Source organism: Paroedura picta, chromosome 7 (genome assembly GCF_049243985.1).
Source record: "Paroedura picta isolate Pp20150507F chromosome 7, Ppicta_v3.0, whole genome shotgun sequence".
Lineage (NCBI taxonomy): Eukaryota > Metazoa > Chordata > Lepidosauria > Squamata > Gekkonidae > Paroedura > Paroedura picta.
This window is the reverse complement of record NC_135375.1, coordinates 86922693-87211050: the sequence shown is the minus strand read 5'-3', so window position 1 is coordinate 87211050 and position 288358 is coordinate 86922693. Positions and strand designations below refer to the sequence as shown.

The 288358-nt window shown below is 44.3% G+C and overlaps 7 protein-coding genes, 1 long non-coding RNA gene and 1 pseudogene across 18 annotated transcripts; 6 read left to right on the top strand and 3 right to left on the bottom strand.

The window, feature by feature from the left end:
- The first annotated feature begins 36719 nt into the window (after positions 1–36719).
- Positions 36720–47715, top strand: LOC143841934 (atrial natriuretic peptide receptor 2-like; annotated as a pseudogene).
- Positions 47716–52447: 4732 nt separating this feature from the next.
- Positions 52448–57069, bottom strand: TMEM215 (transmembrane protein 215). The gene has a single exon (XM_077345277.1). The coding sequence runs from the start codon at positions 56072–56074 to the stop codon at positions 55349–55351; it is 726 nt and encodes a 241-aa protein (XP_077201392.1). The 5' UTR covers positions 56075–57069; the 3' UTR covers positions 52448–55348.
- A 38718-nt stretch (positions 57070–95787) lies between these two features.
- On the top strand, positions 95788–133760 carry LOC143841229 (uncharacterized). Its single transcript, XR_013232637.1, has 4 exons — positions 95788–95829; positions 96935–97116; positions 110038–110100; positions 133613–133760. It is a non-coding gene; the product is annotated as an uncharacterized LOC143841229 (long non-coding RNA).
- A 9978-nt stretch (positions 133761–143738) lies between these two features.
- On the top strand, positions 143739–169070 carry LOC143841226 (SUN domain-containing protein 3-like). Its single transcript, XM_077345275.1, has 13 exons — positions 143739–144046; positions 146016–146110; positions 148065–148187; positions 151626–151710; positions 154010–154071; positions 155453–155508; positions 156249–156289; positions 158339–158498; positions 162073–162157; positions 163676–163785; positions 166122–166289; positions 167278–167367; positions 168862–169070. The coding sequence occupies exons 1-13, from the start codon at positions 143931–143933 to the stop codon at positions 169003–169005; spliced, it is 1335 nt and encodes a 444-aa protein (XP_077201390.1). The 5' UTR covers positions 143739–143930; the 3' UTR covers positions 169006–169070.
- A 1761-nt stretch (positions 169071–170831) lies between these two features.
- NDUFB6 (NADH:ubiquinone oxidoreductase subunit B6) lies at positions 170832–175460 on the top strand. The gene is made up of 4 exons (XM_077345276.1): positions 170832–171097; positions 173448–173540; positions 174804–174848; positions 175286–175460. The coding sequence occupies exons 1-4, from the start codon at positions 170876–170878 to the stop codon at positions 175349–175351; spliced, it is 426 nt and encodes a 141-aa protein (XP_077201391.1). The 5' UTR covers positions 170832–170875; the 3' UTR covers positions 175352–175460.
- A 3102-nt stretch (positions 175461–178562) lies between these two features.
- SMIM27 (small integral membrane protein 27) lies at positions 178563–193574 on the bottom strand. 8 transcript variants are annotated; one of them, XR_013232631.1, is made up of 2 exons: positions 193426–193574; positions 178563–179094 (listed from the first exon to the last, which is right to left on the bottom strand). XR_013232631.1 is itself a non-coding variant. In XM_077345274.1 (2 exons), exons 1-2 carry the CDS (start codon positions 180690–180692, stop codon positions 178984–178986), a joined length of 156 nt encoding a protein of 51 aa, XP_077201389.1. In that variant the 5' UTR covers positions 180693–180707; the 3' UTR covers positions 178563–178983. The 8 variants fall into 8 exon arrangements, 1 of the variants encoding a protein (XP_077201389.1); XR_013232635.1 differs by having other exon boundaries at positions 193480–193574; XR_013232630.1 differs by lacking the exon at positions 193426–193574 and adding an exon at positions 182287–182416.
- TOPORS (TOP1 binding arginine/serine rich protein, E3 ubiquitin ligase) lies at positions 182312–190197 on the top strand. Of its 2 annotated transcripts, none has more exons than XM_077345267.1 (3): positions 182312–182469; positions 185273–187170; positions 188767–190197. In XM_077345267.1, exons 1-3 carry the CDS (start codon positions 182398–182400, stop codon positions 189629–189631), a joined length of 2835 nt encoding a protein of 944 aa, XP_077201382.1. In that variant the 5' UTR covers positions 182312–182397; the 3' UTR covers positions 189632–190197. The 2 variants fall into 2 exon arrangements, with proteins under 2 accessions (XP_077201382.1, XP_077201383.1); XM_077345268.1 differs by lacking the exon at positions 182312–182469 and adding an exon at positions 182593–182721.
- A 141-nt stretch (positions 193575–193715) lies between the features above and the next one.
- Positions 193716–221901, top strand: RIGI (RNA sensor RIG-I). 2 transcript variants are annotated; one of them, XM_077345269.1, is made up of 18 exons: positions 193716–193977; positions 197287–197418; positions 199126–199304; positions 201306–201456; positions 203363–203509; positions 204847–204954; positions 205848–206001; positions 206613–206871; positions 207310–207472; positions 209271–209372; positions 211256–211413; positions 212062–212197; positions 212709–212857; positions 215275–215365; positions 216776–216946; positions 217667–217818; positions 219431–219577; positions 220763–221901. In XM_077345269.1, the coding sequence occupies exons 1-18, from the start codon at positions 193872–193874 to the stop codon at positions 221060–221062; spliced, it is 2805 nt and encodes a 934-aa protein (XP_077201384.1). In that variant the 5' UTR covers positions 193716–193871; the 3' UTR covers positions 221063–221901. The 2 variants fall into 2 exon arrangements, with proteins under 2 accessions (XP_077201384.1, XP_077201385.1); XM_077345270.1 differs by lacking the exons at positions 193716–193977; positions 197287–197418; positions 199126–199304 and having other exon boundaries at positions 201300–201424.
- Positions 221902–224597: 2696 nt separating this feature from the next.
- ACO1 (aconitase 1) lies at positions 224598–283767 on the bottom strand. Of its 2 annotated transcripts, XM_077345271.1 has the most exons (21): positions 283547–283767; positions 270696–270813; positions 269028–269196; positions 259989–260126; positions 257970–258039; positions 257319–257502; positions 255129–255268; positions 253888–254059; positions 252505–252605; positions 250204–250320; positions 248350–248509; positions 244032–244167; positions 243261–243345; positions 241859–242015; positions 236704–236828; positions 235507–235611; positions 234501–234643; positions 233341–233488; positions 231800–231922; positions 228059–228244; positions 224598–225894 (listed from the first exon to the last, which is right to left on the bottom strand). In XM_077345271.1, the coding sequence occupies exons 2-21, from the start codon at positions 270790–270792 to the stop codon at positions 225781–225783; spliced, it is 2670 nt and encodes an 889-aa protein (XP_077201386.1). In that variant the 5' UTR covers positions 270793–270813; positions 283547–283767; the 3' UTR covers positions 224598–225780. The 2 variants fall into 2 exon arrangements, with proteins under 2 accessions (XP_077201386.1, XP_077201387.1); XM_077345272.1 differs by lacking the exons at positions 257970–258039; positions 269028–269196; positions 270696–270813; positions 283547–283767.
- Positions 283768–288358: the final 4591 nt, after the last annotated feature.

Below are 288358 nucleotides of genomic sequence, written 5' to 3'. Positions count from 1 at the left end.
CTGTGGTTGTTTTCAATATATTTGCTGTCTTGTAGGCTAAATAATAAAGTGTAATCTAAATTAATAAAATCAAATCATTATTACAGCTGGTTGTTATGGCCCCTTCTTGATTCTCTGATTTCCTTTTCCCTCTACACGTCTTTCCCTCAAGCTCCTCTTTCTTAGGCCATTGCTAAGCTTTTTGCACCTGCACACCTGGGTTTTAATATCCTGGCTACTTAATGGTCCTCCACCATTTCGTATGTGTAGCTTTAATACTAGCCAAATTGATGACTTTCCCTTCCCTTACAAAACCTGGATTGCAAACCGTAGACTCTCCTAAGCAACAGTTCTAACCACTGATATCACCAACTCACACAATCTAAGTTTTATTTCATCATCACAGACCCAGGACAATACATATATATATATGGAATAAAATGAGAGTATATGACTTCAAATGTCAGTGGCAAGTACAAAATTGTTTTTGAGCAAATGTGGAAGCAGTTCCACCACACTTGGGTTAGCAACATTAATCAAATGTCTTAATTTTTTTATTGTGGTAAAAGGCCCAGACATTAGAGTGGGGAGGCAGACATGACTCTTTTGGACATTAATTCATTGTTTGTTTGGACATCTCAGTTCTCTTGAATTATGTCTCTTTAAAAGCCAGTTTTCAAAACCCTGAAGCCAACACAAATAATATCCCTGATTTTAGTTGTAAGCGTTGGGTGGTTTCAATACTCTTTGAAAAATTTAAAACTGAAATGAACAAGGCCTTCACGTTCATGAATTTATTTTATTTAAAACCAACACTGATCTTTGTAAAAAAATTCCTTTGAATCTATTTTGCTAGTCTTAATACATTATCTAGTTACATTAGCATGTCAGAGGCACACACATAGATCACTGATGCCTAGCATTTATTATTATTTGATTTATTTCCCCACCACTCCCTGGGTAGGCTCGTGGCGGGTGACAGTTGTCTTAAAAACCCCAATTAAAACCCCATTAAAACCCCATCATAACATAACATGGTGGCAGCCAATCACAATCTACTCCCACCTACCAAGGTGATAGAGAATGGGGGAGGTGATGTATACTTCAGACCCCCTGGGTCTGCTAGCACTAGCACATAGACACTACTGCTGAGCTGCCTCATAAGAGGAGCGCATTTGGAGGGTTGGGGAACAGGCAGTATGCAGACATGGGCAAGTGGTTTACTCATTGGTTTCCTCATTGACCTCAGCATTTCTTTTCTTATTATGCTGTGAAGGATACTCTATTATATTTTATGTACTAAAAGTGCATAATAACACTAACTGACTAGTGCTACTCTGTTCACTTTCTGACCTTTGCACTAGACCTGTGTCTCAGGCCTGATCTATAAGTGCTGAGTTGGTGGGAGGGACCATTTCTGAATGAGGGTGACTATGTTTTGCAAAACCTCTCCTGATTAGTACTTTCTGTCAGGGAAATATTAACATGGCATGCAAATGGTGTTTCTTCATGGTGGGCTGATGCTTAAATTGCAAGGAGGATTAATTCTTATTTTATTTTTTGCAAGGGGGAATGTTAATGCAGTCTTGCTTCTGCAGACTGAAGTGGCACAGCCTAGTCTACCATTTCGGAATTCTGTTATCTGATTCTGCTGCATAGGTAGACCTTCATTCTGAGGTAAACGACTACTAGACAGGGCAAACTTGAGGAGGGGGGAGTATAATGCATTCTGGGTAGCTATCATTGAGAAGTTTTGAAATAGTTGCATACTATTTGAGAGCCAGTTTGGTGTAGTCGTTAGGAGTGTGGACTTCTAATCTGATATGCCAGGTTCGATTCTGCACTCCCCCACATGCATCCAGCTGGGTGACCTTGGGCTCGCCATGGCACTGATAAAACTGTTCTGACCGAGCAGTGGTATCAGTGCTCTCTCAGCCTCACCCACTCCACAGGGTGCCTGTTGTGGGGAGAGGAATGGGAAAGCAACTGTAAGCCACTTTGAGCCTCCTTCGGGTAGGGAAAAGCGGCATATAAGAACCAACTCTTCTTCTTCTCCTTCTCCTTCTCCTTCTCCTTCTCCTTCTCCTTCTCCTTCTCCTTCTCCTTCTCCTTCTCCTTCTCCTTCTCCTTCTCCTTCTTCAGGCATAAGAAAACAAATGCAGCTAATTTAAAACAAGCCACCTGGGTGTGACCTGCTTCCTAAAGAAAATGGCCTCTTTCTCTCCTCCTGTCAAGAATGCTGAAAAATGTTTCCCTTACACTGCAAATACTGCCCTTCCTTAAAGGGGAAGAGGAGGAGATACCAGAAGTTGCATGCCCTGTGGAATTGACTAAAGATCTGCAGGGCCCTGATGTCATCTGACAGACTGTTCTGCCAGACTGGGGCCAGTGCCAAGAACATCTTGGCTCTGGTTGAGACCAATTTCACCTCGCTGAGGCCAGGGATGCAGAGCAAATTTCAGTCACTAGATCTCAGTGCTCTTTGGGGGATGTTCTGGGAGAGACAGTCCCAAAGATACGAGGGTCCCAGATGATTTAGGGATTTAAAGATTAACACCAGAACCTTGAACCTGATCCAGTCTCCAGTCTGGAGCCAGTGCAGTTGGGAGAGCACAGATTGAGTATATGCTCTCCATTGGGACCAAGTAGGACCCAAGCAGATGAATTATGGACCACTTGAAGTTTCTGCAGAAGTTTCGAAGGAAGCCCTGCATAAAATGAGTTACAGTCATCTAGCCTGGAGGTGACCATTGCATGGATCACAGTGGCAAAGTTGGGTGCTGACAGGTAGGGTGCAAGTTGGGAACCTATTCATTTATGAGTGAGAGATTTGTGAATCAGGAATAGGTGAATGTGAATTTCAATAAAATACTGAGAATTCATGAACTTTCAACGATGTAATGTGTTTGGGCTTCTCAGAGACTCTGTCTTTACCAGCCTGCTTCCTGAGGCAGTACATTCTGTTCCGTTTGTTTATGCCTGTGACATCTGCATCATATCTTTCTTTTGGATATATTTTTAAAAGACATGGTTGAGAGAGAAAGAAAAGACAGGAAAACAGTGCTGTGCTGCATGGGGTACAACTAACACACAAGGCGAAGAGACAGCAGCTGTTGGAGCAGTTGCGTCATCCCAAGACGGTCAGTGACCGAAAGTGGAATTGCTCTCTGAGGCCCTCTGCTGGCTGATCCTCGACTGAGTAATAAATACATCCCGGGGCAGTAAAAAGTGTCGTAGCACTTAAGATACACAGAGTGATCCTGAACAGAATACCAGTCGTTGTTAAAAGAAGTTTCCATTCACTGGTTCACAACATGGGCATTTGCCAAGGGAAGTCAGTCACTTTCTAGCTTCCTTGGCTTGACTACTTGCCTGCTAATGTTGGATTTAAGTCTATGCAGGAAGGAAAAGCCACATTTCAGTTGCACGCATAGGATCCTAGCAACATGTCTTTCAAAATCCTTGTTATTCTTATAATCAGTTACTCTGTATGCTAAAACTCTGGCAAGAATTTTTGAGGTGGACGCAGCTTGAAAGCTGGCCAAGATAGAAAGAGACAGGCCGCTGTAAATGTTCCATGACTGAACAGTACCCCCTAGTGTATTTGGCTCTGATGAGATACATTTATTGTCCTTTCTGAGGATGAATGCTATTCAGCAATTGGTTGTTTATGAAGATTTTTAACCCTAAATGGTCTCTTCAGAATTGCAGGGGGCAGGGTCCCATTGGGTTATGTTCTGCTGCCATCTCTGCATAAGGTACTTCCAAGAGTGGTGGGAAATAAATCCAATCAATCATCAATCAATAAAATAAAGGTGAATACAGATTGCTGGACACCACATTCTTTACAGCAGGGGTAGTCAACCTGTGGTGCTCCAGATGTTCATGGACTATAATTCCCATGAGCCCCTGCCAGCATTTGCTGGCAGGGGTTCATGGGAATTGTAGTCCATGGACATCTGGAGGACCACAGGTTGACTACCCCTGCTTTACAGCAGCCTTACAGCCTGATACCACATGCCTCACAGCAGCTGTTCTCAACGTTTTTTGGCCACAGCCCTATTAGGGGCACTTCTCAGGTTCCAGGGCCCCTTGCAGTCATCTGGCCGCTTGTGCAATCAGCTAGGCTAAAAAAGGCTGAAGCTAAGAGTGAACTAACTATATTCAACATATACCTTGTCTTATGTATACCCAAGACAGATTTCTAGAATATTCTATCAAGAGAAGCACGTGTGTTCATTTTTTGTTGGGGACTGCATTAATTCAAGCTCACACAAAGGAGCAGGTTGTATGATTTCTTTTTTTTCTTCTTGATGAAGATTGAACTTTATAGCAATTAATGACATCATATGTGACAAGAAGGGATTTCACTGCTTCAGTTACCAGGGCCCCCAGAATCATTTTAGGCTCCCCTTCTTGCAGTTTTCAGTCTGTGGCCCGCTTCAGATACTGGTGATATGTCAAGGACTAAAACTACTTGTCTTTTGAGTACGACATGGGAAGTCAGACCTGTCTGCTTTGGTGTCTTGGGATTGTCCCTATATATGAAAAATTAGGTCCACTGAATATTTTCAGTCTGACTATGTCCAATCTTTTGTCTCCACTGGGGAGCAATATAATCTAGAGCAGATGTAGAAGAACAAGTGAGTTGCTAAAAATAAGAGATTACGGAAACACATTTTATATTGTGCAACACAATTTAACATCAATGACAAAAGAAGTAACATCAGTAGAATTAGCATGCCAAGTTTAAAATTATATATATATTATATATATATAATCAAGAAAATATTGCACTGTTTAACAACATATGTATAACTATTTTGATCATTTACTATAAATGGTACCTGTTTATTTTAGATTTCCAGGCCTTTGTAGATTTCATAATATCTGTCCCATACTTGGATAGTTCTTGTAGTTGAGATGTTTTGTAGTCCATGTTGGATACCCACCATTTTAAATTCAAGTAGCAAAAAAGCATATTGTATCTAAAAATACAATGGGTGCTAGGCTCCCACCCCTGCTCCTAGAAAGCCAACCAAGGCCTGGAGAGGCCATGGCAAGCCTTTCTGGGGTAGGGGGAGTGTGGGTGATGGGGAGCGCTGGCAGGGACTTCCCTCATCCTCACCCCCTCCCCCCGGGCAGGCCTGCCAAGGTCTGGACAGGACTAGGTGGTTTTTTTCGGGGTGGTGGGGGGAAGCACTGGTGGGGACTCCATTCCTCCCCCTACCGCCCCAAGCTGCCCTGCTGAGGCCTGGTAAGGCTGCAGCTGGAGCTGCTTGGTGTGGCAGGAGCACTGGCAGAGACTGGCTCACCCTCTCCCATCAGGAGTACTTCTGAAACCTGGTGAGGCCAGGGCTGCTCAGGGAGGGATGAGCAGTAGGGGCAGGCAAGGGCTTTGGCAAGAGCTTCTTTCTTCCCCACCAGACCCACAGTCCCAGGCCCTCCGTCCTTCCTCTCAGCTCCCACTCAACGGTCTGGCACTTCTTCCATATGGAAGAAGTTAGAGAGGGAGGCAGCCAGGGATGGGACATTCTTCCTGATTGGTCATTCATTGTATGGATGGCCAATCTGTGATGGAACAGCCGGAACATCCTACTTGATTGGTAGGTGATGAGTCCCAAGTCCTAACTCCTCCTAGCACCCTCTTACTGCTTTATTTATATGTTCAGATTCATACGAGTTTACTGGAAAGAAAGTTGGCTGTATCTTTCTTGGTGGCTCAGAAGTAAGGCTAAATATATCTAACTCTTCAACTATAGGGAATTAGCATTAGGCTGTAGAATAGTACCACCCGTGTGCTTTTTAAAGTATCATACTGACAGCAAGCCATCACTTTTTGGGATCCAGACTCCTCCACACCAGGATTCCAGTATTTAGGCCAAGAGCAACAGTGCCATCTACAGAGCAATTGCCAAATTACTGGGATATCACCCAGTTATTAATTAATGTAACAGGAAATTGGATGAAAGGTCAGTAGAATCATAGAATCATAGAGTTGGAAGGGGCCATACAGGCCATCTAGTCCAACCCCCTGCTCAATGCAGGATCAGTAGAGGGACCTGGACTGGTAGTCAAACCACAAACCGAAGAGCATTCATTTGGTTTAAAGTATACTAGAGAGACATAATTGTCCTATAAGATGTTATCAAGCATTCTTAATATACTTCAGCAATTTCAGTGTATAAAATTCAGTGTACATATCCTCTTAGCTAGAGATGCCTTTAGGAACCTGTATCTTTCTCTTCTCTTTCCTGTCAAATATGTTGGTCCCTAAACAAACCTTTATCTACTCAACAACAACGCCTTTAATAGCATATAAAAGTACAATATAAGAAGGGGAAGTGCAAAAGGATCCACTGCTAGTGAGAACAAAGGCAAAGATCATGCTTTAGACATAATACATTCACAATTTCTCATGGCAAGATGTAAAAACTTTGCTACTGGTTCAATTATGTCAGGGTTCTGGGATGTCAAAAGAAACTGAGTCTTTTGTTCATCCGAATGCAGTTCTCTTTTACACAGCAGTGAGTTAAGAAATTTAGCTCGGATCGAAGAATAAAATGGACAATGGAAGAAAACGTGTGCAATTGATCGCCTTTATCTACTCTATAACCAGGCTGTACACTGTTGCTGTGTTAATTACTCTGCCAACAGATTTCAAGCAAGTACCCAATGAGAGCAAGCTGAAGCAGGTCTACTCAGAAACAAGTCCCATTTCATTACTACTCCTTGGAAACTGTTAGGATTGCAACCTTTTGTGTGTTTTATTTAATCCCTTGGAGCGGGGGGGGGGGGAGACTGTGTCAGCCATTCTTGTATGTAGTTTCTAATCCTAACTGTGCACACTGGGTAATAAATGTTTGTATTTTATTTACGTTTTGTTTGCTCAGCCTTTGGGTTCCTGGCTCAGAATGAAGCCAACCACATAGAATCCCACTCTTACAGCAGGACTGCATGTGACAACAATAGACCTATGTGTTTAGACAAGGGTTTTCCCCTATCACAGGTCAAACAGAAGAGGGAAGTGTGGCTTACTGTGGAAGAGAGGGGAGGGACAAAGGATGTGGAACCCTTAGCTGTACTCTCTAACCCTGCTGTCTGTCTACTAAGGTAATTTTCTCTTTCTCACTGAGCTTGGCTTTGGTCAAAGAACATTGGGGAAAGAACTGAGTGTAAAGGATAAGGAATAATGGTGCCGAGGTTCAATAGCCCCCTCTATCTAGTAGTCATATTTTTGTCCTGATCCCCTTCTTGGGGCTGTGACCATGCCCCCCCCCTCTATGTTTAGTTTCATAGCAATCCTGTGAGATAAGTTAGACTGAGAGACAATGTTGGTCCAAGGTCACCCAGTGAACATCATGGGTACAGGGGGCTTTTGAAAAAGGTCTCTCAAAACTTATTCTGAGTCTCTAACCACTGTTCCAAACTGGCTCTCATATTGTATTTATAGCATGCTTTTTCTTACCTTTATATGTTTAAGCATGTTGATCTTGTATCATCTGTAGCTTGGGCTTCACTTCCAAGTAGGTGTGCCTAAAAGAATCATCTCAAAAGGAATGCTAGGAGGACATGGTCTATCCCCCCCCCCCCGGTTCCCCACTTCCTTCACCCCATCCACCAGCACTTGCCTGTTGGTCAGTATTAAGCTAAATATGGCCAAGCCTCTCGTTGGTTCTTCCACCATTTGATAAATGAAATTGTTGGCCAGGAAGGTCAGAAAATTGCATGACTCTGTACACTTAGCAGTTTCTTTCCCAGCATGCATCAGGAAAATTGAAGTCACCCATAATTACACGGTTCTGATTCTCAAGAACATATACCATCCACATCCTCACCCTGGTCAGGCAGTCTATAACAGATGCCAACCACTATACTCTGTTTATCCCTCCCTTATCTTCACCCAGATACTTTCTACTGGAGTGTCACTTTCCTCCTCTAGTATTTCTTGACAGGCAAGCCCTCTCCTCACTTAGAGCACCACTTCAGCTCCTCTTCTGCCTTTTCTGGGTTTTTTGAATAACTCATATCCATCTGTTACTGCATTTCAGTCACGGAAAGCATCCCATCAAGTCTCTGTAATGCCTACCAAATCATATCTCTCTGCATGAGAAGCTCAAGATCTTCCTTTTTATTGCCCATGCTTCAGGTGTTGGTATAGAGGCACCTGAAGCCTCTTATCCTTGGTTCCATTTGACCTGTCCTTCCCAGGTGGGCCACTGTTATTTACTCAACCCTGCTCACCCTTTCCCTTCCCAATAGATGATTTTCAAGGCTTCAGGGAGGTTTTTATATAAAGATTTCACAGACATGTTTCTGGCTGCTCTGCACATGTCCTTTTGGATCACAGACACTTTCTGCCTGCTTGCTTTGCTGAATTTCACGTTATATGTCCGAAACCTGTTCTTTTTTAATGTTTATACTGCAGAACACTTTACATTGAACTAGCAGGGGACTCTCATAAACATTAAGTATGAATTTGCTCCCTAAGTCCCTCTTGCATCAGGGAAATATTAGAATTTATTGTCCTTATTTTCAAAATAAGCAAAGACGTAATTTGGGAGGTATTTTATATTTCTGCCTTGCTGGCTGACTCACACAAACACAAAATACAATACCTTTATTGGCATAATAAAAAGTTTTAGTCACAGTAAAATTAAATAATAGATACCAGTTGGTGCCAAATGCCTGAATATTCCACAGATATAACGGAATAAAAACTTTAAAAAGTTTAATCGTATTAAATGGTATATAAAATACATATAGTATACAATCAGGGTCACAATCAGCCACTCTGAATCTCTCTCTGATAAACAATAGCTAAAAATTCCTCTACACACTCCATTATTTCAGGGATCTTATCTTATTCTACTTTGCAACAGTCAGCTTGCTACCTTTGCTATTCCCCATTTTATGCGACAGAAGCCTTTGGGCTAATGTCATTTACAACTCTGCTTTACATAGTAATAAGCCTGTTTTTATGCAAGAGATCTAATTAATAGTATGGGCAGAAGATGAAGGGGATGATTGAAATGCTTTTGGATCATTTGATCGGCCCATCAGACTTTTGATCATGTTACATTTCTCATATCTTATCTTGCATTTTGCACTGAAGAAATATTTGTGATTATTCCATAACCCTCTCTTATTCTACGTTGTTTTTACTTCCTTATTCTTTGAAGTAGCAATATTTGAAAAACATCTCCTGGGATCATCATGTAAATCTCTGGACTTCATTTTTTTCAGGGAAAACTCCTTCATAGGAGTTATCGCTATGTTTTCCTTAGTAACATAGGCATGATACATTAGACATCAGTGGTTTAGATTGGTTGACGGTGCATTTTTTACCTTCCTGCCTTCAGTTCCTCTCACTTCTGGATTTCTTGGCCCATTTCAATTAAAGGGCACATTGAACAATGTACTTTCAATGCACTTTAAAAGTCGACAATCTAGCTGCAAGAGCACATTGAAAGTGCATTATCCAACATGTGTGGAGTGGCCTAAACCAAAGCCTTTCAACCTAATCCACATGTTATGGTCAATTTTTGCCTGTGTTAGTTTCACCGGGCATGTAAATGCCACTAAAATAAGCTGCATTCAGAAGATATCATGACAAACTTTGGTTTGCGACAGACACAAAACTGGCTTGGCAAAAAAGGCGCTTCACGCGGCTGCTGGGGGTTCCCTCCCTGCTGGACTCACGCGCCTTCTCCCCTTTCAAAACCCCTTTTTATAAAGGGGCTTTGAAACTAGTAGAAAATAATTCATTAAAATCAAATGCCTTTCAACCTCATGGGTACAATTAATAAGTTATCCTTACTTCTTGTGAGTGTGAGTCAACAAACCTGTGTGTGACCAACCCAAGGTCATCCAGTCAACTTCCAGTCTGGGTTTCCTAGATTCTAGTCTGACACTGTAACCACTATGCCATGCTGCCTCTTTATTTAATATGCTTTAAGCCTCTATCTGCATAACTTCCCTAGTTTGCGGGTCATGGAGGCTACCTGTGGCTTGGATAGTGGTGACGTCTGGGCCTCTGCTCTGCTTCCCATGCCTTTTAGCCCTGCCTGCCTGCCTGCCAGCCTGCCTGCCAATGTGTGCAAACAAAGCTTTTGTCCTTTTGCTATATTGCAGGCACCTTATCATGTGTGGGGTTGGGTTGCCACCTTGAGGATCCTGTTTGGGTCAAAAGGCAGTATAAAAGTGATCCACTGCTCTGTTCCCCACTGCCCTAATCTACAACCTGTGCCTAGCTGATGTAGCCTAGGAGAAGAAAAAACTCATGCAAAGCCAGTAGTCATATTTCAATAATCAGAAAGCCATAATGAATCCAGTGAGATACTGTAATGATTTACATAAACTGAAAATGCTGTGCAGAGAAATGCCAGGAAAGATTATCTTATCTGGAAAGAAGATAACTCTTCTGGCTGGAAAGTATCCCTGTCAGATACATTTCACATCCAAGGAAACTGAAAACAGATGGCAATGCTCTGGGTTTCACCCACTCACAAATGCTGGAGGTTTGGAATCCATTTTTTGAACCATCTCAGAATTGGATGTTGTTCCATTTTGGTCTTGGTTAGCCTATTTCTGATCATACATCCCTAGGCAGAGTCTGCACTTACTTTGTTTATTCCATTGTCAATCCTGTTGAATTTAGATCGCTTTGAACACGGGTCTTCCTCTCCCCCACCATTGAAACAGGAAAGTCTTCTGCACGTGGTTAGGGAGGCTCAGAAGGGGGGGCTCTTTCTTTTCTTGAAGGGGGGGGAGAGGATCGAAAAAGGCAGAGGAGGGAGGAAAAATCCAGGACCGACAGAAGTTGAGAGAAGTTAGGGGCTTCTCCTTTAAGGCAAGTGTGTCACATGACCAGGTGTATCAGAGGTTCTCTACCACGGAGCTTTCTTTATTCAGGATTTTCAGCACTCCAAGATATGGCACAATAAAGGTAGGGTCTTCTGCTTTATCTACATGACATTAGTAGAATCCAGTTGTTAGCGTCATAAAAATCCTTATTCATAATAGAAGCAGTTTAAACCAGAAAAAAAATGCATTTCATGAAATGAACTCCCAAAACCAAAGTTATTTTAAAAATGTATGGGTGTCCTGCTTAGAAAAGGCATTGAAATTGCAGATGGTAACTTAGTTGATGAATAATTTATTCAACAAATAATTTTTGCTCAGAAATCTGCCAGATCTAACAGGAGGGGAAGAAAGCCATGCTGTGAGAAACACTGAGGTAAACCTAGACATGGAAACTTCTGCTGTTTGTGCCTCATAATTCAGCAGGACTTTCTGAAGTCCTCATTTTAGGGAAAAATTGTAGATATTGAACTTTAGGTGAAAACTTTAGTGAAATCCATTTCCTTCACCAAAAATTGGACTATTTTACAAGACTTTTTCAAGAGGGAGGAGGAGCTATACATTTGTGCTGGGTAAGTGCCTGTCAGCTATTTTTCTGTGATGAAAACCATGTACTATATGCATGCCTGATTAAATGCTCAGTTCCTTCTGCTACAGTTGACTCAAACTGTCATCAAACATTCATCAGCTAAACCAAGATGTCGGATCTTGCAAAGCACATATGGAGCCTCAGCAAACATATTTTGCACTCTTTGATTGACATTAGAACACTCTGGATGCTTAGTCCTGGTTGTCTGTAGTTGTTAGAATGCTGAAGTAAGATGGGACATTTTAGAGGGGCACAAGGGCATAACTACATTTATCAGCTTCTTCATATTTCAGAGCTCCAGTCTCGAAATCTGGGGTCCATATGTACCGTAACAAAAAGAATACATTCTCTTGATCAGAACACTAGAAGAAGAAGAAGAAGAGTTGGTTCTTATATGCCGCTTTTCCCTACCCGAAGGAGGCTCAAAGCGGCTTACAGTCGCCTTCCCATTCCTCCCCCCACAACAGACACCCTGTGGGGTGGGTGAGGCTGAGAGAGCACTGATATCACTGCCCGGTCAGAACAGTTTTATCAGTGCCGTGGCGAGCCCAAGGTCACCCAGCTGGTTGCATGTGGGGGAGCGCAGAATCGAACCTGGCATGCCAGATTACAAGTCCGCACTCCTAACCACTACACCAAACTGGCTCTCTAGCATTGAGGTAGAGAATCCCTTAAGCACACTACTGGCAGGACATTCAGTTCCACTTCCATCTGCCTCTGCATAAACTCATTTTTCTGATGGAAGAAAAGCACTTCATTCTGTCCCCGATGTAGTGCCTCCAACATCTTTCTGGGCACCTATCAAGTGTTTTTAGATAGTAGGTGGGGCCAAATGGGGCTTTTGCCCAGCAAGGATTCAGATTGGCCATTGATGGGCTGTTCAGATTTTTTAAAAATATTGCCTTGCCCCCACAGCACAAGGTTCTACAGCAGTGGTCCCCAACCCCCGGTCCGGGGACCGGTACTGGTCCATCAATCAGTCGGTACCAGGCCATGGCTCCTCCTCCTCCCCGGTTGCTGCCTCGAGGGCTGCCCTACCACTCTACCACCAGCTCACCTTTGGTACTCTCCAGTGGTCTCCATGGCTGGTGCTCCTCCTCAGCGTGGCACTGTGCAGCTGCTGCTGGCAGCGCCCCCCAGCGGGCAGCGGGAAGTCAGGGGAATGGCGGGAAAGCAAGTGGAGCAGGGACTCAGGTGGCAGCGGCGACATCCCTCAGCAAAAGACTACACTGCCCCCCCCCAGGCCTCAGTAAAATTGTCAAGCATTGACCGGTCCCCGGTGATAAAAAGGTTGGGGACCACTGTTCTACAGTGTAAGCTCTGGCATCCATTTTGTGGCTGGCTCCATTTCCTGCAGAAGCCACTTTGTGGCAGCCATTTTGTGAATATTGTTTGAACATTCCAAAAGAGACTACAGTTGGATTGGATTGGAGAATACCTAGATATTTTGGGGGTAGAGTCTGAGAAAGATGGGGTTTGGGGAGGAGAGAGATTTCAGTGGGGTACAGTGCCATAGAGTACACCTTCCAAGGTGGCAATTTTTACCTGGTGAACTGATCTTTAATATCTGGAGATCAGTTATAATTCTAGCTTCCACCTAGATATTGGCAACCCTAGCCTACAGATTCATAAAGGTTGGGGACCCTTGCGATTCTGGAAGTAGACTTGTCTTATTCTGCTTTGGTCTCCAACCACTAGAGGGGAGTAAAAGAACAATTCATTTGTAGAACTGGCTCCTTTTCCTGAACAACACCTGAAGTTATTTAATCACATATATTCTTTCATCAGAATGTGGCATGTTTTGTTTAAAATGCAATTATCAATATATATATATTTTATAGAAACACAGTGTGTGCTGTCATTGGCGGCTGTGATTGACAACTTCATTTTAGTAAGCATTCTTTGCAGATGTGTAGACAGAGTAGAACAAGTTAAGTGGTTGCAGGTTTTAAAAGATTGCACACGTGGGATAAATGCTAATATAGTGACCTGAGGAAATATGATTCTGCCTTTTAAGTTTCTATCCTGGGTGTCATAAAGCTACTTCACTTCAAATTTGCCGGGTATCTATAAATGTGTTGGCAGAATTTAAATAATGAAAGAGAGCAAAGCATCAAGCTGCTTAACAGAATAAACTAGTTTTGTTTAGAAGATAAATACATTTTGTATAGAAAGAGGAGAGAGAGAGTCCTGTCTGTGGTTCTGTCTCAATTCTATCTGTTCTGGAGGCAAATAGGGAAGAAGTGTGCTCAAAAGAGCAGGAAGTCTCCCGTTGAGCCAATCAGCAGGAGATTTTGGGGAAACATCAGGAAGGTCCTATTCTAACTATGCTTAAATACACATCTCTTCCATTGTCCCTTGCATATTCTGTTCAATCACACACTCTACAGATCTTGCATATTCCAACAAAATGAACTATATGATGTAACTGTGAATTACTCAGTAACATCTGAAATACATACTCATTCTGGGCAATCACAACTAGATCTGACTGTCTAGTACATGCAGAAGGCAGAAAGAGGAAGTGGTTGGGGAAGAGATAGATATAATTGATAGTAGAGGAGATGACCAAGTTCTAAACTCCACTTAGAGAAGAGGCTCCTTGGGTGACCTTGAGACAGATACTTATCTCTCAGCCTAATCTACAGAGATGTTTCCATATGATTTTCCTAAAATATTTCCAGAGGGAAATAATGGAAGGATAATAGAGTAATGGCCAGCTAACAACCTCTGAGCAGAATACTACCTTCAAAGTAACATCGTCTGGCTTTTGGTGGCCTTGCCTAATTTATATTATGCATATTCTGGGAAAGCAGGAGGTCATGCCAGACTGTCTTTTGAGGACCTCTTTCATGATGCCTCCTCATTATGTAGCACTTGTGTGTCAGTGGCCCAGTACATCTGAGCACATGTGCACTATAGATAGGATATCTATCAGAAGTCATGTTGTTCCAGTCCCCAGATTAGTACCTGACAGGGTTGCCATTCCTGTAGTTCCAGGAGTGTTTGGAAATAGGGCATTGGGAGACGGAGAATTATGCATTGCAGTGACACCACTTCCAGGTGAATACCCAGAAGTGATACCATATTGCTCAATGCTTTAGGGATTCCCCCAATCTCTATGGTAAATATGATAAAGACCATAGAAATTGGAGGGATTCCTACAATGGGGGTGGGGTAATGGGAGGATTCCTAAAGTGTCACAGATAAGGTGCTCAGAGGTGACATTGCCATATCCGCATCATCTTCCCTGTTTTCTCCCCCTGCAAGAGCGAGTGGGGGGACCACTGGAAGAAAGAGGTAGACAACGTGGCAAGCCTAGTGTCTAAGCACTTTTCATAGAATCATAGGGTATTTCCGCACCCGTTAAATGTAGCGTCATGCCAGTAGAATGTAGGTGTTGCCCACATCTAGCGTCTGGCCAGCTGGTAGCTTGTTACATCCTCCATTTTAAAGCGCTTCTTTGGGATTCACCACCCTAAAAAGCACTAGCAACCGGAGAGCAACCAGCAGGCAAATGGCAGAAGGAAGGTATGGAAGCTCAAACATGCTAGAGCCATCTGTATCATCCCACCCTCACACCTGCTTCTGTCTCCTGGGGACAGGAACTTCTTCTTTTTAAATGGTGATGTGCCTGGAGCAACTAATAGGCAGACATGCATGTAGACAATGCCAGAAATAAAAGACCTTGAATGGAGACAGACGTGTTGGGGGGAGAGAAAGTGGGCAGTGAATAAAGATTTGTTTGTGACATAAAATCCAGTGCTGCACAGGCTTGTGGTGTGGTGCATTTGGCCAAGCCATCAATTAATCTCACGGGTTTAAACTGAAATCTCTCAATTTACTACTATTAATACAATTTGTGGAACCTGAAACTAGTAACATATAAAAATTTGATGTGAATAATCATTCACCATTGTTCTTTGGCACCTTTATGAAATTCATTTGCTACATTTGTCCTCCCACGCAGCCTATATTTTTCAATAAGGGACACTGAGAATTCTAAACTTTTTTTTCAAGGTAGACCTATGAACTAGGAGCAAGAGGAGCTATCTGTGTTCCTCACCTTGTGATCAACAAGCTGCACAATTCCACTCCTCACATTTGTCATGTCAACTGCAAGGGGATCCGCGTGCACTATGACTGAATGACACATGGCCTGTAAAGGTCAGATGTGCTCAATCAGAACCTCATGTCAAAACTCCCTTCTATCCCAGCCTAGGAGGAAACGAGTATTTCTTTTCCGTGCCATCGGAATGTGTTCTACCATGATGATCAATATGGAAGTGGGATCTAGCCTCTCTTTTTAAAAAGCACATGTCAAAACACGATGTAGTATTTTAATACCTACAAGAGCTTCTGTATGTTTCTTGTTGGCAGGTTGTTTTAGCCCAGGGGTGGCATGATTTGGACAACACCGACTGTGACTGCTGGCCTCTGGAAAAACCGGATGAATTTTACATGGCGGACTGTGGAGGTGAGTGTGTCCTTCCTTTGTGTTGGAACAATAGACTGGAAAGAAAGGTAATGGGTCAAAAAGTTACTGATGTATTTCCCATCATATATTCTTCTATATATTCTAATACTTCCAGTCAGCAGTAACATCAGTTTCTAGACAAGCAATGGAAAATGATCCTGCAGGAACTTCAGTACAGATGCTAACCAGTGTAGCATAGCGGTTAATAGTGGTGACCTCTAATCTGGAGATATGGATTCATATTATACAAATATCCAACCTTTAGTTTTTTATCATCATCATCATCATCATCATCATCATCATCATCATCATCATCATTATTCCCTGCCACTCCCTTACTGGCTCGTGCTTTTGTTCTCGTGCTTTCAAGTTTTTCTCCCCCTTCCAGTTTTCTCTCACTTTACAAATGAAACTGGGCACCAGAACCCTAATACATGTGAGTTTTAAATTGCTTATTTAGCTTTACATGCATGGGATGCAACATGAGAATTACTCAACACACCTATGGAGGAAAATCAAGTGTGCACAGTTCCCAGACTGTATTAGTGTAACTTGATTTTGCAGCAAACTGAATAATTCTCAGCGTATATTGAATGCAGGTACAGCGGACTGCACAATTTATTTCCAAATACTGGTTCCAGTTTCATTTGCAGACTGAAGATGCGTTAAGCTTTTTATTAGAAACAAGTTATGTGCAGGGTATACATGCATTCATTGGAACATGTTTACAACAGAGCTAGGGTCTCTCCTTATTAAAGCATATTTAATGGAACCCTTTCTCTTGTTTCACGGAGACCCCCTGTATATTATATTTCTGGTCTCAGACAACGAGGCACCAGCTTCTGCTTTACTTTTCCATCAGTTTTAAAAGGAGATGGATTTCAGCTTTGTAAGATTATAATGACTAAAGCGTGTGCAGCTCCCCAAGTAATTCTGGCAGTAGATAATACATGTCATATGGTTAAATTTTACACATCCCAAACCAGACTGCATTCAGTAGACACTCAAGATAACTCAGAAAGCTTCTGTAATTACATTTTCATGCTTTGATCTTTCCAACCATTCACTGATCGTAATGATTTAACAACAACAAAAAAGATGCACACAAAAAAGAAAGAAAAGAAAGCAAGGTGTCCAGTCATGAACCACTCAGCAGATTACTGATTGCGAACCACGTGCAAAAGGCATGGTGCTTTTATCTTCCTGCAGCTAAATTTCATTTGTGGAAAGCAGAGCTTTAAAAAGAATCTTGGGTAAAATCATAACTCACGGAAAAGACTTAAATGTTCTGATTGTTTTTAATCCATCAGTGGAAAAGCAAATGATGACCAAGGCGCTGAATGAAATAAGCATGGGCCAAATTACCTATCCATTTTACTTGTGTTGAGATTTGTGGAGCATGTTTGGATGCACAGGCCTATCAGCAGCTAGATCCAGCATCCTTCTACACCTGCCCTATAGGTGGCTCATACATACTCATATTCATTGCTTAATAACTACAATGCCAGCTGGTACCGTTCATGTGCAAATCGCTAACTTGAGATTTGTGTGCCTTGGAGGGCAGTGTTCCACATCAACAAGCCATCTAAGCATTACCGTGCCAGTGCTTCAGGAGGAGTCACTCATCTCAGATCTGACCAGTGGTGCCAGCAGGAGCTGTCGGTCCACCTGTTGCCTCCCCTTGCACCACATTTGAAACTCATTTTTGGTGCTGCTGGCCAAGTCTGAGCTGAGTAGACTTTCTATTTTGCATCACTTGTTTATAGTGCCATAGGGGCCAAGTCAACTCTGGCTATTTCCTGGGCTGCTACTTATCCTCTCCTGATCCTAGAGCTCAGCCTCAGTATAGTCTATATTTCACAAGGGACTTGTAATTATTCATCATGTCTTGCAAGAAATTGTAGAATCATAGAGTTGAAAGGCACCTCCAGGGTCCTCTAATACAGTGGTCCCCAACCTGCGGGCTGTGGCCCGGTGCCGGGCCGCGAAGGCCATGGCGCCGGGCCGCGTCTCCCTCTCCCCGCCCCCCCCCGCAGTAAAAAACTTCCCAGGCCGCAAGCTTGCGGCCCGGGAAGCTTCTTACTGCGGGAGGGCGGGGAGAGGGAATCGGGGCCGGGCCGCGCCCGTGCGGGCGCGGCTCGCGGGGCGTGGCCCGATGCGGGGGCGCGCCCCGATGTGCGGGCGCGGCTCGCAGGCGCGGCCCGATGCGGGGTGTGGCCCGCGGGCGATGCCCGATGCGTGGGTGTGGCCCGCGCGGGCGCAGGCCGCGGGCCGCACCCCAATGCCCTGCCGGTCCCCAACCTCAGAAAGGTTGGGGATCACTGCTCTAATACAACCCTCTACACAATACAGGAAATCACAACTTCTTGTCCACCCACAGTGACCCAATTTCATGCCCAAGTGATTCCCCCCCCCCCAAAAAAAAGAAATCTCCAGAATCCAGCCTGGCCTGGAGGAAAGTCACCTATCATCCCACAATGACGACCAGCTGTTTGTTTATTTGTTGCATTTGTATACCGCCCTCCCCTGAGGCTCAGGGTATACAAGAAAGGGCCACAAGAGCCAAACACTGACACATCCCTTCCTGCCCACCCAATCACAATCTGCCTAATTTCATACAATCAGCCTTTCTATCGGATGACTATCTAGCCTTTGCTTTAAAACTTCCAAAGGAGAACCCACCATCTCCCAAGGAAGTCTGTCCCACTAAGGAATTGCTCTAACTGTGAGGAACTTCTTCCGGATGTTCTAGCCAAATAAAATGCATTCCTTGCAGAATTATAAAAACAAACAAATAAAATTGCAGACTATGCATACATCCGTCTATAAATCAGGGAGGGAAATGTCGTGCATAGCTCTTTAATTACTTGTTTTCTCTATAGTCAGCCATTAATGTACTGTTGACAGTCACATTCAGAGCAATATTAACAAAAGTGTGCCGACAGCAGCATTGGATTGTTGTCCACAGGATCCATAAGAGCCAAAAGCTTTACTATGCAACAGCGGCTGTGATCCAAAAGCAGGTATTAAAGTCCCAGTCAAATATTGTGCTTCTGTCAGCAGATCATATGCCCAACGTCTTCCATAATCTTTTAAGCAGCTTACTGAAAAGGTAGAACCCCATACACAAAAGTGGAAACTTTCAGTGGCCTCACAAAGGCCTATTAGCAGCTAGATCCAGCATCCTTCTACACCTGCCCTTTATACTCCACTGAGGTCTCTCCCTCCCCCAAATCCTGGCTCTGTCCCCAAAGTCTCCTGGTATTTCCCAGCCCAGAGTGGACAACCCTAGTCCAAAAGCAGAGTTAAAGGCAGTCTAAGGGCCAGAGGACTGGTTAACAAAACTGCAGACAGTCTTTCTTTCTTTTCCGTGCCTCCGGAATGTGTTCTACCATGATGATCGATATGGAAGTGGAATCTAGCCTCTCATTTTTTTAAAGCACATGTCAGAACATGATGTAGCATTTTAATACCTACAAGAGCTTCTGTATGTTTCTTGTTGGCAGGGGCGGCATGATTTGGACAACATGCGGTTCGCAATCAGTAATCCACTGAAAACAGAGTCCAGTAGCACCTTACTGGACTCCGATTTCAGTGGATTACTACTTCAGACCAACACGCCTACTCATTTGAAGTAATCCACTGAGTGGTTCATGAGTGGACGCCTTGCTTTCTTTTCTTTTCTTTTCTTTTTTCTTTTCTTTTCTATTTGTTGTTAAATCATTACAATCGGTGAATGGTTGGAAAGATCAAAGCATGAAAATGTAATTACAGCATGTATTGAATGCAGGTACAGCTGAATGCACAATTTATTTTCAAATACTGGTTCCAGTTTCATTTGCAGACTGAAGATGCATTAAGGTTTTTATTAGAAACAAGTTATGTGCAGGGTATACATGCATTCATTAGAACATGTATACAGGGCTAGCATCTGCAGCTTCTTATTTATTTATTTTATCTTAAGTCCACCACTACCCGGGGACTCATGGTGGGGTACAATATAAAACTCCCCATAAGACTGATAAAAACCCCACTCCATAACAGAACAACAGAGCATAAGCTAAAAAGATAAAACAAGATTGGTGGTATAGTCCCTCCCCACAGCCATCCACCACCCAGCATGAGGTATCTAGATCAGCAGTCCCCAATCTTTTTCAGGCTGGGGACTGGGGCGGGGGCGGGAGGGAGGCCTGAGGACTGGGGGGGGAGAAGAAGGTGTGGGTGCCGGCGCACCAGCACCCGCAAACGCGCAGGTGTGTCTCCCCCCCCCACCGCGGCCTGGTACCAAGGCCTCCATGGCCCGGTACTGGGCCGCCGCCTGGTGGTTGGGGAGCACCATGCTAGATGTTTCCACATTGCCTGAGGAGGGGGCCCCTATTGTTCCTGGCTCTGACCTCAACCAAAGACCTGGCAGAAGAACTCCATTTTGCAGAACCTACAAAACTCTGATATCTCCGTCAACTTTATATAGGGAAGTTTCTTCCAGATGCCCCTGATTCCCTCATTATGCTTTCCCCTGTTAAGTCATCTATTCACAAGGAGTTCCTTAGTTGAGGGGAGGTTGTAGTGAGGCTCCTGGCTGGTTCGGGGTCCCTTTGGGAAGAAACTGAGATACCAGCCTCACAGGAAGGCTTTGCCAAGAGGTTGAGTAGTTCACTTCTTCCTCCAATCCTATGGCTGTGTAGAGTTTAGGAGGTAACCTAAACAGACCAATCAGACAGAACTCGCACAATGTCTTTAAGGAAATGGGGTTGTGCAATCTATTCTTATTTAGTTATGCTAATGACAAATTGCTTTAAAAATTAATCTAGGAAAGCATATTGATTTCAAATTTTCTATCTTTGAACTCATTCTCTTGAAATAATGCAACTGCTGCTAAGAAGTTCTGTGAGGAACAGGAATGCCCTCCCAACTGGAAGGATGCTGACATGGAGAACTGCTGTGTCCATCATGCAAATATACACTCCTGTCTGCTGGTGTTCATGGTTAGTATGGGTGGAAAGCAGAGGAAGTCAATAGATGTTGAGACCTAGAAGGAATCATAACCAAACTTCGGAAGCAGAAATGACCAAAGCTTAAGGGAACAACAGTAGTTGGCCTTACATGGTGTGGAAGGGAAATGTGTGAGGGAAATAAAAGAGGCAATACATGAAGGACCATCTTCACCCGTCTCAACATGTCCAGGTGTGGAGATAGAAAAATAGTGCTCTCGAGAAGGAACTGACGAACTTCAGAGAATCATAGATTTGGAAGGGACCTCCAGGGTCATCTACTCTATTCACAACTACCTGCCCACCCACAGTGACCCCAATTTCATGCTCAAATGATTCCCCCCACCAAAAATCTCCAGAATCTAGCCTGGCCTGGAGGAAATTCACCTACCATCTCACAGTAAAGGTAAAGGTATCCCCTGTGCAAGCACCGAGTCATGTCTGACCCTTGGGGTGACGCCCTCCAGCGTTTTCATGGCAGACTCAATACGGGGTGATTTGCCAGTGCCTTCCCCAGTCATTACCATTTACCCCCCAGCAAGCTGGGTACTCATTTTACCGACCTCGGAAGGATGGAAGGCTGAGTCGACCTTGAGCCGGCTGCTGGGATTGAACTCCCAACCTCATGGGCAGAGCTTTCAGACAACATTTCTGCTGCCTTACCACTCTGCACCACAAGAGGCTCATGTGGTGATCTCACAGTGGTCATCAGCAATTCCCTGAGCATGTAAGGAAGGGCTACAAGAGACAAATCCCTTCCTGCCTAACCACTCAACCAAGGCTTCCAAAGAGTGTTTGTGTGGAAACATTCCTTATCAGGGTGATTGGAACTACTAATTTTATTTGCTTGGGACAAGTTGACTGGGAGGGCTTTTCCTTGCTGGAGGTTTTCAGGCAGCATCCCATTCTTTGTTTACATGGCTTGCTAGTAATAGTTTTAGTCTGTCAGCTCTGAGATGTCCAAATCTCACCTTAGCCATGGACTAACTGGAAGGCCTTAGAGAACCCATGATTCCCTCAGCATCAGACCCCAAATTGTGGTATGGACAGTAATAACACTGGCCTATAGTACAGGAGTCTGATTTCTGATCTATGTGAACTGTTTTTAACACTTAGTGTTAGGGTTGCCAACCTCCAGGTGGCACCTGGGCATCTCCCACTATTATATCTGATCTCCAGGTGAACAAGATCAGTTCCCTTGGAGAAAATGGCTGCTTTGGAGGGTGGACTATATGCCGTTATATCCTGCTGAGGTCCCTCCCCACCCACTCCTGGTTCAACCCCTGAAGTCTCCAGGTATTTCCCAACCCAGAGCTGGGAACCCTATTTATAGGTATTATATAAAATGTAACAGGGGTGAAAATGATTTGTAGTGCACAGATTTTTAAATCTCTGCTTTTCTTCTGGGGATGAGGCGATCTGTGAGCAAATCTAAAGAAAACGTGTTTAGCCATCAGTGATTAAAGTTTCATTTTGGTTCAGATATTTCATGCTTCTTTGCTCAGATGGAGTTATATATAAAAGCTCAAAGGAATGTGGCTTTGCGATATGGAATGCTCTTTTATTGCAAGGATGCAGCTCTACTAAGTAAGAGAGATTTATGCCCTCCCTATCTTTCCTAAGATTTTCTTGTAGCCTGAAGAATCCACTTATACTGGGGCAATGTGTATAGGGACACCTGAAATTAGTTATCAGAAATAAGCCATTTTTGAATGAAACCCAGTGCGTATTTTATTGCAAGATTGTGTATATAATCCTTTTCGTTACAGTTTGCTGGGAAGTGAGAACCTGCAAAATGTGTATTCAAAATTGACTCTCTCAAGTTAAAAAAATGGTTTTGAAACTGGAATTGCTTTCTAAGCAACTTGAACTTCAAAGAAAGAGCTGTCAAGAATCCATCCTACAAGGAGTATATGTGCCAGTTTTACTTCCTGAATTGTTTAGAGCAGACTTTCTCAACTATTTTACCATTGAGAAATCCCTGAATATTCTTCAGGCTTCAAGAAACCTCAGAAGTGGTGCAATCCTGCAGAATATGGTTGGGAAGCATAGCTCCAGGCCCAACATTGGCCATTTTGGGATAGGGGGCTGTATATATGGTCATATCACTGATAAATTTTTAACACATTTAAAGAATACATTAAAATTAATTAACTCCAACCCATTAAGGAAACCCTTCCAGGGGCATCAAGAAACACCATGGTTTCGTGAAACCCTAGTTGAGAAAGCCTGGTTTAGAGGGTCAGTGTTGAGTAGTGCTTAGAAGCAGAGTAGAATCTGGGGACCTGAGTTCAAGTCACTGTTTAACAAAGCAACTCAGTGGTTGCTTAGGACCACTGCTTTATCTTAGCCCAATCCCCCTCACAGGGAGGTTGTCAGAGCACAGTGGAGAAGGAGAGAGCCATATACATTATCCTCAGAAGAAAGGTGGGAGAAACAAATAAATGGGAATAAACGGAGAAGTAGGTACCTTACAACAAGAACTGAAATGACAGAGGCTGATTGGTTTCATTCTTGTTTTACATTTTTTTATGTTTTGAAATTGCATTGGTGTTTTAATGGTTGTCAATTTTTGAGCATCCTGGGTTGAGTCTTCATGTGCAGAATCAGCCCTGGAGTCCGTGTTTGAGGAGAAAGGTAGTTGAGGAATGCTTCAAATACATAAATAACTATCTTTCTAAGCAGGATTTGAGTTCGGAAGCACCATATAAACTTACAAGATTTCCAGGGTATAAGTTTTGGTCAAAGCTCCCTATGTGGGATGTGGAAATCTTGTTGGTGTTGCAGATGCTTGAGGCTTGCTCTTCTGCCATCATGACTATACACCTGAAACTTCCTAAACAGAGCTATGCCCTTCTAATTCCATTGAAGTAAATGCATTTGGAAGGATGTAATGCTAGTGTCCATTTGGTTAGTTCAGCGAACTAACACTAAAATGCTGAACCACAAGAATTTAAACGGAAGGTGCTACTATGAAGCTGTGATAGGGCAATTGCATCCAGTAAAAAACAAAACTTCAGAGGCCACCCCCCATATATCACAAGCAATGTTCCACCCCAATTTAGAAAAGTGTGGATTTTTAAAATTGTAGCTGCAGAATGAATACACTGGAGGAAAAAGAATAGTGTTTCAGGCTGGCACAAAATCAGGTCAAGATGAAAGGCTTGCTGCTCTGAATATCTGCAGTTAGGTCTGTGTGCATAATGGACCAGTGACACAGTTTTCAAGGTTTCCTTTGCACTGCAACCCTGCACTTCCTTTATCTCTCCCATCCAAGTACTACTGAGGACTGACCCTGCTTAACCTCTGAGATGTTACAAGTCTGGGCAAACCTGGGACATTTAGGATAGGATTAGATAGGAAGAAACAACTGTATATCAAAGGAATTACAGATGAAAAAAGGGACTCTAGCTCTTTATTTGACATGCAAGAAGAACCAGATATACCCCAAACATCATATATCCTTTACATCACTAGGAAATTATCTGGAAAGGCATGAAGGCTAGATTACACAGTCTTTTCATTATTTTGCAAGATTTGCTGGTCATTTCCAGTTATCGCTGCTCCAAGACCATATAAAGAAGAGTGTATTAGAAACCAGAGCTGCAATGTTTCATATTAATCTGTTTGTCAAAGGGCAAAGGTGGCATTTGCGGTCCAGGGATTCCAGATGATGGACAAATACTGTTGATGGACAAATACTCACTCACACGATCTCTACTGCAGGCAAAATGACACAGACAAACTGGACTGCCAAGGTACAGAAGGTTGAGTCCTTATTGCACGATTAGATTGTATCGACAGAGCATTGGATATTGCACTATCCTTGCACTAGAGTAATTGTTTGCAAATGGATTTTCCCCCATGGACAAGTATTATATCATCTGGTATGTTTCTTTTTAAAAATCCAATACATTGCTAATAACAGCAAGAAAATAGGTTTATTTGGGGCAGGATACAGCTTGTAAAATTACTTTAAGGCCCAAAGCAGTAAATGGAAAAGGAAGGGCAGAATGCCTCCCATTAGTTTTCCTTTGTAGAACATTGACTTGCAGATGGAAAGTCGTATATGTCATTTCACCAGATGGCATTTTCATATGAATATAGGAATCTTAATTATGGTCAAATGCCATAAGATAGATAAGTATACTGTAATGCAGATCATATTTTGTGAACAATATTGATATAGTTAGATTCCCAAATGGGAAGAATAGAGGCAGAGTCTCTGCCTGACATGTATTTAAAGATTACTGTTGCAATGCTATGTAGGTTCATTGAGATGTAGGTTCCACTGTGATCAATGGGGCTTTCTTTCAGATAAGTATCTATAGGATTGTAGTAGCCATAATTTCTGACTCCCAAAAGTAATTGTTTTCTTGTTTCTCCCCCATATCCTGTAGATAATATACAGGCTGGGAAAGTGTGACTGGTCCGGTGAGCTTCAGGCCTGAGTGGGATTTGAACCTGGATCTCCTCAGTCCTAGTTCTGACCATCACACCACAGTGTCTCAAGTCTTACTTACCAATGGCCAGACATCACCAAATCCCTTGTCATTTTGGTTCTGTCAAATGTTTAAAGACTTAATCTATTCCTGCAGATCACTAAGGAGTTAAGTAGCAATTTAGTTTCAGGTTCTCTTTTGCTAATGATGTTGCCCAGGGAATGGTATACCTCCACCAGCACAGGATTTTTCATGGATGGTTGAAGCCCAGTAATTGTGTCATTGATGACTGTTGGATTTGCAAGATTTCGGGTAAGGAGCAAATGTTGACAACACAGTTGGAAAAATATGAACAAATATCGTCTTAGATCACTGTTTCCCACCTTATGACCTACCATGCACGTTATAAAGTCATGGACATTGTATTGCATGTCACCATTAGCGTATCTCTATCCATACATTTTATTTTATCCCTCAAAACACCTTAGGGTGGTATATCCTGTACTATATAATCATAAACACCACCAGAGTGTCCAACTAGAATATGAGATACTCTCGTTTTGCTTCAGGATTAATAGAATAGACTTTTCATGTGTTTGTTTTTTAAGATATGCATAATGTTTATTACTGAGCTATGTATGAATTATCTTTGTTGCAGCCTTTTCAGGAACACTTAGTATGCTTCTTTAAAAATTAAACATTCCTGGCAGATCGAACTCATGGTAATGTTGAGGTCACATTAACTTCAGCATCAAATTCATTTCACATTATCACTTATTTATTTAGAGCATTTAACCTTGCCTTTCTTCAAGACCAGACTGAAGATGGGTTACACTGGCAATAAAAACAACATACAATTAAAATAATATTTGTTATAAAAATTAGGTGGCAGTGTTAAAAGTTTCTTAAGAATGTGCCACTTTACATCTTTACTGGCACAACCTTCAAAACGATGCAGATATAATGTCTGATTCTTTGGTTCATTTCCTCCTCTTCATTGGATATTATGGTTTATGGTCATACAAAAAAGGGGATTCATTAGCCAACTCCAGTTCTTCTCACCAGCAGTTTGCACAGATCTGTCTGGCTCCCGAGGCTCACTCAATACCAAATTTTGAACTGACTCCAGCTGCAGACGTCTACAGGTGATGTACCACTGTCTCCTGAAGTCCTGTTTCTTAATGCAGTTTCAGCAGTTCTTTATGACACAACATATGAACAATAAATCACTGATCAGATAACATGGATTGTAAACTTGTACTATGGCAGGCAATTCTCTAACCACCTTCAGCTAATTTAGAGAGCAGAATCATATGGCATACTGAATCTAAAATGAGAATGTCTATCCAGTGGTCTTGGGTATACATTTTGTAAATAAATGATTAATAGATACAAATATTCTTTGGTATTTATTTGGGTTAACCACTGGGCATAATAATGTGCTTAATAATGAATGAGTCCTTTACCAAACGTTGATACAGTTATGAATGGTGGAGCACAGCGATGGACTTATTCAGTTGTTGCCAGAACAACTGAAATAGAGAAAGTCAAGGCATTTCTGCACATCGGTAAAAATAGCATTATGCTAGCTGAAAGGCGTAGCGCTAAATATTATCGCGCCTCCAGGCCACTCCTCACTTTTTTGCTGTCTCACTCTTATCTGCTGCCTTTTCGTGCTTCTCAGCCTCCACAAGTGCTGCTGGAAATGGTGAGCAACATGCTTTATACATGACTCTCTTCCACCTGTCAATCAAGCCAGGCAGCCAATCCCCTTTCTCCATCTTTTAGAGGTCCCGCAATGCCAACTAAATGAGCCTCTTGTGGCGCAGAGTGGTAAGGCAGCCGTCTGAAAGCTTTGCCCATAAGGCTGGGAGTTCAATCCCAGCAGCCGGCTCAAGGTTGACTCAGCCTTCCATCCTTCCGAGGTCGGTAAAATGAGTACCCAGCTTGCTGGGGGGTAAAACGGTAATGACTGGGGAAGGCACTGGCAAACCACCCCGTATTGAGTCTGCCATGAAAACGCTGGAGGGTGTCACCCCAAGGGTCAGATATGACTCGTTGCTTGCACAGGGGATACCTTTACCTTTAATGCCAACTAATTTTTTTAATTCATACTTCTCTGTTGAAACGCCTATGCATCTAATTATATATGCATAGTGCTTTTTGAATGCCACCCCTTATGGAATCACGAGTCTTGATACTTCTAAAAATTAATCTCATTCCTAATTTGGGGAAGGGATTTTAGAGTGGCGTACTTTGTATCACAACTTTGTGGGGGGGGAGAAATTATTTCTGGCATTGCCTGCACGCTTGTCTGCCCATTCATTGTTCCAGGCAATTTGCCTTAAAAAAAAAAGAAGAAGGGAGAGGGAGATGGGTGTGAGGGTGGGACATTAGAGGTGGAGGTAGCACTTCTTTGCCTCCATACATTTCTGTTGCTGCTGGCCTGCTGGTTGTCTGCTGGGGAATAGCGTTTTTTAGGTTGGTGAATCCACTTTTAGGGATTCACCAACTTGCACTTTAAAATGGTCAGTATAGCAAGCAGTTTGCTGCTGGCCACACACAGGAGGTTGGAGACGTTGTGTGAAATGGCTGGAATATAGCATCTTCAACAGGTAAGCATGATGCTAAATTTATGGCATGCAGAAAAGCCCTCACAATTCACTGTTATAACAACAAATCCGAAGAGACCAGCTCCAGTCTAGCTGATTGTGACTAAGTCCGACTGTAAGCAAATTTGGCATCTCTTTTCCCTTGATTGATATATTTGCAATGTATTTCTTCAATAATGGTTTGTCTCCAATCTTTACTGGAAATCACAACAAGAACTGAGTCAACACTGGTAAGAGTTGTGTGGACTGGCCCTCAACCAATGTAGATCTTTCTCCTGTTGAAGGGCATGTTCTACTGGTGCATTAGCCTGATTCACACAATCATAAAGCTCCTAGTGGCTGATATCTCCTTAGCTTGTAGCGGTTTACTGCTCAGTGTATGTGACATGTTTCAATCTGAAGAGAAGGCACCACTTAGCAGTAGAGATTTGAGGATTTTCTACTGTATGCTGGAGAAAAAAGTGGCCAGGGCAGAGATCTTAATCCTACTTTAATGTGGGAAGTGTTCATTGAAGAGTAGTTTATAATGGAAGCCCTTCATCATTCAAGGCTGAATCTGGGCCAATGATGTGAATTGATCTCTAGTGGAATTATGAAGATGATTACACCCTTTGAAAGTGTTGGGGGCATGGATGACACCAATAAGAGGCTGCCTAAGGATGAGTTTCATCAGATCTATAAAGATACTTGGATTCATTGTGGCAGAATCTTGCCTATCCTGAAAACGCCCCCAATGGCATCTGCTCCAGCTATACAAACTTCCTGAAGCAGTCCAGAGACATCCTTAGTGTAGTGGTTAAGAGCAATGGCCTCTAATCTGAAAAGCTGAGTTTGATCCCCCAGTCCTCCATTTGCAGCCAGCTGGGTGACCTTGGGCCAGTCACGATTCTCTCAGGACTCCCTCAGCCTCACCTACCTCACAGAACGTCTGTTGTGAGGAAAGAAAGGGTAGGCAATTCTAAGCCACTTTGTGACTACTTCATTAGTAAAAAGTGGGGTAAAAAAAATCAGCTCTTCTTCCTCCAGTCTTCCTCACAGAGCTTCTTCCAGTTGTGTCTGGCAGATGGCTTCATCCACATCTGGCCATACAACTGTTTTCCCTTGCAACATGAGGTATTCTAGACTGATTCTGCACAGGTACATGCACACAGAATGCCTTGAAGTTGTGCATGCGCACACACAACCCTGGGACAGGAAAGATCCAACGTGACTCACGGTGATGGTGGTGTTCCCTTCCCGTGAGCCATCCAAGGCTCAGAAGGGGGTCAGGATGGTGACAACGTCATGCGTACATGGGGATTACCCTTGCTGCCCTGCCACCACCAGCCCAGCCTTTCTGCCCCATGCATAATCAGTCTTAGAGATGCTCTAGGAGGTCAGCTGGTGTACCCTAAAATGACTCTGAATTTTTGTGTGGCCACACCAAGACCTGTTCCAGTCCTTACATACCCAGTTGGGATAGTTCGGCTGTAAACCAGATGTGACAGGAGCAGGCTGATATTGGGTGGCCAGAAAGATAAAAGAACCCTGAGCAGTACTGCTAATGCCAGTTGGGTGGCCAAGAAAGAGCTGGGTGGTTTCTGGAGCTGCCAACCAGACCAGGCAGAGCTGTGGTGGAGACTGAAGCCTCAAAGGCCTATGAGGATCATATGTTAACAGGCAACCAGGGGTCCCTGCCAAAGCCTTCTGTGTATGGGAAGTAACTTCCGTATGAGGTGACATAGGCCTTTGGGATGCTTTCCCTTATGGCTGGAGGCTTGGATTAAATATTGTTTGGGAAGTTAATAAGATAAACTTCACTGCTCTGGAGGCTGGCACTTAGAGGATACAGCCCCAGCTGGGTAACTGTGATGGAGCAAGACCCACTGGAACTCATACCTGTTCTCATCCAGCATGATTGATGGGTGGGAGATCACATAGCCATGGCAACATGGCCATTGATTGAATAAATGCTTGTTGTTGTTAGCTGCGAAGTCGTGTCCAACCCATTGCAACTCCATGGACAATGATTCTCCAGGCCTTCCTGTCCTCTACCATTCCCCGGAGTCCATTTAAGTTCACACCAACTGCTTCAGTGACTCCATCCAGCCGCCTCTGTCGTCCCCTTCTTCTTTTGCCCTCAATCGCTCCCAGCATTAGGCTCTTCTCCAGGGAGTCCTTCCTTCTTGTGTTTGTGATCTTGAGAAGTCCAGAGTGCCTAGACTGCCTGGATTGTTCACAGTCACCTTTCTCTGCTGAACATGAGTTCTGCTTAACCAATATTCACACCTAACCTTGACAGAAAAAGCAGGTCCCTGAAAAGTCATCAGTTTTTTCTGGAGTGATCTGTTTGGGTGAATTTGGGATATTCCCAGGATCATAAAAATAGATTAATAGCTGAATGAGTTCAGAAGCTGATAGATGTCTGGAGATGTGCCAGTTATTCCTTTATTGGACAAGATAGTACAGAGTTTTGCTATTTCCAGTGAAAAACTGGAAATATAAATGTCCCCTGTTATAAATGTTAAACAAAGCCATTGATGAGAGTGAGGTTGGATTCTTAAATACATTCTGGCATCTGATTTGAAAGGTGATATACTGAGAGCATGCATCTGTTCTTATTTATTGTGCCATTGTCTTTAAGCTTCATTTTTTCAAAAAAATCTGTGTGTTCCAAAAGGATGAAGCACATTCAGCAGAATATGTCCAGTGTCCCACTTTGGCAGAATTAATATCAGAAAAATCTGAGAATGCCTGTCCATGAGTATGCAGACGTAAATCCAGTGCTGACATATTTTCAATCCCCTTTAGGAGTGTATAATTTCCTGAAATAAACGTTTTGAAGCACATGTATGTTAAGAGTTGCAAACTGATAAAAGCTATTAAGTCTGCTTTTGTGCATATAATAGATGATTGCAAAAATCAACAACTGAAACGTTATATCATGTTCAGATTGTAGTAGAATGAGATATAGTGAACTTTCTGTGGACCCACAAGGAAAGTTCCAAATATAATAAGACTACAATCCACTAGACCTTAGTGGGTAAAATTTCCCTTCTCCTATTATTATTATTATTATTATTATTATTATTATTATTATTATTATTATTATTATTATTATTATTATTATTATTATTATTATTATTATTATTATTATTAGATTTATAGCCCGCCACTCCCTTGCGGCTCTCTTTCACTAATAGAAAACCTTAACGGTCAGACTGCTTCTCTTTGGTTTTACCAGTAGAGGTCAGAGGATAACCATTGGTTAATTCTTCTACCCAGTGAACTTTTTTTTGATGTTTCCTTTCAGCTCCCCTGTCTTTTAATGCTCTGAAGAAATTCAGTTCCTGGTATTATAGCTGAGATACCAGATAGCTGCTCCTTAAAGCCTTGAGGATATAAATATTTTAAATAAATATATAAGATTGATAGCTGGGACGGGGTGTCATTCTTTCTTCTTTTAATCTGGAACTACGGAATCTGATGGGAATTTACTGGGAGAGGAAAAATAAGAGCACAAAATCAAGGTGGCTTGATTTAAAAAAAAACGAATATATACTTTAACTTAGTGCATAAGAGAAACTTAGTGCATGAGAAAAAGGTTATTTGCAGCAACCAAGCAAAGGAAGAAATACACACACCATTCTGTTCTTCACGGTTAGGCTAAAAAAGGAAGGTTCCTTGTTATAGATTCTTTTTCTCCTTCATTCATGCTCTTAGGATTGCTGATCTAAACCTTTCCTTGTTCTCAAGCTGTAGAAGCTAGACTTAAATCCCTCTCTTTGAGAAGGTTATTGCTTCCACTTTCATCTTTTCATCTAACCATTAATCTTTTTTACTGTAAGGTTAGCAACTTTCCAGTAGACCCTTTCTTGTCCCATGAAGGACAGAAAATGTGGATCATCTCTAGTGATCCGGGTTGTGCAATTTCTTTTAAGTAATCCTACCCTGAATACTGGTTAAAACTAAATACTAAGCATAAGGAATTTCCTGAAAGGATTTAGAGACTTTGCAAGACTACCTGTGGAGTGAGAAGTCATTTCACCAAAGATGAGTATTGTAATTTGCTAATCTTTGACAAACAAGCTGTTCTCAAAGGAACAGGAACAGAAGTTAGTAAAACATTTGGCAATGCTGTTAATGGTGGTTCCTCTGTGGTCTGGCTTTAATCCATATCCGGGGCAGCACAAAATACTGTATAATTTTAATAACCTTTAAAAAAAATGTATTCTGACAAACTGAAATTTCAGCTTGTCTCGCACAAATGAAACTGCAGTAAATGATGTTTTTAATATGCAATCAGTGGAGGTTTATGACTTCCTATAGTTATAAACTGTCAGTTCCGTGAACATATTTAATAGCTGTGACTCTTTAGCTCTTTCATTTGAAAAGTAGCTGTCAGCAGTCAAAATAAATGTCTGGGAGAGACTATTTTATTTTATTGGGTCCAAATAATTCAGGGTTCATCTTTAATGGTCTAGAAACTTAGCAGAGAACAGACTTATGGCAGATGGATTCTGTCTCCATCTCATCCTAGCCTACATGGAAATGAGCTGGTAGAATGGACTTCCCACTGCAGGTAGAAGATCACATTTTGGGATGCTTTCCTGTGTTGAACCTTCTGCAAACAGAAGGTCAAGACAGGCAAAGAGAAAGGGCATAACATTTCCCCCCTTGATTGGCTAATATTTTCCATTTGTATAGAAGTGTTTTTTTTAATGTGGTAGAACATTCAAAGCGGTAATCCACCACCTTCAGTAGAAGTCCATCCTATCCCCTTTTCCAACTTTATTTCACATGTGTGAAGCAGGCCTTAGATTACTGAAGATAGAACTGCCTTGAAAGTTTGGTGTCACTTATTAACTGCCTGCAAGTGTAGAAACTCTTTTTTGCCCCAACTGAGATAATATCTTCAGGGAAACAAAATGAATGAAACAGGGCATGTTTTATGTAGCATTTCTACCTGCCTCAAAAATTCCCTTATGTCAACATAACTGTTGATTAATTCCTTACTAGTTTGTGTGTGTGTGTGTAAAGTGCCATCAAATCGCAGATGACCTCTCCATCGTTATTTAGTTTTATTTTTAATCCAACATAAGAATGATATTTCTGAGGACCGTGATAAGTTTGAATTCAGGCAAATCTCTTGTGAGGCTAATAATAAAATATAATTATATGAACTTTTGCCATTCTGTATAATTTGTCACTTCCAAAATGGAAGATATAACATGAAATAAAAGTGACAAATATACAGATCTACAATGATTTATGGGTCTAAATGGGACTCTGTACATGTCGGGGGGCTGCATGAGCTACAAGTTAATTTTCCACAATGAAGCAAATAGTATACTCTGGTTGGGAAAATGGCAAGAAGGCAAGTTTTAAGCCCTCAGGGTGGGTGTGCTACAGGTTGGGCCACACCTAGGAAGAGTGGCATAGGACTGCCAACCAAGCATTGCAATTAGCAGCAGGGAAATGAGGGCAAAACCCATCATGTTTCCAACAATTTCTAAAGCTAGCGTATTTTCCTTTCATTCCAACCCTCAAGCTACCCTACATAACATCTGGGTTTTCCGTGGAAGTGACATGGTGGCACAGTCAACACTGCATTTTCCTGTCCTGTGCACAAAGCAGGGACACAATTTAAATATTCCCATCCCCCTTGAATCTGGAACACAACAGTCCCACATGTACCAATCATGTGTTTGAATTCATACATGCTACTTAAAGTGGTTTCAGTTCCTTCTCCTGCTGTTAGTGTATGTGTGCAAAACCTCCCATAAAGGCAGTTCTTAATATGCAAGTTTTTAAATCAACCAATGATCCCTATCCCTGCTGTCCTTAGCATAGTCCCAATCACCTAGGAAACCTAAGGCAGATAAACAGGTCAGATTATGTTCCTGGTCATTATATCAGTGACTTTGAATTGCTCAGACAGCATCTTCAGCTGTTTTTAAGCTGTGCTGCAGAAGTGGATTCAGGTGAAAACCACACATTTGATTAGGCATTAGCATGAGGCAACCCCTCATTGCATTGAGCCGCAAAGGTAACTTACCATCCTATGTTGTTTTCCTCCTTCCAGCTGATCAGGAGATGTAAAAAATGGCAACCCAGCACAAAGGCTGACTTTTGAGCAAGTTAAGAAGTTGCTGTATAAGATGAATCCAAACAAAGTGAGCCCAGTAGACATGATGACGATGATGGTAAGAATCATGGGATGGCTTCTGGTGGAGCTAAACATCTATAAAGTCCACAGGATGGCATTTTGGGAGGCTTGAAACATGCAACAAACATTCTGTTGGGGGTTGAAGACAAGAGTACTGTAAAGAAAATAGACATAGGGCATGTTTTAATGGGAATAATGAAATGGCTGACCCTCATGCCAGTGTTGACAACAGCAAAACCCAGCAAGCTAGGGGTCTCTATCCATTTGGGGAGCTCCACAGGTATACACAAAGAATGCCCATGGTTCAGTGGTAGGGCATTTGCTCTGCTTGTAGAAGGTTCCACGTTCAGACCCCAGCATCTCCAGTCGAAAGGATCTCAGGTCATAGGTGAGGTGAAAGACGTCCAACCTGAAACTCTGGAGAGCTACTGCCTGTCCAGGAAGACAGCATTGACCCTGATAAACCAAGTCAGACCAAGTATGAGACAGCTACCTGCATGTTCAGAAAAATAAGACTTTGTAAATTAAACAAATGAAAACAAATATTTTGACAAGAACAAAGCATTTGCCAAGAGGAACAGAATGTTGAGGGCAAGTTAAAGAAATTAGCTCTTTCAGATGCCTGAAATCTGAGAGAAAGGGGAAATCCAGGGGTGATTTCTAAATTGGTCTCCCCTTCCTGCAATTCCTATTGTATTGTAGTGTTGAGATCCAGTGTGGTGTAGTGATTAGGCTAAAGTGCCAGATTAGGATCTGGAAGACCCAGGTGCAAGTCCCCACTGTACCATGAAACTTGCTGGGCCCAAGAGCTCATCCATTTATCATGATGCAAACACTTTGAGTGGTGTGGGTTTATAGAGATTAAAGTTACTTCTGTAAAGTCACAAGTGTGCCAAAAAACTGTACAAGCTTTTCTTCAGACTTGTGACAGGAATGTGAGAGTGAGGGGCTGAGGCTTCCCAGCAGATTATCTCTCCCAGAACGTCCTCAGAGACATATTTGTTTGATTCCCTAGATGGAGAAATATAGCAAACATTTGACCAGTCAACTTGGGTCAAAGAAGCACTTCCAGGCAATGTCCAGGAATTCTTAGAGGCTGTCTAATCTAAAGTCTTCCAAACCTGTATTCCTGCTTAGGGAAGGAGCGGGAGGTGACCATCCCATTGCTGATTGCTAGGTTTATTTGTAAAAAGGTGAGCTGATGTGAGCCTGGAAAGTCACTTCCCAACCCCCTCCTCTCCTGTCCAGAGACACAAAACCACCAAAATGCTCATTTCAAACTCTACAGACAAAATGCATTTATTGACACCTCTTGACATTTTAACACCCTTATGAATCCCTTGAGAGATGTCAACAGAGTCCTCCTACTTCCCATCAGATCCCCAGAGAGATCCTGCTTCCTAAGGTGCTTCAGCCAACTCACAGCTATCTATCTCCTTCCAGTCTTTCAAAACCCAAACAGCCATTTCCTCTCTTACACACACACACAATTGCTGCCTCCACTTAGCTGTGAGGACATCTTCTCCAGATTATGTCAGACTTGAACAGAGCCATTGCCCCCTAACTTGCAAACAGTTCAGAGTTACTGTTTTTGAAGTTTCCATGTTGTCTACTTGCTCTACTGAAAAGGCTAGCTGCAAATGCCTGCAAATATAAACATCAATATACTCCACCTCTTTGGTAGGGGGTAGAAACATCAAAGAAACATCAGGTTTAAGAGCCAGGTCAATGGACTCCAGCAGGAGATAGTAAGGATTGGAGGTAAACCATAAGAGAGAAGATGTAGGAAATTATAGAAAGAAATATGGTAGGATATTATGTCAATGGGTATGAATGCCTGAAGCCAGAATTCACTTACTTCCATCATGTTTGTATTCTGGGCAGAACTATAAGTGAGCTGGGAGCCTGAGCAACTGTTTGCATTACATGAGGGATTCCAGATCAATAAAATAACAGCAAACACAGAATGCCAGGTCACGGACCCTGATGTCAGTTTACATTGGCTGCTTTGGCAATAGTGAAATGTCTTTAAAATATTGCTGTAGTTAACTACAGGCTTTAATTGCATATATTTATTTCACTGCCATGGGACAGAACATTTGCTAGGCAGGCAGAAACTCCCAGGTTCAATTCTTGTCCTCTCCAATTAAACAATCAGGTGATAGGAAAGACCTCTGCTGAGGAGCTGCTGTCAGTCAGGGTAGTCAGCAGTGATTTTGATAGATCAATGGGCTGATTCAATATAAGGCAGCAGCATTAGTTTAACTCAGTATAAAACAGCTGCTTGAGTTCACTGTGGGCAGAATTAGACGTGACAGCATCATCCTCATGGCTGCCATTTTAAAGTCAGCTTAAAATGCTGTGGATTGGTCCTGCAGTGTCATGGTGTTCTTGTTCTTCCTGCACCTTTTCAAATGCCAAAACAGCTGGGAGGGGGGAGGCAGTTCAGTGTGTGTGGGTGTGTGTGAGAGAGAGAGAGAACCAAGAGTGCCTCAGTCCACCACACTGCAAACCCTTGATTAATTTTTAATGGCAGCAGCGTCCTCATGTGTACAACTTGGATTTTACTGGTCTTAAACTGATGATGATGACAACTTTGTTCATTATACAAAACAGGCATGTTGCCAAAACAGGTAGCAGATGACCTAATGCAAGAGAAGCCATGACAAGCTCACAGTTACATAAATGCTACCATCTTTTTTAGGTAAGTGGGAATAAACCAGCAATACAAACTGCTTAGGCTGTGTACACATCAGAGCAGGGGGTGGCCAAACTGTGGCTCTCTAGATGTCCATTGTAGGGGCTCATGGTAATTGTAGTCCATGGGCATCTGGAGAATTTGGCCACCCCTCAATTAGAGTGTCGCTAGTTTTCTTCAGGTGTGGACATGTTTCTGTAGAACTGCAATGCCAATGCCTGTGGAATACATAAAGTGTCCCTAGGTTTTTAAAGCCTAAGGGTACTTTTGGGATTCTGACACCAGATGGTCACAGGAGGTGGAATCACACAAAATACCAGGGAGTGGTAATTACAGTTAACAACTGTAATTGTAATTCTTCAACATTACGGGCAACAGCTCTGTTTTACGGGATGTCTTTTAAAAGGAACATCTTCTTTACAAATGTTTCCTTGCATAGTCTCACACAGTTACCCAGTGAAGACCCTTGTGCTGTGGTGGCAATGTTGCTGAAGCAACTTAAAAAAAAATCTGCCCAGACAATCAGAAGTCCTGGCGGGTCAAAATGCTTTCTGGCCCTGTCCAGTTTCTAAACACTTGGTGGGTGCCATGATGCTCATGGGCATTGCATTGGGGACCCCTGGTATAAATATTCATTTTTGTGTCCTTCCAAACCTGGCATTGCAGGTACATTGTTATCACCCAGCTTCTCCTGGGATAGTTGAAACAAACTTCTTCTAGACCTCTGACATGCAACAGGGCTGCTATGAGAGGTGGACATTTTGGAGAGACTCTCATGAGCACATGTGATGAGTCAGGCAGTTTTCCTCTGTCTGCAGTATCTGGTACACTTAGGGAAATGTTTGCTTTTTGTTTATTTATTTGCTACATGAAAGAACATATTTATACTTGCCCTCTATGTGCTGAGGGAGGGCAATTTACACGATCCCTTAGGAGCAAAATTAACTAGACCCACTGAGAGCGAGTCAATTTCACCATTCCTTTGCCTTGGCTGCAAATCATGGGAAAAATTCTGCATAGGAATTTGCCCCTGGACAGCCTCTCATTTTTTACAGGTTTTAGTGCTGCTTCCACACAACTTCGGCAGCAAACCGTGGCTGCTCAGGAGTTGGCACAAGTTTTTGCCCAATTTGCTCCACAATGAGGGAAATTGCCAAAAAACAATTTCCCTTTCTTGTCACACTGCAAATCAGGATGCAAACAGGAGCAAGCCCGTCTGAAGGGAGAAACACATTACAGTTTTGGTAGCATTGTGCCTGTCCTTGCATACGCCTTCCTCTCCATGTTTCTGGATCAATTTTTTTTTAATGGCGTGGTCCATGTAGCTACGGGACTACAAAGCAACATGCCCCAGTTAAAATAAAATGTTCGCTTGAGTGTGCACAGTAATATTGGGATCGGGCAGCAACTCAATCTAAAACACATCTGGGATCTGAACTGTATATCACTCCTGCTCCATTTTTTTCCGTTGCCTCAGCAGTGGGGTGGGAGTGGGTTATCCTTTTCTGCCATGTTGGGAGTCTTGAATCTTTTAATGGGGGCTTCAATTGGGTTTTTAAGACTGTTGTTACCCGCCACGAGCCTATTAGGGAGCGGCGGGCAATAAATCGAATGAATGAATGAATGAATGAATGAATGAATGAATGAATGAATGAATGAATGAATGAATGAATGAATGAATGAATGAATGAATGAATGAATGAAGTGTTTTCTGGCAGTGAGGTATGAACGGGGAAAGAGGGGGGGGTGTATTATGAAGCAGCCCTTAGCTTAGTGTCTGTGCTCTGTGTTTTAAATCTTCATTGTGAACACACAACCATCAGGGTCCAATTACCATGGCCAGCCTATCACAAATCTAAGACAGACCATTATACAAAGAATCCTGAAAAGAGATCCAAGTAAATGTTTTATTGTTGTGGTGTGATCCCATATCAATGCAGAAGTGTAAGTTTTTAAAAAAATGTTTTACTGTTGTGGTGTGGCAACATGGAATTACATATTTTTTAATTAATTTTGGGACAGGGGGACAAGGACGTTTGAGTCCCCAAAACCACTGCTGTGAAAGGACTGGTGACTTTCATTGATTGACAACCTGAGGAGTTGGGGGAAAACTTTAGGTTGTCCACACTCCCTGCTTCTCCACTGTGGCAAAAAGCCACAACAAAATGCCAGGATAATGCATGAGGTGTATCACATCAGGAAGCACACAAATGCATGGTTAACTTTCATGTGTTTGCAAGCAGGAGGCGGCATGTGTTTTACACCTCTGTGCGGAATCGTTCTGGGACCTTTTTATGTATTTATCGTATGGCATGGGTGTAATGTATCTGGGATTGTCTGGCTATCTGGCAAGAGCCATTTAAAGGTGGTTTGCCATTGCCTACTCCGGCGTCATGACCCTGGTATTTCTTGGGGATCGCCCTTCCAAATGCCAGCCAGGGCCAACCCTGCTCACCTTCCAAGATCTGACAGGATCAAGCTTACCTTGCTATTCAGATGGGAAAATGGAGCAAACTGTTTTCTCTTTTCATATGCAGGAAGAGTTCCAGCCTTTGTATAGTTATAAAGTTAGAAAGCTCCTGAATCTGAATGAGAGTTAACAGCACAGTAGCAATAAGGGAAGAATTGCTCTCCTTACTCTTGAGAAATAATTGTCTACAGCTTTGCATTTTTAAAATTGACCTTTTTTCTGTTGGAGAGGGCCCATCACTTAGAATTAGTCTGAAATGCATGTTTCCAGTTCCAGCTAGCAACCTCATTAAAATTCTACAGATTAATGTCTACTGATTTATGCTTACATCTGCTTGCCTGTCTATGGTTAGGAGGACAGGACGGACAACATCGAGAGATTTATATGCCCAACAGATATAACTCCAGCATATAGGAAAGAGGTTATCAATTCCCCTTGTAAATGAAGTTTAATTGATTCAATGCTCTTCTTGGCACCAGACAACTGTTTTTGTTCCATCAACAAATATGTATCAAAAGAATTTTTTTAAAAATCCTTTAAAGTCTCTGTCCATCTAAGTCCATAAGTGATTTCCTCCCCACTTCATGCGGCAACCTTTTATTCACATCCCATTGCCTATGGATCTACCTCTGCCACAGAAATGAGTGGGAAAGCCTTTCCCAGCGGGGAGCCCTGTGTGACCGTTGGCGCTCTGGCCTGCTTGCCACTGGATGAGTGTTAGAACATGGGCAAAACTGGTAGCTTGGGAGGGGGAACTCAGAGAGAAATTGTGGGGAGAGTCAGATAACTTACCATTTAAGAAGCAAAAACAATCCCTCATTGTTAGAAAAGAAAACAAAATTTCATTCTTCATTGCAAGGACACACTGGAACTAATATAGCCTTTATATATTTGTTTTTATTCTGTACCATTAATTTCAGTCTATTAATTACAATTGGCTATTTCCAATTAATCAAGTAAGGCTTTTGTGAACAGTGTGGTCCTGTGCTGAGTTATTCAACTCTAAGCCTATTTCTTTCAACTAGTCTCGAATGTTAGTAACGCTAACTTGGCAGATAATAGCACAAAGAGCATTATAATTAATTATTATTAATCGTATGGCATGCGTAGTGCAGCTAGGGATCCAAGAATTGTCTGGCAGGCAGGCAAGGGACATTTGGAGGTGGTTTGCCATTGCCTGCCTCCTCATCATAACGTCCCTTGGAGGTACTCCATCCAAATCCTTGGAGGTCTCCGATCCAGATACTAGTCAAAGTCAGTCTTGCTCACAAGGAGTAAAATTAAGCTGATTAAAGTTTGCAACTACATTTACAAGCGGTAACTGCATTTCTGGGAACTATTTTACATTTTAAATTAAATTAAAACTGATATTCCCAGGGTTTTATGTAATGTACTGTATATTAAGCTGCAGAACAATTTTCACCCTCCACAGCACATAATGTTGTAATTTGCCATTTGGAAGGGTCAAAAGAGTTAAATAATCCATGTAGGGAACTGTTTGAGGATTTGTTTTGGGGATTGTGTAGACATGGGGGATTGCTCAGGTCATAGGTTTTGAAATGTGCCATTAAAAGAAGACGTGTGCTGGTATTTTAAAACATGTTCAAACATAATGTTGTTAAATGGTTTTATTAACTATTGGATATCATATTTTGTTGTAAACTGCCCCAGAACAGCTGTGCTGAGAGGGGCAGTTATAGAATATATAAATAAATAAATAAATCCTTAACCATTTTGAAGTTTGTTCTCTCTTCCTTGAAAGTAATATTGTTGGCTTCACTCAGCTTTTTAGCACTAGTACACCATACCAAGTGGTCGACTTCCTGAACAAGCTCCACACAGCTTTTGATGACATCATAGGCAACTACAATGTCTACAAAGTGGAAACTATAGGAGATGCTTGTGAGTGCTTAAGAGCAGCCCCTCCAATGAACCAAGGTTTTGTTTTTTCTAACACTCAGAATGGGAGATAAAAGACCAAACCAGTAAATAAACTTCAAACTCTGCTTGATACATTTGACACTAAGACAAGAATAAGGGGGGGAGGGTAATTTGGCTAGCTAACTGTAACCTTCATCAGTGACTTTTCTAGGGTAGGCTGTTTATTCAGGATGTGAGCTGGGAAATTCTCAGTTTAGTCCTTCCAGTCGAAAATTTAACTTAGTGACATAATGCAAATCACAATGTCTTAGGCTAGCACACATCTGTATAATACAGTTTGATAGAAGAGGCCTCGTTTACAAGGTTTACTCATGTAATAGGTTAGATCTGGCAGAAATTTCTTCTGATGGAAGGAGCTGAAGCTGTTGTTAGCCCCTCTAAAGACACACATAGGCCTATCTTCTTTATTCCCTTTGCCAGACTGTCCACATGGATGCCTTTTTCCATTAAAACTCGCTACTCTACAGATAGCTGCTCCAGTGCAATCATCTACAAGTTAATTATTGCTGTTGGCTTTCTGGTTAGTAATAAAACTGGTGTATGAGTAGTAGCCACAATAATCCAACTGATTTATTCCCTTAATTTTTTTTTAGATATGGTTGTGTCGGGAGTACCCAAGGATAATGGAATTTATCTTGCTAGTAAAATTGCAAGCATGGCTCGGGACCTTGTTGCAGTATGCAAGACATTCAGAATTCCACACAAGTCCAATATGCAACTTAAGATCTGAGCAGGAATACTCTTAGGTATAGTGAACATCAGAACAGTGGAGGTGCATGATGCCTATAATGGAATGTTGATTTTGTAAAGGTGGAATGTTGAGCAATGACTGTCAACCTAGGCCAAAACTCCTAGATATATTTGCCAGTATATATTCACCTAGATCAGCCTTTTTCAACATTTTTGACCATGGAAGAGCTCCTGAAATAATATTTCAGACTTTGAAGAGCCCCAGAAGTGATGTCAGTTGGCAAAACACCCCCCCCCCTTCCGCAGAACTGACATCACTATCTGCACCCTGGCCCTTCTTTTGGTTCCTCCTCCCACCTTTACTACTACTCTGCCTCATGTAGGCCAGAAGGAAGAGTACGAACTGAGAAGACAGCCTGGACCCCTCAAATACCACAATGCTTCAGAGCTCCCACAGATCCCCTTCAAGGCTCTTGTGGTCCCCAAGGGTTCACAGAACCCTGGTGGGGAATTCCTAGACTTGATTTTTGATCATTAGAGGTCAACTCATTAGGAATCAGAGTGGGATGGATTCCTGAACTCATAGGATATGTCCAGATATCATCTTGGGGGGAATGGATGGTGGGAGAAAGTGCAACACATAGTACCCAACTAAAGAACTTCCTGTAATGAGGTGGTTTGGTAATAATGTTCTTCTACACATGTATCCCTCATATGCAGAATGTTGCCAACCTCTGGCCTCACTTTTTCTCTTGCCCCGTTCATTCTTTCTTAGTGGTTAAAGCGTGTGGACTAGGATCTGGGAAACCCAATTTCAAATCCCCTATCTGCCATGGAAGCTTGCTGAGTGACCTTGGGCCAGTCATATAACTCGTCTCATCTAACCTATCTCACAAGGTTGTTGTGAGGATAAAATAAGAGGAGAGAATAATGTAAGCTGTTTTGGGTCCTCGTTGGGAAATGAGTCCTCTTTGTTTTTAACGCATTGAACTCTCACTTGATAGTATCCCACATGCTACAGCTGTCATTTTATTCAACTTTGTGATGAATTGCAATAAATAGTCACCAAGTTCAAGATTCTTTGGATTGTTTGTCATCCCCAGGGCCAGTTGGGGCTGGTGTGGTGGGAACAAAAATGCCACAGTACTGCTTATTTGGGGATAATATCAACACTGCCTCTAGGATGGAGTCTACCAGTGAAGATAAAAGCATCGCTGGCCAGATCACCACATTTTAGATATTCACTACAGTGCCAAGACATAAATGCCAATTGTTACTCATTTATAGGAAAGATCACGTCTTGGGAATGTTGTAGAAATATTTCCAGGCCCTTAGAGAAGAAGGGACAATGATCTTTGAAAGCTGTGGGGAGAGGCAGACTGCTCCCCTATTAGGCTTCCTGATGGCTTCAGGCACTGCTAGGAATTTTAGATTCAAGTTTCCTTTGCTATATTATCCCCTGGAATTGAATCCAAACAAATGGTAACTTAATAAACTACACTTGTTATCCCTGTCTGGTTCTGGAATCTGTTAAATATTTTAATTATGTTCACTCTTTACCTATGAGTATGGACGCGTGACTCCCATTTCCTTCAGTGCCTCTAAGAAGCACTGAAGAAGTCTTAGGGCTCCACCTCAGTAGGCAGGGCTGTAGGAGTAAACACATGCGGGGTACTCTGTCCTGCAACACTGTTTGTGAGGCGAGTGGTCACTCTCGGTGGTTAGTTTCTTTTTAAATGGATTACAGACTTATGAGGAAGGCAATACGCTCTCTCTCAATTTTTGTCTCTTTTCCCCTTCAGCTCTCAAAATACAGTGCAGTTCGACTACATACCAGCTGCTGGAACAGATTGGAGAGTACATATTGGTGTGCCGAGGGAATTTGCAAGCCAAGGTAAGTACGGGAGCATTTGTGTTCAAGGCTTTCCTAAAAGGGGGTGGGTGGGGAGGATGAGCGGCAGTCCTTTGGCAGGCTTCCATTTTAACCCCTGAAATGCCAGCATTTCGCTGAGACGTAAATAGCACTTGGTTTGGGATTCCTCCTTAGGTGGCATTTCTACTACAGCTAGAAATTGGCTAATGATTTTGCTGAAAACAAATCCATGTAATACCCATTATTAAGCCCAATGGAAATTGCACAACACACTACGTAACCTTGGGTTAAAAAAATTGAGGGGAGGGAAAGAAATCCTTAATGCAGGGGTAGTCAAACTGCGGCCCTCCAGATGTCCATGGACTACAATTCCCATGAGCCCCTGCCAGCCTTTGCTGGCAGGGGCTCATGGGAATTGTAGTCCATGGACATCTGGAGGGCCGCAGTTTGACTACCCCTGCCTTAATGCTAAGATCTGAAGGCCCCTCCTTTGCACCCTGTGCAGGGTGCCAGGCAGGTGTTAATGGATACAGTTTCCACTCAGGACTACTGTATCCATTCAGACCCCAACATCTCCAATTAAAGGGATCATGCAGTAAATCTTGTGAAAGACCTTTACACAGGGCCTTGGAAAGCTGATGCTAGCCAGAGTAGACAGTACTGACCTTAAGAACATAAGAAAAGTGATGTTGAATCAGACCAATGACCTGCCCAGCCCAACACCCTGTGCCATCCAGAGGTCTACCAGTGGGGCCAGAACTCCAGAAGCCCTCCTACTATTGTCCCCCCACACCCCAGAACATTATTCCATCTATACCTTGCGGTTAATAGCCACAGGTGGACCTCTGCCACATATCCAACCCCCTCTCGAAGCTCTCTATGCTTGTAGATGCATCACTGCTTGTGGCAGTGAATCCCATGGGTTAATTATTCTTTGAGTGAAGAAGTACTTCCTTTTATCTGTTCTATGCTGACTGCTCATTAATTTCATTGAGCGCCCACCAGTTCTTCTTTTGTGAGAAAGGGAGAGAAATGCTTCTTTCTCTACCTTCTCTATACCACCATACATAATTTTGTCTGTTATGTCATGTCATCCCTCAGTTGCTGTTCCTCCAAGCCAAGAAGCCCTGACCTTTCAAACTTTTCTTCATAGGGAAAGATGCTTTTTTCTGCCCTTTTTCCAATACTATATTTTTTGAGGTTCAGTGACCAGAATGACACAGTATTCCAAATGAGGCCACATCACAGATTTATACAGGGGTATTATGATACTGCCTGAGTTGTTTTCAGTCCCTTTCCTAATAATACCCAGCACAACATTTGCCTTTTTTATTGCAGTCAACGTTTTTAGGGTATTATCTACCACAAGTCCAAGATCTCCCTCCTGGTACGTTACTGCCAGTTCAATCTTGAGTGTCTGGTTTCATTAGGAATTGTGATAGGAATCCAACAAAATGTACCTCTCAAAGCTAAAATATTCTCAAGACAGTTCCCCTAAAAGAGCAGACAAACTATAGCCCCTTGCAATTGAATGTTAGTCTTAACAATGTCCAGAAGTCAAGATCAAGGCCTCATGTACAACTTTTATTCCATGCATGTGTTCCACTAAGACATTGTAAATTTATGAAGATGAAATGTAAGTATTCAAAAGAGTTCACCCTTTTCTTGAAGAAAGACCAAAAACAACCAAGAAAAATAGTATAAAAGCTGACTATTTCATTCCTTTTTTTGTGGAACAATTTACTAAATGTTGAGAGAGGGAAAAGTAGCAATTGAACCAAAATGGACTGATGGAAAGAGATTCTATTCCTCTTTTTTGTAGAAAATTATAGTTATGGTGAGAGAACCAGTGTGATGTCGTTGTGAGAAACTAAGCCCATCAGGACCTGTTTTCAAATCTTTCTGTACCCAGGCACAATTCATTGTTTTGGTATTGCCTTTTTAGGCTCTAAACGGCTTGGGGCCAGGGAGTTAATGGATGGTTTCTTTCTATACAATGCAGCCCATTCATTAAAATCCTCTTCCCCAGTTCTGCTGCCTGTGCCCAGGACTGCAGATGTGAAGTAAATGGTGGCCAGAGACAGGGGCTTTTCAATGATGGCATCTCACCTGTGGAATACCTCTCCCTTATGGTGCCTATTTGTCAGTCCCTTAGTTGTCAAAACAGGCCAAAACATTTCTTTCTATTCATGGTAGAAATTAACCTTTATTTTGCTGTGCTTTTTTATTGTTTATTTCTGGCCAATCGAATGTAGTTTTAAGCACCATCTTATTATGCTGATGGTTAATCTTATGTTTATAACATCCAGGTTTGTATGTCTGAGCACTCAGATTCTGCTGCCTTTTCAGATAAGGTGGTAGTGATGGTGACTGGTAAGGCTGACTTTCCTCAGGTAAGTAATCTGTTAACTCTAGATGGAGTAGAACTGTATTTTGCAAAAAAAAAGCAGATAGCTGGGAGTGCTTTTGAACCCACACTTACTGTTTAAGCAACACTGTTGCTCAAAGCCCCTTTAAGCAATTATATCTGATGCATCCAGTCTCTTCCTCTTTGGATCCACCCAGCCTAGCTACACATGCTTTTCTAATATTACAGTTGTGTTACTGTAGTGCATTTAAAGTATATCTGGATGAAGACTAGACAAGGGAGACAGCTAGAATGTTGGTGGAGAAAGGCTTGTGGTTAATCTTCATGTCAGTGAAGAAACAATATTTTTCCAACACTCTTGCATTCTTCTGGTTGATCAGGGGCCTATAGGAGAAGGTAGACTGCTCTACAGCAGTCTACTCACGAAGACTATTTTGCTTGTTTGTGGAAAAATCTCTTGCATAATTTCTAATTCCTATAGGTTTCTTATAGTCATCTGATATTTATAATTGTGAGACTTTTAATTTTGTTTTAAGGACTGGGGTTTTTATGGGAGTTAGATTGCTATTGTAATCTGTCTTGAGTCCCTGGAGGAAGGCAGACTATAAATCCAATAAATAACAATAAAATGTTTGGACTTTATGCTAGCAGTGACAGGATAGGATGGAGCCAGAGTGCCGACCTGTCCAGATGTGTGGGATAACTTTTAGTTTATTCAGTCAGAGGATGTGGACAGGATTCTTGGAAGCTAGAGGCCTACTGCCTGCTTGTACAGCCTGGGCACCTCCTGGCTGCTTAAGTGGCATGGGAATGGCAGCAGGTAGACTGGGTCTCCAAGGGAGGTTCACCCTGCCTTTAAGCAGACAGCAGAGTTGAATAACTATTGCCTAATCTCAAATGTAGGATTCTTGAACCAGATGTGTCTGGCCATCTTCAAGCATTACTGAATGAAGCGGATTCTTGATCCATTCCAGTCTGGCTTCAGATATGGTTATGGAGCTGAAATGCCCTGGTGGTTGATCTGTGCCAGTAGATAAGCAGGGGGAGTGTGACCCTGTTGAATCTCCTGGACTTCTTCATAGCTTTTGGTACTATTAATCACGATATGCTTCTGGATTTGATTCCTCACTCCTCCATATGCAGCTTGCTTGGTGACCTTGGGCCAGTCACAGTTCTCAGGGCTCTCTCAGCCTCACTTACCTCATGGGCTTTCTGAAGGGTAGGTGATTGTAAGCTGCTTTGAAACTTCTTCCAGAAGTAAAAAGTGGTGTACAAAAATCCATCTCTTCCTCTTCTGTTAGATGCACCTCCGTGATGCATCCCTTTAGTTAGATATAAAGCATAATTTTCCTTTCACAGAGAACCTCAAAAACATTTTGAGTCATCCTGGAATTTAGAATGATAGCTGTGTGGTTCCTGCTTGTCACGAGCTGTCTTTCATTCATAGACAGTAGCTGCTCTACACTTTCATTCATAAGCACTTGTGATGACAGATAATTTCTTCTGTTACAGAAGTGTATGTCAGCCAAAACCACATGGATTCACCACTGCGGTGCAATTTTATTCAAGCTCCATCAATGGCAATTTGCTCTCAAGCCAATAAAAAGCATCCTGCTGGACTAGATGAAAGACCATCTAGGCCAGCATCCGGATTCCAAGTGCGCCCAGCCAGGGCCTTCAGAGAAGCTCTCAAGCAGATCTTGAAGAGAGGATGTGGTATTCAGAGGACACGTTTCCCTATCCATAGATAAAATAACTAATGGATCTGTTTACCCGATAAAGCACACACAACATACAAAACTGTCTATATCCCCGGAGTTTCATTTCACTGCAGACTTCTTCCAATTTTTCTACAATCACGGATGCACCCTAAGGTTCAGGTAGTTTGCTTGTATTAACATCTGGGTTAATTGAGAGATTGCACTGCTTTAGAGGTATCTGACAAAGGGTGCTTTGACACTCAACACCTTATACCTTGAGAAATATTTTTGGTCTTTAAGCTGCTACTCGACTAAAATCTGCTTGTTTCTTCTGTTTGCACTGAGAATGATATAGAGCTAATGGAAAGGGAGGGGGGTTGAGCTGAAGAGCAGGCACTCAGCTGTAGAAAAACAAGCTCTTGATATATGAAGAAATCATTTCTTTTCTGTGTCAAAAGTTTCTTGTTAAGGATTTCTTCTTAAGGGTTATTGTATCAATAAATAGAGAATAGTGATGTATCAAATTGCTTTGGGTCCCCACTGGGGAGAAAGTAAAAGGTAAAGGTATCCCCTGTGCAAGCACTGGGTCATGTCTGACCCTTGGGGTGACGCCCATTTTCATGGCAGGCTCAATACGGGGTGGTTTACCAGTGCCTTCCCCAGTCATTACCGTTTACCCCCCAGCAAGCTGGGTACTCATTTACTGACCTTGGAAGGATGGAAGGCTGAGTCAACCTTGAGCCGACTGCTGGGATTGAACTCCCAGCCTCATGGTCAGAGCTTCAGACTGCATGTCTGCTGCCTTACCACTCTGGGCCACAAGAGGCTCTACTGGGGAGAAAGGCAGGGATTAAATGAAGCAAATAAGTGGCATTCTTCTGTGGAAGGCAGAGGGAGCCATCTCTTCCACACCATATGATTTTTTGTAACACTGCTGAGTTTCCAAAACATTTCACAAACCATACCCTCTAAAGAAGGTCAGTCTCAATATTTCCCCATTGCAAACTGCGGAGGAGCAGAGGCTGGGACAGAGTGACTTGTCCAAGGCCATCATGGCAGCAGCAAGATTCAAACTACATCTTAGCCCTAAGCTACAACTTAGTTTTACAAAGTCACTTCGTTTTACAAAGTCATTAACAAGCAAAGCAACAACTCCTCCATTCTGTGCAAAAACATCCCTGCCTGAAGACAATTCTTAGTTGTGACTAAGGGAGTGGCAGTTAAGTAGCCTGACTTCCCCACCCCCGCAGAGTTTTTTTTTAATTCATTACGTTGGATATGCTCATTCACTGCACTGTATCCCAGAAATCAGCACTAGGAATTTGTTTTACTTGGATTTTATTCATTTTCTTGCTTGATAATTGTGGTTGGAATCTTTAATAGCATCATGTTGAACTTTCAGATTAAATTGATTTGGGCAATGCGGTCACTTTCTTTACTCAACTGAGAGGTTTTTCCGAAGGATTATACCCTGAGCAGTCTGACCTTCGCAGTCTGAGGGGAAGTTTGCCCACAAGCAACCTTTGTCAACATTGCTTGCCTCCTGCTATTATATTGCTCTGCAATGGCATCTTGGGGCTGGAAATATACAAATGTGTATCCGTTTTGCCAAAGGCTAACCAGTAACGTCTGCACTCACACAGTGTACTTACTCCCCAGACAGAGGCCATGCTCTCTAGGTGACATCACTGCCAGCCCACATGGATACTCAGCCACTAGCTTTTGACACCTCTCCCTAGAAACAATACCTATTTGCAGGTCAATGGGACCCCTTGAAATGTACTAATCTTATCACCCTTTAAGTGCTCTTTCCTTCTCTGCCTCACCTAGACTGTTTATGCACTGGGAACTTCACTGCCCCAGCTCTCACGCAGGAGCACAAATCGAGAGCGGATGAGGCACCACGGGCCAAATACTCGCCCATGTGGGTGCAGAAAGAGGTGGGGCAACCTGCCATGACTAAAACTCCAGCCTGCAGCCCGGCATGAAACCTCCAGTGCATAAACAGTCCTACAGAACTCCATTAGCTGCGATTAACATACCTACCACACCTGAACCCATTTGTCATCAAGACACTATTTGCATTTTTGCCTAATTTGGTCAAGTCTTTGTTCTTTGTCTGGGAAACTCATCTAGGATTTGCCTTGAACAATCGCTGTTGTTATCCCTGTCCTGGGAAACCTCCAGGACTGGCCCTAGGTTTTGTCCACTCCAGAAAGGAATATCATTTGTCTCCCAGATTTCTTTGTAACACTGGCAATTACATCAAACCCATTGTTTTAGGGTCTGCAGAGTCCAACCTTAGCTTTCAGACACTAATCTGGTTATGTAAGGCATACTGTGTATGTGTCTTCTGGAAATACTATATTCACTAGTAATTTTTGCTACTTCTTCTGGACTTCCCTGCATCACAATGGTAGATATAATTTGGGGTCAAGAAAGATGATATCCCCCCTTCACGCCACCTCACCTCTATTTTCTCTTTTGCATGTTATTTAAATTGTAAGTTTGTTAGTTTTATTTTCAATTTGTTTTCAAGAAAATCATTATTTTATTTTAAACTGGTCTCTGTGCAAGTTTTCTGAGGGAAGAACCCTGGTATACACAGGTAGTGTCTCCCATTGTTACCCCTCTCAGAAGCTAAATGTCCCTACTCATTCTAATATGAGTATCAACCCCATCACCTGAGGGATCATTTTTGTCAGATTTCAGGCGACCAGACTAGATGAAACTATTATTTATTTCTAATTGCCCACCTCAACCAATTAGGATGAAATTTACTGGGATTATACCTTTCCCCCATGAGACGTTCCCTGCCAAATTGGGAACCAAAAGGAGAAAAGGGTTGCTATTTACAATGCAATGTGGTAATCAGTTTTTCCACCAAGGGCTTGATGCTGAGAGAATGGGCAATGCATGTTTTTAGCAGAGATTGTGAGTTGTTTTCATTTCACTAATTTCTTATTGCTGGTGTTTCTTATTTGTTTGTTGCTTTTATGCCATTCTGATGTCAAACTCACTCCTATGCAATTAATACAAACAGGTCACAGACATTTAATTGGTACACATTTAGCTGAAGAAACTTGGAGGGTTGGATCCTATTAGCTGTTCCACTGACAAAAGCTAATAGAATACAACCCACTGACTCTTGGGTTCAGTTTGAACATGGGAGAAGCAAAATATCCCTCCTCCCCATCTAAATAACATAAGGGATGCTCTTAGACAGAAATAATAAGCAGTCATAGACCCTGCACCCACATAGCCCTGTGCTAAATTTATTCATTTCAGCACTTTCCCCTTGCCTAACTTCCCAATATCCATTAAGTAGCTGGTAAGCTTTCTTCCAGAAAATTAAATAAATTAAAGAACAGAACACAGTGAAATTCCTTCCCTTCAACTGCCTACTGTGTTTTTAATATAAAAACAATATACTCATGTGTCCAACCCCACTATACAAGTGAATAAGATATAGTTGTGCAAAATCAGGATTCCTAGGAATCCTGTGGTAATACCAGTTATGGACAAAGTTGTGCAAGAGGAAAGCCAGGTAACTTTCCTTGTTGAAGAGCATGGCATGCTTGCCATATTTGTATCTCCTAACCCATTATCTCCCTCTGTAGTTGGATGCTATCCCGTGTGGCTAAGCAGAAAGTGTCAGCAAGTTCCTGCAAAAACAGAACATCTCAGATCTTCTCTGGTTGCTTTTGAATGTAGCAGGTAATATGGATTTGTTACCATTCCAGGTTTAATGTACTTGGTACACTTAGACTTTGATAAGATTCTGAATTTACATCCCTAGCTGGCATGCAAATACACACGTGAGCACCTTTGAAACTTCTGAATGGTACATGATAATCACAAGAACACCAGATCTTTCCTGGCACACCAAAAACATAATGTTGGTGTTTGCTTTTTCCTTGCCTCATGCCTCCCCCCCCCCCCCACAAGAGACTTCTTCAGATGCCATTTGCTATATAACCACTGAACAGGGAAGTAGTCTAAGGATAGCAACTAAGCAGCAAAACATTTTAAAGATTTCAAAAGACAATGATTTCTTGTGTTTCCCAGATACCACATTGCTAACTGAAATTATTCCAGTTCTAATTCTATATTCTAATGTTTTCACTGACATAATATTCTGACTATCTAAACCAGAGCTAGAAGTACTGCTGGCCTTAAAGAGGTGATTCTCTTTGCTAGCTATTTCAGTCAGAATGATTCTTTTTCTCATAGCATATTTCTCAACTTTTTTACTATTGAGAAACCCCTTAAACAAGTGGGGCGATCCTGCAGAATATGGTTGGGAAGTTTAATTGTGCACATGCCCAGCCAGGGCCTCTGTTCTTCCCACCCCCTCCAGGCCTATCATTGGCCATTTGAGGAGGGGGGGAGGTCGACATGACCATATATGGTCATATGACCCAATAAATGTCAAGACTTATTTTATGGTTAGAATGTTGGGGAAAAAATCTATGGTGAATACCATTATCTCTCCCTATGAACGAACTGCCTCTAAGGATCTTTCAAAAAACAAGACAGCCACCAAAGAGCGTGAGATGATATCTCTGGCATATTGGCATAAGGCTGCATGGCCACATAAACTCTTCCCTTCAGCAGGGATGAATGAGGAGCAGTTTAACTAACTAACCTTTTTAGAAGAAATAATATTCGAGGAAGCTGTGTGCCCAAATTAACACTTCTAAAATTAAGCAGCTTTTTGAAGTTTTGTAGCCATTTAGAGACTCCTACGGTGGGACAGATTTTACAGGCAACGATGAAATACAAATTACTCTGAATTTATTGAATATATTGTTCTTTGTTTTTAGCCCTTGAAAGGCTCTCTGCATAGATTAAATAAGTTACATATATAAAATCTCAAATAGGATATTACAGGTATATTGCACATATGATACAGAAACACAAAGTACATGGAATTTGCGGATTCATTCCCTTGAAGCCTCTATGAGACTTGCTGAAGCAATCTGTTTTTCTGCTGAGTCATCACAAAGTCCTTCTTTTTGTTATGGTGACTGTGAATGGTAAACAATTATGCATCACATATATTGTGCCAAAATGCCAGTCTCCAGGCTCTTTATATTTTAATTTAATATATATACATATACATATATGGGTGTATGGGCCAGCCAAAATTTCAACATTTTGAAATTTCATTGCTTTCAATTGGAAATATTTAAGCCTGTGCTCCAGAGAGGAAGTGAAATCCACGGAACTCCCTCCCCCCAAAAAAATAAAAGCATTTCACTTTGGCTGGATTACACCACTGGTTTTGTTGTATCATACATGAACATAATTTCAGATCCTCATTATCACCATTTAGTGTCCCCAAATTTCTTCAATAACAGTTATGCAAGACATGAAGATTTCCTACGATGACTCAATACATTTCAGTGGAAAACAATAGTGAAAGTTAGCTTTAGCCATTGTATTGGTGCAGCGAACATTTCTTTAGAACACAACTACCTTGCAAGATCAACTAAAGTTGATTTAGTCCAGCAATAGGGTTGCCAGGATTTGGGGGAGGGGGGATATTTGTGAGAAAAAGAGAAAGGTGCAGACCATGTTGCTGACATCACACAGGAAGTGTCATCATACCAGCAACTTCTGGAGGACTCTATGGTATTTGGGCAAAAGCTCTATGGGAAAACCAGCTTCTTTTGCCCAAATACTAGATTGTTATCTAGAAGCTGCTGGACATCTCTTCCTGGCCAATGCAGGTGACATGGCCTGAGCCTTCCTCTTTCTGCTGATGCCTCCTCACCAGCTAGCTGATCAGTGGCTGGGGGGCAGGGCCTAGTGAGTGGGGACTTCCATCTCTACTTGAGGTCTAATGCTCCTCAGCATCAGCTATGGAAGATCCCAACATAGCCAGCTAATAGTCATGGGTCCTTCATGATTTCTCTAATACTTTCAAAAAAATGCTAACAGCCATCACATCCTGTGGCAGTAAATTTCCACATACTATGGATATCCAAACACCTTTTATGCAATACTGTGGAAGCACATGATCTGCAGATTTCTTTCCTGGACTGCATTTCAAGGAAACTGGTTCTGTCCGTTTATAGTAAAAGCAAACTGTGCCTAGCTCTGATGGGCCAGAAACCAGTGATGTCACCAATCCTAGCCCCTGACTTCCCTAAACCAGAATTAAAATACCAAGATGGAGGTGGGCTTCCGAAATATCCTTATGAATGCTCTTCTCCATGGAGTATCTGTACAAAGATAATTTTCCTGTTCATATTTCTATAAGCCATGCCCCCTTCCATTTTAGGACGTCAGACCCCTGACCGAAGTTTAAAACTGAGAATGTTATGGAATACATTAAACTTCAAATCAACATCACTACCCAGAAGGATGGTCAAGGAGTAGTCCAGTAGCATCCTCAAGTAAACCTCATGAAAAGGTTATGTGAAATAAATTTTGTTAGCCTTTAAGGTTAAAACACTTGAGTTCCTAATACTGCTGCAGCAGAATAGCATGGATTCTCCTCCAGAATGATCATCATGGAAGGATAATGTAACATGCAAACTCCTTCAAAGACATTTGTATACCCAAAGTCATGAAATGCTTTCCAAGGTGAGCAGATTCCTTAAGAGCCAAGGAGGCTTATAATTTCACCTTTTATAAAACTATACATATGGACAGCTGTACTCACCTCTTTGCCTTGCTTTCAGAAATCAAGAGACAGGGAGACTTCAGAAGACCTCTTTTCCAATCAGAAATGCAGTTCCTTCACTGGAAATTCACACCAGTTATCTGGCACTAATGAGCATCCCTGGGGGAAGCTGGGACCACAGAACAGGAGAGAACTGAAATGGGGTGTTTGTGTTTCTTGATTCAGGCCTGTATTTTAGGGTTAAACACAGGCTACTTACTGTTCTAGAAGCAAGTTAAATTAACACTGGGTGAAACTTGATGCACAGAAACATTTGTCTTTATTAAACTCTGAGCCCGCTTAGCCCTGTGCTGCCTCCTGATTCACCTGCCAGCCTGGGCTTCTGAGTAGAAAAGGGAAACTGGGCAAAGGAAACAGAATCTGATCCAGGATACTGCCCCACCCACTCACCCAGAATTAAATAACCCATCCAGCATTCCAGAATTCCAGCAGTCGCCCTAAATTCTGTCAAGAACTTTGTTCACCTCCAGTTCCTGCAACGCTTCCTAACAAAAGCAGCATAAGCGCTACAACCCGTCCTAATTGCCATTTTATTTAAAAAGGACTGCTCCTCCTTAAACATGCTAATTATTACTTAAGGGGAGGGGGGGAATTAAGTATTTCAGGCACAAAAGGTTTGCGTTTAGGTCACATACCAGGCTTGAAAGTTAAGAGCTGATGATTGTCCCATGCAGTGCAAAACAAGCCAATACGTGTAAGATATATATTTGCTTCAGAGCCAAAAGTTGTGAGTGTCCATTATTGTCAGCAGTACACGGCCAAATTAAAATCTCTCCCTCTCTGTTTCTGAGGAGAGAGTGCCTGGCGGTCCTTTCAAACGATTGTCTCATGATCTGAACAGATTTCCTCGCTGGGGTTTATGTAACAACAGTACCTGTCGGAAGGGCTGTTCTCATTGTATGAGCAGACGATGATGCTGTCTTTCGGAGCAACGAAAATGTTGTCCTCTGTATCTGGGCTGGCGGCCGCCCCTTCCAAGAGCGGAGAGTCCGGCTTGTCCAAGGCACTGTAAGGGCCACCCTCAGCCACAAAGACGTTCCCAGGCATCTCCGGGTAACAGTTTTCCAAGTACCTGAGCATCTCCTCCTGATCCACTTTGCTGAGCAAGTTCTTGCCCTCCGGGGCCACTGTGGTGGCGTCGGCGTCCTCCTCTCTTCCTCCCTCGGGAATGGCTTTCCTCTCTAGGGTGGCGTAGGCTTCCTTGGCCAGTTCATCGCAGCTGCCCTTGCCCGATTCCAGGTCGGAAGGGGTCCGCAGCAGCTCCAGGGCGTCCTTGTCTTTGGGCTTCTGGCGGCAGCAGCAGCGGCCGGTGGGGCAACATCTGGTCACCGGCCACTTGGTGCAGCCGTCGGTTTTCCTGGTCAGGGCAATGGCCGCGATGCCCGGCAAGCAGATGGCCGGCCCGATGGCCAGCAGAGGGATGTCGCCCAGAGTCTCCCCCTTGATCCCAGACACCGTGAACATAAAGCCGAAGACGAGGAAGACGCTGACCAAGGCCACCACGAGTCCGGTGCGAGGGTTGATGTCGTCGGGTCTCATGGCTTGCGAGCGGCGGGGGTCATCGGCTCCTTTTGCCCCACGAAGCGATCACGGAGGGGGCGGAGGAGACAGACCGAGCCACGTTTGCTCCGTCGCCTGAGAAGGCGCGCCACAGAAGGCGGCGGCGGGAACCAAAGTCCCAGCCCAGAGAAATTTCGCAGGGGGCGTCTTCGGCGCGATCCCTTGGCCGCGACTCCGCCCGACTCAACGAAGCGCGCCTCGGCCGTGGCCCGGCAGAGCTCCGCAGCTGCCGCGAGGCGGGCTCCCGCGCCGCTCCAGCCAGCCTTGCGAAACGCCGCTAGCTGCCCTTCGCTTGCAACCTTACGCGGCGGGGAAGTCCCGGGGGCCTCGCTGCTGCCCGCCGCCGCATCCCCGGCCAGCTCTCCAGCAGCGGGGACGTGCAGTAAGAGCCATGGCCAGCGCATCAGCCGCCAGCCGCCCAGCGCCCAGCCCGCGAGGAAGTGACAGGGTCCCGCGCTTGGCACCGCCACTGAGAAGGGGGGCGGGCAGGGCTCCACAGGGGACGGGCGCTGGGCGCTCTGGGCTGCAAAAGTCCAGCCCTCAAAAGTCCAGCCCTCACCTGGACGCCACCAACTCTGTCCGCGTCCTCCAGAGAGGCAGGCCCACGCAAACGGGGAGGCTCGCTGCCTTGCGAGTCGACGTCCACGGGCTGGGTGGGACCAGGGAAGAAGCAGCCTCGTGGGCAACTCGCCCCGACCACCGCTGTCGCCGGACCGGCAGCACTGGAGACGCCACGGGCGGAAAAACCAGCGGCCCCGTCAGAAGGAAGGTACGGCTCTGCGAGCTCCACGGAGCCTGTGGGGAGCAACAGCCCGCGCGCCTTGGCCACGCGTCCCCAGGCACACCCACGCGTGTGCAGGTGAAACGCGCGCCGCGGACGCACCGCCGCCTAGCGGGTGCGCACCGCCTCCGCGTGACCTCTGGCGGCCGCGCACACTTCGCTCCCTTCGCGCTCTCGGAGCAACTTCCTGCCCAGTTCCTAAAAAGCGGCGCCGGTGGCTGCTCTCCGCACGTGGCGCCCCACGCTGCCTTCGTAGCCCTCCAGCGGCGGCCGCTCTCCCGCCACAAATCCCGGACTTGCCGAGCCCCCCAGACCTCAGCCACAAGGGCATGAGCAGCCAGGCGAGGACGCTCCCGCCGCCAGACTAAGCCTTGCACGGGTCCGCGACTGCCAGCCGCCCGGCTTGCAGCAAACGAGCCCCCCCCCCCCCCGCACTTCTAGGGAGCCTGCAAGGCGTGCACGTCGTTTGGGCCTTGGAAGTGGCTGTCCGTTTTGACTGATTCCGGGAAATTGGCTCTGAGTGGTGGGGAGTGGTTGCGACAATGGAACACACTTCCTCGGGAGATGCATTCTACATCTTTAGAGATTTTTAAACAGAGGCTGGATAGCCATCTGACGGAGAGGCTGATTCTGTGAAGGCAAAGGAGTGGCAGGTTACAGTGGATGAGTGATAGAGTAGTGAGTGCAGGGGGTTGGACTAAATGACCCATGAGGTCCCTTCCAACTCTATGATTCTACCCAGGATAGGGTGGAATGGGCACAATTTGTCCGGCTGAAAGGTTTGGCAGATCAGCTCCCCACCCTCACCCTTGGAAGGGCAAAAATACAAAGCATTTTTTGCCCCTCCAGGGCCAGCGCCCCCTCTGCCTAGGCAACACAGGGTCGGTCAAAATCTAGCTACAAATCTAGCTACAAGGGAGTGGGGGAGGTTCATCCTGTTGAGCTGCCCCTGCAGCTCTTATCTTTACCCCCCCCCCCTTAAGAAATGTTGAAAAGGCCAATGTCTGCTCTGGTTACAGTGCCAAACTAGGATCTAGGAGAGGTGGGTTTGAGCCCCCACTCTGCCATGGAAGGTTGCTGGGTGACTTTGGGCCAGAAACACACACAGATTGGGTGTGAGGATAAAATGGAGAATGGTGCAAGCTGCTTTGGTTCCCCATGGAGGAGAAAGGTGGGGAATGAATTAAGTCAACATATAAAAGACATTCCCTTTATAGCAGCTTAATGGATATGTATAGATTTTTATCCTTCTTAAAGATGCTGCATGTGGGGGGCCCTAGTCTTGTGATATCTGGAATCTGGAGAAAGTGCAGCAGACTCCACCACCAAATGACTCCCTTGGAGGGGCCTCCCTCCCTCTCTCCAAGGGAAACATTTATTTTTGCTCTGTTAATAAACTATGGCCATATGGGGTGAAGATGCTGACATGGAACCCAGACAAGTCCGGAACTCTATGCAGTGGTTGTGTGTGAGGCAATTCTTACCATGGCAGCAGCTAGGAGGGAGATGGGTGGCTTTCCCTGCCTGAAGGAGAGTGTTTAACTTTGCCATTCTCCCTTATCTGTCCTCTTTTAATCTGGCTCTGCTTATATGCACTTCTTGTCAGGAGTCCTTGGCCTAAATGTAGGCTGCATGCCACACTAAAACCATGTGCATAAGCACCAGTGCCTAAAAATATCAGTCATGTGTAGGGTTGCCGGTCAGCAGCAGGATATTGGCAACAGGTAGGAGCCACCAGGGACATGACAGAGGTGCTGTCAGTGAACTGTGTTGCATCACTTCCAGGGAAAACCAGGAAGTGACATCACTCCACTCTAGGAGTTGCTACAAACCCTTTGCCAAAGCCATGTGGTTTTCCTTGAAAGTGATGTGATGCCATGACAATGGTGGTATTTAATTCTTCTCCCACTGGAGGGCAATGAGAGCTGGAGTCAGATCTTCTGCCTCAATGGGTAAGTGGTATACCAGCTAATGAATCATGCTGCCCTGGGGTTGGTTTAAAGACATGCCTGCTGTCACCTTCAAACCAGGCCTGGGAGGGTGTCTAAACTGGGTTGCATCCATTGGTGTCACTCATTCAGCAGCAGCATAAGACATCAGTGTTAAGGGCCAGGGCTGGGTGCCTACTTCTCTGCTGTCTGTCCTCTCACAAGAACAGACTGCAGTCCAGCATGCTAGTTAACCCAGCTTAACTGAGTGTTGGATAATGCAGCTTAACTAAGCCTCACTAGATTTCTTTGCATATGTGGAGGATCAGCCTCTGAGTTTGCCTCCACTGGGGGGGGGGGCAGACATTGTGTGTGACACCTGTGATGGACCCAGTACATGTGCAAATCATCATTCGATTTGAAGTCTGGCATGCATTTTTGTACACCAGCCTCTTCCATAGCAAAGTCCAGTGGAAGCCCAACACATGGATATTACAGACTGCTTTGAGTGGTTTTTCAGAAGACACCCAGGCATGCAAAGCAGTCTGGTACAGCAGCTGCCTGGTACAGCAGCATCGTCGCTTCATATAACTGCAGTTACCTGGACAACTCTTGAACTTTCCATATGTTAAGCTAATGGTGTTGGTGGTAGCAAAGAGGCAGGTGGTAGCTAGAGCTGAGCTTTTTTTTTTCTTCCAGTGGTGACATCTCACCTTTTAATGTCCTCTTATTTGATGCTTGTCTGGCACCTGTTTTTTTTTTTTTTTTGTCTTTTAGGTGCCAAGCCCAAACCCTTCTTTTTACATAGGCTGAAGAGTTGCCTCTAGCTTGAGGACTTTTTTTATATCATCGTAGTGTGATGACTGTTTTTAAACCTACCCATAGCCACTGGCATCTCAGAGGGATGCGTTTCTTAAAGACACTGATGCTGCTTCTATTATTTGGGGCTTGTTGATGAGTGGCTGGGCTGGGCCAAATTATGAGGTATAAGCCAGACTCAGCTGGGTCCAGTTCACAATGGGGGCCCTGTAGGATCTTCTGGGGGATACATCAGTTTCTCCTATATCTCTACCCCCACACTATTTTCTTTCTCTCTTCCTCTCGGCCCCCAAACCCTCCCCTTTTATAGCTTCCTTGTCTCCTTCCCAGCCACCAACCTTTTATCTGCTCCCCAATCTTCAGCTGTATTTAGTATTAACTTCATTGGACATCCAAAGCAACTTCCATTAATATCCTCCACTCCATTCTTACAAGCATACTTGTGAATGGGTAGCTGTGTTGGTCTGAACCAGCAGAGCACAGTTTGAGTCCAGTGGCACCTTTAAGACCAACAAGCTGGCTTGGGGGAGTCATGGAGGTTGTGTGGTAGGAAGCTGCCTGGTGATTGCTGCCAGGCCTAGCCCTAATGAGTCCTCTCAAACGCCAAAGCTGTACTGACAGAAGCCAAAGTTGGCCATACTGTTGAGCCATTGAGGAATTCTTTGCTTAAAGCTACAGGTGCTGCTACTGTCGTTTTAGAGTATTTTAAAACCCCTCCTTTTAAAAAATCTAATTTTTCTGCAGTCCTGGGTCTTTTCTCAGACTTGTGGGATGATTAGTTTTGTGTATCCATGGCTGCAGGCTCCAGATTTAAGTATCCACAGATGGGACTATGTTGAGAATGAGATACATTGTCAAGATGTGTCCAGGATCTTGTGTGCTTGGCTTATGTGAATTTGAACTGGAACGCTGTATCCCTTAAAGCATTTCTATGAATCTCTTTAATGCCATAAAAATAATTTGCCTGACTGTTGTTTCACATTCTCATTCTGTCTACTTCTCCAGCACAACTTGATGTAATTATTTCATTATTTAAAGAGCTGTGTTTGATTCTGAACTGAGCCACATTTCATTCCGGAGTCATAGTTTACTCCATGAAATCAGCTTCTACGGAAAGTAGGTTTTTCTGATGGTTTGCTTTCTTAGCAGTAACTGTGTCTCTAATGCTGTGGTCTTTGTACCTCTCATTTATGGAATTTGCTCTGTACTTCTGGCTTTGTGAAACTAGCCCCAGGAGCAATCTGCTCTCGGGAGCAATTTATATGGGACACGAACTACGGTGAAAATTGCAACAACCTTGAAGAAAAGGTTGGGTTTAGTGTGACACTGTAGATGTGAGCTGAAGTGATACATGGGGAATGCAGGATTATTTAGCGGTGGTAGCCATATGGGGAAGCATATGTGCCAGCTTGCTTTCTCTCCCCACCCCCACACTGTGCCTGAGATTTGCTTGCTTAAATTTTCACAAACCTTTCTTCCGAGGCAGATCACTGAGAAACTGAGAGGCAGGAAGCTGAAGTTGTGGTTGCTGACTCTTGTCTTCAAGTAATGTTATTTATTCCAGAATATCCCAGCCACGAGTAACACCATGGGAATCCCTTATCTCAAATGCCAGCAGTGCCCTAAAACTCTCTGAAGGAAGAAAAAGGGATTCATGGTCTTCTCCTCCATGTCTTAAATTTGATATGGCAACCCCTTGATGTGGCAAGTCAAAAGTGGCAAGAAAACCGTGTGGATTCAGATGTTGTATGAATAACTAGAAAATGAATGAAGAATATCATTAACAATTTTAGAATAACGATATTAATTCATTCTCACGTTTGGATCACTAACTTATTTTGATGCTTGGCTATCTCTCTGAGAGCTCATTGATAGCAGAGAGAGAGGAGGGAAAATGGGACATAGTGAGCTTGTTTTCCTCCTCCCGCCAGGGTTGTGGGAAGCGGCTTTTGCTGCTTCTGTGGTCCAGTCAGGAAGGGGGTTGGTACAGAATTCCCTGTCCCATTTTACTGCACCATCTGAGGCTGCTGCTGCTAGACCAAAGCAGTGTGAGCAGGAGAGACTCTCACTCCCCTCAACACCTTCGGCCAGGGATTCCCAAGCAGGGGTCCGTGGGGGGCTTTGGAAGGGATCTGCAGCCTGTCACCTCCTACCTTAATGGGCGTAGCCGTGGATGTCAAATTAAAAGGGGAGGAGTCAGTTGGGTTGTGGCATAGGGGGTCTGGGCTGTCTTCTCAGCTCCTTGCATTCTTTCAAGCCAACATGAGGCTGAGCCACTGTGGTAGGAGTAAAGGCAGGGAGAGGGAGCAAAAGGAGGGGAAAGGGTGAAGGTGGTGATGTCACTTTTGGTGACATGTAACTTCTGGGGTGTGTGGCAGGGAGGCGTGGCCAGCTGACATCACTTCCAGGGGTCCTCAAAGCCTGAAAAAATATTTCAGGGGCTCCTCCACAGTCAAAGGGCTGGTCTAGGCAGCACAGTGAGGAGGAAGAGAGGGTATGGGAAAAACACAATGAAAATTGAAAACACACAGTGGTACAATACAACCAACATTCTAAAATGCAAACAATAAAAACAGTTTTGTGTCCACTGCAGTGCATGAGAGTGATACCAGACTTCTTCTTAGCACCATGGCATCTGTGAAGAAGCTACCTCGCATTGGCTTTTTAATTATTTTTTAAAACATGGTTTCTGATCTTTCAAAGATGCCAGCATGTTTTTGAGCAAAGTAGAACAGTGACATGGTTTACCCAGAGGACTTGGTTAGATCCTCCAGATGGTCAGAAGTCTCAGTATGACGGTAGCAGCAATTACTGGCAGCTGCTACAGTCACTTGCAGAAGCCCTCTTTTAGCTGTTCTCAGCATCACTTCCTAGTGGTCTGCTCGTTCACTCACCCTCCAGCAGCACATACTGGGAGGGCCTAGGTAAGTGGTACATTCCCACTAAGGAATATTGTCTATCAGCCAACAACCTGCCTCCAAAATGGGAAAAACTCCTTTCACAATCAGCTCTGAATGACTTTGAATTCAAGGTTATGCATCAATAGCAAAGGCCAGTTGGTCTAGAATGTCATGTGTTAGAAGAACATCTGGGGGATTTGTTATCACTAAAGGTGCCCTCCCCCAGATTATTTTGTTGCTCGGAAAAATATAGGAAAACAGTAATGGTCCACGCAGCACTTATTTTCAATCTGCACATCTTTGTATTTGTCAGAAAATGATAGATTGCAAGTGACTCTAGTGAGATTGGATATCCTTTCGCAAAATCTTGCAAAAGAGTAACCCAGAGGGCTATTCTGAAAAATGGGGTATTTTGCATTTACATTTTGCCTAGACAAGAAACTCCTTCCAGGACTGCATTGTTTGTGGAGTAGAATCCCACTTGCTGATGATGGTTGTTTTGGGTCCAAAAACACACAAAAAATTTATAGGATGTTGCACACTATTTGGCAAGTGGCCTTTGGACAAATGGTATCTTCACAATGCATGTAGCCTACCCCAGCCAGCACAGTAAGTCAGGGTAGGCAGCAGTGAGCCACAGAGAATATCCCAGCTGCCACCTCTGCGTTAGGGATGCCAGCCTCCAAGTGGGACCTGGGAATCCCCTGGAATTACAGCTCATCTCCAGTCCACAGAGATCAGTTTCCCTGGAGAAAATGGATGCTCTGAAGGGTGGCTCTGTGGCATTGTCACCCATTGTAGTCTCTCTCCTCCCCAGCCTCCATTCCCAAATCTCCAACAGTTTCCCAACCTGGATCTGACTATTCTCCTTCTCCAATCCCCAGCTGTAGGCCAGGGAGAACCTGGCAATCCAACTCTATGACTGAAATAGGTGTAGGCCAGTATGAGTTAACAGGAGGATCCTGTACTTGTTTAAGTACTAAGAGTTCTGCTTAGTTCACTGGGTTCTCCTTGTCACGTCCCTCTGAGAAATGGGCTCAAGGCAGCTGGGATGGTTGCACCACTTCAGTTCCTAGACCCTCTGCTTGTGCAGCTTGCAGTGGGTGGGTGGGCAGGTGGATGTTTTAACCCTATCCTCCCTTGCTGGGAGGTGTTCTGTTTGACCTACTCTGAAATGGGGGGTTGAGTCCCTATGTTTCATATCAGGTGGCATCTAACCAATGAGGTTCATGGCACTCCCCTGACTATGGGAGCCAATCTGGTCAGGACACCAGAAGCCGTCAGTCTTATTTCTTTGCGGCAGTATGGCAAGTGGTCCCTCCTTCAATCACCATTAATGAGGGTGCTCTGCTTCCTGTGGATAATAAGAGGCTTTTATTGTCTGGTGCCCATATTGAGTGTGTGTGTGTGTATGTGTAAAACTTGTGTGTGTTGTTCCAGGGCATCCTGTATTCCCTTGTCACAACAATTACTACCAACTTTTGCCCTTTACAACAAAAGCCAAGATGAGATTGTGCACCTTCTTTTTTGTGGTTGCATGTGTAAGTTTCCCTTATTCTATGTTCTTAGTGTTCCATGGGTTGCCCTACGTTCCACCTAGAACTTTGGGGATTTGACTGGGACAATCCAAAATTAATTTGAGAAGGCATGCATTGGTAAAGCACTACCAAGAAAGCTATCTTAATGCAATCATGTGAGCACATCAAGAATTCTTTCATGCATTGCTTCACTGATATGCATGTTCGCCCATGCGCATTGGTACAATGCCAGCCCAGAGCAACATCTTGATAGAGCCAGATGTAGAATTGCATCTTTGTCTTCTTTAGTCTGATTATGGACATTAATAATGTGAATGGGGGAGGAGAGGAACTATGGAAATAAGTGGTTGTTAAAAAACAGAATAATGCAGAATTCCCAAAGTACTGACTGCAATGTGGACACAAGGCCAGGTTAAAGTTTCTGGAGATTACCTTTAAAGCCACTCATGCCCTGCTGGGGTCTACATACCTGAAGGATTGTCTCTCCAGTATAAGCCCATGTGGAAGCTTCACTCAGCACAACAGTATCTTTTGGTGATTCCAGCCAAAAGTTGAAAGTCTGTTCTATTACTGCCCACTCTCAAGTTCCTTCTGTGGCTGCTTCAGTGTTGCCGAACAGCCTTCTGAAAGAAATTAGAAGAGCTATGCCTCTCATAGGCCTATTATGCACAGCCGCTGAAACGGCAGCATGGAGAACGCGGAGGAGGAAGAAGCGAAGCAAACCGCTTACACACGGGACGGAACGCAACGGCAGCAAAACCCAGAGTATACAATTATGCACGCAGCTACTCTGGAGCCGCTTCTGGTTGCGCCCTGGTCCCAGGAAGCTCCACTTTCTTCCGCATCTTGCTAACGCGGCTTTTTCGGCAGCATACGTTGACTCTGCACCCGGTTGCCACCTGCAGCGTGCATAATTGGTGATTTTAGCCACCGCCATTCCACCCTGAATGTGGACCTTCCACTCCATACATAATGGGCCATATAGATTAAGAGCTTGTGAAACAAAGCTGTTTAAGGCTCTTGCCTTTGGGTCATTAAGATGTTTCTTTTATTGAGTGCCTTGAATTTCTTTAAGCCCTGCCCCCCTTTTCTTTCATTTTTGTTGTGTTTGTGTTAAAGGCCCTCAAGTTACTTCTGATTTACAGCTACCATATGAATTAATGATCCCCAGAACATTACATCATTAATAGCCTTGCTCAAGTCTTACAAAGTGAGTACAATAGCCTGACTTTAGTCATTTTAGTTTCGAAGGAGATAGAGTAGCACTACTTGTACTTATCCTTGGCTCTTCTCTGGAAGCTGATTGAGAGCTTTCTGACTGAGGGGTGCTATTTTCAAGCACTTTTTGTCATTTTGTATTGTCTCATCATAGGGTTTTGAAGGTATGAGATGATTAGAAGTGGCTTACCATTGCCTCCCTCTGCGCATTACTAGCTAGAGTTAGTGGTGACACTGGCATTGTCTACCAGTGTCACCTTCCTCTACCACTGTTGCTCAGAAGTTACCCTCCTCCTTCATCACCTTAGGAATTGTCTGTTATTTTATGCTGATGTTGATTCATCTTCATCTACTGTCTCAGCTGGGACCATTCCACCTTGAGCTACTTTTGAGTCTGCTAGGAGACTCTTGAGAGAATCTAAAATTCTCATGGTATTGCTTTCATCTTCACTGACAGACACCGAGTTATTTTTGTTCTGCTTTAGTACTCTTACCTGCCTTGGGTCCCAGTTTGCTGGGAGAAAGAAAGGCTTACAAATGTCTAAATTTGAGATCCCAGAGTCTGGATAAGGAGAATTTCAAAAGCATTTATCCTCCTATAGAGAAAGCCTCCAAAACCCCTTGAAGAGCTTGATAATATTTTGAGCCGCACAGCCCAACAACACACTCAGGGAAAGTTGTGCAAAGAATGTATGTGTCTTTTTGTTGAAGTACTGCTCCAGCGAAAGGTGGGAACTATGAACTCCAGCTCAGCTCCTCTTGGGGAAAAAGCAAGCAAATTGACTGAACTGGGCATAAGGAGCGTTAGAACTTTTTTGAAAGTCAAGGAGTTATGTTGCTATTGACTTCAGTGTGTTACTCAAATGGATTTCACCCAAGAACTAGAAAAGGTTTCCTTTCTGCTTCTTGAGACATGCTTGTTTGAAGCATGTCAATGATGTTATTTCAGCACTTTGACGTCACAAAGAGCAAAATTCTGGGGCCAATGCCCACTGTGTACAAGCGCTGCTCAACAATGCCAATGTGGGCGATGCAGAGAGCAGTCGGACACACAATATCCCGCCGTAGTTTAGGATTTCACAATAATGGTTAAAGGCTTTTGAAAGACCAGGCTGAATCACAAGAGACCAGCTGAGCCTTAGCTCTTTTTCCTGCATGCCTTCTTGTTAATCTGGGGCACTACAAATTCTTTTTAAAAATAGATCTCTTACTCTTGGCCTTGGGGAGAGGCAGCTCCTTAGGAGGCTGTGCAGTTCCTGGAGTCCTTCTCAGAAAACAAAGGTTGGATACTGCTTTGTATAGATTTTTGTGTATCAGGCTAACTGTGTCAGTGAAGATTTCTTACTGATTCCATCACCAGAAAGCCAAATAGGAATGGTTGTCAGGACACAGAGTTGTTTTTGTGGCTCCAGGAACTGTCCATGCATACACACTTTCCTGATAGCTGGTGTTGCTTTGTAAGCAGCATTTCATATCATTATCCCCTGTAATCTCCAGTTAGAAAAGGGATCAGATAGTTGGGGATATGAAAGACCTCAGCCTGAGACTCTGGAGAACCAGTGTCAGTCTGAGTTGGCAACATGCACCTTAAGTATGTGAATATTAAAGCATCTAGCATTGAACATGCCTCAGTTCAGTTTGGGCTGAAGATGTATCAACTGGGAGGTGGTGGGGCACATCATATGGAGGAGTCAGCTCTTTCCTCACCTAGATTGCTTCTCCCAAGTTGTTTAGCCCCTACTAGGCCTCACTTCTACCCATGCAACCTTATGGAAAGAAAGGTCTGTGGGACAATATATTCTCAGGAAGGTTGGTGGCAGAAAGATTTGTCTTAACCCTCCCTCTCGCCTTAGATCTACCAGTGCTGTGCCCTAAACCTTCTGCTTTATAGTTCTCCTGCTGTCCCATCCAGTTTGACCCTTATGCCATATTTTTTCCTCCACTAGAAAAGGTCCCCTTTTTCCATATCTTTCCATATTTTCCCATATTTTTCCATATTTTCCCTTTTCCCCCCCATATTTCCATGCCATATTTTTTCCTCCACTAGAAAAGGTCCCCTTTTTTTCCTCCACTAGAGGGCTTATTGCAGATATTTTATAAGGAACATCTGGAATTAGACCTTGGGAAGCATGCAATATACCTGCATATAGGGTCCAAACAAGGTCAGTGAATCATTCAGGTTTGCAAAACCAGTAAGAGTACTTATGTGGCTGTTCATCACTTTTTTTTGTCCTGTTGTCTAATAGCCAAACAAAACCCTGAAAGGTCTACAGATGAGCTGCCAAACATTTTTTAAAGGAACTGGGAGCTTTGCACCATGTTCCAAGTTGAAATGGTCTCCATGGAACTGTTACTTGCCCCATTAAACATACAGGCACCAGGCTGGGAAATCCCTGGAGATTTGGGGTGCAGCCTGAAGAGGGTGGAGCTTGAGGAGGGAGCTTAACAGGGACATAATAGAAGAGTCTACCAGCCAAAGATGGCATTTTCTCCAGGGGAACTGATCTTTGTAGTCTGGAGATGAGCTGAAATTCTGGGAGAACTTAAGGCCCCACCTTTCCTGATTGCATACACACAGTAGGCAGTCCGAGGTAGTTTCTAGCTATCATGAGTTGTCAAAATATCATTCCAAAGTTTGGTTAAACCAAACTCATGGCTTCAAAGGGATATCCAAAATCTATAAATATCATGTGTCAATATTATAATATAAATTTAATTTATAAATATCACATACTCTTGTAAGTATTGAGAGTTTGGGGCATAATCATTTTTAAGTAATAAAAGTATAGTTTTGTGAATTACAATTGAAAAACATGAACAAGGAAAAAGAAAAGCTACATATTGTCAGAAAAAATACGCTGTTAATGGCATAAGAACAAATTATTGAAGAAAGAGGAGGTCAGTGAAGTGTGAACAAAGCCCTTGTGGAACCACTGCATATAGGGAATAGAGGAGGGAGAGGAAAATAAATGCATTATATGATTAGATTTGATTGACTGTGTAGTTCTTGTCACCATATGTAAACCTTTTTATTTGCACAGAGATTTTGTTAATTGCAGTGTTGCATCCTCATATTCCTTTTCAGAATTAACAGTGTTGTGCTGAAATATATATATATAGTATGTATATATTTTAAAATTATGCAGATGTTCAGCCACAAAGATCTCTCTGATGAAAATTAGGATAAAAGAAGCGAGGCCACTTCCTTGTTGTAGCCCTGCGCATGCTCTGATCCAACCACCTGAGGGCTTCCCCCATTCATTTGGAGCCTTAGCACTGAAGGCACAAATTGCAGTTGTGACATACTGTCCTCCCACAGTATAAAAAAAATCTTGTGATGGCTCTAGCTGAAGTGGTGGCAGCTCTCATTGCTGAACTCAGATGAATCTTCCAGGAAAGATTAACCTGTAGCATTTCTCCCAGATATCTCAACTATACAACTAGATCAATACTATGACCATCAGCTGACTAGCTGTATTTTCTATTCCTTTGTTTCTTACTGAAAAGGAGAATTGGAGATTTCAGTTAAGTTAATTGAAATTTAGATTTCAAGTGATTGGAGCAGAACTCTGAGAAGGAATGTAAGGGTCTGTGCATTCCCATTACTGATCTGCTTTTTATTATTGACTATGTATAAGTAACCGACTTGGGTAGCCCGGGCATATCAGATCTCAGAAGCTAAGCAGGGTCAGTCCTGGCTAGCACTTGGAAGGGTGACCTCCAAGAAATACTAGGGTCGGGATGAAGGGGCAGGCAATGCCAAATCATCTCTTGCCTGGCAAACAGACGATCTTAGGATCTCCTGGCTATTTTACGTACGTGCCATATGATAAACAATATTGACTAAGTCAAAATTGTGATAATCTCAGATCTGTAAAATGGAATAAAGGTATTGAGACATTGTGAGATTAATGACAGGCTATAAGGGCAGATAAATTGAAATATCAATGTCTACTTTTTCGACCCCTAAGAATAATGTTTTGACTTGAGTGGATAATTGAGGCTGTTTTAACTATTGTTAACATTTGCAGACCGGAGATGCTTACAACCTGATAGAATGAGAGGAGTGGTTTGGGGCTGATTGGAAGGCAATTTGTTATAGACACGTACAATAGCAAAGAAACGCTTTGCAGGACTGTTGCAGATTGTGTACGACGTCGTGGGTTATGGCAAATTTGTAGCGTTTCCAATTGGCAACCATCCTGCTACTTTGAAGCCGTGCGAAATGGCCCTTAGAGTTGATCTTGCCTAAGCATCAATTTTTTAAAATAGTAGAAGCTAGAAAAAAATGGCTGTGGTATTGGGTGAATGAATCATTTGATTTCAGCAGTCAAATCCAAACACAGTAAAACCTTTTGGGAGTATAGCGGCAAATAAGTTGGAGATCTCCTGTACCTCGCTCAATCCCTGCTAATCACTGGGACAGACACTCTACATCTTTATTTGCCCAGGGATTCCCTTAACAGTAATTCCCATGGGAATTAATTCTGTTATGTTTCTGTTTTTGTTGGCTGTTGTTTGGTGCTCTCCTCTAGAAAGTGTATGTGGTTGGATCGTTTATATAGCATCGTTTGACCTACTGCTTTTCACTCTGCTGATATGCGGTTTAGTCATTTTATACTGTTCTTGTTCTTTTTTTTAAAGTGGAAACTGCTTGGAGGCTTTCTGCAGAATGCAGTATATGAGTTCTGTAGACAGATAGTGGGACAAATAAAGGTTGTAGGGCACGTGTCCAGTTCATGCCATGCCCTTGCCAGACCTATGTTGCCTGTCATCCCTGCAAATCAAAGCAAGCTATTTTAGAAGCCCCCTACTTCTTCTGCTGTGGTTGCCTGATATATGGGAAGATTAGGGCCTTAGGGCCTTTTCGCACAGGGATCTTTGTTGCAAATTGTTTGCGGAATGAAAAATCGCCATTTAAAATAGTGGAATTCGTCGTTATGCATACCTGCCTTTGTAGTGGAATCAGTTGCGTTTTTTAGCGTTTCCCACAGGCTTCCGGTCTCGGCAGAAATCGCTAGAAAGGAAGCGCTATTGCCAAGCTCGTCCCGCCCCTGGCCGTCAAGCAGCCAATGGGCAGCCGTTAGCATGCTCCCAAACAGCCCCTTTCCCTTTAAGAAAGTTTTTTTTTTAAAAAAAACGACCCATAGCAACGAATCTAGGTAGATTCGTTGCTACGGAGAGACCCATCCAGCTGCCTAATGTGAGCTGTCGTTTGATTGTATGATCGTTTGCACGCTGCCTCGAGTGATAAAAAAAAAATCCCCCCCCCCTCTCACGGGCCCGATTTTCGGCTGAATTTATTTGTAAAAAATAAAGGGACTTTATTTCAGCAAACGGGCTTTTCAGTGGTTTGTGCTTAGTGACTAAAGGTGAAGGACTGAAGCCAGGGAAGCCTCTAAACAGAAAGAGGCTCGCCGGTGCGTTTATCCCCGCTCGCTCAGAGAAAAAAAAATGGCGATCGCTTTGCCGGAAGTTTGGAGGAGAGAGCCAGGGGGAGGGACTTTGAAGAACCAGCAACAATGGTAACGCACAGGTCTTTAGCGCTACTGTTGCAGATTGGTTGCAGGAGTGTATCGCTATCCGGAGGGTGAATCCACTTTTCTGGATTCCCCTGAAAGCGCCACAACGAAGCGCTTTTTGCTGATTGGTTTCAGGATTGTTGCAGATTGTCTACGACGTCATGGGTTATGGCAAATTAGTAGCGTTTCCAAATAGCAACCATTGTGCTACTTTGAAGCCGTGCGAAATGGCCCTAAATGTGGATAACTTTGTGGGTCTCGTCTGTAATGATGAGTCTCATGAGATACTCCCTTGATAAATGACTGAGGAATCTCTGGAGCAAATGGTCAGACTAAGGAATACATGGATTCAAACCAAGTGGACTCAACTGTAGCACATACATAGCCTATGTTCCAACCTCTTCCCAATAATCTCTTTAATGAAACCACTATACTCCAGATAATATGGGAGAAAAGAGAAATAGTGCTTTTGTGCTGCAACTTTTTGCAGGCTAAAATATTTATGGCTTTAATGGATTAGCTCTTCAACTGGTGTAAGAGGCAGGACTGAAGTCTCTAATGCTGCCCCTGTTTATAAGAGCTGGCAATGTGGCTTACTGCTGTTTTAAAACATTGCACAGCCATAAAGACTAGACAGAAGTGCATGTGCATATAAACATCCCAGTGTGTAAATGCTAGACAGCCAAGAAAAAACTGAAATGGATTTACCATAAGAGAGAAAACTGAAACATATCAAAAAAGCAGGAAGCTCTTTGGGCAAATAGAAAAAAGAAAAGCAGAAGGTGTTGAAAAATTACATTCCGTTAAAAAATGTCTTTGATAGTGCTGTAAACCAGTAAGACTTAAAATCCTTTTTTGGAAGTAAGGGTGGAAGTCAGTCAGTATATTTGGTCAGGAGATAAATTTAAGGTGTTGCACAAGTTAATCAAAGCTGGATTAGAAAATTTTACTCCATGTTGAATTCTTATAGGCACATTTGTGCAATGAATAGCATGGTGTATGGTTCTGAGTTCACCAGAGCCTTTAACCTGCTGAGCTCATTGTTTACTAGGAGATAGTAACGTAGGAATGAATTAAGAAATGTAATCACCAACCTGCAGTGCGAAATAGTACAGTCCTATCACCTCATTCATTCTTGTCCATATATGCATGTATAGACTAGCCTCTAGTCCCAGGTGTCTACCATGAAAGACCTTTAAGTAGGAATGTACAAGCATAGGACTGTGCATAGGCAGTGATGGAATGGCTGGCTTGGTTTTAAGAGGTGCCCACTGGATTCTGTAGAACAATGTACATAGTGCCATTTAAAGGGGAATACTGGTGCTTCCTACCAGATACAGTGGCAGGAGACAGGTTTAGTCCCTTCACAATTGTGATCCTGTTCACTTCCCTTTATTTTGTCTAGGGAATGGCTGGCATTCATTCATTTAGGAGCAAGAGCAAGTATCCAAGGGACATCCGTGTAGTTAGGTCAAAACTCATGTTTTCCTAATTACAGGGACTCAGTTCCCATGGGCCCTGTGTAGTATGCATGTACCGTATTTGCCGGCGTATAAGACGACTGGGCGTATAAGACGACCCCCCAACATTTCCACTCAAAATATAGAGTTTGTTACATTACATTATAGTACTATGGGCCACTATGGGCAGCTATGTCTATCCCAACTGAAGTGCACCTGGTGTATAGGACGACCCCCCTACTTGGAGGCATGGTTTTCAGGGGGGGGAAAGTAGTCTTATACACCAGCAAATACTGTACTTCTATACAAACACATACTAACAGGCATTTTGCTGACTAATTTAATATTTTCAGCTGGGATTCCATTTAAGATTGGGTTTATGATCACATAAATCCATCCAGCTGGATTTAAGGGTAGAAAGTAAGAAACAGATTGGCTGCCATGTTGGGTTGGGAGCTGGTATCCATTTGCCAGACACTAAAACTGACAGTTTAAGCTAAATGTTTCTGTGGATATTTTGTGATGTCCTTAGCTTGTTCTAACACAGTGAAAATTAAAATTTTATATGCAAAGATGAAACTAAACAACACCATTTTAGAAGAGGCAATTCCTGAATGGTCATAGAGAATTCAGTGAGGTAATCTCATCAGACCAATCACGTGTGCTCAACTGGGCCTGATTTATCTAACAGTTCCTGGTTAATCACCACCCCCGATTTTGCCTGTTGCACAGTATATTTATTTATTTGGATTTTTATACCGCCCATTCTTTACAGCTCTGGGCGGTTCTTGTATCTAGTCTTTTCAGGTACCAAAACAACTCTCTCCATAGTTGTTGCCTTACATGAAAAGGCGCTTAAGGGAAAATAGGAATATTTGGTCCCATTGCCCATCACAGCATTTTTAAGTGACTGCTATAACATCTAGTTTGGTCCAAAGATGTGGGTGAGTAGGATTAATTTCCCTGGCCTATGCTTTGTTTTTGTTTAAAAATGGTCTCTCCATTTTCTTTGAACAGGAATGGTGGACTCACTTTTTCTCCTACTGGGGCTAACTCAAGGGGACCGGAGTTGTATCCAAGAAAAGATATTGCTGTGTAATATTTGGAAATGTATGGAGACTTAATGATCTCGGAGCTTGCATTAACAGTGCTCGCTCCCAAAGAGAGGCAGCAGTGGGAAAGTGTTATATACATTTAATTAATTCATCATCATCATCACCATCTGACCCTTTCAACTTCAGGGGATCTCTCCAGACACAAATCCTGGAAACCTATATTGTTTGGGTTGAATCTTGATTAGTAAATTGATTTTCTATGCTGATGCATGAAATATCAGTTTATATTTCTAAAGAGTTTAGTAGATTAAATAACGGCTGAAATGCATCTATTGTTTAATATAGTGTTTAGCACACTGTTTTGCTATTGCCTATGGGCTGTATATATGTTTTAAATTCCTAAAGTTTTTAAAATTGTGCACAATAAAAATTATATAATTTTAACATTAATACAGACATTCAGCCTTTGAAGGTCCTGACTCTTATCAGTTGGGTTTTTGTGGTTCCAGTCCCGCCCCATTTGGTTTTTGTTCCATGCCCTGACACTTCAGAAATGACAGTGAATGATGTTACTCTCGATAACAATGTAGGACTGGTAGGTTTTCCTATTATATCTTTAAAAGAACAAGCACCCACTTTGCTTTTGAAGCAATGGAGGGCAAGGCTATTGTGGAATAAATGAACCCAATGCATATTAGACAGGGTAGAAACTTCATCATTTTGTTATGGTGGTGGTAGGAAGACCTTGGGTTGTGATGAGGTTTGTGGGTGGGGGGTGCTGCAATAGAGCCTCAGTATTTCAGTTGTGATATGTAGGAGGCTGTGCATTCAGAAGTGACTGATTAAAGTGCCATTTTGACCCCCAAATGTTCCATTTAAGAAACAAAGGAATTGGCTCTCTGGATCAGATTTAAGGTTCATCTGGACAACCCTGCATCGACAATAATCAGGTAAGGTCTCAAGCAGGCATAATAGCAATAACCTGTCCACCCCCATCCCTTGAACTTAGGACTTATTTTTCTCCACGCTCACAAATGAACAAGAGAGGGAGGTGTCAAGTTACTTGATGGTTTATACTCTTGATATAATTATAGGAGACATGTTTTTGTCTCATGAAAGACCACTCCGATATTCTGACCTAATATTGTTCTGAAATATTTTCAGCAAGAAAATCATTATACTTACTTTTTAAAACACCCAGTATAATACAATAAGACATGATCCAGTATGTTCTCATCATCCTGGTCCAGTAACTTGCTGCATAAATGAGCCTTTCATATATATATATATAAGTATATTTTTGCCCACTGCCCCACACATTTAGTGAAAGGGGTCAAAGAGTACACATGCCTGTTTAACTGTATCGCACTGATGAGAACTGAGCTTAGTTCAGAGGCCATGGAAAACTATGTTTTATTTTATGTGATTTTATCTGGTTAGTAATGGTCCATCGAAGAGCCTCTTGTGGCGCAGAGTGGTAAGGCAGCCGTCTGAAAGCTTTGCCCATGAGGCTGGGAGTTCAATCCCAGCAGCCGGCTCAAGGTTGACTCAGCCTTCCATCCTTCCGAGGTTGGTAAAATGAGTACCCAGCTTGCTGGGGGGTAAACGGTAATGACTGGGGAAGGCACTGGCAAACCACCCCGTATTGAGTCTGCCATGAAAACGCTAGAGGGCGTCACCCCAAGGGTCAGACGTGACTCGGTGCTTGTACAGGGGATACCTTTACCTTTACCTAATGGTCCATCAAACCAGGCTATGAAATCATGGTTTGAAGTTGGGTTATTAACTACAGCTGGCTTAATCATTGTTTCCAGGCACTGCCTTCCCTGAACCTAGAGCAGAACCAGAATTTCTCGAGGCAAACTAGAATTTGAGTGATCAGCTCCATTGCATGCTGTAATACAACAGATGCTAGCTCATGTTTTGCTGTGGGTTTTGTGCCTCACTTGGAAGCCGGCAACACTAAGAGGAGGTCAGTGCACAAAAGTCCTGATTCAAATCAGGTTCAAGCACACCTAGGAAGTGTGGAACTCCCGAACATGAACCTACATCTATCTGGCAACCTCTGCAATGTTTTCTTGACCTGAAATAGGCCAGGGGCACTATGTAACTGGTTGGGTGGCTGCAGATGCATTATTCCCTTTTGAGGCCCCACTTTCATGTTATATTTGCAACTCAGGGGTAGCCAACCTCCAGGTGGGACCTGGAGATCTCCTGGAATTACTGTTCATCTCCAGACTATAAAGATTAGCTCCCCATGCGGAAATGGCAGTTTGGACTCTGAGTCATGGTACCCTTTTGAAGCCCTTTTGGGCTTAGCTAACATAGGCTGTTGCTTGACTGGTGATGCCTGCCCTTCTGAAGCCTGAGGCCTACTGCTGGCAACTGCAGTTCCTGTTGTCTGCAAAGCCAAATGGTTGCTTAAGAAAACTGGAAAACCTAGTTTCCCCCAAAGTCTCACTTTCCTGTAAACCCTTTGTATGTGAACTCCCAAGCTAACTCCACTTGAAATTCTGGGCCACTTATGCCTTTTGTTTCATAGGACGTTTATGGCAAATTCTGATTTTTATTTATCAGGCCAGGCATGAGCAAAGTGACTTCAACCCCTGTGTCTCTCCAGCCAGTTGCTTGTTCACTGCTTACAGTTACAGGGTCTAAATATTCCTTATTAAGATCTTCCTGCACTTTCCAGACTCGCAGGATCCTTGTTAGTTTGTCTGTCTGTCTGCACCAAAACATAAAAACTGTTGCTCGTAGGAGCTGGCCAGAGCCCACAGCACAGGTAGTTTGAGGAAATGGCAGATTCCATACTTTGTAAATGTGAAACCTCTGAGACACTGAAAGGATCCGCCCCGCCAAATGAGATTCTTGTGGGAAGACATTGGAGATATTAGTCTCTAAAACAATGACTGACTTGAGGGAATCACAGTAGGGATTTCTAGTTTAAACAGAGAGATGAGTATAGTCCCCAGGGTGGAGTTTATGTTAAAAGTTTATTTAATCCAGTGCCTTTAAAGACCTACCCTGTGGGAAGCTTTTAATGAACACCAAGCCTCTGGGTCCCTAGTCAGAACCGACTGAGGCAGCTCTCTGTCAGATAATTTAGAAAGCTAACATCTACAAATTTGTTGAGAATATTTTTAGTCTTGAGGGATATTACATAAACTCAGCTATAATAAATAATATTGTTCTAAATAATACTATTCTTGATAAATTTATTAATGATAACGCGCACGTGCAGCAGCTCCATGCAAACATGCATGCGCTGCAGCTCTACACATGTGCATGTGCTCCCTGCTAGCGGGCACAAAGGCGCATGCATATTAGCTCCGTGCAAACATGCATGCGCCTGCTGGCGTTCCGGCGGCTGCGCCTCCCCCCTCTCCCCCCCCCCAGGACGGTCCTTGCTGGGCTGCCGACAAATTGGTCGCTGAAGCGGCTGAAGTGGGCAATTTTCTCAAGGCCCAGCGAGCTTCTCACTGCATGGGGGGAGGGAGGCATGCACGGCCGCCACCAAGGCTTTTGCAGCCCGGTACTGGGCCGTAGCCCGGGGGTTGACAACCCCCGGATTAAATTATTCTCTCTTTACACATGCATGCCCCAACACACTTCCATTCTTTTCCACTGGAAAACCTCAAGAGAAATACACGCTACCCTCTCCTGCTAGCTGCAGACAGGAGTTGGATTCCAAGAAGGGAAGAGCCAAGTGTAAGGATGCCAAACTTCAGCTGGGGGCTGGAGATCTCCGGGAATTACAACATCTCCAGATGACAGAGTCCCCTGGAGAAAAAGTTGCATTTCTCAACTTTTTTACCATTGATAAACCCCTGAAAGATTCTTCAGGCTTTGGGAAACTCCAGAAGTGGCACAATCGTGCAGAATATGGTGGGAAGCATCCAGGGCACCTCCTCTTTCCACCCTTTCCAGGTCCATAATTGGCCATTTTGGGATGGCAGGGGAGGGTCACAACATGACCATATATGTCATCTCACCCAATAAATATTTAGCAAATCTGAGAAATATATTAAAAGTTAATCAACTCCCACCTATTAGGGAAACCCTTCCAGGGCCATCAAGAAGCTTGCTTTAGAGGGTGGACTGTATGGCATTATGCGCTAATGAGGTTGCTTCCCTGTATGAACCAAACCTCCCAATGCTCCACCTCCAAGTCTGCAGGACTTTCCCAACCTGGAGCTGGCAACTCTAGCCTGGTGTTAGGTGGGCCAAGCAAGAAGGTTCCCCCTGCCCCTCTGCTCTTACAGGCTGTTTTTGTGATATTATTTGTTTAGAATTGTGATACATCCTCCTTGAAGCACTTGGTAGGGCAAAGGTAGAGGTTTTGCCTCTAAGGTACCTAATGCAGACTGTTGGCATTGCAGTGATGGTTTATTTACATGTTGGTTTATTCAGATTTTGACAGGCCACCTTTTGTATAACGTTTTTAAGGACGGTGCCTTGGATTAACAGTAGTATAAAAATTGAAACACTTTAAAACATCAAAACTACAAATAAACCCTGATTAAAAGGATGAGATCAAGAATACAACAGCAAATCAAATGCAGTACATCCCCAAGCAAAAATACTATGATCAAACATTCTATATTAGCAGCTAGCATGTTAATATGGTGACTAACTGAAAGCCTGGGAAACTTTTTATGCATTTCCCTGATGCCTCTCCAGAGAACCTGTTCCTGGTAGCTTACGTAGTCAAACATGAAACAACATAATCAAAAATGAATAAAGCATTAAAAACCCAACACTAACTCTCAAATACAAATGACCTCAAATAAAGCATAAAGACAGCATAAAGCAGCTAGCAAATTAAAACAAGCCTCATAAAAATGTTTTTCATTGCGCACAGTTTTAAAAGGACAACCCCTTACTTAAAATCTTGGTTAAAAAGAAACCAACCCCTTTAGGCTGGCACTTAAAAGATAGGATCTGGGGTCCAGTTGAGTCACAAGGGTAATGCATTCCACAGGTACAACCCTGCCAATAGACTCTCTCTCAGCTCAGTGCTAACCTGGGCTGATTCTGCACTTGCTTTTTTCTGCTGTGGATCCTGCTGAATTCAGATCAATTAGAACTCAGGTCTTCCTCTATCCCCTCCCCCAATTGAAACAGAAAGTGTTCTGAACAAGTTTGGAGTGGGGAAGGTATTCAATCACAGCAGGAGTCTCTTTTCTTGAATGAGGGTGGGGGGGGGAGAGAATTAGAGACAGCAGAGGAGGGGGAAATAAGAGGCAAATCTCTGCTGAGAGAAGCTGGGCTTCTGGAGCACAGTCACTTTAAGAAAAGCCTTGCAACCGGGAACCAGAAAGTCTTTGAACTGACATCCTGGCCAATCAGGGAAGACTGCTTTGCTACGAGGCACGGAGAAGGACATTAATTCACAAAAAGCAGAAATATGCACACTTGCTGATGGCGATTTTTCAAATATCAAGCTTATATACACTTCTGGATATTGTGGGGGAAAGGTAGGGTCACTCTGGATCAATAATGCATGTTGCAGAGGGAAAATTTAAAGCACCCAAAATCAAAATGGAAATCGAATTCAGTGTAGATGGGAGTGATTTATTCGAGCTGGGAGTGGATAAAAAGCCCGGTGCAGACTACACCCTGACATCTGCAGGGGCACAGAAATCAGGGTTTGTGAGGAAGAACTTAGCTGGTGGCCTAGACTCTGTGTGCATGTGTGTGTGTGTGTGCATACACCCACGCAGAGACAAAGACAAAGACAGAAAGAGCATTCAAATATTTGATGTCCCACCTTCAGGAAAATATTCCCTAGTCACCCTTGACTGAAGAACTACTACTTCCACAGGGATTTCTTTTTGTTCTTGACTCCTCTTTGAAGAACTCACTCATCCATTTGATAGAACCTTTCAAAAACTGAATCTCTGAGAGTCACATCTTTTAGGGAACTCTGGCCTCTGCTCTTCTCCTTCAGCACTGGGATCAGCATCTTCCAGCCTGGTAACCTATTTCAGATCTTCCTGAAACTGAATTTGTACACTATGGAGTTTCCCTTTCGCTGTTCTTAAATGTGCCCTTGGCCAGGTGATTTTTGTCAAAAAGTGCATTATTTAAATACCCTAATTATAGTGCAGTGGTTAAGAGCAGCGGCTTCATATGCAGCCAGCTGAGTGACCTGAGCTCATCACAGTCCTGATGATGCTGTTCTCAGATCAGTTCTGTCAGAGCTCTCTCAGTGCCACCTACCTCACAGGTACCTGTTGTGGGGAGAGGAAGAGAAGGTGATTGAAAGATGCTTTGAGCCTCCTTCAGGTAGAGAAAAGCAGCATATAAGAACCAACTCTCCTTCTTACCTCCTAGTTATGGTAACATCCCTTCTGTCCTATGGGGCAAAGCTAGAGTTCATTAAGCACAGGCTTCTTGCTATGAAAGAATTAACACCAGCCTTTGACTGTAAATGTCAGTGGTTATGCACTTACAATCTGCTTTGTATACAAGGCAGAAAGAGTTCAGTGAGGCATTGCAGGAATGTTTTTGTCATCGATTTCAGCAGAGTAACAAGATGCAAAGATTTCTGTGCCTTTCATAGCTGTTCAACAAAGGAATTTGGGCAGGTGTAGCATTTCATGCGGAGAGGAGGAAAATTGAACCCGCTGAAAAGAAATCCCTTATGCTGTACGGTTACTAAAAGGGCAAGAGCCCTGTGCTTTGCATATGTTGAAGAGCCAAAGGGACGATCTTCACCCTGTCAAAATCTTTGTTAAGCAGGATGCAGCAGCCCCAGACACATGATGTCACAGAGGATGGTTGGAAAGTAGATGCTACCTTTCTAAAGCTAAAGAGCAGAAATGAACAACCACAATAATCAGAGGGCTTGAGCAGCTTCCCTATGAGGACTGGGCTGTTTAGGCTAGAAAAAAGTTGAGTAAGAGGAGTTACAATAGAGATTTATAACATTATGCATGGCATGGAGAAAGTGGACACTTTCCCCATGATACTGGAACTTGAGGTCATCCACTGAAGCTGAAGGGTGGCAGATCCTGGACAGACAAAAGGAAATATTTCTTCACACAGCGTGTAGTTGATTTGGGGGTCTTGCAGCCACAGGATGTGGCCACCAACACAGAAGGCTTTAAAAGGGGAATGGACAGATTCATGGAATTCTGGTCCATCAGTGGATATCCATTTCTTCTGGGCTGGAGGTAGCGTGCCCCCTTCAGTTAGCTGCTGGAGAGGACAGGCAGGATGATGCAGCCCTTCAGTTTGTCAGCTGCCTAGATGTAGCTGTTTGGCTACTGTGTGAACTGAAGTCTGGATTAGATGGGCCTTTGGTCTGACCCAGCAGGGCTCTTCTTCTGTTTTTAAGCATAACTGGATGGGAGACCACTAGGAATCCAATACCTGTAGCTTAGAATTCCAAGGAAGAAAGGTGGGATATATATCAACAGAGCTAGAATGATTTAATTGCTATGACATGGCTTAGGATATCAGCTTCAGGTTGACTGTTTTGCTAGGTGCAGAACAAAGGTTTGAAAATAAAAGCTCCAGATTCAGTTTAAGCACGGCATTTGCAATGCAAGAAGAGACATAATTTAAAAAAAAATATTGCTTGATGTGGCAGACGGAGCATCACGTGACAGGGAGACAGCTCAGCGTCTGTCTAATTGCTGCTGATAAAAAATTATGGAGTGGTTTTTCTCCCCTGCATTAAAGAGCAGAAAGGCAATAAGAGGCTGAGGCTTTCAGTGCATCTCCTCACTATAACCAAGAGCAGTGCTAATTTTACCGGTACGGCGCCTTCCCTTTGGGAAGAATTTTGTAGCATTCTGACATTCCAGCAGGGTGATTGCTTTTTTGCCCCATTGACTCAAACTCAGAGACTCCAGGTCTGCCTGCCCACTCTTCAGCAAGGCTGATGTGCTTGCAAAATGTATCCAATGGGGAATTTTTTTTTAATTACCATCTGTCCCCGATGGGATGGCAAGCAGGAGGGGAATGCTCTTGGAACAGTTCTTTGCACTCTCCTCCTCCTCTGTCAGTAGCAGATATCAAGAGAGAGAAAAATGAGATCCAAGAGGCAAGACATGGACCACAATGGTCGTGGGGTCATGTATGTGCTAAAGCATGTGCTGGAGCACACTAATGCATGAGACGACTGCTCATTAAATGCTGTTTGGAGCCTAACAGTGTAATCCTAAGAATTAGGTCATTCTAAATCCATTAAGGTAACACTGTTTAGGATTGCCCTGCAAATTAGCCATCTATTCAGGATTCTGCCCACTGTGTCTCTGGCTTCCTTCTATCCTGTGCGCATTTTTGTCAGGGTTTGGGAAATATTGTCTGTGCACCATCCCATGACTGTTATTACACGATGCAGGAGGATTACATAACCATTAGAGATACCTGTGTGCCTGTTGCCTTTCTGCACGAGGCACTGCTCAGCACTTCCTTCCACTGAAAAGACCAAAAAAAGGAGCTCCCTTTTATTCAAAACTTCAAACCACATTGGAATGCTTTGGTCACATAGATGTGTTACTCAGCACTTGAAATTTCAATCCCCAGCTTTCCTGGTTCTTCCAGGTACCATCTCTCTTTCTTACAAGTGGCCTCTGACTCATGCTTTTTCACTCATAGTAGCAATCCCCTCTCCCTCTCACACAGCTCTCTCTGCGTGTGCCCTGTCAATCTTCCACCAACACTGGCTGCAATCTGAGAGGGGCGGGACTGGACCTGTCCATCACAATGGACAAAATAATGGACAAAATAACAGCTTTTGGCAATGAACCGTCATGATCAGGGGGCATGCATCTCTGAATACCAATTGCTTTGGGTGAACTAAACAGAATGGCCATGGCTGCATTTTCTTGTTTGTGAGCTGTCCAAGGTATCTGCTGGATTATTGTTGAATGCTGGATTCCGAAGAACTTGGGTCTGATCAAATACTTTTTGTTGTGAGTTTTGGCCTTCTCTGTTAATGCAAATGCACCTGTTGCTGTGGGATTCCCTGACAAATTTGAGGGGTGATCAGGAGGGTTGTAAAAAAAAAATATTTTGCAAGCTCCTTAGCAACCTGGAAGTGTCTCTCCGCTGCCGCTGGAATATAACACCAAGAGAGTAGGCTGGCAAGAAGCAGCGGCAACTCTGACTTTTGACATTGGCAGAGATGGAGATAATGAAAAGTTTCAGGCAGGGATGGCCCAAACTGAGCCAGAGAAGTTGTTTTTCTCTTTGGGATTATCCCCTATGCTGCTTTATGCTATGTACTTTTATGGTGTTTGACAGGTGAATATAAAACTAAATCAGCTACTGCAAGGAGACTGGGTGACTCCAGTACCTTCTCATCCAAAGGAAGCTAAGTCCTGTAGGGCTACCCCAGTTCTCCACACTGCTCAGAGAAGTGGAGAACACTGGGGGCCATTTCGCACGGCTTCAAAATAGCACAATGGTTGCTAATTGAAAACACTACTAATTTGCCTTAACGCACGACGTCGCAGACAATCTGCAACACTCCTGAAACCAATCAGCAAAAAGCGCTTCGTTGTAGCGCTTTCAGGGGAATCCAGAAAAGTGGATTCACCCTCCGGATAGCGATACACTCCTGCAACCAATCTGCAACACTAGCGCTAAAGACCTGTGCGTTACCATTGTTGCGGGTTCTTCAAAGTCCCTCCTCCTGAGCCTGTCCTCCAAACTTCCGGCGAAGCGATCGCCATTTTTTTTTCTCCGAGCGAGCGGGGATAAACGCACCAGCGAGCCTCTTTCTGTTTAGAGGCTTCCCTGGCTTCAGTCCTTCACCTTTAGTCACTAAGCACAAACCACATAAAAGCCCGTTTGCTGAAATAAAGTCCCTTTATTTTTTACACATAAATTCAGCCGAAAATCGGGCCCGTGAGAGGGGGGGGGATTTTTTTTTTATCACTCGAGGCAGCGTGCCAACGATCATACAATCAAACGACAGCTCACATTAGGCAGCTGGATGGGTCTCTCCGTTGCAACGAATCTACCTAGTTTCGTTGCTATGGGTCTGTTTTTTTTAAAAAAAAACCTTTCTTAAAGGGAAAGGGGCTGTTTGGGAGCATGCTAACGGCTGCCCATTGGCTGCTTGACGGCCAGGGGCGGGACGAGCTTGGCAATAGCGCTTCCTTTCTAGCGATTTCTGCCGAGACCGGAAGCCTGTGGGAAACGCTAAAAAACGCAACTGATTCCACTACAAAGGCAGGTATGCATAACGACGAATTCCACTATTTTAAATGGCGATTTTTAATTCCGCAAACAATTTGCAACAAAGATCCCCGTGCGAAAAGGCCCCCAAAGTATTCCCTGCTGCTGTAAGGTGCTAGGGCAAGACGAACCTAATGATTCTCCACTTCAAGGGTTGCAAAGTGATAGAGAGGCTGGTCAATGGACAATCCCAGGACCTAAACCAATCCTCTTTAGGGTGTTAGCAAGACCAAGAAGTGTGTGCAGGTTGACCCAAAATGCTGCAATGTGGCGACACGAGTAATTAATTAGATTCCTGCTTCCAGGGGCATTTAGGAGTCCCAGCTGATGACAGTCTAATTAAGAACTTCCCTACTGTGTAAATTTTAGATAATCATTTGCTTTGGAACAAATTAACAATGGCTCTTCTAATAGTGTGTTTCACAGGGGGCTAATTAGAGTAATTAGTAGCACAAACTGAAAGGCGCCTGAATAGGTGTTTCAGACTTGTCATTCGTTGATGTTCGAAGGGTATTGTTTGAGTGTACACCACGTTTTTTTATCAAGGGAGAACATTTGCTTCTGTCCAACTCTTGCTGTGTCACTAGATGTATATATGGCTGGAGAGTCTAACACTGGAAACAGGGAGGGTGGATCTTTGATCAAGGTGACCTTTGACTGTTGACTGTTGACTGTTGAATGCTTTTTTTCAGAGTGATTCCAGAGTGATTCCAGCATATGGGATAAAAAGTGACCTAGCCAACCTGGAGATGTTTTATAGTAATCTGTAGCCGGAAACAGCAATCCTTCATAGATTTATTAACATTCTGACTTTGTAGGCTTCGGAACACATTTACACATCTAAGCAGCATCTGTGGGCCCTGGAATGTTGGAATTACAATTGATTCCCCAACTACCTAAATCAGGAAATGGCTGCTTTGGAGAATGGACTGGATGGCAACACATCTCCCCCCTCCAAACCCCCACCCTCATCTGTTTCCACTCCCAAGTCTCCCAGCCCAGAGCTGATAAGCCTAGCAGAAGCTCAAGTGAGGCTCGTCTTTTCTGGCCTGTATTCAGACGATCCCACCGTAAAGCCCAACACCTCCAGTTACAGCAGGGTTTTGGGACACCCTGGGGTTTCTTGATGGCCCTGGAGGGGTTTCCCAAATGGGTAAAAGTTAATTAATTGTACTATATATATATATTTAAATCAGGTAAACAGTAATCGGGTGATATGGTCATATATGGTCATGTCAGCCTCCCCCCCCCCCAGTAGTCAATGATGGGCCTGAAGGGGGTGGGAAGGGGAGAGCCCCAGGTAGGCATGTACACAGCTATTTGGGAAGGCATTTTCAGATGGGCTACTGGTGGCATATCTGTGTGACATGGGAAGGAAGGAAGGTAAAGAGACCACCATGGAAAGCAATGGCAAATCACCTCTGCTTCTCAATTGTCTTGGAAGCTTCTTGCTGGGGTCACCAAAAGTTGATTCCAAATTGACAGAAGACACATCCATATATATATATATGTATAAGTGTTGTGTAATTCCTTGGAAGTTCATCTTGTGGTGTTGAGAGTGTTGAACTAGAGCTGGGGAGAACTACGTTCAAATGTCCCCTCATCGATGCAGCATATTCGGAAAACCAGGGTCAGTTGCATTCTTCCATCTCACCTTCCTTATTGGAGGATAAAAACTAGGGAGGATGGGGCAAAAATGCAATAGATGGTTACAAACCTACATCGAATTTGTATTGGTACAAGAAGGGAACCCAAGAGGACTTATGCATGCGTAGTGTAGTGGTTAAGAGAAGCAGCCTCTAACCTGGAGAACAGGGTTTGATTCCCCACTCCTTCACATGCAACCAGCTGGGTGACCTTGGACTAGTCATAGTTCTGTTAGAGCTGTTGCAGAGTAGTTCTCTTAGAGTTCTCTCTGACCCAGCTACCTCACAGAGTTTCTGTGGTGGGGAGAGGAAAGAGTTTGTAAGCTACTTTAGGACTCCTTCTCTTGCATCCCTCTTTTTCTACCCCTTCTGTCTACTCTTCTGGTAACACCTGGTGCCCAGCCTCCTGGTTGCTTGGTTCCATCTCTTGCTACCTAAACAGTCTCTCTACTTATTCTCCCACCCGAGTCTCATATTTTTTCTGCAAACCCACTGATTACTCCACTATTAGAAGTCGGGACTGTTGCATTTTAAATAAAAATCCTATTCTTCCTCCAGGGAGCTCAGGGTGATGTCACTGGATCACTTCTATGTTCCATCCCCTCAGTGCGATAGACCAGTCAGAGGGAGAGTGATTGGCCCAAGGTCACCTAATAAGTTAGATAACTGATTTAAATCTGAATTTTTCAGGTCTTGGTCCAACATTTTAATCATGGCACCATGCTGGCCTCAATAAAATATCGTTCCTTTGCGATATTGTATGCCCGAGGGCCTGTATAGGCCAAGAAAGTGGATTTTAAATTATGTAAGAAAGCAAGTAAATAAATAAGGTTATGCTTGGCTAAATTCTATCTGTTGTATAACAGAGAAGGTCAGTTAATAAGCAAATATTCTGCTGAGCTGGATCCTAAAAGGCCTACAGCAGAAAGTGTGCCATTCCCCTTACCTGAAAGGGAACTAAAATCTGTGGTACAGAGATTTATATCTTGCTCTATCATTGTCAACAGCATAGACTCTGGTAGGGCACCTGCCAAGCCTTTATTTCTCTCACACTCCGCTGGGTGAGGTCAAAGAGACAGCAGCAGCAATCTCAGTTGAACCAAACAAAAACTTGCCAGAATGTTGAACAATGTCCAGGAGCGCTTTGGTCTTCCAGAACTGCAACTCTGGTTCCATCTTTACGGCCTGTCTTCTGTTTTACTGAATTTTACTGATGGGATCTGAAACTAGAGATCACAACATGCCTGGGATGTTCTGATGTTTGTCACTGCTTTCCCCCTGACAACCAGAGTGGAAGGCCTCTCTCTGAGCTCCCAATGCAGCTTGCTTGAAAACAACAAGGTCCTCTCAGGAGTTATGTGCGCTTGTCATGTTCTCATCTCCGTGGGCAGCTGTCAGCTGTTTGTTAGCCGTGGTTTACTTGGAGAGACCCCGGCTTCCAGTTCTCCGATATTAATTTTCACTGTTGACTGAACATCCTGAGGTTGGCTCGCCTGGAATGAGACGACGTTAGCGCTGCATGAATGGTTTAGTGCCTGCCGACTGGGCAAAGGCCTGGTGCTGGGGAGCAGAGCTCAGGGCTGTGGGGGTGGAAGCCTACTGATCATCTAGTCCAAAGCCTTACACAGGCAGGACTGCCCTGGATTGAAATGATTGTTCATTGAAGATCTTCTGGCAGGCTCCTCTTTCTCCCGCCTGCAACACTTGCTGGGAGAGGGTCCTGTTTATTCCACCACTACCCCTGGACACTTTCCTCAACTTTGGTGCCACTCTCCATTCCCTATGCTTTCCCTTTCCATCCCTGCCTCCTCTCCTAGAGCTCTATCACCCTCCCCACTGCCTTATCTATACACCAGCCAGCTTGCCCATCACCTGCCGCCTGTAGTGCCTCTTCTTCTGCCTAACGGATGCAGGAATGGGGCAGCAGGGTCCCCAGTTTTCCTCCCTGCCTCTTGCACTGCTGCTTGTCTCCCCCATGCTTCTTCCCCTCACTGCCCAGGCAGATTTTTTACCTGCCACTCTAAGGCAGATGACAGCAGTGGGGAAGCTCTTGCTTCCCCCTCCCCCTCTCCCATTTGCCTGCAGCTCCCCCTCCTTCAGGGACTCCCACATTCAGTGAGGAGAGTAGATGCAGCTGGGCAAATGGAGGAATATTGTCTGCACAAGCACAGATGATGTTCCTCTGTTTGGTGAGTAATTTAAATTCTGTCTTTGAAAAAAACGTATTTTTCTGCAAGCCTCCCCCCCCCCCCCCCCCAGTTTGAAGGAAAGTATACCTTATTTCTTCATGGCCTCATTCTGCAGATTTCAGTATCTGCAGAAAGGCTATGTTGAGAATTAGATAGCCTGATGCCACTAAGAAGCAGAATAATCTTTTTGCTGTAAAAACAAGCCAAAACCCCAATCCCATCTCATTAACACCTATGTAATACCTCAGATTAATCAGTTTCAAAAATCCTCATTAAATAGTTCCACTTGACACGTGTTGCAAAATCTCATTCTGGAAGGCCGTTCGCCAATGCTTATAATGCTCATGAGCACATAGTGGTTGCGCCGGGAGGGAGGAAGTAACCACAACGTATTAGTCTGAGGAACAAGATTGCTGCCTGGGAATGTGATGGGAGAGGCGGTCCTGCAACTTCTGTGCCCAGCCTCCTTTGCAATATTGTGAGCCCCCAAAAGAGCCGAGATAGACTCAGTGACCATTCAATGCATTTGTAGTTGGTGACAATGGATACAACTGGTGACAGCATTGTGTGGTCGTCACCACAGTTTGTAGGAGATAACACAGCCTCACACATAGCTGTTCTTGTGGAACGCAGTGGTGCCTGTGATCCTGCGGTGGAGCATCAACCCAAAAGCTTGCTTATTATTGTCATCCCTGAAAATATGTTTGGTTGCAACCACGGAACCCGCAGTCGGGGCAGGCCTGGGAAGAGAGCTGTACGGGAACAGTCGCTGGCAGTGGCAGACTATTTTGGGCCAGTCTCCCCCCCTTTCAAATGGTCATTGAACTCCCCAAGTGGCTGCTAAAAGCTCTGTTGCTGTGCTTGCACAGAGAGCAGCTAAGACACGAGTTTGAGACTCCTTCCAGCTCACCCCCTGTTAAATCTAAATGGATCTGCATCTCAGCGCCAATCACCACTTATGTCACTTGGCCGGCGTCCCTAATAATCTCCACGGGAGTGTGCAGGGGGCAGGGAAGGCCCAGCTGCCGGTGGCCAAGGAAACAAGATCAGCCGCCTCTGCCCAGGCTGCGTAACAGCTGCTCCTGCTCCCCCTCGCCTCCCCCGAATTCCCCAGCCAGATCCTAAAGACTGGCCTCGGCTTCATTAACACGTCTGGCCTCGGGAACCGTTTCGGGGGATCAAAGCTTAAGCACGGCGTTAACCGAATTAAAAGCTCTTTAGACGCACTTCTGAGACTGGGAGTGATGAATGGGGCACAAGCCATTAATGTTCATAAATCTGGCACAAGCCATTAATGTTCCTGGTAATTCTGTTAACTTAGTACCTGTCCCCTGTCTAATGAGGGATGCGCCGCATGGCATATTGCGCAAATGGCTGTTGTTTCTGAGCAGTTGTGGCAAATGTGTAGAGTCATCATGCTGTTTCATTACCCCCCGCCCTCCCCACCACGGTACATCAGTATTGTGATCTTGAATTGATCTGTCTGCTTAGGAAGTTCAAAGAAATGAGCTAGATCAGGGATCCTCAACCTGTGGTCCTCCAGATGTTCATGGACTACAATTCCCACGAGCCCCTGCCAGCAAATGCTGGCAGGGGCTCATGGGAATTATAGTCCATGAACATCTGGAGGACCACAGGTTGAGGATCGCTGAGCTAGATGACTCGGGAAGGAAAGAGGTCCCGTCGGACAAGTGGCCCAGTCATGGCACGGCCAGCCTGTCTGTGGCTTACGGTCTGGCCAGAAAAGTGCAGAAAAGGTGCTTGCTGAGCAAGGCGCTCGTGCTGCATAGACAAGTTGCCCAAGGCAGGAAAAGGTAAACACTTCCAGACTAGCCAGTGTCCAATGGAGTAGTGGTTTGTAAAGGGCATTCTGGGAAGCACTTGGGTTCCTAAGAAGCATGGTGGGGATTCCTCAGTCAGAATGTCTGTAAGATCTCCTCAGAGTCGGTGTGCTTATCACCGTGGTTTTGGCTGAGTCGTGATCTCTATATGACGGGAATCAGTTCCCTGGAGAAAATGGTTGTTTTGGAAGGTGGACATTATGCCTAGCTGAGGTCCCTTCCCAAATCTCTAGGAATGTCCCAATCCAGAGGTGGCAACCCTACTATGCCTCTCCAACTCAGTCTACCCCAAATTTCTTCTCTCTTTCTAATCTCTTGCCTCAGAAGTGCCAGATTTACTCAAAACTGGCTTTGCTTGGGGTAGCTCTGCATAGGTTTGCTCTCTAAGTCAACCAAGATAAATTATTTTGGATCATGTCACCCAGCATCTTCTCTGGGGTTGTGGCACCTCCTGTTTCATCACAGGAAATAGGGAAGAAATAATTCAGGCTGCCCTCCCTTCAGTCACAAATGGCATGTGGGAAACTATGCATGTTTGAATGTACCTCATGCATTTGCTACAGAGAGGCAACGAGCATGTTAGAAACTTAGGCTGGAAAACACCTTCCTGACACTTTTGGTCTCAGAATGCAAAGCTATTTGTTTCTACATGGAGGCAAAATGCTAGAACATGCAATTGGACAACTGTGATCCGAAGTAGCTCAGCCTAGCAAGACCTACTTAAGCAGGCACTTAATTGTCTTCTATCATGGAAATAATAGGACTTAACAAGTGCTTACTTTTGGCTGGAGTGTGCCCACAGTCCTAATTACCTTCCCCCCCCCCCCCCGGCCGCCAAGTGCTGTGGGTGCATTTGTTACAGGCTGCCGAGAGAACAATCAATCATTCTTTTGGCTGTGGAAGATTCTATGACACTTTATGAAAGAATAGGATTACACAGATATCAATTCCAGGGCTGGTAATTACATTCTGTCTCCTGAAATTCCCCCAGAAGGTTCAATTAAGCCAAGGTGTTCAGTTCCTGGCCTAGAATTGTTATGTAATGCGGCCGTACGTTGTTTAACAGCTGCTGCAGTGCCCTGAAAGTGAGGATGTTCCAGTGGTGCGTGAGGTGAGCCTGCTATGTTCTTCAGTCCCAAACGGAGACGTTTTCTGAGGCCATGCTGGTATGCCCCATTTGCCGATGTTTACAACACTAGGGCCAAAAAGACAATTAATAACTGCAATGCTATCTCCTATGATCACTCATCTGCGACATCATTCTTAACAGAAAAATTAAAATATAAGATTACAAGTGGGTACCTTCAAGGACAACTGAACTCCAGACAATCGATGGTTGTCGATGGATCCATCCATCCACTGGAGAAAAAGCCTGCCCTCCTCAGACTCCAAAGGAATTTCCTAGCCTGGAGCCCACAACTCTAGGAGGACTCTAATGAGTCCTCCTTAAAAACCAAAATAGGTCTGCAAAGGATCCTGCCCTTTCATCCTTTCTCCCCCCCAGAAATCCAGCCTGGGATACTGAGTGGGCCTAGCAAAAGCCATTGAGAAAATCTATTCCTTAAAGCTACAGGCATTCCTTTATTCATTTGGGGTTTGTTTAACACCCTCCTCCAATGTATTTCTTTTCAATTTCACATTTTTCTGCAAACCTGGGGACATTTTCAAGTGTTAAAAAGATCTAGTTTGCACATATACAGCTCCAGTTACCGGATTTAAGTATCCAAAGATTTGGCTAACTTGGCTACTTGAAATTTGTTTGGAAATAGATTCCATACAAGACCATAATATTCAAAACTAGAGTGACCACTATAATTACCCGCAACTAAGGATGGGCACAAAGTTCGTCATGAGTTTTGGCTACTTCATGGTTTATGAAGCAATGTTCATGAACTGAATATCCTCTTCAAACTTCCATGAATTTTTAGGCAGTCATTGGTATTTTGTGAAGAGCAAAAACAGGGAGTTAAGTGTCTTGGACCCCTGCTTTCTGTTCTTCATGAAAAACAGCTGAGCAGTTGGAAGGAGAAATCAGAACTCTTTAATCCCTTGCATTCTGCTCCCTACCATTTTTCGTGATGAGCTAAAAGCAGGGGGTTAAATGGCTTAAACCCCTGCTTTCTGCTCCCAGCAAAAAGTGGTGGGGAGCAGAAAGCAGGGGTCACAAACTAATGCGAACCAGTTCATGGTTTTGTTGATGGCTCATCAATAAACCACAAACTGAACTCTCAAAATGCACACCAACCCCTTAAAATAGATCCATCCCTTGAGTTGTATCAGTGTGCAGTTAGGAAGCATGTTAAGCCAACTTCACAGGGGCTTCATGGTTGATGAATAAGTTAACAAACAGAAAGCCTTTTATAACCTGAATAGTGCCGCAGTGTGATGCATTTTTAATATTTTATTTATTGATTGACTTAGTTTATTATATCTTGCCTTTCTTCAGAGTGGGGACACAAAGTGCCTTACATAGTTTTCTTTCCTTCCATTTTATCATTTAGCTAACCTTGTGTGTGAGTGGCCCAGTGTTGTTCAGCAAGTTTCCATGGCAGAGTTTGGATTAAAACTCAGGCCTCGGAGATGCTAACACTCTAGTCACCGTATCACACCGGGTCTTGAGTACTGATGTACATTTTAAGCATAATGGACTCGGAGCTGGTTATTAGAAAGGAAGAGGCATTCGCCCTCAGTGTATTTGTAGCTGTGTCTGAGACCAGAAGACTTTCTCTTCCCTCCTTTCCCCCCCTGTCTTACTTTCAAGCACTCATCACTTTCCTCTAGCCAAGTGGTCTGTCTTTGATCTTTTTCAAGACAGCCTTTTTAGAGACAGCTGATGGCTCCATAGGCTGGTTTCCTTCCTCTGTCTATGAACGCACGCCTGGGAGGAGCTGCCATCTGGGTTCTCCAAGGAGATGGTGATAAAGTACTGTACCATGGATATATAGACAGTAATACGAAGGCTTCGATAGTGATGCTAATTTTAGCTAATTTACCCAACTCATTCCTTTTGATGGTTAATTTCTCCACTTTATCTGAACTGGTTTATAGAAACGGATTATGTGCTTTCCATGAATGCTTAATCCTGGCACGTTGAGAATTTGGCATGTCACAAGGGTGGCTAGACTGGAACTGCTGTGTGTATCTTCCGTTTTTCTATGCACAAGGGGGTTTGGGTCCAGGGCAGCTCTGCCTGTGACCTCGCACTCGCACATTGAAGCAGGACAAGCCAGGAAATGTTTTGTTGTGTGATATATTTGTGAAGGTGAGAGGAATGAACACACTTTATTAGAGTGCACAGTTAATATGTATAGCCTAGTCATTAGAGTCTCGGATGAGGATCTTGGAAAACTGGGTTCAAATCCTGCCTGTTGTGGAAACTCTCTGGGTGACCTTGGGCCAGACACCTTCTCTCAGCCACCCCATTTGGATAGCCCAGGCAAGCCCGATATCGTCAGATATCAGAAGCTAAGCAGGGTTGGCCCTGGCTGGCACTTGGAAGGGCAACCTCCAAGGAATGTCAGGATTGTCACATGGATTCAGGCAATGGCCTCTGAATGTCTCTTGCCTGGCAGCCAAAGTATCTGCTGGCTACATTACACACATGCCATACAATAGATCAATAACAATAAATCTCCCTCAGCCTAACCCATTTCACAGGGTTACTGTTGTGAGGATAAAATGGCAGCGAGAACAATGTGGCAAGCCCCCTTTGGGTCCTTCCTGAGGAGTCCTTCCTGCTTTAGGATGCTTTGGGCTGATCCCACATTGAGCAGGGGGTTGGACTAGATGGCTTGTATGGCCCCTTCCAACTCTATGATTCTATCATTCTATGAGATAAGCAGGATATAGATGCCTAAATCAGTATATACCTAAACCAACAAATCAAAACCCTTGATGAGAGGGTTTTCTTTATGGGTGATTGTTCTGTTTGTGTGTGTAAAAGCCAATTGTGTGACCCAGGTTCAGTCAGCCTGGATTGAAACATGATGCAGAGGCCAGCTCTTGGCTCCATTAAGGACACAGAGGAAAACAAAGTGGGTGAACTGATGTCAGAAACTGGGTGATCACACAGGACATTGTTGGCCTACCGACTCGGAATCCGCAGTGCTAATGTCACTGTGGTAATATGGGATGGAGCCCAAGTGGAGCAATTCCAACATTCATTAAGTAAGGGTTGGCCCTCAAAACATGAGGAAAGGGCAGGCAGAATATAGGCAGACTTCATTGACTGGCTGACTTCCTTTCTGGTCTGTCGTTTTCTCTGAGACACAAGGCAGATTACAACATTAAAAATGCAACAGAACAATGCAGTAGAACAGGGTAAAACGTGCAATAAACATGGATTGCAATTTTTAAAAATTTGGTTAAAACAGGAAACTACAATAATGTTATAAAACTAGATGACAAAAATTAGAAATTGATGCACTAAAAACAGGGCATGAAGGCTACACCATCTGACCCCACATTAGACATATAATGCACAGTGCAGTCCTAAGCAGAGTTACACCGCCCCAAAGCCAATGTCAATGAACATCAAAGGCTGGGTAAGGATGCAACTTGATGGCACTTAACACGCACACATAATCCCTTTATTAAAATGTCCTCCTGAACAGTTGTCCCCCATTGATTTCTGACTGAGGGAGGCTGGAGAGAGACAACACTGCCCCCCCCCCATCTGCAAGAACTGAAAGTGCTATGATAAAAGATGCTCATACCTCACTATCATATTTGTTCTCAGATTTCCCTGTGTTTCCAAATCCTGCAGAATCTGGTTGACCAGACATGGCAATGGGATAGAACAACACTGAGCATGTACATCCCAGATCATTCCACCTTTAACTTTCTTGAAACTGCCCAGCTGGAATGATTTAGGGTCCTAGGAAACCCCTTCCCTTTGGTCAGTTTTGGGTGTGTTTTCTGCCCTCCTTTCCAACCTTGATTTCACCTACGGCTCCAATGTTGGCAGATTTCAAATGTGCAAGAGAGCAAAGTACCAGGTTGCGTAGAAGAAGAAAATAGTATTATTACGAAGACAAACAACCTTGTATAGAAAGAGGAGAGAGTCCTGCCTGTTGGTTCTGTTGTCATCATTCAGTCTGATCTATTCTGGAAGCAGGGAGGAAGTGCGCTGAAAAGTGCAGAAATTCTCCAAATGAGCCAGTGAGGACACTGGAGGAGAGTATTTGAAAAATATCAGGAAGCTCCTAGTCTAACTGCTAAATACGCATATTCTCTGATGCTCCCTGCAGGACACTGTTCACATTCTGTTCAATCATGTACACTGTAGGTCTTGCATATTCCAGCATTCAGAACATCAGTACAATCCTCACGCAGGTTACAGCCTTCTGGGTCCTCTGAAATCAATGGCTTCAGGGTGGTGCGAGCTCTCCTTAGGACTGCACGGTGCATAATCTGTCTAATGTGGGGTCAGATGAAATAGAGCATGGGGGATCTATGATCTAGGTCTCACCCCCCACCCCTTATTAAAAGTGATCACATAGCAAACTAGATCAGACCTGCGGACTCTGAAGATGGTAAGCTATTTGCCCATCACTGGAAAATATACAGGTCTCACAAAGATATATGGTACCTTCGGGGCTGATTTCAGTTGTTCCACAGAGGGGGAAAGCCACCCCCCCCCCCAGCATTACAACACCAACATGATTTGGGCTACTATGGCCTTTAAAATAAATGTGGGTGATCTTGACTATGGATCTCCCGTGTAGTTCAACCTGACCTGCTTATTGCTCCCAACAACGATCCGTTCACATTTTAAGTCTGGGGGATGCTTCAGTGTGCCTGCATTTTTTAAAAATATTAAAAGTGGTCCTAGCAGAAACTGCTCCCCAAACGAACGTGTGTGTGTCAGTGCATGCAAATTTAACAAGACAGATCGCAGGAAGGAATCCAGCTTGCGACAGGTGAGTTGCTCCCAGCTCCCTTCCCTGTTTCTGCAGACGGCCCTTGTGCCAAGTGGATGTTAAATAGTGTCTGGAGGGAAATCTTGTGGAAACCACTTGCTGCGGTACAGTTGCCTCAGCATTGGGCTTCAGTCATTAACCAGGATAGTCTCCCTCCAGTTGCAGTGCAGATCAGCATGCCGTTCTCTGAGCACCAGCGTGTCATGAATCTTGTCACCTCTGTTATTAACTTAGTACGAAATTGACACTTTCCTCTGCGTGAAACAAAATATGCACCGCTACACGATAGTCAGATAATGGAAAGATTTGCTTAGAGAAACATTCCCCCTCCCCGATCCAAGAACAAGCCACTTAGTTTAAAATCGCTGAGCAATTTCATTGCAAATAACTGGTAAAAATAGATTTAATTAATAGCTTCCTGCTGTAAGAATAAGAAGGAAAATATTAGCAGACTGGATGACTCAGAGAGGTGATAACGGATTCCGCAACCTGTATCTTTGCAAGACTCGCAGAACAAGATAGGTTTAAATATTAGCCTAAGCAACTGATAGATAGAGCAGGCACCCAGATTAGTTGGGTCTCTAACCAGGATCTGTGTATATAGTAGGAACTCTTTTCTTCTTTATGGGCCAAGGTCCTTTTGCATTCCTTGCTGAGATGGATTGAACAGGAGCATCTAGTGGATCAACATGTGCATAGAAATGACATAACCAAATTAGGTAAGAGGCATGAATTATGTGCTCAAGAGTCCAGTATAGCTAACCTCTTTTTGTTCATGTGTTTCTTTTATTCCTGCATGCTTTTTCTCTCCATACTCTTCTCCCATGAAACCAGCCTGCACTCACACTTCTCCACTTATCTCACCTGCACCTTTTGATGTACCACAGTACCTTTCACTGACATTTACTTTAACTCTTGCCCATTCTGTTCTCCCTGGATGTGAAGACCACTGTGGACTTTATTTGCTGTGTTTTATTTGCTGATTTTTAAAAAGAAAAATTGGTTGCAAATCTAAACAAGTCCCCCTCTGATCTGAACTGCAACTATTAACCTGATCCTTTTACAGAGCATCCATTACCTTTTTAAAATGTATTAATTCAGAGCAGTCTCTCTGTGTACAGAGTAACTTAAGCAGAAGATACTAATTTAGACTCTCTGTATTGGGAGACAGAGTATGTAACATAGACAGACAAACAGACAGACAACTGAGGCTGAAGAATTTCAGTGATGGAAGAAAAAGGGGTGGTTACATGTGTTTAGATTTCAGTTCTGTTTGGATGAGGATGTGAGGTAGCATGACTAAACCGTGAAACATCAGGCCCAAACCTCAACTGAGAGATGTGGGAGTCTGTAACATGAAACTAGCCTATACTCTGAAGAGGCATTGCAGTTAAATGACCATGACCAGTAGCCCAAAGATCTCTTCATATGTTACCATGAACTGATGACCAATCCCCGTATGGTGTAGACCTGATTATATATACACTGAGTTCTTCTCATAGTACACATGCATCCATTGCCTCTGCAAGTGAACATGAGTTTTAACCCAACTCCCTTCTTGAAAGTCCACCCCAAACAAATTATCTAAGAATTTCTATGACACCCCCCCCCTTCAGTTCTGTGACCATCTAACTCCCACAAGGAGGAGGAGGCCTGAAGGAGGAATGGACAGGTTTGATTTTAAACAATTAATGAATTTTAGAGTTTTAAAACCTATTTATTAATGTCATATATTTTAAACCTTGTAAGCCACTCTGGGCCTCTAGGGAAGGGCCAGGTATAAATGTAAAATAAATAAATGAATGAAATGTTTGATTTCTGCAGACAGAGTTGCCAACCAACCACATCTGAAACAAAACAGCCTGACTGAGCTTTTAAGAAAAGTAGCCTGCCAAAACCATGAGGCTTTTTCAGATGGATGGATGCAGTATGAAGCACTCAACTCTTCTGCTGGTTGCCTGGATTTGCAGACATGAACAAGGGATACTGCTCATCTCCAGGCCGTAGTAAGTTTCACTTGTTAAAGCATAGGGACAGGGGCCAATAGAATAACCCAATCAGTAGAATGCAAGCTGCATTATGCCTAGTTTTTCATTCCACTTAGGGACCTAAAGGGACCTAAAGCAGCTTACCAAGTCATTCTTCCCTCCTCTGTTCCACCATCACCACAGTGTCCTTGTGATGTAGGTTAGATTGAGAGTGAGTGACAGATCCAAGGTCGCCAGGTAAGTATGGGTGTCTGGATCCTAATGCTGGTTCTCCCATGGCAGTAACCCCTGAAACAGAACTTGCGTCAGTGTAAGTTTGTGTTAAAAGAATGGAGATTGAAAGTTCCCTGCAGAAGGAAGAAGGCAGGAGTAGGGGCCAATCAGGAAACCAGAGCGCTGGGTAATTGCATCTACGCCGAATGGCACTTGCTGTAGCTCTTCCAGTACCTTGCTTTGGATAACCCAAAAGTTCGTTTAACCTACTTTCTTTGGAAGAAGAGAACAGAAGAGGAAAAGACCATTTTCACATGGGGAAACTGAACGCTCTTGAGTCCAGACGCTTCTTGTTCTTCTTCCAATATGTCATGTAACAAAACCAGAGAGACATTCTAGGCAGGAGCCCAATAGCATCTGTGTGCTTTGTAGTTTCAATTCACTGGCAAAACTGGACTTAGGCAGAGGCGATGCTGTATACCTCCTCATTTCTGTCCCCTATTTTAAATAGACTTTTAAATAGAGAGCAGAGAATACAGTGGCTTAAGCCCAGATGGCATATGGGTGGAGAAAGGGGCGGGGCAAGTCCAGGATAAAAACTCGAGTGTCAGTCCGGGGCCAGTGGGGCAATCAGGAGCTGCGCAGCACATGGCTCCTGATTGGCCCCTTGGCCCGTCCCAGATGTCAGCGCACCGACCAGGTGAGTGGGCCGACCAGGTGAGGCTTCGGAGTGGGGAAAGGAGCCAGCTCAGCTCCTTTCCCCGCGCCGAAGGGAGACGGGGAGAGGGCTTCGCAGCCGGGAAAGGGGCTGGCCCAGCTCCTTTCCCTGCCATGAATCAGGGAGCCTAGCATGGGAGGGGGCCGACCGAAAGGGCTTCCCTACCGGGAAGCAGGGAGCTTTCAGAGGGAGGGGGACACAATAAAAATCTAATCCAGATTTGATTTCTGTAACTCGCTCTACATGGGCCTGCTCTTCTCCCTGATCTGGAAACTACGGCTGGTACAAAATGCAGCTGCTAGGGTCCTCACAGGAACACCATGGGAGGCCCACACCCAGCCGGTGCTGAGGCAGCTGCACTGGTTACCAGTTGCTGTCTGGATCCTGTTCAAGGTTTTAGTTTTACCTTTAAGGTGCTTCATGGTCGGGGACCCACATATCTGAGGGACTGCCTGTCAATCTGTGCCCCCTGCAGAGCCTTACGCTCTGCAGGTGATAACTTACTGGTCGTTCCCGGCTCTATGGAAGCATGCCTGGCTTCGACCAGGGCTGTTGCCTTTTCGGTCCTGGTTCCTTTCCCACAACTCAGCATGAACATGTGATGGGGAAGTGTAGATTGATTTATGACCTATTTATCCTGCTGTACCTGTCATGAGCATGGGATTGCATGCCCAGTTCTCCACTTCCCCCTTTATACTCAAAGCCAGTTTGCTAGGGAAGCCAGTAAAATAAGAAGGGGCTTTGAGCCCTGGTGGCAATTCAAGCCATGGTAATGCATGCAAGTCATTTTAAACATTGAACCCCAAACTCTAGGAATTTCTATTACGTCATGCATGCATTATTGTACACGTTGCTTTGATGGGGATGTGTGGGAAATGAGGTAGTAAGATGGAAAGTAAATGGGATTTGGTCACTATTAAATACAAAGAATTATGTTATCGGTAAGAACTGCTGAACTGCGCACAATCAAATAAAAACATGTCCCCAATAGCAAAAGGGAAGCACAGATTAGCTTGAGTGGGATATTGTGAAACTTGGTTCCAAGTAAGCAAAAGAAATATCATGAGAAAGTTAGGACTCAATAAAGTGAGGGAATGGCTTTCACACTGAGAAACCCACAAACGTCTGTTGTAAAGGATACTTTCTCTCTCTCTGCTGTATTTCTATTCTTTTATAAAATAAAAAAGAAACCCAGAAATAGAATTCTGGCTTGGAGGAGGTGTGGGCAATTCAAGCTAGGCTAGAAGCAGATAGTGTTTGTGGAGAGTTCAAGATGGAATGGCCAAAGCATTGATATTGGAGACAGATGGTCTCATTTTCATCCTGCTGTCATTGCAGACAGCTTCAAACCCTATGAATAGGGGTCAGAGCTAGATGAGCCGATACCACAAGAAATCATGCCTCCCCACTTCCTTGTTCTGGAAAAACAAAATCACATCTCCATCATTCTCTGTGGTATTTTAGGGTAAAAGACTCCTGAAAATGTGCAAGCAGATACATAACCTGGATGCAAGTTGAAATATCATATCTAGGAGCTTGGTGGTCTTGAGTATTAGGTAGCAATAGCAGTAATAATGAGTATCACTGGAGAAAATAGATCCTGTAGGTTTCTCAGTGCTTTGAATCTGAAAGTCTCCTGGCAATACACATAACCTGGATGCAGAACCTTTGCAGAACCTGGATGCAAAGTGAAATGTCACATCTAGGAGCTTGATTAAGTAGTGATTGTAGTCATTATCCTATGGGCAGGGAACGGGGTCCCTATGGGTTTATCAGGGCTTTGAGTCTTCCAAGTCTTTGTGTTTAAAAAAAAACAATAGCAATTATAAAGGCAACCTGTGGGCTGCTCCAGTGGCCAGTTTCTAAAGAACACAATGCTAAATTAAGCAGCCAAGGAGGAAGCTGAGGCCTCTCTCTCCTGCCCAAGGCATCTGCTCTTCTTCCATCATTTACATTTCTGCCTAATGGCCGTCCCATTTGCCAACATATTTCTCATTATTTTTAACTAATGCTGTGAGCATGAGTGCTTTGCCTGAGGAGACACAATGCGAACCATTCACCCATAGTTCAGCTCTCTTGAGCGTTTTGATGACTATTTATATTATCTAGCACAACGAGCATTGAGTGCAGAGCTCACAGCGCTGGGACTTACTTCTATCAGGGGCTCTTCTGAATTCAGTGGCATGAGAACAGAAAGCTTTAAGGGAGAGCAAAGCACCTGCCAGAGAGAGTCTCTACCTCCATAGCTTCTCCAAGATGAAGTACAAGGTAACCCACAAAGTTGCCAGAAGAAGGTTGGTTTTTATATCCCAAAGTGACTTACAAACACCTTTCCATTCCTCTCCCCACAACAGAAACTCTGTGAAGTAGGTGAGGCTGAGAGAGCTCTGATAGGACTGCTCTGTGAGAACAGCACTATCAGGACTGTGACTGGCCAGTTGTCACCCAGTGGGCTGTATGTGAAGTGCAGGGAATCAAACCTGGCTCACCAGATTTGAAGCCGCCGCTCTTAACCACTATAACACACTGTGTGAGAGCAGTGTACGACTCCATGACAGATTTCATTGGTGTGAAGCATTTTTTCATAGTGCATCTATATAGTGCAGTTGGTGTTCAAAGGCGCTTCACACTCAGTGTTTTCTTGTAATCCATAAGCAGACCAGCATGATATCCAGGATTGTCATTGTATGAGGGAACAGTTTGTCTAAAGTCACCTGGGGAGTTCAGAGAAGATCTAAGAGTCTAGCCAGGGTGTTCCAGGACAATAGTCCATAGATAGTGAAGTTAAAGTTGTGTAACAATAATAAAATGTGAGTTCCTGTGTCCAAAGAAATGTTAATAGACCTGGGTTTGGGAAACTGAAAAGCCATGGCGTCCTGACTTCCCTGTAGCTTTGAGAACACAGAAAAAGGACAAACTAACAAAACAGGAAGAATGTGAATCCTAAACAATTCTACTCAGAGATAAGTACCATTGTATTCAATGGGAATGGTTGCCAGCCTCCAGGTGTTGGCTGGACTCTCTGCTATTAGACCCCACTGAAGTCCCTCCCCTCCTCAAACCCCACCTATTTCAGGATCTACCCACAAAATCTCCAGGTACATTTCAGCCAAGATCTACCAACCCTATCGATGAGGCATAATGCCAGGAATGTGTTCTTAGTCATTGCAACATTTATCACCAATTAATCCATGTCTATATGTGTCCATAACTGTCATGAATCCCTTTTGTTCATAGCTGTGCAGAAGAAAAGCTGAAAATGTCAAAGGACCCTGCATTGGGATGGCCCTAATTGCACTGCATTTGGCCCATGGTGATCCAGATATGTTTGTATTGCAATTTAGCCACATGCCCTTTCTCTGCCTTGGTTTCCTTTCAGCAACTTGGAAGTGAAACTGTGAGGATATTATTCATTACACAGTCCTTAAATTTCCATTAACGCCTTCATAAACAATTAAGAAAATTGATTCCCTTTGCTGGGGATTATTTGCCAGATTCGGCATGTGCACACGTATAATAAAAAGCCATCTTCTGCTTCTTTTAATATTCTTTGAGTAGCAAAAGCCACACTATATCACCAGGGTGATGTTTTGTTCTCCCTGTGGTGCAGAATGAATAGTTAATAGGTACTGTTGCTGCAGGTACAATAAAATAGGTTCTAGTTCCCTTTCAACCTTTTTAAATGAGGTACAGTTTGTAGATTTCTGCGAGAGGCTGGAGTGGAATGATATTCAGCCTTTTGCACTTTGACAAGGTCACCCCCAGAGCTTTCAGCCTCTGAACTGAAATAATGACTTCAGACGTACCCAGGACCCTCCTTGCAGGCCCTCAAGGGTATTGTGGTTAAGAACCCAGGGTGGTAGTGGCAGCTTCTGAACTGATGAGCCAGGTTTGATTCCCTTCTCCTCCACATGCAGCCAGCTGGGTGACCTTGGGCTTGTCACAGCCCTGATAATATGGTTCCGACCGAGCAGTCCTGTCAGAGCTCTCTCAGCTTCCCAGACCTCACAGGATATCTGTTGCAGGGAGAGGAGGGGAAAGCAATTTTAAGCTGCTTTGAGACTCTTTCAGGATATGAAAAGCGGGGTATAAAAACTAACCTCTTCTATGGTAGGCAGGCAAGGTTTGGTGTGGGGCCTCTGCTGCCTGGGCCTTCTTGAGGGCCTCAAAACCTCACTTCCCAAACTGGCCTGGCAGGAGATGTCTTGGCGTAGTTGCAGGTGGGGCTTCATCAAGTGGGCCAGGTGAAGGTAGTCTTCCCACTGGTCTGCCTGTCCAAAGTAAAAGAGGCTATGCTGTGCTCCTGGCTGCAGTCAGCCTCTGGCTTTTCCATGCCCACCCCTTCCTCTGCCTGTGGTGTTTGTAAGTTTGCTGCTTTTCTATGGTGCAGTGTTGCATCAGCTTTCTCCTTTGTTGTTTGACATGTCAGCTGCATTCTGGTGGCACCAGGACTGGGCAGGATCCATTTCTGGAGGAGACACACAGACTACATGCCCATTTCCCCCTTTTTTGGGGATCCCCCTTAAGGGATATTAGTGTGAGGGCTTGTATAGGGCAAGCCCAGCTCAGGGGCCGACAGATAGGTTGTCCGATGACTGGATCCCCCACCCTGTGCTGTGCCAAGGCTCTGTCAGCATAGCCAATAATATTGTGGCCTTTTCTACCCAAGTATATGTGTGTTGTCTGTTTACCTCCCCTCTTCCCCTCCCCACTTTATAATGATAATAAAATTGTATTTTAACCTGCCCTTCCAGTTGTGCTCAGAGTGGGTAACAACATTGCATAAAAACATCACCTACAGTTAGCTACCAAGATTAGCCTTGATTGGTGCTTGTTATTATTATAGGCCCCAATCATAAGCCTGGTGGAATAGGTCCATCTTACAGGCTCTGCAGAACTGATTAAGGTCCCACAGGCCCCTGATCTCCCTTGGAGGTGCATTCCACCAGGCTGGGGCCAGGGCCGAAAGGGAGAGTCCAGCCAACACCTGGAGGCTGGCAACCATTCCCATTGAATACAATGGTACTTATCTCTGAGTAGAATTGTTTAGGATTCACATTCTTCCTGTTTTGTTAGTTTGTCAAGGCCAATCTCGCCTCCATTGGGCCGGGGATCTTGAGAAGATGCTGCTCTGCAGATCTTAGTGCTCTTGGGAGAACATAAGGGAAAAGATGGCCCCATAGATACACCAGGCCCAGACCCTTCAGGGCTTTAAAGGTTTTGAGGGCCAAGAGCACCAAGGTCCATGTGTACATACCAGAGATATCAACGTGACAAGGAAATTATTCCAGAATTCCACAGCTGAACTTAAGTCGAGTAGCATCTCAGAGGCCAACAAAATTTTCAGTGTTATCTATTTATTTTATTAGATTTTTTTAAAATCCCACTCCTGCCCCAGAATGGGGCTCGGGGCAGCTAACAACATAACACAATAAGCTCTTGGAAGTTTACCAAGTGAGTCTAAGCAAAACATCCACTGCCAAAGTTGGCAAACTGTCATGATGCCAGGAACAACTTCTGCTTATATAGGATTCTGAAAGGTCTGCCAAAACTATGGGAACCATGCAATGATTGGCAAAAGAGGGGGAAGGGGGAAATGCTGTGCACCTATCTAAACTACCCTTTTCAGCAGAAATATTTGCTACCTCTTTCGGCTGGAAAATGCCACTCAGTATTGTCTGCTGAGTCATGTACTCTCTGTAGATCAGAGGTCCCAACCTTTTTGAGCCTGCGGTCACTTTGGGGTGTCTGACGCAGCATGTTAGATGTGGCCACAAAATGGCTGCCTTGGGAGGCGGAACCAGCTACCCAACGGCTGTTGCTTTTGGTCACATCGTGAAGATTCTTGTGCTCCAGAGGCAGCTGCTGCTGAAGCAATGTCTTTAAAAAATCTGCACAGCCATCCAGTATCCCGTACCCAGCCAGAAGCCTTGCAGGGCAAAAGCCCCAGCCACTTTTAACAAACACTTGCTGGGCACCAGGAAAGGTGTTGGGGGGCAGCACGGTACCCAGGTGCACCCTGTTGGGGACCCCTGCCCTAGATTGCGTCACTTTGTTCTGTCGTGAAGAACAGACTGTGCAGGGCCCACAAAAGACATTTCCAGAGACTGTTCATTGTTCTAAGATTTAGAGTTTGGGAATCCTATATCCCTCCCCCCCAATGGTATTTATGGAGCAAATGAATAAGGATCAGTGGTCAGGAAAAGGTTGCTTAAATTTTGCCCACCAAATTATATTCAAATGCACACTCAATCCATCTTAATGGATATTTCGCCAGCTAGGCTCTGAGAGTGGGGGGGGGGGGTTGAGAAGTGGGGTATTTACTGGAGACTGAGCTCAGAAGAAGTTGGTTCTTATATGCCTCTTTTCTCTACCTGAAGGAGTTTCAAAGCAGCTTACCGTCGTCTTCCCTTTCCTCCCCACAACAGACACCCTGTGAGGTGGGTGAGACTGAGAGAGCCCTGATGTTACTTCTCAGTCAGAACAGCGTTATCAGTGCCGTGGCGAGCCCAAGGTCATGCAGCCGGCTGCATGTGGGGGAGCGCAGAATCGAACCTGGCATGATAGATTAGAAGTCCACACTCCTAACCACTACACCTCTGTCTTGCCACCTCTGGAATCTCCCCTCCCTGTATTTTGTTCTTCTCTTTTAGTGTCAAGGTCATTTTCAGGCTGCCAAGTGATTTCTCCTTCGTTTCAGTGGCAGCGTTGTTATTGCCTAAGAGCAACCCACAGACTTACTTTTGCAAAGCTCTGTGACTTTCCCCCTGCTGGCTTCCCCTCTTTCAAGGTCGCTAATGGAACGAGAAGCCTCACCGTACCCAGCTCCTGGGGTGACTCACTTCGAGGGAGACAACAAAGAAAACAGGAGATCTGAATTATTGATCGCCCCTAATATGCATTATACACGATGTCGAATGTTCTCCCTTCACAAGCTGGAGGGGAAAGGAGTCGATGTATGCGGGCATGTGGAGTCCAGCCTCCTTTTTTAGGGCAGCCTCAGGGTCAAAGCAGATGGGACGGCGGCAGCTCCAACTCCAGCCCTGCAGAACATGTGTAAAGTGCTCTGTGTGCCTGTGCGTGTCTGGAAGCCCGTCTTGAGCCAGGAGGAACTAGGAGTTGATGAGCCCTCCTCAGTCTGCACATTTCACCCTGGCACTGCTGTAGTCTGCCTTGATTCCTCTTCTACTGGGCTTATCTTTGGCTTTGGAGCCCCACCAAGAAAAGAACCCATGGTGGCACAGCAGTCAAAGGGAGAAAAAAACAGGCAAGGAGGCAAATTCATGTCTTTTGTCCCACCCATCCACGCCATGATTGTTGTGTATATGGTCAATCTGAGGCAGGGAGCTCGGAGCAAGAGATTGAGATTCTGGACTCTTGAATGGGATTTACCAAGTCTCCCTTCGTAATCACTCATTGGACAGTGTAATGCAGGGGTAGTCAACCTGTGGTCCTCCAGATGTCCATGGACTACAATTCCCATAGCAAATGCTGGCAGGGGCTCGTGGGAATTGTAGTCCATGGACATTTGGAGGACCACAGGTTGACTACCCCTGGTGTAATGGACCTATCAGGGGCCTCCGTAAAGGACCAATTGCATCTCTTGGTGGGAGCCACAAACATGTAAGTTCCCTGGTTTTGCCTGTTGTTCAGTGTTCTTGTGCTGATTAAAGAGTTGGTTGTTCGGAGCTGAATTGTCCATGTCTTTACTAAACCCACGGATTTAATAGTGATTTTTATGTCTCTCCCTCTTGTGTGAACCTGAATCAACACATATCTCTGCAACTGGATGTGGCTCAGTGGTAGCACATCTGCTTTCATGCAGGAGGTCTCAGAGTCAAGCCCCAGTGTCTGCAGTTAAATGGCCCAGGTCATAGGGCAGGTGAGAACCTCATCTTGAGATCAGAGCAGACAATACCGAGCTTGATAGACCAAAGGTCTGACTCACTATAGAGCAGCTTTATGTGTACTTTGGCCCTCAGATGTTATTTCTGCACACCCTCGCAGAGGAGTAGGCAGCATATTCAAAGTGATGCCCTTCATGGAAGTGACAGTGCTGACATGTGCTCTACCATGGGCATGACTTATGCCCATGCTGATTATGCCCACCAGGTGGATGGCTTGTAGGCAGTTAGGCCACAAACCAAGCTAGCAACATCTAAATCAGGGGGAGTCAAACTGCGGCCCTCCAGATGTCCATGGAATACAATTCCCATGAGCCCCTGCCAACGTTTGATGGCAGGGACTCATGGGAATTGTCTTCCAAGGACATCTGGTGGGCCGCCCTTTGACTACCTCTGATCTAAATTATCGTCTCAGTTGTGACATTACCATAGAGAGATACAGTGGGTGGACACTTAGAGCCATTTCGCACGGCTTCAAAGTAGCACAATGGTTGCTATTTGGAAACGCTACTAATTTGCCATAACCCACGACGTCGTAGACAATCTGCAACAATCCTGAAACCAATCAGCAAAAAGCGCTTCGTTGTGGCGCTTTCAGGGGAATCCAGAAAAGTGGATTCACCCTTCGGATAGCGATACACTCCTGCAACCAATCTGCAACAGTAGCGCTAAAGACCTGTGCGTTACCATTGTTGCTGGTTCTTCAAAGTCCCTCCCCCTGGCTCTCTCCTCCAAACTTCCGGCGAAGCGATCGCCATTTTTTTTTCTCCGAGCGAGCGGGGATAAACGCACCGGCGAGCCTCTTTCTGTTTAGAGGCTTCCCTGGCTTCAGTCCTTCACCTTTAGTCACTAAGCACAAACCACTGAAAAGCCCGTTTGCTGAAATAAAGTCCCTTTATTTTTTACAAATAAATTCAGCCGAAAATCGGGCCCGTGAGAGGGGGGGGGGATTTTTTTTTAATCACTCGAGGCAGCGTGCAAACGATCATACAATCAAGCGACAGCTCACATTAGGCAGCTGGATGGGTCTCTCCGTAGCAACGAATCTACCTAGATTCGTTGCTATGGGTCGTTTTTTTTTTTTAAAACCTTTCTTAAAGGGAAAGGGGCTGTTTGGGAGCATGCTAACGGCTGCCCATTGGCTGCTTGACGGCCAGGGGCGGGACGAGCTTGGCAATAGCGCTTCCTTTCTAGCGATTTCTGCCGAGACCGGAAGCCTGTGGGAAACGCTAAAAAACGCAACTGATTCCACTACAAAGGCAGGTATGCATAACGACGAATTCCACTATTTTAAATAGCGATTTTTCATTCCGCAAACAATTTGCAACAAAGATCCCTGTGCGAAAAGGCCCTTAGAAATCCATTAAAAAAACTGCACTAGTAATTTTCCTGTGGCTCACTGGTATGCATTGGCACATGGTGCATGAATGACTGTGCTAAGAAAGGGATGAGATGAAAGGTGCAGCGGCGTATATCACGCTGAGTCCATCCTACATAATTTCATCCGACTCATCATGGGCTTCCTGTTTCTAAAACCTCATAAGAAATAGAATTATAACAAACAGACCATTCTTAATTCTGCTGTTTCTGAAAATGGAGTGCACAACACATGTACATAATCACCCAGGGGAAAGGACTATTCTCTGCATACAAGGAAAAGAACATCATAATACTCTCCATGTCTTTCCTGGTTGTGCATGTGTGTGTGTGATTGGCATCTTGCACATTCCTGTAACGATTAATGGCTACTAGCCAAGATATTGCTGTTGCAACTCATTGCTGATATATTTCATGCAACTATAATGGCCTGTAATGGGGCTGCTGAGAGATTATGCTGATTGACCCCACAGCAAATAGATGTGATTGACTCTACGATAATGAATGTGTCTCGGGTGCCCTGATGGTTTCACTGGTTTGTGGCACAATCTGACAAATCTCCCAGGAAGTGCATGAACTTGCATTGAGTCACTAGCAAGTTCTTACCAGTGGGGAAAGGAGAGGCATAGGCAATTTTCTTGGCCAGAGTATACTCCAGGTCACTTAGTTCCGATGCCACTCCCTTTCTGTTGTCCTTTTCCTGAAGTAGAAGCAAGCAAGAAAGGCATGGTCAAGGGAAAACCTTGGTCCCAGTCTCCTGTGTGATAGGGCATCTGGTTGACCGCTGTGTGCAGTATGGTGTGTGATGGACCATTGGTCTGATCCAGCTGGTATATTTGTATGTTCTTACATGGGTGTTCTTCAAGGGGATGCTTTATGGTCATTCCATGGGAAGTTCCCTTCACCATCCTAAGACAGCAATGGAGCTATTAACTGGGATTCTTCTACCAAATCTTGCTTCAGCTTTGGAGGGGAGGAATGTGTCTGCCTGCTGCTCCGCACACATTGTATACATTTGTAAACATTTGTAAAATTAATTTTGTAAAATTAATCTATGTGGTCATGGTACCTCTGGAATGAGTCTCCACTTGGAAAATAGAAGTGTACAGAATATACCGGGTGATATGAATTCTCTATCTGCAGTAGCTCATTCTCTGTTTTCTCAATTTATTTTTTCATTTATACCCCGCCCTTCCCCGAAGTTTAGGGCCCCTTACAGAAGGATTAAATTATATAAAGATTAAGTATTAGATTTTAAAATTGAGAATTAAACATAAAATAGTTAAACCAATTTTCAACCACCTCCATCCCTGAATGACAGGGGGAAAGGGTGGGGGGAGAGGAATAATCAATTAATTCAAGTAATCATTTAGTTGGATAGGTTGTAGACAGGGACTATAAAGCTGTTTCTAGGCCTCAGCCATTGGCCTGGTGGAACAGCTTTGTTTTGTAGGCCCTGCGAAGCTGTTTAAGGTCTTATTTAGCAGAGTGTTCCACCAGGCTGGCCTGGTTGAGGCCACGTCTACTGCCTTGGGACCAGGGATCCTAAGCATAATTTGTTTGCTAGAATGTAACATTCTTTGGGGAACATAATGTAGCAATAGTGACCTACCTGAATGTCTGTGTGCATGAATATGTGTACAGCAATAATTGTACAAGTAGCTAAGTCTTTGTTGGCAATCTTAAATAAAAATCTTTCCACTATGGATTCTGTAACTGCAATTGTTAAGTTCTAGTTTTATGCTTTGCTCATTTTATGTCAATAAAGGTACTCTGATTCTGACTCAGAATATGTTTACACGTGGGTTCTTCTCCATTATGAGGATAGCTGATATCCATCCCTTTCCCCATCGTTGCAAATTATCCTATACCCTCACCTTTTCACCTATCCCAATGACTAGAAGGGTGACTACAACTACGGAGATCCACTTCTGCAGCCTCATGTATGCATCTCTGTGGATACAAAGCATTATTGCTGCAGACTCAAGCCCAAACTGTAACAGGAGCATCAGTCCCTGATTTTCTTTTAAATATTTAAGATTTCCTGCAAACTCCACTTTGTCATATAAATGAAATATACAGTAGGAGTCATCCTGACATCTGTCATTACAGAGCAGTCGTGGAGTGTCGGCATCTTGCATAGGTTATTTCCCAGAACTTTTTCTCCCTCTTGCTGTGTTTGGCTCTAAGTATGTGCTGGATTATTGCTTGGATAGTTGCTTCAAGGTCTTCAGCAGCAATAAACAAATTGCAGAGCCATTAAGAGAATGGCTGACTGTGATGGCTTGTACGTTCTAATAAGATCCTGCCTCCTGAATGCCTGATTATTGCGATTTTCTTAGAATAAAAAACTTAAAAGGGATACGTCCATCTGCATTAAAGTCATTGCCTTTTGCTACAAGCAACAGCTAAAGTTCTTTTTTTAACCGTTTCAGGAAATAAAAATATTTGTCTCCCCTTTTGCTTAGCTTGAAATGCAGGTGGTTCAGGAGAACCTGGATTCTATTGTCTCTCCTGGCTTGGAAGGCTCCAGAGAGAAGAAAATGGGGCAACCTCTGGGACCCTGCAATTATGCGGGTCTCACTGGAGGCTATGTAGTTGCTGAAGTTTCCAAAGAAGACCATTACTGGACCATACCAAGGATCCCTCTTATGCTGGACAGCCAGATCTAGACTTATTCTAACCTAATCCCTGCCTCATTTTAATTTATCCCTTCCTTTTTTCCAGTGGCCTCAGGGCAAAGTGAATGGTGTATCTTCATTTTATCCTTACAAGAGTCATGTGAAAGAGGTAAGATTGAAAGGGTAACTGGATCAAGGTCAGATGTGAACTTCATGGCAAAAGGTCTAGTAAGCTGGTTCAGATGCTTTCAAGAAGCTTGGAAGTATGAGCAAGAAACTGCTTCCACTCTTTTTCCTTAATGCAGAGGTTCTTTTTAGTCATAATTGTTATTCGCTTTTGATAGACTTATTAACAGAGAATTTACCTAAGTCCCTCTTTAGAGTCAACTCATGTACAGGTCATCACTGTGTCTTGGATTCACAAATTCCATAAATTAGATATTGTGTGATGTACTCTGTCTGGAAGGGCAACATTTTGAGAGGTAGACATGTTGAGAGCTGGTCATTAATTAAGTACAGGAGGGTTCCTGTGAGCGCAAAGTTTCTACCTGCAGAAAAGGCTGAAAGTTGTATGTCTGCATGAGTCACTGCTCTAGCCTGGTCTTCTCCTTCATACCCTAGGCAGATATCTTTGCTGGCTCCTCACGGGGCCTTTTGACGGCAACATGGCTGACTCCACTGGCTATTTCCAGTCACTCACAAGGGTCCCTCTTCTCACAGGAGGTCACCTGTCACCATGGTTGTGCCTGGCCTGCCACAGAGCCTCTCCATGGCACCACCAACCAGGTGTTACTGTGGTACCTTGAAAGGGATGATCACCTAGATGTGTAGCATCCCCTCCCCCTGCTACTGTTCAGGTTTGGAAGTCTCTGAACATTTTTTGCCCTTTCAGAGTAAATATCTGAATGGCAGCAGTTCATTCTAAAGACAGGATACAGAAGGAAGGATAAGATCAGAAGAGGGGAAAGTGTACAGAAGGAGAATTTTTTAAAGTAAGGTTCTAAGCATATGCCAGAAGGAATAACATTTGAGGGAATGAACAAGTGTTCTGTTTTATTTCTATGTTTAATTTTTGTCTTGTTAAAGATTTTTGCTATTGGTTTCATAGATTCGTTTGTGTTGTGTACACACGTTGATAATTTCCATGTGTATTTATTTGTACCAATATGAATAATGCTGATTGCTTGACACAAAGAAATTAAGTCAAAACGTGGAATTTGGATTGAGAAAAAAGAAAGCCCAGGTTTGATTTGTGCAATGGAGAAAAGCAAAACAGGGATTTTTATGCAGGAACAGCAAGGAGTAGAAAGTCAAAAACACCCTATACATGGGGGCAGCCAGAATAAAAGACCCTCCTCCTAACCAAGGACTAGGATGAAAATGGGGATATGAAATGATTCCCCCCCTCCAACATAAACTGTCTAAAAAGTTCCCAAATCCTACCAATGCAATCTTATGTACAGTTACTCCAGTCCAAGTTCACTAAATTAAATCAGCTTGGACTCGAGCATCTCTGCATAGGATTGCACTACAGTTCTGAATCCAGCCTGCCGTGCACAGTTTTTTCTTTGCCAAAAATAATAGTCAAAGAAGACCTAAGACAACTACAAAACTGCCCCAAGCAATTCTATATCTGGGAGATGTCTGGGGGACATGGAAATGCTTAATAAGCAACAGCAGTGAAATCCCATAATGCTGTTTTAACAGTCACTTTGAACATTAGAACCACACTTTAATGACTGGAGGGGGGGTATGAACACCGAAACATTTATTATTTAATACCCATTTTACTAATGAATCCAGTTGGAAGGTATGCCGGCTTATCAGAAATTGGCCTGATTCCACCAGGGGTTTCCAGTTCGCTTAATTGTAGAACGTCTGCTGGTTTCTTAGGGATCTGTTGATACAGAGTAGCCAGTCTCTGAAGTCTTCTTTGTGGATCTAGGCCAGGGGTAGTCAAAACTGCGGCCCTCCAGATGTCCATGGACTACAATTCCCATGAGCCACTGCCAGCAAATGCTGGCAGTGGCTCATGGGAATTGTAGTCCATGGGCATCTGGAAGGGCCGCAGTTTGACTACCCCTGATCTAGGCAGAGGGTGGCAAGGTACCAAATGCTGAATGGAATTCTATAATCTCTGCTCATAAAACTGAACATCAAACACTGCAAAAGCATGTAAACACAGCTTGAATAGCATAGCAATCTTCCCCGTAAAAAAAACCCAGAAAGAAAGCATTCTGACCCTTGTGTATAGTGTTGCTATCAGAAACAAAGGAACAAAAATAATTAGACAAGCTTTTGTCTTGTACTTTATTTGCACTGCTGGCGAGGATCTAAAGGAGTTGTTGGCAGGAGTTGTGTTTGTTGCTTTTAGAGTGGCAGAATCCACTACCAAAGTGGCAAGCGGTTGTTGGATTGCAGAGTGGCTTGCCTCTTCATTCACGGGATCACAGCCTATCTGCAGGACTAGTCTGTTAGCCCTGTTAGTCTAAGAGAGGGCTTCTAAGCATACCATCGGGTGAGCAGGTGGAAAGGATATCTGCCTGTACTTGAGCATGCTCAGGAGTAGCCCATGCTTGATGAAATAGCATACTTGGCAAGGCTCCCATGCTGTGGTTGCCCCGAAGACTGTACAAGATGCAGCTGTCTGGGAGGGCATTTCGATTAAGGTGGGAGGGTGTTTGCTGTTAGCCTAAGGCAGGGGTAGTCAAACTGCGGCCCTCCAGATGTCCATGGACTACAATTCCCAGGAGCCCCCTGCCAGCATTCGCTGGCAGGGGGCTCCTGGGAATTGTAGTCCATGGACATCTGGAGGGCTGCAGTTTGACTGCCCCTGGCCTAAGGGCTTTTCAAAGCCCTCATGCCATTTTTGCATCCTCAAGTCAGTTCATTCATTGTATTGAATTTTGAAGCTACAGGATTAGTTGAACTTGCCATATCATTATTATTGTTTGTCCACAGTCTAGGCTTTTTGTGCTGTTATTGTTAAGATGTTATATTAAACAAAGACGGCAGCATTGGCCTGGTGTTTCTGGCTGGTTGTGGTCCCATGTTGATCTGCAGTTTGACTAGGAGAGGATCGAATTTCCCAAACCACCCAGTGGTTAGCGGGTGTTGGAATTGAGAACAAAGGAAGAGGCAACAATTTCTGAAAGGATCCTCTCAGAAGACAAAAGTGATGCTTCCTGGTCTCTGGTGAAGTACTTCCTGTGCCAGTAGGGATGCCACCCTCCAGGTGAGACCTGGGGAACCCCCGGAATTACAGCTCATCTCCAGACTACAGAGATCAGTTCCCAGGGAGAAATTGGATGCTTTTGAAGGTGGACTCAGTGGCATTGCATCCCACTCAGTGGCATTGCACCCCTCATACTCCCCAGGCTCCATCCCCAAATCTACAGGTGTTTCCCAAACACTGGCAGCCCTACACCCCCATCCCCCGCCAGTGGCCAGGAAGGTCCTATTTGTCAATGAGGCACAGGAAAGCCCAGATGGAGTATTCACTTTGGCGGAAGAAGGAAATGAATACTAAGAACACATTGACAAGAACCATGCCACCCTTTGGCACTATTTTGGAGATCACTGAGTTAGCCCACGGAGAGATCTTGGCAAGTCATTGAATATGTGCAGGCACACCCCCCCCCACACACACACACACATAAACATTTCAATCTGTGTGTTGTGTGTGGTTTTGTATGTGTTTATTTTGCCATGGTCCAGAAGGATATAATTGATAATACTTTGACCCTTCAGTACTCACATCTTAATAGCAGAGATTTTGCTCTCCGTGTTTTCGCTCCTACAAAGTTGCCATTAACTTTAAAGGTCACTGCAGTTTCTCTGGGGGATAAAACACTGGCTAAAGAAAAGTTGTCACAGAAAAATTGCTTGGGACCACAGGCTGGAGGAAGGTTGAATATTTTAACAGATTTTCACAGGATGTTAAAAATAGAAATATATATTAGTTTAGATTGTTTCATTCTTTTTGTGCTTGGGGCTGGTTTTACGGTTTTCTTTTTAAAAGGAGGAGGTTGGTGCTGGTCTAAGAAAATTGCTGCCTTTAAAGGATAGAAATTAGAAAAAATTGGATGGCTAGTTTGTAGGCCAATTTTTTTCTCAATTCATTGTTAATATTTTTATTCATTTCCTTACAGACAGAGCTGGGGAGTGATTTGGGGTTTGAACTGTTTATTCTTAGACTTCAGTTCTACTTCATCAAGGAAAAGTCACCTAGAATTCTGCTAGGTAGGTTATTTAGACACAAAGGAGGACAGGCATAATTTGTAGAAGCGGGAACTACATCTTCCTTTACCCTTTTATTTATTTATTATTATATTTCTGTACAATTATAACATCTAATTGTACCTGCTTAACTTCCCTCTTCAACAAAACTATTAAAACTACAGTTCTGTCCTTCTTTGAACTTTGAAAGCCATTTTGGTGTAGTGGTTAGGAGTTCGGACTTCTAATCTGGTGAGCTGGGTTTGATTCCCCACTCCCCCACATGCAGCCAGCTGGGTGACCTGGGGCTCGCCACAGCACTGATAAAACTATTCTGACCGAGTAGTGATACTAGGGCTCTCTCAGCCTCACACATCTTAGAGGGTGACTGTTGTGGGGAGAGGAATTGTAGAAGGCAAATGTAAGCCGCTCTGAGACTCCTTCGGGTAGAGAAAAGTAGCATATAAGAATCAACTCTTCTTAATTTCCCTGCAACCCATTTTCTATGAGATTCAGTCATGGAGTAAGCAGTTGCCTTCATTCAGGACCATAAGGAAATGTAAATACTAAGGTAAAGGTGACTGCTGCTGGTTACGTTTCGTCACTCTCTTGGAACAGTCTAGTGGAAGCTACCTTTGTTGTTATACCTCAAGATTCTACATTTACAAACCACAGTATGGATAGGTGTGGGGAGCAGATGAACATGCACTACCACAAACACAAAGTGATTTCAACAGTATATTGTGAGAACAGCTGGGATGGACTAGCTGACATGGACTTTTCCTGGTGGGCTGATGTTCCACCTCATGTGGGTCAGACCACCCCAGTGGCGGAAGAGCAGTCCGTGGCCTGCTGGGTGAGCAGTCTGCCTCTCCATCACTCTTTTCAGGGCAGGACTGGAGGGCTGGGACATTTTTCAGGGTTGTTTTTCCCTCCCAATCTGCAGGAAACAGAACAGGGTCGCCAGTTCCCAGCTGGGGATTGGGAATCCCTTGGTTTGGCACCTTTCCCCCCCCAAGTCTGGGGTTTAAGGAACCAAGGAGAACCCCCTCCCCCCAAAAAAAACAAATAAACAGTGAAGATGCCTACATCACCCAGAAGTGGCATAGGGACCTTGGTGATGTTGGGGGGGGATGCTCTGGTAGTTGGGCAAAACTCTATGGTAAGAAGCTAATTCTATCATACAGTATTGGCCAAAAACCAGAACAATGCCCCTGACATCACCAATATCCCTGCATCAACTTTGGGAGATATAGAAACACATTTTTTCTCAAGCTTCTTCCCTCTCCATTCCAGAAAAGATTCCCCGATCTCCTGCTTGCTGGTCTGATGGACTTGGCAACCTTAAGAGGGAATGAGATGCGTGGTAATTGTTTTGGGTGGTAGATGGACATTTGCCGTAATTCTAGTTTGGTCCTCAGTGTTCTTTAAGACTGAGTCTGAAGTGTGGTGCCCCACCATGGAAAATAGACATGGAAGGAAATTGTAATGTGTAGTTGAACTTTGGCAGCCTGAGAGTACAGATGCCAATTCCAACTTGTGAAATTCCTGGAGATTTGAATGTGGCTCTTGGGAAGGGCAGAGTTTGGGAAGGGTATAATGGCATAGAGTCCACCCTCCAAAGCAGTATTTTCTCCAGGGGACCTGATCTCTGTTGTCTGGAGATTAGAGCCCATTCTGCACACATTACATAATGCACTTTCAATGCACTATAGAAGTAGATTTTGCTGTTCTGCATAGAAAAATCCAGCTGCAAAAACTCACAATCTTACCTGAGAGCCCCCAAAAAGTAACTCTTGTCTCTGAAGGCCCTTAAGTAAGAATTAGACATAGGAGTTATGTTTCTCCTGCAAGAGCACTGCATGATAGGAGGCTTTTAGGAAGACAATTTTGTTGCAAAAACGCTGACCGAGCAGGAGCATTTATCAAAATCACCAGCAATGAGCTAGAGGAAAGGACATGATGAAGCTGTCCTTCAGCTCATCATTCCTGATGATTTTCCACCACGTGTTTAATCAGGTTTTTAAAAGATAATAAAATATTTCCATAACCACTCAGTGGTATTAAATATACATATGGCAAATCTAGGTGCTGCCCAACATATTTTGCTGCCTGAGGAGGAAAATACTAATAGTACCCTTAACCCCACCATAACACAATGAAAAGAGTTCTGGATCATTTGAGTTCTAGAGCTCTGTATTAGTCTGTGGCAGAAAAAAACTGCAAGAGCCCATGGCATTTGGGGAAGCAATGCATGTACTGGTTATTACCGCAGTCTTTTCGCCGACTCTTTTAAATTGTCATTTTTAAAAACATTCCCATTTGTGCATGTACTCTGATACTGCGTTGGTTTGTTTGTTTGTTTTTGCAGTGATTATGCATTAGAAACAGTTATGACAGTAACTCTTTCAAGTGGGAGGGGGAACTTCCTCTGTTGTGCTGCAATGTCACCTGACTGCCACTCTAACACATGCTGCTGGCAGGGCCTCATGGGAATTGTAGTTCATGGACATGGAGACTTCAATACGAAATTTCAGTGGGGGGTACACAGGCTTTTGAGTGCCAAAACTACCACCTACCCCTTCTAAGGTATACTGTTCCTCATAGAGAATGGGCAGACCACAGGTTCCCAAGCAAACTGAAAGCCCCTACCCCATCTTACCCCTGCTGAAGTTTTTTAACTTCACTGTTGAGCCAGTCCAAAATGGTAGTCTCTGCCCATAGCCTGAAGCACCTCTGCATCCTCATTCTCCTGAAAGAGGGAATTGGGATTTCAGACAGCCTCTGAGCTGACACAAGGCAGCATAGGGAAGACACCTCCAATTCAGCAGCCTGATAAACTGTAAAACAATAGCACACACACACACACACACACACACGCATGGTCACTGACTGCTTGGAGATAGACTGCTGCTGCACGTGAGTTTTTGCCATGGAAATCGCGTCTGCAAGCTCACGCCCAGCCCAATTATTCAGGGTAGTTAGGGGCACCAAAACATTCGTCAATTGGAACTTGGCTGTGAGGCATTAGCGAGCTACTTTGCGGATAAAGTAGCTGTGACCTTCCCGCCACAGTTAATACAGTAAATGAACTGGAGACCTGTTGGTCACCTTTGGAGGCAACGTTTGATGGCTTCAGGCGACTCTCTTTAACCAAAGTGGACAAGTTGCTAGGGTTGGTTAGGGCGACCACTTGCCCCCTTGACCCCTGTCCATCTTGACTTCTCAAGGGAGGTGGCCAGAGGATAGGAGGCCAGATCAGGGACATTATTAATCTCTCTCTGGGCTCCGGGGAGTTCCCTGAGCGGCTGAAGGAGGTGGTGGTTCATGCTCTCCTAAACAAATCATCACTGGATCCGCGGGACCCAGCCAACTACTGCCCTGTGTCACATCTGGCATTTTTGGGCAAGGTAGTTGAAAGGGCTGTGGCAGACCAGCTCCTGGCATTCTTGGAGGAAACTTCGGCACACAATCCATATCAGTCTGGCTTCCGTCCTGGCCATGGGGTAGAAACGGTGCTGGTCGCCCTACTGGATGATCTCCGTCGCCAGCTGGATAGGGGCAGTTCAGCCATGCTGGTTCTCTTAGACCTGTCGGCTGCTTTTGACATTGTGGACCACGAATTGTTGGTCCACTGCGTGGCCGATATGGGGATATGGGGCACAGCGTTGTGCTGGATACACTGCTTCCTCCAGAACCAGTCTCAGAGGGTAGCGGTGGGGGATGAGTTCTCGCGTCCGTATGGACTCCCTTTATGAGGTCCCCCAGGGTGCAGTTCTCTCCCCAAATTGTTCAACGTCTTTATGCGCCCTCTGGCCCAGCTGGTGTGGAGCTTTGGGCTGGGGTGCCATCAGTACGCTGATGACACCCAGCTGCATTGGTTGCCAATTGTTGTCCGGATACGGTTCAAGTTTTTGGTTTTGACCTTCAAGGCCTTACGGGTTGGGACCCACATACCTGCATGACCACCTAATGCCCCATGCCCCCCCCACAGGGCTTTACACTCTGCGAGTGAAAATGTATTGATTTATTTATTGATTGTTCCTGGGAAGCACGCCTAACCTCAACCAGGGCCAGGGCCTTTTCGGTCCTGGCCCCAACCTGGTGGAATGAGCTCCCGGGTGAGCTGCAGGACCTGCGGGAGCTTACAGCATTCTGCAGGGCCTGTAAAGCGGAGCTCTTCCGCCAGGTTTATAATTGAGGCTGGGGTCGGTGAGGTAGATCCACACTCCCCCGAGTATCCATATTACCTCCTTCCCCCCCTCTAATAGTGGGGGGTGGGGAGGGGTTTTCCGCCATGTTGGCGATTATGTTTTAACTGGGGGTTTTAGTGGAAATTTTATGACATGTAACTCGCCACGAGCCGATTCGGGAGTGGCAGGAAATAAATCTAATCTAATAATAATAATATAATAAAAATTACTTGTCTGCTACAGTTGTACAGAGAAGCTATAGCTTTGTAATTCATGTGATTCCACACAGCCAGAGGCTCCACTACAGCCTGCCTCATTGGGCAGAGAATCAGTTGCAGGTACCTCAAACTCCTATTGGTGGATGCAGGACATCTACCTTGTATGATTGTTGTGAGGCTAAAATGCAGATGTGGAGAACTGTGTATGGCACGCTGAAGTCCTTGAAAGTAGTATACACCTTTTAAAAAACTGCCTGTGGACTGAATTCCCACAGTAGCACAACAATGTACTTTCCTTTTAATCATCCTTAGGCTGTATTTTGTTTGATAGTGCCTCCCTAAATACCTTTAAATGTATTCCAATACTCTTCGCCTCCCATATATCTATAGGTTTATCCAAACTGTGGAAATATTACCATCCGTCCATTAGAGTCCGTCAGTTGTTATTCATATGCCAGGGTACAGGAGCTATTATCGTGAAAACTGCTCAAATATATTATTGCTTTGATGTGTATTGATTGTCATTTTATCGAAGCCTAAAAATATCACTGACGTAAATAAAAGGGCTAGTTCGTGCTTGCCTGTCTCCTGGTTGAAATCAAGCCCATTTGGCAGGGCCATCAGTCACTCCATGAAGAACTCTTATTGTGTTTAGGAAAAGGGAATGTATATTTAATTTCTTAATGATTCTAGGAGCTTCTCACAGAGTAGAAGATGGGCTTGCCCATCAGATAGGCCTGCCAAATGGGCTTAGGTAACCAATCACAAATAACCACCTTAAAGTGAATTTCTAGCAAAGGCCAAGTGTTTATCATTAACAGGCATAATTCTAACGTATGAAAAAGTCTTTGTGGTAGTTTATTTTAGCTCATTTTTCTACAGCAACAGATGGTGGTCGTGAGTAAAGTTTGTCAGTAGGAAAAAGAACATCACTTTTGTTCTTAATCCTCCACCTCCACTTCCCCATTTTGTCCATACAATGATTTGGAGATGTAGGCTTTGTTATTTATATATTTAGCATATGTTTTGATCTCCTCTTTCCTCCACAGAGCCCAGAGCAGTGTAAATTATTCTGTCCTCTTCAGTTACATCTTCAGAAAAGCTCTGTGAGCTATTTTAGTTTGAAAAAGAGGGACTGGCTCAACAACACCCAGAGAGTAAGATCTGAACCTGATTCTTTCCGTTTTTAGTATAGCACATTAACCACTCCACTTGCAGGCTCTCAAAATTACGCTGAAAGACAGCAAGTTGCCCAAGGTCATCCAATAAGTTTCCCAGCTAAACAGGAATTTCAACTTAATCTGACACTCCAACCAGTGCTCTGCCTTGGTCTGTAAACCATTTAGGTTTTGCTTTCTAGAAGGTGGCCTTTAAAATCCTCATTGCTCAGCAAAAATGGAAGTGGTGGTTATGACCATAAATATTCAAGACTAGTGAGAGAAGAACAGGTGGAATTCAGGTAATATGGGCACTTCTTCTGTATAGAAGTATATCTGTTGGGTGCAACAGCTACAACTTTTGTTAGGACTTTTAGACTTGGCTGGGTCATGAGTCTCTCCAGAGAAATAGAGCTGCAGAGTAACAGAGCATTTTGAAAGTATGCCGTTATTAGTTACCTTTGTGGATGAGCCACAGATCTAGACTCCCAGAGCTTTGAGTTTTAAAAGAGAAAAATCTTTACTGGAAAGATTATTTACAAATACATATCATATTTATCTGCTTCAGTATCCTTATGGAAGAAGAGTACAAAGGCTTAATGAGTAGTTACAAAAGCACCACAGTGCAAGCCTTTATGGCAAGACTCCAGGCAGGACTACATGCTACACATCAGGAGATGGAGAGTTCTGAGCCTAATGGTGACAGCTCCTTGCTTTAGCAAAACACACCAAGCTTTTCTTCTTGAAAAAACAGGAAGTGGGTGGGAGCCCACCTTAAACAAGGAATCCCCAGAGCATATGCTTGGGGTTTTCCAACTGCAACCTCACAAGTGACCACTTGATGCCACTAGTGAGCACATAGGTGCAGCTCAGCTGCTTAAACAGCTTAACAACAGCCCTTCAAGGCTGACTTCACTAAATTACTTGTTGATTGCAATTCCAATAAGATGGCCAGACATCTTGTCAGGTAGGTGAGACTGAGAGAGCTATAAAAGAACTGTGATTTGCCAAAGGTTACCCAGCTGGGTTCATGTGGAGGAGTGGAGAGTTGAACCCGGTTCTCCAGATTAGAGGCTGCTGCTCTTAACCACTACACCACGCTGGCTCTCAGAACACATCACTCCACATTCTTTGAGTAGCGCAGAGTATGAGTTCTAGCCACCAGGACCTCTAAGCTTGCATATATATATATAAGCATAGTGGTTCATTATTGCTAACAGAGCAGGCTATTTGCTATTTGCCATCAGTTCTTTCATTAATGAGCCTGACCCAGCAAAGACAAATAGATTTTTTTTTTAATCTGCCAAAGTTTTACATTATCACACACAGTAGGTTTAACCTCTAGTTCTGGAAGAGATCTTTATTATTTATTCAAGAGAAAAGAACCCCAAATAGAGCTTGTGAAGTGCTGGAGTGAGTGACTCAGCATGCCTGGACATTGGAAGGTGTGTATAGATACTATTTTCTTGAATGGGATAACTCTCTTTGTCTTCACCTGAGAGCCACCTTCTGACCTCTCCTCTCCTCTCTCTTTGACCTCTCACTCTCTTCATATGTCCTGACTTGGAGACAGGGGTCTCCTGAAGAGTCGCTGTCCTTGTGCTCTCAAGCACATGATGCTGGATGAGCTGGCCATGTGCAGCAGGGGAGGTATTCTTTAGATTAGGCTTCTGTCTTTTCAACTGCAACCTGGATGTGAACTGAACTTACTTGACTAAATGTACCTTTTTTGCAATATACTTCTGGAAGATTTAGTTGCTCACTCAGTATCACACTTATATGACTCGGCAAACTCTGCTATATTAACCAAATATTCCAATATGAAGAGGTGGGGGGGAAGAGAATCAATAGATCATTGTTCAGCCCAAAGTATCCAGTCAGTTTTATTACGAAGCAAGCATGGAGGTTATAAAATGATTTATAAAAAGATTGATATAGCTATGCAGTGATGGAAAAGTTGTCGAATAATTTCAGAGAAAGCACAGAAGTTGCTGAAAGAGATATCAAAAGTAGACAAGATGGTTCCTCATGCTGCTTAAAAAGCTGTTTCAAGTATTCTGATTAGTTTTTAGCTGAATCATTTAAGGGCAGGCTTAAACATTCCCACTTAGAATCCAGTCCCAAGGAAAGGAATAGGTGCTACTTTAGAGTAACCAAGGTTAGGTTCAGGCTGCCCTGCAGGGTTGCTAACAAGCCTGGGGGGAAAACCCTCTCTGTTTAATAGAGGCTTAATGGATGGAAATGGGCAGCCAAAACTTTTCATGGCATGGAGGTAAACTTTTCATGGCATGGAGGTAAATATTGCCTCCTTAAGTCCCTGTTAAAGCTAGAGGGACAGTTTCCTCCAGGGCAGCCGGCAATTCCAGCTGCAAGTCTGGTTATATAAAAGTAAATTACAGGACATGGACCTCGACTGGAGTACTTGAGTACAAGGAATTATGCTAAAGCAGTAACTAGAGTGGCCAGTTTTTGAAACCAGCTCTGCTTTTCCATTTTAATTATTTCTAACTCCATGTCCCCATTCAATATGCTCCAAGTGGCTTTCAGATAATTAAACAATAAAAAATGCCATATGGGGGAAATACTTTTTAAGAACTGGCCATTGTTACTATTATCAGGGCTTTAAAAAAACATAGAACATCCTCCAGTAGGCTGCAAGGGGTGATGGTGGGAAAGTGCTCAGTAATCCCCTGTGTGGAAATTTGGTTGCCAATGTGAATACCTCTGGATTAGACTGGTGATGCGAGCAAAATGAAGAACCCTCATCATGTAGAAGCCCTCTTGGGGCCTATCAAATGTCTCTGGAAAGGGGGCGCCATCAACAAGGTGCCTCTGCTGACAAGTCTTTCTTGTATGGCCCTATAACTTACCTCAGATAAAGGGGGGGGGCTAAAGCCTTCCTTCCTTCCGATATGGCTTGCACTTGGAGTGCATTCTTTCTTCTGCATGTCCCACCTTCCTCCCTAATGAGGGCTCAAAGTGCCTTATATTGTTCTCCCCTCCCCCTTATTTTTTCCTCACAACAACCCTGTTAGGTAGGAGAACGAAGTTTGTGTTCAGCGGCACCTTTAAGACCAACACAGTTTTCACATTGGCTGAGAGTATATGACTAACACAAGTGACTTTTCATGGCACAGTGGAGGTTCAAACCTAGATCTTCCAGATTCCAGGCTGATGACACTGAGCAGAAAAAGTCTTGTCCCATTACTAAAGGATCCATCTGTGGGTGTGGGGAGCTGATATAGGGATATAAGTAACGTCACCTGATAATTTCTGCAGGTCAAACTGATATGAAAGGGACACTATTTGTAAAAGTTGGCAGGCCTTCCCAGCATCTGGCCTAAAAAACAGGTGTGTCAAAAATGTATAAGCTACTCTATTTCTCACCAAGAAAAGTAATGTAGTTACTCTGACAAAACTGCAATTCTCCCATCCACTAGTCATCTTAGGAAGGAGCTTCCCCGAGTTTCTGTGAGAATGTACAAATAAAGCCAATAAAAATAAAATCAAGGCTTTCTAGAACAGGAGAAAAATGTTCTCCTTGAGGGTCTTTCATATGAAAGTTACATACCCTCCCACCATTGCCCTGATAAAGAGACCTAGCTTGCTCACAAGCTTTTGTTTGCAGTTCATGTGGTATATTGCTGATTCTTAATTTTTTAAAGTATTATATTTGTGCTATTTTTTCCATGGAGAGATATCTGAGTCTTTAACTTCTTGCTCAGAACATTTTGTGGGGAATGTGTGGACCTATGGACAGATGAATAGGCCATAGAGTCCTAGGGATGGGAGGGGCCAGATTGGTCATCTAAGAAAACACCTGTGCTCTATAGGAGATGGCTACCCTATGTTCAAATAGGTACTATGGTAATATAAGTGTATACATGTAGGTTAGATAATTTGTATCCATATGAATAAAAACCTTGGGGGAGAAATTGAAATTGTGATAGGTATATCTGTCAGGTGAGGAAATTTAGGATGGCATCAAATGGTAAAAGGAGGCTGTGCTTGACTATTAGATATATAATGATTCATATTCATACTTTCTACAGGAAATTGGGTGCTCTTTGGATTTTCCACCTCACCCCTCAATTTCCAGAAGGCGTCTTCTTTTCTTTTTTTCCCGCTTCTTGGCTTCCATGCTCCATGTGGGTACAAATTATCTAACGAAAGCGCTTCCTAGTCGCCAATCTGTCAGTAACACTCTGCCAACGCTGTTTGCCAGCTTGGTTCTCCAAATTTCCTTTCTCAGTTGTGATAAGTACTGCACTGAGGGAATTCATATTCATGAAACGGGGGGCCAGAGATGAACAGTGGTGACAAAATTATTCATTTATGTTTCCATTTTTCCAGACAAACTTGGCATGCAAGAATTGTCTTGTGTGGAAATTCTAATGTTTTTTGTCATGACTCTCTTATTCCATTCCTGAACACTGAGGATTCTCATTCTCTAAACCTTCCAGTTGTTTTTTTTAATATAAAACATTATGAGAGTCTGTTCCAACCATATGGAATTAAATAATGCTCAACACACTCTGAGCAAAAACCCATTTGCATATTAGTAATTTAAAAACCACATCCGTTCAGTTCCGGCATGTCTAATAAATATTTCTTGTTCTAAAAGCTCATGTTCTCACAAACATATCTAGAATCAATTTCAAGTAAGTAGCCATGTTGGTTTGTAGTAGAAGAGCAAGATTTGAGTTCAGTAGCACCTTTATGACCAACCCCTAAGGCAGCCTTTCTCAGCTTTTTTACCATTGAGAAACCCCTGAAACATTCTTCAGGCTTTGAGAGACCCCAAATGTGGCACGGTCATGCATAATGGCCCCCAGGGCCCCTCCCCTTCCCACCCCCTCTAGGCCCATCATTGGCCATTTTGGGAGGGATGATTGAGGGTCGTCAAGAAAGCCTGCCCTAGGTATAAACTTCTGCCTTCATCAGATCCAAAAGAGCTTTTGACTCTTGAAGGCTTATGGCCTGGAAATCTTGCTGATCTCAAATCTTGCTTACTTAGAATCCAGTTATCAATATCAGATGTCTTCTGTTTGTAGACATAAATGCCTGAATATAAGATGCAGAAAAGTGTTTCTACAGCCTATTATTAGGAATTTAGTTTGGAAATTGATCTTATTCCTTCTTTGGCTCAGCACTGAATTGCTAAATGGACCTTTGTCCAGCTTTCTCTAACCTTTGTATTTTTATTGTCAGTATTTGATCAAATGTATCTCAATGTTTCATATTATCTCTATCGATATCTTGAGTCTTCCAGTTCATGGCTGTTTTTGGATTGAATGTTATTATTTTATTACTGTTAATCATTCCAAATCATAGTATTTCATTGATTAAAGCATGCTATTATGTTACTGTTAATAGTTTAGATTTCTTTATTTGGCACATTTTTGTTCTGCCCTTCCTCCAAGGAGTTCAAGATGGTACACATCATTCTCCTCTCTTCCATTTTAGGTTCACAACAACTTTGGGGTAGATGAGGCTGCAACAGCATGACTGGCCAAGGTCATCCAGTATGTTTCATGCTACAGTGGGGATTTCAACTGGGTTTCCTATGTCCTAATTCTAACCACCATACCAAACTAACTCTACTTGCTTTGATTTGCTATCTTTCAAACTAATATTGAGTACCACCTCAAACCCATATTTGACAGAATCCACAAGTTTCAATTAAATAGATCCATTGGAATCTTTTATTTTCCCCTGTCTATTATTCATTCATTCATTCATTCATTCATTCATTCATTCATTCATTCATTCATTCATTCATTCATCTTATCGCTTGCTGCTTTCAGCAAGCTGGCTCATGGCAAGTTACAAGTAATAGAATAGAAGTGGAGCTGGATACAGCATTAGCTGTGCCGTGGTCAGACCACTACGCCCTGCGGGCCCGGCTCAAGATGCCACCCCCTCCCCAGTTGGGCGGCGGGCGTATTTTAGCCCGCCCGCGGAGACTCATGGATCCAATTGGATTCCGGAATGCTCTGCGGGACCCGATGCCTCCTGGCGACTCACTAGCGGCCTTGGTGGCAGACTGGCAGTCACGCCTATCGGCTGCTATAGATGAGATCGCCCCTAAACGTCCTCTCTGCCCTCAACTCAAATGGGCTCCCTGGTATACCAGGGAGCTCCGGGAGAGGAAAAGGGAAGTGAGACGACTGGAGCGAGTGTGGCGGAAGACTCGCGACGAAGCTACGAGAACACCTCATCGCACGCTTATGAGGGCGTATGAGATGGCGGTGAAAGTGGCAAAACGGGAGTATTTTGCCGCGGAAATCGCGTCCGCAAGCTCTCACCCGGCCCAACTATTTAGGACAGTTAGATCTCTTACCGCTCTTGAGGGGCGCCAAAATAGTAGTAAATTGGAACTAGGCTGCGAGGCTTTAGCGAGCCATTTTGCGGACAAAGTCTCGTTACTCTGCCGCGCTCTTCCCGCCACAGTTAATACAGTAAATGAACTGGAGACCCGTTGGCCGCCTTTGGAGGTGACGTTCGATGGCTTCAGACGGCTCTCTTTACCCGAAGTGGACAAGTTGCTAGGTTTGGTTAGGGCGACCACTTGCCCCCTTGATCCCTGTCCATCCTGGCTCCTCAAGGGAGGTGGCCAGAGGATAGGAGGCCAGCTCAGGGATATCATCAATCTCTCCCTGGATTCCGGGGAGTTTCCTGGGCAGCTGAAGGGGGCAGTGGTTCACCCTCTCCTGAAAAGATCCACGCTGGATCCGCGGGACCCAGACAGCTACCGCCCGGTGTCGCATTTGGCATTCCTGGGCAAGGTAGTTGAAAGGGCCATGGCAGACCAGCTCCTGGCATTCTTGGAAGAAACTTCGGCACTCGATCCATATCAGTCTCGCTTCCGACCTGGCCACGGGGTGGAGACGGTGTTGGTCGCCCTGTTGGATGACCTCCGTCGCCAGCTGGATAGAGGCGGGTCGGCAGTGCTGGTTCTTCTGGACCTGTCGGCCGCTTTTGACACCGTGGACCACGAACTACTGGTCCACCGCCTCGCCGAAACGGGGATACGGGGCACAGCTTTACGCTGGATACGCTCCTTTCTCCAGGACCGGACCCAGAGGGTAGCAGGGGGAGATGAGCTCTTGCGCCCCTACAGACTTCCTTGTGGAGTCCCACAGGGCGCAGTCCTCTCTCCCACATTGTTCAACGTCTTTATGCGCCCTCTGGCCCAGCTGGTGCGGAGTTTTGGGCTGGGTTGCCACCAGTACGCTGATGACACCCAGCTCTATCTCCTCATGGACGGCTGCCCGGACTCTCCCCCAGAACCATTTGCCAGATGTTTGGAAGCAGTGACAGAATGGTTCGAGCAGAGTCGCCTGAAACTCAACCCCTCCAAGACGGAGGTCCTGTGGTTGGGACGTAGGGGGCGGGAACAGGAAGCGCGTTTACCCACCCTGGGAGGGACGCACCTTACCATCGCGTCCCAGGCCAGGAATTTGGGTGCGATCATTGACGCCTCCCTGACCTTGGAGGCACAGGTCAAAAGAGTAGCGGGCCAGGCATTTTTCCAGCTTCGCCAGGCCCGACTACTAGCGCCCTACCTGTCCCCCGAACACCTAGCCACAGTGATCCATGCAACGGTCACCTCCAGAATAGATTTCTGTAACTCGCTCTATGCGGGCCTTCCCTTGACCTTGGTCCGGAAACTCCAGCTAGTGCAAAACGCAGCTGCCATGGTCCTCACTGGTACACCTTGGAGGGCCCACATTCAGCCAGTGCTGAGGCAGCAGCACTGGTTGCCAATTGCTGCCCGGATCCGGTTCAAGGTTTTGGTTTTAACCTTCAAGGCTTTACGCGAGTTGGGACCAGCATTCCTGAGGGACCGCCTATCGCCCTATGCCCCCCGCAGAGCCTTACGTTCTGCGGGAGAAAATCTGCTGGTCGTTCCCAGCCCCAGGGAAGCACGCCTGGCCTCGACCAGGACCAGGGCCAGGACCTTTTCGGTTCTGACCCCTACCTGGTGGAATGAGCTCCCGGGAGAGCTGCGGGTCCTGCGAGATCTTCCATCATTCCACAGGGCCTGCAAGACGGAGCTCTTCCGCCAGGTTTACAGTTGAGGACGAGGCTAACATCTATGCCCCCCCCAGGGACCCGGGACCCGGGACCTGGGGTTGAGATTGGGGATTAGTACCATCAGTATCCCCTCTCCACCTGCGTGTAGTAGGAGGGGGAGGTTGATTAGCCTATCTTGCCAGGTTAGCTTGCTAACCGATAATGTTATATTGTAATTGTTGCTGGGGGGTTTTAATGGATTTTATTGGGGGTTTTAAAATGTTGTAACCCGCCACGAGCCGTAAGGGAGTGGCGGGCAATAAATCGAAAGATAATAATAATAATAATAATAATAATAATAATAATAATAATAATAATAATAATAATAATAATAATAATAATAATAATAATAATAATAAAAATCCCATATCCCGCAATAAATTAATAAAACAATTCCCCAAACTTATAACCATCACCCTCCCAAGTGGCGTACACTAAGGGCATTTCTGCACCCTTTAAATGTAGTGAAATGCTTATTTTATGTAGTCATTATGTTCCAGCCCCTCCACATGACATTGCCAACATCCAGTGTCTGGGCAATAACTGGCCGGCTACATCCTCCATTTTAAAGCGCTAGTTGGAGAATCGTATGAAGTGGATTTCCCAACCTATTTAGTGCAAACTACCAGAGAGCAACCAGCAGAGGGAAGGTACAGAGGCTCAAACACGCTAAAGGCACCTGCCTCCCTCTCCCTTGTTTCCAGGGACAGGAATGTTTTCAAAAAGGTCTAACATCCTGGAACAACAAATAGGCAGACAAGTATGCAGGTGTTGCCAGAAATATATCCCCCCAAAGTTTTAACACATAGCATGCTTCTCTAAAGTTCCCCACCCCAAAATCAGGAACGAGATTAATTTTTTAAAGTTATAGGCATATAGGTGTTTAAATAGAGAACTATGAATTTATGAATCATCAGGTAATACCCAATACTACACTTTTTATTAGGTACTAGAGGCAAAGCCTGTTGCACCCAGGAATAAAATGAATGCTAGCACATACACATGCATTGTGACCTTCCTGAGTTCTGTCCCTCCTCTCTGCCACTCCATGCTTGATCTTCAGATAAAGCGTGGTGAAGTGCTTAAAGAGTAGCAGACTCTAATCTCAAGAGCTGTGTTTGAGTCCTGACTCCTACTCCATATGCAGCCAGCTGTGTAGCACTCCCCTCCTCCACACACAGAAGGAACACAGAAGACAAAAGCGTTCTTCCCTTTTCAGTTAGCAAACCTTATGAACCACACAATCACCTCTCCATGTAGGAAATACCTGAATCTCTCCCTCCTTGGATTGCTCAGAGAAGCCATTGGCCAGAAGGTCCAAATTTAAAGGAAAAGAAGCCAATAATAGTCCATGAGCATGTCAAAAATGTCTTACACCCTCCACCTGCAACAACTTCTTCTGCCTGTGCTCTAGCTACATCTCTTTAAGGCAATGGCAATTTGTACCACCCGGTGTAGTGGTTAAGAGCAGCAACCTCTAAGGTGGTGAGCTGGATTTGATTCCCTGCTCCTCCACATGCTGGGTGACCTGGGCTAGTCACAGAAACTGATGTCACAAAGCAGCTTCTCTCAGATCTCTCAGCCTCACCTGACAGGTGGTCAGTTGTGGGGAGAGGAATGGAAGGCTATTATAAGCCAGTTGGATACTCCTTTGGACAGTGATAAGCAGGGTAGAGAAACAAGCTCTTGTTCCACTGGGAAAGTATTACTAGGGAACAATGTCTCCCCGCCCTCCACATGTCCCCAGGGTCTCAGTGCTTCTGTGCCCTGTCTACATATATCCCATCTTCCATGAGATTGGTTTCAAATTTGCTTTGTCTTGGAAAGATTGAAGCAAGACCAAGGTGGTATCCATATGGAAAGGGAAAGTCTGCATCTTCCCAGTCCCACCCCCATCAGCATCATTTTTCCTGCAGCAATTGCCTGTGCTGGCTAGCCCCCCCCCAAAAAAAAAACATTCCTCCCTTTGCAGATTGCAAATCTCACATGACTTACTCATGAGTAAACATTCCCAGGGTAGACGCTTTTCCTGGCTGCCTTGGGTTCCAGAGGGCTGGCAAGGGACTGTTTCTAGGCCTCCCACAGCTCCCCCCCCCCCCTTGAGAAGGCACACAGAGATTGTGCCACTAAGCAGCTTGCTTCCAATTGGCCCTGACTGGCAGAATGCAATTTGAGCTAAATGGCCTTCATTGGCAAAACTCAATTTGAACTAATTGGCTCATTAGCAGAGTGTGATTTGAACTGATCAGCACTCATTAGCAGAGTGCTCCATCTCTATTGGCGGCATACCCCATGGAGGGCCAATCAGGTAGTGTATGCGTAGACAGTTTGGATTTTATAAGATTTATTGATGGTGATATTCATATATACATATTCACTTAATTGTGTTATATGTATATGCTTTGTCAAGCATACACCTTTAAGAAAGTGAATATGGGTTATGTTTTTCTGCAGGCTACTGTTTTACCAATATTATTGATCTTTTTTGGAGGAATTATGCATTGTGGAAGCTTTTAACATCAGCAAATTTCATTGAGAACCCCTCAGGCATTTCTAGGGAAAGGCAACAAATAAAGAAATTACAGTTTGTTCAGAGCATTTATGGTGATGCGAAAGAAGGACTTCTGTTCATAGAAACAAAAATGTAGAGCTGGAAGTACCTCTGGGGTCATCTAGTCCAAGTTCCTGCACAAAGCAGGAAATCCACAACAATCTCCACACACTTCACCAGTGACCATGGCTCATGAGGTAGACATTCATCCCACTCATTCAACTCCAAGGTGAGGCATGGAGTTCTCCCATAGTTACAGAAATCCTGGAATGGCAGCTTTGGAGGATATACTCTGTGGTATACAATAATGACTTAAAAGACACAGAACCCCTAAAATGACATCACAACGCTGCTGTGCTTTCTCTTCCCCAGACGCTGCCTTCCCGATCACTCCCCCCAGTCCCAAGCTTGTTGGCAATGCTCTTTGGCAGACAGGTTTAGGCAGCCTTTCAGACACCCTTCCAAAACCCATGTGAACAGAAGCATCCATAGTTCTGTTGTGACATTGCTATTGCCATCTGCTGGTTGTGTGAGAAAACAGCAGGATGTGTCTCCAGAAGACGAGTATGAAGCTAACAGAACATGGCAAGATATTCTCAAAGGCCTTGAGAGCTTTGGAAGACAAATGCTTGTGGCGCTGAGGTTGCTTAATTGGACAAAATGCAGTACTGATGCCTCCTTTCTATTCCTGGATGCTCAGGAGCAATGTAAAGTGAGGTGACATCTCTCGTAGAGACATGGCTTATCTTTTCCCCACAGCCTTAAGACAGAAAACTGGGTGTAGTCTGCATGGAACTTTTATTCCAGTCCCAAGTCGATTCAGTCCCTGCCATCTCCACTGAATGCAATTTCCAGTTTGATTTTGTCCGATTTAAATTTTCCCTCTGCAACAAGCATGATTGACCTGGAGTGATCCTACCTTTATCCTGCAATATCCTGGAGTGTATATAACCCTCAATATTTGAAGAATCGGAATGAGAAAGCATGTGGAGCTCTGCCTGCTTCGAATTTGTTCCTGAACTCCGTGGTAGAGAAGCCTTGATTAGATGCATCCATAGAGATGGTTCATTTGGATCTGGTATAGTGGTTAAGAATGTCCAACTAGTATCTGGGAGACTGAAGTTCGAATCCTTACTCATGTCATGGAAGCTTGTTGGTGACCCTCAACAGCATACTTAACCTATTTGGTGTCAAGATCAAGTAGGTTGGCAGGGCTTGGTGATGCGGGGGTGGGGCATGGTAATGCAGAACTTCGGGCAACAGGTGCACACCTCACGTGCCTCCTGTACCTACCCACCCCACATGTCTCCTCTGCCAGCCTGCCTTCCTGCCCCACATCTTCTCTGACCTGCTGCACGCATCTTCTCTGTCTCCTGTACCTGCCCACCTTGCACATCTCCTCCAGCCTGCCCCATGCACCATCTTGATCTGCATGCCTGCCCATCACTGAGGGAACCCAAGGGAAGGCCTACCTGTCAGAGTCTTCCTACATCCCCACCCATGTGTTGCTCAGGGCATGTGCTCCAGTTACCTTACCCTAGATATGCTATCAGTGACCTTGGGCCATTCACATGCTATCTGAGCTTAAATTACTGCACAGGATTCTTGTAAAGATAAAATGGAGGAGAGAATATTGTGAACCAGCTTGGGTCCTCATTGAGTAGAAAGGCAGTGTATATATAAATGAAATAAATATATTCTGGAAAATGCTGCTGCCCTCTATGAGAGTGGCCCTTTGTCAAAAGGCTCTGCTTCTCCCCCAATGCCCCCAGGGTCACTTTGGCAGGCCCGTTTGGATCAGCTTTAGCATTCTTGTTCCTGGAGCCCTCTTGGGCCAGACTTTCAGGTTCCTCTCCCATCCACTGAGGAAGAGAGCAGCAGGAACATTGGTGGGGATCACCTGCAGGCAGCATTTTCAGAGCCAGTGTGACGTCTACAGGCAGCTGCTGCAATGCATGAAGTCACTCCTTTTTTTCAAGTGGCCCTTTTTTGAACCGCTGCTGCTATGGTGCAAGTGACTTCAGACCATAGCTGCCCCCTGCATGGAGATTCCAGTGCATGCCACCTCTGCCATTTTATCCATGTGGCCAGTCCAGGGGCATGCTCAGGAGTTCTCTAGAGTAGCGATCCCCAACCTGTGGGCCGTGGACCACATGTGGTCCTTCGACTAATTGGAGGTGGGCCGCGAAGGACGCCTTCTCCCCCCCCCCGGCCTTTTACTTCATCCCCCCCCCCCGGCCCTTTACAACACACTTCAAGTGTCATTGTCTCCCATCACTCCCAGATGGGACTATCTCGTTGCAGAGAAACAAGCTCAGGATTCCCATTGATTTGTCATTGTCATGAATTAAAATTTCCATGAAAATAAAATGTTCCTTATGTTCATTGTTGTGGCGTGTCTGTATCTTATTTTGAAGGGATGTTTAAACATTACCATAGCAATAAGAGAGCATTAGGGCAGTGGTTGAGAGTAGAGGAGTAAACTACCCCCCCCCGGGCCTCAGTAAAAGGCATTGAGTGGTCCCCGGTGAGTGGTCCCCGGCGTTGAGTGATCCCCGGTAATAAAAAGGTTGGGGACCACTGCTCTAGAGACATAGTTGCAGGAGCCATCCGTATGTAGCAAAGGAATATTAATTGCACAAGGAGTGAATGGAGCCATCCTAAGTGGAGTTAACCCTTCAAAACTCATGGCTGGGAAAGAGCAGCGTCGCTTAGGATTGCACCACAACCGTCTGTTTCTGGTATGTTCCGATTCAAGCAGTGGTACAGTCCAAAGTGCCATGTTTGCAGAGAAATTCCACAGCGTCTTTCTCTTTCCTTCGGTAAGCAATTTGTACCTAGCTGTCATAAATCCCCCCCCCCAAAAAAAGGTATTGGGATGTTAGCTACCATCTGTGCCCAGACACAACAAGCAAAAATGACTTCAGCACTCAGCGCACTGGGATTGTCTTGCATGCGCCTCACTGCTGTTCAAGGGAATTGCATGGCTCTATTCCCAGGTGTGGCCATGTCTCCAGCAGCCCTGCCCTTCAGCCATAGCCTTTGGGTCCCCTCCACGGAGTTGCAAGGCTGGCTGTAGTCAGCAGAAGGAGCCAGTCACCAGAAATAATGCACGGACTATGATAAACGAGCTGGAGTGAGTGAATCTGAAGAAACACAGCTGAGCTCACCAAGAAGGGTGATCCCTGGCATTTAAAAAATGCATGCAAATCTATTTTTAGTATTAATTAGGACATGAATATCCTTCTCTTTTTCTGTCCCAAAGCTGTTCGTTTGTTTGACACATTTGGCCGCTGCTTATCGCCTTGAAAGAGGTCCTCAGCAGGACTGTCTGCAATGCAAAGATGCATTTAGGATGCCAACAGACCTGGAGAAAACTACATGGAAATGGGCAACTGAACCTTTTCATTGTATGGAGGTAAATAACTTTACATGTTACCATCATTCCATTAAGCTTCTATTAAAAGGAGAGGATCTCTCTCTCTCTCTCTCTCTCTCTCTCTCTCTCTCTCTCTCTCTCTCTCTCTCTCTCTCTCTCTCTGGAACCCTAAACACATTCAGAAAATCAAAGTTATTTTCATATTTATTTGACTAGAATTCTATTGAAGGCACTTTCACACAAGCTGAATAATGCACTTTCAATCTCGGTGAACTTTGCAACTGGATTTATTTTTAAGCTATTTTTTATAATTATATTTATACTAGAACTTAAGCCCACTGTACTAAAAAGACAGCGGGCACTAGGAGCCCTCCTTGGGGCCCCCAACCCCGTGGACCTCGCCCCGCCACCACCCTCCCTTCCGCAAAGCCCTCTGCCCCAGGCTCCCTGCTTCACGGCCACCACTACACCACATTGTTTCTCAAGAAGAGATGTGTACGTGGGTCTTTCCAAGTGCTGGATGAAAAGTATCTAAAAGGGGGTGATTTAGTAGCCCACATGGGACAGGATATACACCCAGGTGAATTAGTCTTTCTCATTGTAGCTTCCAGCATCAGCATTTTTAAAATTTATTTAACAAATTGTGCTGCTCAGAATTGCATTCAGTTTGACCCCTAGGAAGATATCTTTAAAATACCATCCTATGTATCAGGGCATGCAGAAGCTCTCCCAAAATCCCAGAGGAGCTTTGAACAGTAATAGCAGAAGCAGAAGGATAAAACACAAGATGTGTCCTGCCAACTTGTGGATGACTGATGAAACCATGTTGAGGGCCCTCAGCGAGTATGCCATATCCATCCAATTATCATGATTGAAGAGTCATTTCCGAAACCAAAATCAGTTCAATGCTGATGGTCCTTATAAATTGTTCATGGGTTTTCTCAAAGATTGATGTCATTTTTACTATCATTTAACGAACATAATTCTTCATTCTTGGATTTTTCCACATTTATGTTGCAGATCAATGCGTTTTTAAACAAATACTCAATTGTTCGCTTGGTGGAAGGATTCATTTCTCAATCTCATTCTTTCTTCCTTCTCCTGTATATACTACACCATGTGGAGAGTCCCATGCACATTGACACACTTGCTCCATTGCTCTCCCCTCCCCCTTTGTGGTCAGGGGTTAAGCATCTTTTCACCCAATATAATATCCATACACCCGCAGTCTTGTCCCTGATCATACATGTAATCTAATGGGTCAAAAATTCTGTTCTGCTTCTGAAGTGACAATAAATCTATGAGATTATAGTTATAGACGAACTAGCTTCAAAGCTCGTTCCTAAGAACGGGCCTTGAAAGGGCCCCCTCCCCTGGTCCCTGGCCAAGCAGCTTAAGGTGGCCTTGGGCGACAGCTCGCAGCCAGATCAGGTGGGGCGGGTGGGGGCCGGGCAGCTCGTTAGCAGGGCCAGGACAGAGCTCCTTAACAGTCAGCTAGTCAGCTCCTTAGCAGTCCTTAACGAGTAGTCAGCAGGCCGGGAGGCCCTCGTCAGCAGGCCCAGCCTAGCAAGCCAAGGGGCGCTTGTTAGGAGGCCCTGCACCATGACCCTTTGCCCAGGGCCTCTCCCTTTACCTGCTGCTGGCTCCAGGCACTGAGGTGTCTGAGAGCAAAGAGGCTAGAGTCCAGGGACAGGGCAGGAGCTGCAGGGGCAGGTCCAATCAGGGGCAAAGCTGGCTACACCCTGATTGGCCCTATTCCAACTTGGACAGCTGGACACATCCATGTTTTAACTGATTTAGAAAAAATATTACTAAGCTTCTAGTTACAATGCCTATTCTGAAAATAAATAGAGCCAATGTAATAAATAACCAATTCATTATTTGTAGATTGTTATTCCCTCATTTCATCAGGTAATGATCAAATGTGCCAGTTTGATCATATAAAGTATCAACCAGATCTTCCTTGTCCAATCTAGTCGGTCAGTAGGATAAATAGTTGATATGGCATCACATATCAGAAGAATATCAGTAGGTACTCCGAAGGGAAAATATTCACAAATGTTTCTGTTTTATTATCAGATGCCATGTTCTAGTTTTTTAGCTGGATCCAGTAGAGATGATTGCAGATTTCACATTGCAAATTTCCTGCTGTTTTGACCTGAGTATCCCATTGCTATATCTCTCCTGCCTGACACAAACCCATAATTCTGGGTATACCATTTTTTGACTCCTCACACTACATTATTCCCATACAGTATACTGATTTTTCAATGTTATATGTAAGTTAACAAATCAGGATTATATACCATGCACAGCATTATAAACCATATTGTTGCACAGGTAGTGTGCATAGAACATTCTGAGTGACCCTATACAAAAATGTTACCTGATTCATAGAGTCTGTTCTATAAAAAGAAATTAAAAAAAACAAAACACACAGATCTCACTGGCTTACTACTGAGTTCCCTTACCCATTTACTTTCAGGCTTTCTTGTCAATTGCTTTGACTCCTGACTAGGTTTTCTACTTTGATGGCCTTTTAGTGCTTTCCTTTTAACTGAATGCTGTAGTTTCCTGCTGTTCACAGACTTTCAGTCCACCTTTCCCCCATTTTCTTCTCTGAGGTATCTTTGCTTCACCTTTTCTTTGAACTCTGAAACTTGTTCACATTCTCGGCAGTCCAGAGAGAGAAAGAGAGAGAACATACAGCTGCTTTTGCCTCAGCACTCCCCAAGGAGCTGGTTTCTTTGCCTAGAAAGAACAATGTTTCTAAAGTATTCGATTTGTTAAATAGCATATTTTAAGCATTTATTAAAGACCTCCTTCATACCCAGCACCAAAATTAGTAGTAACATTAATTTTTCTCTGCCCTTATTTCTTATTTTCTTTGGGGCTTCCTCTTCTTGCATCATAGTCTTTCTCAGAGCATTCATATATACTGATGCGTATTATTTATGTAAACATTTCTAGCCCATTTTTATTCCCGATTGGAATCCAAAGCAACTTATACCATTCTCCTTTCCACCATTTTATTATCTATTTATTTTACGAAATTTATATCCTGCCTTTCTGCCTTCACAAGGCCATCAAGGCGGCTAAAAAACTAAAAATTACATAGTGACTAGTAATACATTTATTTGTATATAGCCATAGGCCTTTACAAAATATAAAATACAAATTTATAAACAGTAAAATAGAATAAAAGAACTGTATAAAAATATAAAATTTAAGACCAAAGAACTGAAGCAGCATGCATGAGTACAAAGTGCAAGAGTATTAAGAGCTTGCCTTAACAGTGTTGGCCCTTATTTTCCTTGCAGCCATAATAAACCCACATTTTAAAACCATACATCATCACTGTGAGTTGAGTGACTAGCACAATGAGCTTCCATGGCAGAACAGAGATTTGAACCTGGCTCTCCCTGGTTCTAATTTAACCAGCTTTCCTAACTTGCCATATAAATAAGGTATACCACAATATAGTTACAGTCCTTTTATGCTATCTAGAAAGCAGGTATTTAGTTAACAGGTCATCTAACATGTAGATAAGAAGTATGAATATGGAAACTTTTGGCAAAAAATGGTCAAAACATGGGACTCTTATCTCATCTCTTTGCATGCAAACCCTATGGGGTTGCCATAAATCAACTATGATTACTATGCAAAGTGGCAGTCTCCAATTAGTTTTTTTTTGGGGGGGGATTAGTACAGTAGACTGTGCAAGAGGGGTAATCAGAATGGAAGAACCAATGTTTACTAGGATTGTCCCTATGAGAACTCTCAAATAAATAGGTTATTTGTTCAAATTAAAGAGTATTTTATTAAAGAAATTGAGAAAAAAGGTTGATTTAGCAAAATGCACATTGTTCAAGGGTAACTGGAAAGGCAGGGAAGAGTGGGGAACAGTATTTTAGGTATTGGGTGATATTCTCTAGTCCTGGTGAGGTCTGTAGAAGCAACAGATCTGGACCGGCATTTTGTTCCGTGAAGGAGAGAAGCCCACAAGGGGGGAGGGGTGTATGTGGTCAGAACCAAGAACACACTCAGTGGATTTTTGTTTCTGCCCCTTATAGGAAAATGGTGCCCTGAGGCGGCGGGAAACTTTTTGAGAATATTGATGATGATTGCTTTTCTTGGGTGAAACAAAAGTTTGGGTCATGGCTTGATGGTACTAATGTTGATGATCCAGGAAGGCTTTACTGGAGTAATTAAGTTCACTTTGGTGCTAGCAAAAAGTAGAAGTGATCTTGCATATGCAAATGATGGTTTGAGAGTGAGTGCCTGCTTAAGTTGCTAATAAAGTCTTCAAATATGTTTTGCATAAGCCTTGAGTAAATTATGAGTGCCTTTAGGAAGGGGGAAAGACATTTGTTCTTACCACTTTCTCATCTATTTAAATGTATTTTTCTTACTTTTCCATAGAGCTATGTGACCAGCAAGAGCCTCTTGTGGCGCAGAGTGGTAAGGCAGCTGCCTGAAAGCTTTGCCCATGAGGTTGGGAGTTCAATCCCAGCAGCCGGCTCAAGGTTGACTCAGCCTTCCATCCTTCCGAGGTTGGTAAAATGAGTACCCAGCTTGCTGGGGGGTAAACGGTCATGACTGGGGAAGGCCACCCCGTATTGAGTCTGCCATGAAAACGCTGGAGGGCGTCACCCCAAGGGTCAGACATGACTCGGTGCTTGCACAGGGGATACCTTTACCTTTACCTTTATGTGACCAGCATCCATGTTTGAACAACACCCTGGTCTGTGCAAGATGGGCAAATGTCCCCATCTTCAAGAAATAGAAAAAGGAGGACCCGGGTAGCTACTGACATGTCAGCTTGACACGTATAGGTAGCAAAAAACAATACATCAGTCAGTCCTTGAGCAGCTAGAGCAGATGGCTGTGCTGACTAAGAGTCAGCATGGCTTTCTCAAGAACAAGTTATGTCAGACTAACTTTATATCTTTTTTTGAGAAAGTTACTACCTTGCTGGATCAGGGGAATGCTGTGGCTATAGTTTATCTCGATTTCAGTATAGCTTTTGATAAAGTTCCACAGAATATTCTTGTGGACAAGTTGGTCAAATGTGGTATGGATCCTATTACTGTTAGGTGGATTGATAACTGGTTGACAGATTGCACTCAAAAAGTGCTTGTTAATGGTTCATCATCCTCTTGGAAAGAGTGACAACATATTGTTCAACATATTTATAAATGAATTGGATGAAGGAATAGAAAGGGTGCTTATTAAATTTGCATATGATACTAAACTGGGAGGGGTAGCAAACAGCAGATGACAGAAACAGGATACAGCATGATCTTGGCAGACTGGAAAACTGGGCTAGAATGAATAAAATGAATTTCAATAGTGATTAATGTAAAGTTCTGCATTTAGGTAGGAAAAATCAAATGCATCACTATAGGATGGGTGAGACCTGTCTTGGAAAGGACCTAAGGATCTTAGTAGACCATATGCTGAACATGGATCAGCAGTGCGATTTGGTGGCTAAAAAGGCAAATGGGATTTTGGGCTGTATCAAACATGTCCAGTTTGGCTACCTCATTATGCAATGCCACAGAACACTAATTTTGGTTTTTGTGGAATGAAGAAACATTGTAAAAAGATCCACAGCAGTAGAGGCAATCTGTGTACTTTCCTCACACACATGTTTTGTCATACTGCAGCTTTTTTTGCAGTCTAAAATTAAAGGGACTCACATCCTGTCCTCTGCATGTGCTAAGAACATCTCCCTTCTCTTTGAAATGTGGAACCCCCTCTACATCTGAAACAGCAACCCTGAAGGTGCTTGGTTGGTAATAAAGAAAGGGACTGTGGCTCAGAGGCAGATCATCTGATTGGCATGCAAAGGGTCCCAGGTAGAATGCCTGGCCTCTCCAGTAAAAAAAAAAAATGACATGAATAAATTTAGCCAGAGACCCTTAACAGACCAGTGGTTTCACTCAGTATATAACAGCTAAGGTGCTCATGTGATTGAAGCAGGAAAAACAGAGGTGGAAGGCCCACAAACCCTTAAATGTCAGATGTGCGGCTCTTCCCAGTGAGAAATGCTCATCTTTATGCAGATGAAATTCCTAATCAATGAGAGGGAACACAAACATTTTGAAAAGCTTCCATCTGTCACCCATCTCATTAGTTTTACGAAAACATTGAATGGATGCTCATGTACCTTTCAAAGCAACTTCATAAAGAACAAAGCAGAAATGGAACAGACAACAAGGGGCCCAAATTGGATCTCAGCATTTAATAAACATGACCCTCCAGTGTTCAGAGTCTACTAAAGACAGGGGAAATTTCAATTTAACTGCTCAATTACTTTCATAGTTCCTCTAGCAGCGTTGTGTTCATTAGTGTGTCATTGGAAAGAAATGCATAACTGTTTTTTTTAATTGTTTATTTTAAACATTATAAAAGTTAAATGAATTTTCCTTTGAGAAATAAAGATCAAGGACCATTGAGAGAAGATAAATGTTTATAAGATGTGTTCATCTTATAAATGTATAAGATGAACACATCTTATGGAACACATCTTTGTGGAAATGTATTTAGTACTCATATTCATTTTCAAATGCAAACACCTGATGAATTTGCTGGGATGAATTCCATTTTTATAATATTCACTGCACTGATGGTGTAATCCTAAACAGAGTCACACCCTTATAAATCCAGTGAAGTCTGTGGGTTTAGAAGAATATGTAACTCTGGCTAGGACTGTGCTACATTAGAGCAGGGATTTCCCAACCAGGGGTCTGTGGCAGGGACAGCTGATATCATGGCTGGGGCTCTTCGAAGCCTGAAAAATTATTTCTGGGGCTCCTCCATGGTTAAAAGGTTGAAAGGGGGGGGGGGCTTAGAGTGTCAGGCTAGGTTCTGGGAAACGGAGGTATCTCAATGGATTAATAAATATTTTTGAACAGCAAGAACTGCTAATAAACTTTAGCCATTTGCTCTAGTAATAGTCTCATTCTTGTAGCACTCTTTTATTCCTTCCACCGCCACCAGTTCTCGGCTCCCTCCTGGTGCTACTGCTTCTTTCCAAGGAATGGCTTTACAGGTGAATTTGATGCTTGAAATCCATTTGCAGAAATCGATCTGTATGGGCTGGCCTGTTCTCAGAAGGTTGTTGTGGACTGGGCTGTCCACAGAAATACATCTGCCTTTGGCTGAAAAGCACTCCCTGATACCATTATGGCTGTTTGGAGCAGGAGAGTTAGAACTCACCCTCTAAAGCTGCTGTTTCCTCCAGGGGAACTGATCTTTGGAGTCTGAATATCAGTTTTAATCCCAGGAGGGCTCCAGTCCCCACCAGAGAACAGGAAGACAGCAAGTCTCTTTTGCTTCCCCGCTGCTGTACTCTCAGTCATCTTTCCACTTCCTCAATAGAATCTGGCACTCTTCCATGTACATGTAAAACCATGAAGATGCCTTAGAGAGAGCTGGACTATTGGTCAGTCGAGGTCAGCATTGTCTACTCTGTCTGGCAGTGAGTGACTCTCCAGGGTCTCAAGTAGAAGGTCTTTCACATCACCTGTCATCCCCTTGTCCCTCCTCATTCCAGCCACACAATCCACACAGCTATTCATCTACCTGGGGCTTACAACCCTCGGAATTATCTTTTTTGGGAGGGGGAGATGTCAAAAGGGGTTGCAGGTACCAAGAGAAATGGAGAAACAACACATACATGTCTGGACAGAAAAATAACAACGTTTACAATAGTACAATAGTGAAATATCCAATTATATCTTTTATTAGTCTATACATTCTCCATTTTATAATATTCTGCTTCTATGGTGTTCCTTCTAGAAATGGTCATTCTCTTGCTTCCCAGAAGATATTGCCTAACCATAAACTATGTCTGACCTCTAGTGGAAATGGTTAGCATTTCTGCTGATTTTTCCCCTATTGTAAGTCTGGAGAGTTCTGTCAAACTTGTATTTATGTTTATAAAAATAGGGGGGGGGGCTGTGATAAGGTGACCAGATTTTAACATTGATAAAGCAGGACACCATTGACCGGGGGGGGGGTGTCTTGATTAAAAATTTGTTCGATATGAAGCAACAATTTTTTTTCATAAAACGCATAGAACCCAAAACTAGTATTGTAATATATATATTTTTTAAATTTCAACATAAGTACAATTTGCCAGGTGCCCCCAGATGACCCTCCAAAAGTGGGACAATCTGATCACCTTAGGCTGTGAAATTTATGATGGGGAATCCTGTTTTTACCCCCCCCCCTTGCCAAGCCCACACCAGATTTTCCCTTTCTAACTCAGCAAGGATCCTCCTTCTCTCCCTAAAGAATTGTCCTTCCAGTTTGGCCTGATCTGGGAGGTTACACCTCACTGTCCAAATTCCCACTGCCAAATATCTGCCCTAGTTGTCCAGAGACTATGTGGATTAGGTGTCAGTAGCAAACTCAGTTCTCAAATAATAGCTTCTCCTCAGAGTAGATAATCAGCTAAAGTTAAGCCAAAATCAGAATAAAGATTCAGCACATAACTACATATCAATTCCCTCGCCCCTGTTGCCAGTTAATCAGAGCCCTCCGAGCAGTCTATTGATTTAGCTCTGCATAGTGAGGATTTTTTATCCCTTCAGTCTTTGGTTACTATAACTTCAGCACTTACAACCTTATATTTTTAGTGCTTTCTGTCACAGCAGCACGCCTTGCTGGACTCACAAGCTGAGCTGCTGGTGCCTGCCCCGTGAGACTCCTTGGCTGGGCCCAGTGGGGCTCTTGACCTCCTTCACTTATGCAGAGAATTTAGCCCCCCTATGTATTTTGAAGGCATTTTAGATTTTTCTGCAGCAAGTGTGCAGAAAGCTGTGTTTAGCCTCTGTGTGGTGGATTTAGCTACCTGCAGATTGCCGACATGGATGGCTAATAGTTTATAAATATTATCTGTGTACAGATTATGGTGATGATGGGGGTGGGGCTCGGTGAGAGAACATCTGTTCTGCATGCAGAAAGTCCTGGGTTCAATCCCCAGCATCTCTAATTATTAAAAGGAACAGGCAGTAGATGATGTAAATGACTTTTGCCTGAAACCCTGGAGAGCCACTGATATCAGAGGAGACAATATTGACCTTTATAGGCTAAGGTCTAACTCAGTAGAATATAGACTCAGGTTTGCATGCGTGACCTATCTTGCTGTGGGCCCTCCATTGTTTGGGGCCAGGAAATGATACCATAGCCTTAGTTTTGTGCATTATCACATTTATTTCAGCATGCCTGGGTGGTACTATCATTAACTATATACAGATTAAGATCTAGATTACCACGATATTTGTGAAAGAGCCACACAACTATTTCCTCTCCCCTGACTGGTGATTTGCAATCATCCCCCTTAAGAAGGAACATATGAAATAGAATGGATCAAGATGGAATCCAAATATTAGGAATGTTTAAATGTGGCCTTGCTGCTTGTTTTTGCTTTTACTGTGTGTTGTTCTGAATGTTTTTGCCTACTTCCCTTGATGGTCAGGGGCAGACTGGCTAGTGCATTTACAGGGAATGTTCCTGGTGGGCCACAGCCCAGAATGGTCACTGGAAGCCAGGAGTATGCAGAGCTAAACAAGCAAAGCCTCTTGGCCAGCTCCCACGATGGGAGCTACCCCCACGGCAGCTGGAGCAACTGCAGCCCTCCCCAGCACACTTTGTGGGGTGGGAAAAGGAAGAATCAATCATAATGGACACATGTAAAAATAAAGTGAATAAAATCCTTTACAAGTATATGAAATGAAAAAGAAAAATGAGCACACCCCTAAAGAATACATTTCGGGGTTCTGGTCAGCATTATCTATGTGGACTCTAAGGAAACTTGGGCACTCACAGTGCCATCTTGGGCCCAGTTCCTTCATTCTAAAAGAGGAGTAAGTCTGCATAAGAGTGCACTGCTTTTGAACGTTGGCATGCAGCAAATGTAAAGCAAACTGCTCTGTTATTATGACATCACTAAACTATCATGTTTAGTTCACTCTTCGGTCCCTATTATGACATCACATTCTGGATGCATGAAGCAAACCACCCCCACCCATCACAGAAGTGCGTTGGGCAAGACAGAATGGAAACTCTGAAAGCAGGGATTTTATTGCATGTTTCTTTTTTGTGGTATTGCTTTTCAGGGCACAAGATTCATTTAGAAGAAACCAACTGATTTCTCTTGCAGAACAGCAAGTTCTAGTACACCCTTTCAGTGATGAATGGGAGACGCTCTGTGCGCCGAAGTCCACAAACTCCAGTCTTTCAAGATAACCCAAATGATCATGATGATACCAGAGGGCCTACAGGATCAGGAGGGTTGCAATCAAACAGGTAGAGAGATTGATTCAGAGAGACAGATGTCCACATACTTGGGGGGGGGGAGGTAACATACCATGGACTATGTGTGGAAAGCTGATTGTCTCTTATGTCCTATCAAGATGTTAGAGGTGTCCTCTGCATTCATATAGCAGAGACCTTGAAAACTGGAGGTGATGTTATGGTTGCTCATACACTTTGGTGCGTTCTATGTTCAGTTGGCGCTCTATGTTCAGTTGACATTGTCTCTACCTCTTTTCTCATAATTTAAATCACCAGTTTTTAATCCGTGCTCCAACCACTTACTGTCCCGCAAAAACTTACCAGGACTTCTTTGTTGAGAAGATTAGTCATCGTGGACAATTGGCCCAAAAAGTTTGACTGCAAAGTGCTACTCCTAGAGAATGTTGGAGACATTCTAGGATACACTGTCTTCATATAGTTTGACATTTGGCCTAATTATCCAAGTCAGATGAGGGTACCCCAGAATCCCTTGCAATTTACTCAACAAAAGATCTGTTGGCATCTAAAATTGGACTTTACGCATAGCCACCTTAAAGCCAGGACTTTTGTCTTATTGAAGTAGAGAGATAACCAATTGAGATCATCTTGTATACTATACCATTTGGTCATATGGCAGTTTTGCATTGAACATGCTAAAATCCATCAGATATATGAAATTTTGATCATAAGGAAGAACTGATGTAACCCAATAAGAAATCCAAGGGCCATTCCGCAAAGATTCTTTGTAGCAGGAGTGTGGCAAATTGAAATCGCTACAAAAATGCAGTTATGCACAAAGTCGTTGATAATCTGCCACACTCCTGAAACCGATCCGCAAAAAGCGCTTCGTTGTAGCGCTTTCAGGGAAATCCCAAAAAGTGGATTCACCCTCCGGAAAGCGCTACACTCTTGCAACCAATCTGCAACACTAGCGGGAAAGTTCTCTGTGTTACCATTGTTGCGGTTTCTGCAAAGTCCCTCCCCCAGGCTCTCTCCTCTGATCTTCCGACGAAGCGATCGCCATTTTTTTTTTCTTCTCGGAGCGAGCAGAGATCAACGCACTGGCAAGCCTTCATTTACCCAGCGAGGCTTCCCCAGCTGCAGTCCCTCCCCAGAGCTGTTTTAAGTCACCAAGCACCACACAGCCCCGTTTGCTGGTTTATTTTCCCTTTGTTCTTCCTTTTATTTTCAGCCAGAAATCGCGCCCGTGCGGGGGGGGGGGGGTGTTTCACTCAGGGAGATCGTGGCAACGATGAAACGGCAGCTCAAACACCACCTGCTAGCTAGATTGGTCTCTCTGTTGCAACGAATCAACACAGATTCGTTGCAACGTGTTTTTTTTTTAACCTGCCTTAAAGGGAAAGGGGCTTTTCGGGACCATGATAACGGCCGCCCATTGGCTGCTCGTTTGATTGACGGCCAGGGGCTGGACAAAGCTCGGCAATATCGCTTCCTGGCTAGCGATTTTTGCCAAGACCGGAAACCTGTGGGAAACGATAGAAATGCAACTGGATTCCACTACAAAGGCAGGTATGCATAACGACGAATTCCACTATTTAAAATGGCGTTTTTCGTTCTGCAACCAATTTGCAACATAGATCCTGGTGCGGAATGGCCCCAAGTATTGCTTGTGTTTATACATTGCAAGAAAACATAAAACTGAATGTAGTTATGAATCCAACTTGAAGCCATGGTTTCAAACTCTGATTTGACCAGACCCTAAGTAACCATAGTTAGCAAAGACAGCAACACTAATCACACTTCACTTAAACCCTGGTTCAGAGAGACATCTAAGCTGAGCTTTAAATTGTTAACATTGCCTTTAGTGCTTCTCATGTCCCCAAATAATGTTGAAAGCAACAGCTGGGCAGGCATCTTTTGTTGCTGGAAGAGGCATCTCCAACTTTTCTTGAAATTCTAAATGCTCTTTGAGAAATTCCAGAAATCATTTATTATAATCATTTGTTTTTTCCCTTTTCAGTTGGTATTTGCATAATTCTGCAGGAAACAGTTCTACAGTTTCTGCCACCTCATCAAGCCCAATGTCCTCGAGCACTGAAGAAGGACAAGAAAATGGTAGTAAAGTCAAAAAGTGTTGTTAACTTTTCAAAAGAACTAGTCACTTAACGTGGATATGTTGGAGGAGGAGCTTGGAAAAGGGATGTAGTACATGGCATCCTATAAATTACACCACTTAAAAGGTTTCCAAGACTATAGTACCTAGATCTATGTTGAACTATTCTCAGATCCATCTGCAATGAAAGAGTCATCTTGTATTCCTTATTAAAAAGGTAAAGGTAAAGGTATCCCCTGTGCAAGCACCGGGTCATATCTGACCCTTGGGGTGACGCCCTCTAGCGTTTTCTTGGCAGACTCAATACAGGGTGGTTTGCCAGTGCCTTCCCCAGTCATTCCCGTTTACTCCCCAGCAAGCTGGGTACTCATTTTACCGACCTCGGAAGGATGGAAGGCTGAGTCAACCTTGAGCCGGCTGCTGGGATTGAACTCCCAGCCTTATGGGCAAAGCTTTCAGACGGTTGCCTTACCACTCTGCGCCACAAGAGGCTCTTGTATTCCTTATTAGAGAATGCTAAATGACTGTGAGCATCAGCCATCTGGAAATTTCAAAAAATCCTAGGTCTGTCGTGGCTGAGGTCTATTCAATTGGTGACTTCTTTTGATATGTTTTATTCTAAGGTATGGCTAGGTCCTTGAATATGAACTCATTCTGCTTATATTGTTTGAAGTTTTTGTCATCACCAGCTTGAAAACCATGGGCAATTCCATACCCAGCTCCATCTTGTGTGATTCCCACTGAATGTTTTGCACGCAGCCTTTTGTCCCCACTAGTCTTCAGCTTCCAGTTTGGCCAGTGGGGAGAGCAAGGCATCTGTTTTGCGTAGCAATTCATCCTACCTGGCTCTGCCAATCAAGCTGGCAAACCAATCAAATGTTGTGATGTCCTGGAGCCTCCAACTTAACCCTTTCCTTTATTTAAAAAATAAATGTACATGTATAAACGCGTAAGCAAGGATTCAAATGTGCACAGGGCTCTTCAAGCCCTATGTATGCTAGTGATCATGCCTGTGCTTATGCGTTTACACATGTGTAAAAGGTAAAAAAAATCACAGTTCAAGCACAGGACATTTGGAGGGGAATGTTTTCAGCAACTGTGAAAGGGGTTAGTGGTTTTTCAGCAAGATCGCCAGGGCAAGCTGCATAAATGCCTCCATGTTGCTCCATGCATCTTGGCTTTTTTTTTTTAATCAGGCAGTCTCGTCTCCCGGAAATAGGAAAGGTGAGTTGGAGGACAACTAGTGTTATTTTTAGAACACACATGTGTTTGGCGGGTATGCTGCTGCTTGCTCGCAGCAGGCACACTCTTTTTTTTTGGGGGGGGGGGTAATCCACTTTTCTGGATTTCCCAGCTCCCGCTAAAAATGGAACGATGTAGCAGGAGCTTGGCAAGGAGTTGGTGGATTGTGCATGACGTTGTGTGAAATTTTTTTTAAAAGCATCCACGAAAGGTAAGACTACCGCTAAATTAAACTTGTGCAGAATGACCCTATCTTTTCTTGTCTACTCCTCCTCAGCTGACGGGTCGTCTCTGCTTCTATATAGAACTGAAGCATGCTGGGCAAAGGGAGCCAGGTGGGGTCCTGGCCCATCAGTGCAACCAGACTGCCAGAAAAATGATCCTCCAGCACAGCCTGTCAGCTTTCCAGTTGCTAGTCAGAAGCCCTACTGGGCAAAAGACCCATCTGGCTTGGCCCCCTTTCTAAAAACACTTGGTGGGCTTCAGCATCGGTATCAGTGGAGCTCCATGATGTCCACAGACATTACACTAAGGATCCTCATTGTACATTATAAATTCCATAGCAGCCTTGTACAATGTTTATGTCCTTTGGTGACAGATGTTCATTGGTAGCAAGAATTAAAGAAAAGGAAGGAGATCTTTTTTGTTAAAGACCTTTGAGACACTAGCATGAAACAGTTGACCTCTGCCTAATGAGATATCTTTCTTTGACAGGAGAGCCACTAATCAGAGGGCCGTTGATGTTTACCAGAGAAATTATTGAAAGGGAGTCCAGCTCTACCACCACCTTGTCATCAGGCTTGAGTACAAATGTGTGTGCTCAAACTAGTGTACTAAGTATGTATATTCTTGGCTTTGCTCCCATGAATGTCCCTTAATGCCAGAATTAAGTGTTCCCCCTTGATCATTTATAAAACTATTGAAAAGTACTGAGCCTTTGTGATATCCCACCAGATACCTCTCTCCAACCAGATGAAATACCACTTACAAATACTGTTTGGGTGTGTTTTTCCAACCAACTCCCTATCCAGCTAATTATCCTAGAGTCCAGTCTGCAGCCCTCCAGTTTACCCATCAGAACATCATGGAGATCCCTGTCAAAAGCTTTACTGAAATCCAGGTAACTAACATCAGTGGCATTCCCATGATCCCGTTAGCTCATCATTCAATCACAAAAGGAAACAAAGTTGATCTGGCAAAGTCCTGTTGAGGATAAATCCATGCTGACTTCCCTGGATCACTAAGTTGTCAAGATACTTACAAACTGACCCCTTTAAAAATCTGCTCCAGTATCTTCCTTGGGACAGAGATCAGACTGACCAGTCTGTAGTTCCTTGGATCATCCTGCCTTTTAAGAAGACTGGGGTAACAATTGCTCTCCTCCAGTCATGTGTCTCATCTCGTATCCTCCAAGTGGTCTTGAAGATTATGGATGAAGGTTCTGCAAGTGCTCTAGAAAGTTCTTTGAACACTTTTGAGTGTATGCTGTCTGGCCTAGAGGATTTGTACTCATCCAGTTCAGCCAGGGGCCTCTTGACAACCTCTCTGTCCATGGCAACCAGCAGCCTAGATGTTGTGTGTTGCCTGCTTCCATCACTAGATAAGCCTTTTCTTTGGTGAGAGAAACCTGAGGCAAAGTAGGCACTGATTCTTTCTGCTTTCTCTCTGTCCTCTGTCAGAGTTTCTTCATTTTCACCCAACAGTGGCCCTGTCTCCTCTTTTATTTTGTGTTTGCTTCTCACATATCTGAAGAAGCTTTTCTTGTTGTAGTAAGTCTCCCTGGCCAAGCTCAGAACTCTCTGAACTTTGGCAGCTCTGATGGCAGCTCAAGGGCCTAGCAACCCCCAAATATACTTCTTTAGAGATATGTCCTTCCCTCCATTTCTTGAACATTTCCTTTTTCTTCCTTATTTCATCATGGAGTTCTCTGTTCATTCACATTATAAAACAATAATGTAAATAAATGTTCTTCCATCTCTTCCTGCTCCCCTTGTTTAAAACTCATAAATACATATAATAATGTGTATAACTATTCCTGATCAAAGCATGGGTTTTCCCATATAACAGAGAATAGGATATGAGCAGGATTTTCAGCCTATTCCTTCTTTATCATGCGTCAGTGTTGTCATTTTTACTATCTTTATTGCATCCCATACATTTATTAACCATTCCTTCTTACAGATTGAGCTTTCCAGTGATATATAAATACCCTTCTTGCCAAAGTTAATAGATTGAGTACCATTCCTTCAGATGATTTACGAACCACTGCAAAGTAATTTAATAAAACAATTTAAGCTTTCAGAGATAGATTAATCTTGAACAGTTCTGTATTACAGTTTTATTCCCACTTATTTTTAAAAATCTGACTCCTGAGTACATTCCCAGCATATATGATAGAAATCAGCTTTGTCCCATGAGCAGGACCAACATGCTAGGCTGTTCTTCCCTACTTTCTAATCTTTCTGGTATAATATTCACAGAATTAACATAGCTAATAGATAGAGAGACTTTTCCACCTTCTAAATACCTTTTGGAAGAATATGTGTTACAATGACAAGTGGAGTTCTATCTGAAACGATGGGTGTTCCTCATGTCTATTCATCATTCTATTTTTAAACTAAACCAGAGTGTAATTCAGAAAAGGCTAGGTACACATTGAAATGGATGACAATTAAGGATTCAACGATCTGCCTAATTACAATGAATGTCAAAAGAAATTAGAGAAGTCAAACTTTCTCTGAATTGTAAGCAGTGATCATATTGAATACAGGAGTGTAAAAAAAGCTTACACAAATCATGTTAAGGATATATTCATCACCTATGCTAAAATCCAATTTTGGGGAGGGTTGTAAAATGTCACCAAGCAAAATCCATACATGTGGTGGCAGACATCAGCTTCAGAACACCCAGGGCCTGTTTCAGACATCTATCATTATTACTGACTAGTAATTTTTGCCATCAGTGGGGTTATTTTTGTACTACTGTGTCCATCCATAGTAAGGTAAATGTTTACCACTGAAGTCCATGGTTTGCACCAACCTACAGACATGTATAACATGTCAGAGTTTCCCTGGATACATTTTAGCCATTTTTTAAAACCTTAATACATTACATGGGTAAGACAAACAGAGAATCCCATATCTAAATGAGTAGGTTTATGAGGGCAGGGTGTGTTTCCTGCCACAGATGCAATGTTGTTTACAGAAACATTAAATTGCTGAGTGGCGATACTTTGGGGACTATGTGCAGGTGACTGGGCCTTAAAAGAACAAAGATACTGAGCCCCTTTTCTGTAGTGTGATGGAAAAGTAGGGTATTCCTTTTTATTTTATTTATTGAATCTCTATACCGCCCTCCCATAAAGCTCAGGGCGGTTTAGATAAAACCTCATGGGTATACATTGAAATATAATGTTAGTAACATAACAGTGGTTTCAAAATCAAACTTAACAGATTATAACAAAACACTATAACAGATTCACAATTCTCAGCAGGTCAGCATGGCTCAGATCATGGAGGTGAGTGTTTGGGCTGGCCTCAATCAAATGCCTGGTGGAGGAGCTCCCTTTTACAGGCCCTTGGGAAATGTAGTTCGGGAAGGGCCCTGATCTCTTCAGGGAGCTCATTCCACCAGGTGGGGGGCCAGGACAGAGAAAGCTCTGGCCCTGATTGAGGTCCAAGGTGCTTCTTTGAGGCCAGGGATCACCAGCCAGTTGGCAGTGGCAGAACGGCGGTGGCTCTTTGGGGGGTATAGGCAGAGAGACGGTCTCTCGTGTACACCTGGCCCAGATTGCATATGGCATTGAAGGTGATTACCGAAACCTTTAGCCTGATCCATAATTCAACTGGGAGACAGTGGAGTTATTGAAGTGCAGGCCTGATGTGGGATCTCCACATTGTATTTGTGAGGATCCTGGCCGCAGCATTTTGGAGCAGTTGCAATTTCTGAATCAAGGTTAAGGGCAGGCCTGTGTAGAGCGAGTTGCAGAAGTCTAGTCTAGGGGTGACTGTCACACCTGTCATACCCAGAACTGGACACAATATTCCAAATGAGGTCTAACCAGTGCAGAACAGAGTGGTATTAAGACTTTCCTTGCTATGCTCCTAGCAATGTAACCTGTTGAAAAAACGCCCACATTTTCAAAGGAGGGAGAAAGCTCATCCCAGCTCATAGCTCAGACTGGTCAGATGTCCACAGAAATAGATTCCATTGTCCATTGAGAGGAGGTACCAGCAGGTCTTGTGACTGGGTTGTTCTGTTTTGTTCCTGCCCCAGGAAATATATGCAACATTCCTTGCCTCATAGCACTGACTATTCTCTGCCTCCCTGGATATCTCTCAAGGGCCTATGTCTATGCAAAGTAAGTAGTTTTTCAAGATTGCTTTTTTTTTTGGGGGGGGGGGAAATGAACCCAAGCAGGAAGCCTGGCAAGAGAAGCCACAATTGACATGGCCCTTGGCCACAAATCTATTTTGGAAAAAGAAAAAAAGTTTATGCATGAAGTCATTCTGATTTTGCATACAAAGAAAAACTAAAGCAAGATAAAATAGCGTCCACACTGGCCATTCATCTTGGCACCCTCCATCTGACCACATATTTGGACTAAAGTGATAAGGAGGTACAGGTAACACAAAGGTGAACATGAAGTACACTGACGTGAATTCTATGTATTTCTCCCCTTGTTCTTCTCCTCTGTGTCTGTATAAGTAGCACAAGTGGTTTTGCTGAATCACCCAGGGATAATCTAATTACTATATTTTTAAATGAGAAAATGTCTCATATACAGAAAACCGAGTGCAAATTCAATTTCTGGGTTCTCTTTCTTTGATGCACTCTTAACATAATACTTCATCATTACCAAAACCCCATAACACAAATAGGAATGGGTTGGCTCCACCCTGCATTTTGGGGAGTAAAAGAATGGATTGCAATTGGCCCCTTCATACCTGGTTTGTGTGTGAAAATTACATTGGCCACACTATGTAGACTACAGGGGATATAGTTACAATGGAAGTATTAGTGCTTGAGTGACTTAACTCTGTTGTGCTTTTCCTTACTATCTTGTGGGAAATTTGACTGCAGCATTTGCATTCAGCTGCCTGTCATTTCAGCTCTTCTTTTCTCCCTACAACATTCAAGCAGAGTGAATCAAAAATGAACCACAGAGGTTTTGGAGTCCTTTGAGTGTTTCTGTGGGTTATCCCACACATATGGAAGACTAGTGGCAGATTTCCCAGAGAGCCAGCTTGGTGTAGTGGTTAGGAGTGCGGACTTCTAATCTGGCAAGCCGGATTCAATTCCGCGATCCCCCACATGTAACCAGTGGGTGACCTTGGGCTTGCCACAGCATTGATAAAGCTGTTCTGACCGAGCAGTGATATCAGGGCTCTCTCAGTCTCACCCACCTCACAGGGTGTCTGTTGTGGGGAGAGGAAAGGGAGGACGACTGTAAGCCACTTTGAGACTCCTTCGGTTAGAGAAAAGCGGCATATAAAAACCAACTCTTCTTCTTCTGTTCTGACCGAGCAGTAATATCAGGGCTGTCTCAGCCTCACCTACCTAACAGGGTGTCTGTTGTGGAGTGAGGAAAGGGAGGGCGACTGTAAGCTGCATTGAGACTCCTTCGGGTAGAGAAAAGCGGCATATAAGAAACTTCTTCTTCTCCTCCTCCTCCTCCTCCTCCTCCCCCCCCCCCCAACATTTTTGTTAAGAAGCAGGCCTGAAGAGAAGGAGAGGAGATTTGCATTGCAGATTTGTTTTACTATCATGTCAGGGAAAATCATTCTCACAGAATCCACTCATCCTTATAGAAAATACCCTCCCCACATGCTATTATTATTAATATATTGTTTACAGTGGGGAAAAGTGTCTTTTCCCCCTAATAGGGAAAATTAGGTGATTCCTGTTGTGTAATTGATATAGGGCATTTATCCCTCCCTCCATATACAGACTCTATCCAACCCCAACCCTGTTATAGCAGGTTTTAACATTAAAGAACACATTAGGGGATCCAGTCATAGGTGTCCCATGTGTAATGGAACAAGTTCCGTAGTCCAGAAAAAACGTTTGTTGGTAGATTGGGCTGAGGCTGGTCTAGGAAGTATCACTTTCACTCTTGGCGCTTCATATTATCACATAGTTCAGTCGGATTGTATACTGTTGTTCAGTTGTTATGTTAACTATAGGAATCTCAGTGCCACCGCAGATCAATCATAGACATTGCAGAGGGGAAATTTAAAGTGCCCCAGATCAAAATGGAAATCAAATGAAGTGTGGAGGGGAAGGTTTTATTTGGACTCAGAGAGGATAAAAAGCCAAGTGCAGACACAACCCTAGTGCAGTGTTCAGGTTACGGTGTCAGATCCAGGTTCAACGCTGCTACTGAAACTCACTGACTGACCTGGGATCAATCACTCTCTCTGCACATAATCTACTTTACAGGACTATTGTGAGAACAGAATAGTATAGAGAACCACATGTGCTATCCTGAGATTCCTGACAAACGGGCAGGATATAGAGAACCAGCACCCAACATTGCTTTGCATGCAAACCACAGAATTCTCTGTACTAATATTGGACTCTTTCTCCAGCCATTGTGGCTTCCAAGAATTCCACCTTGAGTGAAAATGTTAAGCAACCCTCCCTTCTTTTCTCTTTAGAGACCAGATCTCTATGGAAAATTTCCTCAAGTTCTTTTTACTAGCAGCTGCAATAATTTGTGGTGAGTATTGACAGAATTCTAAAATGCATTTTTAACTTTGGAGGCAAACCAAGCATACACTGGAATGAATTAACTGGCTTGGCATGGGCATCCTACAGGGAATATGTGAAGATCAGTACAGTTGAATATCAAAAAAAGCATCAAGGAGAGATATTCTTTTTTTTTTTTTACTTTATTTTCCAATTTATGTGCCGCCCTTCCTCAAGGGCTCAGGGTGGCTCATATCATATATCAAAGATAAAACAGCAATTTTAAACATTGTAAACAATTTGAATTTTGTTAAAACAATCCAAGAATATGAAATGAGATACCCTGTTATAAAAGCAGGTCTATGCCGAATGGGCTTACTCCCAGGAAAGTGTTCTTAAGATCACATTAACAGTCAGCTAGCACATTAGAGAAGGGGTCATTCAGAATACTGCTAATTTAGGCAAGTGGGAAAATACTTTGAAACAGGTTCAAGGGGTCTAACATGGAGCGGAGGTGATATGGCGAGTTTTGAAAATAGGATTCCCAGTTTTGCCACAATACTTATTTCTTTAAGAAAGACATTCAGAGAATAGAAGTTGGAGGTTAAGACTAGTTAGGAAATTCTTGGTAATCTGAGGGATGGAACTAGGGGAGGGACCTTAGGAGAGTACAAAGCCATTGTCCATCTTTCAAAGCAGCCATTTTATCCAGGGGAACTTATCTCTGTAGTCTGGAGATGAGCTATAATTCCAAGGGGATCCCCAGGTCCCACCAGGAGGCTGCTGTCCCTGGCTGTGTCTTATACTAGGGGTTTTGGGTAGGAGGGGTATGTTCAGAAGGAATTTTAAGGATGAGAAGTTATGTTGTGCAATTCTAAACTTATACTTTTGTAAGTTTATTGGACTTTTAAAAGTGTAGGATTGCACTCCATGAGCCAGACTAGACCTTATGCCATCCATGGATCCAACCTACGGATCCAGTTGCCATTTTAGAGGTGAACTTGGGCCATTTTAAAATACTGTGAAGGTCCAACTGCAATCAGGTTTGCAGCATGGCAAGACCAGGCAATCTTTCCAGGTGCTGAAACAAAGGCATCAAGGGGGAGGACAAGACTGCTTGGGCCCATTTGCAGTAGTTTGAAATGGCTCAAGTTCATGGGGCAGATGTCAAATTATTTGACTTTCAATCTCCTTCTTCTGCAAACCAATTAAAAAGAATCTCATTTATTCCAACTTCATTTTTTGAACAATCTGTTTTCTGAGCACATTAGCAGCCATGAAGCACGACGGGAGGGACTGTGAAGAATTTTAGCATCACTTGTGAAAACAGGTCCCTATATATGACACTGATATTACTTGTTACCCGGGTCAACTACCCATGTCAGTAAGAATTCTTTGCTTCCCTCCCGCAGTTGCAGTTTACTACTCATGTGTATGCAGGAGGTCATTCGACATTCTCTCGTCACAGGTGAGCCCTTTTCTCTATTGGAAAGAAAACTGAGATGGCATCTGCCCATCATTGGATATTATATTCTGGCAGCCCTTTAGTTCTTTTATTCACACTTGTGAGTGACCGCTAGAGCTCTATGACTCAACCACAATTTTTTTTTTAATTTTCCTTTATTTAAAACACTACTTTTCCATCCAAATAGTGTCCTCAAAAAGTGAGCATAAAACATTAAAACATCCCAGCATTAAAACGTCAGGACATGAAAATCAGCATTTAAATTTTAAATTTAAAAAACCCAATGCAAATTACATGTAACATCCCAACCAGGGAGGAGGGCCTGTAACCGTGGGAGAACATCAGACAAAACAAATTCTTCCCCTGCTGGTGCAAGGCAAGATCAGTCAAGATGAAAAGCAGCTGTTGCAGATGTTCTTCAGAAATGAAGGCAAGACAGTATGGTACCTTCTATCTTCTGCACTGAGCTTGCCCTAGGAGAAGACAGTATTGGCGTGATACGACAATATGCTCAAGTGCACTAACAGCAAGGACAGCTCTGCTGAATGTGCATATATATATTTACTTTTTTTTTTTTTTTGAGATTTGCACCAGCTGGACGTGAGGATGCAATTCTAGTCAACTAGTAGTATACATTTTGGGCGCAATGCATCTACAGCCATATCCCAAGGGAGTGGGAATATCCTGAGCGACCAACTGAGTTTCTTAGAATTGAAGAGTCTGTATTTCTTTTGCCTCTCTAGGAACTCACACAGCAGTATCAAGCAGAACTGAAATCAGTGTGGTAAGAGGAAATGTTTAGCTTGGGAATAGTGCAGCTGGCATCAGGCTGTCTTATCATTAGCAAAGGCTTTCTGGATGGGTCTGTGGCCTGCCAGTGAATTGGTGTCTGAGTCAGCCTGTCACAAAATGTTCAGAAAGGTCCACTGCTGGCTCAAGGGTCAGAGTCAACAATGCAACATTCTCAATGCGGATCCATAGAATGACAGGATATATGAAACACACAACTGTGACGTGATGGCTGAACCAATGAGAATGTGCCGTTTCTTCTCTCTTACCCTCAGCTAGTGAGAAAGGCCCATTAAAATGTTTCTCTCATGCAGTAGAATGACAGCTTAGTATCTCTGACCATGTTAACAAAGGAGGACGATATGGCTCAGTGGTAGGGCATCTGCTTTTTTGTGCAAACAGTCCCAGGTTCAATCCTCAGCATCTCCAGTTAAACATATCAAGTACTAGAGGATCTGAACAACCTCAGCTTAGAAATGCTTGAGGGGTACTGTCAGTCAGAGTGAGCAATACTGAACTTGATAGACCAGGGGTATGCCTCCATGCCTTTCTTTCTTGGCCAGAGTGAGTGCACGTGAAAGAGTGAAGTGATTTGTTGCCACCTCAAATCTCCTCAGAATTCTCTGCTCTCAGTGTCCTCAAAATTCTCTGCATGTTCACTGCTAGGACCAGGGTTGCCAGCTCTGGGTTGGGAAATACCTGGAGATTTTGGGGGTGGAGTCTGGAGAGAATGTAGTTTGTGAAGGGGTGGGACCTCAGCAAGGTACAATGCCATAGACTCCACCCTTCAAAGCAGCCATTTTCTCCAGCAAAAATGATCTTGATGGTCTGGAGATCAGTTGTAATGGCGGGAAATCTCCAGGCCCTGTCTGAGACCTGTAACCCTAGGTAGGAATTGACAGTTTTTGGCAGTGCCACCACTGGTAAAATGCTCCCCCTGAAGAAGAGGGCTTTCACACTGGTTTGATTTTGTAAGACTGTGGTCCTTTGACAGTGGATAGTGGGAGCTTCATGATGTGGAAAATATATTGTTATTGTTTCCGATGCTTTGATTGTTCAGGTTTTTTAATCTCTGTGTTACTCAGTTAACTGGCTTTTGTAAGCCACCTTCAGCCAACCATAGTGGGTGGGGTAGGACAATGTTTTACATAATTTAAATAATAAAGGATCAGTATTTCAGAGATGGACAAAAGCATGCTTGTAACATCCTAGTCTTCCTTCTAACATCCCTGCCTGAGGCCCCTTTATAGTACTGTGCCACTGTGCCGCCTTTCCTTACCACACTTGGTCAACCACATTTAAAAACCTAGATGTTTGCTCTTCTAGTTGTAAGATGGAAAAAAACAGTTATCTTATAATGTGTGAACAGTTCAAAATAGACCTTAGCAGCTACAGTGTGTGAAATGGCAGGCTGCTAGGGCTACCAACCTCGGGGAGGAGGGGGAGCTGTAGTTCTCCTGGAATTACAGTTGATCGCCAGACTACAGAGAGGATTGCCAGGTCCAGCCGGCAGGGGATGGAAATGGACTTATTGGGGGCAGGGAGGGAAGAAGCTAGAAATAAACACCATGTGCCCACTTTACCCGGAAGTAATATCAGGAACAACGCTCTGGTTTGTGGGCAAAACCTCTATGGTAGAATCATCACTGACATGCCTACTTAGCGTCTGGGTGACATCCAACATAGCAGCTTCAAAGGGTGGGCTCTATGGTGTCATATCTCAGCTCAGCTCCCTCCCCTCACTTAATTCTGTCCTCCCCATGCACTGCCTCCTAAAACTCCAGAAATGCCCCAGGCTGGATTCAGCAGCCTCACAGACTGTACTCTGTGTGATCCTGTAGTGTTCATGCATGTGCCTATCCACAGAAATGCTCTAGAGACAAAAGTCATTTATTGCCCACTCCAACATTGATTCCCAAATTTTGAATTGGGGTTGGTGGGTTTTTGTTTTTTTTACATTCTATGGCTACTGCATTACAGATTAGCCATAAATGATCAGGAAGTTTCTAATATTTTCACTTCTCCTATTCCCACCCCCTGCAAGGCAGTCACATCATTTGTTAGAAGAACGGACACGTGATATAGAAGTCCTTAAAATGAAGATAGATCACCTGCGTGATCAGTTTGGTGGTATCAACAAGAGCCTTCTGCATTCTGTAAAGCAGATTCTAGAAGAGAGTGACATCCCGGGAGAGAACAAAGAAGTAAGAGCTCAGAAACCGATGGTTACAGTCATCTGCACCTTATTGCTTCCAGTGTTACATTTCAGGGTCCATGACGGACATGCCTTTCTTCCTTAGGTATCTGTCCTGCAGGCATTTTTCTGGGAATAAGCCTCATTGAACAACATTGAACTTCTAAGCACACATGCTCCTCCTGATTGCTCTGATGCTATAACTACTTTATAAAGGCTTAAAGAAGTAGACTTGTAGTGCAATCCTATGGAGAGATACTCCAGTCTAAACCAATGGAAGCAGATGATTGTAGACTGGAGGAATTCTAAATATAGTGTTGCTAGGCCTTGCCAGACAACCAGTGGAAGGCTTGCAGGGGGAGGAGGAATGCAATGTCCTGTGTGCTTCGTCACTTCCAGGTTTTCCCTACTTAGGGTAACTCTATAAATTGTCAGAAATTCTATGGTAAATTCCTGGGATTTTGTTTCCTCTCTATGCTCTTTCAAGACCTGGATATTTAGATCCTGGGATGAAGCCTGATAGAGCAATCCTGTTCATTTAGTGCTGGCCTTGCCTACTGCTGCTCTTAGTGGTGGTGGGAGAGGGAAAAAAGTTACTGTCCTGTGAATCTCTGTATCGCTTCTGGGGAAAATCTGGAAGTGATATAGGAAAGCAATAGGAATTGCCAGAAGCTCTTTGGTAGAATTTCTAGCAATTTCTAGAAAGGCATGACATCACTTCTGGATTTCTCCTAGAAGTGGTGTAACCCCACCCTGTCCCTCCCAATTCCTGCTAGTTGCTAGTTGCTAGCTGCTGTCTGGTAACCCAACTAGCCCCAAATCCAGGGGTCCCTGAAGCAGGTCCTCCAAAGATGACCATAATGATCAAGGAAGAGGTTAATTCTTGAGATATACAGGCCCAAAGCTAGATAGGGCTTTAAAGGCCAGTTACCAGTACCTTGATTTAGCCCAAAAGCAATTTGGGAGTCACAGTTGATGGAACAAGATTGGGGTAATATGGCTCCTACAATTCACTCCAGTCAACATCCTGGCCACAGCATTGCTTACTCTTCCATGGGCTAGCTACTTGAATTCCACTGTATTTGTAAGTGTTCAAAAGTATTAGAAGTAGGACTACCCACCCAGGCAAACAGAAAAAAACTTAAAACCTTTGCCACACATGCCAGCTGATTTAGAGCTCTTGTAAGGAATGCAGTTTCGGTGTTGATCCAAACCAGCGATGGCTTGGCAAGCCAGGTCTAGCACATCTCTCAGCCTTATTACCAAAAACACTGAGTGGAATGAAGAATTACAGTTTCTACTACTTTTAGGAGAAGCAGGCTGTAGGAGAATGGTGTTGGTCCCAAAGGGGTCTCACTGCGGGATGGGCAGCCCATAAATCAAAGTGTGCACCATATCACAATGTTTGGTGTAGTGATTAGGAGCGCCAGCTTCTAATCTGGTGAACCAGGTTTGATTCTACTCTCCCCCACATGTAGCCAGCTGGGTGACCTTGGGCTCGCCACAGCACTGATAAAGCTGTTCTGACTGATCAGCCTCACCTCCCTCACAGGGAGTCTGGAAAGGGGATTGTAAGCTGCTTTGAGACTCCTTCGGGTAGAGAAAAGCAGCATATAAGAACCAACTCTTCTTCTTTGTCATAGCAGCCTGGGTGCAACAGTGAGTATAGAAATAAGTTTGTGTGTTTATTCTTGAAATGATTATTCATGAAATCCCCTTAAAATGCCATTATGAAATCTTCTCAGAATGACATGGACTCTCGCAGGGAAGCCTATATGACAGGTTGAGATGTCTTCATTCTTATGTTATGGAAAGCTGGTATCATTAAACTCAGGACAATCATGTAAAAGGATCCCAAATGGAAGTAATGAAAGAGATCCGTCACTAGCAAACGGAGCTCTGGGGATTCTTTCTTGGCTGTGTGATGACTTGTTTGGGCAAAAGAAACTCCAGTAATGGGAGTTGCCTCATACTGTGCCATAATGTCTATGCTAGTGTTTGGCTGAAGGAAATGGGATCACTGTAGGGTACAGATTTTTCATGCAAATGACAAATCTATGGCTTTCTATTGATATTAAGGACCACAGTGTAAATTATAAAGACAGTGGAGTTCCCAGTGCCTGCCTGTTCACAAAAGCCAGTCTGGTATAGTAGTTAAGAGCTGTGACCTCTAATCTGGAGATCTGGGTTTGATTCATAGAATCATAGAGTTGGAAGGGGCTATACAGGCCATCTAGTCCAACCCCCTGCTCAACACAGGATCAGCCCTAAGCATCCTAAAGCATCCAAGAAAAGTGTGCATCCAACCTTTGCTTGAAGACTGCCAGTGAGGGGGAGCTCACCACCTCCTTAGGCAGCCTATTCCACTGCTGAATTACTCTGACTGTGATTCCCCTCCCCCACATGCAGCCAGTGGGGTGACTTTGGGCTAGGGACAGTGCTCTGAGAATTCTCTTAGCCCCACCAACCTCACAGGGTATCTGTTGCAGGGAGAGGAAGGGAAGACGATGGTAAGCCACTTTGAAACTCCTTCAGGTAATGAAAAGCAGGGTATAAAACCCAACTCTTATTCTTATAGAGGTTGGAGGGGGAGAGCTGACTGGTAAAGAGTGCATCATTCTTCCCTGATCTGTTCATTGTCTCCTATTAATCTACTCTACCCCTTTTTTGGTCAGAAAGCCATGCTGGTGCCTGAATGATAGCAGGGCTAATCCCTGCTTATGCATGACGTTGACACCAGTCCGGTCCCCTCCCAGCCGTGGCCTGCTTTAGGGCCTCTGATGGCCTGCGGCAAAGGAATGCTGATTTTCCCACATTCCCTTTTTTGCCACAGCTGCCATCAGCAGCCAGGCTGGGCCAGACTTGTGCACACAGGAAAAGCTGGGCCTTTTAGGCCTGGCTTTCCCCTGAGCTACAGTGGCCGAGAGGGGACAGAAAATGCCCCACTCAGCTCCACAATGCTTTGCAGCACCGCAGGATCAAATGGGAATCTTTTTAAATTATTTTGCAGGAAGATGGATTGTGTTCTCATGTAATCCCACCTTCATCCAAAAAAGCACACCTCACCCCTCCACACAAACGCACAGAGTTGTGACTGCGTTTCCCAGGGTGGATGCATTCCAGCAGCCGAGATATTTAGTTGCCAAAACATGTACCCCATGGGGACACAGAAAGCAGTGGACCAGCTCTGCTGCTGAAATGTGTCCCTCATGGGGACACAAGAAACGGCGGAGCAGCATGCTCTGCTGCAACAAACTGGCAGCGGCCTGGTGCGGCTGCTACCATGCATAATCAGTCTTTGTGTTGTTTTCCTAAGCAGGGCTCAACCCAGAAGTGCAGCAAAGGCCCTCCTAGCCCTCCCACACCCAGGATTAGAGCTACGCACTTGCTGAGAGAACATCTCTTTTGGTCTTGAGTTCAGAAAGCCCCCTAATCTGCATTCAAGAAGTGGTAGCAGGCAGATCCTGATGTTCTGCTTTGACAAGGCTGTTCATAATTCATATTGTCAAACGTTTGCCTTCAATATCTGCCAGAAGCAGTCACTTCAATTTGCCTGATGCGGTGTTTCTCCCTCCTCTTCACAGCAAGTGCTCGAAATGATCAATTTGGCTATTAAGAAGATATATGAGGATCATGTACAAATGTCTGACTGGGCTCAAAAAACTCTCGGTAATGACAGACAAACTTCTTCTCTTGCGTTTTCTCTGAACAAAAAAGGCTAACCTTTTATTTCTAAGGGCTGAACAAACAAAACCTTATTAACATGGCCATTTCGAGAACTTCCTTGGAAGTAATTTCCAGAGAAATCAGTGGCATGTTTCTGGGCATGTGCCTGTAGGGTTGGGTTAGGATTCAGGGGATTCAAGCTGTTCTGATGTCCATAACCAGAAAATGTGGAAAACTCCATGTCCCAGTGCAAACCTTGGATTGAAAGTTTTGACTTGCCTCAAAAATGTTAATTATAATGCAAAGAAAACAGGGAGGGAGGGAGGAGGAAGAGAAGGAAGGTTCTTAACCTTTCCTGTGCCAGCCAGTTCTTCCCTGCAGATATTCAGCCAACAAAAAACAGCCACAATTTGGCTGAGTTGTGGGTGAGTCAGAGAACATGGGAAGGGTTAAGCACTCCTCTCTGCTACCAGTTCTCCCTACAAATATCTCAGAACCCTGCAGTGACCTCTCTTCATAAAACATATATTAATTAAATGGAGTATTGTGCAGTTTCAGCCCAAGCCATTCTTGCTGACATACCATCAAGACCAGTGGTCCCCAACCTTTTTGAGGATGGGGACCGGCAGGGCAACTGCCCGCCCGCGCATGCCGCGCCCACACACCGCGCATGTGCGGCGCTGATTCCCTCTCCCCCCCTCCCGCAGTAAGAAGCTTCCCGGGCCACAAGCTGGGAAGTTTTTTACTGCGGGGGGGGGGGGCGGGGAGAGGGAGCTGCGGCCCGGTGCCAAGGCCTTCGCGGCCCGGCACCGGGCCACTGCCCGCGGGTTGGGGACCACTGATCAAGACCACCCATGAACTGCTTAAAAAGCTGTATTTGAGTGTCCATTGGATAATGCTAGGTTTGGTTCACATGTAAGCCTCTGCAAGAGGCACCTGCACAATCTTCTTGTATTTCCTGGCCTCTTGAAAAAGTTGAGAGGGATCTCCCATCACCTGGCGATGAGAATGAGCCCTGTTGCTTGAGTGTTTCTTCCGTTCTGCTTGCCATATCCATTCTTTAGGGATCCACTGCCATCATGACATAGAGCCCTGATCTCCAGTAACCATCTTCATCAACCACTGGCATCTTCTTATCCCCTCTCTTCAATGTCTTTCTTGCTCTGGAAACATCACCTTTCCCAGAAAGGGCAAATAGAAATTTTGGGTGGAAAACAGAGGACATCAAAGTAGAGAGTTATAACACTTTCTTTGGCTGTATGCCAGTGCTGGGACCACATGTGGCTTCATTGGTGGACCCCCTACCAATAGAAATAACAGGAGGCTGAGGCTGCTTCAGCCAAACCACCTTCATGGTTGACATCAAGGTCAGCAGCAAGCTGTCGAACAAATTGGTGGGCAATGAGAAGTTTGAGCACGGGTATATGTAGGAGCATATACAAAACTAATGAGATAATGATTGCTGACAAATAGAACTTGCCATCTCTATTAACTTAGCTCCTTTTGTTTTTTCAACTTCAGGAGCCACCATCGATAAGGAGAGAACATCTGAGAGCTATGAGCCCATGTGGAATTGCTGGTTAATACCATGGCTAATCTCTTCAGCAAAGCCGCCTGACACCATATTAGAGGTGCAGTTGAATGCCTATATTCTATCACTGATATTCAAGAAATGTTGTTGGTAATAATATTGGTGACTCTGACATGAGTGGCCCCAGCTGGCCTGATCTCGTTGGATCTCAGAAGATAAGCAGGCTTATCCTTAGTTAGTAATCGGATGGGAGACCACCAAGGAATTCAAGGGTTACTATGCAGAGGCAGGCAATGGCAAACCACTTCTGAATGTCTCTTGCCTGGAAAATCCTACAAGGTTGCTAAAAGTTGGCTGTGACTTGATGGTTCTTTGTACCACCACCAGAATCAACCCATCGGAATAGCTATTCCCTGCATTCTTTTGCGTGGCTTTGAGAAAACTTGTTTTGATTGCTTCCTCAGGAATCACATTAGTTGAGAATGTAGCAATAGAGTCTTGACCTTCCTTGGGAGAACTAACTTAGTCCAACAACATGATCAAAATGTTACAAAGATGTACCCTTCCCTATGCTAAAGATAAAGAATAATGGCTAACCATAGCCCAGATTTTGTTTTCAGATATTATAAAATATGAGAACACCCCTGCCTTGCCCCCAAATACCCACCAGCTGATACAGAACGCTGCAGCTCAGTTACAATTTTAATTATTTATTTATAATTCAGTTGTATCTTGCCACTCCCACATAGTGGCTTATGGCGGGTAATAGATGTCTTTCGTAATAAAATCCCATAAAATAACACAGACCCCATTAAAGCCCCAACATACCCCAGGCAGCGGGCCTAATCTCCCTCCCCCATGCTCAGCAGGCTGCAAGGCACAGCTGGTGTGTCACACCTGTTAGGCAGTCATTTCTTTGGTTGAAATGCACAGGATTTTTAAAAGGGTGTGTGCGGGGGGGGGGGTTACAATACATTCCAGAACCTTTGTGAAAAGTCTTTATTTGTGCTTTCTCACATTTTCTTGAATTTTAAAGCTATTTTTCTATTATGTTTCTATCTCCTTAATAGGTCAATGAGTAGCTTTTTGTATTATTTTATTTAATCCTTTTTGGGGGTTAAATGTGCACTCCTTGTGCACGGCCTTTCCAGTCAGCCACTTAAGTTCAAAGTTATGGTTACCACCTACAAAGTCTTTATTGGCCCTGGGTCCACATACTTAGGAGGGCTGCCTCTTCTGTTCTGCTCCTCTGCAGCAACTTTGCTCACCTGAGCAAAGCCTTCTAAAAGGGCCACCTTGCAAAGGGGTAAGATCAGCAGCTGCCAGTTCACCTGCATTCTCAAGTGGTGCCTCCCATTGTGGAAGAATAGTCTGCCTGAGGAGGTCCAGAAGTCTCCCATACATCTGTCATTCCACAAACTGCTCAGAACAGAAATGTTCAGAAGGGCATTTTGACAATTGGATTAGAAGAGCAGTAGAACGGAGGAGTCTAGGAGGGCACTTAACCCTTCCTGTGCCAGCCAGTGCTTCCCTGGGATTGTGGTCTACTACAATGTTTATTGTAGGGATCACCTTGCTTTTGCTGCATTGTCTGATAATTCCATTTTCTGATTATTTATTTTATACTTTGCCTTAGGTAGTTTGGTACTCGCATTGTTTGCTAATTATGTAATGCTGATTATTTTACACTCTTCATTGGTTATCGCATGCTGTCTGATTGTGATGTTTTACATTCTCCAGTCTGCTTTAAGAGCATCAAAGTTGGGCTCTAAATAAAAACATAACTATCTGGGAACTTGACCACACAACCTGGTCATTCATATGGCTGAACTGAACATTAGCCCCCTGGACAAATTTAGGTGGGCAGCCATGTTAGTCTGAAGCAACAAAATGAAGTTTGACTCCAGTGGCAGTTAATATGTATCTGAAGAAGTGTGTATACGCATGAAAGCTTATACCCCAATTTAAACTTTGTTGGTGCCTCCGAACTCAAACTTTGTTCGCCTAGACAAATAGTTGTCAAGCAGGCATGCCCTTGATCTTTTACCTAGGTTAGGTGGGTAGCTGTGTTAGTCTGAAGTAGTACAACAAAAACTGAGTCCAATTATGCCTTGAATACCTTTGTTGGTCTTAAAGGTGCGATTGGACTCAATTTTTGCTGTGCTATGTTAAGACAGTGGCTCACTTTCATATTATCAGTTTTGTCTTTTCCCCACTTGATCCTAAGGAAAAGTGTAATGAAAATAAACATCTGCAGGTTTCCACTTATTGGAAAGTAGTTCTGGGTGAAGACATACAAGCCAAGAGATGCGTCAAATTTCACCACACTTCTGTGCCTGATCAGTAACCTGGAAAAGCATAAAGTGCTTATTAACAGTCATCTATACTCCCCCACAGAAGTCCATATTCTGAATCCGAAGCACTTTCTTTTTTCAGCCAAACGTTTATCCTGGAAACTGCTGGGCTTTTCAAGGATCTGAGGGCCAAGTAGTCATTAAACTGCCTGACAAAATCCATCCAGTCGCTGTTACCGTTCAGCACATCTCCAAAGCCATCGCCCCTAATGGAAACATCACAAGTGCCTTGAAGGATTTCGTGGTCTCTGTGGGTATTGCCTTTTAACTCAACACAGCACCTCATTTCCCTACCGGTTCTATGAAGAAGTTTCTTCTCCACCTTTACTTCCAAACTGGAGCACTTGTGTGTTTTGTGTGTGTGCGTTTGTGTAATCCACATAACATCCTGTTCTAAGTGGCCTCTTTCCAGGTCCCTCACTCCTCTCCTATCCTCAGTATGCTCATTCCTATACATGTTTTATGCTGATCAGTTTGGAAAGAACACAACGCAAGCATGTTATAGCAAATGGGACAGGAGAGTGCATATCACCAACATCTTCTCCCTGTCATTGACTGCCATTTCCCCCACCATGAAACCAGCAGGCTTCAAGCACGCGCACACACACACACTCACACTCACAAAACAATCATTGGTATGGCCCTGTAGTTGGGATGTGAACAGAATGGGAGTCTCTTCTTTTACGAATTAACTCTTTGCAAGCCACCAACGGTGCAGAGTTACTCCAGTCGCAGCCTATTGACCTCAATGGATTTATATTGGAGCAGCTCTGAAGGGGATTGCCCTGATGAGCATAAACTGAATGAACTGTTCTCCCATGTCTTTGCTATCCAAGCTTCCTGGTTCTTTCTGGCCTAGTCGGTTTGTTGATGCTTCCCGTCAAGCCAGGATTTTTTTCGGGGCAACAGCCAGATTCTAGTCAAGGTTCTGCTTCTCTTGCCTCTCATTTTGCTTGCCTCCTACCTACTGTTTCCCTACATCCTTGCTCCAACCCCCTTTAACTAGAGTGTTCCATGGAACTTGCACATTGTATGTGCTTCCATGCTCATTTTCAAAGATGTTTGCTTTCACTAGAGATTGCTGAGGATGAAGAGACCAAGGCCCATGTACTGACCTTAGTTTTACCTTGATGTAGAATCACTGTCCAGACAGTGTCTAGGCCACCTGATGCAGAATTTCATTGTGCATGTTGTTTCAATCTCTTGGCAATCTCCAACTATTTCCCCTTCTGTTCTAGGGCCTAGATGATGAAACAGATGAAGAAATTCTACTTGGAACATTCAAGTATGACATTGAAAAAGAAATCATTCAGACATTCCAATTCAAGGTACCCTGAAAATCACAGCAGAGTGCAAGTGAAGAAATCCCGTGCAATAGGGCCATTCTGAAGGAGGTGTTGATTTTGTTCTATGAGCACAGGAGCAAATTACTCCTTAACCCTCTTGGCATTTTTTTATTTTGGTCCTGTGGTTCAGGAGGAGTCAAGGCTAGGACCATGAGCAGCAGACACAAAGACCTGAGAACAGGAAACACAAGCCAAGAACCAGATGATGAACTATAGCAAGGAAAGGGTTAAGAGACAATTTTCATGCTACAAAGGTCTCATATTATTGGAAGGGGGTCTCTTGTTTGGTGTAGTAATTAAGAAGAAGAGTTGGTTCTTGTATGCTGCTTTTCTCTATCCGAAGGAGTCTCAAAGCAGCTTCCAATCTCCTTCCCTTTCCTCTCCCCACAACAGACACCCTGTGGGGTAGGTGAGGCTGAGAGAGCCCTGATATTACTGCACGGCCAGAACAGCTTTGTCATGGCTATGGTGAGGCCAAGGTCACCGAGCTGGCTGCATGTGGGGAAGCAGGGAATCAAATCCGGCTTGTCAGATTAGAAGTTGGTGCTCCTAACTACTACACCAAACTGGCTCTAATCTGAGCAGCAGTTTCTAATCTAGCGAGCCGGGTTTAAGAGAGGGAAAGGTTGTTTTATCCTGCTGCAACATCCTAATTACTGCTTCTCAAGATCTGGCTGAGCTGGGTGAAAGGAAAAGAAGAAAGAAATGGCAGCCTAGGCTTTCTCAACCAGGGTTTTGTGAAACTCTGGAGTTTCTTGATAGCCCTAGAAGGGTTTACTGAATGGGTAGGAGTTAATTAACTTTTTATGTATTGTTTAAATCTGCTAAACTTTTATCAAGTGATATGGTTATATATGGTCATGTTGACCTACCCGCCCCCCGCCCCCATGGCCAATGCTGGACCGGGATGGGTGGGAAGGGGAGGGCCCTGGGTGGGCATGTACACAGCTATGCTTCCCAATAATATTCTGCATGATAGCACCACTTCTGGGGTTTCTCAAAGCCTGAAGAATGTTTCAGGTTGTTTCTCAATGGTAAAAAAATTTTTAGAATGGCTGTGCTAGACTGCAGGAGAAAATGACCTGCAGACCATCTATTGTGGTAGCAGCTATCAGAGTTTTGGCTTGGTTGTAAGATCTGTTAAGCAAGTTTGCTTCAGTTTTGGAGAAAGGGAACTCTAGCTGACCCAAGAGTGCTTTTTGCTATGCTCGGCGCTTCAGACTTCCCCATACTCCCAGTGGCTGCAGCCACAACTGCATTTTAAAAATAAAAGGACAGACATTCCTCAAGCTGCACCCCGGGTTGGAGTGCACCCCCCCCCCTGCCTTGGGTATGCCACTGGTAAGCAGTCAGTGAAGAGTAATTTTACCACATACACTTACATAGGAACTGTTGTGCACATGGAAATCTTCCACAGGATCTAACCAACTGAAAGGAGTTCAGATTTTTATTCATTCATTGTTTATTACTTTCCAGAATGAACATTCAAGAGAGTTTCTGTATATAAAGTTCAAGGTTCAGAGCAACTGGGGCAACCCAGAGTTTACCTGCATCTATCGACTCAGGGTACATGGGAAGATGACCAGCCTCTTGGGCTCGCTGAATGAAGGCGGAGGGTGAACGTCTTCCCAGGTGAATAAAGGAAGCTGCAAGGCCAGCACCCATCCTCCTGAGCAATCTCAAAAGAGTCTCCAAGGCTTGTTCTGATTTTTCCTAGGGGAGGGACACATGTGGAAGGGGGGGAGGGAGAGGAACGCTCAGTATGCCAAACTTTTTCAGGCTGGGCAGATTTTGATTCTGTGACCTGTTTCTGACTGATGTAGATAATGGCTAGTGAAATTTCAGTTCGATCAATGCCAAGTCAAGATAGAAGCCTATTGATCTTAGTTGCAGGGATGTTTTCGACAATGTCCAATCCTCTGTGATTTACAAAAAAAAACATAGATAATTGTCCAATAAAGATTTCTGTCTGGAGGCTCGTGCACTATTTGTGGGGAAGATGCTTCTGCCTTATGAGCATAAAAGTTGAACACCACTGTGATGACCCCATGCCCCAAGAGTGGCTGCTTTCTAGTGTGTTTCTCCTCTTTCTGTTGGACGGAATGAGGTCATTTCTAGCTAGCGTTTCTCCTCTTTCTGTTGGACGGAATGAGGTCATTTCTAGCTAGAGTTGAATGTGAAACTGTTCGTGAAGACTTATTACTCATATCTCTGATCTGGTTATGCAGGAATCCCAAGAGGGTCTTCTAGGTGCTGTACCCCTCCCCCCAAAAAACCCAAATAGATGGAAGGAATTCTTGGCCATATAATAACCCCTATGGACCCCCACTAGCTAGCTTATGGAGTGGGTGGAACAATGCATCTTTGCAAAACTGCAAGATAGAGGAAGGCAGATGCCAGTTTAAAATCATACTACTGTGCCAGAAGAACACAAGAACTGATGGAATGAATTATTTCTTATGGTCAAAGTCCATCTTAGAACACAAGAACCGAGATACTAAAGATAGATGGGCCCGGACGCAGCTTGAAAGTGACCCTGTATTGCCTGATTGGAGGAGTAGATGATACTACCACAAAGGAACAACTTGATCATACATGATCACAGGCAACCCAAGTGCTACAATCCACCTCAGCACAAGCAGCTTCTGTGATGTTGCAAGATATCCCAGTGCACACCTCATTGGTAGTATGGTGCTTGAACTGCGGCTGTAATTAGCACCCTTAACAAATCCTCAGGTTGCAAGTACAAGAGATTGGGTACTGGGATGACATGAGGCATAGTGGCAGCATGCTAGCTGGTGCCAGTCATTTCCCCTCCTAGTGACCTCTTAGGGCTGCCAGCACTGGGCTGGGAAATTCTGGGAGCCTGGGGGATGGAGCCTGGGAAGGGCAAGGTTTCAGGAGAAGGAACCTCAGTGGGACCCAGTGTCACAGACTCCACTCTCTAAAGCAGCTGTTTAGTCCAGGGAAACCGATCTCTTGTCTGCAGATCAGCTGAAATTCTGGTTAAGCACCAGTCTTCACCTGGAGACGGCTAACCCTATGAACTCCAGGAAATGAAGAACCCTGAAATAGCTCCGGGATCTAAGGAGCTCAACCACACATGGTCAAGCATCTTTGGAAAACAACAATTCCCAGGATTCTGGATTGGGAGAAGCCTTTTCAAATGGCTTTATAGCCCACTTTTCTCACACGGCCTCTCAATGCCCCTTACCCAAAGAGTTTTACCGCATTAGCTCACAGCCATAGCAAACAAAATTAAGAAGAACCTAGATATTGGATAATTGTCAATGCAAAGCATAGGCTTATGGAACGATGAACGACACCGCTCTGTGGCCAAAAAGACGACTAGCGGCTTCCGACCATGACTTTGAGCCGGAAGTTTATGTGCCATCCTCTTCCCCCTCACCTCTAAGGGCGCGGCCTATGACGCTACGTCTACGTCACTTCCCGTCCCAGGCCGGGAGGGCCGTATTTCCGGCCGGCGGAGATGGCGGAGGGGTCGGGGCTGCAGAGCGGACCGCCTCGCGCGGTGGTGGGCTATACGGCCGATGAGAGGCTCCGGCTGCAGCAGCTGCGGGAGCTCCGGCGCCGCTGGCTGAAAGACCAGGAGTTGAGCCCGCGAGAGCCGGTCCTGCCCCCGCGCAAGCTCGGGCTGGTGGAGGGCTTCTGGCAGCGCTTTCTGCAGCCCGGGAGCTTCTGGAGGAAGCAGGTGAGGCGGGCGGGCCCCTCGCGAGTTGCACTTGTGTGCAACGCTTTTCAGGTCTCCTAGCCAGGGAGGGCCAGGCAAGAGGGGAACGCCGGGGGGGGGGGGGTGGATTGCCTCTACCTGCTTCCAAGAAGCGACCTTGGACTTCTCTGGCCGTCTCCCACACAAATACTAACCAGGGCTGGTTCTGCGCTAGCCCCCAAGATCAGTGGCAAAGCGGCTTACAATCTCGTTTCCCCCCTTCCTGCTTGTCTTCAGGGCAGCAACCCTGAGAAGGTCAGACTCAGAGAAACATTGACTAGCCCAAGGTCACCGAACAACAAGGCTCCGCGGCAGAGCTGGGAATTCAAACAAGAGCTTCCCAGAGCTCCTTCCAGCCTTTTTCATCATTTTGTTTGTGGAGTAACTCCTGAAAAAAGCTGCAGGCTTCGGGCGATGTCAGCTAGCCACGTCTCCCTGCCATGCTCCTGGAAGTGACATGTCCCCCCTCTCTCTTCAGCCCACCCAGCCACACAGAATAAAGGAAAAGAACAACTCCCCCTCCCCACCCCCAGGAGAACTCACCCAGGAGAGTGGCAGTGTGTTCTGCTCACCTCTGGTACCAAAATGCCAAGCTGCAGAGGTGGGTGGAAGCTAGGCCCCTGTGTCACCCCCCTCCCTCCAAAGACTCAAAGCTTCCCACCAGGCTGAACCCTCTCAGCTCACCCACCCAGAGTTAAAACCAGTGCCCCCCCTCCCCACCAACCCCAAGAAGATTTTCCTTGCGGATTCCAGGCACCACCAACAGGTCCACCATGTGAGAGGGGCCTCGGGCAGCAAAGGGTTGTCTCTTCCCCTTCCGGGCCATTTTGGAAGGGGGTTGGGTCAACCTGCCTAAATAAGAAGAAAACCACCTCCAGGTAAATTTAAAATTTTTAAATATATAAAAATAATATGTTGTATATAAAACAATATTAATTCCCTCCTAACTGGTGTAACTCCTCTGGAACTCTGAAGTAACCCTGGGGGTTATTGGTAACCCTGATAGGAAACACTGTCCTATTCCAATATTAACCATTGCACCATACTGCCCTTCATTTATTGAGTTACACAGGGCAGGAAACCATGGTGACAAATTGGTGTGAACACAACTGGTGTGGCCCGTGTTTGAAGAATGAATTACACTACCACATTTTCTACAGTGTTTCTACTGCTGTGCAATTCCCCTTCCCCCATGGTTTGTCCAAGTTTCCATTGTGGCAGGGCTAGTGGAAGAAGCAAATTGTAGCTTTGGTTTTTATTTATTAAAACAGTTCTATCTCACCTTTCCTCAAAGGTAAAGGTAAAGGTATCCCCTGTGCAAGCACCGAGTCATGTCTGACCCTTAGGGTGACGCCCTCTAGCGTTTTCATAGCAGACTCAATACGGGGTGGTTTGCCAGTGCCTTCCCCAGTCATTACCGTTTACCCCCCAGCAAGCTGGGTACTCATTTTACCGACCTCGGAAGGATGGAAGGCTGAGTCAACCTTGAGCCGGCTGCTGGGATTGAACTCCCAACCTCATGGGCAAAGCTTTCAGGCGGCTGCCTTACCACTCTGCGCCACAAGAGGCTCTTCCACCTTTCCTCAAGGTGACCCACAAATAACTATTAAAACATTATAGGCTAAAACCAAATACCCCCCCGTGCCTCCTTCTGCTTTCTGAAAGATGCTTGCCATGCATGGAGATCATTTGGGACAAAGTAGTTCTAATGCACCCAGCAATAAGATCTGCACAAATCCTGTAATCACTTCGATTTAGGGAATGAATGGTTGCTGACATAGATGAAATCAGTTCCACCCGATATCCAACGCTTGAGAAACAACAGTGAGAAGCCTGCAGGATTTTACTTGCCACGTAAAGTATGGAAGATGGTTAATAGCATGCTTAGGCAGTTGTTCAGATTTGTGGGTTAAATGAAGCAAAATACCAGGTCCCGAATGTGATTGTGGCGTAGCTCGCCAAACTATTTTCCATCTGTCACAGAAATGTGAGTGTTGTACTTTCCAGGGAGATGTGACAGAACTCTTTGTACTCTCCCCAGCTGCGATTGAGTGGATTGAAAACTTAGATATTTGTGTTAGGGAGACTGCCCAATCTGTCTGCAGAACAGTTGTACCTTCCTGACTACCTGTTTTATATTATAGGCTTCCTGTGTGTAATTCTGTTGTACGATAAATTATAGTTCTAATGTTGAATAGACATCAAGTGAGAGCCTGCAAAAATTATGCAAAATTATTTTAATTTTTAAAAAACACCCTGCTGGTATACATGAGAATGGTTTGTGTTGTACCTGTTGAAAGTTTAGAAAACTAATAGAGTGATTTATTTCTAGGTGTACAAAACATACAGTGCTGGGACATTTCTTTTCATCCGGGTACTTGTCCCTTATTGGTTTTGCCACTACTTTGTCAAATATCATATAATGGTAAGTACATGAAGGCACCATTTCTGACAGATAGGAGCCTAGCATATCTGTAACTGTGCATGTAAGCATGCACACGCACACTTTCCCTATAATCCATGGTAGCTCTCTTCCCACCCTCTTCACCGGCCTTTCCATTAAGCTTTCAAGGTGTCCTGCGGAATGAGTGTGGCTGCTTTCTTGTGCCTGGAAGACGGGACTCTTCCTGGCCAAGCTGCACATTCCCATGACAATATTTCTTTTTTCTATCAGGCTTCTGGGCAAAGAAAGCTTTAACTCTTCAGATTCTGAAAGCTGAAAGATGTCTTTTTCTTTTTGGGGATGGGAGGTGACACCAAGGTTGTGATAAAACAGACTCAAGTGGCCCCTGGGGATCTGCAGTCCAAGGGGTGCTATGGGGCAGATGCTTACTCTGTGGGTAGAACTGGAAGATGTTGTGTTCTTTTGGACCCAGAAGGAACTCCTGTTCTCAAAATGAGTCCTTTTGGGTTGCTATTTACTTTCCTGTTGGGGTGGGGTGCTTACAAGGAAGCAGCAGCATTTGATGCATTCCAGCCTTCATTGCCCAGCATTGTCATGACAAATCATGTCTCACCTTATGGACATCTTGCCAAGATACAGAAGAGTATATCTGAAAGGTCAGAATTTATTGTGCCTCCTGTGTGCAGGATGAGGGAAAGTCTGGTGTTGGATTAGAAGCCACCATACTTAACCACTATACCAAGCTGGCTCTTCATGCATTAATGTATCGTAGTAGCTGGCTGAGTCTATGGGACTCTAGTGAATGTCTGTGAGTTAATTCTCATAAGGAGAGTATAATTTTTCTGTTTGGATAGCCTAATTACACTGAATATTGAATAGGTACCCTTTCTTGCAAGGCTGACCTGTGTGTGAGAGCAAGACAGTGCGTGGGGATTTCTGTATTAGGCACCAGTAGGTCAACTTTCTGTACATTCTTAATTAGCTAAATTTATTGGTTAAGTGTGCTGTTACTCTGAAATTATGGTATCTTACCTGTAACTAATAATAGATTGTTTCCAGAAGCACAACAGCAAGGCTTTTGTTGTGGAGATTTGTGGAGACAAAGTATTTTGTTGGAATCAGCTTTTGGTCCTTTTAGAGAGATCAGAAGCTGAGGGGCTTTGAAACAGTGTGGAACACAAGTTGGTGAAAAGTCAGAGTTGGAAACAATAAGTACAGCATTGGCTTCTGAAATGCTTTCTGAAATCCCTCAGAAAACTTCATGCTTACTGTTTTCTTTTCCAGTCACGGCCCTATGGCATTGTGGAAGTGAAGCAAAGAATATTCCCAGTGAGTGGATTTTGTTTTTATTCCATTCTTATTCCTTTGTAAAGAAGAGAAGACTGTGTATCTAGGGTAAGGTAAAGGAGAAGCTCCTAATATGTAGGAAAAACCAGGCACCTGATTTTGTGACAGCTGTTTTCTGACTTTGAATGTTCCACCCAGTTAGAAAAGTCAGGCTTGGAGCAACCATCTTTAAAAAGGGAACTTGATTCTTACAATATAGCAAGGGTAGCATGGCAGAAGGAGATGAGTTGGTTGCTACATAGTAGGAATCAGCATATATAGGAAAGTATCTCCAACACAAGCATATGTTAAGCAAGCATATGTAGTAGTATCACAACTGGAACTGTACTTTTCCTTGTAAAGAACAAAACTGTTTAATTTGTGGTCCTAGGTAACCACACTGTGATGACACTTTTAAGACCATTTCTTTAACTTCTTAGGGTGACAAAATCTTGGAAACTGGCGAGGTCATTCCTGAATTGGAAATCCCAAGCAGTCATCATTAGGAGGCTCAAAGACTTCTGAAAGTTCTGAACACTGCTTTCCCCCTTCTTCTTATATAATGTAATGTATAGCTGTGGAAATACCTAAACAATAAAGATAATTTCAAGATCATTTTTTTCTTATTTAGATCTACTCATGCTAAATTAAGGTATTTGCTTTCCAATACGGACCCATTTCTGACACAAAGGGTTGCCACCTTTGCTTTGGCCACAAGAAAGATTCGAGCTCGCCATGTGGCAAATACTGTGGGCTAATGAGCAGAAAGCATGGGTTAAGTGTAATGTTTATTCTGCGTTTGTTTTTAACAATTTTATTGTTATCTGATTTTGTGATGGCCTAGTACAGGGGTCCTCAAACTTTTAAAACGGGGCCAGTTCACTGTCCCTCAGACCGTTGGAGGGCCAGACTATAGTTAAAAAAAAAACTGAACAATTTCCTATGTATACTGCACATATCTTATTTTGAAGTTAAAAAACAAAAACAAAACAGGAACAAATACAATATTTAAAATGAAGAACACGTAAAGTTAAATCAACAAACTTGCCAGTATTTCAATGGGAACTATGAGCCTGCTTTTGGCTAATGAGATGGTCAGTGTCCGGTTCCACATTTGTCACTGCTAGTCGTAACAAGTGATGCAAGTGTGCATCACTTAGTCTACATCTGGTTGGAGATTTCAGATGTTTCATTCTGGAAAAAGTCTGTTCACAGACATAAGTGCTGCCAAAGATGGTTCCCATTTTGAGTGCATGGTTCCTGAGATTTAATGTGAGTTCAGCCATACAAGCACATGGCTGAACTCACACTGCTCAGATATCACAACAGTGTGAACCAGGGCTTACACAGCACACAACATCATACACAACTGAATAGCAATCAGAATATAAATGCAGTTTGGTGTAGTGGTTAGGAGTGCGGACTTCTAATCTGGAATGCCAGGTTCAATTCTGCACTCCCCCACATGAAGCCAGCTGGGTGACCTTGGGCTCAACACAGCACTGATAAAGCTGTTCTGACCAAGCAGTGATATCAGCGCTCTCTGAGCCTCACCCACCTCACAGGGTGTCTGTTGTGGGGAGAGGAAAGGGAAGGAGACTGTAAGCCACTTTGAGCCTCCTTTGGGTAGAGAAAAGCGGCATATAAGAACCAGCTCTTCTTCTCCTTCAGTAATATCAGGGCTCTCTCAGCCTCACCTCTCTCACAGGGTGTCTGTTGTGGGGAGAGGAAAGGGAAGGCGACTGTAAGCCGCTTTGAGCCTCCTTCGGGTAGAGAAAAGTGGCATATAAGAACCAAGTCTTCTTCAGTAATCTCAGGGCTCTCTCAGCCTCACCTCCCTCATAGGGTGTCTGTTGTGGGGAAGGGAAGGGGATTGTAAGCCGCTTCAGATTCCTTCAGGTAGAGAAAAGCGACATATAAGAGCCAACTCTTCTTTTTCTACTGTCAATTAAATTGGGTTTCCTACTCCTTCGCTGTCTGCAGAGCTGGATTAAGTTCCCATGCAATAACACTGAGCACTGACCATTTTCATTTCCTCTGAGTACTGACAATTTGCATTATCATTGTGATGCCAACCACCTAGAAACCACCCCAACCAACTAACCAACTTCAAAAAAAGGCTCTCCTAATGTTAAAAAAATCCTAATTGTTTTAACGTGATGGGGGGGGGGGGGGACACCGGGTCTCTCTTCAGAAGAAGGCGGCAAAAAGAGCTTGGCAAAAAAGATCCGACAGGAAGGTGGGGGGGGGGGGTAAAGATTAAAATCCTTGCAAGAGCAGAGTTTTTCTAGGGCAGCCACTGTGCGCTGCAGACCCTGTGCTGCCTTGCAAGCCTCATTTTCCTGTTGCTACTCTAAAAATACTGACTGGGGAAGGCACTGGCAAACCACCCCGTATTGAGTCTGCCATGAAAACGCTAGAGGGCGTCACCCCAAGGGTCAGACATGACTTGGTGCTTGCACAGGGGATACCTTTACCTTTACCTTTACTCTAAAAATAAAAATCGTCCGCGGGCCGGATTTGGCCCACGGGCCGTAGTTTGAGGACCCCTGGCCTAGTATAATAAAGGTTGACTTTACTTTACTATTTAGACCTACGTATGAGACTGTAGTCTTCCTGAGTTCAATAGTAATAGTATGCATGCAACCTATACAATAGTAGACAATAAGCAACACGTATTTATTGATAGTGTAGTCTTGAGTAGATAGTGCAGGTTAGTAGTTAATATGCTCCTTTCTATGAAGGGGATGTGCAGATTATAATGGTAAAATGGATCTTGCAATGCTGACCACAGGCCCGTTTATGGAATCTAAGACTTGTCATTTTTAACTTGGCCACATTATTAGAACAAATCATATGGGTAATGCATGTGTGTGAGATTTAAAAGGAACAGATTATAGCCACAGCAAAAACTACTTGGCATATGTAAAATATTTTAAAACTACTTAGTGTGGATACAAAGTCATCTATTCAAATAGGCTGAGGTATTTGAAATATGCCACAAGCAACTGGAGAGAGCCAAAATGGAAGAGATGAAAGCCGTAGACTTCCATTTACGTACGATCTTATAACGTGTTTAAAAAAATCAGTAAATAATCAAATTTAACCACACATTAATTTAGGGAATTCTATGCTGACTCTTCAAAGGCAAGTCCTGCTGATTTCTTTAGCCTTTTCATGAGATTTTCATAAGCATTTACTTTTACTGCAAGTAAAACAAGATAGTAAGGAGGAAGAATAGTTAAAAGTCCCATTAGATAAGTTGTCCTGAGGGTAGGGTGGGGGTTAAATATAAAACTTCAGCTGTAGAACACAGTATGAATCACAGAACTAGTTATATAGTAGTTGCTTATTTAATTTTTGAGCAGTTTTTAATCTAGCTATTAATATGCATTCCCAAATTCTACATTATTGCTAGAAATTTAAAGACTGCCGTTTTGATGTCAGTAAATGTTATAGGCAGGCTGTCTCAATCTCAGAAACCATGCAGAGTTGGCATAAAAAAATCCAGGGTTGCTATACAAAGGCCACTGATGACAAACCATCTGTGCTTGTCTCTTGCTTTAAAAAACCCTATGGAAGTCACCATAAATTGTGACTTGACACGCTTCTACCACCACCATACGTTATAGGTACATAATTTCCAGCTAATCTATAAAATGCATTGCTTTGATAGTAACACATTGATCCTGCTTTCCAGAAAAACACTCAAGGCGGTTTACAAATTGTTATTTTTAATAATAAAATTACAAAAGGGTATGTCATTTCTAAGCATGAAATGAGTGAATGATCTGTTCAAGTCAACAGCATTCCATTTTACCACTTAAACCACTAAAGCAGATGCGCAACATTGGTGGAGGTTGTTCATAGTGATCTTTCTGAACCATACCAACATAATAGTCAGTGAAACACTTGGGACTGGAAATTTTTATATGCATAATCCTTTGCTGGTATAAAGTTTGAAGTATTTCTATTGACCAGAGAGAAAACCACATCTTTGTACAAGTATTCTACTTCTGAAGTCTCAGCACATTTTCTTAAATCTTTGGTCTCTGATTCTTTTCCATTGTATTAGTATCCATGAAGCTTGGAGTACTGGTAAAATGCATAGTTCCAGAAGTCTCCCTGCTTTACTGTCTCAAAAATTGTGGAGCTGCGTGGGATAATTGTCTTTCAGCTGCCACTGGGCTGCAAGTCGTGTTGCATAAATGACATATCCCCAAGAGAGCAGTACAGTGGTGAGAAGAACCTGTTACAAGAAGACAATATTAAAACATACTCAATTAATTCATAATGCAAAATGTGATTCCAAGCATGCAAATGAGCTTCCTAGGCAGTCTTAGAAATGCAATTTTACAAAGATGTTGAAAACTCGCATGTTACCCAAGGTTCATCACAGAACCTTGAAATTAACAGCCATGCATAAAGACAAGCAGCCCAGTGCTATGTTTACTTGGAAATAAGTTTCTTTTCACCACAAATGGTTCAAATTACTCCTATACAGAGTTTAGTTTAGTGGAAAGAACTGCAGTATGCTTAATAAGCAGTTTTCCTCTTGTGCATTCAGACTGAGGTAAAATAAGGCTTAGAACAGATTAAATGACTGTATAGCATAGTGAATCATACCATAGATCTCCCAAAGTCAGTACTGTCCACTCTGACTGGCAGTGGCTGCCTCCAGGATCTTGGGTGGAGGTCTCTTGCCTACCACCAGATCCTTTGATAAGATGTTGAACCTGGGCCCTTGCTCTACCACTGAGGCCCTCTCCATTAATAAATGCCATTGCTGTTTTGAATTAGTTACAGCAGGAAGAATATAATCCTATCTGGTTCAGCATTCAGTTTCCAACAGTGGCCAGTTAAATGTCTCTGGGATGCACGGACCCAAATAGGGCTGCCAGGTTCCCCCTAGCCACCAGTGGAAGATGGAGGGATAGGGTTGCCAGGTTGGGAAACTCCTGGAAATCTGAGGAAGCCTGGAGAGGACAGGGACTTCATTGGGGTACAATGCCAGAGAGTTTGCCTGCAAAGCATCCATTTTCTCCAGGGGAACTGCTTTCTGTAGTTGGGGTTTATCTGTAATTCCTTGGGATCCCCAGACTTCACCTGGGGGCTGGCATCCCTAGATAAGGAGTATGAGAACAACAGTAGCTGGAAGATAATACTAGCCAAAGCCATCTTACACAGTTAGCCTAACTGGTCATAAACTGAAAAAAGTAAGATTAGTGAACATGAATGGTGTTAAAAATGGGCTTTGAGGGCGAAACGTTCTGGGGAGGAAGTCTGCCTTAGACAAAGAGAGTTGGACATCTACTGGAGAACAGGTTTTTTGTTGGTTATTACACGTGACACCTACAATGGGCTTCTGGGTCCAGGGACGGAATTGCAAGATGTCAGTGAACAGTGAGCAGCTAAGGGTCATTTCCTGTGGCTCCGCTTTGCTTTTGGACTAAGCTGTGGCAACCGCCTCGTTGCTACTACGAAACAAATGCGGGACTAGACAGACCATTGTCTGATGCAGCAGGGCTACTCTTAGGGCCGAGGGTTAAATGCACTGCAATTGACAGACGCTTCACTGGCTCTTGACGGGCAAGGTCGGGCCTTTCTCTTCAGGGGCCAGTTGCCTCCTCGCTAGCTTTTGCTTATTAGTCCCAGCGCGGGCGCCAATTGTTGCCGGCCCCTCTAAGGGGCATCGCTCTGAGCCAGCAAGGCGACGTTCAACATTCCGGGGGACTCCAACACCCTCAGTCTCCGCTCGCAAGGGGAAAGCGCCCGAAAACACGGAAGCCCCGTGCGCCCTACCAGAAAGCACAGCCACTCGAGCACCCGCCGATTCAATGGCGCCATCCCGCCCGCCAGGCCGGGAGCTACAAGCTCGCCTCTCCCGGGGATTTGGGGAAGTGGCGTCACCGGCTACGCCGGAAAGGGAGGTAGTGTAAGCGGCCATTTTTCTTATGGGAACGAAGCAAACTGCAAGCCGACCATCCTCTCCCTCTATAGATACTTACTCCGAAGTAGGTTCCCCTCACTGGTTCCCGTGAAAGTGACTCCCTGCGAACGCCGCAGGAAGCAACTTGGGACCAAATCTAAATCCAAGCAGAGAGTTTTTCCCCTATTCCTTTGGACAGTCCTAATAAAAAGGGAGGGTATTTTACTGAGGAGAGTCAAGCCCAGGGAATGCATTGGGACCTTCTCCCTAGCGAGCATCAGACTGGGCTGCGGGGCGAAACTGACACCTTCACCAATACCCAAAGGCCGTCGGGGCTCAGGTCTCCACTTTGTGTGCGTGTGTGTTGCCGTCAAATGGCGGCCCCAGGAAAGGGCTTCCAGGGCAAATGATGAAGCCGAGGAGGTTGGTCGTTACCGCCTTCCTCTGCAGAGTCTTCCTTGGAAGTCTCCCGTCCCTGCTTAACTGACGGGCTGGGGCTATGCCATGCCGCCTTCCCTCTCCGAGGCTTTCTGTGCCCGCTTCAGGGTAAGGCGCTCCTGTGGAGCACAGCGCCCTTCCCCTGGAGCACCCGCCCGCTGCACGGCCTTGCGAGTCTCAACGCCGCACAAGCCCCTTTATGAGGAGGCTGAAGCGGGCTCCTTATGCCTTCCCTACTCGTGGCTTTTTCATGCATTCAGGCAGGAACGACGAGTGAGAAAACTCTGTCCCGGAGCTGGGGGGTGTACGACATGTGGCGGTCCAGTCCTTGTTTGGGGGCGCAGGGCTTTCGAACATGTCCTTGGGCTGGATTCATGAATTCAGTCACGAATAGGGAAGGAATAGGGCGCCAACTTTAGCCGCTTCTTCTTTTTATGTGCCCGAAAGTACCTAAAGTGGATGCAAGTGCATCTTGGCGGAGCCCTCAGTGGCGGCTCTGGGTGCGGGGAACTCAAAAGTGAGAGAACTTGAAAAGACTTTCTCGCAGTGAAAACGCCCATGGTCTAAAAGCCACCGGGAAGCATTGCCCGTAGTGTCCTGGCCTTGGACGAGGCAGGCAGTTGTATGTGAAATGCTGAAGGAGGGGGAAAACATGGGGAGGGAATATAATTTTGCGAGTGCGGAGAATTCATAAACAGAGTTTGAAAACTGTCCCTGCATAAGGCCCTTTTAGCACCACCGGACTCCTGGCTTTGGGGGGAAGAGGCGGCAATTGGACGTGGCTTTCTATGGGAGGTCCCACGGCCGGCCGCCTGGTGAAGAGCCACAAGTGGGATGAGGGCCAGGAAAGTTTAGACCGGGACTCCCCTGAGTTGGTCTTTATGGCGCCACAAAACTGCTTATTGCCGTCCCACTTGGTAGCCAGAGGGGGGAAAGAGGGTTGCCCATTATTTGCTGACGCTGAAGGAGGCGGAGAAAGTGACGCCGCGGCCAGGGGTTGGGCTTTGACGCCGAGCCGCCGAGAGCGAGATGTGTGGGCTGGTGTTTTGGCTTTTTTAAAAAAAACCTGCTAACCCGGAAACGGCCCTCTTCGCCATGGGTTCTGCATCCGGCTGGATCCGGGAAGGGCAGTAACGGCAACGGCCGTCGTTATTGTTCGATTGCTTGGTTGGCTGGGGGACGTCAATGTATGAACCGAGGGAGCTGCGCCCCCGAGTCGTTGGCTCCAACGGCCGCCGGCGCCAACGCTCGAAACCGGTAAGTGGTTGACGTTTGTGGGTGAGCGCTCGTTAGAGCGTTAGGGCATCCGGGCTCTTTTCCTCGGTATCGGCAGCGGTACTTTTCCCATTTCTCGCTGCTCGAGCCTGAGCTGGCGGCGAGGGAAGTCCGTCGCGAGAGCTATTATCCGTGTGCGCATGCTTGTGATCGATTGGCCCATCTTGCTCCACCGCTCGAGGCCCGTCTCTTCCCCCTCCCCTTCCCCCCCTCCCCTTCCCCGGGTGGAATTTGGTAGGTTGTCGCCCCCTGGCCGTTCTGGGCTCGCGCTGGCGGGAGCTGCCCCGCGCTGTTTATCCTTCTCCCAGTGGGCTGGCTAGCTGGGGTGGCCGCCTCTGTGTGGAAGGGGAGACACAATGGCACTCTGCACCGGCTCAGAGGCAGGGTTGCGAGAGTTGCTGGAGGATGGTGGGCGGTGCAATGGGCCGGGAGCTCCAGCAGCTGCCACGAGAACTCTGTCTGGTCCTGTGGGTAATTTTGGGCTGCCCAGGTATTTCCAACCGTACCGTTTTCCGTGGGTTGTGCGGATAGGCAGAGGGGAAACCCCATGCTTCTTGGAAGAAAGGTGGGGGTGAATATTTTTCCTATTTTTTATTTTTGATTGATTGGATTTGTTTCTGGCCACTCCCAGACCAAGTAGCTCATGGTGGGTTAAAGAATTAACCCTCTTCTTATGGGAGGCTTCATTGGTCCCACTCAGGTGCTGTTAGGCGGCTTTATCTAATTCTAAAATTATGCTAGGACAGCCTTTCTCAACTTGTTTAATGTTGAGAACCCCAAAGTGTTCTTCAAGCTTCCAGAAACCCCAGAAGTAGTGCAATTGGGCAGTGTATGGTTGGGAATGAGCCTCTTGTGGCGCAGAGTGATAAGGCAGCCGCCTGAAAGCTTTGCTCATGAGGTTGGGAGTTCGATCCCAGCAGCCGGCTCAAGGTTGACTCAGCCTTCCATCCTTCCGAGGTCGGTAAAATGAGTACCCAGCTTGCTGCTGGGGGGTAAACGGTCATGACTGGGGAAGGCACTGGCAAACCACCCCGTATTGAGTCTGCCATGAAAACGCTAGAGGGCGTCACCCCAAGGGTCAGACATGACTCGGTGCTTGCACAGGGGATACCTTTACCTTTACCTTTATGGTTGGGAAGCATAGCTGTGTACATGCCCTTCCCGTTCCCATCCCTCCAGGCCTGCCATTGGCCAGTTTGGGAGGGGGAAGGGTCGACATGATCCTTTCAAAAATATATGCAATATCATTAACAGTTTTTTTTTAAATATATAAAAATTAACTCCCTCCCATTAGGGAAACTCTTCCAGAGCCCTCAGGAAACCCAGTGTTTCATGAAAACCTTGTTTAGAAAGCCTGCTCTATGGGAAAGTGCTTTATGTGTGTGTGTGTATGTATATATACACAGAGATCCCTATTTGAAGGATTTTTGTGTGCATGCTTTAATAATTTGCCATGACCTTGGTAAGCTTTCTGAAAATGCAGGAACTCCTTGAATTGCCCCTTTTCACTGCCTACTAAGTGTGCTGATGGAGGGAATGGTCCTTTTTAATGTAGTGCTTTAGGCATTTTTCTAACTTATGTTACCCTGTAACAACAGCCCTGTAAGGTAAGTCAGTAATGTTGACAGAAGCTTGAGAGTAAGACAGTGTGGCTTATCTGTTTCAGGATCTTCTCAGGTGAGTTAATTTAAACTGCTTTTTTCAGGCCATGTATTTTCTTGCTGAGTTTCCCCACAGTTCACAGCCAGCGCTTGTTTTAAAATGCTTAGTTCTGGAATATTTGCAATAACTGTTGTGTATTTAATTGTGCAGACTGAATATCATTGTCACTGCTGAAGTGAGGTATACTTTTGAGGTTTGGATGGAAGGGCTTCCAGATCACATCTTGTGATTTTTCTGACTGGCATTGATGTTCATTCCTCTTGTTTTAGAAATGAACGATTATTCCATTCCACTGTAAAGGAATGAATTAGATGCAGGGTAGAGATCTAAAATCTTCCTTATGAATAGGTTGTCAAGGATATCTTGAGTCCCAGCAAGAAAAGATCTGGGTTTCAGGCAGGGGAGCACATGTCCAATAAATGAAAAATTAACCTTATGGTATGGTATGAGCACAAGTGTGGAGAAGACCTGACTCTCTGCTTATTAATGCTGTGGAAGTACTTCCAGTAAGTGTCCATGCCACTTGTGTAGCCATGTGCCAAGAACATTTAACCATAATGAGATTGCTAGATTGTTGTGATTTCCCAGCATTGCTGTGAATTTTTTTTTCTTGCAGAAGAAGTTATGCTTGAGGAGGAAAGACTAAGGCATCACTTGTACAAAGGAGCAATTCCTGAACATTTGAAGTCTAAATATGTCTGAAAATCCTATAGTTTTTAATGCATATTCGCTGGACAGTCATTGCATAATCCTAGATTGCTGCTAAAATTCAAAGAAATAAATGCTTGTATTACCATTCCTAATTGTTCAGAAGTGGTTCCACTGAGTTTACGAGGTTTCCTTCTAAACAGCATAGGATAAATCATTTCCTTTTCAATCCAAAACATGTTTGATTAATATTTCTGTTGATATCAGTGCAGGTTACTGACCAGGTAAGTATGCTAAGAATGGGAGCCTTAACTATTCAGACCTGCACATTTTCCTGAAGAGAGGAACTTGTGGCTTAAGTTGGCTAGTAATTGTGTGATTTTTGTAGCGCTAGGGAAGAAATAAAATAGCACTGATTTTGATCAGCAACAGAAAGTCAAGTATACATTGATGACCACTTCTTTTTCATTTGCAGAATATGGCAGCAGCAACAGATGACTGTGGTTCAGATGGCTTTTCGCCAAACTCTGGTACAAACAGACAGCATCGGGCAAGGTCAACAGATACATCTCCAGACTCTAAATGCCCGATATGCTTGGACAGATTTGAAAATGTGGCCTATTTGAATCGTTGTCACCACAGATTCTGCTTTCGATGTGTGCAGGAATGGTCGAAAAACAAAGCCGAATGTCCGCTGTGCAAACAGCCTTTTCGCTCCATCATTCATAGTATGCGGTCTGATAATGACTTTCAGGAATATGTTGTACGACCTCCAGAAAATGGATCTTTTGCTAGTCCAGGTGGGAGACGATTCCGTTACCGGACTACATTAACGAGGCAACGACTTGCACCAGTTTTTTCTCGAAGATATTCTCCACCACGAAGAACGGTGTCTCCTCCAGATAATGGAATATTATTTGAGGGCTTGTCAAGTCAGCCACCAAGGCGCAGAGAAGCAGAAATGCACCGAATGATGAAACGTCTTTCATCTCTGCGACAAGCTAGCATGGAGGGCCGATCTGTACGCCAGATTCAAGAACAGGAGATTATTAACTTTCGAAGGGCCCTCTATCGCTCTGGTATACGTGTTAGAAACATTGAAGATGGAGGTCGTTATAGAGACATATCAGCTGAATTTTTCCGCAGGAATCCTGCCTGCCTTCACAGGCTGGTTCCATGGTTAAAGCGTGAGTTGACAGTCCTATTTGGTGCTCATGGTTCCTTAGTCAATATCGTACAACATATCATAATGAGCAATGTGTCTAGATATGATTTGGAGGGCCAGGCATTTGCTGAAGATTTACAACCTTTCTTACTGCATCGCACAGAACACTTTTTACATGAATTCATTAGCTTTGCGAGATGCCCTTTTAACATAGATGCGTATGATCAGCACGCAAACTATGATTGTCCTGCTCCATCGTATGAAGAAGGAAGCCACTCTGATTCCTCCATCATTACAATCTCTCCGGATGAAGAAGATTCCCAGGACCGTAATATTTTCACAACCGGAATTGGCCAAGCACCTTGGGATGATGAAACACCGGGCCCCTCGTATTCCAGCGCAGCAGAGCAAGTTAGTGCTGCTGTATCAGCCACCCTGGATACTTCAGAAAGCTCTGATGAAGAGCCCCTGACCAGTGGATCTGAGTCACAAATGCTGTTACCTACTAGTGTGCAGACAAATCGCGACAGTGATGGCTCCTCTGATAACTGTGTTATTGTTGGCTATGTGAAGCCACTAGCAGAGAGAACGCCTGAACTTGTGCAGTTGTCTTCAGACTCTGAAGGATCAGTTGATGATGGTAAAAGTGCCGATGTGAGCAAAATGCAGCCTATCCAGTATCACAGTTTCAGTGATACCGATGCCAGTGGGTATGCATCACCCTACTCTCTTGGGTTCAGGGATGGCCGATCCAGTTTTAAGGGCAACATGTCCCCCTCAAATAAGATGAAATCCAAAAGGCATGAAAAGGAGAAAGCTAAAACCAGGGAGTCTACTCCCCGGACTTGGCTACAAGCTTCTGCTGAAAAACGAGGTGGTGACGATGACTACAGATCATCCAAAAGAAGGAAGTCTGATTCGCGACATTCTCACAGCAGAGACCGCCGTAGCATGAAAAGTAAGAGAAAGCATCGCAGTCTGGAAAAACGGAAAAGGAGACGGGATTACAGCAGGCATAAACACAGGAGGGATAAAAAGAAGTATCGAGACGAGAGTCTGTCTCGAAACAGCCAAGCTTTCTCTCCAAGTAGTGACAGCATTGTATCCCGAGATGTAAGCCGATCCAGATCCCGAAGCAGCGAATATAGGAGAAGACAATCAAAAAGCAGAGACCCTGACTATTACATAAAAGACAGTTACCAAAGCAGGTACAAATGGGAATATACTTTTCATAGTACAAACACAGTCTGGGATAGTTATGAATACAGGAGGCAGAGTCAGGGCAGAGCTCACTATTCAAGGCAGGCTTCTAGCCCAGATTACACAGTACAATCTTTCTCTGAACAGAGAGATAGTTGAAATCCTACAGTAAAAACAAGCCTGTCAGCCTAGTGCTTACCCCAGGCAAATTAGTAGAAACTGTAAGCAAACATAGAAGTTAGGCACATAAAGAGACAAAGTCTGCTCATGGCTTCTGCCAAGGGAGGTCCTTCTTCACCATTTTTTTAGAGTTCTTTGAGAAAATGAACAAGCAGCTAGAAAACATTGACCCCTTAGACATGATATACTTGGACTTTCAAAGGGATTTTGACAAATATTTCACCAAAGACTCCTGAGTAGTCATGGGATAAGAGGATGGGTTCTTTTCTGGATTAAAACCTGGTTAAATAACAGGGAAGCCAAGTGTGGGAATAGACAGACCATTCCAACAATGGAAGAGAGTAAACAGTGGGTTCCTGCAAGGATCAGAATTGGGGCCAATACTATTTAATTTAATCATAAATGATCTGGGAATAGGGGTGGGTAGTGTAGGTGACAAGTTTGAAGATGATACAAAATTATTCAGGATGGTGGAAACCAAGGCTTTCTTTGAAAAGCTACCTCCATATACTGGGTGAGTGGGTGAAAGTGTGGCAAATGAAGGTCAGTCTTGGTAAGTGTAAGGTGATGCACATTGGGACAAAAAAATCCCAAATTCAAGTAAAGGCTAATGGGGTCTGAAGTTGCTGAGATTAAAAAGGAAAAATATTTTGGGGCCATAGTGGGTAGTTCAGTGGAAGAATCAACACAGTGTGCTGCTGCATTGAGAAAGGTAAACTCTGTGTTAGGGATTACGTAGAAAGGGATTGAAAATAAAATGGATGATATTATGCCTCTATAGATCTGTGTTGTGTCCTCATTTGGAATATTGTGTTCAGTTCGGGTCACTCTATCTCAAAAAGGACATCACAGAAGTGGCAAAGTATAGAAAAGGACAAAAGATTATGGGAAAAGCTGAAGAATCAATTTAGAAAAGAGATGACTAAGGGGGACATGGTAGAAGGGTATAAAATAATGTATGGGATGGAGAGGGTTGACAAAGATAAATTTTTCTCCCTTTTCCAAAATACTTGAACTCAAGGGCATCCAATGAAGCTGATGAGCAGTAGGTTCAGGATGGACAAAAGGAAATACTTCTTTATACAGAGAGTAATTAAAATGTGGAATTTGCTACCAGAGGATGTAGTGACGGGAATAAATAGTTTTAGCTTTCCTCTATGATAGATTCATGGAGGAAAAGTCTATCGATTGTACTAGCCAATGGTGACTGAGGGGAACCTCCACATTCAGAGGAGCGAAACCTCTGAATCACAGAGCCAGGAGGCAACATCAGGGGAAGGTATTGGCCTCTAAGCCTTGTAGTTGGCCCTCTGGAGGAACTGGTTGACTGGCTGTGTGAAAAAGGATGCTGGGCTAGATCAGTCATTGGTCTGATCCAGGAGGGCTCTTCTTATGTTCTTACATTCTTATGTTCTTATGTTCAGATATTACTGCTATGAAAGATGCAGGTCAAGAAGTCGTTCCAGCACCAGATCTAACAGTCTTTCTATGGGGTCAGAGAGAATGCGATCCGAAAAGCCCAGTGGCAAAAGGAAATATAAGACTCGCCACTTAGAGAGTGCCCACAGAGGCAGTGAAGAAGCCTCTTCTACAAAAGAACAAAATGCCCTTCAGAAGCCTTTGCCGAGATACAAGAATGGTTACAAAAGAAAAGAGAGCTTTCCAGATGTTCATCTGGACCCAGAGAGCCACCCCAAAAAACGGAGGAAGAGGTCAAGAAGTCCAAGTGTGGAAATCATTTATGAAGGGAAAGCCACTGATGCTAGGCATCATAAGAAGAAAAAGAAAAGGGGGAAGAGAGCACACAAAAGCCACACAGGCTGCTCTGCGTTTTCTTCGCCTGTTGTAATTACAATTGACAGTGACAGTGATAAAGAGCCTGAAAACCAGGCTATTACTGAGTATGATAACATCTTTTCCTGGAGCCCTATAATGCCACCAAACGAAAGGGCGACAGAGTCTCCATGCTCTCTCTTGTATAACCAAGACACTAGGATCGATGGAACAGATGAAGCACAAAGTATAGATAGGGACAGTAATGTTACCACCACTGTGGGAGATGCACAAGATGAAATTCTAGATGGACATTCACAGGTTCAGGGTACACCCAATGGTCATACATCTGATGTGTCAGATGATCGGTCCCTGGACACAGGAAGTCAACCTAACAATGTAGTATCTAAGTTATCAAGCCGTTTGCAAGCTGTCAGAACATCTTTGCTATTGAAACTCAAAAAGAAACTGATGGAAAGTTCACGTCGTCGGGACTCACCAGACCAGAAAGTGTAACTTTTTAGATAATTGTTTTTAAACAAAAGAACAACAGGAAATCTTTCAATTAGACTTTTCTTAAAAGCAAAAAAAAACAAAAAACAAAAAAAAAAACATACAAAAAAAACACACAAAAACAAAAACACACAAAAAAACACAAAAAACCAAAAAAACACAAAAAAAACCCTCTTCTCGTTTGTTTGTTAAAGTTTATGAAATTACTTCCGTGTGAATTTTTGAATTTCAATTTCACCTTGAATTTTTGCACTTCAATACAAGAATGTTGTTAGTATTTCCTTTTCGTTTTTGATCTACATGTTAAATATTTCCTGTGTCACCAAACAATACTGTATTTTTCCTCTGTAATATAGATCCTGATAAGTCACTGTTCTTAAAATTGTAAAGTTAAAGCATAATTTTGATGGTTACATTTTTAAAAATTAATGTAAAGGTTTCATTTTGCCATATATAGGTTTTTTGCTCTATGCCAGTATAGATCCATGACTGCTGTAAATATGTTGGTTTGGACTGCCAGTTAAATACAAATTTCACAAGAGTTTCAATAAAGATTTTCCTGAAATGTACTCTAGATCAGAGTAATATCTGTGTTTTCCGGTACAGCACTACGTTTTTCAGTTCAATGTCATTGCACAGAATGCAATTGCAAAAGAAATTCTGGTGATTAAGAACAAAAACAAGCACTGGATCACGGGGTTACAATTATTTCTCACTAGTGGGAGGTCAATACTAGAAATTTTCATGTTTCTGGTTGAATTACCAGCAGTGGGACTTGTTAGGATCAGTGTGTGGTTCAGCATGATACCTTTGAGGTATGGTGTGAGGTTTATGCAGATCTTGTGCACTGATGCTTTGGCTCAGCCTTTTAAAAATTACTGTGGTACTAATCTTTCCCTTCATAATTCGTTAAGGGCTAAGTGGGTGGAGAGTAGGTGGGACCAGTCCCAGTGAGGGGCCAATCGGAAGGCGCAAAGTGCCTTCCAATTGGCCCCTCACCAGGGCAGACAGCAGTTCTAGTCAATCGGGTGAGGGCACAATCTAAGCCCTCAACAGGCCAGGCCAGAAACGCTTATAGGCTCGAGGGGGGGGGGGGGAGAAGCAGGCCTTCCCCCACCGAGCCCAGAAACGCCACACCCGGGGGCAATGCCACCTCTGTGTCCACTGGGTGGCTACGATGGGGGAGGGGGACTTTAGTTTCCCCCCCCCTCATTCATGGACAAGCATTCACGGTTCTCGCCTATCAGTGTGTGTGTGAGAGATTGTGTTGTTAATGTTGCCTGGAGTTTTCATCAGGGAGTGATGCACATTCTCACAAGCATGCTATTATTACAGTGTTGCATCATGATACATAATTACACCCCTCTTGGATACATATAAATACATTTAAAATACTTTAAATGTACTTTAAATACATATAAATACATTTAAAATACTTTAAAATCAGCCCATTTCATTTAATTTGGAAGCCTTTAATGTGATAAACTAGAGGAAGGGGAATTCAGGCAGATAAATATTTTACAAGCACACAAGAATGCTTGATTTGTTTAAATCTCAAAGGGTTATTGAACTCAGCTTGGGAAATGAAATTGGGCTAGTTTCAGTTTCCAGTTGTCAGAGGCTGAGGGATAACCCGGGTTTTTCAAGGCTCTCAATGGCTACTGAGACGGAATGTTCTGAAGGTTACCTATAAAGGAAATATTTTGTTGAAGTAAGTTGTTGGCAGGGAGATACAGAAATCTGCCCATTCTCTTCAGCTACACAAAGGACTGAAATGTTGTCCCTGATCAGGTTTAAAGGCATGCATTGGATCACTCAATTCATCCACACCATTTTAATGCGGTGTTGTCATTCTTTTCCCTCGGCACTAAGGCCTGATCTTTAACACACTGCTGGCAAGGTAGAAGACATTTCCTGCTGGACTTTGCACCCATCCAGCATAGGACTGCCAGCCTCCAGGTGGGACCTGGGGAATTATTGCTCATCTCCATCTCCTATATAAATCAGTCCCCTGGAGAAAACGGCCTTTGGAAGGTGGACTGTGTGGAACTGTACTCCTCTGAAATTCCTGTTCTTTTTAAGCTCCACCTCCAAATCTCCAGCAGTTTCCCAAACTGGATCTTGCAACCAGCATCTCATCTGAACCGGAAATGGTGCTGTGAGGAATATTTAAACCAGTGTTTGCTGGCAGGGGCTCATGGGAATTGTAGTCCATGGACATCTGGAGGACCACAGGTTGACTACCCCTGTTTTAAAGCACATGCTGATTGCCTGTTAAGTTTTATGCTGAAGCCAATGTTTTATTCAGTGACTGAGCATTGTCACTGCAAACTTAAAGAGGAAGGTGGGCAGTTAAGGCTGCAACCTTCAGGGAGCGGCTGGTGATCTCTTGGGGTTACAATTGATCTCCAGGTGACAGAGCTCAGTTCCCCTGGAGAAAATGGCTGCTTTGGAAGGTGGACTCTAGGGCAGGGGTAGTCAACCTGTGGTCCTCCAGATGTCCGTGGACTACAATTCCCATGAACCCCTGCCAGCAAATGCGTGACAGATGTCTATGGACTACAATTCCCATGAGCCCTGCCAGCAAAGACTGGCAGGGGCTCATGGGAATTGTAGTCCATGAACATCTGGAGGACCACAGGTTGACTACTCCTGCTCTAGGGCATTATATCCTACAGTAAATCCCTTTCCTTCTCTCTCCAGATGCCAACCACCCCGCCCCCCCAGATATCTGGAAGGCCGTAGTATGACTACCCCTGGTCTATGCCAGGGGTAGTCAACCTGTGGTCCTCCAGATGTTCATGGACTACAATTCCCATGAGCCCCTGCCAGTGTTTTCTTGGCAGGGGCTCATGGGAATTGTAATCCACGGACATCTGGAGGACCACAGGTTGACTACCCCTGATCTACGCCATCCTTTTTCAAATTTTTCACTGTTGAGAAACCCCTGAAACATTCTTCAGGCTTGGAGAAACGCCAGGAGTGGCACTATCCTGCAGAATAGGGTTGGGAAACACAACTGTGTACATGGCCCTATATGGTCATAAGGTAAAGATATCCCCTGTGCAAGCACTGAGTCATATCTGACCCTTGGGGTGATGCCCTCCAGCGTTTTCATGGCAGACACAATACACGGTGGCCTTGGCAGTACCTCCCCCAGTCATTATCGTTTTACCCCCCCAGCAGCAAGCTGGGTACTCATTTTACCGACCTCGGAAAGATGGAAGGCTGAGTCAACCTTGAGCCAGCTGCTGGGATCGAACTCTCAACCTCATGGACAGACAGCTTCAGACCGCATTTCTGCCGCTTACCACTCTGTGCCACAAGAGGTCATATGCCCCGATAAATGTTTAACAAATTTTAAAAACATATTAAAATAATTAACTCCCTCCCATTCTGGAAACAGTTCCAGGGCCACCAAGAAACCCCAGGGTCTCATGAAAACGTGATTTAGGTAGCCTGTTCTATGCCATTCTCAGCCTTTTTTTTTTTTTTGGGGGGGGGGGTCTGGTCCTTTTAAGAGGCCTTCTCAGGTTCCAGAACCTCCAGTCAAACAAGGCTACAGCAAATCATTAGTTATTGAAAACCAAGGTGACCATCCTGCCAAAACCTTTCAAACGTATGACATTAAGTTGAGAACATCTGACCAAGAGAAGCATGCGCGTTCGTTCAAGCATCCCCCCCTTTTTTTTCTTTGACAGAGGTCGACCTTTCTAGCCATTGAATACACCCTATGTGACAAAAAGGGCTATGTCAGATACCCCGTCCCTCCAAACCCTCTGGGCTCCCCTTCTCACATTTTCCAGTCTGCAGCCCCCTTCAAATGTTCCAGCCCCCTCCCGGGGGTTCACCTGGCCTCTGTTGGGAAGGGCTGCTCGACGCCACACCTGCCCACGGGTCCCTCAGCGCCCTGCTTCCCCACCAGCAGGAGGGGCACTGGACGGGACGGATCATCCCGCCCAGAAACTTCCCCGTCCCTCTCCCTTCACTTTCGTTTCCTCCCTTCTGCTCCCCCCCTTCGTTCCGCCGCCCGGTCTTCTGTCAGCTGACTCTCGGGACATGGATCCATTGGGTCCCATCGCGCCTTTAAAAAGGCAGGCAGGAAGGAAGGCGGGCGGGACTCGCTAGTCCGTCGGGGTCGCCGGCGAAGGCTGGGAAGCGGCTGCTGCCCGACAGCGGCGGCCCTTTTGCAGCGGGAGCGCCTGCGGAGGAGCGGGTCTTGCGGGGGGCGAGCGCCGCCGCGATGACCGAGGAGGAGAAGCAGAACCTCCTTCGCTGCGCCGCCTACATCGAGAGGACGCTGAACCCGAACTACATCTTGAGCTACATGAAGGGCTGGCTGGCCGATGGTGAGTGGGGCGGGCGGCCGGCCGGCTTGCTTGGAGCAGGGGGCCTGTCGCTCTCCACTGGGAGTCTGGAGATGGATCCACTGTTGGACCGCGAAAGAGCCGAGTTCTAATGTTTGCGGTCTATTGCATGGACTTGAGAGGCTCTTGGCATGCCTGCCTACCTTGCAGGAGTGTTTGGAGGGCAATTCTTAGCTGTGTCCTCCGGAGGGGGAGTGGCACGCTGACGTAATAGACGTCTCAAAGAACATGTGGGTGGGCTTAACATTTGCGACCTTGTAGCGCTTCGGGGTCGAATAGTGGAATCCCCGCTGCAGCTCCATGTGATGATGATGATGATGATGATGATGATTTACAATTGTTACGATTTATCGATATTTTTATTTTTATCTTTAATAATTATCATCCACTTTACTCGCAGGGGCAGCCAAACTGTGGCTCTCCAGATGTCCATGGACTACATGCTGGCAGAGGTTCATGGGAATTGTAGTTTGGCTGCCCTTAGAGTACAGGGAAGAGGGTCCCTCTCCTATTTTGTCTTTGTCATTATTGGGTGAGGCAAAGAGGTGAATGGAGCCTGACATCCTACCCCTTGCATATTTGATCTACTACATCCGCATCTCTCCAAGGTCCTGTATATCGGCTTCTGTCATTTTCTCTTGTAGTGTCCACTTGCCCATTTAGCACCAGCTGTTAGTCACTGGTGCTAAATGATGCTTTGCTCTTTCGAGTGGGTACCTCATTGAGTGATTTTTGGAGTTGAGCTGGCTTCTCTCTGTGAAATCCCCCACCCCTTTCTGTTGGGCATTTGGGATTTAGTTTTCAATGCATCCAATGAAGAGAGCTCTGCTTCAGGAAGCTTATGCTGGGATAACTTTTGTTGGTGCTTTAAGAAAGGGGTATCAGTAGACATCAATCTCTTTTTGATGTCATTGGTCTTGATGAACCATCCTTCCTTAGCCATGATTATTTAGGACTGGTCTGTGATACTTCTAGGGAGAATTGGGACCTTATCAGAATACAATGCAGTAGAGTTCCCTCTCGATAGCAACCATATTTTCCGTGGAACTGATCTTGACCTGCAATTCCAGAGAATCTCCAGCCCCCTCCCTGAGGCTGGCATTCTTATTCTTATTGCATTTTCTGACTGATGAACGTATTGTTTTAAATAGCATTTTGCTCATTGCAGTTTTGTAGTGATACTCAAATGGGATTATTTGCCTGGTGTGCCAATGTCCAAGGACACAATAGTGAGATTTTTAAATCAAGCAGGATTTTTATGCAAATAAAGGGGATTCCAGGTAACAATGACCCAAGAAGTATAGGCATAAGTATTTGCCTTTTATACGTTCTGCTGACCCAAACTGGACGTGTACGTACATAATGACATAAGTCTTTCATTTCACCACTCCCACACTACCTAGTAAGGTGTATTTTGTTGGAATATTCAACTTCTCAAATTTTTAACTTTTAAAGTAGACGGACACTTGGGGCATTTCTGCACATCTGTAAAAATAGCATTATGCCAGCAGAAAGGTGTAATGCTAAGTATAATAATGTCTCGGTTTTCCTTGACAGATTTTAGCACTTTTCACCCTCCACATCGCCTACTTGAAATGAGAGAAGAGAGCAACACGATTTATACGCAACTCTCTTCTGCCTGTCAATCAAGCCAGGCAGCCAATCCCCTTCATGCTTTAAAGGTCCTGCGATGCCTGCTAATATTTTTTTAAATGCATACTTCTCTGTTGCTATGCCTATGCATCTAATCATGCATCCAATGAAGTGAGGATCCAGTGAAGTTTCAGGGAAGCTTACGCTGGAATAACTTGCATAGCTCTTTTTGAACACTACCCCTTAGTGAATCATTAGCCTTGATAATTAAAAAAAATTAATCTTGTTCCCGATTTTGGGGGAGGGGATCATTAGAGAGGCATGCTTTGTGCTGCAACGTTGTGAAAAAAGTATTACTGGCATTGCCTGCATGCTTGTCCACCTATTCATTGCTCCAGGATGTCAGACATTTTCAAAAGATATTCCCATCCCCGGGAGAGGGGGGTGGTGCGAGGGTGGGATGAGGCAGGTGCCTTTTGTGCATTTTAGCCACCATAACTTCCCTCTGCTGGTTGCCTGTTGGTTGCTTTCCATTAGCCAGCACTACATAGGTTGGTGAATCCACTTTTTGGGATTCCCCAACTAGCGCTTTAAAATGGAGGATGTAGCCGGTGGGTTACTGCACAGACGCTGCATGTTGGCGATGTCATATGGAGGGGCTGGAATATAACGACTGTTTAAGGTAAGCATTTCGCTACATTTAAAGGGTGCGGAAATGCCTTTGAAGTTGCCTTATGCTGGGCCAAGACTAATGCGCTGCCAAGGTCAGTGCTGTTAATTTACTCTTTCTGTAGAGCTCCTGGCAGTCTGAGATCTTTCACATCACTTGCCACCAGAACCTTTTAACTGGAGATACTGTGGCTCATTTTGGACCTGTCCTCAGAGAAGCACACAGTAGCATTCTCCAATATTCAGGGGAGGAACTAGAAATATTTGCTGGCTGAGGATTCTGCAATTATGAACTTCTTGCAGGACCAGAACTAGCCAAAGCAGACTAAGTTTTTTTCACCCCCCTGTAGAAAATTGTAAAAAAATTGTTAATTATATCTGTGTGCATCTGTACAATTGACTTCTGCTGAAGATATATTCGATCAAAGTGCATTAGGTCAAGGTCAAAACATTATTTGTCAATATTGATGAATGTGCTTAGAGGTTTTATGTGTGCCAAATAGATACTCTTTTATGTTTTTTAAACATTTGAGCTATAATAAAGTAAAGTCTAATAAAGTCTAAAATTGATTTCACCCCTAACCTTTTTGGTTCTGAAAACTGCGGATTATACCTAGGTCTGTGCATACAAAGCAGATGCTCTGCCACTGAGCCATGCCCCTTTCCCTAGATTTGTGGAACCAGGAAAATGAATTGTGCCCATTTTGGCACTTCTTGTGCTCTCTTGCATGTCCTGTTTCAAAACCAGAAAATAATTTCTAGCACCACAGTAAACTCAAAGCTGTTCCCATACATATGTACTCCCCCCCCCCATACACACTCATTCTATTCCTTGAATAACAATTCAGTCAAGACTTGAAGTTGAAAAGCTGGATCCTGTTTCTTTCTCTTCACTTTCCTTTAGAAAAGCAGCAACCCCTAATGGTCAGAAGCACCCAGAACACAAAAATGCTGTAATCCCAATCTCTCTGCTTAGAACGAACAAGTCTACTTCAGTAATAATAGAACTTTTGCATGGTTTCATTCCAGAGGATGTGGAGAAAATTCAGATGGAGGGACAGAAAGGTCCAACTGCTGCTGCCAAGCTTTTTCTTCAAGTCATTGTGAACCTCACGGAGGAGGGATGGTTCCGTGGATTTCAGGATGCTTTGGACGAAGCAGGTTTGGTTTCTGCTGCGATACTTAGTCGTGTGAGATGCATCTTTTGAAGTATTTAGCTCACCTGGGCATGTGGGAAAAAAACATCCATTGGGACACAGCGAGACGGCCGTACCCAAGCATTGTAGACTGGATTCCCAACCAGGGGTCCATGGGAGCTCTGCTGGGGGTACACAGCCTTTCCCCCTCTTGCCTTAATGGACTTGACCACAAGCTAGGGAACCAATCACTTCCATTACTCCCTCTCCCAAGTATGATTGAGTTCTCTTGGGGTTTCAGTGCCTGCCTATTAACGCTGGTGGTGATGTCTCTTATGTTGACATGTTGCTTCTGGGGGCATGGCAGGGAGCGATAGCCAGCAGTCATCACTTCCAGAGCTCCTCAAAGATCGAAAAAGTATTTTGGGGATGGAGGAGCTAAGGGCCCTGACGGTGCTTGCTGGGTTCCACAGGGCCTGTAAGATGGAGCTCCTTCACCAGGCATTTGGTGGAGGCCAGAGTGGTGACCGGAATTGTCAATCTTTGAATTCCACCCTATTTTTATCTTGTAACAATCTAGCCCCCTGGATTAATAGGGTCATCTACTCAGGCCCTAGGCCAGGGGTAGTCAAACTGCGGCCATCCAGATGTCCATGGATTACAATTCGCATTCGCTGGCAGGGGGCTCTTGGGAATTGTAGTCCATGGACATCTGGAGGGCCGCAGTTTGACTAGCCCTGCCCTAGGCCAATAAAAGTTATTGGCTTTTACAAGGTTTAAGGAATTATGATGCCGCCATCTATTTGTATTGCTTAAGGCAGGGGTAGTCAAACTGCGGCCCTCCAGATGTCCATGGACTACAATTCCCATGAGCCCCTGCCAGCAAACGCTGGCATGGGCTCATGGAAATTGTAGTCCATGGACATCTGGAGGGCCGCAGTTTGACTACTCCTGGTTTAAGGGGTTGTTATAGGCTTTTATGTTGTAATTTTTATTGGTTTTATCTTGTAAACTGCTGTGAAACGGTCTGTCGTGAGTGGCATATAAAAGCCTAAATATAGATTAAAAAATAAACAATTTTTTCCCCTAATGAATGGAACGGTTCACATGCTGAGCAGAATATAACTGCTATCATCTTAGACTGGGCAGTGGGCAGATTGCAACTGAGCGGGACTTCCTGGTTAATGAACGACTGCTCACACACACAGCTTAGAGGGAACATTGGAGCAGGTAGACTTGAGCAAGGCCCAAAATTGGGAACATCTGGAGCTGTGCCACTACCTGGCTGGCCAATGTAAGAAGAGCTGGATTGGATGAGGGCAACTTCAGGACCCTGCCCCAATTTTCCACATGGATGGCATGGAGCAGGCAGAAACTTTCCTCTGCTTGCCTAATTGATCCCTAATTAGAAAGTATGACCATCTGGTGAGTCAGAGCCATAGCTTCTACCAAACTATAGGTTCTTTTTTGCCTTCAGTCTTTTGAGACCTGAGTTATGCTGAGGTACAAACCTGTGACATCAGAGTCACATGATGGGAAGAGAGGATGTAATGCTCATGACATCACCGATGTTAAGAAGCGTACCATGGGCAACAGGTGAATTAGGAAGCAAACCGAACATCTTGTATATACTGTACTGGGGGACGGTATATTTGTGTTGTGAATTCAAATATCTTGATGTGCTTTGTTTGTTGTTGAGTCGCTGTACGTTTCTACCGCTTTGCTTTGAAAGGTTACCGTGGCCTTCATGAGGCAATTTGCTCTTGGGATTTTGAGTTGATTGAAAAACTGGAGGGGCATCGACAGCTGCTAAGAAGGATTGAGCCCTCTTTGCGAGAAATTGAGCCAGCACAACTGCGCCCTTACTTACATGACTGCATATTGGAACAGGAGTGGGAAGAGATTATACAGGTATTGTTTTAAACATGAAGATATAATTTGTTCATCGTGTAGAGCAGGGGTAGTCAAACTGCGGCCGTCCAGATGTCCGTGGGCTACAATTCCCATGAGTATTCACAGTATCGTAGTCCATGGACATCTGGAGGGCTGCAGTTTGACTATCCCAAGTGTAGAGCCTATAACTGGTGCGGAACTTCTTGCTTGTACTTCTTCAAGAATTTCAGGGGTTATTCCATTTCCCCCTGAAAATAACTCACTTGGAGGTAGGTTAAGCTGAGGGACCATACATTACTCCCTACTGACATGAAAAGACTCATGACTGAACAGGGATTAACATAAGAGTATAAGAGGAAACCTTCTGGATCATACCAATCCTGTCTCACCCTGGAGGACCATCAACAGGATAAAGAAGCTGAGACCTTCCCCTGATGTTTCATTTTGGCTCTGGGATTTAGAAGTTAGGTGTCTCTGAATATGGAGGTACCCCTTTAGTCATCATGGCCAGTAGCCACTTATTTCCATGAATCTATCTAATCTCCTTTTAAAGCTGTTTATTCCTGTGGCCATCACTACATTCTCTGTTAGCAAACCTCACATTTGAATCGCTCTGTAAAGACCCAATCAAAGTGGTGGGTGCAGCCGTGAAATCAAACAGCGAATAACATTGGCCGGAATGCAATGTTAGGCATAAACCGAATAGGGAAGAGTAAGGATATCAGCCTTAATACAAAGTGCTGGCTAGTCAATGCCATTGTCTTCCCCATAACAAGCTGGACCCTGGTGTGAAAGCTGGACCCTGAAGAAGGAAGACAGGAGGAGAATAGATGCTTTTGAATTATGGTGTTGGAGACGAATGCTGTGAATACCATGGACAGCCAAAGTTACCAACAAGATAGTTATAGAGAGGAGCAAACTAACTATGACATTAGAAGGGAACGACTGCCAGCCATTTAAACCTAACAGGGAGCAGGTTCACCCATCAGCTGTTAAGGTTAAATGGATGCAAGTCATTTAACTCTTCCCAGGCAAACCTTCCCCCCCCTCCCCTTTCTCCTGGCTGCAGCTTAAAAAGGAGATCTGAACTGGCCAGTTCAGGCCATTTTTTTGCTCTTTTCAGGGCTGTCCCAAACTAAGTGGAATTTTTAGATTTGTGCTCATCTTTATATGAATATCTTATCTCACTCTGAGGCACTATTTGATCCATTTTCCCCAATAGAGAGGCAAGCAGATGCCAACAGGGAAGGCCACACTCTGCTAGAATAGACCACCTGGGGCACTCCAGGGGAAGCCAGCAAGGAGTGATTGTCACCAGTAGCTGAATCGGCAACTGTGGGGATGCAACTCACTCTTGGCTTTGGGAGCTGACAAAGCCAGTGCAGGGCAGTGCTCTCCAAGCCCTGACTCTGGCCAGGCCATGACAATCAATTTTTTCTTGAGTCTTGAGTCATGAGCCAGAAAGTCCTAAGGTCAAGTGTTGTCGAAAACTGTGTGGCCTTATAGAGGCTATATTGCAGTCTGCATGAGGACTTAACAAATGATACCTTGAACATTAGAATAAGTTGAGAAATGCGCCCTGAACATTGCATTAAGTTGAGAAGGGGATCTTGTTTTCAAAATTTTGAGGGCCCCTGTGATAAAGCAATATTAGTGTTCATGCTTCGAAATAAAAATTAAGAAAATCAAATCCTTACTTCTTTGAAGTTGGGCATCTATCCAAACTCACCATGCCCCCTCCCCCCGGTATCGGTGTATGGCAACAGTGATACAAACTTTATAATAAGCAAATGCAGGTTTTCTTAGGGTAGAAAAGTTTGTTTTGTTTGTGATCTTGTTCTGCAGAGCAGAAGTCCAGTGCATACTGCTTTGATTACGCACCAGTTTAATCATATCTCGGGTGACATTTCTGAGACACGGTTTATTTACTGTTTCTGGCTGTATGTACAAAAATAACCCTGAACTTTAAGGTTTTACTTGTCTTTCATTTCCTAAAAATCCTGTCATTGTACCTTGCAGATTGGACAAAACAAAGGCAAAGGAGCAAGTGCATTAAAATTAGCAGATTGCTTGTATCGGTCAGACAAGGTACACTGGCCAAAGACCTTCCAGCTAGCACTGGACCAAGCAGAATATGGGTTTGTCAGCAAACTTTGGAATTTGACAGATGGTACTGTTCATCTTTCTTGTTATTGCATCTTGGTTTCATTTTCTCTGCCACTGCTTCAAGAATTTAGAGCAGGGGTAGTCAAACTGCGGCCCTCTAGATGTCCATGGACTACAATTCCCATGAGCCCCTGCCAGCATTTGCAATTGTAGTCCATGGACATCTGGACATCTGGAGGGCCACAGTTTGATTTCCCCTGATTTAGAGGATACATTAGGCCAAATGTGAACAGAATTTTTTCCAGCTCAAAGTTATCTGAGGGCTGTCCCTCCCCCTCATGTGCTTTAGAGGCACATAGCCTCTTCCCCTCAGTTCCTTTTCTGCTACTGTGTGGATAGGAGCTTTCCAACTTGGCTGTTTTTCTTGCTGGTCATGGTAGTTTTTTCATTTTTCCCATCCTGGCTTGGTCTCCCTGGAATCCTGTTCTGGACCACCTTCTGTGTGACTGGTTCTGACAGCCAAGAAAGTAATTTATTTTATTTAGTTATTTTTATACCACCCCTCTTGGACATCTTCCGTGATTACAACCCGTTCATCATCTAGAAACATTTTAAAAGGGAAACGAATATCATAAAATCCTACAAGTAACGAAACAACTTAAAATAACAATATTTATTTTAAAAATAGGCCTGCAGGATCTTAGAATGGTGTACTTCCAGAATGATATCTTGAAGCCTTAGGGCATGTTGACAGAACTGAAAGTTGCCACAGAGGGTCAGACCAGAATTAACGGGATGAAATTAAATCGAAAGAATGTTCAGCTAAAACGGAAGAAGTTCCTGACAGTTAGAACAGTACCTCAGGGGGACAGGCTTCCTTGGGAGGGGGTGGGTTCTCCTTGAGAGGTTTTTAAGCAGAGGCTAGATAGCCACTTGACAGAAATGCTGATTCTGTGAATTTAGTCAGATTATAAGTGGGTGGGCAGAAGGCAGTATGTCCATGCTTGGCTTTTGTGGCCCTTTCTTGCATGCTCAGGGAAATGCTGATCACCACTCTAGGGTCAGGAGGTGAATTTCCTTGAGGCCAGTGTGACTGTGGATTCTGGTTTATATTGGGGGGGCATCATCTGGACATTGAATTGTGATCACTGTGGGTGGGCTGGTAGTTGTGAATTTCCTGAATTCTGCATGGGATTGGACTAGATGGCCCTGGAGGTGCCTTCCAACTCTCTGATTCTGTTTCCCTAACAAAAAGCAAAACTATAATGCAGTTTGTGTCTGTGGAGATACACAACTGAATATCAAGGACCTAACATCATTTAGGGCAAAACTAGATGTGGCACTCTTCCATGAACTGGGGAAAGTAGAATGGGGGAAGGTTACATGGATCCAATCCAGACCAGCCCTCTGGAAGTTGGGACTGAGTTCTCACTAGTTGCCAGCTGACTGTGACTCTAGTTTAAACCCATAGATTTCATCAAGCTTAGACTGGCATACCTCTGCTTAGAGTTACCAAGGACAGTGATTTCATAGGAAGACCCTCCCAAGTAAATTGTTGGAAGGTCAAACTAATATATAAATGCACTGTGTTCAGGCCTGTTTGTGTAGCTGTTTTGTGCAGAACACAATGAACACACCTAAGCAGTCTCTCTGAAAACATTTCAGGCTTTGTGTCAATGCTGTGACCCCCCCCCCCCCCTTCCTGCCATCATAACCAGGAGGGCTGGAAGCTTATTGCTAGCCTTGCTGTATACAGTCTTGCTTCTTCTATGCTGCCTGCATGTTTGTTTACAAAATTGATGACCTGTCTTTCTGCCCTCATCAGGGGCTATGCATGCAATAAAAATACGTGTGAGGGTGAACATACCTGGGGGGATGGCAGAGTTGGTGAAACAAATATTCTTGCCCTGCTATACGAAAAACAGTGAAGTTTCTAACTCTTCTCATGAAACATGCTTCTTTTCTGTTAGGTTCCCATCAAAGCGATACAGAAGATGTTGAAATGGCAAACGGAGATGAGGACAGCTGTGCTATTGATATAAATCTTCAATATACCGAAGAGGCCCAGCCTGACAATTATAGTGAGAATGCCTGCTCCTCTTTGTGTTCTCCTGCAGGTAACACACACACTCACAAAACACCAATGTTAGCATCATGAGTCTGTGTTTTTAGTGCATAGGGAGTGGTCTGTGTTACTGACTTCCAGATGAGGGATTGAGACCTCAAGGAAACTGCAGGGCTGGAGGGATCGCTCACTGGGTTCAAAGGATTGCCAATGCCTGGAGGCATGGGGAAAATAGATGGAGGAATTGGCTCCATGTCTCTGAGAGGCTGGGGAGAGGCTGCAAAGTGGCCTGGGAACTACGTCCAGCTGCTAGTACCCAAATGGATCCGATCATCAGAACGGGGATCTGCAAATTCTTTGAAAGCTGGGGGATAAATTCAAGGGCTGGTGGTGGCGAGAACTTTCCCAAAGAGATTTGTGACCAGGTTGGGGCCAGTAGGTATTAACACAAGTAGTGGTAGTGGTAATATGTACCACTACCTCACACAAGATTGTTTAAAATAAATACATACATAAAATGTTTACTTTTATATAACCTGTCCTTCCTGTGTAGCTCAGGATGGGGATGCAGGAACGTTTGGTGTCCGCAGGGCCTGTAAGACGGAGCTCTTCCGCCAGGTCTACGGTTGAGGCCGGCGTGCTAAGGAAGATGTGGAACCCCCCCCTTTTAACATCTTATCCTTTTTAAACATCTTATAGGCGGCTGGAGATCAATTCTCCCATATCCTCCCCCGGAGGTCTTGATCAGGGGGGGTCTTTAGTCTTTTAGTTATTTTAACTCACCGTATTGCATCTTGGATTTTTATATGGGTATTATGTAATTTATATTGTTTTTAGTGGAATTTTACTGGGGGTTTTATGTCTTGTAACCCGCTACGAGCCTTTCGGGAGTGGCGGGCTAAAAATTCAAATGAATGAATGAATGAATGAGAAATCCGATAATTCATGAAATCATAACAGTCAATATCCCCACTATGGGGGGTGGGGGAGTTCTCAGAGCATGTCCTTCCTCAGTTTCTAGCAGCGAGGGCAGCACTTGATGGTCTTTCAGGCCTCTGATCCTTGGCCTGATGGAACAGCTCTGTCTTGTAGGCCCTGCAGATCTGGTTAAGGCCCCGCAGGGCCCTGATCTCATTTGGCAGTGTATTCCACCAGGCCAGGGCCAAGGCTGAAAAGGCCTAGCTGAGATCTGTCTCACCTCCTTAGGTCTGGGAACCCTGAGCAGATTTTGGTCTGTTGGTCTGAATGCTCTTTGGGGGATGTAAGGGAAAAGGCAACAGCAGCCACAGACCAGGGGGGTTTCTAGTGACGAAAAAGGGAGCAATCTACAAAAAGCGACTTTTAAGTGATAGATGCTACAAAGTTGCTTTTGTCTTCTTGTGTTCCTAGAACCCTGCCAGCAGTCCACTTATTTTCCAAAAAAGGCGAGAAGCTATCAAAATGAACTTGCCCAGCCTGCGCTTAATGGCAAAAATACCATCATTTGTGCTCCAACTGGTAAGATCCTCCTGCTTCTGGGTTATGATCACATTTGGAAACGTGCTTTCTAAATATTTTTAGCTGCCCAGAGCCTGTTCCCAGGGCTGGGTGGACAATATACCCAAATAATAACATATTAAATAAATAAAAAAATAAAAAATAAATAAAATGTGTTGTGTGGTTTTAGAATTTGGAAAGGATTTTGTTTAGAATAGAAGATTTGTAAGGCAAGCCACAGAATATATGTATTTCTTTCAGAACTAGCACTGGAAAGGTTAATTAATCTGAGATAAACAGCTGTAGTGTCACTTTGCGATGCTGTACCACAAAGAGCAGGAGGTTGCAAGCTGGATTACTTGCATCTCTGGTTAAAAAGGACCACTTGTAGTGAGCCTAGGAATTTCTGCCCATGACCTTGGAAATATCACCTGCAGTTAGTCAGAGTAGATCATTTTGGGCAAGGTGCATCAATAGATAGCCCCATGTGCACCCCCTGTTTATGACCCCTGAAGAGTGCTCTGCTCCCCAAGCACCAACTGTTTGGTGGTCTCTGATCTGTGGAAGTATGCCTGGCCTCAACCATGGCCAGGATGTTTTCAGTCCTGCCCCCTGATTGGTGGAGTGAGCTTTCAGAGGAGATCCAGGCCCTGACAGAACTTGCTCAATTCCTCAGAGCCTCTCAGGACAGAGGTTTTCTGCAAAGTTTTTAGATGGGTCTAATTGAGGATTGAGGCTGAGGCCGGCTCACCCAAGGCCATCTAATGTGTTAGGGCTTGAGTAAGATTTGAAAGTAGAACGGGAGATGCAGGATGTCTGAGAGGACTTCAGTGTGCAGTAGGAGTGGTGAGGAACATTTTGCTTTTTTAAAACAGTCCCAAGTACCCCTTTTCTTCTATGTTCTGCCTTCACAGGATCTGGGAAGACTTTTGTGTCTCTTATGATATGCGACCATCACCTCAACAACAGGCCTGCTGGGGCAAAAGGGAAGGTTGTCTTCCTTGCTACTAAAGTCCCCGTGTACGAACAACAGAAGAAAGTTTTCCAGGAGCATTTTGAACGAACCAGGTATAACTGATGTTCTCCTTTCTGGGTTGCATGCTTTTAATATTTATTTTGGACCAATCTGAACAGTAATTGTCTTATTACATAAGCCACATAGTTGCTTATGAAGGTCTTGAGGGAATTTCTGGGTTATTTTCTACACATGTCCAACTTTCAACTCACACTACCAGACAAACATGGGAATGGCCACAGTAAGCCTGCCTTTAACCTCGCACATGCTTGTGATCTATTTTCAAGAAAGGAATTATTGGTTGGCCTGGAGAACACCTATCCTGAAACTACATTTTTCTAGGTGGGGTCAGTGACTACTAAGGAACATCCCTTGAGTCCAAGAGAACTGGGGCATATAAAGATGCACAGAAGATACAGGCCAGCCAGGACTTTAGTCACACCAGTGGAATCTCAGTGTTCCATACATCCTGTTGTTCTTCCATCACACAGGAACTTATTCCTTCTGCCACTAGAGGGTCATTTTTTAAAAGCAGATAGAACTAAGCTTGTAAACTTTGAAGGTGTTCACTTGACTTGCCTAACTTTTGTCCAGTTGCAAGATTTTGAATTCCTTACAGAATATTAGTTGCTAGAGTTACGTTCAGTTCTCTGTTCCCTCGCAGCTATACCATTGCAGGCATATGTGGAGAAACATCTGCAGATACCCTTGTAGCCGAGGTGATTGAGAAGAAAGACATCACCGTCATGACACCCCAGATTCTTCTCAATTGTCTCAATGATGGAACGCTGCCTTCCCTCTCGATATTCACACTGATGATTTTTGACGAGTGCCACAACACAACTGGGAACCATCCTTACAATGTACTCATGTCCAAATACCTGGATCTTAAATTTGAGCAGCCTGAAACCCCTCTTCCTCAGGTAACATATCTTCACAGTCTTGGAGGATAGAAATTTGTTTCCCTCCCCCTAAAAAAGCTAAGATTGCCAGGAAGTTGAATCCTGTGCCCCTATACCCTTGTTCCCCCTCCCCTGCAATCCAGCAAGATCGTAGCACTCATGCAGTTTTAAATGGTGTAATACTGTGCTTAGGATCGCACTCTTTCAAACTTTCAAACTCCCATAAAAAGGAAGGGAGGGTCCTGATACATCATGGATATAGTTCCAACAAGCTCCCTGATTATAATTTTAAGAGAATCCTGATGCCCGTGCTGTTAGAGCTAGAAACAGCCTCCTCTTTCTCTCTCTCCACCCTCCAGTTCTGTCTTGTGCCATGTTATGACTTCCATTGCTTGTGATCAGGCAGAGTCGCCTATTTGAATTCTGTGTACACAGCTCAGTTTCCGGATGTCTGTTCAGATTGTAGGTTTGACAGCCTCCCTCGGAGTGGGAAGCTCCAAAAGCCTTGAGGAGACGATAGAGCACATCTGCACCGTTTGCGCCTCACTCAGCGCCCAGGTCATATCAACCGTGAAAGAGAACATAAAGGACTTGGAGGAAGTTGTCTTCAAGCCCCAAAAATGTAAATATGCTGCTGATATGCAGTCTTGGGCGAGGAGGGGGAGGAGATATGTAGTTATTTTGGAAGTGAAGCTCAGTCTGTGTCTCTTTGCCCTGGAACCAGAAGCGGCACTGCCATGGGACCATCTCAGGGCTTATGCCCCATTGGTTCTCTTCATTTATTCATTTATTCTTGGGTTTATGTCTTGCCCTTCCCTGGAGGCGCAGGGTGGCTCACAGAAAAGTTCCAAATGCATAGTAACATTCAATATTTTAAGTTTAAAAATTCTAAAATTAATTTTTAAATATTAAATAATCAAGTGATTATTAACTAATTAAATATTAGCTTGTGACTGGATGGTTTCTTGCACTGTTGGGCAGCAGCTGAGATGATGGTTTCTGGCCAATGAGTTTAAAGCAATATTAAGTAATTAAATACTAAATAATTAACAGAAAGAAGCGGTCATTGACAGAGATGAATGGAGAAAACTTTCCTATAGAATCGCCGAAGGTCGGACATGACTGAACGGATAACATCATAATCATCATCAGTTAACCCTATTTGGTTCAAAACCTACAGCCTTCTCTTTATGAGGAACTTTTAGATGGTTACTGAACTTGGGGCGGGGTATATGGAGTTCTTAGAGTTTGTCTAAGGGGTAGACATTCAAGCAGGGAGACCAGCATATTCTTGGTGTCATTTCCTGGCCTTTTGAGTTGGACTGCTCTTCATGTGCTGCTGGTCCATTTTTATAATCAGGATAAATCCATTGGCTGTTTTATCTTTTCATTAATCCACAAGGAGATCAGCCTGGCTCACCTATTTGGGCTTTTGCAGGTGGTAATGTGATTCCTCTGAGAGGCAGCAGAGAGTCCGTGGAAGCCAATGAGCTCAGGAAAGTCTGTTTAAAATGGTACTGCACATCTTCTCAGGAGGCTGTTCTACTGCCTCCCGCTGGTGGACGCACTTGTTAATCACCTCCCTATGGTCCATGGCCAGATCAAAGCTCTTTCCAGCATCTTGAGTCCTACAGTGGCTAACTGGGAAGCCCGCAAGCAGAAACAGACCGGAGCATCCTCCTTTTTGCTCCCCAACCATTGACATTCAAGGGCAGTCCTAGGGCTCAACCACAAGGCCATGACAAGAAGCTTATTCATTCAGATGATAATACAGAATCTGCCATGTGAATAGCAGAGCAGTAACCTGCCGTCTAAAGTCTGTTTCCAGTATCTTCAGTATGTCTTCTGCTGCCCAGATATAGGAAAATGACAATTACCTTTGATAGAACACAAGTCCTTCAGATGACATGCTTTATCCTTTTCTGTGACTCAGGGTGTTTAAAATACACACAATATAAAAATGTAAAATTCCAATTCATTTATAATTCAAAATAAATGGTGCTCATTCCATCTGCAACATTTCCTATTTCTAGGAATTGGTGGGCGGCAATGTTAGCGTAAATGGGTGGCTTTAGGTGGGAGGGTCAGCAGGTCAGTAGTCCTCAGGCTCAACCATAGATCTGGCAGAACAGCTCTTGTCTTGCAAGCCCCGCAGAAGATTTTAAGGTCCTGCAGGGCCCTGATCTCTTTAGGTAAAGCGTTCTACTTGACCATGGCTGAGGCCATGAGAAAAGTGTGTCCCAATTTCCAAGGGCTCATTAAACAAAATGAAGGAAGAGCTATTAATAATCACACCCGGGAGGTCCTTGTGATATGATGGTTTCTTCCACTGTTGGGTAGCAGCTGAGATGACGGTTCCTGGCCAATGAGTTTAAATCAACTATGATTTCTCCTTTATTATTTTTTGTCCCTGATTGCAGCAATTAAGCTTATTGAGAAACGTCATCAAAGTTGCTTTGTGGATATTATTTCGCACATGATGACTGAAACTGAAGACCTGGCAAGAAAAATTTACCCTATAGGTAAGATCAAATCAGAAGATACCCCTGCGACGTAATGTCCTCTATCTTGAGGAAGCTGTTGTTTTTCTAAACCCTTGAGCAAAAGTCATAACCTTTCCTCTTTCATTTAAGGCATTTTAATTCTGTCTCATTCACCCTTTCTTTCCTTACTCTATATCTATGACATCTTTTTTCTCTCTTTTAGACACCTCTTCACTCACTGCTTTTGAACTATTGTAGACCCAATGGAAAAAAAGGATAAAAAATGGCAGTAGTTGCCCCACTGGAGTTCTGCTTGTACTCCAAACTACTGGGCTGTAAATGGGCAGTTGGGGGTATGGGGCAAGACCCAAGTCTAAAATTGCGTTGAGTTTGCCCAGCCAAAATACCATAGGTTTGCCAGGCTAGTGAATATTTACTTTTCTCCACAGATCTCAGGGTACTATCCATGGTTCGTCTCACCTCCATTTTATTTTCATGTAAAAAACATGAGGGAGGTTCAGTGGCTACTCTGCCCAGCCTTCATGGTACCGTTTCTACCTCATGAGCATAGAGGTTTTGTATCCACATGCTCCCTGCCCCACTTGAAAATATTTGGAAGTGGCCTCTTTGCTCACACTTCTTCCTTAGTACTCATGAGCTGTGGTGCCAGGGGACAGAACCAACTTGCTCCATGTGCTCAGTCATCATGCAGAAAGGTCATGTGCAGATAGCTATTCTAATTGCCACACCACTCTGAATTATAGAATCATAGAATAATAGAGTTAGAAGGATCTTCTGGGTCATCTAGTCCAGTGGTCCCCAAACTTTTTATCACTGGGGACTGGTCAGCGCTTGACAATTTTACTGAAGCCCGGGGGGGGGGGTAGTCTTTTGCTGAGGGACGTTGCCGCTGCCTGAGTCCCTGCTCCACTTGCTGGTGCCGCTGACTTCCTGCTGCCCACTGGGGGGTGCTGCCAGCAGTAGCTGCACAGTGCCACGCCGAGGGAGAGCCCCAGCCATGGTGGCCACTAAAGAGCACCAAAGGTTAGCCAGTGGCAGAGTGCCAGGGCAGCCCCCAAGGCAGCAGCTGGGGAGGACGACGAAGAGGAGCCGCAGCCACGGACTGATCCACGGACTGATCCAACTGATCCACAGACTGGTCCCGGTCCCTGGACAGGGGGTTGAGGACCACTGATCTAGTTCAACCCGTTGCACTATTCAGGACAGCTACAGCCCTATCACTCATCCACTGTAACCTGCCATCCCCTTGAACCTTCACAGAATCAGCCTCTCCGTCAGATTGCTATACAGCCTGTTTAAAAATTTCCAAAATGGAGAACCCACCACCTCCTGAGGAAGCCTGTTCCACTGAGAAACTGCTCTGTCAGGAACATCTTCTGGATGTTTAGATGGAATTTCTTTTGAATTAATTTCATCCCATTGGTTCTGGTCCGTCCCTCAGGTACAAGAGAGAACAACTCTGTTCCATCCTCTATATGGCAGACTTTTAAATACTTGAAGATAGTTAGCAGATCCCCTCTCAGTCACCTCATCTCCAGGCTAAACAGACCAAGCTCCCCCAACCTTCCCTCCTACGTCTTGGTCTCCAAACCCCTCACCATCTTTATTGCCCTCTTCTGGATGTGCTTTGGCTTTCTAGGATCTTAGAGTGAACTTCCCAAAGATAAACTTCAGAAAAACGTGAGCCATCATTGATCCAGATGCTTGATTATCTTGAAGGTTTTAAAAAATGACCTGTTCCTCCTGTACTCCAACATACATGGCTCTTTTATGAATTTTGCTGTCAAAATCCTGAAAAATGCTTCTAAAACAGGAACTAATATAAAAGCATACATATAGATTCTGTTTTCACTTCATTGTGGTGATTGCCAATTTGTTTGTTTGCTTTTCCCCACATTAAGATGCTTTGTCCCACATTAAGTGCAGAAGTTTTGGAACACAGAAATACGAACAATGGATTGTGGATGTACAGAAGAAATGCTCAGTGTTACAGCTGCCAGATAAGGAGGAAGAAAGTAGGATTTGCAGGGCTCTTTTTATCTACACAGAGCACCTCAGGGTAAGTTAGTGTTTTCTCTTCAGAAGCAGCCTTGCTTTCATACAGTGAGAGTCTAAGAGCAGTTTGAGAAAGATTCAGATGTTTCCAGGCATGTGATTTAACTATTACTACAAGCGTTAGTGGAATTCTACACTTGAGGTAAAAAAAAAGGCACATTGACCTTGTATGGACTAGGAGGCAATATAGCAATGACCTGGAAGCCATTTTAAATTGCTAGTTGTTGTGGCTGCCTCAAGGCAGTGTGGATGTTTCTGTGTACCAGTTTACCATGTGGATAAGGCAGCTTTCTCCATAACAAACAAACAAAAACCCATTTTGGTGGAGAGGGATTAACAGAAAATTGCCCAGTTCACATTGGGAAATGATATTTTACCATTACTTGCTATTGAGAGCAATTGAGCTCTTCTTAGCAGCCATTTCGTGTGCAGCCATCCAAAGAAGGTCTTTCCATTTCCACCAGGCCCTTGGCAAATACTCCCGAGAAGCTGTTTTCATCTGCCCATGACTGATAGATGATAGCTTCTTTTTCTTTTCTCTCTGTCTTTGCTCCGTGGACCAGTGGCCATCATGGGGTCAGAATGAATTGTATGTCTGTTTCTTGAAAAATTTCCTCACACATAAGGGTTCCCAAATTCTCTTTACGTGCAGAAATACAATGAAACCCTCATGATTAATGAAGATGCTCGTACTCAGGATGCACTGGATTACTTGAAGGAATTTTTTGAGAATATCAAGAGTGGAGGATTTGATGAAATAGAAGAGAAGCTGGCTAAAAATTTTGAAGGTACTTCACAAAAAAAAAAAAAAAAAAGCTCTTGAGGTCAACTCATTAACCCCAATGGACTCCCTGAGCCTTAGGTTCTATTCTTTCAGCCATAGAATAACTTAAATTTCCAGTGAAGTTTCTCATTCTAAGAATGATGCTCAGTTACCCCCACCTAGGATTGCCAACCTTCAGGCAAGGCCTGGAGATCTACGGTAATCACAGCTGATCTCCAGAAAATACAAATCAATCCACCTGGCAAAAATTTATGCTTTGGAGGGTGGACTCTATGGCTTTATAACCTGCTGAGGTCCTTCCCCTGCCCAAGTTCTGTCCCCCTCCCCAGCACCCATCCCGCAAAATCTACAGGTATTTCCCAACCAAGAGCTGGCAATTCTCAGTATGTTCCTGGTTAAACTATTCCTGTTCACACAGGCAATCCCCTCCCCTTTTCGAGAAACAACTTAGTGAATAAAAAGTAAATGCTGCTAATTTCATTTCTCTTTCCCTCCCATCATAAATTGTTACCCAGATAAATTGCCAGAGATGAATGCAAGTTCTCAAGACGAGTTCAACGAAAATCCCAAACTAGAAGAGATTACTTTCATCTTGGAGGAGGAATATCGCCTCAAACCCCAAACTCGTTCCATTCTCTTCGTTAAGACAAGAGCACTGGCAGCAGTAAGATACTTTCCCCTGGCAGTCGGTGGGGTGGGATCATTTTAAAACTCTGTGTATGATTTCTGTCCTGGATCAGTTTAAGTTGTGAACTAATGTGCAAGAATTACCATGGCATCAGCCTCTTGTCAGTTATTAGCAAAGTATTCACGAAGATCATACAATCCAGGAACATCACAAGCAGGCTAGTAGAGAAGAGCAAGCAGGATTTAGGACACATTGGGGCTGTATTGATCAAATGTTCACCATCCGTCAACTAGCAGAGGAAAGAATTAGGTGCAGAAACAGAACTGTCATTGTCATTATTGACTTCGAATCCGCTTTTGACTCTGTCCAGTGGCCTTCTCTGTGGAAGGTACTTGAAACAGAAAATGTGCCCCCTAGAATAATCACATTCTTCCAAAAACACATGATGGTTCAACAAGCCACGTGCGAATTTGAAATGAGTTATCAGGAGTTCACCATCCAGATTGGAGTGTGCCATGGAGATGTGGCCTCTCTCCTAATTTTTAGCATTGCAGTTGATGCCATAAGAAAAGTATTCAAGAATAGATGTGTTCAATATGGCCAAAACAACTTCCTAACAGATCTAATGTTTGCAGATGATAGTGCCATATTTGCTGATACAGATGCAGAGGCTACTAACATCCTCTATGACTTTGCCTGTATCACCCAATCATACAGCTTAAAAAATTAATGTGGACAAAAGTCATAACGATAATGGGATCACTGACAAATTTATACCTCAATGGAGCCCAAATTGAGCAAGTCAAGTATTTAGGCTCATTGGTTCAAGAAAATAAAGTGCCATCTACCACTGAAGCCCACAATAGGATTGGCCAAGCAACATCAGCATGTGCCACACTCAAATGGTGCCTCTGGAAGAAGACAAACATCTCTCTCAAGATGAAAGTTTGTCTCTTCTGGACATTAATCATGCCAATCTTCCTATCTGGATCAGAAACATAGACTTTAATAAAACCTGACATAAACAAATATGAGACCTTCCCAATGCGATGCCTGCAGTAGATTCTGGGTGCCTCTCTTTGTGATCATAATCGAAACGAGGCAATTCAGGCAAAATGTGACAACCAGATGCAAATTAAAGAACAAATCCAAAGGCACAGACTGCATTGGTTTGGCCATGTCTGCAGAAAGATCACCAGCAGACTGCCTCAAACTCCTCTGGCGAGAATGACCAACTGAATGGAGCCAAAGAAAACATGGCTTTAACAGATTGAGGAAGACCTTAGAAACCAGTGATTGACTATCCATTTGGCCAAAACTACTGCCGCCAATCGTGGAAACGTTATAAACAAAACAAAAAATCCAGCGGCACCTACAGCAGCTCATTGGCTGAGAGGACAACCTGCTCTATCAAGCGCCAGCTATAAAGGATAAAGAAGAAGGGGAACTGGCAAGAAGGGGGAACTGAAGGAACTCTGAACACAAAATACTAGCAAAAGGTCTATTCTGCTTGAGCAAGAAGGGCATGTGTGACTGTGAGTGTAAGACCCTTAGATCAGTGGTCCCCAACCTTTTTTAGGCTGGGGACCAGCAGGGCAACTGCCCCGCCCGCGCATCGTGCATGCGCGGCCGCACCCCAGCATAATTTGAGATGGGTGACTCTTGCAGACAAAAAGATATATGTGGGCTGCAGAAAGGAAGAGAACCAAGTGAGCTTGTTCCTCTTCCTTAATCTTGTGTCAAATTATTTATTTCATCCAGACTAAATTTTCCATTAGAGGAGTAGAACTTTCCTGCCTCTATCCTCTTACTGCAGCCCACTGATCCCTCTGTTTTTGTTTTGCCATCAAGTCACAGCTGACTTAAGGTTACCTTGTAGAGTTTTCAAGGGAAGAGATGTTCAGTGGTGGTTTGCCATTGCCTGTCTCTGTGTTACCACCCTCAATTTCCATCATGGTCTCCCATCTGAGAACTAAACAGGGTCAATCCTGCTTAGCTTCCATGATCTGACAAACTCAGGCTAGCACAGGCTGACCAAGTCTACAAAACACACAATCCCTTAGGGATTAGGGGACCTTGAGGAATGTCACGGAGAAGCTGTCTTCAGAGCACATGTGGGAATGAACAGTTAAGTGGGGATCTAATGCCTGGTCATCAAGACAACTTACAATGATAGAAAACAGGACAAAACTTTCTGTGTGGAGCTACAGGGAGGATGGCCCAAAACTCAGCTCTGCTCATCCCAGCTGGGAGAAAGGCAACCCAAGCTTCATCCTGGTTTGGCTGGAGAGCCATAGGCTTTGCTCCAGATCCCAAAAAGTTAGACCTGTTGGGGAAACAGAAGGCTGAAACTGTGCTTTGTTTTAAAATTTATCTAACCATCTTGCTATTTTTCTGTCATGAAGTTGAAACTTGATTATAAAAGAAAATCTGAAACTGAATGACTTTTACAGGCCTTAAAGAACTGGGTAGAGGAAAGCCCTCAGCTCAGGCACCTAAAGCCAGATGTCCTGATGGGACGTGGGAAAAGAAATCAGAACACAGGTACAATGGTTTTGTCAGTGCTGTAAAGGGTGGAAGGTTAACTATGACCCTCAGGGTATTTGTAAAGATGCAAGACAGCCTCTGCATGATACACTGGGAAGAATCTGGTTATGAAGGACAGAATAGGGTAGTTTATATATAATCCTAGATAAACTTGCACCTCATTTTAGAAGATCATATTTCTAGACCCTACTGTTATGAAGGGGAAAAGCTTGACTGATCTGTGAAGGTGCTCTAAGAAGTTCTTTGTCTGCCATTCCTTCTGCATACTGGTGGTTTTAGCATCCCACCTACTCCCCCCGTATGGCTGAACATAGGGACTTCATTTCCCCTTTGATGGCACCGGATTCATCAATACGGTCAAAACCAAACAATTTGATTATTGAAAGAGATCAGATAAAAATAGAAACATTGATGACAGAATGTAAAAAATATGGCAACAGTGAAGTTACCTATTTTGTTGAAATAAAGCTTTCTGTTTTCTAAATGCTAAGAAGCAAAATCTTGCAACTACATTTGAGTCTGCCTTTGTCCTGTCATCCAAAGGGAATTTTAGCAGGCGCTCCTCTGCATATTTCAGGTCATTATCCAAGGGCTTAAAGCAAGAAAGGGCAGGGAATACCAGTTTGTTTCTTTCTGCTTCATATAGTGTACAATGAAATAATATATGGGAGGTTGACTCCACTGTGCCTACACAGAAGCAATATCTCAGATGTAGAGGCTGACACTTCCCATACATTACTGCTGTTGGGAGAGCATCCTTCCTTGCCCTGTAGAAAACCCATCTATGTTTGAAATTGTTAATGTTTCCTAAGTCATGGGCAATGGCGATATTTGGCCATGATTGCAAGCTAGAGTAGAGAGCTTGCAATTTAGTTTCATTTTGTGCCTTTGTATTCTGAAGTTGCTGGAGTACCATACCTTTTGCTTTAGTTTAGACCCCCTTCTAATAATTGAACTGGGCCCTACCCAATAGGCCTTATTTTACACTCTACTTTAGCTAGAGGGACAGCTACTAGTTTTAGGGAACCATATTTAGTTCCATATTAAAGTGGGTTTGGCTGTAGAGCCATAGGCTTCAGATCCTTGATGTAAGGAAATCGTGGACCCAGGTAGCATTTGGGAAAGGCTGTAAGACAGACAGTGCTCTCACAAGCAGGACTGTGCCATTCTTGGTGGAGGGGGTGGTCTACAAAGGCAAGGGCTATTTTGACTCTCTGCTGACTTTGTGCTGTTGTTACTGATTTTGCTCCTTACACTTAATACTGTGATTCTCAAGGGTTGGAAGACATGCAGGCTTCAAAGTATATGTTAAATAAATACATGAAACTTACCTTGACTGAGGCCAGTGCTGGCACAATTCCAGTATTTATTGAAATGCTAAATTATCTTCTGTTGATCCCATTTTAGGTATGACCCTTCCCAATCAAAAAGGCATCTTGGATTCCTTCAAAAGTAATGGGGACAGCAAGATGCTCATAGCTACATCGGTGGCTGATGAAGGGATTGATATTGCCCAGTGCAACCTTGTCCTCTTGTATGAATACACAGGCAACGTCATCAAAATGATTCAAGTCAGAGGTAGGTTGCCTGGCCAAGAGTTTCCATAGAGTCAGTGGTAAAAGCATGATTGTATGTCTCAAAGTCTCAAAGCAAGAGCCATGTGAGGTTAGGCTGAGTGTGCGCAGGTGGCCCAAGGTGACCAAGGTGACATCTATGGCAGAGCAGGGATTTAAACTTGGGTCTTCCAGATCCTAGTCTAATCATTATGCACCAGCCTTTCTCAACTTTTTTTTTTATCATTGAGAACCCCCTGAAATATTATTCAGGCTTTGAGAAACCCCAGAAGTGGTGTGAATATGGTTGGGAAGCATAGCCGTGTACGTGCCTACCTTGAGCCCCTTGTGTTCCCACCTCTCCAGGCCCACTATTGGCCATGTGTGGGTGGGTGAACATGACCATAAATGGTCATATGATAAACGTTTAACTAATTTTAAAAACACATTAAAATTAACTCCCACCCATTCAGAAAGCTCTTCCAGGTCTGTCAAGAAACCCCAGGGTTTCACCTGTTATACTTACTAGCGCTGTTTTTTAGTCTCTTTTGGTATCCCACAGGGGAGAAAAGTGGCTTATAAATATGTAACAAAATTCACCTCTCCATCTCAAAATCTGATGTTCACATTTATTTGTTAAGCAACATTGTGTCTCCGCTACTCCAAAGGTGGCTGTTTCATCATTCAGTAGCCAGCCAGAAGCTTTCTTCTCCTTATGCCATGCTTTGAACCTGTTTGTGTGTAGGCCGTGGCAGGGCAAAAGACAGCAAGTGCATCCTCGTGACTAGCAAAAGCAAACAGGCTGAGACGGAGGAAATAAACATGCTGAAGGAAGAAATGATGAACAGAGCCATTGAGAACCTGCAAAAGTGGGATGAAGATGAACTAGCACAGAAGGTAAACCCTTGTTTCAGCTTTCTAAATAACATCTTCCATAATGGGATGGATTTTTATACCACCACACTCCCATAATGGGCTTGGGGCAGTGATTGATTTGCTCCATTGGTCCATGATGGGACTGTAGTTCAGCGGCCAAGGAGATGCAAGTAGGAGGCCAAAAGCAGGCTGGATGAGTCTGCCCTAGGGGTGTGCATTCAGCTCCACACAAGCCAAAACAGGATGGAGATGAAAAAATAAGGTATTTATTGGCTGTTCTGTTGGCTGGATTGAGAGAGGTATGTATTTTCAGCTATCAAGCATGGTAAGTCTCCCAAAATCCCAAAGAAGTTCACAATTAAGAAGAAAACAGAATAACCGCAGTTATACAGTATTCTGAGGGAGGGTATTCTGTTTAAACATCATTCCTGTGAAGCTGCAGCTTTAGGAACACATGTAAAAGGACCCCAGCACCTTAAAATGCCTTCATTATAACCAACTGAGAACATTATAGTCAATTATTATCCCCCATAGGCTGTAATGGGGAATCTTTCTGGGGGTATCCAGGGATCTGTTTTTTTGGAGGAAGAAGCACTGAATTTTCAGCATAGCTTCTGGTACTTCTACACACACACACACAGTTCAAAAAGATTGGACCTCTATGGCCCCTCAAAGAAGCTGCCTCCATCCACCATTATTTCCAATAGAGGGAAAAACAGCAAAAAAAAGAAAAAAGAAAAATAAAATAAAACAAAACAAAGAGGGACTGATGTCAAACCAGATTGTGCCTGCAGTAGAAACTGGAGGTGTGGGGGCTTTTTGCAGAACAAGTACCACTGTGGCAATGTCATCTCAGCAAATCCAAGCAAGAGGGTTGCAAGCCAAGCACAGCAAGTGCATGTAAAGAGTGCCCAGCAATGCCAGCTCAACAAATCCAGGGCATATACAGAGTGGCAAGCGGAACCAGTGCAATGTACTTGGGACAAGCAAAACATAGTGCCTTCCCTTAAATGCTTCCCCCACTCCATTGAGAACAATGGAGGATGGGGGCACCTTCTTTGAGGCACTGGTTCTTCTGGGCACTCTGTACATGTATTGGGCTTGTAACCCCCCCCCTTGCCATAGTGGCACTGGGTTTGCTGTTTCTCCCCACAACTGGAAGCAATGAAGGATGTAGGACTGGATCCCCGGGTCCAATCATTTTGAAACTTGGGGAGCCTTTTAAGGAGAGATACCAGAAGCTACACTAAATGTTGGTGCCTCTACCTAAAAACCCCCCAGATTTCCGTATACCCCAGATAGGTTTCCTATTGACTATAATGGTTCCCATAGGGCATAATGAAGCTGAAAAAATTCAGAATTTCTGGAAAAAAACCCACATCTAAATATTGGAATTTAATATTGTTTTTTTCCTTAGGAATCAAGAGTTTTCTTGGGTCAAATATATCTGAATCTGAAATGCTTTTTTTTTTAATGCAAACCCCTAGTTGCTGCTGGTTTTTCCTGCACTGCTAATTCTTATGTTTGTATGTCAGCAGGTCCCTCCCTGCATTCAAGTAATTCATGAAAAGTACAATTGTAACATATTTGGAATGAATGGATTTTATTTTGTGTTTTACTTTAAAAAAAAAAGATTAATGACTTGCAAATGAAAGAAAAGCGGAAGCAAGATTCCAAGAAAAATGAATCCTCACCAAAGCCAAAGGCAGGTAACCGAAGGCTGCTATGCAGGAAATGCAAAAAGTTTGCCTGTGAGTCGGAAGACATCAGGGTCATTGAGGTAAGTCTACAGTGCAGGAATTTGAAAATGGCTCTGTGGATCTATTTTTTAAAAGTGAGAGTAGACACTTTTTTGTGGTTTAAAATAAGCAAATTCCATAGCAAGACAGGTAAAATTTGGGGAAATTATGCAAAAATGTCCTTCCATCCACTACCTGTAGTTCAGAAAGCAGGCTTTCATGCCAGAGAGACAACAGTATTCTCAATAATAGAAAATTGCTGTCCAAATTCTCTGATTTACCAGTGGAAGAATTTGACATTGCAGATAGGGCTGGTTGAAATACAGAATAGTTCAAGCTACCTTCTATAATCTTAACTTCTGAATGAACAAGTGCATCTCTCTCAGTATCATGGGCATGTCTGCTGTGAATCTCTGTTCAGGCGTAGTAAATACTTGCACAGGGTAGTATATTAGTACTTATTACTTTTGTTATTTGTTATATTTATTACCCATCCATTCTCTAGAGACTCAGGGCAGGTTACATAAACAACGTAACAAAAATACTGTTTGTAATAAATAATTAAAATCTTAAGAGCTAAAACAATTCTGCCCTCCAATGCCTATTTCTAATCTTTCAGTGGTAGGAAGGGCAGAGATTTTGAATAGGGAAAAAATGAACAATTCACAACTGTATTTAATAAAGTCAAAAACTACATACAGAAACAAAGTAAATTTTTCATGTAGAATGCAGCAGACTGAGTCCAGCATACAGACCTGATCAAAACTTGAGTCTTGCATAAAATGCACTCTTGCATGTACAGCAGAAGCCTCACAGGCAGGCCAAAGACAGGAATCTGGATATGGTCCTCTTATTTGACACTTCTCCAATGAGTATATAAATACATGTGGCATCCTGTATAGACTTCTTCAACTGAAAAAGCTTCATAGCCAATTCAGTAAACATTGAATTCAGGAACCCTCAAGGTTCTACAGAAGAACCAACCGTTTGGTGCTCTTGAAACCCTTCACACTGATTGTAGAAGTATATAGGAACCTTAGAAAAGTACTTCATGCAAGTTTTTATTTCTCTATGTAGTTTTTGATTTGAGTTATATAATACATAATACACATTGAATTATATTTTCTGTTATGGTGTTTGCTTTAGCCTTTTTAGTGCTGGTTAACTATATGAACTTTTCCAAGTCTCTAGAATTTTGACGTTCAGTGCTTCTGTTCATATTCCAGGGAGCTCACCACACGGTCATAGATACAGACTTCAGGCAGCGCTATATAAAAAGACCTCACGAGAGGGCAAAATGCTACGGCAACTTTGAGAAACGATGCAAGCTATTCTGTGGTAATGAAAAATGCCAGCATGACTGGGGCATTACTGCAAGATACATGAACTTAGATGACCTGCCCATCATCAAAGTAGAGAGTTTCATAGTGGAAGACGTTCTCACGGGGGAGCAGCGTCCTTTCCGAAAGTGGAAAGACGTCGATTTTGCAATAAAAGCATTTGCCATTGAGGAAATGTTCGGTTAACATGCAGAACTGGCTTTCTGGCTGTATCTCTGCTTAAACTTGTGAAATGAAGATGTACATAGCATGTAACTTTATGTCTGAATTTGGTTTTAAAATTGATTCAATGAATGCTGCTCTGGGACTCAGTTTCTGGGATGATGCCCAGCATATCAAAAAATGCTTCTGTACAGCTGTTGCTTAAAAATTGGCAGATGGAGCCTTAAAACAATCCAAGAAATTACTATTACCGCTTTAAATGTTTCGTTTTTGTCATTGTCACTTCTTCAGTCCTACCATTGCTTAGTTGCATTAGTCATCATGCTGCATTATAGAAGGAGGGTGATGGATTTCTGGTGTAATGAGGAAGCTCTAAGGCTGTCCTTGGAACATTTTATTTTTACTTTAATAATATCTTTTCTTTTTATCTGTTTTGTCTTTGGTTATTTTGTTTAATTTAGCCTTATCACATTCCACTCTCAGTGTTCACTCCATTCTCCCCTAATTCTCTCCTTCCGCTGTGGCTGAGTGGATCCCTTGTATTTAATGGTGGAATGCTGAGAGTAATTAATTCAGGCTCTGCCATTCCATAATTAATAAAACCATCAATCTCCAATCTTGATATATTTATTTCCTTCAATATGTTTCCTCTGGAATTGAACCCAAACAAACAGCGAACTTATAAACTTAGCTTGTTTCTGTCTTATATGTTTGGTCTTTGAATTTGTTACACATTTTCATTATGTTGTATGTGAATTTACTGCCCACCCTCTACTTATATGTAATGGCTGAGGCGATTACTGCAGCGGTGTGCACGCACGCAAATGTATCTTGAAAATAAAACTTTGCTGGTCTTAAAGGTGTGGACTTAGCCTTTGTTTTGATAGTTTGCCAATTCATATAGTCATACAGAAGAATCAGAACCAGGAGGCTAGGATATTTTTAAATGGGGCGATATACTAGCGATCTGAACAACTAATTGGGGGGCTCTGCATCATAATTTGGGAGCAGCTTGTCAATGTACAAGAAGTCTAATACAATACAGCAAGGGGCCAATCTATGGTAGGAGACTAATGTAACATTCCCAGAGATCAATTTAGTGCAGCCACTCCCAGCATAATTAGGCCAGGGGACTTTCTAACCTAGCTGCGGCTGGACGTAGAACCAGGGATGAACTTAAAAGAATTAATTAGGTAGGGCTTGTTCTAAGGTATAACTGTACAACCCAAAGACTCCTCTCCCCAGTTATGAACTGAACATGTAATTGTCCCTTTAAGGATCCTATGTGTGTCTCCCGCCCCCAAGCAAAGTAGGGCAGAGGATCCTCTTAGACACAATCATAATTGGGAAAGATTTGAAAGTTTCCAACCTGTCACAGTCCATCTTGACCCACTAAATGATGCAAATGCATATAGTGTTCATCTCTTGGAATGACTCCCTAACAGGAGAGGCAACTGTAAACTCGGGAGATTTGAAGAACATGTCCCAGCAGTCTGGGATATCTAAAAATGGGGAATCAATATTCAGTCCGTTCAATCCAGTGAAGGACCAGGGGGACAGCTTCTAAAACTACAAAAGATCCTCCTGTTCCAGACCCTTGTACAGTTCTGAGACATTTATTGCTTTAGAGGAAGAATGATTAATTGGAGTAATAAATGGCTTATAAAGGAGGATCTAACATCCCTTCTAAATTTACACCGTATATCAATTGATTTAAAATATGAATTATCCAGCAAACTTTTTTTTAAAAGATCAGTTTTATTTTACTTCCCAAACATTCCATATTTAATTTTGTCAAATCAGGAGTAGTTTTATAGGTATGGTGTTTTCCCTCAGCATCCCCTTAAAAGCACAGTAGTCACCTCTCTCCTCCCCCCTAAGTTTTCCTTGAATTTGTCTTTCAAATTATCTAACTTATCATTATTATCATCTTCCTACATAAAAACTGCATAGTCCTTCTAACGATATACCACTCTGATTGCCCTCACTGGGAGACATGCCCCCAATAGGGTGATGGCAGTCCCCAACAGAGGGACAATTAGAGGCTCTTCCCCACCCACCACTGCTCCATGCCTCTTCCAAGCATTTGCTATGAGGAGGAAGAACAGCCAGGAGGTAAGTACAGGAGTTGGGGATGACTGTCCATTCACACCCCATGCCCTCCTGGCCAAGCAGGGAAGACTGACAAGGTGCATTCTGTGGTGGCCACACGACTCTCACTGGGCTCCTAGCCACCAGGGGAGGATGGGGAAGGCCATCTGAGTGACGTCTGTGGCAGCTACACTGCTCTTCCTGACTACCTACCCACTGGGGGAGCTGCCAGAGTCTCCAGCCCATTTTTAAAATGGGCTTTCCTACTTAGTTATATAAAAACAGAAATCTGTAGGACATTAATAGCCAAGAAGGAGGGTTCTAAAGCTCCAGCAATTCCACTGACTGACTTAACAGAACTCTCAACTCCACAAGTGATGAGAAAACAGTGCTTGAACCACAAAGGAATCCAGATGGCGACTTGAGCAGATGCTCTGTTAAAGCTCTGTTTGCTTTGCTTTTTCAAAGTCCTGTGGCCGCACCCCCCCCCCCCCCCCCGTTGATTAACTGCTCAAATCCAGTTTTCAGACTGCTGCTTTGGCTACAAGAAAAGTTTCAGAGTGCTGCCTTTAATGTTTTGGACTCTGGGATTCTTGACTCCTACCACAAAACTTGTAAGAAGCAGCAAACAGGAGTGTCTTTTCAAAACAAGGCAACTAGGGAGCAATAACTGCTCTACCCCTTAACTGTTTGTGATAGGAAGAAGAAGAAGAAGAAGAAGAAGAAGAAGAAGAAGAAGAAGAGTTGGTTCTTATATGCCGCTTTTCCCTACCCGAAGTAGGCTCAAAGCGGCTTACGGTCGCCTTCCCATTCCTCTCCCCACAACAGACACCCTGTGAGGTAGGTGAGGCTGAGAGAGCCCCGATATCACTGCTCCATCAGAACAATTGTGGGACTAAAGAATGAAACAACTAAAGAACTCCAGGTATGAAGGAAGGTCCTAACCTCCTTGCACCTGAGTCTCCTATCCTCAGCTGTTGGTTATTGAGTACTTTCATCTTTAATTTTGTCAAATCAGGAATGGTTTCATAGCCATGGAGTCTTCCTTCAGCATTCTTTCAAAAACATCGCTCCCCCCCAAAGCCTGCCTTTAATTTGTCTCCCAAAGTATTTAAATTCTCTAAAAAATAAATCAGTAGATTTAGTTAACAGGCAGGGCGCCAAATCTCGAGATTCCACTGATTGACTTAACTGAACCATCAATGCCAGAGGAGGTCAGAAATGAATGAATCACAAGGGTGAAGAAAAATCAAAATTGCACCCAATATATTTGAAGGAAATTGATCCTGGATGCGATTAATGGAAGATTTAATTTTTTCTGAGGCTTGTCCTCTTAAAGAGCAAAATGATATTATCTAGTGGTGTGAACAATTACCACTTAATTAAGGTCTAACAAAGGAACACCACTAAACCTGCTAACAATGAAAAGACAAAGTGTAGGGATGAAAGTACATACACAACACAGGTATCTGGAGAAAAGGGAATCTTCTCTCCCTCTCTCTCTTTTTTCTTCCTGGGGCTTCTCCAGACCCCAGCCTTTATTCAGTACATTTTGATTACACACTCTTTGCATAGGTAGACTTTGTTACACACTCTTATCACAGCTAGACTCTCTGACCTCTGTGTTTGCCCGGAAAAGGACACAAGGACCAGCTATCCACATATCTTAATCCCTGCAGACTCCAGGATTTCATTCACGTATACAAGACTAGCAATCAGTATCGGGGTGCGCTCTGTTAATCCATTCAGCTCCCATTGCAAAGAGTGCAGAATTAATTGGATTGCCATTTAGTAAAAAATCCTAGTCCAGAGAGGTAAGGAAACAACCCATGAGGAAATCAGGACCCCCCCCCCCCCACACACATTCTTAGTAGAGCCAGGAGAGGGATTATTCCCTTTCTTGTTAAGAAACTTGCTTCAGTGTCTAATGCTAGCCTGAAATTTCTTTTACTCAAGGGCCTAAACATCAGTGTGTAGATGTGTCTTACTGTAAGAGATGGTAAGAAATCAAAATGACTATTAATTTTTTAAAAAAGGACAAACCAAGATATTTCTTTTGGAAAATAGATCTAATTATAAATGGTCTTTGTACACCCCCCCAACAGATTTCCCCCAACAAACAAAGGCTAGAAAGAACAATGAGGGGAGCTTGAGAGAGCCTCTGTACTGTTAGTATAGAACAGCTAAGTGCTTTGGAATCAATTCAGCAGTAGTCTCAAAAAGGGATTCTAAATAATGGTTTTAATAGAAGGCAATCAAAGCAGTTAGTATGAGTCTGTTAATCTAATGTCAGATGGGTAAAAAACAGTCCAGTCAGTTGAAATAAAGAGGTGAAGAGGCGCCAGGGAGTTCTTTACTGGGTCAGCCTGTCTGCAAAATTTGTCAGTCTATTCCCCGCCCCCCAATACAAAACAGACAAAGCAGCTGTTGGTGGGATGATGAATAACTAGACCAAAGCTGGTCTGGTGGGCAAAATGCCTAGGTTCAGCATCTTAGCCATGTCAAGCAACCCCCTTAAATAATACACACATATGCAATTCACATCAGGCTGTAGATGCTATATATCGTGATCCATGATTACTGTGCAATTCTCGTCACGAAAAAAGGGCAGGTTTCATAATAATTGGACATTAGCTTGGCTGCTGTTGAGACTAGGATGCCATTTTGCGAATCATATAGTTCAAGATGCCCCCATTCCGGAAATAAGTGAGTTCCACATCTGTGTCAAACCTCATGACAGCCTGGAAGGTCTTCCCTGTATCGAGCTGTTGAAAGAGGAGCAAAAGTTGAAACTGTTTGCAAACTCAGTGGTCACTGTCCCCTCGGAAAAAGAGAGGGGGAATTGACATACCATTTGCAACTTGAGCACCACCAGATCTGAGTGATGATGACAAGAACCCTAAGAGGCACTTGAGGTAAACTAAAGGCTTTGGAAAGGAGACACAAGTGTCATGCAAGCTGACCCTTTGGCTTGCAAAGGGGGACTATTGTTTGAGGATCAAAAGTTACCATTTTTGGAGATTATAACAATACTACTAGTGTGGTGCTTTGATTCTTGGCCTATAGTTCTGAACCACCTTTTTGAGCCTTTGGACACAGGGGAAATTCTGCACAAATTGGCTGCTGCAGAAGGCGGAGCCAGTCACAAAATGACTGCCACAGAATAATTTCAGTAATACGTTGCAGATTTTTGAGCTGTGATGGCAGCTGCTGCAAAAAATGCTTTAAAAAATCTGCACAGTCAATCAAATCTCCAGTAGCCAGTCAGAAGCCTTAGTGGGGGAAAGCCTTACCTAGTACCACCCACTTCCAACTGTGGTGCCTGATTCTGGGTGTGATTGGCCAAAGTGGTTTATTTTCTGTTGGAAGCTCAAGTGTTCCTCAAGTGGCTTTTCACAGCGAGAAATAACCATCAAACTACACATGGAATAACAGCCATTCTTAATACTTAATTCTTAATAAATAATCTTGCTTGTCCTAGGTGATCAAAGCACCTAGGCAATTTTTACAACCACTATGTAAAGTAGACAAAGTACTACAATCAATGCAATCTTGTGTGTAGAGGGGATGGAGCTAATAGATTGTGCTGTGCTGTAGACCACCCAGCACATTCTTCTGGAAAGGTGCTAAAGCCCCAACAAGGTACTTGTAGGTGAATGCTAGGACAGATTCTGCTTCTATTTAAGAAAAGAAATATAGCTGGCAAGTGAAATAAGTGGGCAGTACACCTGGAAGCTTGGCTCTGCAAAGGAATTCTCTTCCTTGGTCAACAGGCCTTAAATTGATTGCCTTAATAATATGTGGTATGTACTACAAAGAATAGTTTGGTGAGGACTGCCATGGAAACCTCTTGTAATCCTATCTTTTGTTGGCATCTGAGCCGAAATGTTCAGGGATTACCATCCACCCTGCAGACTGAGAAAAAGCTTGCAAGAACAAGTCCCTTAGAAACGGGATAAAAAAGGCAAGAGCAATGAACAGTTCTCGCTTGAAAGGTGCCATTTGAGTGACAGTACTACAGTTTCCGTAGTCGTCCTTTTCCTCCACTTTCCCTCTCCCCTTCTCCACTCTTTCACCTCGTGTCTGTTTTTCCTCTTCTCTTCATGCCCATCTTCTCTCTCCTCCATTCCTCTTCCCACGTCCCTGGGCTGTCAGATATCCTTCATCCCTCTCTGCGTCCGGTCCCATCTGTTGGGCCGAGCCCCCTTTTATCCTCCTCCTCCTCCTCCTCCGTTTCCTGGCAGCCCCAGGTCTGCCCCACCCAAATTTATCAAGAGCCGAGCCTCGTGGCTTGCTGTTGACCCATCATGCCCCGGGACGGGCGATCAGGAATCATGCTGCCCACCCACTGTTGGCCTGCATGTTCCAGGGTCAGGGCAGAGGCAGCCAGGCTAAGGATGTGGTGGCTACTACCACCATACCTCCCAAGGCTTGCGGGTTGTTCTGCTTGTGGCCAGACAGTCTGTGGTGGCAGCCTCCATTCCCCCTGCTCTTTCACTGCCGCGGCTTCTGTCTTAGTCACCAAAGGATCCCCCCTCTTCTCCGTTAGCGGTGAGTGCCGGGTGGGTTGGCTGAGTGGCTGGGCAGGGCAGGGGTAATAGAGTCCGAGCTCCTGCTCCCAGCCGGGAGCCCCGGAAGCTCCTAACATACCCATCAATGGCTGCCTGCAAAACCAGTAGTTGTTAAGAGCAATAGACTCTGATCTGGAGAACTTGGTTCGATTCCCCACTCCTCCCTTTCTTCCAGTGGGGTGACCTAACCCTTGTGCTAGTTCTCCTAGAACTGTTCTTGCAGTTCTATCTGAGCTCACCCCACCTACCTCACAGGGTGTCTGTTGTGGGGAAAGGAAGATAAAAGTATTTGTAATCCGCTCTGGGTAGTGGAAAGTGGGATATAAAAACCAGGTCTTCTTCTAGCATGTCTACTTACTTTGATCTGTACATTCATTCTGGGCACCAGCTCTTCAGGAATGATGATTGTGTAACGTTCCCGACCCGTCAGCCCTAGAGTCTCGGCATCCTGGCCCGGCAAATACTGCAGCGGAATCACTCCCATTCCTACCAGGTTGCTGCGATGAATGCGTTCGTAGCTCTCTGCAAGGACTGCCTTGATGCCCTGGGGAACAGAAACCCACTATTCACAATTGCCTAAGTGCTTCACTGAAAACTCTCAAGATTGCTTCAGAAAACAGTGTAAGCTGTCAATGCTCTCTATTTCCCCACCCCCACTGCAGCCATCCAGGCTTTCCTGCCATCTGTCCCAAGATCTGGGAGCACAGCAGGTTTGACAGATTGGAAAAGAGCCTTTGAGATGCACAAATACACTTGTTCTGTGGGGAAGCAGGAGGGAAAACGTGCTGCGCACTGAGGGGCGGATCCACCTGTGCAGAAATGACCAGAGATAATATGAAGAACTAAGATTAAACAATCAGGGGTGCCTCTGCAAATTCATTTACAAGGCAATAGGTATGTTGGTGGCAACTTCTAGGACCTTCTAAAAATACAGCATTTGGGTTTTATGTAACAAAAGGCACTTAACGACAACTCTGGGATTTCTCTCATTAAGCTGCCTCTCAAACAAACACTCTCTTTTGCCAGAATTGGAAGTGCTCCTCAGGCATTCAGCCATGTATTTCCTGAATGCACATGAAGGATAACAGGGTTATACCCTCTAGCTTCATGCTCCAATATCTGCACACCCAGGGAAATGTCTTCAGGTAAGCATATTCACCTGTACATAAATGGACAACTCTAAGAAATCCAGGCCTGCTTCTTAGAGGGTTCCCACTTGAATGGAGGAAGATCCACTCATACACAAACATGGATGTAGGGTCTCATTGTGGGCACTTGGCTGAATGTACAGACCTCAGGGTAGGGCAAATGGGCATGATCCTACTTCCCTCTGTCTATTTAATGAATCTATGGGCAAACATCTAGCAAGGGATAATAAGAGGGATTACATCTTCAAATTCATATCGACAAGAGCACTCCCAACAATTTTAGCAGATTAGTGATAGCTAATCTCTTTCCAAAGTACTTTGTGGTTAGGGGTGGGAAACCTGAGTGATGCGATTCTGCAGACAACAGGCCCCCCAAACACATGTTGCAAGTCTAGCTGGGGGAGAGTAAACCTCTCCAATTTCAAATACCACCACTAAGAATCCAGTTCTTTAGTTCTGTTTTCCTGCTTAGAGAGATCCATAGGACAAGCCATATTCTTTTATTTGTTGTTGTTGTTAGGTGCGAAGTCGTGTCCGACCCATCGGGACCCCATGGACAATGATCCTCCAGGCCTTCCTGTCCTCTAACATTCCCCGGAGTCCATTTAAGTTTGCACCTACTGCTTCAGTGACTCCATCCAGCCACCTCATTCTCTGTCGCACCCTTCTTCTTTTGCCCTCGATCGCTCCCAGCATTAGGCTCTTCTCCAGGGAGTCCTTCCTTCTCATGAGGTGGCCAAAGTATTTCAGTTTCATCTTCAGGATCTGGCCTTCTAAGGAGCAGTCAGGGCTGATCTCCTCTAGGACTGACCGGTTTGTTCGCCTTGCAGTCTAAGTCAGCGGTCCCCAACCTTCTTGTAGTCAGGGACCGCCTCCGAGGGTGGGAGAGAGCCGGCGGCCTGGCCGCCGCAGCTGCATATAAATGTGCACGCGCAGTTGCTGCGCATGCACGTTTTCGCCACTAGGTGGCACTAACGCGCACACGCGGAGCTGCCACACATGCGCATTTTCGCCAGCAGGGGGCGCAAACACGCATGCGCGGCAGCTCTTGCCTCTTCCCCCCTCTCACTGAGGGGGGGGGGGAGGCAGGCGCGGCCACTGGCGGCCCGTTACCATGGCCTTTGCGGCCCGGTACCGGGCCGCAGACCGGGGGTTAAGGACCCCTGGTCCAAGGGACTTGCAATAGTCTTTTCCCGCACTAGAGTTCAAAAGCCTCAATTCTTTGACGCTCGGCTTTCCTTTTGGTCCAACTTTCGCAGCCATACATTGCAACTGGGAAGACCAAGGCCTTGACTAAACACACTTTTGTTGGCAGGGTGATGTCTTTGCTTTTTAGGATGCTGTCTAGATTTGCCATAGCTTTCCTCCCCAGGAGCAAGCGTGTTTTAATTTCTTTGCTGCAGTCCCCCTCTGCAGTGATCTTGGAGCCCAGGAAAATAAAATCTGTCACTATCAAAGAAGATACATCCATGGCTCCCTAAAGTCTCCTGTTTCCTTACTCTTTAGTATTTAAACATGGTTTTTGGTCTGTTTTCTTCCTTTAGTATTGTGGTCTTTCTAACGTCAACAGAATGATGGTTGCTGATTTATAATCTTGCCTTTCTGTAGAAATTACATAGGAAGAGGATTTTTTATGGAAACTATGCAGGAAGGGTATAGAAGCAACACTTATGCTTGGCCCCCCTGCCCTGGAGCCAAGTGCACTGCTGAGCAGAATAACCACGACCCCTTGCACGTGGTACCTGCCCTTCACATGGAACACGAGCCACATGGAAACACCATGCAAAAGCTACAACCTTGCCATAGAGCTGCTCCAAATTTATATTGGAATGATGACTGAATGACTAATGGGGGAAAGACAGTTAAGTTTCCAGCAGTTTCCAAACTCCAACATAAAACCAAAAGTCCAAATTGAATTAATTTCATAAAGTTGAATGCAAGACTGCAAAAGTTCAGCTTGTATTAAGTTTAGTATCAGCTGCTAACTTTGCAAAGAAATGCAGGTTTAATAACAACCTCTGTCTGGATTATTTTATTTTATATTAAACAAAAAGGACAAAAACTGCCAGGTGATGAATGATTGATTTTACAAAGTCCCTACAACAGCCTTTTTCAACCTCTTGATCTTGGAGGAGCCCTTGAAATAATTCTGCAAGCTTTGAAGAGTGTTGAAAGTGCTGTCAACTTGCCATGCCTCCTTGCCACACCCCTGGAAGTGACATCACCACCCATGTTAACTGGCAGGCTTGAAGGGGAATTGGAGGGGGGGGCAGCTTTAAATGGGAGTAGGCATGCAGGCTTCACCCCCTCCCCGGTGATGCTATGCACATGCTACATGATAAACAAACAAACAAACAGTGCTGGGTACAGTCCATTCTTTCTTTATCCTTGGATAATTTTATATAAATATCTGTTCCACTTAATATTTCTGGTCAGGCCTTGGAGGAGGAGAGTGTCTCATGTCTGTCCTGCCCCTAAGTGCCTCTTCCTCCAGCTGGATTGCCTGTCTGTCCAACGGACAGCCAATCGCCTTCCATCCCCCCTTAAGGCTTGGAGGCTGCAGATCACTGCTGTGTGAGAGCTGCCCCTGCCAGGGAATTCCTGGCAGCTGCTGCAGCCTTTCCAGGTCCTGGGGAGAGGGGGAGGCCATCTGCAGAGTTCTTCCACTATCCCCCTAATCTAGTGTCCATTGTATTCCTGAATGCAATGGGCTTGGCCCCTAGTTTATTATAACTAAAAATGTACATAATGCAGCTTGTCCACAGATGATCTCCCTTATCCTCATTTAGCAGTAAATGATTTCATAAATGTTAATTCCTATATTAGTTAATTCAAAGGATTCAGGATTGCGGTTTTTAAAATGCTGCAATTTAAATGTGCCAAATTTTTATTGTTGCCCATCAGGCCCTGTCAACATCATTTTCATTACTTCTTGGGAAGGTTTCACTCACCAGCATAAAAGGCCCCTTGGCAGCCCAGTCCCGGGAGCTTCCAGAACCATATTCCTTGCCAGCCAGCACAACCATAGAGTGGCCTGCTTGCTGGTACCTTTCTGAAGCATCAAACACATCCAACTAGAAAACAAGACACAGTTGACTCCAGTTAGTGAGAACAGTGAAATTATGTGACAGGTACTGTGTGTTGGAATATGTAAGTGCATGGAGCAGAATATTAAGAGTGCATTAAGGGTGCAGGGGGCATCAGAGGAAATATATATTTAGTATAGTTAGAATAGGAACTTAAAATAATCTCTTCCAGTGTCCTGACTGGCTCAATGGGAGACTTCCTGCTTGTTTGAGCACACTTCCTTCCTGCTTGCCTCCAGAACAGAAGAATGAAGATAAAACAACTGTTAGACAGTTAGCTAGATCTATCGTTCCTCTTTCTTTAAAGACTTTGTTTCTATCTACTTAATAAAATGACTTGATTCTTTAAAATAATATTTTCATATAACAGAACAGAAATAGAGAAAGAGAAAAGCCATTCAGAAACGATTTGATTCTTTTAAGCATCCTTGTGCTCTGATCCTCTCTGCAAATTTAAACTCTGCCAACAATAAATTCTAATGCTTTATGTAGTGAGCCATGCTTGACATAAACAGAAGCTTGCAGCTCTTAAAAGACATGACAACATCTCAGCATCACACTTCACAGATAGGAAGCCTCTTTTAGTGGGACTGGAAACATCAGAGAAGCTTCCATAAGACTCCAGATTTCAGCACGTTCAATGAACAAACTTTGTTCTTGACAAACTAGAGTAGTTTCTGGGAGAGGGGGAAAAAGCAATTGCCACCTTATCCACCAATATTATAACCCAGCATTTCTTGAGCCAACTGCCTACAGTTTTCAGAATACATTCTTGTGTGTGTGTCAAGAGTTAATATTATGTGCTTCCACAGCTGGGAAATACAGTGATGCTGTATTTCAGGCTTTTTCAATCAGGGTTTCATGAAACCCTGGGGTTTCTTGATGACACTAGAAGGGTTTCCTTAATGTTTGAGGGCTAATTAATTTATATATTTGTTAAAAAATTGTTAAACTTTTATTGGGTGATATGACCGTATATGGTCATGTCAATCTGCCCTACCCTCCCAAAATGACCAATGATGGGCCCAGAAGGGCTGGGAAGGGGAAGGGCCCCCCGGAGGACATGTATACAGCTATGCATCCCAAAGAGATTCTGCAGAACTGTGGCACTTCTGGGATTTTTCAAAGCCTGAAGAATGTTTAGGGGTATCTTAATGGCAGACTCAAGTTGAGAAAGACTCTATTCAGACCATGCACACTGGGGTAGGAGGGTCATGGATAGTTTGTGGTCCAGGTTTGATACTTGCAAATATAACACATGAAAATGTCTTATGTCAATCAATTGCTGTTTATGCAGCTCAAGAGCAGCTTCATAATTCTGCCTGAGGGGCAACGTTTATGCTTCTGAGGTAAAAAGTGAGCCATTCTTACCACTGTGAGCCTACTGCAACAGGGAGAATACTCACGGTTTCTTCTGAAGGGAAATGAATGGTTTGGGGTGCCTGTTTGCTGAGAAATTTGTTCAGTAAGCGTATGTTTGCGAAAGTTCCTCTTGCCATAACAGCATCATTGCCCCGGCGCGAACCATACGAGTTGAACTCTCTCGGGGTTAATCTATAAAGACAAAAAGGTTCTGTTTTAAGGATTGAGGCACTTGGGAATGTTCAGCCTGGAGAAAAGGAGGTTGAGAGGGGACATGATAGCCCTCTTTAAGTATTTGAAAGGTGGCCACTTGGAGGAGGGCAGGAAGCTGTTTCCGTTGGCTGCAGAGGAGAGGACACGCAGTAATGGGTTTAAACTACAAGTACAACGATATAGGCTAGATATCAGGAAAAATTTTTCACAGTCAGAGTAGTTCAGCAGTGGAATAGGCTGCCTAAGGTGGTGGTGAGCTCCCCTTCACTGGCAGTCTTCAAGCAAAGGTTGGATACACACTTTTCTTGGATGCTTTAGGATGCTTAGGGCTGATCCTGCGTAGAGCAGAGGGTTGGACTAGATGGCCTGTATGGCCCCTTCCAACTCTATGATTCTTAAGCCGAAGTGAGGGGAACAGGAGCCAGTATGGTGTAGTGCTTGGAGTGATGGACTAGAGGCCAGGAGATTCTGCCATGAAGCTCACTGGGTGGACTGTGGGCCAGACACTCTCTCTCAGACTGACCTCTCTCACAGGAATGGCACGGGGAAAATTGTGGGTTGGAGTCCCCATGAATGTTGCCTTGAGCTCCTTGAATCAGTACCATTAATAAAAAACACCTCCTTTAAAAATTAGCCCCTGTGAGGGCTGAACAGAACCTGGACAGGTTTTCTATCTGTGGATGGATTTTTGGCAGGGAGACCCAGATGTTGTTCTTCTGGACTCAACCATAAGTCTGGAAGAACAGCTCCCTTTTACAAGACTTCCAGAATGGTTCGTTAGACTGAACATATATGAGACGGGCCCAAGATTACCCAGTAAGTTTCTGTTGCAGAAGAGGGATTCAACCTAATCACTATATCATACTAAGACAAACAAGGTTGTTACGGAAAACAAAGGAAATTATCTAAATGAGAGGGGAGAAAAAGAAGGAAAACCAAACTCAAAAGGACTCCACCCTTCCCCAAACATATCCAGTGACTCTTGACTTACCCTCTGCTGGTTAGGTAACGTGCAGCAGGACTGTTCCTTGCTATATTCCCAGCTGGAGATATGTGATCAGTGGTCACAGAATCTCCAAGATTTAGCAGGACATAGGCATCGACTATGGATTTAGGAGGCTGAAGCTCCAAAGTCTAAAATTATAACAAAGCAAAAACACCATACATATTCAAGTAACAGAATTTTGTAGAAGAGTTAATGTACAAAGGCAGCAAAGGGAAGGCATATGAAAAGATAACCTTGCAAAATCTAACATGGTTTGATGACTATATATATTCTGACATCAATCACAGGCAGGCTTGTGCAGAAATCAGACAGAAGTAGGCTGGGATTTTAATCCCCAACTAAACCACAAGAGGGCCGAAAAAGCAGCAGCCAGAAACAAAGAGCAAAATGCTTGCAACTTCCTCTCTCACCCAGCACACACATAATGCATAGGACATGGTGCCAGCCACAGCAGTTACGCTATCCTAAGCCCACTGACTTCAGTGGATTTAGAAGGGCTAGAAAGATTATTCGGATTGTGCTGCAGGAGCCCTAAGTTCACATGCTTCTTCCCTCCCTATGCCATGTGCATGCCCTCCTTCCTTTCCTCTGAACATTAACCATGGTGCAACAGGACTGGAACTAACATGACTTAATTTCCTCTGCATCCCACCCTTTCATCTGTATCATTACATAACAGCCTATTTAGGACTGCAAAACACAAAATTAGAGTTAAAGCCTTGCAGAGAAAAAGTGGTTGTGCATTTATAACTGTTCTAGTCCATCTTTACTCCAAAGGGACCCCAAGTAGCTTACAATTTCATTTTTTAAAAGAATTTAAAGAAAGAAAAAAAAACCGTGACAAGCAAAAATCATTTGTGTTCAAAATACCTCTGTATCCTCTCAGCTTAAAAAAAATCAAGATATTTGCAAGACATACAGGCAATTTAACAAAAGAGTCAGCAGACAAAGACCGGAAACTAAACAGAAGGAAGAAGACTAGGCTACTTACCAGGTTTTCAAAAAATGGAGGAGATTTAATATATGTGGATTTTGGATTCCATGCATAGAGTGTGTCCGATGGGACATCTAGAGCATTCCAGGCTTTATTTACTGTCTGAAAGGAAATAAATGAGAACAGTGACATTTACGTAACACTTTGAATTAATCCATGACAGAGATATTGACAAAATGAACATTTCTCATCCAGCCCTGCAGGTGAGGAACATGGGGGCTTTCTGATCACAGCCTTCATGGTAGAGGAACTGGAATTGTAGCATCACTAATCTCAGAGCTGTGGCCTGCCCAAGTTCCCAAAGATAGTCTTCATTTTCCAAATGATTGCTCAAGAATGCAACGGGTGCTAGCAGCGCTCCACCTGCCCCCCGGCCCAAGGGCATGGCCAGCTACTTACCGAGATTTTCTGCAGGCGGGCGGGATGACAGGGCCAGAGTCAGGCCAGGTGGTGAGGCCAGTAGGGTGGAGGTGATTGGGCGGGTGAAGCTGAGTAGCACTGGAGTGGCCGCGGCAGTGTGTAGGTAGGGGCTGGCAGCGAGGCTTGGCAAGTGCCCCGTGGGCGGCCGAGTTGCTGGAAGCCCTGATGCCACCGGGTGACAAGCTGTTCCTGCTGATGGCCCCGCAGCCATGTGGGCTGGGGCGAGGCAGGAGGTATGCTGGCAACTGGGGTGACAGCCATGCAGGTAGGGGGGTCTGCGGCTGCAGCCAGAAGCCACAGTTATCGGCAGGCGAGGCAGGGCAGGAGCACCCTCCTCGGCTGCCAGGCAGGGTCTGGGCATAAGGGTGCCAGAGCACCTCACAGCTGGCTTCTGGGGGCGGGTGCTCCAAGGGCTGGCCCAATCTGGTTGGCCTGTGCAGACAGAACCACAGCTTGGACACCGGATGTGGTTGCCAACAGCGCTCCACCCACATAGGCTTTTCACAAATATTCAGGGGAACAATGATAAGGATACTTGCCCAAGCAACACTGGCACACCAGTAAAAGCTTGCTTGGACTGAGAACTGGACATGAGTTCAATCTTACTTGATTTCCCAATCTGTTTTATAGAAGCATTATTTCAGCTCAGACATAAATTGATTATCAGCCGCCTGTGCAGTTGGGAGGGACAAAGGGAGAGATATAACTGAACCTTCCACTGAGGCATTCTGGTTGAAAGGAGTAAAGTGTATAATACCTTGGTGTATGCCTCACCTCTATTTTCTGGTAGACCTCTTTAAACATCCCTGGAATCACATGCTGGCGCTCTATAGCTTGGATCTCCTCTCTCAAGGGCCAAATGTCTTTTAGAAAGACCTTCTTCCCTTTTGCATTGACACCTGCAATAAAATAAAAATCTTTACGTAAACAGCACACTTCCAAGGTCTCTGCTATAACAAAACACTCAAATGTACTGGGCATTCTTTCAGCTGAAGTATTTTTCTCTGCTTCTCTAGAAAATAATGTTCCTCAAAGCAGTTTGCAGACCATGAAGGTCACAAAGTACTAGAAAACGAAACCACAAAACCCAAACAATCAATCCTGTCAGTCCAAAATCCCAGCAGCGATAAAAAACGTATTTTGAAAAGATTTCTTGATAGAAACTTGGCTGATGGATTTCAAAAACCAGAGTCATTTATGTCCTCTCACTGTGGCAAAAAAATAATATTAAGTGCCACAGATTTTATGAATCATGGCCAAATTTCATTTTCCCTTTTCTCTTCATGTCTGAGGACAAATCACGGGGTTACACTAGCACAAGATGTTTCTAATAGATTAAGAATGATTTCATATATTGTCCCCACTAATATGACAACAGCTGGAAAAGAGGGCAAAAAGGGACAGATCTGAATCTCCCATTTATACGAAGATGAGGACCCCGGGCAACGGACTGAATGCCGCTGAAATGTTTTGCCCCATGCAATGTTAGGCTTTTTCAGAAGGTAAAAGAGAACAGTCCATGTGGGATATATTAACCAAAGTGGAAATCAAAGTGGACAAGTTGCTGGGGTCAGTAAGGGTGACCACCTGCCCCCTTGATCCCAATCAAGATGGTTACTCAAGATGAGTGACAAGCAGATAGGAGGCCCTCTGGGAGAAATTGTTCATCTCTCCCTAATTATCAAGGAGTTCCCGGAGGCATCGAAGGAGGCAGTGATTCATCTCTTGCTGAAAAAACCATTGCTGGACCTGGCCAGCTACCGCCGTTTCACATCTTGCATTTCTGGAAAAGGTAGTTGAAAGGGCCACGGTGGACCAGCTCCTGGTGTACCTAGAGGAAGCTTCAATGCTTGATCCATAGCAGTTGGGCTTCCATCCTGGCCACTGGGTAGAGATGGTGTTGGTCACCTTGGTGGATGATCTCTGGCACCAGCTGCATCAAGGCAGTTAGGCCATACTAGTGATGCTCAATATGTTGGCCACATTTGATGTGGTGGACTGTGTGTTACTGGCCCACTGCCTCACCAGGGCCAGGATTCAGGGGACGGCCCTTCAATGGCTGTGCTCCTTCTTCCGGAACCAGAGACAGAGGGTGGCTGTGGGGGAAGTCGGATCGCACCCCTATCAACTCCCTTGTGGGGTCCCACAGAGGGCAGTACTCTCCCCCACACTATTTAACATCTTTATGCACCCTCTTGGACAGCTGGTGTGGAGTTACAGGCTGGGGTGTTATCAATATGCAGATGACATCTGCAATATGCAGATGACTCTCTCCGCATGGACGGCCACCCAGAAACATTTGCCAGATGTTTGGAAGCCGTTGCTGGATGGTTAGAGCAGAGTCGCCTGAAACTCAACCCCTCAAAGACAGAGCAGGAAAGGGGCAGGACAGCAAGCGTGTCTTCGCTCCTTTGCTGGAGCACAGCTTACCATCTTACCCATGGCAAGGAATTTGGAGTGATTCTGGATGCCTCCCTTTCTATGGAGGCATGGGTCACAGGAGTAGCTTGCATGGTGTTTTACCATCTTCGCCAGGTGCGGCTATTAGCACCCTACCTGCTCCCAGACTGTTTGGCCACCTTGATCCATGCAACGGTCACAACTAGATTAGACTTCTGTCGCTCCATGCTGGCCTACCCTTGTCCTTTACCAGGAAACTCCAGCTGGTGCATAATACAGCTGCTAGGGCCCTCACTGGTACACCTTGGAGTGTCCACATCCAGTCTGTGCTGAGGCAGCTGCATTGGTTGCCAGTTGTGGCCAGAATCAGGTTCAAGGTCTTGGTTTTGACCTTTGTGGCTTGGGCCCTACCTATCTGAAGGACCACTTAACTGCTTATGCCCCCCCCCCCCCGCAGGGCACTGCACTCTGTGGGAGCTAATCTGTTAGACGTCCCTGGCCCCTGATAAATACGCCTGGCCTCAACCTGGGTCAGGACCTTTTCTTTCCTGACTCCGACCTGATAGAATGAGCTCCAGGAAGAGCTGAGGGCCCTGACAGAGGTGTCAAGGATCTGTAAAACAAACCTCTTCTGCCAGGTCTTTGGATGAGGCCAGGACTAAGATCTAGCCCCCACCGAAGGCTGTGCTATACCACCTTGCAACCTCCCTCAGGGATTAGCTGTGGGTAGAGGGATAGTTTTTAGCCATCTTGTTGCTGACGTTTTATAAGGTAGGGGTTTTTACTGGGTTTTATGTCTGACGTAACCTGCCTCAAGTCGTTCAAAAGACGCAGGATAAAAATCTAATAAATAGATAAATAATAAATAAATAACCAAGAAGGTTTTTGAACACCGAGTCCTCTGCATTTATGGCTGTTCTGTCATATTACAGAATTCATGCTCATAAATCACTTTCTATTGAAGCTCAGCTCATATTTTCTAGCCCTGAGGATGGCAAAGCCGAAGGACATACATCTGTCTGTACATGTGCACATCTGTTTATAAGAAAGAGCCAATCCTTTTTTTTTGTTTGTTTTTTGAATGAAACCAGGGACCAGTCCTGGATAAATGTGTATTTTCAACCACATGTTCAGTTAAACATGAGTTGGATTATGTAACACTTAGAATTATTCAACACTCATATACAAAAGGCAATCAAGTGCACACTCCACACAAACTGTATGTTTGTGTACCGTAACATGCAAACAGGGCTCAAGAATATACTAGCATGCAGGCAGTGACCAGAGAAAGTTCTGAAGCTGAATAAGGTCTCAAACCCTCTGGACTTCTAGCAAACCCAGAACAAATGATGCAAAACAGTGAAAAGTATAGAATAAATTATGCAAACTTGCTCTGTTTGAATAATGCACACTAGTTGCAGAAGTTAGACTGAATGGGGACAGAATTTTTCATGTGTGTACAACCTTTTAATGTATTACCTTCCCTTTTACAAACTGCTATTGTATAGTAGTGCTTCTAAAATTTTGGTCTAAATGACCGTAAATAAATAAATAGTCAGTAGTCACGTGTGTACACATGCATATTTCTGTGTAGAGTGCACAACTCTGACATTCCCTTAGAAGATGAAACGGAACTGTTTGGCCACTGTCCAGCCATTCTTGCTTTACTTGAAGGTTTGCAATTTTCTGCTTGGGTGAAGGAAGCAATTCATTTCACACAAGCAAGAGAGATACTATCTTAGATCGCATCAGTGTTGAAACATACCTTCTCTCTCTTTCTGTAACCTTCTATCTCATTTCCCATAAAATCCCCATAGACTTCTCCACCAATACACCCATAGCTGTAGTGGTGACACATCCCACCCCCCACCCCCCGCCATACACACACCTACTTTTAAAATTAATTTTAAAATTTCACATGCAATCTCCCCAGAGATCTGGATGAGGTAGGTCACAAAGTAAAAACAATGCAATAAAATCATTTACAAAATCAGCCTAAGAGTTATAATAATATAAATAGCTTGTGGACACCATAAAACAACATTCAGCAGCCAAAACTGATATCCACAGAACAGTCCTCAGGCTAGGAGATCATAAAAACAGCTTTAAAAATAGAACTTCTCAGTGAAAAGCTTTTGGCCTGGGGCCAGGCAAGACTCCAAGGGGCAGGCAATGCAAATGTGAGGTGCCACCACTGCAAAAGCCCTGCCTCTTGCTGTCACCTGTCTCTGTAGATAGCAGCACTGAGAATCCAAGCTAATCAGATAGATTGGATTTTCTTTCTATAACTTGGAATGAGGATCACATGGCATCAACTTTAACAGACAATAAATTGGCCATCCACCAAAGCTATGGCTGCCTCAAACCCTACTAGTCTAAATCTACTATTTTCCCCACTGGCCCACACCAGCTCAAAGGGTCAACACAAAGGATGAAGATCCCTGAAAACTGTTCTTGCTAACCATTACCTGAGGACTGTGAATATTGTGTGCTTGCTATGCAAAATGTATTCTCATTTTACTAGTCACAGGGAGAGACGGGAAGAAATGCAGGGTTCTAAAGTCATGCTCTCAACTGCTGGAAATAGAGCTCAGACTGAGAAACCTCTCATCTGAGAGACTTCTGCTAGTGTTGCTTACACATTTTCAAGCATGCGCTCAACACAATGAGGACTGGAAACAAGACTGTCTGAAAAATGGCAGCTGAATTGTTTGGGTGTATGACAGTCTCTGTGCTGAAGACCATATTCTGCAAGTTGTCTGTGCTCCAACAGAATTTTGGTATACCTGCTGCTTTGCAGGCAATTCTGAGTGTTTGTTGGTTGAGTCAGGAAGAGGAGAACAGAGACTTACCCTTTGATTTCCCCCTGCTATCCAACGTTTATATCCCAAGGCTTGTATTCCTCCTGACCATTGCCTCAACACTCATACTTAGAACTAGAAATGATAAGAGACACAAGGGAAAACACCACCTCTCTTGCTCTGATATCATTCCATGCCCCTCCTCTCCAGGTCACATCTAAAGCAACACAATGTGTGCCACAAAATGTTCACTCTGTCCATTTCCACATCTTCCTGATGGTCCTGGCTGCAGGAGGCCGTTCTGTGTCTCTTGTAACATCTAATTTAACTCTCACCAGCCTGTTCCTTAAAATCTGGGAAAACAGACCACACTTCTGTACATAGAAGGCTTAGCCCTTTTCAAGAACTAAATGTACGGCTGGTCTGAACCATTTCAGCCGACAAACAGTGACTTACTTGAATGAATTCCCACCAAAAGACATCCCCTACACAGAAAACTAGCAAGTTAGGGGGGAAAGGTTAGGCTTGAACCATTGCTCCCCAGCATTTCTAAACACAGGGGGAAACTTTTTTGGACTGAGAATTCAGTGATGTGATCCACTTCCCCCCTGTGAATGGTAAAGTCCCTGATACAGGTGCACTTCCTCATTAGGAACTAGGCCACCCAAATACACATGATTCCAAATTCTTTAAAACAGCAACTTCAGATTTCTTAAGTGATACCTTACCTAGGGGTTCCTTCTCAAAGTCAATTCTTATAGTCCCTGCGATAGCATAGGCTATTACCAAAGGTGGAGAGGCCAGGTAATTGGCACGAGTATTTGGATGGACCCGGCCTTCAAAGTTCCTGTTTCCAGACAGCACACCCACAGCTACAAGGTCTCCCTGTGCAAGAGAGAGAATGACATTCAAAATGGCTTCCATTTCTAATTTAACAAGCCTACAAAACCTGGACAGAGACAGAAAAATCATCACTGTGAACTGCCTAAAATGAATATATTCGGTTTTTCTCCCTTACAGACCATGGAGACACAAGACAAGTGTAGGCTAAACAGGTAGTGGTACTTCGTGAACAGAAGTTCAAATCTCAGTTTGGTCTAGCAGATGATGAGAAGATGTCTGTTTTCTGAAGGCCTATGTAACTAATGGCCCACTAAGTTGACTGCTGCCCCAAATCTATGTAACTTGTGCTTTCCAGGAGCTTGATGAGGACTGTTTTGACAGGCACAAGAATGCCACACACACAGATAAATTCTTTTTTTTGGGGGGGGGGGATGGTTATATTAGATCATTGCTAACAGGCCTGGAGAAAAATATCCTGTGTTTTCAATGTCTGGAAATTGGCAGCTGAAGCTTTTCATGGCATGGAGGGAAATACCATCCCATTAAGCCTTTACTAAAGGGACAAGCCATTTTTTTTTCTTCTTCAGGCCTGCTGGTAACTCTCTTGGGAGTCCACAAGTCATACAGGCCTGCTTTAATTCAAATGGCAAAAATGTATTCAGACTGCAGAACACTGACATATGAAACTTGTTCCTGCTTCATATCATCTTCAATTGCCAATGGCAGAGAACAGAGACACCCCTGGCCCCTCGCTCAGGAATGGCATATAATAATATTGAATCAAGGGATCCATTGCTAAAGCCAAAGTAATCTATGAACAATTTCCCAAGACGTTCTGCAGTGTGATGAGGGTTTCAACACAGCAAAAGCAGGTTGCAGTGTGGCCCACCTCAAACAGTGTTTCTGTGGCTTTTTTAATAAACTGTACATACTCTGGGCCTTTGGCATTTGTTATATGTTGATCTGATTTGTATTCTTAACAAGGTACTCACTTATTTTCTCATGTTTTGCTTTGTACTAACTCTCCCTACCAGCCGCCTAATTTTTGTGTATATTTTCTTTTACATTGGTATTTTACAACTGTTTTTAAATTACTATTTCCAGTGTCTATTCACATGTTATCAATACTTCTAGGGAAGTCAAAGGTAATGCTTTTTGTGTGTGTTGTCTTTTTGCATTTTATTTGTAAGGCACCTTGAGTGCAGTTTTAACTGAAAGGTGGGCAACGTCTCCCTAAATAAACCCACAGGAGAACATACTGAAGACAGCTTAGCAGTTGGATTGTACCTGAGTAATGGCTTCAACGACAGAGTCTGGTAGAGGTCCGCTGTTGCCAATGCAGGTCATACATCCGTAACCCACCACATCAAACCTGCAGAGACCATGAAATGCATGACCAGATACTTCTACTTAAGAACAAACATAACACACCTACCAAGAACAGCAGTTCCCAAATGGGAGGATAAAATTAGTTATAACTAATTATGTACTAGTACATAAAAACCAGCATTTTCTCTCTTGTACCAGAATGATACTGAGCATTTTGTATCTTGCTGGCCACTGTGGAAGGAACACAGAGCAGAAGGGGTTTTGAAACTGTGCTGAACATCTCTGTTAACAAAACAGGCAATTATCCAATTGTATTGTTCTATGTGTTTCTTAATATTCTTATAGACCACCATATTTATAAAGCAAACCAAGAGGCAGCAAACTTCTGAAGATCACTCCCAGCAGGCAACGTCAGGGAAAATGCGGGGCCTCGATGATCTGTTTGTTGGCCCTCCTTGGCAACTGGTGTGCCAGCGAGAAACAGGTTGCTGAACCAGATGGGCCTCTAGTCTGATCCAGCAGGAAAGCTTTTATAGTCCCCAATGGGGAGACCCCAAATTAAGGTCCAACATGTTGATGGTATAAACAAATAACTCTTATTAGCAATTAGCAATCGTTATGAGGTATCCTGATTAAATAGTTTCTCCTCCCCAATGGAAGAACCATCTCCTGTTCTGAAGCACCATCTAACAAGCCTCCAAAGTAAGAGAGTAGGAAACCATCTCATACCCTAGTTGAGCAAGGTAAGGCATCACTCCACTTTCTCTCAGATAATAAGTGACCACCCCACTTCCGGGAGAAAGGCTAGTTTTAATGTATGGCTTCACAGTCAGGCCAGCTTCCACTGCTTTTTTTGCAAGCAATCCTGGGGGGGAAAAAGAAAAGAAAATTGCAACATTATACAACAATAAACAGACGAAGCTGCCTTTTGTGAAGGAGGGAGCTATTCTACAACGTGCTGATTTGAACCCATTTGCTGTATTCGAAAGCATTTGTTTTCAAAGCTGAGAATTTGGGTTTAGACCTCCTTTGTCGCATCTAGAATGTTTGGCTAGTATCTTCTGAATGAGATCATTGTCTGAACCCCAGATATGATCTACCCTGGCTGGCCGAGGTTCTCCAGTGCCTCAGATATCATAGTAAAAGAGGACTTCTTAAATTTCACCATAGACTATTCCTGGTCATCAAAGTAGGAATGTTCTGGGGAGGGGGAAATGGGAACTATTGTAGTCAGTGGGGCTTCTGGATGTGTGTTACTTATTTGGCTACATGGATCCCCATTTCTGTACTCTTGAGACTGAAATACTACCATGCACTTTACCTGGGGGGGCTTCCCTACTAGAGAGTTTGGCAGTATCAATTTGCACACAGTGCAGCAGTCTGCATTCAGTTGGTATGGACTACTGTGTACATATAACACTAATCATAAAACACGTAGATTCCTTTTTCCCCAAGTTCAATTGAAGGAGCTGGTTTAGATTTTCAAAGTGCTTTGCAACTTGGGATCCAAACTATTGCCTCTCCTTATAAAAACCTGGGTGACATCTTAGTCAGTGCAGTGGCTAGTTGTGCCGGCATTCAGGCTGATCTGTTCAATGGTGAGATGTCTGTTTAGATGCCACTTCCACAGGCTGGAACAGCCTTTCTCTCTGACTTCTGCTCAGAGGGCACAATTATTATTATTATTATTATTTAATTTATATCCCGCCTCCCCCTGGAGGCTCGAGGCGGGTCAATTTCTATTCCAGATGTTTTTTTTAAAAAAAGGATATGGGCATTCTGCTGAGCTTGTGTTTATAATAGTTCTATGTAAATGTTCCAAAATGTTTTATATAAACCGCCCAGAGCCGTAGGGAAGGGCGGTATAAAAATATAAATAAATAAATAATAAATAAATAACTAGACTCTTGTTGTTCCATTGATTTGCTGGTTTTATGGATGCTATATATTCTAATCATTTGGGGAGGCCCCTGAACTTATGACAGAGACGGGGAACAGCTTTTCCAAGAAATAAAAATACAGCATTTCCATGGACTCTTTTACAATTGCAGGTATAACACCTGTGAACTGAGATGATATGTTCACCTTTCAGGTTTCAGTTGCTTTTTGCACTCATTCCTTGGGAACCGTGGGTATTGCAGTCAGGTGAGAGGGCTTGGCAACCTCTAAAACAGAGCTTGTATCACCCCCAACATACCAGAGTGGTGTAGTGGTTAAGAGTAGTGCACTCTAATCTGGAGAACCAGGTTTGATTCCCTATCCTTCCACATGCAGCCAGTTGGGTGACACTGGACCAGTCAGTGTTCTCTCAGAACTCTCTCAGCCCCACCTACCTCACATGTTGACTGTTGTGGGGGGAGGAAGTAAAAGGCAATTGTAAGCTACTTTGAAGCTCCTTAGGGTAGAGAAAGTGGGGCATAGAACCCAACACTGCTACTTCTTCCTCCTGCCCAATTACAGTTTCTAAGGGGAAACCAAGAGAGTTGACAACTCTAAAAACTGATATAAGCTCTTAAAGCACAGGCATGCCTGGAGAAGGATCCAAGATCAGACTCATGCTCAGTGAATGAGGCATGACACTCAGCCAAGATTAAATGGTCTCATCTCAGTCAGTTGATCAAACCCCTCCTAAAGGAGCTGTGTTGCTGAAAGAGAATCTTTGGGCTGCCAACTTCTGCACATGATGTTGCAACGGAAACACATTTAGCATTTGTAGAAAGACTTGTTTTATGGCCTACTCTGAGCACACTGAGAGCCTACCATAAAGCAGGCGTGGAACACAGATAATACAGTACAAAGGACACTGGGTCGCTCTCTGGGATTGTTTCGTATTGAAGCAGGTAGAAGTCACTCCAGGAAATTCTGTTTGATTCATTGGCTTGAGATAGTTGGCCACAAGCCTTTTAGAATTCCAGCCACTGGCTTGAGAGGTTTTAATCAGCCTTTGTTATGTTCAAGTGCTTAGGATCAAGGAACGACTCTCCAAGCTGGGCATGAGTGTACCAACATTTCATGCAGGCTTGCATTACACATTTTTCAAGCCTTGGAATGGTTACAAGGCAGCCATTAGCTTCAGCACAAAGATTCCTAACTGTGGAACAAGCTCGAAACACCCATGGGATCTGGTGTGAGCCCTTCTGGAGCTACCGTGTGGAACAACAATGACGACAATGAGGGCATCTTAAGTGGGAAGGAAGAAGAAGAGTTGGTTCTTATATGCCACTTTTCTCTACCTGAAAGAGTCTCAAAGTGGCTGACATTCACCTTCCCTTTCCTCTCCCCACAACAGACACCCTGTGAGGTGGGTGAGGTTGAGAGAGCCCTGATATTACTGCTTGGTCAGAACAGCTTTATCAGTGCCATGGCGAGCCCAAGGTCACCCAGATGGCTGCATGTGGAGGAGGAGTGGGGAATCAAACCCGGCTCACCAGATTAGAAATTTGCACTCTTAACCACTACACCAACCTGTGGAAAGAAGGGGATGAGCACCCTTCCTTTGTGCATGAACTCAGCTCAGCTGAAAATCTTTTCCCTTGACACTGTTTTTTATTTAACATCTGTCAGCATTCGCTCTAGATTCATGTAAGCTGCTTTGAAAAAAACTTTTGGTCAAAAAAACACATACAACACATTATTCTCAAAACTCAAAAAATGGTGGGAGTGGATTGTTGTACATTAATAAGATAAAGACTGGGCTTCCTTATGCTATGTAGTCCCTAAAGATTTCTTCCACATAATTTGAAATCTGGGGCCTGACGGAGCTGTCAAAGTTCAGCAGGGCCTGCAAGACTACAGAACTTCCATCAGTCTTATGGCTGCATCCATGGATACACTGACATTATTTAGAGACTGGGTTTAAAATCGTTTTATGATTGTATTTTATTGCTGTAAACTGCCCCAAGCCTGCTTGTGGGAAGGGGTGGTATAAAAACTAAATTTTATTATTATTGTCTGTTGGACAAAGAATTAGCAGAAGAGAGTCACTGAAGATGTCCCATAAGATTTTAGGTCATATTCTAATTGTCAGTTCCTGACCGGGATGTGGAATGGAATATCATGTTATAGCCTGTTCTCATCAGATTTCAAAAGCTAAGCAGGGTCAGTACTTGGTTGGGAGACCACCAAGGAAGACTCAGCAGAAGAAGGCAATGGCAACCACCTCTGCTTCTCTCTTGCCATGGAAGCCCCTTCCTGGGATCACCACAAACCAGCTACAAGTTGACGGCACACACATACACTGCTCATGATCCTCCTTATTTGGGTGGACACGGGTGGGAACAGAGTGTCACAATAGTAGTAAGTGGATTGGGAGGATGCTCCTGCTACTCCAGAGAAATTAGCTTCAATACATTAAGAACACTATACCATTGGGGGGAAAGGCCCTGCAGCGATCACCAGCCTCATGTGTCCTACTCAGGCTCCTTAAGGCAGAAAAGGAAGGAAGACACAGAGTAGAAACAGATGTGTGACCACAGTGCTATACTGGGATTCTGGAGGAGCCAAGAAACAGCAGAGGGTTGTAGATGCTGCATATGTCATAGCTCTCTGGAGGGCATATGGGGCTGTACTGCCTGTGAACTTGGAGGCAGCTGTTATTCACCATAATCAATTAAAATACTGCAGAACTTCAAGGCTATGTTAGGTTCTGTCCCCTACCCTCAGGATTCCCTGCTTTGAAGGCCTAAAGCCATCGTGGGGTAGTGGTTAAGAGCAGTGGCCGCCAATCTAGAGAACTGGGTTTGATTTCCCGCTCTTCCACATGCAGGCAGCTGGGTGACCTTGGACTAGATGCAGTTCTCTCAGCCTCACCTACCTCACAGGGGGTCTATTGTGGGGTGAAGAAGGGTAGGCAATTGTAAAGGAGCTTTGAGCCTCCTGAGGATAGTAAAAAAGTGGAGTACAAAAGAACAGCTTTTATTCTCTCTAAAGAGCATTTGTCTTTGGGCAAATGTTTCACTGGGAATATTTTTAAATCTTTTCCCCCACTTTCAAATCCTGAATGAGAACTAGAGTTATAAATTGGTGCCAGATGGTCAGGTGCACTTACCTGCACCCAGCATAACAGATGGGTTGCTAGTATTGGTACAGCTGGTAATGGCAGCAATCACAACTGATCCGTGAGCGAGTTCAAACTCCTTGTCGTTATAAACAAATTTTGCACGCTTGCTGTGCTGCTCCGGGGCAATTTGGAAGCCTTTAAAACCTTGCTGCAAGGAAAAACAAACACAACGAGAATATCAGTGACCAATGCTAAATAAAGAAGAAGAGGGCAATGAAATTGCACTGTGTCTGCGGTTGGTAACTTCCACGGTATGCTGAAAGCCAAAACATACAAAATGGGATGCACAGTGTATGACAGTTATACAAAAGAACAAAATCCACTGGATAAAGATAACACAATAAGAACTGGCACAATATGAAGAAAGGCTTTATCCATTGCTTTGATGCTTTCAAAGCATTGGATAAAGTTTCTCTTCATATCGTACCTATTCTTATTGTGTTATCTTTGCACAGTTAACTTCCATGGAACAGAATAGCTAACTTAACTCTCCATGGAACAGGACTGGCTTTGCCTCAGCAGAAAATCTTGATGTATTCTTTGCAACCTATGTTACCTATGATATGCTATATTATTTGTGTTATGCACCTGTGTAGAAATACACCTTACCAGTTTTAGATGAGGCCCACAGTAGGCTGCTTCGTCTTTGAGCAAAATTCTAAGTATTTTTCTTGTCAAAACTGAACATTTCCAACCAGCCCCACCCCCAAATTAATAAATAAATAAATAAAAATCATCGGCACACCATAATCCCAAACAAAAAAGCCCCCAATGTTATAGAAAGGAAGGGAGAAAATCCCTCATAGTTAGGGGTCATAATTAAAAGCAGGAGGTTTAAAATGGCCTTGGTTAGAAGGTCTTTATAAAATGGATAGTGCTGTTCTTAAGTAGGGTTATACCCTTCTACATCCGCTGCAGTCAATGGGCTTAGAAAAGTATAACTCTTGCTTAGGATAACTGACCTACAGGTAAGCAAGAGTAGCCATATACGCCATACATCTGTAACCGTTCGGTGAGTGGTATATTTGGTTAAGGGCCTGGGGGGCAGAGAGTGGGCGGGGCTGGTCCGGGTAAGGGCCCAATCGGAAGGCACGAAGCGCCTTCCGATTGGGCCCTCACCCGGACAGGCCAGAGTTCTAGGAACACGGGGGGCTTCGGTGGGCCCCAGGGAACCTGCGGCCTCACCGGTGGGGAGGAGGCCACGGGTGGCTTCCGCGGGGCCCGCCGAGCACACCCGCCGCCTCGCTAGGCTGCCGAGTGTGCTTTGAACCTAGTCATATAATAAAGGTAGCCAGAGAATGGCCAATATATGTTATTTGTTCAATTTAAAAGCAAAATATAATTTCATATACTACACAACGGAAAAAAGAGATAAGCCATGGTTGTGTGTGGGGTTGGGGGAACAAAGCACAGTGGAGAGGTTTCTAGTGAAAATGTTTGGGAACTATAAGCCAGTTTTGGCTTGGGGTCAGTGTGTCGGACTAGAATCTCGGTGACCTGGGTTCCGATCTCCACTCTGTCATAGAAGCTCACCAAGTAATCTTGGGCCAGTCATTCTCTCTCAGCCTAACCCAGCTCACAGATTTTTGCTACGAGTATAAAGGGATGAGGAAAACAATTTATGGCCTGTCTTGCTGAAACTCAAGATGGCCGATAGACTGTAAAACAAACAAACAAACAAACAAAAGGAATAAAAATGAATGACCACATACTGAGGAAAAAGGGGAGTATATCATTCACATTAATTAAATACATAAATTCATATTAGCTTGAGACTGTCTAAAGCAATATTATCTTTTGCAAGAAACTTAAGTGCTGCTGCAGGCTAAGAAGAGCTCTTACCTTGGCTCCTAAGCAGGTCTCAAAATCCTTCTTCATTTCAGAGACCTCCACTTTGTCCTGGGGTCGCTTTGGGCCGCTGCAGCAAGGTACAACCGTCTGCAAATCCAGCTCCACAATCTGTTGAGGAAAAAGCTTCTGAGATGTAACCAGAGATGCAAGGCACTGTCCTCCATATTACTTTCAAAGCTCTAATTCAACAAATAAAAATTTATTTGTTAATCTGTTTGATTTGTAAACCACTCCTTTCTAGTAGCGGTCTTTGGGTGGTTAACAACATATAGCAAGTGTGCAATGTTGTCAGGTGATCCTAAAATTGTCTGGCTGCCAGGCAAGAGATGTTTGGAAATGGTTCTGCCATTGCCTGCCTGCACTTAGCTTCATTGATACCTGATGGGGTTCAGCTTGCCTGAACTATCAGGTTCGGTAACAAAGAACAAGTTTCCCACTGTCATGATGGTCAGTTCATAGTCTGACAAAGAGCGATTGCACTCGAAAGCTCACGCCTTGAATAAATCTTTGTTGCTCTTAATGGTGCTACTGGACTCTGATTTTATGTTACAACAGCATCATTTAAGAACATAAGAGCAGCCATTTTAGATCAGACCAATCATCTATCTCGTCTGGTATGCTGTGAGATGCCTCTAAGAAGCCCACAAGCAGAACACGGAGCCCCAAACCGGTCCCCTGTTGTTGCTCTATACAACATCTGGTATTCTTCAGATGTTTATGCCTCGGAACGTGAATGTTCCATTAACTCATTATGGTTCATGACCAGTGATGTGGCCATGTGGATGACCTCCCTTTAAAAGATCCAGACCCATGCAGCCAAACTTGGATTATCACTACTAGTAACATGCTGTTATGGTTGGGGGTGCACCTGAGAAACCCTATTGGAAAGAGAACTTGTATAATGCAAAACATCCCTCAGGAAAAGTCAGGTACATCCTGTCTCCTGAGACACACAGTACCAGAGGTGGAGGACAGATTTCCAGCTAAAGATCTTGGATAAAATTTCTAGACATAGGATTGTCTCTTCTCAGTCCCCCCCTCCTACCCCAGTGGGAAATACTCTTGAAAATGCTGTTCCTGCAGGATGGGGGCACCCAAGAGCAGTGTGTGTGTGTGTGTGTGTGTGGGGGGGGGACTACTGCACTGGCATGCCTCCCAAAACACCCGAGCCTTGTGCATGCAAATGCTACTTTGTCTGTGTTTCCAAAGAAAGAGGTTGCCAAACCCAGACTCAAGAAAGCCCACCGCTATGACAGATCTGCCCAAGATGTGAGCAGCATTTTGCTAATCACACAGCTGATAACAAGTAACCTGAAACTCCCTGCTTCCCCTCCTTATTCCAATGGAGGTCCTTTGGATTTTATCTCCAGGGCTCACAAAGCAGCCAATGCAAACACACTGAGGTCCACCCTCAAGCATCAAGTTGGTAAGTGGCAAGCTGGAATTTCTATGATGTTTCCACCTGCACAGAGCTTTGGGCCTGGTATATTTTTCTAATTAGAAAAAGCAGTGCCATTTCACTTTAAACCTAAACCAGAAGCAATTAAATCTTGAAACAAGCCCATGTGGCCAAGGCCATTGCCGGAGCAGGATTCTGGAGCTGGGATAAAGCAAGGCTCCCCAAACCACACCAATTATGTACAACTGAGAACAAACAAGAAAGGTACCCTGTCATTTCAACCAAGCTAAACTGCATTTGTTTTAACCAACAACAGACTCTTGGGAGACTGAGATTCCAGTTCTGTTGGCTGACAAAAAGCCTTAGAATTATTAATCATCTATCAGGCAGGTGTAAGATTTTGACTTTTTAATGCTAGGTACCAGGGGCAGAAAGAGGAAACTTTGTTGTCTATGTTCAAATTAAAAACTCTGCTGAATCCTTGGACAGGCCACTGTTGATAACAGAAGGCTGGACTGACTTTTGATCTGGCATAGTAAGGACTTAGATTTTTTTGTCTGATCTACCTTCTCACCAAGCAATATATCTTGGGATAGGTTGTGGATTTTTCCACAGTCCATCCTGCAGCTTTAAGATGACATGATTTCACCTTTAATTTGCAACTGTGTGCTGGAAATGTATCTTAAAAAAAAATTAAAGCAAAGATTCTCAGAAACCCAAACAGAGGGAACAGACTGTTCATCATGACCACAAGGCTGCAAACGCTAAAGATGAGGGTAACTTCTGATACTCTATCCACTCTTCTTTCTTGAATCAAATGAAATGGCACAAAGGGCTTTTGAGAAGAAAGCTCTAAACAGGAGCAGAAAGATAAAAGATAAAGAAAAATCTACCTGCGTAAAATCTGGGTCCTGAGATGAATTACTAAAATCTCTAAACATTCCCACAGCCTGAAGGTATTGCTTTATATGCTTGATCTTTTCTTCATCACGGCCTAAAGCAGACAGAAATCACCATTCAGTACAATAACATTCAAAAGACAGAAATTAATCTGCAGGTTAATTAATTAAAACATTTTGACTAACTGAAAAAAAAAAAACCTGTCCTAGATGAACTTTTTTTTCTGCAGAAATTTAACGTGGGCAGGTCCACAGTGGCGAGCCTTTGCACAGGAGCCAAAGGGCTTTTGACCTGTGGCTTTTAGCTTGCATCCTGTGATCAACCCAAATGAGAAGAGGAGCTGTTTTTTATACCCGACTTTTAACTACCCAAAGTAGTCTTGAAGCAGCTTACAATCCCCTTCTCTTGCTCTCCCTACAACACACAAGCTGTGAGGTAGGTGGGGCTGAGAGAGCCCTAGAACTGCTCTGAGAATACCTCTAACAGGACAGTGAGAAACTCAAGGTCACTCAGTGAGCTGCATGTGGAGAAGAGGGGAATCAAACCCAACTCTCTAGATTAGAAGCTGTTGCTATTAACCACTACACCAAATTGGCATCAGAGGGACATGGGGGCAGACTAGGGTTGCCTGATTCAGTCTGGGAATCAACTGGGGCCCTGGGGAGGACAGGAACCTCGGTGGGGTACAGTGACATAGAGTCCACCCTTCAAAGCAGCCATTTTCTCCAGGGGAACTGATCTCTGTAATCTGGAGATGATTTCTAATTCAGGGAATTCTCAGGTTCCACCTGGAAGCTGGCATCCCTAACCCAGTTTGGTTTGTTTTAATTTGTATTTTTGTCCTTGTAATTTGGAAGCTGTTTCTTCTTGTAAGATGACGTGGGTCCCTCTGGGGAAATGGAAATAAATAAATACATGGACAATATTATTTTATAAAAATATATTTAATACATTGTTATCAATTAATATTTCTCCTTCTCTAACCACCCCTTCTGGCAAGCTGGTTCAGGACTGTTAACAACCTAATGGTCAGAAAATATAAAAACTGCAGACATAGGCAAGATCCTAGAAGAGGAATTTCACCACTCTTACAGGGAAAAGAAATGTCTCTTCTTAGAAGTTGTCAATGCATCACCATATAATATCAAAGAAGAAAATGCATTCTTCTCTCAATAACTATTAATATTCTTATGCAGTTTTATGCAATTGGTTAACTAACCAGTTGTTTAAAAGTACACACAACTGCAATATTGTAGTTATGTGCCAACACAAAAAGGGCTAAACATATTGTAAAAGACACTAGCTTGCCTGCGTTGGAATCAAATCTATCAGCTACATATAAACTCATATCCCCTGTTTGTGACCCTCACACTTACCAGTCTGAACCAGGTACTGGATGCTAACTTCATCAACAGGGAAGAAGGCTGCGGTAGCTCCATACTCCGGGCACATGTTCGCAATGGTGGCTCGATCAGCAATGGACAGGTGAGGAACCCCAGGCCCAAAGAACTCGACAAATTTACCCACAACTCCAACCTGGCGTAGGTGCTGCAACAGATTGTTTCATTTATATATATATATATATAATATAATTTGACATAATCTTATCCCACCCAACACAGACGTGTCCCAGATCAAAGGTGCCTTGGTGGTTCATGTGATCATCTAACTATGGTTCATATGATCATCCAGGCAAGAGATTCCTAACGATGGTTGGTTAGGATCTGTGAAAGCAAGATCCAAAAACATGGCTTGACGTTGATTTGTTAAACAAAGTCTTAATTAGGGTTTCCTGTAATCTGTGAACTCAGATGCCATGGCTTAATGTCTTCTTTGGAGAATTTAGCCTGGATCCCACCTCATGAGGCCAACATTTGTTGACAATAACTCAAATCTGGATTTGCATTTGTAAGCCAAGTCCTGCTGACACAGACTGACTGCAACTTAAAATAAACCATGATTTTATATTACAGATGAATGCAGCCAGCCCCACAGCGTACACGCGATCAAGGACTGATTTGAATTTTTAAAAGCCGCAAGACATTTTTCCTGATACCCACCAAGAAACAGTGCATTTAGATGTTCGCCCAAATGGGAGGTACCCATGTTGAACATTTCTAATTTTCATAAATAATGACCTCAAGCATAAACATAAAGTAATGATCCGAAGCATAAAGTTTTGCAACCCTACAGGTTCCTTCCCAGAATAAATAAGCATTCTGCATGGCAACCTTTGCTTTAACAGGATATTCAAACATTTACAGTCATTCTGAAGTGGCTTCTTGCATTTGCAGTCTGCTCAAGCATGCTGTGTAACCTGAAGACCTATTTCTCAATAGTCTTAAAAAAAGTCTTCCTTCTGTCTAGTGATTTTTTTCTCAACTTTGCAGAGACTCAGAACAATATGGCTTGCATAAGGCGTCCTAATGAGTTTGTGAATGATGGGAAATTTGAACATGGGACTTTCTGGCTTGCTGCTTATGAATTTAGCCACCTGACACTAATTATATCTGAAGGCCCATTTCCATAAGCAAACCACTGGAAGGAAGAGCACATTCTAGGAAATGGGCAACAGTGGTATTAGTGGTGGCCAAGGGGGTCACCTTTATGTTATTACCTTGGTAACAGTGAGCACAATGTCTGTGGATGTGACAAGTGGCTGAGGATTTCCTGTCAATTTGTAGCCAATCACTTCAGGAAGCACCATGCTGATTGGCTGGCCCAGCATCACGGCTTCTGCTTCAATGCCACCGACCCCTAAACAGCAAAAAGGTATTTGTTAATGTGGTTTGCTTCTTCCCATCCAACCAGATAAGATCAACACAAAAGCCCAATGAGGCTAGCGAACAGCAGTACTGCGAGCAAGTACTGCTGATCCTGCCTAGAGTAGGGGGTTGGACTAGATGGCCTGTATGGCCCCTTCCAACTCTATGATTCTATGATTCTATGATAAGTGATAACAGCAAAGCAGATTAATGATGGCACTGTACATCTACTTGGCACCATGGTTTCCAGAAATGCTTGCCTACAGCTGGGGATTTTGTGCATTCACAACACTTCTGAAATTGCAGTCAAATGCATCAAGCAATGAAATTGCATTAAGCATTGCTGTAACTGAGTAGGCTGTTTAAGTCAAAGGTCAGTCTTGGATTTCTTCCATTTCTTCTTCTTGGCTGACACTGAAGCCAAAGGCTGAATTCATGTGAATTGCATTTGTGCCCTAGGACAAAACCTTCAAAGGCATTGCATACTTGTTCCTGCTAACTGACCTGGAACCATCTCATATCCCTTTAGGGTAAGCAAACCCCATCTGATACTGGAAGCGACTTGAACGTGTGGTTTGTGGAATCTGCTGAGTCTGGGTTCTCCTTAAATGCTAGATTAGGCAGGCCTTAGGTGAGTTTTTAATTGGGTTTTGATCTCCAAGAGGTTTAATTTGTTTGGTGGGTTGCCATTCTGTGCTCAATATACTTTTATAGTTGAAGCTTGGTTTGGAATATGTTGCAGCATGTCTGCTCTTTCTGGGATGGGACAGAGTTTTTTTTTTAAAAGATGATCAATGCAATCCTCAAATAAGCTACATCTTTCTACATCCATAAATGTCCTGGGAGGGTATAACTCTGTTCATGTATTTAATTTTATTTATTTATTGAATTTCTATACTGCCCTTCTCTGAGGGCTCATGGCGGTTTACAGCATAGTGATACATTCAGTTAAAATATTTTAAATTATTAACACCAGTTATTTAAGAGCCCAGGAGCTCCTGCCCTTTCACCAATGGGGAGGGGAGTCAAGTGCTATACCAATGTAACTGTGGCACCTAGAGGTTATTTCTATGTCCATGTGAACTTAGGGAGGTCACTTGAATTGATGTTTATGGGCCTCAACCACAGGCCTGGCAGAACAACTCTGTCTTACAAGCCCTGCAGGGCCCTGATCTCACTCAGAAGGGTGTTCCACCAGGCTGGTGCCAGGGCAGAGAAATTCCTGGCTATGGTTGGGGCCAGTTTCACCTCTCAGGAGCCAGAGATCTGGAGTAGATTTTGTTTGCTGAAGCATAGGCTCCTCTGAGGGGTATAGGGGAGAAGGTGGCCCTGCAGGTATGAAGGTCCCAGACTATGACTACACTGTAAGGGAATAAATAATGTGTTAAGATGCACCTATCCCAAGATGCACCATTTCTTACCAAACCTTTTCCTTTGCAGGTCAATTTATTTACTTCTCCCACCTTTCTCCCCAACAGGGACCCCAAGTGGCTTACATCGTTCTCCTCATTTTATCCTCATAATAACAGCCCTATGTGTCAAGGAGTGTGTGATTGGCCCAAGGCCCCCCAGCAAACTATCCTACAGGGGGCGTTGGAGGAGACGTGTCTTAAGCACAGTTTGATTAGGACCTTTCTGTTATTTTTCAAATAGGCTCCACCTATGTCCTGATTGGCTCATTTGGAGACTTCCTGCTCCTTTGAGCACACTTCCTCCCTGCTTGCCTCCAGAACAGAAGAATGAAGACAACAGAACAGTCTGTTAGGACCCTCTCTTCTCCTATTCACAAAGCTGTGTTCTTTTAAGCAGCTTTGTGCTCTACCCCTCTTTGCTTATTTTAACTCTGCCAACACTAATCATACAAATTACTGAGCTACTGACATGGGACACTGTACACATTTGGGCAGCTCAATTCAAAGCAAGACTTAGACAGCAAGTCTTATATGTACATGAAGAAACAAATGTACTGAATTATATGAATGTCTCATATTATATCCCTCTATAATTCAACTGGCAGCTGCCTTTGAGATGGGGGTACTTACCCCAGCCGAGCACTCCCAAGCCATTAATCATGGTGGTGTGGGAATCAGTGCCCACTACACTGTCTGGGTAGTAATATCTCTTCTGATCAAAGACCACTCTGGCCAAGTACTCTAAATTCACTTGATGGACAATCCCAGAGCCTGGGGGAATAATCCTCATGTTCTGGAAGGCCTTGGAGCCCCACTGAAACACAAAAGGAAAAAGGGAGACATGAAAATGCACAGCCCACAGCCAACTAATCAGTGCTTTCCTTGCGCAACTGTGAAAATTATGCCCTGTCAGACAGTGATGGGGTATGAAAAATCACAGAAACACATGAAATTGCCTTCTACTGAGCTTGACTAGTGATCTGTCAAAGCCATTATTGTTCACTGGCAGTGGCTTTCACTCCAGTAACTACTAGAGTACTTAAAAAAAAACCTGGAGTCAGAACCTGGGACTGTCTGTCAGTCCCAGAACACAATCCTCTTCCATTGAGCTGCAGCCCTGAGTCAAGATGCTAAGGTTCTTTCCTGGCTCCGCCCTCCAGATTATGCCTATTCAAGACCCTTCCCGAAGGCCAGTAAGTTTGGAACAAAATGCAGACAACCCTTGATGCCACCTAGTCATTCTAGCTCTGTATGCAAAAAGCCGAATGTTCCTTCCTATACCTTCAAGAACTCAAATCTTTCTTTGTTCCTTTCAAACTCCAGATCTTGATTCTTCTGTAAACTGTCTGGCCTGCAAAAATAAAACACACAACAACAACAAAACAAGTATGGGTATCAGAGTGACAACAGCTTCAACAGGATCTAGCACAAAAGCCAACGTGTGTGGGCAAAAAAATGAAATTACTTTGCATCTGGGTGCTAGAAACAAGCTATGGAGAGAGCTTAAGGAGCTTTCTCAGTAATTCCTACTGTCTGGCTCAAGGACTAAATCTCCACTGAAAGCAGGTATACTGGCAGAGTCTAGCCTCAACATCAAAAGAATGGAAAGTTTTCTAAACCATCAATTATAAGCAATAAGTATTCTGCTGGGTGGGGGGGGGGGTGAGGAAGCAATGCTTCTGCTGATCTGTAAAAATCTGTTAAGTGCTTTCAAAAACATGCCACACATTTTCTATCAGAAGCAGTGATGTTATCTTTCTCCACTTGCATGAAGCAACAAGCAGCAGCCGTTATGGCCCAGAATGTGCCTCAAAGATATAACCTGCTTTGTATGCAGAAGGTCCCAGGCTCAGTCCCCAACATCTCCAGGGGAAAGGGTTGTGTAGAAGGTGAGGCAAAAGACCTTTTACTGGAGACCCTAGGGAGGACATGGTCAAGGCAGGCAGCACCCGGGAGACTTGGTATAGGTCCCACTTGGAATAGGCAACACAAAAGAAAGGGTAACCCAAAATGGCATTGTATATATTAAAAGAAGCATATATTAAAAGGATGGAGCAAAATATATCTTTAATGTTCCAGTGTACTTAAATAGTTAAGTAAAAAAGAGGCCTGTGCAGTACGCATTACAAATAATGCCATATGCTCCTAGTGGTGCTGACTGTAAACCATAAGCCACTGAAATTCAATCAGATGCATTTCGGCCATAAAAGCCTTCTTACAGTGGTCACAATTTAGTGACATGCATGCTATATGAAGCCATTTGTTATTGCGCTAAAGCTTTTAAAGTCATGTGGGTGCATTCCTGTGGCACAAAACGACTCTGTGGGAGTATCACAGTTAGCTATTGATCTTTATAGCCACCCCCAAGGGAATGTGAGAGGATATACAAATATTGAGTACAGAGGTTTCCTATCAACCTGTGATGCTCATGTGTGTACTGCAATGGCAAATTAAGAAACAGTGTAAGACAGCTTTATGACATTTAAAAAAGAAATTACTGGCTAATTTCTTTTCAGTCATCCTTGGTGAGCCATTGTCAGAGTTTTGTCCAGTACAGCCCCCACAGATAAGAAAAACAACGGTGAAAGTGAAGTACGCACACTATCTAAAGGGCAGATTGGGCTTACATACGGGAACTGTTGGCTTCTCTTCCTCTTGACTAGCAGACCAGTTACCACTATGACTCTCAAAAAGCTTGAAACTTGTTGGTCTCTCGAGTTGAGCTGCACTCATATCTATCTAGTTTACTGTGAACCAATATGGCTACCCTCTGAGACCATCTGAACTTCAAAGGAACACTAAAGAGGCAAGTCTTTGATAGAGTTAATCCTCAATACCTGTGTCTGTGTGAAGCTACTGCATTTCTGTGGGTGGGGAGGTGGCAAGAGCTGAATTAGAAGTGTTATCACAAATGGCTCCCCTTGCTTTCTTTGGGATCACTGTTTGCTATCCCAGCTTCACTAATCTTCAGCATCTTTAGGTAAAGGCCTAGATCAGGGGCAAATCAAAATCACTTAATGCAAGAGGAGGTGAGGGACTGTGGCAAGGTGGAAGAGCATCTGCTCTGCATGCAGAAGGTCTCAGGTTCAATCCCCAGCATCTCTAGTTAGAAGGACCAAGTAGTAGGTGATGTGAAAGACCTCTCTGCCCGAGACCTTGGAGAGCTTCTGCCAATCTGTCGACAGTACTGACCCTGATGGACCAATTTATCTGATTCAGTATAAGGCATCTCCATGTGTGTTCATGTTAGAGTTCAAAGAATATGTTTCTGTCACGCTTGAGGCAAGAGCTACAACTTACCTCCTGTTAAAGTCCACCTGGATGGAATGGTCAATGACTAAATCAGCAGGACAAACAGGGTTGATTTTTTCTGGATTTCCTCCGAGTACTTTCACCGCATCACGCATAGCAGCAAAATCAACCACTGCAGGGACTCCCCTGTAACGGAAAAGTACAACAAAGGGAGGGAGGTTTATAAGCTGCAGCCATTGTTAGGAGGCAATCCTGATTTACAATTCAGATCTTACATCAAACCACAAAACAGTAGTGGTTATGGAAGGCCAAAATATGTAGATGTCTGGGATGCTGGAGGGACACTGTTATGAGGTTCCATTCTTTAAAGCCAAAGTCAGAACAGGTTAAAAAGAAAAAGACAGATTGTGACAATACAGCCTGGAGTGTGGACAGCTTGTGTGTACATAAGCTCCATGCACAAAGAAAAACGAACAAACAGGCTGGAAAGGTGGGCTCAAGCTACGCTTTTATTACGCCTTGTTTATAATGTTAAGATAAGATATAACCAAAGATTTCTCTAATTCTCATTTTGCTCTTTTAAAGGATGGGTTTCTCTTTTATGTCTCTGTCTAGTAAAAACAATAAGAGCCTCTTGTGGCGCAGAGTGGTAAGGCAGCAGTCTGAAAGCTCTGCCCATGAGGCTGGGAGTTCAATCCCAGCAGCCAGCTCAAGGTTGACTCAGCCTTCCATCCTTCCGAGGTCAGTAAAATGAGTACCCAGCTGGGGGGGGGGGGGTAAACGGTAATGACTGGGGAAGGCACTGGCAAACCATCCTGTATTGAGTCTGCCATGAAAACGCTAGAGGGCATCACCCCAAGGGTCAGACATGACCCGGTGCTTGCATAGGGGATACCTTTACCTTTACCTAGTAAAAACAGGTACCCTTTTGTAACTTCAGCCCTTGCAGTTGTTTTATTTATTTCATGTATTTATTTCTTAGATTTTTAGCCCATCGCTCTCCAGACACTCATGATGTGGCACAGGACAGTGCTTCAGCAGGAGGACAGGAAGTGAACTGACCTTGTGTGCGTGACCAAGACCTGGGTGCGGGGCAGTGAAACGGTCGCCTTAAAAGAACTTGCCCCCCAGGTTTTACGGTCCTCCACCAACCCTAGGTCCATAGTAGGGAAGGGGTGGTGGTGATCTTGGTCTGGGGGGCTTTCTCCTACAGGGCGCTCCTGGCTCCTGACAACGGGGAGTGGAGTGTGTCGGTATTGGGTTGGATTCGGTTGAGAGCTTGGCCATCTGGTTGATATACCGCCCACCCAACGCGCCACCAGATGCCCTGCCGAGCCTGCTGGAGGTGGCGGTCGCCTGGGCTTTGCAGTTCCCCAGGCTTATAATCTCAGGGGACTTCAATGTTCATGAAGACGCGCTGTCCTTGGGACTTGGCTCGGACCTAGTGTCGTCGATGGCTGATTGTCAGTCTGGCGGCAAGAGACCAATTGCGAACCGCGCAGAGCTTGCCTCCGGACTGACGAAGCGTCTCCCAATCTGCCCCCTCCAATGTCTGCTGCATTTGACTGACCGCCGCCATTTCCTCCCTCACCGCCGAGCAGCGAGGTAGGTGGTGGCCAGCCCGGAGACAGAAGAGGAGGTGGCGCCGCCGGCCCAGCCTGTTCCCATGGCGGGGGGGGGGGAGAAAAAGCCTCCCCAGGGCCCGTGGTGGCCGATCGAGGGCTCAGCGAGCCCGCAATTGCCCTCTCTGGTCCCCGGGGAGGCTTTTTCCATGGAGGGGGGAGTTTGGGGGGGCCCAGCCTTCCCACCTGCCCGGGCAGCGCTGCCAGGGCGGTTGGGAATGGCTAGCACCTGCTGTATTTTTTAAATAGTGGGCTTAATTACTAGTATGCATATATAGTTATTCATGACTCAAGGTACTGATGCTTACCTTTAAGGCACTAAAGGTCTGGGACCTGCACCACCTTCTCCCTTATGGCCCCCAGAGAAATCCACATTCCAGCACTCAAAAGCTGTTCACAATCCCTGACCTCAGAGAAGTCAAAATGGCCTCAACCAGAGCCAAGGCCTTCTCTGCCCTGACACCAGCCTGATGGAATGCTCTTTCGTACAGGATCAAGGCCCTGAGGGACTTAAAACAGGGCCTGCAAGACAGAGCTGTTACTCCAGGGTAATTGTGGAGGCCCATAGAATACCATCAACAACTGGCCTCCCTACACAGGGAACAATATTTGTACACCATACATTGAACAACAACACAGCACCTCCCTCCTCCTCCCTCCCATTAGAGAAAAGGCAGTGAGTCTTAGGTTTTAATGCCACCTGGATGTTAGTATTTAGATGTTTCAATCTTTTTATTGTATTGACTGTATTGTGAACTGCCCTGATCTCTTGGGGAAGGATGACACAAAAATCTGGAAAAAAAAATAAACAGACATGTTCTGCCTTTCTTATAAAATAAAAACAACACACCTAAGGCAGGTTGAAAAAAACAAACCAAAGGGAGTTCAAATGATATACAATTAATCACTGCCAATTAAAGCAATAAAATCAGGCAATTAAGAAATGGTAATATACTTGTAAAGGAAGCAGCTGCCTTCAGCACATACATTATTAGAATGGATAATCGGGATGAACAACTTGCTGCCTAAGGGATCATTACGTCACACCTGAACTGGTAAGAAGGCAGCTATGGCTCAGTGGCAGTGTTTCTACTTGGCATGAAGAAGGTCCCAGATTCAACCTCTAGCATCTCCAGTAAGGTCGACAGCTCTGGGTCGAGAAATACCTGGAGATGTTGGGAACTGAGCCTGGGAAAGGAAGGGCTTGTAAGAATGGAATGGCCTCATCAGGGCATGATGACATGGAATCCAACCACCACAGCAGCCATTTTCTCCAGGGAGACTCATCTTGGTCATCTGGAGATCTCCAGGTGATACCTCTCCAGTTGAAAGGATTGGGCAGAGGTGATATGAAAGATCTTCACCTAAAACTTTGGAAAATTACTGCCAATCTGAATAGACAACACTGATCTTAACGAACTAATGGACTGACTCAACATAAGAAGACTTCATGTGACAACAAAATATTTGATTAAAATACAGATGACCCATCATTGTGTGGCCCTAGTAGGAACTCATTTTATGGGTTTGCTATAGACTCTCCTCTCAGAACAGGTCAAATTTGATATTCAAGTTTCTATTTAAAAGTATTTTGAAGCAAGAACTGGTTGCCATGACATAAATGGAACAGAATCTAGATTATAAATTTTCATTGGTGGAACGTGCCCCTAAACGTGCCTTGGTGGTGGTACGTGCCCTAAAGTCACAGCTGACCTATGGTGATCCCATAGGGTTTTCAAGGTCACAGATGAACAAGGCCTGCCTTTGCACAGCAACTCAGGGCTTCCTTGGCCTCCCATCCAAGTATTAACCAGGGCTAAGGCCTCTTAGCTTCTGTGATCTGATGAAACCAGGCCAGCCTGCAGCCTGTTCTTTCTGGGTTTAGCAATAGCCAAACAAAACTCTTGTAGGGGAGGCAATGTGTGGCTATAAATCACCTCTGCTAGGATTGGCTAAGGCAGTCTACACCCATCTGGAAAAGTTTCAAAATGATTTACTTAACTTAGAAAAGTTAAGCTATTGATTTCCTTAAGACCACACAACAAGATAAAGCCAGGCTTGGAAACAAAAGCCCCAAATCTTGGCAGTCTCTGTCCTGTCTTCCAACACTACAGTAGTTATAATTCCCTTTAGCCGTAAGAAATAAACTTGCAAATAACTTCGAAAATAAACAGGTTTCGCCGTCTTTGTTCTGTCCCAAACTGCAAGGATCAGGTTTTCACTGTGCAGCATTTTAAAAGAAGATAATATTTAAAGTTCAGTGTTTACAAGAACTAGTGGTAAAGTTTCCCTAAACTGTATCACTTCTTGTTGCAAGGATTTTGTTGTGTATAGAAGCATGCATGTGTATCTGTATCAAGGAGAGCACTACATGTTTCAACGCTGTTCTATCAATAACAACAAAAAGGTCTCCCTGTATGCTAAAAACTGATACACAGTAAGTCAAAAAGGCAGGGTGAATCGTTCTTCCTGACCTGCGCACTTTCCACATGTAGCAATATTTACTACATGCAGCAGACAACTCCCACCCCATTTAAAGCCTGAATTGGTACAATCCCGGATAAAAGATTACCATTTGATTGTGCTGATTGGATGAACTAATCAAATTCTAGAGTTTTATATTTGGGGGCAGCATCTTGGATGACCAGGGTGGTGTAGTGGTTGAAGAGCGGTCCAACTGTAATCTGGCAAGCCAGGTTTGATTCCCCGCTCCTCTACATGAAGCCAGCTGGGAGACCCTGGGCTTGTCACAGTTCTCTTAGAGCTGTTCTCACAAAGCCCTCCTCTTAGAGCTCTCTCAGCCCCAGGTATCTCACAGGCTGTATGTTGGGAGGAGAGGAAAGGAAAGGTGCATGCAACTTCTTTTAGACATCTTTGCATAGTGAAAAAGAGGGTATAAAAAACTAGCTTTTCTTCTGCATGCCCTAACACAATTCAGGATAGGAAAAATATTTTCCCTATATCAAACAGAAGCGAATACTGAAAAAGGGAGGGAATTGGTTTTGTAGTACAATAAGCTTCAACAGAGACATCCGGGACAGGGCAAGGAGTGCGGGGAACACTGGTTATAATTGAGATGCTTGCATACCCGTATTGCTCGATCTGCTGGCAGCGTTTGACGTGGTTGACCATGAGTTATTGGCCCACTGCCTTGCTGAAGCAGTGATTCAGGGAACAGCACTTCAGTGGCTGTGCTCTTTTTTCCAACATTGGACACAAAGGGTGACAGTGGGGGAGATTCTGCTGTGCCCATATAGACTCCCTTGTGGGGTCCCACAGGGTGTGATACTCTCCCCGATGCTATTTAACATCTTTATGCACCCTCTAGACAGCTGGTCTGGAACTATAGGCAGGGTTGCCATCAATATGCAGATGACACCCAGCTCTATCTCCTCATGGACGGCCAACCAGACTTCCCCCTTGGATGCATTTGCCAGATGTTTGGAAGCCACTGCTGGATGGTTAGAGCAGAGCGGCCTGAAAATCAGCCACTCCAAAAGTGCTTGAGCAGGAAAGGGGCAGGACAGGAAGTGCATCTTTGCGGGGTCTCAACTTAACACCTCACCCACAGCAAGGAATTTGGGAGTGATTCTTGATGGCTCCCTATCAATGGAGGCACGGGTCACCGGAGTAGCATGCATGGTGTTTTACCACCTTTGGCAGGCATAGCTACTGCCCCCGGACAGTTTGGCCACAATGATCCATGTGATGGTCACCTCTAGATTTGACTTCTGCCACTCGCTCTATGCTGGCCTACTCTTGTCCTTGACTTGGAAACTCCAGCTGGTTTAGAACGCAACAACTAGGATCCTCACTGGTTCATCTTGGAGTACCTGACGGCCTTTGAAGGCAGAAACTATAGCCCTCCACTTACTCCTTTTAAGTTTTCAAGGATGAATGGTAGATAGTTTGGTGAGTGAAGCATGATAGTGGAGTCACATGACATTTAGGGAGTCTGTGCCCAAAGCAGAACCTCCTGTTCATTTCTTTGCTGTTTTCAAGTGCTTCTCTGGCTCAGGTAAAGCACAATCCTTCCCTCCCACCACCCCATGCTGTTGGGAAGGTGAAATGGGCAGATGCCTTTGGATGTGGAACCCCTTTAAAAATCTTGTTCCTTTTCCCCATCTTGCCATCACTGTATTTCCTTGGCTGAGCTATAGTATTCCAGGGTCCAAAACCAGCAGAACATTATAGGAAGAGGACTTGGGGAAATTAATATATTTAATCTGAATGGAATTGACATCTTTGTGGGAAATGATAGGTTTCTAGTTGGGCCCTGAATTAATTTGTGTCTGGCACTCTGACTTGTCAGCAATTCAGGCTGGTTGCAGTGAACTCTTGAACTTTTTCAACTCAGAACAGCAGTAAATGGCTTAACCGACTGGTTGTGTTTTGGTAATGTTACTTCAGCTGAGTGGGACAAGACAATTTTCAGGATTTGCCAAACCTGCCATTATGGGATTCTTCCTTGGTCAGCCTCTACATATTTTCACTGATGGAAATTGATTTGTTTCATGGCTGGAAATGCCACTATAAAGGCTAAGCAATGAGAACCCTTGAATGTCCTTATCTACAAGGAATGTAAGATAGGTTGGGATAATTATAGAGGCCTCAATTATGACGAAAACATTTCAGATTTCTTGTGTATGGTAGGAATGAGATACAGAAGCCAATAAAAGATTGGTCAGTCTTTATGACAATCATCCAGTGGTCCATTCCTGGAGCGTGTATGTGTGCTTTCACTGAGTTGTAAGTTCTCTCCAAAATCCAGGCTCAAGAACCAGGAACTCCTCAAAGCTGCATGTGAAAAGAAGTTAATAAGAATAAGGTCCAGTTCCAGTATACATGCATGGACCTCTTTAAATACTTGTCATTTACTTTGACCAGTGAATGTTAAGCTTCCAGATGCCATTTGGGAAGGACGAACAAGAGGTGTGACAAAATGGCTACTAGAGTGAGTTAGCATCTCTGGGCCTAAACTGCAAGAAATATACAAGAAGCACTTTGGTTTTTTTCATTAAAGGATGGGTCAATTCTTTGGGGAGGAGAGGCATCTCTAGCTCTAACACCCCGTGAGAGGACTTTGGTCTATGCTGATCTTTATACAGTTATGTGGGAACAGCAGAAGCATATTACTACATTTCATTTTAAACAACTAATGTGCATTCTGATATTCTAATTAATGTGCATTACGAATACAAGACATGCTGACTGGCCCAAGCCTTGAGTTAAGAGTTACCGTATTTGCTGGCGTATAAGACTACTTTCCCCCCCTGAAAAACATGCCTCCAAGTGGGGGGGTCGTCCTATACGCCAGGTGCACTTCAGTACTGTAATGTAATGTAACAAACTCTATATTTAGAGTGGAAATGTTGGGGGGTCGTCTTATACGCCCAGTCGTCTTATATGCTAGCAAATAGTACTTGTAGAAATGAGTTTCCACTCCTGAATACCACTGAATGTACCGGCATCAAAAAGATTCTCTGCCATCCTCGAGGTCTAAAGTTCAAAGAACAGCAAACTCTGGATTCAAATGACGTACAACGAGTTACTTTTTCACCTGAAGGTCTGTTTATCTAACCCAAAACAGGTAACAGACTCCACACAAAATAACCAATTTCTTAGCTTTAGATTTGCATTTTGTCAAATATTACCTGCTGTTACCACAAGCCTCCGATCTCATAAACCTAACTCTTCTATTGACTTCAATATGTTGGAACAAGCAAGCTGACAGGACTCCATAATTCCATCTCCCTCAGGTACTACAAGCAAAACACACTAAAAAAAACATTGCCCGGGATCCGGAACTGGCTTGTTTCAAAGCCATCAACAAGAGAAATTCAGAACACACACAAAAAATCTCAGGATCATTTTGATTTCTGATAAAAAGCACTTTAATTTTTAGTTTATTATTTCCTCAAGTGTTTGATTACTTTTAGATCTGCTAACTTGGTCTAGATGAAATTTGTACCTTTAAAACTGGGCTTTGCATTTTTTGTTTTTGGAAAATATATCAATAAGAGCATTACAATGCAGGTCCAACATCAAAAGTGGCACCTTTGTCAAATTCTTTTTGCTAAAATTTATCCTGATGCCAGATTCTCCTCATGCTTTACAATTCCCCATCACCAGTATCTTATGATGGGCAGTGGGAAACAAGGCAACAGGCACCATGATGAAATCAGAATATGGAATAAATTTTACTACACATTGGAGAGAGGAAGCAGTGGGGAGAAGAACACATCAGAGATATCATTTTTGTTTTAGGTTACGCCTTTAAGAAGCAGCCTCCCCAGCCCGATTTTCTAAATGCAATTTTTAAAAGCATATTCATATGCTTTGAGTTTTTACAAATGTTGTTTACTTAAAGACTTTGAATGCAGCAAGTAGTAGGTTAGAGATAACTATGGGAAATGTTATGGTTTCCTTTGGCTCAGATTAATATGTATTGTTCTGATCTATGAAGATATGATTTGAAAGGCAAAAACAAACAAAGATGCATTTAATTTAAAAAAGAAAAACATGTAATGGAGAGGTTAGGAACACAAGAAAAGTTCATGATCAGCAGGCCGTCAATTAGCAATGTGGTCTGTCAAGTAACCTCACTGCTGTAAAACAAAGCATGATCAAACCCTTCTTAATCGCATTTTAATTTAATTTATTTACTACACAGATTGAAAGCGGCAGCCTACTGTTTTTAGGGATGTTCAATCCAACTATACTCTGACTCTGGCAAGGAAACACACTCAGCTGGGCCGAGAGGGGAGGACTTATAAATCCAATTTTAAATAAACTAATAGAGTTATAAAACACACACCCATCTCTACCTAATTCTGTTGTCCCCTTCTCACCCCCCCCACAAAAAACAACCAACACAAGAACACACACACACACAAACAAACAATATAGCATTGCTACTTATTGTAGGATCCAGCTTAGTCTGGTCTGAATCAGCGCAGTAACAGAAAGGCCTGATTTGAGATCACACTGAAAAGGATTGTTTTCCATGGGCACTTCCCTTGAATGATTGCTCTTACTGTCCTGCAACACCACCCCTCAGTACATAGCTTCCAATGAAAAATGCTCAGCTAGTCAGCTTTGACCCAGGCTAAGAAGTTATGTGACAGTTCCTGCTGCATTCAGTGTGCATTGGCTCACAGCATGGTACTGCAACTGGCCATTGAAATGCAGCTGGGATGTTATGCTGAAACCCATTTGAGACCTAGGCTACCAGCCACAGGGTCTCCTTGGTGTGTGCTGCTGGAGCATTAGCAGGATGAAAATTGTCTCAGGAGACATCTTCTGCAGACAAGAATTGTGTAATTCAGACTTGTTTATCAAATTCTCCCTGAATACATCACTGCAAGTCATTTTACATGCCCTACTCCTCACAAAACTGTTGAAATTCAATAAACGATATTTCCCAGATTAAAACCCCCCAACCGACCAACGTTCCATCACTTACGTAAAGTCTTGCAGGATGACTCGAGCAGGCTTAAATGGCACTTCAATGACTTTGTGCTGCATTGTGTTCCAATTCAGAATGTTTTCTACGTCACCCTCTTTTACGAGGAACTCATCACAGTTGCGGACTGCTGACTCCAGCAAGACTCTGATAGAAAAAGGCAAGCGTTCTAGAGAAATGGAATAAAGACATAATGAAAATAAGTTGCTCCACTGCACAATATGCAATAATGGGGTCAATTCCCCAAGAAGAATTGTATTTTTGCAGCAATTCAAAATGGAACTTGAGAGGTACGTTGAAACAGGGTTGGATCTCAGAAGATGTCCACGCATGCAACCGTCCTAGTGCAAGTGGAAGCTCTGAAATTAGACTATCTGTGCTATGTGAAAGTGATTGTACCCATCCTGTCTTTTCTGCATACATAAGCCAGAGCGCAAGGCATGTCTTCCGATAATTTCCAAAGCAAATTAAGTGGAATCATATGAACCATCTGTTGTGCATGTCATTACTACTTGGGCACACTATCTTTTCATTACAAATGATACGGAAGGGCTGTGTGTTACTACAGCCCTTGTGCTACTGCTTGTGTAAGCAGAACTGCACTAAATACATTTTCTTTCCTATTCATACATCTCTAAATACAACCCCATAGCTTCTTATTACACCTGGACCATATAAGAAGAATTGGTTCTTATATTCTGCTTTTCTCTCCCCGAATGAGTCTCAAAGTGTCTTACAGTTGCCTTCCCTTTCCTCTCCCCACAACAGACATCCTGTGAGGTGGGTGAGGCTGAGAGTGCCCTGATATAACTGCTTAATAAGAACAGCTTTATCAGTGCCGTGGCGAGCCCAAGGTCACCCAGCTGGCTGTATGTGGGGGAGCGCAGAATTGAACCCATTTTACCAGATTAGAAGTCCGCATTCCTAACCACTACACCAATATATTTTATTCTCCAGTCTGTGGTTTGAGATCATGGTTTGTACCTGCTCAGTTAGGACCCAAAATGGATTTTAGAGGTAATGCCAGATAGTGTTTTGGAGCAAATGCAGAAGTCTTCCATTTCTGAGTTACGTGCAAGGCGAGGGCAGAGACAATGCATAAGGCCATGGATTTTCAGTAAGTGTTCCTATAGTGACATGGTTTGTTGTCATGCCTGAAAGTGGTCATAAAATGTAAAGGGGAATTCTCTTTCTCTGTCTCTCATAACTTAAGAGCACCACTTAACAGTTCCGTTATAAATTAAATTTTATCAAGATATTACAAAAAGAATTATTCCATGAAATATTCCCCACCCCTCATTATTCCACTAGTTTGGTGTAGTGGTTAAGACTGGCAGCTTCTACTCTGGCAAGCCAGGTTTGACTCGCTGCTCCTCCACATGCAGCCAAACTGGGTCATCGTGGGCCAGTCACAGAGCTGTTCTCACAGAGCAGTTCTATCAGGGCTCTCTCAGCCCCCTTGGAGAATGGTGCTCACAAGAACCACATGTGGCTCCTGAAGTATTATCATTGCTACAGCACACTGACAGAACATTACCCACCAATGTACGGATGCCTCTCTGTTGTAGCAAAACTAACTGCAGTTAAAATAAAGCAGAATGTTTTTGCATTATGTCTGAACTGAGCCACAGTTCTGAAGCAAACTGACACACTGAGTAGCCGACATACCATATCTCGGGTCACCCAAGTGGTTCAAATTGAAGAATTTCTTCTCCGGCTGGCTGGCATCCAGCGGCTCCACAATCCGGGAAAAGGGGTTAGTCATGGCTGAAAGATCTTGACGTGTCTGTGAACACACGGTAGAGTCATACTTGATTGGTCTTTATATTACTTTTTTTAAAGCCGCTTTTAATTCACAATACGCTTTGTCTTTGCTAGTTCTATTTACAACGCAAAAGTTGCTTTGAAGTCAAGCTGTGCTCCAGCCATCAAGAGCACTGGGGGAAGCAAGATCTAAGAACCATTAAAAATGAGTGAGAAGCTCATGTTAAAAGTGATAACTGGACTGCCAATGGAACTCTAGCTAAACCTTGCAAAAACAACAACAACAACAACAACAACAGACCATGTGCCTTCCTCTAGAACCAGATCTGCCACTCATTTTCGTGAGCTAATTCCATGAACAGAAAGAGGGGAAGCCTTGCCAGTCTTACCAACAGCTTTGAACAGGAGAGTGGACACTGTTTATGGTACCCATAAAGGCCCATTTTACTGCACACACACACACAGTTTTCCACACTCGTCTCATTTTATGCCTTCTGCCATACCACATGCCGTTAGTCTGGTTGTTATCCAAACATGAATAATATACAGACTACGAAACCCTGAAGTTTAAGACACAGAATCCATCAAGCAAGAAGCTTGGAGGCCTTTGGCTACCCTCCCTCATCCACTGCTGAGGTTTTAAGCAGTTTAGCCTGAAGTAGTTGGCTACGAGGTAGCAGCAGACCACAAGGACCTTTCACCTGCAGATGTTCCTCTAATGCAGTGGTCCCCAACTTTTTTATCACTGGGGACCAGTCAACACTTGACAATAATACTGAGGCCCGGGGGGGGGGGTAGTCTTTTGCCGAGGGATGTTGCCGCTGCCTGAGCCCCTGCTCTGCTTGCTTTCCCGCCAGCGCCCCTGACTTCCCGCCGCCCACTGGGGGGCGCTGCCAGCAGCAGCTGCGCAGTGCCATGCTGAGGGGGAGCCCCAGCCATGGTGGCCGCTAGAGAGCACCAAAGGTTAGCCGGTGGCAGAGTGGCAGGGCAGCCCCTGAGGCAGCAGCCGGAGAGGAGGATGAGGAGGAGCTAAGGACCAGTACCGACCGATCGACGGACCGGTACTGGTCTCCAGACCGAGGGTTGGGGACAGCTGCTCTAACGTACTCTACAAGCTTTAAACATCAAATGCCCAATATTTTATTGCTGGTTTACTTGAACATTAGACGGAGTGGGCAAGTAAAGTGCTGCTGAGTTAAGAGCCTGTTGAGGAATTGGCACTCTCAAAATTTTGCTTCCACACATAGAAGGACAGCAGGCACACTTAACAGTTCGGTCCCATCATCTATGCATATGAAACGGTTAAGAAACACTCCACAGTCACTGCCTTGTAGCCATTTTTGTTTTGGTTGTCAAGATGTAGCTGGCTTATGGTGACTCCCTTAGGGTTTCCAAGACAAGAAGTGTTCAGAGATGGTTTGCTGTTGCTTTCCTCTGTGCAGCAGCCCTGGGCAGCTATGAATACAAACCCTCACCATATGTTCACACACGGAAGTGCTGCTTGGTAATGTGGCACCTCCACAGGTGCAAGGCCCAGCTGCAAGCTGAGTCGCAGCCATGATTTCCCAAGCTATGTATGTGCATGGAAGCAAGTGTCTGACCCTATCTCCTTCCCCTCTGCATTAGACTCTGGAAGGCAGAAGGGCTAAAATCACAACCAAACAATATGACGGAAGGCCATATCTGTTGGAATCCTGATATTGCCTCGCCTTGCTGGATTCACTGCTTCAAAGGCAGTTGCTATTATCGATTTGACCCATTATGCACGGGGGTTTTAGCGCACATTCGGGGTGGAATGGCGGCGACTAAAATCACGGATAACGCACGGAGCCGGCTGCAACCGGCTGCAGCTTCGGTGCATGCCGCCGAAAAAGCCGCGTCAGTGAAACGCGGAAGAAAGCGCAGCTTCCGGGTGAGCGGGGCGCAACCAGAAGCGGCGCCCGGATCGGCGCGTGCATAATCGGTTACTCTGGGTTTTGCCGCCGTCGCGCCCCGCCCCGTCTTCCCCCTCCGCTTTTTCGATGTGACCCAAATTCGCCGTTTCGGCGGCCGTGCATAATGGGCCTTAGAGAGCAACACCATGAAACCCATCTTGTCTGGCAACATGTCACCCGATTACCATCTTCTCCAGATCCCTCGTTAAAAAGTCCCACTGGTGGTTACCCAAATATTAGGACACAGCCAGGTAAGGATACCACAGGTAATGCTTTCAGCTAACCCATCCACCAGATTCCATCTCTCTGCCAAAGACACTCTCTCCCTTTCAGATGATGCCAGCAAGGTGCAGTGGTTAAAACATCAGACTAGGATCTGAGAGACACGGGTTCAAATCCCCATTGTGCCATTGAAATTTGCTAGGTGACTTTGGGCCAGTGAGCCTAACCTACCTCACAGGGTTGCTGTGGAGGAAAGGAGAACAATGTTATCTGCTTTGGGTTGCCATTGGGGGAGAAAAAGTAGGGTATAAATGTAATAGAATCTTAGAATCATAGAGTTGGAAGTGGCCATACAGACCATCTAGTCCAAACCCCTGCTCTACGCAGGATCAGCCTAAAGCAGGGGTAGTCAAACTGCGACCCTCCAGATGTCCATGGACTACAATTCCCAGGAGCCCCTGCCAGCATTCGCTGGCAGGAGCTCCTGGGAATTGTAGTCCATGGACATCTGGAGGGCCGCAGTTTGACTACCCCTGGCCTAAAGCATCCATGACAAATATGTTTCCACCCCCTGATTAAAGGCCGCCAGCGAGGCAGAGCTCACCACCTCCGTTGGCAGGCGATTCCACTGCTGAACTACTCTGACTGTGAACCCCCAGTGTCCTGGTTTCTGAACCCACAGATCTAACGTGCTCCATTATCTTCCCTGCGACAGAGGCCAGACTCACTGCCCTGTAGCTTCTCTATGATCTTGTGAGGAACAAAGCAAGTTGTACAAATGCTACCTCCACCAGTTGTCAACAAATGTTCTATCTTTTTTTGAGCAGCGAAGCAAAAACTGGGGCGCAAGCGCCTAACTAGATGAGCAACAGGAGCCCCGTACAGAAGACCCCTGCGAACAAGAGAGACCTACAGCATACCTTAAAGCCAAACAGAGTTGTCAATGGGAAAAGGTTTTGTGAGCCACAGCCCGCTTCAGCAAATGTGTGAAGCGTTACATTCACTTAGCTGTGCTACATTTAGATTTATCTCCAGGGCAATGAACAGGTGGAAGAGTGGGGAGGGAGGAGCTACTACAAAGGCAGGCCACAAGGCCCCGAGTACCTCCGGATGAGGTATGCCATCTTACATTGCAGATTACAGATGAGAAAACGAGATCCAGTCAACAGAATGGAAGACAGTGAGCCCCACGGTTGATGATTCAGCAAAGAAGGGTGGAAGTGAACACACGCCAGTTAAGGAATAAACAACTGGTTTCTGCAGTGAGCTAAGCACTCCAAATCCCCACTAAGTCCAATTATGATAGTATCAAATCTACTTTTGATTTCTAACTTTGAGGCGTTTCTGCTGGTGGCCCTTTCAGCATTTTGCTGAACTTCCACACACAGTGTTATGCCCTACCCAGCCCACTTGGCTTCCAAGTGTTTCCATTTTTATATATCTGTTTTAGGCCTGTTTATTGTGTCCCTGCTTGATACTTACCTTGTGAAAAAGGAAGGTTTTATTCCGCAGTATGTCAGAGGGATCAAAGATAAGGCTATCTGGGACAAAGTTCATTGCCTGCAATATTGTTTTGTAACAGGTTACCCTGCATTTTACGATGGCTGCAATCCAGCTTTATAAAGATCACTTGGAATTGTGCCCTCAGCCTCGAAGGGCTGAGAGTTCTACCAAGCATGCCTTAACACCCTCTATTAGAAACATGCTCTCTGGAAATCGGCCCATACATCTCAGTGCAGTTCATATGTAAGTGGAGTAGAGGTGACGGTACCATTATTGCTTAAAAAAAAAAAGTCAAATGAATAGTCAAAGACACCATTATCCAGATGATACAAATTATTTATATTGCTCTAAACAAACAGACCATTTACATGGCAGACACTTTCCTGCATAAACGTTGCTTTGCAGAAAACAGACGCCGTTCACTGACGCTGGCTTTATAAATAAGCTTCTATGACAGCCAGAAAAAATGCCACTTAAAGAAAGTACCTAATAGCCTTGCTGCACGAGAGCAGAGTGGGGAAGAAGCGGCTGTCACGGGTTCTTCCTCCTCTTTATGGGCAGTGTTCTCAAAGGACCTGACTCCGCAGGCTGAACCCCTTGGGATGGTTGGATGTCAGGACTGCACAGGTCCAGACAGAGAGCTGAGCCTCCCATGAGATGCCCCTCTTTCGTGGGAGAGCTAGCGTCTGCCACATCCCGTCCTTCCCTTCTTCTCCCCAGTCCTGTTCCCTCCCACAGCACAAAGTCACACCTGGAAGTTCCCCTTGGAGAGACTCTTTTCCTGCAGGCCACCTGGCTGGAGGGTGTATTGGGACCAGTGGGCTGGCATTCATGCCTTCTGCTGTGCCCACCTCGCAGGAGACTGGGTCAGTGAGCATTCCCTGGGCCTGGCAGCAGTGTTGAGTTTGGTGGGGGCTCTGCAGACAGTGGCTGGTCTGACAGCAGCCCCACAGCCATGGCTGACACAGGGGGAGCTCTGGAAGGAGTACACAGGTCAGACAATCTCGATCGAATACCAAGATTCAAGCCTGGCCTACACCACGGTCCTTTACATTTTTAAGCTGCTCTTCTTCAAGGAGCATCAGGAAGTACACATGGCTTCCCCTTTGGTCCTCATAAGAGCCCAAGTTAGGATGAAAGAATTACTAGCTCAGCTCAGGACAGCAGCACAGGTGACAAAAGGGCCTTGGTCCAGGCCTCAGTCAAGCCGACCGGGCAGGCTTTCAGCAGCACACAAGCCACTAGGAGCCCTCTCAGGCAGCAGCCTGCTGGGAACCTTCCCTGTAAGTTAAATGGCCAGTCCACCCCCTACTTCAACAGCAGCACAAGTGCAAGAGCAAGCCACCTTCCCTCTTGTTTGTCAAGTAAAGGGAGAGACAGAAACAAGGTCAAGGGCTGACCTTGTTAGTTGGGACCTGCACTACTGGATTTCTGATCAGCTTTGCCAACCAACTGCAAACATTCTGTGGTGTAACCACCTCCTTCAATTTTGACAGAGCTTCCCATGTTTCTTTTTCCTGCCCTCTTACGAATGAAAAACTCATTCAGTTATCTCTCATAAAACACAACTGTAAATGAACCAATATTCTGACTTGAGATATGGTCTAACACATGATACAGTAAGTACACTTTTAAATATTTTTATAGTGTGGAACTGGTTTCAAACTGCTCCAGATCTGAGGGCACCTGGACTTTGTACTCCAGTATGATCATTCCCTTGAGCATCTTTGCTGGGAGGGGGAAAATAATTCTAAATTTATTGGAAGCAGTTGTAGTTAGGCAGCTTATAAAACACTTTGCAGGGCTAGACTTCTAGAAACACAACTACTGTGGAAGCTGAAGTAAATATGGAGCTGATGTAATCTACAAAGCATGCTGTTAGTACTGAAACATAATGTGTTCTTCCTTACCTCAACCCAATTAGAAGCATTACTTTTAATTGGCATGCTTATTAGGTATTATTTGCTTTAAAAACAGAAGAGTCTCCTATTAGCAGAAAGTGAAGATTCAATAAGGAGACCTTAAAACAGCAAGATTTACACCGTCTTAGATGCTCTGTCAGTCCAGTATTTATTCCTCCTTCCCTTGTTCTGCTGCCTCCCTAGGGAATGACTGAACTGGGGAATTCCCATGTTTGTCTGGATACATGATCTCTCCCCATCAGTAATTCATTTCTATCTCCAATAATGGGATCAAGAAAAGGAGGCAGAGTTTTATTTGCAGCCTTGCCATGGCACAAACTACTCTGTGAGTGTGTGTATGGAGAAATAACCCATCAACAAACCCTTCCTTGTAATTTTTTATTGAAATAAAAGAAAACCCCTTTTAAGTAAGCATTGCTAATATGGGATGGTATTATGCTACCTAGCTGAACTTTTAGATTGATCTGCTTATTTTCCTTCCACAGTCTTAGGATCTCTGGCCAAAACAGTGGAAACATCTTTTTATTTATCTCTGTAACTGTGTTCGTTTCCAAAGTGTTGCTGTACTTGTGTTATATTGTGTTATATTTTGCTGCTATAGACCCAACATTTACTTCGGTGTCAGTTTCTGCAATCAGACCTGTCTTTATCAGATGCACACGATCTCCTTGTGCATCGAACGGAGCAAGTCCTGACTCCTCAAAACCTCAAAAGGGATAAATTTTCTTTGGACACCAAAGCACCAACAGGACTTCTGTTTCATGTAGCTTTGTGCGCTGCAGAAAGAAGCTGTGGTCAAGTATGGCTCATTCTCCCTCCATCCGCAGGACAAACATTCATGGAGAGATTAGAAAATTTGGCAGCAATTAATTCATTTAATCCTCATCACGGCAAGTCTGAATACTGCCCTAAATCCAATCTTTTCAAAGGAACAACAACAAAAAAGCAAAGTACAAAAGTACTAGAGGTTTCTGATTTGAAACACCATAATCCCTGCCTCATTGAATGTTAAAACTTATTGCACAAGCCCAGGCGTAACACATCCGGGGAGTAGAATGTACTGGACACACCAAACAGTTTTTTCATCATAGAGCCAGGGCTGAATATCCAAGTAATACACAATTCACAGTAATGCACTACAATGTCCAAAACGGTTTTTACTCATGGACATCCTCAGTTTGGATTAGAGCATCCAAGGACTATCAGACTGTAACTTAGTGAATGTGTATAAAGCAGTGGTCTCTAACCCCTGGTCCAGGGACCGGTACCGGTCTGTCGATCAGTCGATACCGGGCCGCGGCTCCTCCTCCTCCCCGGTTGCTGCCTCGGGGGCTGCCCTGCCACTCTGCCACCAGCTCACCTTGGTGCTCTCCAGCGGCCTCCATGGCTGGGGCTCCTCCTCGGCGTGGCACTGCACAGCTGCTCCTGGCAGCGCCCCCCAGCGGGCGGTGGGAAGTCAGGGGAGCGGCGGGAAAGCAAGTGGAGCAGGGGCTCAGGTGGCAGCGGCGACATCCCTCAGCAAAAGACTAGCCCCCCCCCCCCCCCCGGGCCTCAGTAAAATTGTCAAGCGTTGACCGGTCCCCCGTGATAAAAAGGTTGGGGACCACTGATATAAAGCATTTGAGAGTGCTATTGTTCTCAGTTTGATTCTCCATAAAGAGGCAGCTACTACACTTCCTATGCAGGAATACATTTCATTTATTTGTTTATTGTATGGTCACAGACCAGGATGTAAAAAGAAAAAAGAAAAGGTAAAACATTAAGATTTTAAAACATGTTGGTCCTTGTCAAAAAAAAACAAAAAACAAAAAAAGGAAGTGTTTTGTTTCCTTCCAGCAGGCTTGAATCACGTGGGTACAAAATTCCACTGCCTGTGTAGAGAGATCTATCTGAGGCTTGTCACCCACGAGAAGCCCTTTGGTCCAATCCACTTCTCTTTAGTGTAACCTCCCTTCCAAGAGGAGGCGGATACGCTTGTTGTGAGCAGGGGACAACGAAACGAGATGGGTTCCACAGATTCCACAATAGACAAGTGCACAACCTCTCTCACACTGGTATTCTTTCAGATCTGCCCTGCAGAAGTGCTGTGGGCATGGCCAAACACCTACCGAACGTTAGCGCTCTCCTGTATTTCTTGATGTCAATGGATGAGAGGTGGACAGCTGGTTTTAATACATATCTCATGGATAGCGATGAGAGAAAGGCTGGATTCTTTGCTAAATCCATTCATCTTCATATGGAAATACTCTAGGAGCAGATGCTTTTGCAGACTGCTGATCCGTTATGAAGGACAAGGTTGGTTTCCCTGGCGGTGACTTTAGGCAGCTAAATAAAACATTGGCATATGGAGTGATATCCCTCCAGAAGTCCAATGGCCCCGTTTATCTATTCTAGCATGAACTTTTGTGAATCAGAGCTCATTTCTTCAGATGTCAAGGAAAGGAAATCATTCCAGAGATGTAAAAAAAAAAGAAAAAAAGAAAAGAATAATGGAAGATCACATGAGGGGGAGGAGGGGAAAGAAAGGTTGGATAATCTTTACAATCTTTACAAGGCTACAGTTCTGATCGCCCACCCACCCTTTTAAATTGCAGACTTTTGTTTGCTCAAAGGGCCATGCATCTTGGCAAAGAGCCAGAGTGCTAAAGTGAACCCCAGGGCGTGTCCAGGCTGGACGGGAAGGGAAAGCAAGATTCAACGGGGAGGAGAATATTTTTAAAAGAAAAGAAAAAGAGAGGTCATTTCAGAAATAAGAACTAATGACCACAATCTCTATGTTGCCAAAACTGTATCTATAGCAGAAGGTCTACAGCAGGGGTAGTCAAAGTGTGGCCCTCCAGATATCCATGGACTACAATTCCCATGAGCCCCTGCCAGCTGGCAGGGGCTCATGGGAATTGTAGTCCATGGACATCTGGAGGGCCACGGTTTGACTACCCCTGGTCTACAGCCTATTTTGCTCCCTGACTAGGAGCATGGGTGCCCAGAACAGAAACTTGAGCAGAAATGCAGTGGAGCATTCTCCTTCAAGAGCCACATCTGTGACTTGCACATGATGTCTCCTACCACAGCAAAACAATCCCTCCCACAGAGGAGGGTGGTCAGAAGGTAGCAAGACTAAAACAGGGCAAAAATACAGCAGGCAGCCCCAAGTCTGGGAGAGTACTTTGATTCACAGAGCCTTAAGTGTTTGGGAATGATGGGGATAGACGTTGGCTAGTGTGTCTTAAGCAGAAGAGCTTCCATCTGAGCATGTCCCTGCTTATCTCTGAAGATCCATCTCTTCTAAAGGTGGTAAAACTCAACTGTGTTGCAACAAAGAAGCAGTTGTGACATCCTGACTCTGCTGGATCATCCAAGATCTTATCTCAGATGTTGCTACAGCTCCAGCTTGCACGCCGCAAACTCCAAACGTGCTGACGACAGCCAGTGCCTTGATTTTGGGCTCCGGTTGCAGCAATCTCCCACAGCTGGTTAGGATACCATCACAACGGGTCAGCTTTCATTTCTCTCTGTGCTCAACTTTCCCCCTTGCCCTCTTCTGCCCACGATCACCATCCCAAGCTGTTTTCACCCTTAAACTTTTCTGAGTGGAATCACAAGTAGGTAGAAGCACATCTGCCTCCCATTCAAATGGTCACCTGTTGAATTATCAAGCTCAGCAGTGGCCTCTCTCACTGGCCACGACTGTAAGGTCTCAGGCAGAGGCAGTTCACACATTACCTGTTCCCAAACATGGTGGCAGAGAGTTAATGAGGCAAAGTGGTTAAGAGTGGCAGCCTCTAATCTGGAGTCCTGGGTATTATTATTCCACTTCTTCTTGGGAATGATCTGGGAACCTTTTCACTTCCAAAGGAGACACTCTACCACTGAGTGATGAGCATACCGCTTGCTAGACTGTTTTCTCTCATGCCCAGCCACCCTATGGCACAGCCCTGAGCCAGCAAACAGAGTTCTGTGACCCAGTTCATCTTTGCAGACAGGCAGACCACAATTACAGTTGTTCTAAACTCACTGCCACACACAACCAGGCAGATGAAAATTAAACAGTTGTACGATGCCCAGGCAAGCCAAACATAGATCCAGCTTACCAGAAAACGAACAGCTGCCAGAAAAACAAAGCAATTAAACCCTAAAGTTTGGGGGAGGCGTAGGGTTAGCTGCCATTTCTGAGGAGTCCCAAAATGCACCTTTGACTTTCATACTCCTATAGGGAAAGCTGTAGTCTCATGAAACACCATGCCAGGGTGGGCACAACCTGTCCTCCAGAACAGGGGTAGTCAATCTGTGTTCCTCCAGATGTCCATGGACTACAATTCCCATGAGCCCCTGCCAGCAAACACTGGCAGGGGCTCATGGGAATTGTAATCCATGGACATCTGGAGGACCACAGGTTGTCTACCCCTGCTCCAGAAGACCACACTCACTTACAGCAAGTCAGAGGTACGCTTTACTTCTGTGCACAAGATTCACAGAGGTTAGGTCCATCAATAGCTACTAGCCATGTTGACTAAATGGAACCTCCATATTTGGGGCAGTAAACCTTAGAATATCTGTGCCAGGAGGCAACGTCAGGGGAAGGCCTCAGTCTCTAAGCCCGGTTGTTGACCCTCCAGGAGAGCTGGTTGGCCACAGTGAGACAGGATCGTCTGATCCAGCAGTGCTCTTCTTATGTTCTTAGACAATCTTGCCTTCTTTCTGGTCTGCATCATGCAAAGCTGATGCTTTCAATGAAAGAACCTACAAGCATGCTGTGGTATAAGACCAAATGGCCCATCTCCCCATTTGGGAGGCACAAAACTCCCACTGCATGTGTGATACAAAGCCCCCCCGGGTTGTTTCCCAAACCTGAGAGGTCGGTGAGGTTGGAAGAGACTGTGATGGGCCCAAGGTCCCCTAGCAAGCTTCCACAACAGAGTGGAGACTCAAACCTGGTTCTCCCATATCCTAGCCTGAAAAGTGCATTTCCCCATAATTTAAAACTAACCACCTTAGTCTTTTAAAGAGCCTCTTGTTGCGCAGAGTGGTAAGGCAGCAGACATGCAGTCTGAAAGCTCTGCCTGTGAGGCTGGGAGTTCGATTCCAGCAGCCGGCTCAAAGTTGACTCAGCCTTCCATCCTTCCGAGGTCGGTAAAATGAGTACCCAGCTTGCTGGGGGGTAAACGGTAATGACTGGGGAAGGCACTGGCAAACCACCCCGTATTGAGTCCTGCCATGAAAACGCTAGAGGGCGTCACTCCAAGGGTCAGACCCGGTGCTTGCACAGGGGATACCTTTACCTTTACCTAGTCTTTTAAGAATGACAGAGGATGAAAAGGGGGGTTCCCTTCCCCTGTCAGGTAAGTCCAGCTGTTAATCCCTCCTCCTTTCATACCCAGACAATTTGAACATTTTTCAAGTGCCTGTTTTTGGGATGGCCACGTGGTCCTTGGTGCAGTGACCACTAAATGCATTATTGCCAGAAAACAGATCCTCTCATAAAGCGCATGCAGGGTGATGACTGCGCTTCATCCTCCAGCCAAAATGTCCCACAGCCGGGCAGTTTCGACTGCTAAAGATCCAGGTGTCCTATCCATAACCTCACAGTTCAACCCCCATGCCACCAATCCATGGGAAACCAAGAACTCTTATGGAATGCAGGCACTCCTAGATCACCACAGGCAGACTTTCCCAAAAAACCTCTTCTGCAGCAAAGGATCCGTTTGACTGCTGATCCCTCCGGCAGCTCCTTGACAGGCCCTGGGAACAGAGCTCCCATGACAGGCCCTCCCACAAAGAGCCCTACCTTCAGCAGCCCCTCCTCCCCCCACCCCCAAACTCCATAGTTACAAGACAAAACCTGGAGCATTTTGTTTTCATACCAGCAAAAAGGACCCACCCAAGAGACCCCCCTTGCAGTTGGAGAGACAAGAAAGGGAGGAGGACTTCTTGCAAAAGCAAACACTGAACTTTGCTTCTCCTGACAAGCAGGATAAGAAGGGGTGGGGGAAGGGAAGGAGGAGAGCTGAAAAGACCAAAAACACCCCTGCAAACTTCTCTTCCCCCCCCCCTCTGACCCCAGTTGCAATCCTGATGTTGGAGTCTCTTCAGGAAGGAGGGGCTCTTCAGCAAACTTGTTCTGCTAGCAAAGAAGTCCAAGTCCTACAGCGTTCACCAGGCATTACGGAGACTTCAAGCACACTGCCAAGCAAAGTTACACTTTTCCAAGCCCCAAGGGCTTTCCAGGGATTGGGAGGAGGGTAACTCTTGTTTAGAATCTCCTTGCCAGTCACATACAAATCAATGGGACTTTCCTCCTAGTAAGGAAACAGCTGCAGATCCTACACTCTTTCCATTAAAAGCAAATCACAAAAGGTTAAAGGAGGAGGGGAAGGCTCCTGTCCCAAAGCCCCCTTTATTCCAGGGAGATCAAAGGAACAACGCTGCAGCAAAGGCTTTGAAGGTATTAACTAAATGAAAGACTTATGAAAAGGGTCTGTGAGAGGAAGGAGGTTTATCTGCCTAGGAGATTTTACAGCAGTCCCGAGTTTCAAAGAACTCACCCTATCTGGTCCTCTATTCGGCACTGTATTTCCCCTGTACAACAGCCCTGTGAGGCAGGGCAGGACCAAAGAGAGTGAAGGGTTCAAAACCATCCAACAAGTTACATGGCAGTGCGGGGAGCTGAACTCTGGATCCCTCAGATCCGAATCCTCTCACCTCTGTACCACACTGTCTTCACTGGGGCGCACGGGAAAATCCAGCTGCAAAAGCACCCTGAAAGTGCATTATCCGCCATGTGCAGAATGGGGCCCGAGCCAAGCCCAAGCTTATGTGTGCGGGCTCCACATGGACAGAATGTCGTTCAAGGGACCCTCAAGGAGTCAGCCGGCCGGGCCTGGCCGAGGCTTACTCCCGAGGAGACACACCTAGGCTCTGGTTAGAGCCTGAAAGGCCAGCCCGGAACTGCTTTCGCCCGGCGTCCCGGCAGCGGCTCCCGCGGGCAGCGCTCCACGCAGGCAAGCATGGCACGGCCCCGCGCGGCGGCAGCGACGGAGGGCAGGGAGGCCGAGCCCAGGCACGGCCACCGCAGCCGGCGACTCAATGGGACCCAAGGGCGAGAGGCCAGAAGGCAGCGCCTCCGCCTGGCCCGCGCGGTCGCCCCAAGGGCCGCCTGCTCCCGGCGGACACTCACCTGGCCGAGGCACGGGCTCTGGCGGGCGGGCGGGCAGTCTGTCTGTCTGTCTGGCGCCCGAGGCGCGTCTGCTGCGGGAGATCTGGGGCCGGGGTGGGGGGCGGCCGGGCCGTGGGCGCCTCCCGTCTTCCTCCGCCTCAGTCTCCACCCCCTGGGTCGAGCCGAGGAGACGCGCAAGAGGGCGGCGAGCGGTGGCAGCAGCAGCGGGCCGCCTTCAGCCCACAGGCCCGGCCCTCCCTTCCCTTCCCGCCGCCCGTAGGCGCGCACGCTCCGCCTCGCTGGCGCGGCTCCTCCCGCGCTTCCCGCTGCCCTCTTCTGCTTCTCGCTGGAGCGCCCTTGCCCCTGTTGCCAAAAGTGAACGTTTGGCCTGGCTTGGTGAATTAAACCAACATGCCTGTAGATAACAACCACAATAGATGATATAATAATATTAATTATTATTATTATTAATAAATAAAAATATATCTCTACCTCCTCTCCCGATATGGGCAAGGGGCGGTTCACAACGATAAAAACACATCCCATAAAATCATCAACGACAATAATAAAATTACAATAAAATACAATGTAAACCCTTCTGCCAATGTGGTGTAGTGGTTAAGAGCGGTGCCTCCTAATCTGGTGAGCCGGGTTTGATTCCGTGATCCCCCACATGCAGCCAGCTGGGTGACTTGGGCTTGTCACAGCCCTGATAGTGCTGTTCTGACCGAGCAGGAATATCAGGGCTCTCTCAGCTTCCCCCAGCTCACGGGGTGTCTGTTGTGGGGGGAGGAAAGGGAAGGTTATTATAAGCTGCTTGGAGGCTCCTTCAGGCAGTGAAAAGCAGGGCACAGAAGCCAACTCTTCTTCTACCTCAGACTGGAGATGACATCAAATAGGGGGAGTAAGAAGGAGGAGATGGGTGGAGGATTGTAAACCTTCAGAGTGCTCTGGTCTCAACCCTACGCCTGGTGGAAGTGTGCCATTTTGCAAGCCCTGCAGAACTTCAGCAGCTTCATTGGGGTCCAGGTTTCAGCTGGCAACACATTCCACTAGGTTGGGGCCAGAGCCAAAAAGGTCCTGGATCTGGTTGCAGCCAGGACCATGTCCTTGAGATTAGGGATCACCGGCAAATGAGGGACAAATGAGGAGAGGCAATGCTTCACGTATGCAGGGTGTAGACCACATAGGGCAGGGGTGGGCAAACTATGGCCCTCCAGATGTCCATGGACTACAGTTCCCGTGAGCCCCTGCCAACAAATGCTGGCATGGACATCAGGAGGGCTACAGTTTGCCCACCCTTGACATAGGACCTTAAAAGTCAAAGCCAGGACCTTGAACCTGATCTGGAACTCCACCAGCAACCCATGCCGCTATTGGAGGGTAGGTCAAATATCAGCCCTCCGTGGGGTCCCCGAGAGGACCTGTGCAGCTGCATTTTGTCCCAGCTGTAATCTCTGGCTCAGAGTCAAGTTACAGCAGTCTAGTCTGGGGGTGATTGTCACAGGAGAATAAATCTCACAGGATCCCAGGCAAAGGAAGTGGGGAAGTTTCATTTTGAGACAATGTTGCTGTATCGGTCAGCTTGTTTTTCACTTGGGCAGTGATTCTTTTTCTTGAGATAATCAGTTTTCGTTGAGTAGCTGTTAAAAACATTTACTTACATATTCACAGTTCACGAACACAAAGAATATTTCTTGTACACTCGTCACTCCTCTCCAAGAAGATGGTGAACGCCCACCTTCCCTTCCTCCCCCTGTAAGGTAGGTGGGGCTCAGAGAGCTCTGAGGGAACTGCTCTGTGAGAACAGGTCTAACAGCATTGGGACTGACCCAAGGTCACCCAGCAGGCTGCATGTGGAGGAGTGGGGAATCAAACCCGGCTCTCCAAATCCGAAGCCATCAGTCTTAACTGCTACACCAAGCCAGCTTTAGATGTAATTAATGAATTTGAGGGCTTTAAAATCTATTTATTAATGTTGTATATTTTAAACTTTGTAACCTGCCCTGAGCCTCTGGAGAAAGGTGGGATATAAATGTAATATATATATACATTGGAGGGGGCGGACATTACAGAAAGAGAGAGGCAGGCATTCATTCATTTCTAAGTAATCAAGAGAATGACATGACAGGTTCGCTGTCTCTGGCTCAGCACTTTGTTGCACGGGATTTGCTGCCCTCTAGTGTTTCTTTTGTGAATCCACTGTATATTTGTAAATATATTATCAATTTTGTGTCTTCGGTGTTCCCTCCTTCCAAGAGAACCAAATTCGGTAAAGATGAACCCCTGGATACTCTCACCTTTTGCAGAAATGGGACGGGTAGTGGCAATAAAACAAAAGCTTTCTTATCTTAATCTCTATCTCCTGAGGGACGGCCGCCTGGATACACCCCAGACAATCTTGCTAGATGTTTGGAAGCCGTGACGGAATAGCTCAAGCACAGTCACCTGAACCTCAACCCTTCAAAGACAGAGGTCCTGTGGCCAGATAGGAAAGGACCAAGCAACACAGTGCACTCACCCTGCCTGGTTGGGGTTCGACTGTCTGCTGTTTCCTCAGCAAGGAATCTGAAGGAAGGAATCTTCGATGCCTTCGAGGCACAGGTCTCAAGAATAGTGTGGCTGGCATGTTTCCACCTTTGCCAAGTCTAGAATGTGGTGGCCGGGGTTCTTAAAAGAACACCTCGAAGTGCACACATTTAACCAGAGCTCCACCAGCTGCACTGGTTCCCACTTGAATTCTGGATCAAGTTTAAGGTATTGGTTCTGACCTATAAAGTTATCCACAGTCTGGGTCCTCCGTATCTGGGGATTTCTATCTATACCCCCCCCCCCCGAGGAGCATTATGCTCTGCTAGGACCAACCTGCTGGTGGTCTCTGACCCTATGGAGATACATCTGGCCACAACCAGAGCCAGGACATTTCTGTCCTGGCCCCAACCTCCTGAAATGAGCTCCTGGAACACATCCAAGCTCTGCCAGGGCTAGCACAATTCTGCAGTGCTTGCAAGATGGAGCTCTTTGGATCTAACTTCTATTGGGCCCCACCTACTCACAGGTCTACCACCGACTGTGGGACATCCAGACCAAAGTCTGACTTAAGTGAGATGCTAAGAGGTTCAAGAAATTGGGCAGCTAATACTGATATTTTAAACTGAAAGCCATTAATGTTTTAAATTTTAATTATTTGATGATTCTATATTCATATATATGATATTTTACACTGCCCTGAGCTGGTCTATCGGGGTGGTGGTATAAAAATCAAATGAATAAATAAATTAAGGACTGAGGAAATATATTAAACAACAAAGAGAAGGTTTGCTAAGCTTTCAGCAGCCTGGAATCACTCAAAGATCCCATGTGTTGTGGTACATTTGCTTTCAAACACACCAAATAATGCTTTTTCAATGCACTTACAACTCACTTTGCAACAAGATTTTCCTGTGTGAAATGGCAAAATCCACTTACAAAAGCTTGTGAAAGTGCATTTCTTATCATTTATTTATTTACCTTATTTACAGTCCATTTTTCTCAGTGGGATTCAAACTATAGTCAGTACACTCAACAGGACGGGACATTTAATAAATGATTAAACTGGATTTGGTTTGCAGTACCAACTGGAAATCTGAAAAAATGTACTGACGCAAAATGTTAACGCAACACATAAAATGATGCAAAATCAGAGAGGATCCAAGCTTCTGCAGTTGTTTCTCCCCAGACCCCTGGAGATAAGGATTTTTGTTTTTACAGTTATGGGGATTACTATTATAATTGGGGAGATCTTGAAAACTGCTGTTACATTTATTTTGTCTCCATTTTCTTCCCATTTTGTTTCTTCTGATTCTTTTAAATGGAGCTAATGGTGCAGTCTGAAGCAGAGTTACATCCTTCCAAGTCCATTGACCTCCGTGGATTTAGAAGGGTGTAACTGTTCAGGATTCCGCTGAGAAACACCTTTCCAAGTGGCCGTGATTCTACAGATACAGAAGCAGATGCTGCCCTCTAGTGGTAAAACAGCCGTTGAGCAATTAAAACTGGCTTTTTATTTGGTGCCCTGTTGTTCAGCGTTATGTGTCAGCTCTTCAAATGAATTGTGAAGTTCGCCTCACGCTGCAAGAAAACTGGCTTTTGCTGTTTGAGGAAAAGCCTGATCAGTACTTTAAATAAATATACGTAAAGAAAACAGAAAATGTGTGCTGTCTTGAGCTGCAGTGTGGTGGGCAGGTGGAAGAAATAATAGAATCCTTCAACAGAGTAAAAAAAAACACACCCTTACCTCAGCAAGAAGATTATGGCCAGAAATAGCAAGTATTACCACACAAAGGAGAGAATCTTATTTCCTCATCCCTCCCTGTTGTCAAAGTTCTGCATTAGACCAGAGAAGCACTCACAAATGAAACCATAGAAGACCAAAAGATCTGGGCAGCACTGATGCTCACCTAGGGTGAAATCACAGGCACTAGCCAGTAGCTGCCAATTCGAGGGGGAACCCAATTCCACTCATGACCTCCAGTAGCATAGTGAAGGGTTTGCAACAAGGGGAACACACTCCAGACAGAAGGTGCTAGTCAGGTAAAGATTAAAGATGTTTAATTTGTTTATTTATCACAGAGCAGAGTTACACACAGGAAGCATATCTGGAACAGCTTCACTGTATATTGTAAAAAAGCTAAGGCCTAGGTGGGCGGAGAGTGGACGGGGCCAGTCCGATCTTTGGATCAATAGGGAGGTGACACAGCCTGCACCCCAGTTTGCCCCTGGCTGCTGACAGGGACAAAATAAGTGAGCTGGGGGGGGGGGGTGGCCACCTTTCTCCCTTAGGCTGGGAAGACC

What these genes read in the sequence shown, in the direction of transcription:
- TMEM215 (XM_077345277.1), bottom strand. Translation starts at nt 56,074, where the DNA reads ATGAGACCCGACGACATCAACCCTCGCACCGGACTCGTGGTGGCCTTG.
- LOC143841226 (XM_077345275.1), top strand. Translation starts at nt 143,931, where the DNA reads ATGAATGGGAGACGCTCTGTGCGCCGAAGTCCACAAACTCCAGTCTTT. An exon ending in GGAGGGTTGCAATCAAACAG is followed by an intron (nt 144,047 to 146,015) that starts GTAGAGAGATTG and finishes TTCCCTTTTCAG; the next exon opens with TTGGTATTTGCATAATTCTG. An exon ending in GCAGAACTGAAATCAGTGTG is followed by an intron (nt 156,290 to 158,338) that starts GTAAGAGGAAAT and finishes ACCCCCTGCAAG; the next exon opens with GCAGTCACATCATTTGTTAG.
- NDUFB6 (XM_077345276.1), top strand. Translation starts at nt 170,876, where the DNA reads ATGGCGGAGGGGTCGGGGCTGCAGAGCGGACCGCCTCGCGCGGTGGTG. An exon ending in TTGTCAAATATCATATAATG is followed by an intron (nt 173,541 to 174,803) that starts GTAAGTACATGA and finishes TTTCTTTTCCAG; the next exon opens with TCACGGCCCTATGGCATTGT. An exon ending in TGAAGCAAAGAATATTCCCA is followed by an intron (nt 174,849 to 175,285) that starts GTGAGTGGATTT and finishes TTAACTTCTTAG; the next exon opens with GGTGACAAAATCTTGGAAAC.
- SMIM27 (XM_077345274.1), bottom strand. Translation starts at nt 180,692, where the DNA reads ATGGCGCCATTGAATCGGCGGGTGCTCGAGTGGCTGTGCTTTCTG. An exon ending in TCGAGTGGCTGTGCTTTCTG is followed by an intron (nt 179,095 to 180,647) that starts GTAGGGCGCACG and finishes TTCTTGTAACAG; the next exon opens with GTTCTTCTCACCACTGTACT.
- TOPORS (XM_077345267.1), top strand. Translation starts at nt 182,398, where the DNA reads ATGTATGAACCGAGGGAGCTGCGCCCCCGAGTCGTTGGCTCCAACGGC. An exon ending in GGCGCCAACGCTCGAAACCG is followed by an intron (nt 182,470 to 185,272) that starts GTAAGTGGTTGA and finishes TTTCATTTGCAG; the next exon opens with AATATGGCAGCAGCAACAGA. An exon ending in AAAGACAGTTACCAAAGCAG is followed by an intron (nt 187,171 to 188,766) that starts GTACAAATGGGA and finishes TCTTATGTTCAG; the next exon opens with ATATTACTGCTATGAAAGAT.
- RIGI (XM_077345269.1), top strand. Translation starts at nt 193,872, where the DNA reads ATGACCGAGGAGGAGAAGCAGAACCTCCTTCGCTGCGCCGCCTACATC. An exon ending in TGTCTTCAAGCCCCAAAAAT is followed by an intron (nt 207,473 to 209,270) that starts GTAAATATGCTG and finishes CCCTGATTGCAG; the next exon opens with CAATTAAGCTTATTGAGAAA. An exon ending in CAAAATGATTCAAGTCAGAG is followed by an intron (nt 216,947 to 217,666) that starts GTAGGTTGCCTG and finishes GTTTGTGTGTAG; the next exon opens with GCCGTGGCAGGGCAAAAGAC.
- ACO1 (XM_077345271.1), bottom strand. Translation starts at nt 270,792, where the DNA reads ATGACTAACCCCTTTTCCCGGATTGTGGAGCCGCTGGATGCCAGCCAG. An exon ending in CGTTACCTAACCAGCAGAGG is followed by an intron (nt 233,489 to 234,500) that starts GTAAGTCAAGAG and finishes TTGTCTTTATAG; the next exon opens with ATTAACCCCGAGAGAGTTCA. An exon ending in GAATGAATGTACAGATCAAA is followed by an intron (nt 225,895 to 228,058) that starts GTAAGTAGACAT and finishes CTCTTTCAACAG; the next exon opens with CTCGATACAGGGAAGACCTT.